At 40.2% G+C, this 288,358-nt stretch overlaps 6 protein-coding genes across 18 annotated transcripts in view; 2 read left to right on the forward strand and 4 right to left on the reverse strand.

The window, feature by feature from the left end:
* The first annotated feature begins 14,396 nt into the window (after positions 1 to 14,396).
* On the forward strand, positions 14,397 to 38,057 carry CARHSP1 (calcium regulated heat stable protein 1). Of its 7 annotated transcripts, XM_043979579.1 has the most exons (6): positions 14,453 to 14,524; positions 24,652 to 24,788; positions 29,490 to 29,562; positions 33,370 to 33,534; positions 34,949 to 35,071; positions 36,417 to 38,057. In XM_043979579.1, exons 4-6 carry the CDS (start codon positions 33,377 to 33,379, stop codon positions 36,577 to 36,579), a joined length of 444 nt encoding a protein of 147 aa, XP_043835514.1. In that variant the 5' UTR covers positions 14,453 to 14,524; positions 24,652 to 24,788; positions 29,490 to 29,562; positions 33,370 to 33,376; the 3' UTR covers positions 36,580 to 38,057. The 7 variants fall into 7 exon arrangements, with proteins under 7 accessions (XP_043835510.1, XP_043835512.1, XP_043835514.1 ...); XM_043979577.1 differs by lacking the exon at positions 24,652 to 24,788 and having other exon boundaries at positions 14,452 to 14,524; XM_043979580.1 differs by lacking the exon at positions 29,490 to 29,562.
* A 2,679-nt stretch (positions 38,058 to 40,736) lies between these two features.
* On the reverse strand, positions 40,737 to 75,703 carry PMM2 (phosphomannomutase 2). Its single transcript, XM_043975143.1, has 8 exons — positions 75,368 to 75,703; positions 68,463 to 68,574; positions 67,508 to 67,584; positions 66,825 to 66,916; positions 64,495 to 64,594; positions 64,248 to 64,323; positions 55,695 to 55,810; positions 40,737 to 44,356 (listed from the first exon to the last, which is right to left on the reverse strand). The coding sequence occupies exons 1-8, from the start codon at positions 75,497 to 75,499 to the stop codon at positions 44,255 to 44,257; spliced, it is 807 nt and encodes a 268-aa protein (XP_043831078.1). The 5' UTR covers positions 75,500 to 75,703; the 3' UTR covers positions 40,737 to 44,254.
* A 64-nt stretch (positions 75,704 to 75,767) lies between these two features.
* On the forward strand, positions 75,768 to 78,913 carry TMEM186 (transmembrane protein 186). Of its 2 annotated transcripts, none has more exons than XM_043975144.1 (2): positions 75,768 to 75,878; positions 77,615 to 78,913. In XM_043975144.1, the coding sequence occupies exon 2, from the start codon at positions 77,657 to 77,659 to the stop codon at positions 78,239 to 78,241; it is 585 nt and encodes a 194-aa protein (XP_043831079.1). In that variant the 5' UTR covers positions 75,768 to 75,878; positions 77,615 to 77,656; the 3' UTR covers positions 78,242 to 78,913. The 2 variants fall into 2 exon arrangements, with proteins under 2 accessions (XP_043831079.1, XP_043831080.1); XM_043975145.1 differs by lacking the exon at positions 75,768 to 75,878 and adding an exon at positions 77,311 to 77,380.
* An 8,986-nt stretch (positions 78,914 to 87,899) lies between these two features.
* Positions 87,900 to 222,646, reverse strand: ABAT (4-aminobutyrate aminotransferase). Of its 3 annotated transcripts, none has more exons than XM_044004629.1 (16): positions 222,514 to 222,646; positions 151,474 to 151,604; positions 126,938 to 127,035; positions 125,336 to 125,365; positions 123,778 to 123,895; positions 117,366 to 117,415; positions 109,268 to 109,348; positions 106,543 to 106,635; positions 105,265 to 105,327; positions 104,195 to 104,258; positions 103,755 to 103,903; positions 102,198 to 102,335; positions 100,549 to 100,716; positions 98,376 to 98,522; positions 94,914 to 95,025; positions 87,900 to 88,041 (listed from the first exon to the last, which is right to left on the reverse strand). In XM_044004629.1, exons 2-16 carry the CDS (start codon positions 151,541 to 151,543, stop codon positions 87,920 to 87,922), a joined length of 1,503 nt encoding a protein of 500 aa, XP_043860564.1. In that variant the 5' UTR covers positions 151,544 to 151,604; positions 222,514 to 222,646; the 3' UTR covers positions 87,900 to 87,919. The 3 variants fall into 3 exon arrangements, with proteins under 3 accessions (XP_043860564.1, XP_043860556.1, XP_043860570.1); XM_044004621.1 differs by lacking the exon at positions 222,514 to 222,646 and adding an exon at positions 183,371 to 183,476; XM_044004635.1 differs by lacking the exon at positions 222,514 to 222,646 and adding an exon at positions 182,178 to 182,575.
* Positions 154,464 to 222,637, reverse strand: LOC122755806 (high affinity copper uptake protein 1-like). Of its 4 annotated transcripts, none has more exons than XM_044004660.1 (3): positions 222,514 to 222,637; positions 218,940 to 219,073; positions 154,464 to 155,245 (listed from the first exon to the last, which is right to left on the reverse strand). In XM_044004660.1, the coding sequence occupies exon 3, from the start codon at positions 155,239 to 155,241 to the stop codon at positions 154,648 to 154,650; it is 594 nt and encodes a 197-aa protein (XP_043860595.1). In that variant the 5' UTR covers positions 155,242 to 155,245; positions 218,940 to 219,073; positions 222,514 to 222,637; the 3' UTR covers positions 154,464 to 154,647. The 4 variants fall into 4 exon arrangements, with proteins under 4 accessions (XP_043860595.1, XP_043860604.1, XP_043860587.1 ...); XM_044004669.1 differs by lacking the exon at positions 222,514 to 222,637 and adding an exon at positions 220,266 to 220,569; XM_044004652.1 differs by lacking the exon at positions 218,940 to 219,073.
* Positions 222,647 to 272,929: 50,283 nt separating the features above from the next.
* Positions 272,930 to 288,358, reverse strand: part of METTL22 (methyltransferase 22, Kin17 lysine) — a 16,919-nt gene continuing 1,490 nt past the window's right edge. The window contains exons 2-11 of the mRNA XM_043975272.1: positions 287,264 to 287,430; positions 285,765 to 286,142; positions 284,633 to 284,673; positions 284,404 to 284,548; positions 281,063 to 281,134; positions 280,649 to 280,702; positions 279,760 to 279,840; positions 277,959 to 278,061; positions 276,086 to 276,254; positions 272,930 to 273,057 (exon numbers count right to left, since the gene is read on the reverse strand). Coding sequence (XP_043831207.1) covers positions 273,022 to 273,057; positions 276,086 to 276,254; positions 277,959 to 278,061; positions 279,760 to 279,840; positions 280,649 to 280,702; positions 281,063 to 281,134; positions 284,404 to 284,548; positions 284,633 to 284,673; positions 285,765 to 286,142; positions 287,264 to 287,396 — 1,212 coding nt within the window. The 5' untranslated portion in view covers positions 287,397 to 287,430 and the 3' untranslated portion in view covers positions 272,930 to 273,021. The remainder of the gene's footprint in view (positions 273,058 to 276,085; positions 276,255 to 277,958; positions 278,062 to 279,759; positions 279,841 to 280,648; positions 280,703 to 281,062; positions 281,135 to 284,403; positions 284,549 to 284,632; positions 284,674 to 285,764; positions 286,143 to 287,263; positions 287,431 to 288,358) is intronic.

Raw genomic sequence — 288,358 nt, forward strand, 5'->3', positions numbered from 1 at the left:
TCCTGAAGCCCTGGCCCCAAACCTTTGCCTTTCATTCTGGGAGGAGGAATATAGCATACATAGAACAGAGTTTTTTGAGAAACTGGTTAATTTACTTGCTCACCCATTTATTCATTCATTTAGTCCAAAGACATACTTGAAAGGCATCAGTAGCACAGTCAGACAGGATAATTAGAAAAGATTGTGCTGTATTACTATTTCTTCTCTTAGTAAATGAGACCCTGGTGTCTCTTGATGATCATGGATTCATACAGCATCAGAGCTGGGAAAATGATGCCTGGAAAGGGGATATGTCTTTGCCCAAGGTCACACAGCTAATCCGAGGCAGAGCCAGACCTAGAACCAGAGCAGTGGTCTCCACTCCCAGTGTGGGGGTCAGGGTACATCTTGTTCAGTCAACACATCTGCTTATCACTTACTTTGTGGGGGTGGTGGCACCAGCAACAGGAGGCTAAATCTCTTAGAAGCAAAAAGCTAAAGAATATTCAACACTCCTTCACCCATCATCCCTATGGTTTCCTTATCAGACACTGGAGAGCAATGAAGTCTTGGGAGAAAGTAGAGAAGGGGCTGGAAAGAGACTGGTTTTCAGTAGAAATAACCTGACTTAAGGGAAGAATTAGAGTCTTCTGAATAACTGCTTGAGGTTGCTATGGCAAAAAGTAGAAGAGCAGAATATTAGAATCAATGTGACTTGGAGTTAGAAGGAAAAAAAATTATATGCTCCTCGTTTTATAGGAGCCATCTGGCTTAGTTAGTAACTTTGCTATATCCAAACGCCCTTTGCCCAGAAAGCCATTGTCCTGAGGTTTAGACCATAGTTTGAGAATAAAAAGAATCAAAGAATAAATAAAAACAGTCAATTTTTGAGAATAAAAGGTCCCATTATCAGGTCTCAGATTCTCCCCTGAAATTTCCTTCCAGATTCCAACAGGCTTGAGGCAGCTTAGATGGTACAGGGGATAGAATGCTGGGCTTAGAATCAAGAAAGACCTGAATTCAAATCCAGCCTTAGACGCTTACTAGTTAGACACATCACTTAACCTCAGGTCTCCCATGTGTAAATAGAAATAATAATAGCACCTACCTTGAAGGGTTGTTGGATCAAATGAGATAATATTTGGAAAGTGCTTAGCATAGTGTCTGGTACATAGTGTCGGTGCTTAATAAATGCTTTTTTCCTTATTTTATCACAGTCATCCTGTCCAGAGTTCCTTCTCCATATCTGCCCTCTTCCCTAATTCCATTGTCCTCAGGTCAAGTCCTGCTTTGTGTTTAGTTAGCACCTCTGCCAATGATTTAATTTCTTATAAATTAAGAGAATTCCCTTTCCCCAGCCCCAAGGAAGGCAACACTGGAAATCAGATCTGAAATGATTGGGGAAATGATGCAGTCTGAGAAACTGTGCAAGTTACAGCTGCTAGAGAAATGAGGAACTTCACCCTGGCTCTTATCTCACCTCAGAGTCAGGCAAAGGCCCAGACCTAAGAAAGACAAAGAGACAGAAAAATAGAGAGACAGAGACAAAACAGAGACTTCCTACTATCACAGAGAAGACAAGGTCCTCCAGAGGTCATGATGACCATATAGTCCTCTGCCTCAAAACTGGGCTGCATCTATTCAGGATTTTTCAAAGGGTGTGAAGATTTATTATTATTATTATTCATTTTTTTTTGTGGGGCAATGAGGGGTAAGTGACTTACCCAGGGACACACGGCTAGTAAGTGTCAAGTGTCTGAGGCCAGATTTGAACTCAGGTCCTCCTGAATCCAGGGCCAATGGTTTATCTAATTCGCCACCTAGCTGCCCCCAGGTGTGAAGATTTTTGAGGGGATGGGGATGAAGAGTTCAGAAGAAGTTGATAGGTTCTGTCTTATAGAGAAGGAACTTTTCCGACAGCTCAAGAAACTCAGGAGGTTGCCATTGTTAATATGCTACTAAAAATGGAAAGGTGTCCCAAGAGCCATTCAGTACAGAAACAATGAGACAGTGGGGGAAAATATTCCAAAACTTTCTGTAGAAAAAAAAATTGCTCCGCCCTATGCTCTCCCAACAAGTCCTTATATGCCTGAAAAACACTTGTATTTTCAGAAAGGTTTGTGGTCCTAGTCTGGGATCCACATGGGCCTATGCCAAACAGATGTTCTTGCAGATGTTTCCAATAATCAGGGGATATCCTGGAAAGAAAATGCTGTTCTGATCTCACTATCCTCATGCTCTGGGTAGATTCCTACAAGATTTTCTTTTAAATGTTATTTCCTTTAGATCTAAAGGCAATGTCACAGAAGCAAGTTTCCTGGATTTGGCATCAGCAGACCTGAGTTGGAAGGCTGAATCTGTCACTTACTTCAAGAACGATGGAAAAGCCATTTAATCTCTCTGGTTTCGAGTTTCCTATTCTGCAAAATCAAGTCATTGAGAAGCTAATTCTAGGTAGTGATAACCAAGTTTACCACCAGAGAATAGGGAATGAACTGATGCCCATGTAATGTTACATAATCAGCTAGATGTGTTTGATAAGTCAGTTGTTTTCATTAGATGAGCTTTTTCTTTGTTACAAAGGAAGTAGGGGAAAGGATTTATTTGGAAATGACTATGGTGTAAAAACAAAAGGCTTCAATAAAACTTTTTAAAAATAGTTAACTTTTGACATCCTTTCCAACTCTAAATCTAGGATCCTATGAGTCATTATGAATTTAAAAGTATGGGGACAAAATATGTATGACCATAAAGCAAAACATTGAGGCTCTTAGGATGCCCCCCCAAAAGTGAAATAAGATGTCTTATTTTGATTTTTCTTCTTTTTCTTCTTTTTCCCCCCAGGGCAATGAGGGTTAAGTGACTTGCCCAGGGTCACACAGCTAGTAAGTATCAAGTGTCTGAGGCCAGATTCAGGTCCTCCTGAATCCAGAGCCAGTGCTTTACCCACTGTGTCAACCAGCTGCCCCCAAGATGTGTTATTTTGGTCAAAATGAGATGCAAATCATTTTCTTCAAAAGCTAAAGGGCCGGGGCAGCTAGGTGGCACAGTGGATAGAGCACTGACCCTGGAGTCAGGAGGACCTGAGTTCGAATCCAACCTCAGACACTTGACACCCACTAGCTGTGTGACCCTGGGCAAGTCACTTAACCCCAATTGCCTCACAAAAAAAAAAAAAAAGCTAAAGTGTCTCACCATACTGACATCTATTCCAAGTGAAATGCATAAATATTTCTTTCCATTCCTTGGGGGCTCTGGAATGGAGAAGCTCCTCCAAAAGTTTGGCATCATGAAGGGTGTTTAAGGAGCAGTTTAAAGAACTCCTTTGTATGAAAATTGGTTTGATCCAAGATATGCTAGCATTCTGAGAATGAATCTTAGTAAGAGGTTAAGTAGATGGGGTGAGGAGAAAGGAGGAGACCAGTACAAAGAATCTGTGAGGTTGTAAGAGAAGGGACAGAAGAGAAAAGGTGAGAGGGAAGAGTCAGAAATGAAGGATGATGGATCATTAGTCTTTTTCATGAGGATGGATTTAAAAGTTATGTCTGGAGAGCTTCTGTATATGCCCTTGTACCCTACAGTGGGTTTCCCGGCACCCAAGATGGAGTTAGAATTCAAAGGCAAGGAAGCTACTGGTGTTTGCTCTTGGAGAAGCAGAAAAATCCTTTCTGAGTAACATTGGAGTGATGGGAAGATGACATTGGAAGAAATAAAGAGTCACTCTTCCTCCTCCTAAGCTGTATCCCCTTTTCAGCTGCATAGAAAAGAAAAATAGTACTTTCCTTTCAGCTGGGTATGGACCTCAAGATTAATTTTGTTTCCTTTTTTGAGGGCTTGGAGTAGTGGATAGAAAATCAACCTCAGATCTGGGAAGACCTAGGTTCCTATTCTGCCTCTGATACATACATACTAGTTGGGTGACCCTAGGTAAGTCATTTGACTTTCATCCCAAGCAACTTTCCAAGATCTGACATTGCAGAGAAGATAAAGAGCTATATTAGTAAAGGGAGAGATTCAGGTAAAAATAGTAATTTGCTTCTCTAGTAAGCTCTGAACCTGAATATTCACCCTGGATCATTTAATTCCATAGTTGCTCAGAGACCCTCCAGGTATCATTTGCAAGCTGAGAACTGAGATTAGGAGCAAAACCTATACCACATTAGAAGTGGACTCTCAGTCTAGTGTAATTAACAATAGCACTGACATTTATATAGTATTTGACAACAGTTCTGTGAGGGAGATATTGATGTAGTAGTAGGGATGGATTTAATTGATCAAATTGATCGTGAGACGTCCCCAAAGAATTGCAAGACTCAGTGACTCAGTTTCCCAAGTTTTATTAAAATACTCGGAGGCCACAGGGAGACACCAAGAAGATGTGTCTCAGTTTGGGTGATGGAAAATGGTTATATTTATAGTAAGAAAAAGTAGATTATCTCCTCATTATCTTAATCTCCACCTTAAGGAGCTACAGGGGAGGGTTTATCCTAATTTGGACTTCCTGGGGTCCTAAAACAATCTCCAAGGTGGGTACATTTTTCCTCTGAGGTATGTTTTTGGGGTTTACACATCATAAGGTGAACCTGACACATTTGGTCCTTTCTGTGTATGTTCCTAAAAACATGCTTAAACCTGTCAGACCCAAAGGGTCTTTGTGTTTTTATCTCTTAAGATCTGGTTTCTAGGTGTCTTGTCATCTAGGAATATTAATGGCTACTAATGGTTAATGGTCCCTAGTTACAGTCTCTGTTGATGGTGAGGGCTGATAGGGACAAACTCTCTTGCTTACTGTAAGAAAACAAACCTTAGTTTCTCTGTTAACCCTTTTAGGTACTATTAATAAGGACTCAAGCCTCAGTTCATCTGTTAACCCCTTTTTTGCCTCCTCCATCAATATTACTGTTATTATTAGCCCCATTTTACAGATGATGAAGCTGAGGCTGAGACCTAGTTCTTCCTGTCTCAAAGTCCTGCATCCTACCCACTATGCAACGATAAACTGGTTTACCCTGCAGATGAAAAGAGGGCAATTGACCACCATTCTGACCAATCTATGCCTTTACTTCTAGACAAATCTCCCCATAATGAGACCTAAAGGGCCAGAAAATAGCAGGAAGAAAGTGTCAGTGGCTTGGAAAGTTCCAAAACAGTCCAGGAGAGTCTACTGAGGAAAAAACCCCCATATCATGGGGGTTAGAAGAACGCAGTGCCTGTGATTTGGAAAATAAATGTAAAATTTTTTGGCCATCCCTTTGAACCACAGAAAAGGTCTGAATTATTATAGTATTTAAAATATAAAATATGTTCCATATTATATAATACAATATATAAATATTATACAATAAAATAAAATATGTTCATATTATACAATGATATACTTATTTTATGCATTTCTGAGTTTCTAAACTTTTTCTGTGTCATCTGTTAGTTTTTGTGTCATCTGTGGCTTCCTCAAAACTCTCCCCAAGGGGCAGCTAGGTGGCACAGTGGATAGAGCACCAGCCCTGGATTCAGGAGTACCTGAGTTCAAATCCAGCCTCAGACACTTAACACTTACTAGCTGTGTGACCTTGGGCAAGTCACTTAACCCCAATTGCCTCACCAAAAAAAAAAAAAAGAAAGAAATTAATTGGGAATTTGGAGAGAGGTTTTTTTTTTTTTTAGTGAGGCAATTGGGGTTAAGTGACTTGCCCAAGGTCACACAGCTAGTAAGTGTTAAGTGTCTGAGACTGGCTTTGAACTCAGGTCCTCCTGACTCCAGGGCCGGTGCTCTATCCACTGCACCACCTAGCTGCCCCCCAATTAATTTCTTATAGTGACCTGGGACATATCAAAACCACAATGGGGAAAGTGGTGATGTGGAAGGTATAACTATAATTGGAAGAGCTTGAACTAGGTATGAGACCAGGGTACTAGTCTGACTACCCTTCCCCCTCCACTAATTCTTTGTGTGACCTCAGCAAGTCATGAGGCTTCCATTTTCTTATCTGTAAAAAGAAGCTAGTTGATCTCCAAGGTCATTACCAGCTTTATCTAACAATCTGTCATTTTAGGAAAGGGAACTGTGAAGCTCCCAGAACCTTACCTAGAACTTTTTTACTGAGTCTGTGGCCTTTAACCCTGAGGGTCTTCCCCCCTCCTTCATTTATTCATTCATCCATTTATCCATTTATTTATGTTCTTTTTGACTAGGTAAAAGAGGTCTTTCTTTGCCTCATTTCTTACCTCGCCATAATCATTGAATCACTGAATGGGTGTTGCCTCAGACAAACAGACCTGGGAAAGGCCTTAGCTTAAAAAGGCTAGGATGTCCCAAGGCATCAGGGGCCATCTCCAGTTGTCCTGATGTATATCTTGCCACTGGACCCAGATGGCTCTGGAGAAGAGAGTGAGGCTGGTGACTTTGCCAAGCCCTGTCTCACTTAAATCCAATTCACAACAAGTCATGACATCCCCCGCCCCAATTCCCGACCTCTCATGTCATGGTCCTTTTCAGGAATGAAGAACAAACAATGACAATAATAATCTGTATATATAATAGTATATACAAGTCCTGACCTCAATGAGGTCAGTACCAGGCTTACAGTCTTTCCTTAGCTCCTGCCTTCATGCTAGGGCACTTCAAAAAACATATTGATCCTCTCTCCAACACCCTAATCTACAGTTTTTCACTTATTCATTTCATGTGACTTATTCCTCCACCCCTCTTCAGCCTTACACAAAGATCTTGCCACCACCCACACAAATGTAATCACTTTCATATTCATGAACTCTGAAATTCCACTTTGATAGCAATCTATTGTCATTCCATCAAGCCCTATGGTTTTCCAACATGAAATCTTTCTTCCAAACCATGACCTCTAATCTCTCAACCTCTCAGTTCTTTTGCAGGCCATCACCCTTGTATTAGCTATACTCACCTTCCTTCCCCATCTTGACTCTTTGGAAAACCAATTCATCTCTAAACTGTCCTCTTTTCTTGAGTCCATTATCTCTATTTTAACACCAATCATTCCTTGCCCAAGCTTCAGCCTTGGATAAAAAATTGTTACATAATCTCTACTAAACTCTCACTGCTACAAGGCAATCCTTTTACACCTCCCTAAATAATTGGTTATCATACTGTATACCACAGTGGCTTTTACAAACTATTCCAATTCTCCTCAAATCTCCCATGGTTCCTCTCTCCTTCCCTTCTCATCTTTCATCTTCTCCCCTCCTCATCTTTCATCACCCAGATGCCTTCTGCCACCTTCTGCTACTATCTCCCTCTTCTCAAAGCCCTTCTTGCCAAGATTGACCATTCTATATGCACAAATGATCTTATTCCATCTTGTCTCCTCCAGCAGATTGCCCCCCTCCTATCATCCCCAGTATCTAATGTATCTTCAATCCCTCCCTGTCTAGTGGTGACTTACAAAGATGTCCTTGTCTCCCCCATCCTTAAAAAAAAAATCCCTCACTTGATCTACCCATCCCTGCTAGTTATCATCCTATATCTCTCCTCCTTTTTGTGGCTAAACTCCTTGAGAAGGCTGTCTAAGATAGGTACCTCTACTTCCTTTCTTCTCAATCTCTTCTTAACTCTATAATCTCGCTTCAATCTATCATTCAACCAAAACAGCTCTCCCCAAAGTTACTCATGTTATCTTACTTGCCAAATCTAATGGCCTTTTTTCAGTTCTCATCCTTGACCTCTCTGCAACCTTTGACACTGTCCATTAATCACCCTCTTTCCACCATACTCTCTTCTCTCTAGGTTTTTGGGACATTACTCTCTCCTGATTCTTCTCCTACCCATCTAAGATGGAGTCATCTTAGTCTCCTCTTCTGGATCTTCATCCAGGTCACCCCCACTAACTGTGGGTATTCCCTAGATCTCTTTCCCAGGTCCTCCTCTTCTCTCACTCTATACTATCTATTTCACTTGGTGAGCTCTTCAGCTCTCATAGATTCAATTATCATCTCGATGCTGATGATTCTCAGTTCTACTTATCCAGCCCTAACTTTCTGCTGACATCATGTCTTGCATCTCCGACTGACTACTGGTCATCTTAAACTCAGTGTGTATAAAACTGACCTTATTATCTTTCTGTCCCTTCTTCCTAACTTCCCTATTTCTGAACTTCACCCCTGAACTATTGTAATATACCTTGCTGGTTGGTCATCCTACTGCAAGTCTCTCTAATATAAAATCCCCTGCTTGCCTTTAAAGCTATTTTTAGGGTTTTGATCATGTATAGACTCTCTCCAAAAGGTATTAACATAGCTACTTCTAAAAAGGTACTTGAGATAATAGCATACAAGTATAGGATAGGTATTTTTTCCCTCTATTACAGCACAAAGGACAGCGTGCTGGGCCTGGAGTCAGGAAAACCTGAGTTAAATCCAGCCTCAGACACAAGTACTAAATGTGTGACCCTGGGCAAGTCACTTAAACTCTGTTTGCCTCAGTTTCCTCATCTGTGAAATTAGGAGAATGATAGCACCTACCTGATGTGGGATGGAATTAGGGTCAAATTAATCGTGAGTCATCCCAAAAGAATTACAAGACTCAGTGACTCAGTTTCCCAAGTTTTATTGCAATACTGTGAGTGACCACAGGGAGAGAACCAGAAAAGTAGAAAGGTATCTTTCGAATAGAGAAAAGAAAAGATAGTTATATTTATAGTATGGATAAGTTGATTATCAGTCTCATTATAATAATCTCCACCTTAGGGAGTTACAGGCAAGGACCTATCCTAATTTGGAGTTCCTGGGGTCCTAAGCCAACCCCCGAGGCAGGTACCTTTTTTCTGTGGAGGTGTGTTTTGGGGGTTTACCTGTCATAAGTAAATCTGGGGACAAATTTGGCCTTTTCTGCACATGTCTCTTTTTTGATTCCCATGTCAAGTTTCAAAATATCTTCATTTATCACTTTGAATTTCTATACCCTTTGAGTGTATCATTGTTATAGTTAAGGTCTCTATGACCTGCCTCTTTATGTTCTTGTTATGGATGCTGATTAATGTGGGACTTGTATTCGTGAAGACTCAAGTCTTCACTTATCCATTAACTGGGGTCTGAATCCCTTTTAGAGCTCAGATCTAAATTAGAGCTTGGGTTTTAGGTTTTTCTGTTAACCCCTTTTTTGCCTCCTGAATCACTACCCACTCAGGGTTGCTGTGAGGACCAAATGAGATAATAATTGTAAAGTATTTAGTACAGTGTCTGGCACATAGTAAGTGTTGTTTAAATGTTTGTTATTACTAAAATAATCCATAAATTCATATTGATAAATACATCGTAACATGAAGCAACAACCCATAATTCCTACTTTGTCCTCCCAGTAGGCCAAAACTTAAAATATTAAAATATGGCACATTTCCTGGAACTGTTGAGTAGGTATTTAACTTTGACTCTGTACTGCCTTGAGCAACTCACTTGAGGTCCATGGCTTTTGGCAAGTAGGCCACAGTTTGAGCTCATGCTCTTGCCACAGGGCAATCACAGATTGTCTTCTGCAGGGAGTTGTTTCAGTGATTACCTCCTTCTCTGATCCCCAGTAGTTCTCAATTTCTCAAACTCGCAAGGGGGACACCAAGGCTAGTAATTACCATCTTAGATCTCTGTGCTCTGGAAAAGAAATACAGAGCAGAAGAGGCAGCCAGATGCTTGAAGGTGATCTTCAGGCGTACCCAGACAAGCACATCTACTATTGTCATGTGCTCATTGCTGCCATACCAATGGTGGGGAGAGGGGATAGAGAGGAAGATGACACCTCACATTAAGTCCAAGGGAAAGCTAAGATAGGAAGAAGCAAGTGCAAAAGAGTGGAGTCTCTCCTTTTAAAGTTAGCCCTGGGGGCAGCTAGGTGGTGCAGTGGATAAAGCACCAGCCCCGGATTCAGGAGGACTTGAGTTCAAATTTGACTTCAGACACCTGACACTAGCTCTGTGACCCTGGCAAGTCACTTAACCCTCATTGCCCCCACCCCCAAAAAAGAATAAAGTTAGCCCTTCCTGAATGAGTCTGCTTTTCTTGGCTCACTGGCTGATCGTTTTAGATATAATCCCTCTCAACCACACCATCACAGGGTCCAAGGGATCCTGTGATCCAAGGGTTGCAGTATCATCCCAAAGTGAAAATCCCTCAGTAGTGAGCCAGAGTACCTATAGTTGAAAGTGGCCTGGAAGCTAAGTTTAGGTCCATGAATGTGCTATGGGATATGCTCTAGCAAGAGAAGATGAGAGGGAAGTGAATTCCTTTATTACCTTCCCTTACACAGAGAAGGAAGCTGTGGCCCAAGGAGGTTAAGTCACTTGCTCAATGTCACAGAAATAGTATCAGAGATAAGATTTCACTCTAGGTCCTCTGACTTCAAAGTCAGCATTATTCCCATTGTGCTTCCTATAAGGTCATCTTTATAATTAAACCCTTGGGGGCTGATGATCACAACAGAGAGCATAGAGATAGAGAAGAGGAGAGGGCCTAGGGCAGAGCTTTTGGGGACCCCTATAGTTAGGAGATGGGACATGGATGATGACCCAACAAAGGACCCTGAGGAGTGATCTGATAGAAGACAGCAATGTCACAAAAGCTAAGAGAGGAGAGAATATCCCGGAGGAGAGGGGTGATCAACAGTTTCAAAGGGAATTCAAGAAGGAGGAAGACTAAGAATAGGTCATCAGTTTTAACAGTTGGTAAGTTTGGAGAGAAAAATTTCAGCAGAGCACAACTACAGGTAGGGTCAAAAGGAAGACTATAAAGGGTTGAGAAGTGAGTGGGAGTTCAGGAAATGAAACCATCAAGCATAGACAGTTTTTCTTGAACTATTAAAGTAAAGAGAACCACCAGACTGTAGCTGGAAGGGATTGCAGATTTAGAACTGGAAAGAACCTTAGAGGTCATTTAGTTTAATTCCCTCATTTTATGGATGAGGAAACTAGAGCCAGCTTAAATGCCTTGCCCACAGTCACACAAGAAGAAAGAATGTGCCCAAGCAGACCAACTCCAAATCACATCAGTATTGGCTCTGTCTGTTCTGGAAAGAGGAGATATGGTGTGAGTGTTCCCAGCTCTGAAAGGATTAAACACATCAGTGATTTTTTTTTAAAAATAAGAGAGTCAGTCACTCACATATGAAATGCAAGGATGTAAACCTCATTCTTTTGAATATAAACCCAGAATTGTGCCATGATGATAATAGGGTTTGGAGAAGGAAATGGCAGATCACTCCAGTACCTTCGCCAAGAAAACCCCAAATGGGACCACAAAGAGTGACAGGAGAGAAAAAGTGACTGAACATTCTGATATAAGGGTTAAATGAAGAGTGTTTTAAGAAAGAGAGAGCACTGAGTATGTTGATAGGTAGCAGGAGAAGGGGAGGGAATAATTATTGATAGGCCTGTATGCCAACTGCTTGGAAGAATTTGAAGATGAAAGAGAGCACAATCAATAGAAAAGCACAAGCAGAGGGGTTAGTTTTGACAAGAAGAGGAGCCATTTCTTTATCAGAAACTAGAGAAAAGGAGAGAATGGGGGAAGGGAAAGGGAGGTAGAGTAAGAGAGGTCAGAGGAAGGAGCTCACAATGTACGCTTTTCTCAGTCAAGTATAAGGTGAGTTCCTCTGCTGAAGGGGGAGGGATGAGAGAACTCATGAAATAAAGATAGAAGGGAAAAGGAAGGAAGAGGAAAGGAGGAGAAAAAAGAAGTCAGAAGGGAGAAAGGAGAAAAAGGGAAGGAAGAGAATAGGGGTAATAGACTGGGAGATTCAGCTGGCAAGTATGCTTTATTAAGAAGTACCAGGGGGCAGCTAGGTGGCGGAGTGGATAGAGCACCGGCTCTGGATTCAGGAGGACCTGAGTTCAAATCTGGCCTCAGACACTTGACATTTACTAGCTGTGTGACCCTGGGAAAGTCACTTAACCCTCATTGTCCCACAAAAAACCCCAAAACAAAACAAAACAAAAAATGACAGGTTAGGTTTCCCAACACCATCTACACAGGCAAGGGCCTAATAGGGTCATTTGTCACCCAGATAGTGCTCATTTTCTTCACCCATCTGAGCACAGCAGCCTGGAGACAGGAGAAGGTCCTGAAGGATCCAGGATCCAGAAGACCCGGGTCCTGGTTCTGTCACTGATTGGCCATGTAACCATCAGCAAGGGCAAGGGAATAAGGGAATAAGCATTTATGTAGCAACTACTATGTGCCAGGCACTGTGCTAAGAGCTTTACAAATATTGTCTCATTTGATCCTCAGACCAATCCTTCAAGAAACTGTTACCATGCCTATTTTATAGTTGAGGAAACTGAGGCAGAGGTCCTGACTTGCCCAAGGTGTGTGACGTTGGATTTGAACTCAGGTCTTCCTGACTCCAGGTCTAGCAGTCTCCACTGTGCCATTTAGCAAGGTATTTCAACCTCTTTGGGCCTCAGTTTCCAGAAGAGTAAAATGAGAGGGATGGACTATATGTTATAGAAGGTCCCCATTCTCTTTTTTTCCCCCCCATTCAGTTCTACTACTTTGGAGCTCCCTCCTTTCCCTCCTACATGCCCCCATAAAGGCAGATTTTGAACCTGGCTCTTTCTCATTTCAAGGTCCACCCTCTACTCATAGGGAATGATATAAATCCTTTCCAAGAATGATAGTAGTGGGGGCCGCTAAGTGGCACAGTGGATAGAGCACCGGCCCTGGATTCAGGAGGACCTGAGTTCAAATCTGACCTCAGACACTTGACACTTACTAGCTGTGTGATTCTGGGCAAGTCACTTAACCCTCATTGCCCCACCAAAAGAAAAAAAAATCTACCTTTATGACATATTTTAGTTGTGTAATCCATGACAAGTCACATAATGTTTCAATGCTCTCACGTCTAGACAACTCTTTGACAATAAGTTGGGGGGAAGGTGCACTGATAGAGACAATTTATGCACTTTGGAGCTCCTTCTACCAATGAAATCAGAGGTCCAGTTCCTATCCCTTTATATATTGCCCCGCTGAGAGGAAAACCCCCAGGCTCCTCTCAGGCAGAAGACTCCCCAGGAGTTACTTCCCACAGAACAAAAGCTGGTTTTGCTCCTCTGTTTTTTCCAGTGTCCCAACCTAAAGTGGAACCTACAATTTACAAGGACACCCCGAAAGGGATGAGGAATGAGTCACTGCTGGTAGAATATCAAGTCTCACATGGATGAGGGACAGGTTTCTGAGTTGGGACCTCCCCAGGTCTGTCTCATGAAAGGGGGGGGGATTAACTGCTTACTCTAAAGACACTCAACAACCATTTGCTGTGTCTGCTGGTTTAAAAGCTGGTTTCATGCCCATCTTTCCAGGCTTATTACATATTACTCCCCTTTGGTGTCTACACTGATGAAATATGATGATGTGGCAAGGAGTCCTGGGGTTCTTAGGCCTGTTCAGGGTGGAGCAGGACAAAGCAGGATCATTAGGGTCCCAAAGAGGATCTTGAAATGCCGCTGCTTTTGTGGCTCTCCAGGGATCCACAGCCAGGATCACTACTAAACATCTCCTCCATTAGGTAATGCACTACAGGCTACCTCCAGGTGAGGAAATCAAACACTCCCATCCTTAGTAGTGAGGTTCATTTACACAGTCCTTTTTGATTTCCTCTTCTCAGCCAGGGGATAGCTGAGCTGCAACTTGCTTAGGCTGTCAATAGCGCCGGCAGTCCCGGCTCCGCCCCCACCCCACCCTGGCTCTTCGCGCTCACTCCAGGCCACCCCCGTTTTCCCTTCTAACCGGTCCTTAGCTAGCCTTATCCGACTAGCTCAGGGCGGGGGCGGTGACCAGGCTGCCTTAAGTCTGGGATATTTAGTCACGCAATCTCCGGGCGAGGATGACTTGCTTTAGACTCTTAGAACCATCCCTTGGCTGCCCAGCACCCTCCGACCAGGACCGGGGTGGGAAAGGGCGGATCTCAGGGCCATGGTATGCCCTAGCTTCGTTGGGGTACTGCAAAGGAAGGGCCCATTTGCTGGTGTCAGAAAGGACTTTGAGATCCCAGAGAGGGGAGGGGGTGATTGGTTATTGGGGTGGTGGGATGGGTGGGAACACAAAGACGGCTCTGTCTTTACACTGCCACCCGCACAGGGGTGCAGGGCGGGCACTGTGCTCATCTAGCCGGAACAAACTCTCCGCCTCCTCGCCCCATCCAGGCCCCCCTCACCCACCCCCCGCCCCCGACCTCCCCCCAGCCCCCTGCAATCTCTGCCCCTCCCTCTCATCCGGTCTTCAAACTCCTCCCGTCCATTCCTTGGGTACCTCCCGCAGGCTGCGCGGGCGGGAGAGAGATGGGGGCCAAGCGGGGTGTTATTATCAGAAGTTCAATTTAGAGCCCCACCCTGGGTAGGAGCAGGTGCCAGAATAGGGAATTACTCGATAGATAATGTTTCAGGGAAAATAACTAGGCCCCGCCCCATGATATACCCCGCCCACGCCCCGCCCACCCAGACTTTCCCTCCTCTCGCCCTCTCGCCCCGCCCCCTGACCACCGCTGGCTGAGTCTGTGTCGAGCTGTTTGCGCCCCCGGGAGCCAGAGCCCCAGGTAAAGTGTGTGTGTGTGTGTGTGTGTGTGTTGGGGGGGGGGCGAGGCCGGAGCGTTCGGGGCGTATTACTTCTGTTCCCAGGGCTGAGCCCTTCGGGATGTCCGGAACTTAACCCCGGACTGGGAAGCAGACAGGTTGTGCGGCGTCGGGGTTTCGACTCCAGAGGAGGGGACCCTTCTTTGGGAATCCTCTCCAGCCCCTGCTTGGGGCGGAGCCCCCGCCGTCTATTCTGGCGGGACCCGGGTTCCTGGGTTCTGGGAGATTGGAGGGTAGGCCCCAGGAGGGTGTTGGTGGTTTGGGCAGAGTTGAAGGCACTAGGGAGTTGGGGGCTGAAGAAGAGACAGAGAAACTCTCGGGGTGGGGGTGGGAGCGTTTACCCTGGGGTCCTTGGATTCAGACAGGTTTGTAATGGGGACTCTAGTTTCTTCCTTTCCACCAGTCATCTCCCCCTACTCTCTTTTTTCCTAACCTAATCTTCCCTCCTTATTTTCTAGTTCCCCCCCCCGGGGGGGGGGCGGTGAAGATCAGAAGAAGAGTGTTCGAATTTGTACCTGCCTGTCTCCCTGGCCCCTGCAGAGTAGAGTGTGTGTGTGGGGGGGGGAGGGTTGGGAGAGAATGTTCTGCTCTAATGGGCTTCCATGTTTGTTTTGGGTTAAACCCTACACAGATGGTTTGGGAGTTTTGAGCCTAGGCCAAAATGGTGTTTAGCTGGCCGAAGGGGTAGAAGAGCAGAGTTTACCTTTTCTCTCTCCCCCGTTTGGGCTGGGTCTTAGGAAGCCTAGTTAATCATAAGCAGAAAATAGCACCGGTTCAAGCCAGACCTTCAGCAGAACTTCCTCCCTTACAGAATTGGGAAGCATTTGGGGCTTCTTTCCTTGGGAGACTGAGGAATTTCCTTGGCTACTGCTTCTTGAGAACTGGGTAGAACTCACTTTCTGATCCCCTCCCCCACTCTTGCCATTCATGGGGTGACCCATGTGAGGATCAGAGAGGACTTTGAGATTCCAGAGAGAGATGGAGGGATTAGATATTGGGTTTGGGTAGCCTCTTTCTGAGGAACCAGGATGAGAGAAGGGCCAGAAGGTCCAGCTGCTCCAGATGTGTAAATAGCTGGCCAACTGTTGAACTTTCCAGATGGGGTCTCAATATGGCAGAGATTGTGCCTGGGCTGTGTGTGAGAGAGAGAGAGAAAGAGAAAGAAAGAGAAGGGAGTATCTGTGAACATCTGTGACAAGAGGCAGCTGGATTGGGAATGTGAGTGGGAGGGGGCAGGGGACAGGGGAGGAAGAAGTGTGTGTGAGGCCCAGAAGGGGGGTTGGAGATAAGAGACCTGACTTGATCAAACAAAGGAAAGCTCACAGCCACCCCCAGGAAGCCCTTCAGTGGTTCCTAACCTTGGTTTGGGGACAACTTGAACTAGATGATTGAAACAGAATTGTTTCATTAAAAACACACAGAAAGGTCTTATTTGGTGTGGGTGGTGGAGTGGGACCAGCTGGGGTGTGTGGTGGAATCAGCCAATCAGCCATCAGAGTCAGAATTTCTATTGAAGAAAGGACCCAGGTAGGGAGCTGACATACCCAATTGCAGGCTCTTGCCGAGGGCTGGACCTATTGGTGACTCATTAAATTTCCTGAAGATACTTCCCTATTCATTCATTAAGTTTCTTTTGAAGTACCAGCTGTGTGTGAGGAAGAGATCCCTTCCTTTTACGGGTGTAAGAGGGTAAGAAAGAGTTGTGGGACTGAGGGGTCAGCTAATTCCCAAGGTTCGCTGTGATTTTGCTGTCCAAAAATATCCCTTTCTCCAATGCCCAACATCCTACTTATTAGCATTTCATTCCTTTGGGTTGACCAGTACCCGATTCAGCTTCTTCTCTAACCACCACTGTGGTAACTAATCACAATCTCCTTATTGTGAATGAGTTTATGAGATGGAGGGGAGGCTGTGAATGACATAAAGTCAATTAACAAGCATTCATAAAGGCCCATTATGTGCTAGGTACTTTGCTAGGCACCAGGGATGATACAAGGACAAAAATGAAACATTCCCTGCCAACCAGGATGTTATATTCTAGGGGCGGAGACATGTACATGTATAAGTAAACACAACATTTCTATAAGGTAATGGGGAGGGGCACTTGCAGCTGGGGGCATCAGGAAAGGCCTCCTGTAGGAGGTGACATTTGAACTGAACTTTGAAAGAGCCTAGGGTTCTAAGAGGCAGAGGTGATTAGTGAGAGCATTCCAGGCATGGGAGATAATTGCAAAGGCATGGAGCCTAGAGATAGAATGCCCTGTACCAGTAGCTAGTAGGCTGTTTTGACCTAGACTGTTGTCTGAGTGTGGACTGAATGAACCCCAGTGATATGTAACAAGCTTGCAAAGGTAGGTACCTAACAGAGGAGTTGGTATTTGATCTGAGAGGAAATAGGCAGCCTCTGGAGCTTTTTGAGCTAGGGAGGGATGTGGCCAGACCTGAGCTTTAGGAATTTCATTGTGGCAGTTGAGTGGAGGATGGATTGGAGAAGGGAGAGGCCCTTCCCCCCCCTTCCCCCCATTTCGATCAATAGTCCAGCTGACGAATAATTGAACCAGGGTGATGGCGAACTTTATCTTCTAATAGGAAGTTCAAATCTGCCTCCTGTCTGCCTTCTCTGAAATAGGAAAATACTGGATGGGATGGGGGGCGGGGCGGGGCGGGGTTCTGAGGCCGGCCTGTGACTCCTTCTCTAGCAGTGACCAGTAGTGCCTGGGGCTGGGGAGTCAGGAATGTTGGGGAGGATGGTTGGGGGATGGGGAAGCCGAGACCCAGAAGAGGATGCTTGGGTTTTTTCCATCATCAACTCTGTCCTAGGATTCCTTTTGCCTAACCATGCTTAGTCAATTTGGGCACATTTAGAAGTGATTTGGGGAGCTTCCTTCTCCCTTCCAGCTCCTCCCCTCACTCCCACCCCTGCCTCTCGGGGAGAGGAGGATGTGAGTCCTCTTCCTCCCCAGCTCTGGCCCCTGACTTAGAAAGCTCCGGCCAGAGGGTGATGAAAGAGTAATTTTTCCTCTCCCTTCTTCAGCCCCTTCAATATTTGTTAGCATTGGCTACATTTTCAGTACAGATCTGCTTCCAGCTTCCCACATCTTTTCCTTCTCCACTCCTTAAAATCTCAGCTTTCCCTTCCCTGGGCACCAGGAGCGATGGATTGAAATCTGCTAGAGGTAGATGATACTTTGTTACTCCCGCCTTCTCTTTTCCAAACCACCCCCCTCATTTCTCTCTCCCATTGTTCAGGTTGTTTTCCAAGTGTCTTGCAGAGGTGGGCTTTATTTGCTCAGAATGTCTTTAGAAAGTATTGGCTGTGGTGTTTTCACGAAGGGGCTTATTATTGTGGAAGTATGTGTATGTATGGGGGGGCAGTAACAGCTGGGGGTGTCAGGAAGGGCCCATGTAGGAGGAGAGAGGGGAGGGAGGGGCAGGAGAGACAGAGAAGAGGGAGAGGGAAAAGAACTGAAAGGGAGGGAGGGAAGGAGACAGATTGACAAACTATCTTGGCTACATAGCATTCAATTAATCAACAAGCCTTTATTCAGTGCCTACTGTTTTCTAAGCACAGGTCCTGGGAATGCAAAGAAACAAGTGCAACAGCCTCACCTTCAGGCAGCTCACATTCTATTGAGGGAGAGATAACATGTGCGTATATCAGTTTATACTAGAGAGATAGGTAGATATGATGATGAGAGTTGGGCACTAGCATCTTGGGGGGTTGGGAGACAGTCAGGAAAAGCCTGAGGAAGAAGGGTGTGCTTGAGCTGAGTTTTGAAGGGGATTAGGGGCTGGTAAAAAGGGGATAGGTGTGGGGATAGAAAGTACATAGGCTTGGAGATTGCAAGTGCAATGCCTGCCCCAGATGAGGAAAAGCAAGAAGACTAGTTTGATTGGACTTTCGGGATTGTGAAAGGAAGTGATGTTTCCAAGGCTGGAAAGCTAAGTTGGGGCCTGGTTGTGAGGTGCTTTAAAAGTCAAACAGGAGTTTATACGTGATCTTAGAGGTAACAGGGAGTTGATTGAGTTTATCAAGGGGTTGGAGGGGGGCAGCGTCAGACCTGTGCTTGAAGAAACTTTTGAGATCTTTGTGGACGGTGGACTGGGAGTAGGGAGACCAGTTAGGAGGCTACTGCAATATAGTCCAGTGATTCAGGGAAAGGATCCCTAAATTGCCAGTTAAGTACCATTGCAACCTGCCAGGTGGCCTCAATGATTTCCTTTGGGAATTTGGGCTGGCTAGGGATGATTGGATATGGACCACACCTGGCCTGCCTGAGTGACGTATGCTGCTGAAATCATTGAGGCTGCCTGGCAGGCTCAGTGGATAGAGTGCTGCTCTGGAGTTGGGAAGGCCTGAGTTCAAATCCAGCCTCAAGACACTTACCAGCTGTGTGACCCTGAGCAAGTCACTTCACTTGTTTGCCTCAGTTTTCTTAACTGTAAAATGGGGATAATAATAACACAGCAACTATCTTGCAGGGTTGTCGTAAGGATCAATTGAGATAATATTTGTAATAAAGGACTTAGGACAGTACCTGGCATGTGTAGGCACTTAATAAATTCAAATTCGCTTTCTTTTCTCACCTCTATTAATCTCTGCCAGAGGCTTGGGCCACCTTAGAGATTGGGAGAAGGACATAACTAACAGACTGAAGGCCTCCAAAGGCTGGAGAGAAGGGTTCTTTCTTTCGTGTTTGTTTTTGGTGAGGCAATTGGGGTTAAGTGACTTGCCCAGGGTCACACAGCTAGTAAGTGTCAAGTGTCTGAGGTTGAATTTGAAGTCAGGTCCTCCTGAATCCAGGGCCAGTGCTCTATCCACTGTGCCACCTAGTTGCCCCTCTTTCATTCTTTCTATAGAATAATGACATAGGAAAAATAAGGTGGCCATTTGTTTCCTAGACCTTGTCCTTTTCTACCCTCTACCATAACCCCAAATCAACCCCTCTACCTCTATAGTAGTTCAAATTTGGACAACAAGAAAGGAAACATTCTAGGAGCCTCTAGCTTTCCCCTGATTGTTCTGTGATACTATTATTCCCCTTTCCTCCCAACCCTCTCTTCCTTGGCTATTCCTGCCCTAAGAACTTGTAACAGCTGGGTCTTTTCTGTTTTATAACGGTGCAGTCATCTGCCTACTCTCTAAGATTGTAAAATGCAAAATAGTTGCCCAACAGCAACAATATAATGGATTGGTGTCCCTAAAAATGTCTAGACTACATTTAAGTGCACATGTCCATGGCCTTGTCCTGGGTAGTCGGTTTCCTGGCTCCCTATGAACCCCCTTCTTTGTTCTACCTCTGGCTGGTACCTTGGAGGAGGCAGGGCTGAGGTTTGGGCATGGAGAAGAGCCCATTTTAGCTCTATTCTGACCTTTCCCAGGCTATAACGAGGTTTGGGAATTTACTTTCTGTCTTGGAACCCAGCAGGTCCCTGGGGCCTAGGTTTCTTGGCAGTATGCTGGCTTCTTGCCTTCTAACTTCAGATTATAGAATAGTCCAATTGTTCATCTTTCCATCTCCTAGATGTCGGTATTTTCTGTGTCTCATCAGCCTCTAAGGTGATTTTAATCCAAAACATAAAACCCTGGGCCCAGGCTCTACTTAGTCACCTTCACAGACCCCATGCATCCTACTGAGTGTGGGAAAGTCCTGTAATTTCACAGTGTCCAAGTTTAGGAGATAGCTAGTCCTCTCTAGGCCAAAGACTTGACTTAAAATGTCAAACAGGCATTTATATTTGATCTTAGAGGTAATGTGGACTCTGGAGTTTATTGAGAAGGTAAGAGACGTGGTCAGATCTGCCACCCTTAGGGAAATCACTTTGGTAGTATGTAGAGGGTGGATTAGAATGGGGAAAGCCATTGGCAGGGAGACCTATTAGGAGGCTCCTACAATAGGAGACCCCTCAGTTCAGGGAAGAAAGGAGAGGGAGTTCTCCATGACCCCTGAACTGCCATTCCAGTTGATCCCTAAAGAGCTCATCCAGGCTTTCTGGTCTACAGTCTGGAAGGGAATCCTTATCTTTCCAGTGCTTCTGGCAGAGCTGGCCTATCAGGTCTACCTGTTGGTGGGGAGGCAGTGGGGAAGTCCTCCTGGAGGACTTTTTGAACTCTCTCTACCAGACTGGCCCCATTCATGCAGAAAGCCCTGGGGACAACCAAAGGCTAGATGAGTGCTTTCCTGCCTGCTCAGGCCAGAGGGTAGGATGTTGGGCTTTACAACATTGAGGAGTCTTATGAAGAAATGGTCCAATTTCAGCCCTAAGGCAGAAGAATGGCCAAGTTCCAAGTCAGTATGGGAGCCTTAAGACCTGCTATCTAGCCCTAGCCCACTCAGGGATTCAGTGGAGAAATCAAGACAATGGCAGCCAGGAGATATAAGTTTTAATCATGGGCTCATAGGATCCTAGATTTGAAGCCAGAAGGACTCTTAGAGGTCCTTCCAGTTCTGCAGTTAACCAGCTATGCGCTTCTGGGCAAATGACTTAATCTCTGCATCACAGTTTCTTCATCTTTAAAATGGGATACTCCTACCTGTGCCATCTGACTCATGGGGTTGTCATGAGACTGTAATGAGGAAATGTGTGTGTATATATGTATATATATACACACATACACACACACACATATATATACATATATACACACAAATGCATAGATGCACACATGTATATATGTGTGCATATTTATAAATATATGAAAGCACTTTGAAAAGCATTGATAGCTATACAAATAGAAGGGATTATGAGATTGAGTATCATGAGCTGGGAGGTTATATGTTAACAGTCCAATGAATTTTTCCTGAGCCTGAGAGAACAAGGTCCTGGCATTGCAGGGTCAATGGATCTGAGGGCAAATCACTTCCCCCCCCCCCAAATTTCAATTGATTCCTTTTGTTTTTATACAACACACACACACACATACACACACACACACAATCCCTCCTTGTAACAAAAACGTTTAAGCAAATTTTATGTGACTTTCTCTATCTGTAGCCCCTTACCCCTTTCTACCATTAATTAGACTATGAGATACTTGAGAAGACAATTTTTTTTCCTTTCTTTGTATCTCAGGGCACAAAATAGGCACTTAATAAATGCCTGTTGATGGATTGTTCTTTGGGACCAAGATTGTACATTCCAGTTAATCAGAGTTTGGCAATTTTTTGGTCATTGTTTTCATTTATACTTTTGTAGTCATTATGTAGAGTGTATCCCAAAAGTCTTAGTGCACTTCTAAGCTTCCAAAAAAAAAAAGCTTTAAAATGCACTAAAATTTTTGAAATGAGATTTTTGGGACGTCTTATATATGATATTCCTGGTTTTGCTGTCTTCATTTTGCAGTCATTCATACAAGTTTTCCCATGTTTCTCTCAATTCAGCATATCGTTATCTCTTACAGTGTCCTGATACTCGTGAGTAAGTCACTCTTGCTCTCTCCCTGCTCATTCTTTCCCACCCAGGTTGATTGGGTATATTCCTAGAGCTGAGGTCCAGGCAGCAGGTGCCATTAAGCATAATGTAATTTCTCCATTTATGTCTTTTTAATCTGTTTATATCTGCTAATAGCTTTCTGGACTTTATCTTCATCCCTCTCTCCCTGATATCTATTAGGCTCTAATAGAACACCCTGAGATGATGTTTATTGGAGAAAGCTCCAAACTCAGGGATCACAGTTAGAAGCCAAACACAGGGAGTTAGGCCTGTGTTGATTGAAGAGACCCAGGCTATGCCTTATCTTAAGACTCTTGTTGTTGGGGGCAGCTAGGTGGTGCAGTGGATAAAGCACCAGCCTTGTATTCAGGAAGACCTGAGTTCAAATCTGGCCTCAAACACTTGACACTTACTAGCTTTGTGACCCTAGGCAAGTCACTTAACCCTCATTGCCCCGCTCCCCCCCCCCCAAAAAAAAGACTCTTCTTGTTGTTTGTCCTTTGTTTTCAAAGAGAACCATGACATCCGGGTGATATCAGGACTTGCACTGAATTGGATTTTTAAGTTAGAGAGGACTGCAAGGTCACCAGTCTCACTCTCCTCCAGTATAACATCTGGGTCCAGTGGCAAGATATATATACATCAGGATGACTCTACACGGTCCCAGATGTTTCAGGCAATTGGGATTAAGTGATTTGCCCAGGTCACACAGTTAGTAAGTGTCTGTGAAATTTAAACTCAGGTCCTTTTGATTCCAGGGCCAGTGCTCTATCCACCTAGCTCACCCTCTTAAGGCTGGGCTTAGAGCCCAGGTAGGAAGAATATATTGGTGGAAAGAACACTAGAGATGTAAGATCTGTGGTTTCTTCTCCAAAATCTTCCTGTATAACTAACTACGGGCAAAGTAAATTTCACCTAGTTAAACCACCCAAAACATGGGATAAATACATAAACTCGGGGGCAGCTAGGTGGTACAGTGGATAAAACACCAGCCCTGGATTCAGGAGGACCTGAGTTCAAATCCGGCCTCAGACACTTGACACTTACTAGCTGTGTGACCCTGGGCAAGTCACTTAACCCCCATTGCCCCACAAAAAAAATACATAAACTCTCAGATTTATAAAGTTGCTTTGTGAAAAGTAGTTTGTAAGCCATAAAGTGGCATATAAATGTGAGTTGTTAGAATTATTAACTCATTCATTATTCTGCCCTAAGGCAGAACTACCTGTGTAAACCCAAACAGATTAAGGCAGTTTTTTAAGACCCTTAGGCTTACTTCATAATTACTAATGATTCCCAAAGACAGCATGAAATTTAATAGGAATAAAATTATTTATTCTCAACATTAAAAAAATTTTTTTTTAGTGAGGTAATTGGGGTTAAGTGACTTGCCCAGGGTCACACAGCTAGTAAGTGTTAAGTGTCTGAGGCTGGATTTGAACTCGGGTACTCCTGACACCAGGGCCGGTGCTCTATCTACTGCGCCACCTAGCTGCCCCCTTCTTTCTTGTTTATTTTTTGTTTATTTTGGGTTTTTCTTTTTGTTTTTGTTTTTGTTTTGCAGGGCAATGAGGGTTAAGTGACTTGTCCAGGGTCACACAGCTAGTAAGTGTCAAGTGTCTGAGGCCAGATTTGAACTCGGGTCCTCCTGAATCCAGGCCCAGTGCTTTATCCACTGTGCCACCTAGCTGCCTCTTGTTTATTTTTTGTTAAATGTATCTAGGTCAGAGAGGGAATACATGGAGGTCTCCAACTATTATTTTTTTGCTGTTTATTTCTTCCTGTACTTTACTCAATTTTTAATTGAAGTATTTACATATTACAGATATTTTGGCATGCTGTTTGGTTTATATGTATTAAGTATTGATATTATTTCATTGTCTATGGTACTTTTAAGCATGATGTAATTTCTGTTTATATATTTTAATCATGTCTATTTTTACTGTTGCCATATCTGAGATGATTTCTACACCTGCTGTTTTGAGCTCACCTAAACCATAATAAGTTCTATTCCAGTGTTTCGTTTTTAAAATGTATGACAGTTTGTTTCAGATGTTTCTTATAAACAACATATAATTAGATTCTGCTTTCTAATTCCTTCTATTCTTTTGCATTATGGGTGAATTCATCTTATCCATATTGACAGTGTTATTGTTGATAGTCTATTTCCCTTCATCACATCCTCTTATAACTTTTTCCTTTTTGTCCACTGTCCCCTTTACAAAGAAGAGGGTAGTTAAAGAGAAGGAATGTGATCAATGCTGATGAACTGTAATTGTAATTTTTCTTTATTGTCCTTTCATCTCTTCCCCTCACTCAGAACTCTGGTCAGTGATGCTGAGCACATTTTCTTTCTTTTGACAATCCACCATTCAGAATTGGTTTGTTTTGCTTATGATTATTTCCGCAAGGATTTGACTCTCTGTAAACCCTTTTCCCCCTTTCTCTATCCTTACATTATCCCCCTGCCTAGTTTAATATGTTACTACATTAAATTCTATATGGGTATGTGTATCCAGTCTTCCTTTGTCCAGTTCAGATAAGAGTGAGGTTCATGGCATGCCTCCTTCCTCTACCCCTTCTGCCTTACCTGCTCTTCTTGCAGAATCCAGTTGTGAGACACAAGTTCTAACCCTCTTTCTCTCATTTCTTGTAGTGTTGTTTTTTTCCCATCTCAAGACCATCAGGACAGAACAAAGCTACTTCTAGTTCCTCTTTCTTCTTTAATTTCATCTGTAAGCCTTGACCACATTAGGATTTTGAAGGGATGCTTGTTTCTTCTCCTATTAGAATGTAAGTAATTCATTCTAGGTTAGCCCTTTCTATTTGCTCAGATGCTTGATTACTTGTTCACCTGAGCTCATCCTTACTTTTCTGGTGGGACTTCCACCAATACCTGGGACTTCTGGCTGCCTTTTTGTGCAGTCCTGGGATGATGTATGAAACAATTTACCGACATTTCTTTTTGGATTTTGTGGTTACTATCAAATCTAGTGCCTTTTTTGATCATTGCTGGAATATATGTGGAAGAGGTGGGTTCCTTTACATCCTTTCTTTCTACCATCTTAACTAGAATTCCCCTTAGTGTGCTTTCCAAAATGCCACTGCTCATTTCCAGTATTCCAAGGTCTGCCTGGGGAGATTCATTAACCATTGTCCTACAGCAAAACTGGCTCCTTGAGACTAAAGAATATTGTTGGGGCCTGCAAAATTTTGCCCCCAGGTTTGGCTTGATGATACGGCAATCTTCAGGTCAGAGGAACTCGGCACCAACTTCTGATACTGTTGTATGAGAAGTAGAAGGGCTGGGATAAAGACTGAACCTTAAGGAAGTTGAAGTGGTCTGCTCAGTTCTGGGTTTGGGCAGAGGGCCCAAAGATAAGGGATGAAAGGCCAGTGACCCTAGAGACCAGCTTGTAAAGAACTGGGAAGCCTGTGGGGCTATTTTAGGGCTTAAATTACACCTCTTGATAAAAACAGTCCTGGGAATTTGAGCAGAAAGGAGAAGAGGGTGAGCTGCTTCTGGCCTAGGGAATTTAGTGCTTTCTGGGAGGTTCCCCTCCCCCCTCTCCCCTAACCCCCTGCAGAATCAGCTCCTGAGGGCCTCTGGGCTTTAAGCTTTGTTGCTAATTAGAGCAGCAGTAATTATGTGCCCTGGAGGGAAACCGGAATTCATACAGGGTCAGGGATCCTGGGATGTAGGCCAACTCCCTGATTTTACAGGTGAGGAAACTGAGTCTTAGAAGGGTGAATTATTTGCCCAAAATGATCTGGTGGAATTAATCATTAAATGAATATTGTTTCACCATGTTCAAGACAGGATGCTGCCCAAGGATTCTGCAGGCTAATTTGGGACACAAGACACATGAAAACATAACCATTGTCACCAGGAAGTAGGTGGTCAGGGCCAAATTGAATACCAGATAGAGCTGTGGTTGTTCAGAGAAGGGGTGCTGGAAGCACAGATTTAGAGTGGAAAGGGTCCTTAGATGGGTCATCTAGTTCAGTTCTCTCATTTTCCAGATAAACGGAGGCCCAGAGATCACTGTGGGCTAGGATGGTCAGGAAATTCTTAGTGACGGTGAGTTTTGAGCTAGTTTTTGAAGGACAGATGGGATTCAGATGGTCAAGCTGGGATGAGGGGAATGTGTTTTGGGAGAGATGGCTTGAGAATACTCTTATTATTCCAAACTGAACTTAAGGTCTCTGACTCTCCCCACCCTACCCGCCTCAAACCTAAGGTCCTCAGGGTCTCTTTTAGAAGAGTGAGGCTTTCAGAGAAGGGGAAAGTGATCTGTGTGTGTCCACAGGTGGGGGCATTTTATTTTCTCTTAACCATGTAGGGCATCTTTCCAGGGTGGTTTAAGTAGGAAGATTACTGGAAATAAATGAATGTAATGGAATGTTATTGTAGAACAAGAAATGAACTAGGAATTTGGAGAAATATAACTGATGCAGCAGGACATACATGCAGAACCCTATATGCAATTAACTATAATGTCAATGAAAAGAGCACTTAAAGGAAGGTAAACTGATAAATTCTAATAACCAGTCTTGGTCCTGGGGAACAGATGATGAAAAATTTACTTTCCTCTTCTAAAAAGAAGTGGGGGAGGACAAGGGAGAATGTTGCATTCATTTTGTTTAAGCCTTTTCTTTGTTAAAACGGAGGTTTAAATTCCAGGGGGTGGACTTTGTGTAGAGTAGGCTTGGAGAGTAATATCCAGAAATGACTGTGATTCAGGGTAGAAGAGTTCAAAATAGTGACTTTAAACTAAGAATTTCTCTAGCTATCTTGATAGATGGATCTAGTTTGGTGTCTGCTTCATAAAAGCCTTTGGGGATATCAAATTAAAAAGAGTGCTAACTAATAAAAATTAGAATGTAAAGTCCTTGAAGGGAGAAACTGCCCCCCCCTTTTTTTGTCTGTATATGAATCCCTTGTGCTTACCACATATTGCATATTGTAAGTACTTGATAAATGCTTGTTGACTAAAATACATTTTAAAAAGACTGCGATGTGAAAAAGAACCTTAATAAAACTTATTTTTAAAATTAAAAACAAATATTTAAAATTTAAAGTGCTGGACTTAGAGTTAGATCTAGGTCTAGGTCACACTTGTTGGCTAGGTGACAACAGGCAAGTCACTTAATCTTTGTGAAACTCATTTCGCTAATCTGTAAAGTGTGGGAAATAATGCTGGAAAGCAATGTTGTCAGATTTAAGTAGAAATGATTGTATTTTTATTTATTTTGTTAAATATTTACCATTTCCGTTTAATCAGGTTGGGAACTAAGCCACATGTGCCTGAGACTCTGTTTGTGAAGGATTATTGTTAGGACAGCCTTTTGTAAGCCTAAAAGTGCTATATAAATATGAGTTTGAATTTTGCACGTTCCACCCATCTTTTAAGGCCTTGCTCCATCGCTGCCTCCCCAGGAAGCCTCCTCTGACCATCCTATACAGCCCACAGTAGAAAGCTCTCCCCTAAACATTTCCTGTCTATACCGCTTAATTGGCTCTTACCACACAAGACTTTGTGGTATGTTTTGTTTTGACTTGTATTTAGTTTGAATGTTTCATTTGTATTTATGATTTTGGGCAAGTCAAACCTCTCTGGGGGCTACTGATCATTCAGATACTTAATATTCTTTCTGGAGTCCTGTCTACTACTGCTTAAGAATGTCGAGAAGAATGTTTCTTCTTTTAAGAGGCAGCAAAATATAGTGTATAGAGTTTTACTTACTGTTTTTACTTATTTAGAACTCCTGGGGGCACAGTGGACGGAGTGCTCAATTAAGGGATATAGGAATAACTCAGTTTGAATCCTGCCTGTGACAACTTCCTAACTGGGTAAACTTGGTGAAGGCTCTCTCAGCCTTAATTTCCTCATCTGGAAAATAAGGATTGTAGTACTTATTGTAATCCCAGTGTGCCACGTGGCTCAAATATGATAATGTATGTAAAGTGCTTTGCATATGTATGAGGTAGAATGGTCTTGGCTTAAGGTTCCCATCATTTCTATTCCAGGTACCAGTTCCTATTAATTAGTGAGAATCAGATCCAGAGTAGCTTCTACTCATTTCTTTATCTACCTTTTGATGAATTAATTTGTTACTGAGCCAATTCAAGACTTCACCTCTGATTTTGAAAAACAAGACATACAGCTTTAGATAAGCCAGATGTCTCATATTAAATATACATCCCTACCTAGAATTTAATCTCCTTATGTGGATGTGAGCAGCTTCGAGGGCAGGGACCATGTTTTTGCCCTTTATATTCTCAGCACTCAGCACAGTGCCTAGTACATAGTAATCATATAATAAATGCTTGTTGGCTGACCGACTGAACAACTTTTCCTTCCTGGAAGCCCCCGTTGTCGAAGCTGAAATTCAATTTGGAATAAACTCTGAAACTGGCAATCTGAACTGGCTGTATACCTGACACTTTTTTTTTTTTGGCAAGGTAGTCAGGGTTAAGTGACTTGCCCAGGGTCACACAGCCAGTAAGCGGAAAGTGTCTGAGGCCAGATTTGAAGTCATATTTTCCTGACTCCAGGGCCAGTGCTCTATTGACTGCACCACCTAGCTGCCCCTCTGATGACTCACTTTTAGGAAGGTTTGCCTGCTAAAGTGGAAAAAACACTGCATTTGGTGCCAAAGGATCTGGGTTGAAATCTTGTACCTGAACAGAAATTCCTTTTGCATCCTACGCAGCAGGTGGACAATCTTGGTTTTGCTTGAAGACTTTCAGATGGGGAGACTCACCACCAGCCCAGTTCACTTTTAGATAGCTCCTCTGATTGTTAGGAAATCGCTCCTTGCATCAAGTCTAAATTTGTCTTTTAGAAACTTCCACCCATTGTTCTTAGTTCTGTCCTTAGGAGCCAAGCAGAGTAAGTCTTATCTCCCCTTTAGATCCTGAATATGGCTATCATGTCCCTATTAAGTCTTCTCTTTGACAGAATAAAAATTTCCATTTTCTGCAGCTGATCTTCATGTGGCATGAACTGAAGTCCATTGCTGGTCTTGTCGCCTTCCTCTAGATGGGGTGCAGCCTTATCAATATTCTTTCTAAAGTAGTGTGTGAACAAGATATTCCAGATGTGGTCTAACCAGAAGGAGGAAGAAGAAGAGGAGCCGGCTTTTCCTGGACATGATAATTCTGTCAATAGAACCTAAGATTTCTTTAGATATATTTTTTTTAGGCTGCTGTATCACACAGCTGAGGGGATTTTTGTAACTCTTATTGCATGATCACTTTTTTTTCTACCAAGGTTGAGTCAGTATACATTTCCACTGGCAGTGTGGTATTAATATGTCTGGTTTACCACAGCTTAGCCAGCATTGAATTTTGATGGCTTTTGTTATCTTTTCCAAATCATAGAAGTTTGATGGCATATTAGAATTGATTTGCGTTTCTCTGATGCTTAGAAATTTTAAGTCTTTTTTTCCCCCCATGGTTATTTTCCATGTTTCATTCGTGTTTCATAGGATCATTGATTTAGAGCTGAAAGTGGGACCCTAAAGGCCTGCAGTTTACAGACGAGGAAACTGAAGAGCAGAGGTTAGAATGACTTGCCCAGATCACACAGCTTGTATGTAGGTAATATGTAGCTAAACCAGTTTCAAACCCAGGTCTTCTCTGTGCCAATCCAGCATTCTTTCCACTTTACTGCATTGCTTCTTCATTCTCCCTCCTCTTTTCCCTGTGGAGTTCTGGATTCACAGACTCTAGTTAGAATGGAGGCTATATCTCTTGCTGATCTCTTTCCCCCCTCCTTCCATCTTGCTCCTGGAGGTGATTTTATATGGACACAGACAATAGCTGTCAAAGTCAAGGGAAGCTGGTAGGCCACTTCCTCTCCACCCTCTTTCCTTTTACCCCTCCTTTTCCGGCCAAGTGGGCTGTGGCCTCTAGTAGAGGTGGGGGGGAGACAGGTGCCCCCATGGGTTTGGGGAGTAACAGACTATATATCTCAGGAGGGATGATGAGAAGGATAAAGGAAGGGAGAGACTTAGGAAAAGCTGCTATTTTTTGCCTTTCCTGATGGAGAGGGAACAGCAGTAATAGATTGCCTGGACAAACTGCCTACCCTGATGAAGATGAGGCTGTGGGACTCTGGGGAATTCCCTCCTCCCCCCCTCCCCCCACTTCCCCTCCCCCCTTCCCTGGGTGGTGTTTCCTTCCTGTGAAGTTGAGGCCCTCCTCTTGGCTTCCTTGAGTTTACTGGTCTGAGCATTGGGGTCACCAAAGGCTGCTCTGTTTCAATTCAACATTCAGAGAGGCAGCCTGATACAGTAGAGACGGAATGGTGAGTCAGGAGACCTGGGCTCTTAATTCTGCCATCAGTGAGTTCACTGGGGGATCTTGGGCAAATTACTTTGACCTCTTTGGGCATCAGTTTCTTCAAGTGTAAAATAAGGGGCTTATGACCAGATAGTCTCTAAGGTTCCTTTTGGCTCTGGGGAGGGTAGAGGCAGGCTGGAAGAAGCCACAAGACCCATTGTTTTCCTGGTTTTAGCACCTAGCACCAGGTATTTCTTTCCTTGGGTGGGACAGGATAAGTGCTGGCTGAAGCTGCCCAGATTTCTGCTTTCGGTTTTTGGTTTTGTAAAATCACCTTCCCTCTGGCAAAATAATGAGAGGGCTTTTTGTTTTGTTTTTTTGGAAATCATTGGGGAGATCTACTACTTAATGATCTTGGATAAATCACTTAATCTCAAAGGGCTACAGCAAGGATATCTGTAAAATGAGAGGGTTGGACTACAGGACTTCCAAGGTCCGTTTTTTTGAAAAATTCTTTAATTGGGGGCAACTAGGTGGCACAGTGGATAAAGCACAGACCCTGGATTCAGGAGGACCTGAGTTCAAATCCAGCCTCAGACACTTGACCCTTACTAGATGTGTGACCCTGGGCAAGTCATTTAACCCTCACTGCCTTGCCCCCCCCATCTTTAATTTTTGAAAAATTGCATTTATTTTTCAATTAAGCCATTATTTTCTCTTACTCTTAGCCCTCCCCTCCAGTTTAAAAGGAAATGAAAATAAAACCCTTTGTAACAAATATACATATAAAGCAAAATAGATTGTACATTGTGTCCAAGAATGTAAGTCTCATTCTGTTTCCTTTGTCTAACACCTCTCTGTCAGGAAGTGGATAGATAGTGTTGGTTATTAATTCTAGGTCATTTCCCTGTATCGAGTGTTGATACTAAGTAGATGAGAAAGGTACAAAGTACTAGGAGATGAACATCTGAAGATGAAGTGAGCAGTTCGTAGCTATGGGGGATAAAAGGGAAATTAATGCCTCAGAGAGGCGGCATTGAGGTGGGATGGCTTTAGGAGTTCAATATGGGGGATTGTAGAGAGGGCATTTCAGGCATAGGAAAAGCACTTAAACAGAGGTACAGATGTGAGAATGTAAAAGATAGGGTTATGTAACTGTTGGACTGGTTTGGTCGGAGCCTGGTGTATTTGTAGGAATTGGGTTTGTATGTAGGAATTGTAGCATTTCTATAGAAGGCCCTAAGTAATGTAAACTCCTTCAGGACAGGGAATATTTTTGCCGCTCTTTGTATCTTTAGCACTTAGCATATTGCCTGGCCTGCTTGTTGATTGAATTATAGAAATCTTTCAATGGCTGGTTAAGGAATTTTGGACTTTTTGCTAGTAGTCAATGGGAGCCACTATTATTAATGGTAGTAGTAATAACAATACATACAGGCATGTTGTGTGTGTATATATATATATACACATAGTAGTATATATACATGTGGATACATATATTTGGGCACTCATGCATCTGTGTGTGTGTGTATGTGTGTGTATGTGTGTGTGTCTGTATGGGGGGGGAGAGAGAGAGAGAGAGAAAAGGAAGAGGGCACTAGGTGGTACAGTAGATAGAGCACTGGACCTGGAGTCAGGAATTTCTGAGTTCAAATCTAGCTTCACACACTTACTAGCTTTGTGACCCTGGACAAGTCACTGAACCCTGTTTGCCTCAGTTTCCTTATCTGTAAAATGAGCTGGAGAAGGAAATGGCAAACCACTCCAGTATCTTTGCCAAGAAAACCCTAGATGGGGTCATAAAGAGTCAGGCATGACTCAGCAACAACAACAATAACAACGTAATACCCCCACACACACACACACACACTGCTTAACATTTCCAACGTGCTTTTTCCCTTGTGTAATAGCTCTCTGAGTCAGGTTGTTCAAGAGATAACAGCCTTCATTTTTACAAATGAGAGTATATGGCTTCCAGAGGTTAGTTGAGTGCTTTTCCTAGGGTCACACAGCTAGAAAGCCCCAAAGTCACTGAGCAAGAGGATTCGAGCTGTGACTGAGCAGAATTCCTGTGGCAGAGCCGAGGATGAATTGGGGAAGGAAAGAACAGTTAGGTCATTGCAGTAGCTTAGGAGAGGAGTGATAAGGACCTGAGATATATCAATGAAAAGAGAAAGGAAGAAAGGTGACTGATGTGTGAAAGAGATTATATTAGATATCTGATAGGTTGGGCAACGCCCACCATTTGGACAGAGGGCTGAATGAGTCACCCATGACTCCTGAGGACAGTCTGGGTGACTGGCAGGATGGTGATGCCGTCAGCAGAAACGGGGAAGTCAGGATGAGGAAGAGGAAGAGAGGCAGGTTTGGGATGTGCCCGCCTTCTCTGGGGGTTGTCCCCACAGCACCAGAGCTCATTGTTCCTACCTCCCTCAGCACTTTACAAACCCGTGCTCTTGCTATTGTTCCTGCATTCCTGCCTCCCTTGCTGCCTCTGCTAGACTGTGAACTCAGAATCAGTGTCAGGATTTAGAAGGAATCCCAGAGGCTGCCTAGTTTAGCCCATCGCTGAGCAAGGATCTCCCCATCTACATCAGATCCAGCAAGTGGTAATTCAGTGTTTTGTTTTGTTTTGTTTTGTTTTGTTTTGTTTTGTTTTGTTTTGTTTTCTGGAGGGCAGAATCTCTTTTATGTGATCCATGTCTTAAGTTTTTGTTGAGAGACTGTCCCAAGGACTTTGGTCTTAGGGTAGCCAACTGAAGGATAAAGTACCATAACCTAATGCGTTACGGCTTCTAGGCCAATTTTCATTTCAACCCAAAGGATGAATCTCTAATGGCAGAATTTCATGGGTTTATGGTAGCTGGGTAGAAGAAGAGATTTGTGGATGTGTGTGCTGGGAGGGGTGATTTCTCCTTGCCTCTTAAATGACATGTAAATTAATGTCAATCTGGGTTTGCTTACTTTACACTAGGTATGGATGACTTTATGCCTAACTCTATCTCTGCTGTGTATTATATTTGTTTATATTGGGGATCTGCCACTAGGGTCCAGAATCTAAGAAATCTCCATTTTCCCCCTCAGGTAAACTATGTCGGCTGAGCCTCCCCAACCACCAAAGCCCCCCACCCATCCAGCCTCTCTCCGTCTACCTGATGGTCCCCGGGAAAGGGACCGTTCACCATCTCCCATGAGAGGGTACCTTATCCCCAGCCCCTTGCCAACACGGCGGACCAGGACCTTTTCAGCGTGAGTACACAGAAAAAGAGAAGGGGAGTACAGGCTTCTTGTAGAAAAGGCCAATTGGTTGAGGGCCCCAAACGACCCACCTAATATGCTACCCTGTGTTGCTTCTCCATGAGGTTTGATGAGAAAGGGTATTGACAGTTAATCATGCAACTCAGTTCTCACCCTGGGCTCAGATCTTCATCAAGTCAGTTCAACACCCCTTTGGGCCTCTGATTTCCTTATCTGTAAAATGGTGATAAAAATGCCTAACTTGTTTACCTCATAGAGCAGATATCAAATGCTTGCTGTGCAAACATAGAGGATAATTCTTGTTAAAGCCCAGTGTTTTGCTGTGCTTTGTAAGCCTGGATTAGCTAGGAGGTGGTAGTGGTGGTTTGGGGATATAGTGTGTGAATGTGATCATTAGATCACAGAATGTCAGTGCTGGAAAAGAACTTTATGTTTTGTAAAATTAATTTTTTCTATTCTTTCTAAAGTTTGAAATGTTTCTGTTTTTTCTCCCACAAACTTTTATTTTCTCTCTCTCCCCATATCAAACAATTAAAAAAAAAAGAAAATGAAAGCTCTAATCACATATCTTAGTCAGTCAAAACAAAACCCCACATCAGCTGTGTCCAAAATTGTATGTCTGCTCCTGCATTTTAAGGCCACCACCTTTCATCTGTGGTCCTTTAGAGTTGTGATTTGTCATCAGAATTCTAAAATTGTTCCAAGTTGTTTTTCTTGATAACATTGTTGTTTTTGTAGAATGAATAACCTAGTTCCACTCCCCTTACTCTGTATCAGTCCTCAGAGATCTTCCAGATTGTTTCTCAGAAACTGTACATTTGGAAGGGAATTTTAATAATCTCATAGATTAAGAAGCTTTACCAGAGGTTAATTCACTTGCCCAAGGTCACACACAAATATCCTAACCAGGACTAGAAACTAGCTCTTATGACCTCTCTAGGAGTTGTCAACTGAGCTTTTCAATACTTCACCCCTGCTTTCTATGTATTTTTTTGTTTTTTGTGGGGCATTGGGGGTTAAGTGACTTGCCCAGGGTCATACAGCTAGTAAGTGTCAAGTGTCTGAGGTCGGATTTGAACTCAGGTCCTCCTGAATCCAGGGCCGGTGCTTTATCTACTGGGCCACCTAGCTGCCCCTCACCCCTGCTTTCTAGGCATGTGATTCCACTTACCCCGCCCCCCACCCCCATCCCAACTATTGGGTGGGTGAAGTTCTGTAATGAGAGTCCTTATCTATAAAGTTTATGATTTTAGTGTCTCCAGAGGAAACCCAGGCCCTGGGTTAGTATATGCTGGTGAGGGGTTACCTAAAGTTATTCTGCTCCCTCACCCTTCTTCTTGAGTCTGGGTCTGGTAGGAGCAAGGAGCTGAGGCACTCACATCATTCTCTCTTTCCCCTTATTCAGGACTGTGCGGGCATCAGAAGGACCCATCTACAAGGGGGTCTGTAAGTGCTTTTGCCGCTCCAAGGGGCATGGCTTCATCACACCTGCTGATGGTGGCCCAGACATCTTCCTTCATATCTCTGAGTAAGTGGCCAGGAGGTAGACATAATATATGGGTAGCCAAATGCATATTGGGGGTGGGCTTGGGGGGTGTAGGGGAAGGGAGAGAGGGGGGGAGAGAGAGAGAAAACAAATGAACAGTTTCATATTGTCTCAATGGGTCTACAGTGTATAGGCCTTGCCCTGGATCAGGGATTTCATAGACTAAGCTGGTGTGGCACATATCATGTGGTATATGGACATGTGTGAGTAGGGCCTACATGGGCATGTATTTTTTTTTCTTAAAGATGGGGGTTTCAGGAAGAGGGGGGTTGGGGAAGGGAGTTTGAGAGGGAAAAGGAGGAATGGGGTAGAGGGGAGAGAGTATGTTCATGCAAGTGCCCTTGCAAGCACACTTGAGGGAGTGAGGGGGACGGTAAGTCTTTGCATGTCCCCTGTCAGCCAGCGGGAGGGGTGACATTCCCAGGAATGCCTTTCTACATCCCCCTGGGTCTCTGTAATCACAGAAGGGCTCTGTGTTCCAATCCCAAAGAATACAGAAGTGCTACTTCCATTCCCTTTCATTCCTAAGCTGAGCATGAGGATTCCTATCTGTGGAAATGTAAACGTCTTGCAGTTGTTAGCTTACACCAACACCAGGGTAACTAGCCATTATTTCTTTTGGATCATACCTGTGATTTCACTGGCATAGGGGACTCTACCTCTCTCTCAAATCTGTACTTGCTTAGCAACTTCATTTTAAAGACCTACCTGGGACTACTTAGTGTCACATGGCCTATTTGTATTGGAAGCAGGACTTAGAATGAGGGTCCTCCTGACTCTGAGACCAACTCTCCATGCATGTCTTTACTGTAACTATCCTAGTCATACATGTGCACACCTATGTAGATAAACACGTTCCAGGTAATGGGGAGGCTTCTGCAAGTGAACTCTGCTTTATGTCATGATTCAGAAAAAAAAATCTTTTTCCTTCTTAAATTAGGTTCTTCTTTCTAGTGCATCAGGAGAGCTTAGTCATTAAAGTAACCAAGTTACAGTATAAACAATTGTCTCCTCATTGGCCAGTTTTGGAAGCCCTATTTCCATATAATGTCTCTGTAACTCAGGGCTCACATGTATATATATCTGAGATGTGACATCCATAGACCACATTGTAAATCGGTTGTATTGTATCAGTCATGGTTCCTAATTGTCTGGTCTCTAGGATGGGCAGAAGGATTGAAGGATTGAACCTGGCCCCTGTTCTGATGGACCTTTTTCAGACCTGGATTTCCTATTATTAGACTGAGTGGGGAAAGCCCACTGTGGTGTATTGGGACACATTCATGTTTGACTGTCGAATTTTTATCCTCTCCCCACTCCCTGACAGTGTTGAAGGAGAATATGTGCCTATGGAAGGGGATGAAGTCACCTACAAGATGTGTTCAATTCCACCAAAGAATGAGAAGCACCAGGCTGTCGAAGTTGTGATCACTCACCTGGCACCAGGCACCAAACATGAGACCTGGTCTGGACATGTCATCAGTTCCTAGGCAGCCTCCTGGTACTCCTGCTTCTGCTCTTCTCCCCAGCTCAGCTCCTGAAGGACACTGTTCTGGGAGGGGAGGTGGGGCAAGTTTTGGGGACAGACAGATGAGTTATGATGAGTAAATTTCGGCCAAAGGGTGGGAAGGGAGTGGGAACTCAAGGGTCAAATTGTTAGATGTGACTTATTTCCTGAAGAAAGGAGTGGAGGACCAGGGGCGAGGGACAGGGTGGGGGAAATGTCTTGATTCCTTACCACCTGAAATGTATTAATTTTTTAAAAAGAGGAGGCTCAGTAGCTGAGTGGAGGATTAAACTTTGAGCCCAAAGAGATGTAGAAAGGGCAGCTTGGGATGTGTTATTTTCCTAACATTCTAGCTGGACAACTGTTAGCTCCACCCTCCACATAGATTGACCTTCTCCCTGTACCTGTGTATGCTGGTACCTTTACACCACCAGGTTAGACCTCTGGGACAGAGGCAGCAGTTCAGATTTTCTTCCCTGATGTCCCAACCCTATAGTGACTTAGCTTGTCGCTGTTAGTGTTCTTTGCTATTCTTAGATGTAGCCTCTGCCTTAGCCTTCAGCCAGAATTACTGATTAACTAGAATGGGGCTGACAGGATGATGGAGACTTGGGAGAAGCAGTTGATTTCTGGTTATGAATCTCTGGGTTTCTTAGGAATTTGTTTCACTGCCTTTCCTTAGGGGTAGAATTCTCTGGGTGGGGAAGCAGGAAGGCACAACCACTGGCCAGAGGAGAGGGACTGATGGGAGTATGTGAATCCCAGAATGCCGTCTAGACACTCATATCTAGTTTTAGCTGTGCTGAACTGTGAGACAGAATCCCTCATTGTTTTTTAAACAAATATGAGGTCTTCCCCCACTCCTAGCAAAGCCTGTGGGCTTTGATGCTGAGGTGTCAAGTTTGGATCCACATCTCTGGTTTGGCTATTTTGTGCTCTATTTGAACCATTATACTGTGAAAGGTGGAACAATGGGGGCTCCTGTTTAGAAAACAAAACCATCTCTTAAGGTTTGTGTTGAAACACTAGCTGACTAAGGGGTAGTAGCTTGCTTTCTGACAACCTGGTTAAACGTGAACATTTAAAACACATTTTGGAGGGTGTCTCATTTTAAATGTGATATAGTAAATGTTTAGTAGTGAGGGACTAAGGTTTCTGCCTTAAACCAGATACAACTGCATGTTTGGGTTTGTCTTGCTACAAGATTGCAAGTTTTGTAAATACATATACATTTTTTTAGGCTAACGAGGCTTTTGGATTTTCTTTGTAATTGGTTTTCTGCATTTTCATGGTTGCTATTTAAAAGGAAAAAATGTATGCTATATTCTGAACTTTGTGGTTTATAGAAAATGATAAATCATTTAAAATAACTGCTTATTTGCTGATGATTTAAAACTGAAGTTCAAGAATTAACTGTTTTAACTTTTGTTGAAAATGGCTAAAGTAAAGTTTCTTAACTTCTGTTACCGTTTCTTAATTATTCTGAAAGTCACCCTATTTGAAAGGGGTTGAATGCTAGAAACACTGTGATAAAAAAGACTATAGTCATAGGGTTAGAAATTTAGAGCTGAAAGAAACCTCAGACATAATCTAGTCCCTTGAAACAGAACCTCAGACTGTAGAGTGACTTAGAAAACCATATAGTAACATTATCTATGTTGCATTGTATTTTTATTTGATTAAACATTTCCAAGTTACATTTTATTCTGGTTCAGCCCCACTCGAGTTTTGCAAGCCGATATTCTGACACATCTGATCTAGAACAACCCCTTTCTCAATGATAGATGGGGAGGCTGTGGCCCAAAGAGGGTAAGTAACCCAGGTTCCTTGAGTCTAAATCCAGCATTCTTTGCCGTATACCAGGGAAAGGGTTTGTCATCAGCAGACATATATTAGTACAACTAGATCATGGGACATACTAGAGCATGACGGAATGTGTGTCTGGTAGCCAGGCTGGCTATGCTCAGAGGATCATCACCAAAAGGTGGTCACCAGGTAAGGAACTTTTGGATTCTAGCAGCTCATGGAGATTGCCAGCTAAGGCATGGAATGGCTTATTTACATTGGTAGATGGAGTGAATACAGATTGTCACAGAAGTGTCAGTGTGTTAGGGTGGAAAGCATGTAGGATTGGAGTCAGAGTCCAAATTCTAGCTGTCTTTTCCTACTGACTGGGTATATTGCTTAATCTTTAGGTTTTCCTGATAGATATTTTTAAAAAGGGGGTAGGTGTGGTTGCACTAAGTGACCCGCATAGTTCCCAGTCTACATCACTACATCAGTGGTCCTAGTGTGTGTGTAGTTGAATACACAAACTCCACATCGTCTGACTGTGAATCTGGCACAATTTCCTGAGACTCAGTTACCTTCTCTGGGAAATGAGTATAATAGCTATCAAAGGGTTGATGGGAAGACTGAATATAGGCACTTAGTAAACTGTAAAGCATTATGCAAATATAAGGTGTTGGTATTGTCATCGCTTCAGATCCCAGGTTCATATACTCTTATCTCTCAAGATCCTTTGCTTATTTGTGACTTGTATTCTCTGCTTTGGAAGGTACATATCATTCTGGGTCAAAGGTTATACCTTCTTCCCCCCATGCCTGATTCTTTTCCCCCAGGGCTACAGGACCTAGCCGAGCCCACCAGCCCTCTCATTTTACAGATAAAGACACTAAGGTTTAGATCACTCAAACAATTTGCCATGGCACCGGGGTACTGTATGTTTGCTTGATAACCTAGTTGAGTTCAGTGAGGCTGACTTGGGATTTGAACCCTGTTTTTCTAATAAGAAATTTAGTGCTGTTTGAGGCTGCATACAGAAGATGTATTTCAAATAAGGAATGACTTTGGCTAAGTTCTAGCAAATTCCAAGAGGCTCTTGTGTTTTCCAGGTTTTGTTTGCTATTCAGGTGGATCTTTGCTCCTAAGACGTTTTTATAGGTTAGGAACTGAGCCTTCACACTGCTGCCCACAAGTTTCCTGGGCAGACCATAACATATGGATAATAGACATAGGGCTGACAGGGAATTTAGAAGTAGATCATCTAGATCAACTGTTTCCTTCCACAAATGTGGAAACAGACTTTGAGAGATTGTGACACAGAAAAATGGAGAAAACTACATTATGTGTCAGCAATAATATTCAATATTGTTTTAGACCATTTAAAATAATTAGACAGTATAAAAGGCCTGCCAAAACAGACACAGGAAGGATTTGAACACAAACATAAAACACTTTTTATACAAATAAACTCAGATCCAAATAACTGAAGTAATATTTATTGTTCATGGATAGGGTTTTAAAGCTAATATAATTTTTAAAATGACACTTTTACCAAACTAATCTGATTCTATGTCATTCCAATTAAATTACTAAAAAATTATTTTACCGAGTTAGAAAAAATAATAAAGTTCATTTGGAAGAACAAAAGGTCAGGACAAAGAAACCAGGAAAAAAGATGTAAAGGAAATAGATTCAGCAGTATTATACAGTGAGAGCATTATTGAAGTGCAAAATGGATTTTAATTATTTTAAATTAAAATTTTCTTGTATAAACAAAACCTATGTAGCCAAGAATAGAAGGAAGGCAGAAAATAAGGAAAAACATTTTCATAGACAATCTCTCAGACAGGATGTGATTAGGTTGGAATATTGCTATGGTGTGGGAAATGATGAAATTGGTTGACTTGGAAAAACATGGAAAGACTGGGACTTGTGAAGGAGGATGTTATCCACCTTCAGAGAAACAGATGACGAGTGGAAATTCTTACATATATGTGTGTTTATAGATACCTGTGTGTGTATATATGTATATACATACACACACATATATGTATATATACATATATAAAATCTATCTATCTCCATGCTTTAATTACAGCCGCCTTTAGCATCTGGAGGGGGAAGGGGGAGGAAAACAAAAAGTACGCAGCAGGGGTCAGCTAGGTGGCACAGTGGATAAAGCACCAGCCCTGGATTCAGGGGGATCTGAGTTCAAATCCAGCTTCAGACACTTGACACTTATTAGCTGCATGACCCTGGGCAAGTCACTTAACCCTCACTGCCCCGTGCCCTCCCCCCCCCCCCCAAAAAAAGTACACAGCAGAGAACAAAAGAAAACCAACAAGGACGCAAAGCTGGGCAGATTTGAAAACAATGTATTTATTACATAGGTTTTCTTGAAATGGAGATTTATTGTTTTATATTGAATTCTCTCCTATGTTCTGCTGAGTACATGGCAACTTTTTTTTCTCTTCTCATTTTGCATATAAGTCTAAAATAAATTTAAAAGTAACCCCCCCCCCCAAATAAGTGACTTGACCAGTCACAGGGGTATTAAGTGTGGTCCTGGAATTTGAATTCAAGGCCCTATGTCTCCAAAGGCAGTGTTGTTCCTACTACACTATATTCTTTTTCTACAGAGAGAAAGGCAGCTTTAAGATTTACAAATACTCTCCTCAGTTCTTCAAAGAGGGGCATACTACAAAATTTGGAGAAAATGTCCATGGGTCAGGTGGTATCCTTTATGTGGTTTGCTTCACCTGGTATAATTTTTCTTAGGGGACTGTTGTCTTCCATTATAGGTTTTTCTATTATAATTTATAATTATATAATATTAAATTATAATTGTTTCTATTATAATGTTTTTCATGTGCTTGCTTCCTTTTCAAGGGAAGTATGTATGCCTCATTTAAAAAGATGTCACATAGGGCAGCTAGGTGGCGCAGTGGATAAAGCACTGGCTCTGGATTCAGGAGGACCTGAGTTCAAATCCGACCTCAGACACTTGACACTGAACTAGCTGTGTGATCCTGGGCAAGTCACTTAACCCCAATTGCCTCACCAAAAAAAAGAAAAGAAAAACAAAAAAGATGTCATGCAAAGAGCAATGTCATATGTAAAAGAGGTTGAATTATCTGATAGGGCCTTTCATAAAGGGCTGGGCGTAATTCACAGTTTTTGTTTGGGTTTGAGAAGCTAGAAATAATTATTTCAGTTTTTTTATATTAAAATGTTTATCTTAGGAAGCAAGTGGTTTAAAGTGGAAAGGTGTTTACTTGGATGATTTGGGATAAATTAAAGCTTATTTTCATTATGCTTTGAACTCCCCCCCCTATCAAAAAAAAAAAAAAAACCTCCCCTGACAAGTTAGAAATGGTTTACCACAGATCACTGCACTGAGGAGACTTAATTATTAATCTTGGCAAGGTCTTTCCCAGCTCTAATATTCAATGATTCTGTGAATATAAGGAGTTATCCTAGAATTCAGCCTAGACTTATGTCACAAGAAGTGTTGCCTAGTAACCTTTGATTTGTGAAAAAAGCAAAATACAAGGGAAATTTTACTTTGATTGGTGTTTAACAGTATGGGAATGAAAGTGATAAATTCTGACATATAGGCAGGAGTCAAAGGCCATAGTAGAAATAGATGTGGGTCCTAGAAAGCCGTTGGTCAGTCAAGTACTAAAATAGAAGTGAAGTTTAACTACTATTTATAAAGTAATAAAAATGGAGGGAAGTGGAGAAAATGACTGCCTTTAAAACTTCTCTAAGGGTTACATTCTTCTTTCAGTTCAACCAAACGCCAAAGGGGGATGGGGAGTGCATTTATTCTGTCTCGTCTGTAGAGCACAAGCAATCAAATGACTCACTTTTTAATTGCATGGCACACTTGCAAACCTTAACTCCTGAACTCATGTTAACTAAGAGGAATAATGCCAAAAATGGTGCTTTTGCTAAAAACCGTAAAATTTTATTTTTGATTTTGAAAAGAAATTTTTTTATACATCATTTCCTTTGCAATGTTAAAGAAAACAAGCCTTTAGTTGGTCATGTTTTTTGAATGTTACTAATCAGAAATGCCATGTGCAACAGTTTGAGTGAATAGGTGGGAGCAGAGAACATTGGTGAGTCCCACCCCCAATTTTTTCCCCAGACCAATGCCTAGGAGTAAGTAGGGTAGCAAGTAGCAGCCCCAGTCTACCTAGGGAAAAGGGGCTTAGCAGGGCTCAGTGTTCCCTTCCCTTGTACTTGCTTGCATGCTGTGGGCCACATCAGTATCAGTATCAATCATTGCTGGCACTGGAGAGGAAGCTAGCAATAGGAGTCAATAGGAAGAAGTGTAATTGGTACAAAGTCCTGGCAGTAAAGACCTAGCTAGGTGCTACTGCTGCTGTTACAGTCACCTATTGTTCAACTCTATCAGTAGCAGCAAAGAGAGGGAGTTGCCTGAGTTTTCTTTTAGATTAAAAAACAAAAACATTTTAACAGTCTCATTGGAAAAACGGTGTATCTTTCTTGGGAAACTTGTTCTCCAGGAGTATGTTACAATACAGACAAAGGGGTTTCTGATTTTTCCCATTTTCCATCAAAGATTGAAATAAGGAAGTCCTGAAGCAGTTAATTCACAGATGTGAAAGCACAAGTGTTCTCATTCATTATAAAGCAAGAGGGTTTATCAATAGCAGATGGCATTTTCCAACTAACAAATAATGGTAGAGAGGATGAGAAACCTCACATTGCTAACTGGTTGGGTTTGTTTTTTTACTTTACCTAGGAGGTAGATAGCTAGCTTAGAGCATTTCTTACAACATGGTTCTTGAAGGCTGAGGAGAGTTCTAGAACCGTTTTGTTCCAGAATGTTCAAGAGACCGGTTTGGATTTTGGAAACTGAGGCTCCCATTAGAGCAGGCTCCTGGAAGAAGCCTCTCTGGTGTCAGCAACCATTTGCTGGCTAGATGTTTTCCATTCTCTTCCATCAAAGGCAGTGAGTTGACAGATGTGATTGTTATACGACAGGCAAACTAGCTGCACTGTTCAAAAAGAAGTCAATTCCAGAGTTTCCAGCAATGATGGGCTGAGGTTTTCTATTGGGCTGTCATCTGGCCAGTCATACGAAATCAGCTTCACAAAAAGGAATAGGGGTTAACAAGAGGACATGGTCATTCAACCGGAATAAAGTCCTGATCTCAGGTATATCAGTCTCACAATGGAGTTTTGGTAAAACAAGGTGCCTTCTTTAAATCCCAAAGTCATTAGGGGCAGTTTCCATTTAGTGAGTGGTGGATTTAAGTTTTGAACCACACAATTTGTCACATAAGAAACATTCACAATCTCCTGCCCTATGCTGCTGTGTTGGTTTATGTTATGTGCACACCTTTAAATTTGGGAAGCTCTTCTGTCACAGGATCCCTGTTAGGTCAATTTGTATTTTGGAGCTAAATTGTCACCTTTTCTTTTCCGTTATAAGACTTCTCCAAAGAGACGAGCATACACCATAATCCACCTTAGTTTTGCCCTGGAAAATGGGAATATCTTGCCATGGATGTTTCTTTCAGTCAACTGTTACCTTAGGACCCACATATCAGAACTGTTTCCTTGGTTTCTCCAGATACAAAGAAAAGAACTAAAATCTACCTTTAATTTAGGAGTGAAGATATGTTTCTCCTTTTCAGAAGATTTATCCGATAGGATGTGACCACTGTTCACAGTAATTCAATGCATGCTGCAAGGCCCCAGTAAATGTCAGATTAGAGGTGGGCAGGGGAAGATTTCTTGAGTTTGAAATAGTGATGGATCAGTCTTCTGAAGCTTGTTCCCTTTTCTGGTTTCGAGGTGACTTTTTTCTTTCTGTCTTAAGGTCGAGAAATAAAAGGCTAGAAGAAAAGCCCCTCACAGATTTTTTGGGTGTCCTCTGGGCTGGTCACTGAATGGCCTACTGTTCGGGAATCTGTGTAGATTTCATAGTCATTTCCACCCTATAAACACAGTAAAGACATAAATAGGTTTGACTTATCATTACACATTTAGCATTGTGACTGTTGTTACTTTGGAGCCAAAAATTACCAGAGAAATCAGTCTTAACAGAGGTAGGAGAAACACACTGGTAATTTGTTAATCCTTTAAAAAAAAAAAGCCTTTATTAACCAAGAAACAAAACCTGTATGGTTATTACCTGAACTGGAAAAAGAGAAACCTTTTCTTTGAGCCATGGATCACATGATTATATTTAAAAAGGAAATCATGTTTCTATTGTGCATACTGGTTTAGTTCCTTTCCTTCTATCCACAAAAACTGTGATAGAAATTGTCTTATCTATTCCCTTATTTTGTAGGAAAGGCCCAGAAAGGGAAAGTGGCTTGCTCCCAAGACTAAAGCATTATTATTTACAATTCACCAATGTGTTTAAAAAAAAAAAATACTAAACCAAAGTTTTTTTCTTGGAAAACTGGAGGATGTCACGCCGAAAACTCTGAAAAATGTCAGGTAACTTGTAATACAAGTGACATTTACAGCATTATAAATAAATTTGGTCAGAAGAAAATTGAGGGAGATGCAATAAAAATAAACAGGGAAAAATAATATTTAGGCACATTAGGCATTTTCAAAGGACTGATGAAGTTAAAAATGTATTCTCATATTTATGGTAACAGTCCACTTCCACATTGTTATATCATTTGACTCACAAATTATAGCTAAAACTGAAGCTCTTCACAGATTTAGAGGGGATTCCTAAGATCACTCATCTAATCCCTGATGAATCACCTCAGTAGAGCTCAAGGCAAATAAATTATACAGTGAAGCCTCAGTGGAGCTTTTCCATATAAAATTTAATTAAAAAAAAAATGGCTGCCAATGGTTTAGTTTGGCCTCTATAATGAAAAAGGGTTAAGAATTGAGTTTTATGAATGATCATATTCTTCTAAGCCTGGTAAAGTAGCTGCTGATTTCAGATCCCATTTCTGGATAGCCACCTTTTGAAAAGTTAAATATGAAACAAATTTTCACAGAAATTTTCCCCTAACAAAGTACATGTGGGAATGGGTTAGTAGTGGATAAAAAGCATCTAAAAGAACAAACTGCTGTGCTGTCCATGGAAACTAACATCTGTTAAAGACAAGCTGTTTTTGTAAATAAGTTAGGGGTACTTCTGGAGGAGTTAGTTTAGTGGATTAAAATCCATCATTTTGTCAAGATAATTTTTAAAAAATCATTTTTATTACGAATTAAATCATTAACAAACATTTCATATATGAATCACAAAAAACTGGACTGTAAACCAAATGATGAATTTCTGTTTGAGTTTTTTTCAAAAAGCCTATATGTTGGGGTTTTGTTTTTTTTTTGGGTGGGGTGTCAAGTGTCTGAGGCCACATTTGAACTCAGGTCCTCCCGAATGCAGGGCTGGTGCTTTATCCACTGTGCCACGTAGCTGCCCTCTAATGCCTACATTGAATTTAACAATATTATAGTTTTTTTTAAAAGAATATATTAAATTTCACATAATTGGAACAGAAGTTGGCCTGTTTGTGCCTTTTTCAGAACTTCTTTTCCAAATAACTTCTTATGTAGAAAGATTGTACATATATCATCTTACAGTTGTCCTTGGAGTAAAGACATACTGACAGCTTGTTTTCACCAGTTAAAGTGCCATAGACCATGAATGAAATTTTAGGACTTGGGCATTTGCACTGACCAGTTAGGCAGAGAAGGACTAAGAGAAGAGGAGAGCTCTGGTCATGTTTTCCTGCTATGAAAAACCACCATTTGTATATTATGTACTTACACAGATACAGTATTTTAATATATGTGAAAAGCAGGGTAGTTTTACAGAGGTTCTATGGTATATTCCAGGAGCCTATGTGTGTATGTATGTGTAGATGGGAGTTGTGGGGTCATGTTTTAACTCACACACACAACTGGGTACTTAATACTGGTCAAAGAAAATCTGTGACATGGTGGGGCCAAAATACCCCTAAAAAACATCTGTTGGGTGCCAGTGTTTGCCAGTGCCTCTGCCATGTTCTCAGGGCTTAAATGCAGGATCTGTATTACAAAACAACTGAACCTCAATGGCTCTTAGCTTTCCTTCTCAAGTAGGGGACTTGACATTTTTTGTCTTTGGGTTTTCCTTCCTGAGGTGGGCATGGTTCAAGGCCTGAGGAGGATGGGTAAGATGGACAGTTTCCAAAAGAATGAAGCCTGGAGCTATAAAGAGAACAGGTCTCTAACCTGGGATCTGCCTGCCCATTAGCTGTGGCTCCCCTACGTTGGCAGAAGTTGGGTGAAGACACATTTTGGTAAAACAACAAAAGTCACAAATGTAAAATACGCCTTCAAAGAAATGATGAAATGAACTATGTCAGAGGACACTTGGGAAGATCTTTATGAACTCATGCAATGAAAAATGAATAAAACTAGAACATTTCACTCAGTGATAACAACATAAAGACTTCAAAATTCTGATCAGTGTAATGATAAACCTTGAGTCCAAAAGAATGAAGATGAAACATCACCTCCCAATGGAGAAGGGATGAACTTAAGATGTAGAAAGAAAATAGTTTTAGATATGGCTAATGTGGGAATATTTTTTGCTAGACTAAACAGATATGTATAAAAGGGATCTGTTTTTATTGTTTTGTTTTAAAATTAGCTCTGTGTGGGGGGGTGATAGTAGGGACAGATTTAACTTAGAAATATTTGCCTCTTAGAAAATTTTTAAAAAGAATGGCCAATAAGGAGAGGATGAAGAGAAGAGGTTATATTACCTTACTGTGAATCTGATATGTTTGGGCTTGAAATAATCTATCAGTGAAGTCAGTCTATTAATATTTCTCTTTTTTTGGGGGGAGGGGGCAGGGCAATGATGGTTAAGTGACTTGTCCAGGGTCACACAGCTAGTATGTCAAGTGTCTGAGGCTGGATTTGAACTCAGGTCCTCCTGAATCCAGGGTCGGTGCTTTATTCACTGAACCACCTAGCTGCCCATGCCTATTAATATATATATATTTTTGTTAAGTGAGGCAATTGGGGTTAAGTGACTTGCCCAGGGTCACAAAGCTAGTAAGTGTTAAGTGTCTGAGGTCGGATTTGAACTCAGGTACTCCTGACTCCAGGGCCGGTGCTCTATCTACTGCCCCACCTAGCTTCCCCCATGCCTATTAATATTTAAAAAGTCTAGAGTAATTAGCACCTGAGGATAGGGAGAACTCAACACTTGCCATTTGGTAGGGGTTGGAGGTACTGAGGAGATGGGTTCTTGGATTTTGTTTTTCTTCCAACATTTGCATATGTTCTTAATAATTTGAGTAGTAGAGTTCCATTATAATGATGATTATAATGAAAGATGAACTTTACATCCCTGTGTTCATGGGGAAGATGATGGTATAGAATGTCAATTATAAAGGAACTCAGACACCATCTAGTTCAACAGCCTCAATTTTTAGAGGAAGAAATGGATCCCAGAAGAGTAAATGACTTGCCTGAGGTCATTCATTCAATATGACTATCAAAGACAGGTTGTTTAGTGTAGAACTAGGAAGAAGTCACAGATCTTTTGATTCCTATTTCAGCTCTCTATTGTGTCATACTAGCTCTCATTTAGTCCACGGTATTGAAAAATATTTGTATCTTTTGTGCAACAGATGGTATAGAAGTACATAGATAATTGGTGATAACTAAGAGTTGGCTGGCTGATTTCAATGAACCTATTATAGGGAAGTTGAACAATTCATGCTTTCCCCTCTTCACTGCAAAAGACCCTACAGTGAACTCAGAAAAAGTCTGCTGCTCACTAAATTGGAAGAGCTGACGCATATGCAACAGAGGGGTATTGATATTAATTCCCTGGAGGCTGTTGAATACCTATTCACCTTACAGTTGTCATGGTACAGTGGAATTACAGTTCTTGGAAACTGCACCAAATCTGGGGAGCTGTTTACTTACTTGCAAGTTTTAACTTTTCAATCATCCACAATATGATTTTTGTCTCGTTAGATTTGTTTTCACATAGTAAATATGACTTTCAGTAAAGTCTGTCCACAGTAACCTTTGAATAATCCTTCTTCTGAACCCACAATAAAATTTTTAGACCTGGAACAAGAAGATGGGAAGAAGTCCTACCTCTGCCATAGTGCACTCATTTATAAAACGTGGATTGTACCATCCCTTGACTAACTCATAGAGCTGTTATATGAGGATCAGACAAGATAAATGTGGAATGGGCTTTGTCAATTATCATACAAATGTAAAGTATTCCTACAGTATCATCCCCTAACTCACTACTATACACCTCTAAGGTCTGTAGTTGGCCATGTGCAGATTACTTTGTTTCTCAAGGCCTTTTCCTCAGATGTAAATGAGGGCGGTGGATTAGTAAATCACTAAGGTCTTTTCTTCTAAATCCTATGATTCTATGTGCTTTTATTGAACAAAGTCCCCATCCAAGGCCAAAGGGCAATTTAGTGGTAGAAATAAGGTTTGGATTCATAAGTAGCTAAATTAGCCATTGGCTCATGGACAGGGCTTAAATAGTTATTTTGTGTAAAGTACCAAGAGATTCTTGGATTGGATATGAATCAGCAAGGCTCAAATTTCAGGTAAGACCTTGCAAAATAATCTTTATTACTTTCTTTTTTTGGGGGGGGCGGTGCAGGGGCGCTCGCAGGGCAATGAGGGTTAAGTGACTTGCCCAAGGTCACACAGCTAGTAAGTGTCAAGTGTCTGAGGTCAAATTTGAACTCAAGTCCTCCTGAATCCAGGGCCAGTGCTTTATCCACTGTGCCACCTAGCTGCCCCTATTACTCTATTTCTTTTTTCCTCTTTTTAAAAAAAAAATTTCTGACAGCAAGGTGGGGAAAGAACACTGGATCTGAGTCAGAATATCTGGGTTCTACCGTCACTGCTACTTATTATGCATGACGACTTAGGCAAGTACCACCAAGTGTGGGGGGAAGCAGGTGAAAGAGAGGCATCCTAAGACTGATTCACTCATTGATTCAACAAACATTTACTAAACACCTACAATGAGCTAGACACTCCATGCTCATTATTGGAGTTAACAATGAGTTTTAAAAATGACAATCCTTGGCCTCGATGAACTTGCGTTTCTTGGGGGCAATACAGCATGTACACAAATAGCATAATAATACAAAGTTGGGCATGATGGCTACCAAAGAGAGAACCCTACAAAATACTCTTGGAAACTACAGGGGAGAGAGAACACGTCCAGCTGAGGGGGCACAGGAAATGCTTCACAGTGGAGAAGGTAGTACCTGAAAGGAGCCTTGAAAAAAAGAACTCTGAAAGATGAAGATGCAATGTCAAGGGATCTTGAGGAAGGAATACCCAGTGGACTCCCTGTGGAAAGTTTATAGTAGGACATGAATGGGAGTCACATAGGATGAAAAGAAATGGATGTCTTTATGTGACCTGAATGAGATCACAGACCAACTGAAGATCTTAGAATTTAGGAGAGCTTTTTGGAATGATAAAAACCACCTATGTCCCTTGAAAAGTCTTTCCAAGGAAGTCTGAACTGGTTAATTTTGATGCATTTCTCTATAGCAAAACCCCCCCCCAAACATTAAAAAACCAGTTCATTGACCTTATAACAATACTCAAAAGTAGAAGGTTCAACCAAATGTTTGTTATTGATGATGACTATTACTCCTACTAAAGAATATTTTTAAAAGTAAACGCTGAAGGGGCAGCTAGGTGGCGCAGTGGATAGAGCATTGGCCCTGAAATCAGGAGGACCTGAGTTCAAATCCAGCCTCAGACACTTACTAGCTATGTGACCCTAGGCAAGTCATTTAACCCCAATTGCTCCCCCCCCCCACACGTACGTGTAAAAGCTGATCCAAAAATCAGTCTCCTTTACCTTCTGCTATTGCCTCAGTTTACTTACACATATTGCTTTGGACTTCTCTGAGCCTCAGTTTCTTCATTCATAGAATGAAGGGTTGGGCTTGATGGATGACCTTATAGGGACCCTTGTAGCTCTAATTCTATGATATTATGTTCTCATATGAGGTGGAGAAAAATTAATGAGCTCTGTTTTGTTTATGTTCTGTCTGGGATACTAGGGGGACATCCAGGTGGAAATGTCCTAAGGGCAGTAGGAGAAGTAGGTTTAGATTAGAGGACAGGACAGACTAGAGAGCTAAATATGGGAGTTATTTGCCTAAAGATGGCAGTTAAAGCCACAGGTGCAAATGACATTGCCATAGGACCTCTAGAGTTCGGAGAAAAAAGAAGAGGGCCAAGACCAGAGGCTTGTGGAATGTCCACATTATGTGGTTATGTAGAAATAATAAGCCTGTTAATGAGACAAGGAGAGAGGTGAATCAGTAGCATAGGGTTTGGATTCAGAAGTTGCTAAATTAGTCACTGGCTCATGGACTTAAATAGTTATTATTATTGGTCTCTAAAACCATTGAAGAAGAGGGTATCCAGTAGGAGGGGGTAGTTGACAGTGTAAAAGGATTGGAAAAAAACCCAACCACCTGGATTTGGTTATTAGAAGGTTCCTGATAACCTTGAAGAAAAGCAGTCAGTAAACAAGCATTTATTGAGTTAATTTTATGTACCAGGCACCATGCTAAGGTGCTGAAGATACTAAGGAAAAAGGGGCAGCTAGGTGGTGCAGTGGATAAAGCACCAGCGCTGGATTCAGGAGGACCTGAGTTCAAATGTGGCCTCAGACACTTGACATTTAGTAGCTGTGTGACCCTGGGCAAGTCACTTAACCCTCATTGTCCCACAAACAAAAACAAAACAAAACAAAGTAAGGAAAAAAGTCATTTCCCTCAAGGAGCTCACATTCTAATGGAAACAACAAGCAAATAAGATTGAATGCAATGGGTCAAGGAGAGAGTGGGTATTAAAGAAGTGGAGGCATTAGGTATTGGCACTGTTATGGAAAATTACAGAACTGAAGGTAGGATGGAAGAGAAATGATAAGGAATGGCTTTTTTTTTTTTTTAAACTATGAATGAGAAATCCTCAACATGTTTGTTGGCTAGATGCAAAGATACCATGAGAATGAGGGAATGACTTTTTGGAACAAGGTGCTAAAGAGGCATGAGGAAATGGTTATCAAAAGCTGAAGGATTAATTTTGGTGAATAGCTGGAACTTCTCTTCTATGACCAGTGGGAAGGAGAAATTAATGCTGACAAAGACGGCTTACACAAAGGAAACAGGAGCTGAGAACACTCATGTTGGAAGTGGGAATCTAAGTCATTCAGTTGGGGGGGGAGAGTGGGACAAGTAATTTGCAATCACTGTAAGGAGTGAGATAAGGAACCCAAAGACAGATCCTGATTGCTGCCTGAATGTAGGATAAGGGTTTGCAAACTGAGGTATGGTACTTAGGTAGGAAGGAATGCATAGAAAGTGGTAATGACCCCAACATCTGAAGTTGATTTTTGTTGGTCTCGAGAATTAGATTCCATTTTGTAAAGTGGAATAAACAAATGAGATCCTTTCAGATAACTAACTGAAGGCCACCTTTCTACCAAAGTAAGCTTTTGTAGTCTTAACAACAAGTTCCTCCTTTCTTCAATATGAAAGAAAATGACATTTAGTAGGCAGGTATGAGTAAGCTTCTTAGAGTTACTTTGCATCTGAATAGAATATAATTATACTTCCTAGTTGTTTTTGAAAAAAAAAATAGCATGAAATCAGATAGTGACAGTTTGCAATGGATTTTTAAAATGGAACCTATTAAATGAATATTATCCTGAAAATGATTTCAATAACTAGATACCGTAGTTATATATGAATTTTTTTGCTTGCCTGTCATAAAGAATACAAAATCCACAATTTTATCTATATGAAAATACATCATTCACGAGGATGAAAAGAGCAAAACTCTTCTCATTTAACCTCACCGGAGGGTGCTCTATAACATGCTATCAAATATTATTTCTTGAACTAGAGTCAAGAGCTCAAGAGGCTTCTGTTACCAACTATATGGCTTTGGGCAAATCACTTGAAGCAATCAAGCACTTTATGTATGAGTGCTTAATTCATGCAAAGTACTGTGTTTGATGCTAGGGATCAAGAAGTGTAAAATGTGGTCTCTGCTTCTAAGGAGCTTATAATCTATTCAGGAAGGCAGGGCCTTTACATAAAAAGATAATGAACAATGTAAGTCATGAGAAGTGCCAAGTTTGAAATGTAGATATTATGTGCTATAGAGGGAGATCCCAGCTGGCTGGGCTGGTCAGGAAAGGCTTCTCAAAGATAGGCTTTGAACTTATCCTCTCAGGGAGGGTTAACACCATCTTCTTCCCCACACCTTCACCCCAAATCTCTCATTCATACTCTGCAACCCCCAATTCATACTATGGTATACGAGGCAGTAAGGTTCCTTAAGTAGATGACCTAAGTCCTGGGTTCAAAGGCCTAAATCTGCCACTAACTAGCTATGTGATATCGGGCAAGTTACTTTACCTCTAAGGACCTCAGTTTCCTCATCTATCAAATGAGGGAGTTGAACTAGATCAAAGCTTCTTAAACTGTGGGTAACAATGTGGGGACGACAAAAAATCTGGCAACAGTAAAAGATTATGTATATCTATTTTATATATCTATATATGGGGGGGTCCCATAAAAATTTCCCAGGCACAAAGGGGTCGAGATTAGAAAAAGTTTTAGAAACCCTGGACCAGATAATATTTCACATCTTTTCCAAGTCTATCATACACAAAATCTCGCTCGAAGGATGAGGTTTTCAACATATAAGTTGGCTGATTTTTTCAGTGACTTATATTACCAATGACAGAACACTTCATTAATTTTCTCACTTTTAAGACAGATGACACTAAATGGCTACAAACACAGACTTGAAGGTAACGCATGCTGCCAAACCACATTCCATTAATATACTTTTTTCCTTCTCATATTTCATGCTATTTGCCTCAATGTCAAAGAAAAAAAATCAATTACTATTATGACAGTCTGGAGGATAATAGCTTATGAAAATGATTTTATTATATGTTGTCAGAATAAATGATCTTATTAAGATCTCGGCCATATAGCAGGCTAGCCTGCTTAGCAAGGGATATTCCCAAGCAAGTTAAGTTTCAAAATGCCAATCCATTCTCTGTCAGTAGAGGGCATTGTTCATGGGTTGCCTGCCTAGCCAGATAATCCTATTGATACTGGTTTGGTTGTGAATAAGAACATTTTTGAATAATTTTCTATACCAGACATGTAGGTTCCTTAGGTGGACTGGGTTCTCCCCTCCCCTCTCTCCATAAAAATCTTGGCCATTTTCTTTTCTTTTTTTTTTTGAGCGGGGCAATGGGGGTTAAATGACTTGCCCAGGGTCACACAGCTATTAGGTGTCAAGTGTCTGAGGCCAGATTTGAACTCAGGTCCTCCTGAATCCAAGGCTGGTGCTTCATCCACTGCGCCACCTAGGTGCCCCCTATCTTGGCTATTTTCAATCACCTCTATGCTACCTTTGGTTCATGGGCCATGCATACACACTAAGAACAAAAAGAAAATAGATGCCAACTCCTCTAATTGAGGTTCTTCACTTTCTTGCCAATATATGACTCAGGTCATGTCTAACTTTTAAGGAAGGATTTCACAAAATAGCTTATGCAAATGGAAGCGAAGTATAGTAAAAAGAGTAGTGCATTTGGAGTCACAGGGCTTGAGTTCAAATCTCACTTCTGCTACTCATTACCTTGTACAATTTGGGGCAAGATACTTGACCACTCTGAGTCTCAGTTGTCTTATAAAATGAAGAGGTTGGACTACATGGTTTCTAAAGTCCCTTTTTGCCCTAAGTCCCATGCAGTTTAAAAAAGTTAAAGTCTAATTCCTTGCCACCACGTAAAGAACAGCTATAAATATTTTTATACATGTGGGTCCCTCTCCCCCCTCCATGATCTCCTTGGGAAAAAGACCCAAAAGTGGTATTGCTGGGTCAAAGGGCATGCACAGCTTTATAGCCTTTTGGGCATAATTCCAAATTGCTCTCCAGAATGGACGGATCAGTTCACAGCTCCACCAACAATGCATTAGTGTTAGTTGAGGGGATGCCCATTAATTGGGGAATGGCTGGACAAGTTGTGGTATATGAATGCAATGGAATGCTGTTGTGCTGTAGGAAACGATGAGCAGGAGGAGTTCAGAGAAGCCTGGAGGGTCTTGCGTGGGCTGATGGTGAGTGAGATGAGCAGAACTAGAGGAACATTGTACACAGTATCATCAACATTGTATGTTGATCTACTGTGGTGGACTATATTCTTCTCACCAATGCAATGGTGCAGAAGAGTTCCAGGGAACTCATGATGGAGGAGGATCTCCAAATCCAGTAAAGAAAAAAAAAAAGAACTGTGGAGTATGGATGCTGAATGAACCATACTATTTCTTTTGTTTTTGGTGCTGTTGTTTTTCTCTTTTGAGGTTTTTTGTCATTGCTCTGATTTTTCTTTTATAACATGACTAATACAGAAATATGTTTAATGTTATTATGTGTATGTGGGTATATATATATATATATATATATATATATATATATATATATATATATATATATATAGCCTATATCAGATTACCTGCTGTCTAGAGGAGGGGGGAGAGGGAGAAAAGTCTGAAATTGGAAAGCTTGTATAAACAAAAGTTGGGAACTATCTTTACATGTAACGGGAAAAAAATTATCATAAAAAAAAAGTTAAAGTCTAAAAAGTACAAATACAGATAAGATACATTTTTTAAAACATGCAAGCCAGATCTGGCTAAGAGCAGATTTTCAAGTACTGGAATTGAAACAACGTGCAGCAACTAAAAGAGGGTAACATTTAAAACCTCAAACTGAAGTAGATCTAAGTGGGCTTTGATTCTTCTTACATTTCTTAGCTAAAAGAGAAAACCTCACCTGTGCTTCCTTTACCTAGTCTCTTGTGGCCAAAGCTATAAGTTTTTCTTTCTTTCTTTCTTTCTTTCTTTCTTTTTTTTTTTTTTTACGGGGCAATGAGGGTTAAGTGGCTTGTCCAGGGTCACACAGCTAGTGTCAAGTGTCTGAGGCCGTATTTGAACTGAGGTCCTCCTGAATCCAGGGCCAGTGCTTTATTCACTGCGCCACCTAGCTGCCCCCAGAGCTATAAGTTTCTAGGAAAATGCTTAGGAATGTGTATGACTGACACCATCCCTAAACATGGCTACAAACTAGAGGGAATGATCAAGAACTCAGCACTGCTCTGATGTGGCTAAAGCCCATTTGTTAATTTTTTTTTTCCTATTTAGAGTAGAATGTTAAGAATAAAAGAAATGTAAAAGTACTTTTAATACTTACTGGCATGGTTTTGTCCCCAAAGAAATAAATTGTCTTATAGCCATCATTTTCAACAAGTTTCAGACAGTACCTCTTATCCCATCCATTAGGAAATACATCCAAGCTTATCTGTCCTCCTGCATAAGAGACAGACGAAAGGTGAAAAAGGGTTACTGACAGGTAATCTTTAAACAACATATAATTTACTCTTTTAGAGTACTTGAAGTGCCAGACTTGATTTCCCAATATTCTCCTTTGCCATTTTCACTCTGATGAATATGTTTTAATGTTTTGATTTCAAACCCCGATTTTCACAAATCTTTCACTTGCTTGGCATTTACTTGGGTCTTGATGAGGTAGGTCGGGTCAACTCAGAATGAAATGCATTTGCATTGAAATGCTGTCAAGCAAGTAGACAGCAAATGAAGTATATTTATAACAAATGTGGTAAGAATGACATTGAACTGAGCATACCAAAACTTACACACTTCAAGTTGCAGATGGTGGTAGGGGAGGTTTTATATCCAGCTTACACTGTCATAAAAATGAAAATGAGCTAAACCAGTAACCACAAGTTACTGATTTAAAAGCCACATAATTCTTAAAATCACGAGACAGAAAAATATATCAAAAATTTTTCATCTTAATAGTGTGAGAATACTTAAGCACCAATCTATTTAATTGTGATCCCTACCTCTAGCATTGTTAACCTTGAATACTTGTCAAAGGCTAGAAAAGGAAGAGATGTAGGTAATTAATGACTAATTAGAACGACAGGAGAAAATAGCTTATTTAAAGAAGCTGGCATTTTTATTCCATTTAAAACCCAGTGTTTTTCTGATTTGTTCCAATTTTCCCCCTAGAATTCAATCAGGGCCTAGTATTCCGACCAAAGATGGGGAAGCAAACTAGTTACAAACTTTGCTCCAAGCAACCTCATACTTCAGAACTTTGTCTTCCAGATTCTGTGGTGGGGATCAAGGGCAAGCAAAGGAGTGAAGAAGACTGCGGTGGAATAAGGAGAAGGAAAGGTTTGGCCTAGTGATGTAGGTCAGAAGTCGAATCTGAGGAGAAATGGAAGAAAAATGGAAAAATCTCTAAACCCAGATTCTGGTCCAGATTCAACGTAAGCTGTAAGAAAGCAAGACCAAGGATAATTAAGGAAGTTATACAAGGATGTAGGAGGTGAACAGGAGAATGAGGTGGTGCAATGTGAAGGGATAGACTAAAAAAGACCAAGAATGTAGCTGGCAAAATAAGGCAAGCCAAGGGGAGCATAAAAGGCAAGTGGAACAAGCAGAGAAGATTGAGTAAGTTGGCAGAGTGGATGGGCAGATAGGGTAAATGGGCCGTAAAGGGTTTTCAACAAGTGCTTAGGGTTGAGGTGTAAGCAGTCACAAGCAGTTTCAAGACAACCATTATGGAGAGTAGGAGAAATCGTGCAGTGACTTGCATTGAGTGTTCAACTTTTATATTTCTGCCACAATAGAGTGACTTATCTGTGTTCCAAGTGTAGGCTGAATTACCTCCTGGAGAAGGTGAGGGGGCAGGGTTGTTAGACAGAATAAAGCATTTTTAAAGGAGACAGGCAGGTGCAATGGGAATTAAAAAGTCCTGAGTTGGGGAGTTTGGGGGTTGACCCTTATCAGGATGACAAAGAATCGAGATGATAGAGCAGAAGAGATAAGGGCACCTGTATAAGTAGATCTTAAAAACACATGTAAAAATCAAAGCTATCTATTGCCATATGAAAAAGTGCTCTAAATCACTATTTTTTTTTGGGGGGGGGTGAGGCAATTGGGGTTAAGTGACTTGCCCAGGGTCACACAGCTAGTAAGTGTCAAGTGCCGGAGGCTGGATTTGAACTCAGGTCCTCCTGAATCCAGGGCCAGTGTTCTATCCACTGCGCCCCCTAGCTGCCCCTCTAAATCATTATTGATTAGAGAAATGCAAATTAAAACACCTGACACCTATCAGATTGGCTAATATGACAAAAAGGTAAAATAATAAATGTTTGAGCTGTGGAAAAATTGGAACACTAATGCATTGTTCATGGAGCTGTGAACTGATCCAACCATTCTGGAGAGCAATTTGGAACTATGCCCAAAGGGCTATAAAGCTGTGCATACCCTTTGACCCAGCAATATCACTATTAGGTCTTTTTCCCAAAGAGATCATAAAAAAGGGAAAAGGACCCACATATACAAAAATATTTATAGCTGCTCTTTTTGTTGGAAATTGAGGGATTGCCCATCAATTGGGGAATGGCTGAACAAGTTGTGGTATGTGAATGTAATGGAATACTACTGTGCTGTAAGAAACAGTGAGCAGGTGGATTTCGGAGAAACCTGGAAGGACTTGCATGAACTGATGATGAGTAAGATGAGCAGAATCAGGAGAACATTGTACATAGTATCATCAACATTATGTGTTGATCAACTGTGATAGACTTGATTCTTCTCACCAATCCAACAGTACAAGAAAGTTCCAAAGGACTCATCATGTAAAATGTTCTCCAAATACAGAACAAAAAAGAACTGTAGAATATGAGTGCAGATTGAACCATACTATTTCTTTTGGTTTTAATGCTGTTCTATATCAGATTACTTGTCTTAGGGAGGGGCGAGGGAGAAAAATTTGAAACTAGGAATCTTATAATAAAATACTTTTGTAATTAAAAAAACACATTTAAAACCAGCTCTTTTTAATGAGGAATGAACTGGATGCTCTGAGGTAAAAAGAAGCTGCTTGTCCCATAAAGATCTGTCAGGCGAGGTAGAAGAAGAGAAGAGTAGTAGCAGTTGGTGATTTCCTGCTCCGGCTACTGAGCTCCTATTTGTTGACCTGATAACAATAGAGAAGCCTGTAGTCTTCCTGGGCGTGCATCCAAGTCATACACAGAGCTTTCTGACACAACAAAAATTGATGATACCTATCCATTCTGATTCACATGGGCACAAATGACTCTTCCAGAAAGAAACTAAAAAGTATTACCAACAATTATGAAGTGTTGGGCAAGAAACTGAAGACCCCAAGAGCACCAGTTATACTTTCTTCATTTTTGTCTACTGAAGAGAAGAGATTCAGAAGAGAACAATCAATTCGAGAAGTGAATAGCTCAATAAAAAGGTGATGTCTCAGAATGGGATTTAAATCTCTAGATCAAAGAGTACAATATAAGGACAAAAGATTTCTGGCCAGAGATGGAACATACCAAACAAGGGATGAAAAGAATGCACTTGTCCAGGTACCTTGCAAATATATACAGAATAGCAACAAAAAGAAAAACAGCACCTGGGCTACTCACAAATCTATAAGAGACAAAATCCAAGAAAGGAGTCACTGGTGTAATCCATGGCCTCAAGTATCTATATATGAAAACTCTAAGTTTAAGGAATAACCAGGGAGTCCTAGAAGTCCTAATGCAGAGAAACAAAACTGACTTAATAAGAATCACTAAGCTTGGTGGTATGAAACCCATAAACTGGATTATGGTTCTGGATGGGTATATTTTATTTAAAAATACACAGACAGGGGCAGCTAGGTGGCACAGTGGATAGAGCACAGGCCCTGGAGTCAGGAGTACCTGAGTTCAAATCCGGCCTCAGACACTTAACACTTACTAGCTGTGTGACCCTGGGCAAGTCACTTAACCCCAAATGCCCCACTAAAAAAAAACAAAAACAAAAAACACACAGACACAGACACACACATACCCCAGATAGGTAAAAGGGAGCAGAGAATGGTAGCATTACATATAAATGAAGAAAGTCTATTCATGTGAGGAAATCTAGCAACCAGACACCATGACAGAGAGAATATTTTGGTGAAGGTCAAAGGAAGGAGAAATAGAATTGATTTTTTTTTTTTGTCATTGGAGTATACTACTGATTACCAGGACAGAAGGAAGGAATACATGAGGACTTTAAGTAGAGACCCCAAACCTTTCTAGCATGGTAGGGGTGGCCTGCCAGCGCTTATGTTCTACTAAGCATAACTTCTGAGAATTCTGGAAGTAAAAGACAGTCACTTCATGAAGCATCAGAGTGAGATTTTGAGCAAAATTTCTGCAAAATAGGGATACTAATTCTGCTTCTGCTGGAGAAGCAAGCTGCAAGAAGTACTGGAGAGAAAAGCACTTTGGCTCTAGAGCCAGTGGACCCAGGCTCAAGTGCTAGCTTTGCCACTTACTGATCTTGGGCTTAAGTTACCTCTCAATTTCCCTCATCTGTAAAGTTATGAGGTTGGACTAGATGACCTCTAAGATCCAACTGCAATTCTAAATCTATGATTCCATATAAAAAAAAACAAAAACAACCCACAAACCTTTATGCAATTTTGAGGTGGTATCCTTAGAAGGAAGGGTTTGAGTATAGTCTATAGGAAAAGTTCAATGGGATACAAAGACAACCAGGTGGGAAGGAAAAAAAGGAAGTGGTCAGGGGCATCTCCTTTAAAATGATAAATATCTATCTATCTATCTATCTTTGTGTGTATATACATATACACATTTATAAATTTAATTCAAAGAAGGAGAGAGTGGCTTCTGCTTTTTTTCTTTTTTTGTGAGGCAATGAGGGTTAACTGACTTGCCCAGGGTCACACAGCTAGAAAGTGTCAAGTGCCTGAGGCCAGATCTGAACTCAGGTCCTCCTGAATCCAGGGCTGGTGCTTTATCCACTGTGCCACCTAGCTGCCCTCCTGGCTTCTGCTTTCTTAATGAAATACTTGTATGTTAAAAGTAACCCATCTCTTTGTGACAGAAAGAATATAATTTTTGTTACTATTTGTGTCCAACCAGGTAACTGTATATCTGTTTGATCCCAAATGCTCCAACCTTTGTCATCTACTCATTCAATAAACTAGATCTATGAGTAGCTTTTGATGAACAACTGTGAAACATTTAAGTCTGGTACAAAGGAATATAGTGATAGGGAACTTCAATTATCCAGATGTCTATCCAGCTCTATTCTATTATCCAGCTCTATTAAGAGCTTTAGCTCTGACAAAACACAAAGCAACTGAGTAGAGGAACCAACAAAAGGAAATTCTTTTCTGGATCTGATTCTCATTAACAGTAAGGAACAACTGGATGTAAATAATGACCTCAGGTAAGTGACCCCTCCTTCCTAAAGATTATGATCTAGGTGAATAGTCTGGCTGACACACATCCTAGATTTTGGGTAAGAAGATTTAATGCTTCAGGCTAAGTCAGTCCTGGAAGATTGGGAGATATTCAAGTATGAAATTCTGAAAACACTAAGGGAAACAATTCAAATGAAGAGAAAAGAAGGGATCTTCTCTGAAAAAATAGATGTGGAGGGACAGTGAACTCATGAATCAATTCAAACTTTAAAGGAGGAACAAAGAAGGGATAACAACTTTGCTTTAAATGGCTGGATGATAATAGCTAACATGTAGCACTTTAGAAGATTTACAAAGTGTTTTACATATGTTATGTCATTTGGTCCTCACAACAACCCTATGAAGTTGGTACCATTTTGCAGATGAGGAAACTATGGTTGAGAGAGAGGTTAAGAGATATACTGAAGGTATGGGTCCGAGGCAAGATTCAAACTCAGGCCTTCCTGACTCCTAAATCCAGAGCTTCCTATCCACCATACCAGAGGTATCAAATACACAAGCTACATGTGGCTCACAACACTCCTGTGGAGCCCAACAAGTTTAAAATATAATGGGAAGTATTTAACAAAGTAGATCCTGGGCAGCTAGGTGGCGCAGTGGATAGAGCACCAGCCTTGGATTCAGAGAGACCTGAGTTCAAATCTAGCCTCAAACACTTGACACTTACTAGCTGTGTGACCCTGGGTAAGTCACTTAACCCTCATTGCCCCCCCCCCAAAACCAAACAAAAACAAAGTAGATCCTTATATATGGCTTAGTAGCTTTGTTCCTATTTGAGTACTGCACTATATATCCTGTAGTCACTCCAGATGATGAGTGAAAACCAAGAGAAGGTAGAGCTGCTCCAATGTGATTTTGTTCCCATGTTCTCTGCAAAGGAGAATTAACTTTATACTGGAAAGAACAGAACAAAAATAATCAACAATGAATTTATACCTGAGATTATCAAGGAGACTGACAATAAAGTACTTGGCTGCCCTTGATGAATTCAAGTTACCTGTTCTAGATTTGGGTCCAGAATTTCCTGGGAGATGTGACTGCTGAGTCAATGTCAGTGATGTTTTAAAGATCTTGGAAAATGGGAAGTATAAGATTGGGGGACAAATGTAGTGATTTTTCAAAAAGGAAAGAACATTCTTCTTTGCTTTTTCCTTTCAGTTGGATATTTTAACATGCTAAAATTCTCTTAACCAAAAACTTAAAGTTTAACCCAATTCCAGCCTCACCGCAAAGGTATAATTATCAATAATTCAACTTCCCTTCTTTATCTTCTCCTTCCTTCAAATAACTCAACCCTTTTGGCAATCATAGGATCATGGTCTAGAGGTGGATGGGGCCTCAAAAGCCTTTTATTCCAGGGGCAGCTAGGTGGTACAGTCGATAGAGCACTGGCCCTGGAGTCAGGAGGACCTGAATTCAAATTCTGCCTCAGACACTTGACATTTACTAGCTGTATGACCCTCAGCAAGTCACTTAACCCCAATTGCCTCCCCCTCCCCCAACCTCCCCCCCAAAAAAGCCTTTTATTCCAACTCTCCATTTGACAGATGAGGAAACTGGAGCCAATGGAGGGTTATGGGACTTGGCTCAGGTGGTGGTGGTAGTAAGCATCACAAGGGGGATGTGCACCTTTCTTCCTCAGGGTCCTGGTGGCTATGTCCTCCCTCTAATCAAATCCCTTTCATGGCCTTCTACTGTTTACTAAGTAAAGCTCAAAATTCTTTCGCCTGGCATCCAAAGCCTTCTGTAATTTGGTGCTGCCCCACTGTTTTTTCCTTATTTCCTTACATTTCCCTACACGTATTCTACACTTTGTCCAAAATGGACCACTCGCTGTCCCTCAGGCACATCTTGCATTTCTGTCCATTTGTTTACCATTACTTATCCCTGAGATTTTTACCTCCTGGATTTAGGAAAATATGAATTCCCTGACTTTGACCTGCTGAATTTTTACCTCACCTAGATTTATACCTGTGGTATAAAAAACAAAAGGCATAAATAAAATGGTATTAAAAAAAAAGAATTTTCATTTCTCTGATAAATCCTACTTTAAATTTACCTTTTCCTATAAGTCTCCCCTGACGTTACCTCTCTTTCCTCAGACTTCTTTTCCATACCTCCCTTATGGACTTATTTCAAAAGACTCTCAGTTACTCTGGTGTAGGACTTTCTCCAAAGTCCTTTTTTAGGGCTTCCATGGCCTGAGACTAATTCATATTTTTCTTGGAAGCTCTTTGACTTTGAGCTTTGACTTCTTCTGAGGGTGTGTTTTGATCTTCTTTGTCACCAAAGCAGCTTTCTATGGTCCACGTTTTTTTCTGTCTGCTCATTTTGCTAGCCTATTTCTTGACTTTTAACTCCTTCTTAAAGTGGGGCACTGCTTCCAGGGCACACTGTCCCAAGCTTCAGGGGGTCCCAGGTGGTACAATTTAAGGAAAGGCACGTTCTATACACCCCTGTCCTGTGCTCTGGTCTGTAAGTAACCACAGGTCTGCTTGCTCTTTAACCTGGGAAAACAGAATTCTCTGTCACTGTAGTTGCACGATAGGTTCTTTCTCCATGATATAAGTCACTGCCCACTCCATGCCTTAATATAAAGTTTTCTATGTTGCGACTGCCAAAAATACTTAGCACCTGGTGATGGTGTTTCTGAATTTCTAATGCCAGGCCTGTGCTTATGTCTAGCTGGGTAGGATCTACTAGAGCTTGCATTCCGTAGACATAGCCTTTGAGAACCTAAGGTAAAGGTTCTTAACTTTTTTTGTTTAAGGAACCATTTTGGCAGTCTGATAAAATCTACGGATCCCTTCTCAAAATCATGTTTTCAAATGCATTAAAAAAAACAAAAACAACCCATAGGATTACAAAGCCAATTCTACTGAAATACAGGATCCTATTACATATGATTAGACTTGTTTTAACACTTCAAGGATCCGTGACTTCACCTGTATGTATAGTTCCTCTACTACTTGGTCTTTGAGGATTGCTATAAATGAAAAAGTCATCATCCTGTAGCCAAGCTGGTGACAGAGTTTTCTAAACTAGCTAAGCCAGTGCTTAAATGATGGAATTGGGCCCATAACTAAAGTCTTTCTAACTTCGTGGGCTCTATCAGTTTGTGGTCAGCTGGCATTATCTTCAAGAGCCCAGGGTCACTTCAATGACATAATGAAGTAGGACTTTGGTGGAGATTCATGTGTTTTTATAATACATTACAGTGTATTTTAGTTACCTGTGTATGTGTCAAAGCCTCCTACTAGACTGTAAACGTTATTAGGCTAAGAATGGTGACATCTCAACTTTGTACCTCAACTGGCATCTAGCCTGATGCTCTGTACATAATAGGGGCTTAACAAATGTTTACAGAACTAACAACAAGATCTGGTAAAAGGTACCAAAATCCCCAATAAATTTTAAAATAGAAAATACCTATAGAAAATGTAAGACCCTTTCCTTCAAATGTTTTCTGCAGATCAGTTACAAATTTCTGCCTTATGTTTTCTTTCTGGAGAGAAAAAACAAAAAGACATCAGTTGCTGATTGAAATTGATTTCAGAAACATAATTTTAAAAGAACAAATATTTTTCCTCTGTTTTATTCTTGGTAACAAAGTAACACATCTTAGCTCATTTTTCTAAATATAATAATTGGCCAAGGATATTTAGGAAAGACTTACTTTATCTAGTTCATAAAATTCAAGTCGTTCTTCCTGGCTGCAGCTTCTTCCAATAGGGGACACATTTAACATCCCATTTCGGAATTCAATGAAAGTGCCTCTGAAGAGAGAGATAAGGTCGAGGAAAGGTTCTAAGAAATAATGATTTGAGCATTTTCTAATTGCATAAACAAAGGTTGAGATGTTGGGTAACTTGAAAAAAGTCAGTGTTCATGTTAGATGAGATGATGACACGTCTCTAGGACACAAATCAATGTCAATAACTTTCACCTAGGTTCATGTACTATGTTTGTGAAATTGCAACACAGAACTTTGCTGAAGAGTGCTAGGTAAACAGTAATACTACTGATATCACTACAAATAACAGCAATAAATATTTGAGTAAAAGAACACAACAGATATTCTAGATGGCTACTTTGTAAGAGAGACTTTAGACACACTGCTTTTACTAGAAATGCAGCACAAAAACATTTTTAGAACTAAGCTCTGATGACAAATGATAAAACTAAAAAGACCCAGGGAGAGATTAATCCTAAATATGATTCTGAAAGTCTTATAAAAATTCATTTCACTACAATAAATTCTTTATGACACCAGATAGAGTTTTTCAGGAAATGCCCTGAATTTACCCTGAAACAAGGATAAGAAATAATTCTTCTGCAGTTTGAAAACTCCTTTTTGGAAAAGGTCTTGTTTCAGAATGATCAAAATATAACTTCCTCCACAACCCAATAATGTGCAAGTCAGATTTCTATTTCATGAAATGAATATTAGTCTATGATGAAATGGGGCGATTCCCAGCAGGAACTCCTTTTTACTTTTTCCCTGGTCTAATTTGTAGTCCAACTAAATTAAACCTTTAAGTGTTGATACCAGTCTCTTATAAGAATTATCAGTTAAAGAAATCCTTTTCTCCCCTACACTTAAAAAACAAAAGACTTGGTGATAAAAACCAACTCCATACATTTGGCCCAATCAATTATACCCATTGGTATGAGAATGTATAAGAAGTAATATTCATAATAATTATAAAGCGTTATAAATCCTGAATTATCAAAGATTAGTATTTTTTTCCCAATTACATGTAAAGATAGTTTTCAACATTCATTTTTTGTTTGTTTGTTTTGTGGGGCAATGGGGGAATTAAGTGACTTGCTCAGGGTTACACAGCTAGTAAGTGCCATGTGTCTGAAGCTGGATTTGAACTCAGGTCCTCCTGAATCCAGGGCCAGTGCTTTATCTACTGTGCCACCTAGCTTCCCCATAACATTTGTTTTTATAAGATTTTGAATTCCAAATTTTTCTCCCTCTCTCCCTTCCCTCCCCAAGATGGCATATATATACATGTGCAATCACATTAAATATTATTTCCACATTAGTCATATTGTGAAAGAAAAATCAGAAAAGGGAAAAACCTTAAGAGAGAAAAAAATAAATTTAAAAAAGTAAAAATAGTATGGTTCAATCTGCATTCAGACTTTGCAGTTCTTTTTCTGGATGTGGAGAGCATTTTCCATCATGAGTCCTTTGGAGTTGTCTTGGCTAAGTATCACAGCTGATCATCACAGAATATTGCTGTTTCTGTGTACAATGTTCCCCTGGTTCTGTTCACTTCACTCAGCATCGGTCCACTTAATTCTTTTCAGCTTAAAAAAAAGTTTTTAGCAAGGTTTTTAAAAAAAGGATATCTTCATCTGCCAACTCAAACAGTCCATTTTCTGAGCATTTTTAATTTTATCAAACCAATAAAACTCATTTTGAGCATATCTTAACCTTTGGTTCTAGGGGCCATAAAAAGTTGGATTCTCAATGTTGCTAGTTCACTAAATTATTACTTGTTATTCTGTGATGAAAGGTGGTGTGGTGTGGCAGATAGAGAGCTGGCCTCAAAGTTTTGAAGACTTGGTTCAAGTTCCATCCAATACTGGCTATGTGACCCTAGGAAAGTCACTTAACCTCTCAATGGTCTAGGCAACTTTCTAAGAAAAGAAGTTGTACAAAAGGTACCAACCTGCCTACATTAGTAGAGGGAGTTCCCTATACCAATGAAATCACAGGTCCAATTCCTATCTCTTATCTCTACCCTATTCTGGGATATACATCATCTGAGAAGGCCTTTGTTCACTGACCAGAGTAATTCACAGGCTCCTTCTCTACACTGTAGTAGTCTGAATTTGTTCCAACAGCACAGTATGTCCTGAAACTCAAGTGGCAGTTTTCTGATTAAAATTAGTATCGAGTCCACTAATAATACAGCATCTAAGGCATCAAATATTTACTCCAGATGGAGGATGTATATTTTGATTATGCTAATAAGGACATACACCTACCTCTTCTTTGGCAGTTTAATCTTGGCAATGTAACTCAGACAATAGTTGATTAAATCTTGGATTAGGTCTTCACCCAGATGACTCTGAATATTCTAAACAAAGAAAACACTTTGGAGTTACCAGATTAAGTATGATCCATTTCTCAAACGGCTTTCCAATCAACCAAAGTTGTTATATGATTATGAGGTAAGTGTGTGTCATTACCTTCTTCATTTTTCCTTCCTTTAGTTTTCCCATGATTAAACAAAGTCAGGTTAATCAGAACAGTGAGTTTATTAATCAAATGTGTTTTCTGCTTCATTACACTAGATTTTGTTTTCATGGGCTTGCAAATGCTTCCTATAAAATCCAGAGACTTACACCTTCTTAGAAAGTACTCAGAACTCCCAATAAAATCAAAAGAGGAAGCAGGTTACAATACGCACTGTCAAATAGCTCCCAGAATCCAAGTACGATATACTACCACTTTCCCCCCAAATTGTTATTTTTAAAGATCTACTTGTTGCTGTAGGTTGTACTAAGAAAGACTATGTGTCTAAAAAGCCATCAGGATGTGCTATTTAAAGTCGGTCCTTGTATTTCCTATCCTATTTCCAAAGCATGGCTATCAAATGAAATTTTATTTTATAAATTGTTACTATAACAGTGCAAAGAATATTTTGGAGACTCTGAAACAGACCTACCTGCTTACACAGAAATTTGCCATCTTTGTATGCTACCAAACCATTTTCTGGAAAGACGTAATCATATTTTTCAAGCACTAAAAATAAAAACGAGTAGCAAATCATGATGTAACTTATTTATATGTTTCTATTCAAGACTGATTTTTAAAAATTACAAGTGATATAATAAAAAGAACATCAGCCTAGGAATTAGGAGACTTGACATTGATGAGTTTGGGTTCTGCCATTAGCTATATGAAACTGGACAAGTCAGTTCATGTCTCTGCATCTGTTTCATCTGAAAGATGAGAGAGATCACTGATCTTGGTAGTTTTAAAATTCTGTGACTACATGGTGACCCATTCCCTAACAGTACATATTTTACCTTATTATATGGCACCTTAACACAACGCCCTCCTGTGGTGAGTCCTAGAAGATGATAAGACTTTTGTTCTATAACTTGTCTGGGATAAGAGAGGGAGAAGGGAACCAGACGAAATACAACTGAAGAAGCTAAATTTGACCCAATTATTTCGTCATTTTAGAGATTTAAAATATCTCAGAACATAACAAGAAACTGCAAACAATGGGGGAAAATAGTAATTTAGAGGAGAATTTTTGATTCTTAGAAACTGTAGGCCAAAAAAACCCCAACTTGTACATTAAACTATAATATGGAAAGTAAATGATTATATTTGAAAGCATGGCCTCTAGTTCTAAGTAGGCTAGGGCCAACAGTGATTCAAATTTATGCCCAGGATGTTATTTTAAGGTGATTCTACTAATATTTGGGCATCAAATTTACTTACCTGCTGGTAATTCCATTTATTTATAAGATAAGCTGTTTGGTAAACAAGGAAACAGGAAATCCACCATATGGGAAGTCTAGGCTTAGAGCCACATGACTTAATATTTTTAACAGCATAATTTTCTCAAAAGAAGTTAATATTTTACTAGGACAGTAATTATTTTTTACCATTCTCTCCCAGCTGCTCCTGCACCTTCTCAAAGTCTGAGCCTCCTACTACTCCAATTTTTATCTTCTGTCGTAATTTTTGTAAAAAGTCATCCATTTCTTTGGTGATTTTCTGTATATTAAAAAGGAAAAGAGAAACCAATTAAACACAATATGGCCACAAAATTAAAATTACAGATCTGTATAGCTTTATCTTTTTAGGCCTAGGTGACTTTCCTGTGAAAAGGTAAAATTGGAGCAATGATGATTAACTTTGCTAGCAAGCCTGGATAAAATGATCTAACAGGGCCATAAAGGAAGAAGGTTTACAACTGCAATGGTGAAAGGGCTTCTTCCCACTTTGATGGGCTCAAGTCAAATATTTTAATTTATTATGGAAATACTTCAATGTATATTTGTTTCTTATTGGTCACCTAAACCCCCAAACCATACCAAAACATAACAAAGAAAAGATTGCTCATACCCACATTAATATACAACAATATGACTTTAATAGTTTTAACAATCATATTGCTTTTATCGATCATATAACATACATGTCATACTTTCAAAAACTTAAAAGGCACAAAATTCAAATCTAATATATAAAATCTGGAGTTTAGAAGTGTAAATAGCACTATGTATATAAGTATCTCAAAATTCAAAATGGTATAAACTATGTATGTAGTACTAAAATAAGTAAAGGTTATGTGAGAGAATGCCTCAAATAGTCTATTCTGCCCTAGCTAGATTAGGAAAAAGGAAAAAAAGTTTACTCTGGTTGTAAAATATCAGAAATTCAACATAATTCCTTCTCCAAATAGAGTCCTATGTATAATTTGCCAAATCCTAACCTCACTGCAAAATGATAAACTAAATCACCAAGATATATGTAAGGTAATTGGGTGGTTAAAGACACACTACTTATTACTTCAAGGGCTGCAAATAATCTATTGATTAGACTGAAAGTAACATCCAACTATACAATCACAATCCCAAGGTAAAATCTTAGGTACAACAGAGAGGTTTTTGTATAAGTAATCCCTTCCATCTTTTAAAATAATAGCGCTTTATGTGGAGAGGAAGCAAGTTATAGTAGAAAGAATGCTGGGAGTCAAGAGACCTGGGCTTGAAGGCCAGTTCCCACTCATCCTAGAAGTTGTGTCACCTAACTTTACTCTGGGCCTCCATTTCTTCATGTGTAAAATGGAGATATTTGTTCTTACTATTTTATAGGGATAGTATGAAGAAAGTGTTTTGTAAAGCTTAAAGCACTAGATGTAAATTATTATTACTGATGATTACAAAAATTATCATCACGAATGTAAAACAATGCTGTATCACTTTTTGATACATTTTAAGTCAGCACTAGTCCAAATCAACTAGTTTCCAAACAAATTTTCCACAAGGTACAGCCTCAGAAAATTATTGAACAAAATTGCTTAATAGTATGACTATAGCTTTGAGTAGATCACTTTCTACTTTTGTAATTTGCCAATAATCATGTTATATTGAAAATAAACCTCTATTAATAAAAGATGTATCCCAATAACAATTTTCACATACTACAGCTGGACAGGACCTCAGAGATAAGCTGGCCCAACACCCTTATTTTACAGGTGAGAAAACTTGAAAGGTAAAGTGATTGGCTGAAGGCCACACAGCATTAGAATTAGAGCCCTGGTCTCCTGACACACCAAGTGTTCTTTTCGTGATCAATTCTCTATTTTGCCAGGAACTTTGTCCCTAGAGATAGGAACAATACAGGATGTATAGGTTATGTTTCAGGATGTCAGAAGTGGCAAAATTATATCACTGGGGGAAAAAAAAGATGCAAGGGGAATCTTGGGGCAGAAGGGATAATGGGCCTATGTTATGAGAAAAGGAGTAGGAAACATTGTATTCAGGAAAGGAAGGGACTAGAGGCATATGGTCTGAAGAGAGAATGATTTGCCAGTAACAATGCTATGACTAGGGCAGATTCCTGATCCTAATGTGACAAGGGACACTGCCTCCTCTACCAATGAATAGTAACTAGAAATAAACAGAGTTCTAGGAGCACCTTCAGCTGAAGCCCTAGTTCATCTTTCCCAGAGGAATAGGAGGCCATCTGGTGGAGAGAAAAGAACCAGTTTCCCCCGAATTTCCTCACTGTTAAGAGGCACAGAGTGTTGCTGGAAGGGTCTTAGAAATTATTTGTCCAATCCCCACATTATACAGGTAAAACTTTTGATTCCATAGTTACTGACAAAAGGCTTAAAATGAAAATGGTGTTTTAAGTAGCCCAGGAAAACTCAATTACTAAAAATATTAATGAAAGAATCACAACAACTGGGATAGACCTTAGAAATCCTTGTCTAGGCTCTTCCTTTTACAGTTGAGAAAAATGAGGTAAAGAAAGTTAAATGACTTGACAAAGAGTTGAGAATGAACCTCTCTCCCTTTTTTGAAGAGATGGAGGACTATGAATGTGGAATATTCATACAGTCAGACTCAGGTCATATATTGGTTAGTTTTAATGAACTGCTTTTTCCCCCTTTTCACTGTTCTTTTTCATTCTTTGTTACAAGGAATGGCTTGCTAGGTGGTATTATAAAAATGAAAGATATCAATGAAAAAAGTTTAAAAGAAAATAAATGGACTGAAGTTTAGGAATCATTTTATTAAACAGATTTGTAGCAATTCTATTATCTGACTTTCAGGAGAGGATATAAAGATTATTCTAATGAAAATACTTTAGCTAATACATTGTGGGTTGAGAGTCAGTCTGGAAGAGTGAAATGAGTGTTGGACTTGGAATCAGACCTGGGTTTGACTTTTGGCTCTGACACTTATTAGCTTTTAACTGATTTAAGCCACTCAAGCTCCGAGTCTGTTTCCTCATCTGTAAAATGAGGATTAATTTCACTCAAGAAGCATTTATTAAACATTTAATATGCTCCAGGTGGAAAAACAATGTCACAGTGAACAGAAAGCTGCTTTGCAGTCAGAAGACATGGGTTCAAGCACCACTTCTGACATTTGGCTGTGTGATTGTAGGCACCAAGTCCCTAACCTCTCAGTGCCTTACAAATCAGAGCAGTTGCTCATTTACATCAACAGCAGAAGACATATCTTTACTGGGAGTTTCTTACATCAATTAAATAAGTCCCTACAACAACTAAAAAAAAAAAACTCCTGCTAGTTGTTGGAGATACAAAGACAAAAATGAAATAATCTCTGTCTTCAAGGAACTTACACTATTGAATAATAAAGTTAATTCTCCCTTAACTCAGGTAGTTGTAAGGGGAGGGGGAGAGAAAGTATATTATTAATAATTATATCATCAACAAATGTTTCTTTTAAATGATTCCATCTCAATTTTCCCAGCTATTTCTCCCGCAATATCCTTGAGGAAGTCACTTCCAAATAACTGGAAATAAGATGCAGTGTTTTCTGCAGACCTTAACACGCAAAACATTTCACTACTCCCGCCCCCTCCAAATTGACTTGTGCTTACACATGAGGAAAATATACAATGTACAAAGGAGGTAGTCTACTCAAGGAGATAAAACTTCCTGGAATCCAGTTGGATCTTGCATTTGAGGCCTCTCCCCATTAGTATAATACAGCAGTATTAAGTATGTGCAATAGAAGGAACTCATTAAGTGGTTTGCTAATGTAAATGTGTCTATAGGTCTTGAGACCTCATATCTTTTATTTCAGACAGATCTGCCATTAACTGAATGCCCCTGGAGAAGTCACCTGGTCATTCTGTGCCTGAGTTTCCTTACACAAATAACGTGAATAATACCTGTTCTAGAAACCTGAATGAGGGAGAGTAAATGAGTGGCAGTTGTAGGGTTCAAGTGAGCACAGATTTATGTTCCCTAGTTTGTACTTCCCTAGCTTGTAGTCCCTAATTCACAATGTACCAAATATCTCTAGAGGAAAGTTTGGAGCTCTGGATAATGCTATCATATGTAAATATTTACTAATCCAACTACTCCCTGATTGTCCTGCCTTTGATTTTCAATGACCCAAATTTGTTTACCACTTTCTGGACCAACGCAGACTCCAAGGAACCCTCTATAATCCAGAGATCGTCTTTAAAGCTGCAGTGACTGAAAAGTTAATCTTTTATCGTTGACTCTTTTTTTTCTGGGGCAATGAGGGTTAAGTGATTTGTCCAGGGTCAAACAGCTAGTAAGTGTCGTGTCTGATGCTGAATTTGAACTCAGGTCCTCTGGAATCCAGGGCCAGTGTGCCACCTAGCTGCTCCTTCTTAAAGCATCTGGTAGGACCTTATATTCAGCAGCAGAGACTATGAGTATCCAGTGCCACCTCTCTGCTACAATGAAAGTTCAGATGATTTGAGAGAAATAACTGCTTCCCCCTGTCCCTTACAAACTGTCATGAGTCCAGAGAATCAGTGAACTAGGGCATCTCCAACCAGAGACCTAGTTATCTACTGACTCCCAAGCTAGTCTTCAAAAGTTCAATACCTGACTCAGTCTTCCTCTTCACTCCAACTTCTGCCCTTCTATTTGGGGACTTCAGTTTACATAATGATGGATTCTCAAATGCCCCTAATCTCATTATCACCCACCTTCACAATTTATAACTCTCAGATCACAACCTCCTATGGTTTTTCCTTCCCCCCTTCTAAACCTATACTCCATAGTCAGTGCAACCTCTAATCATTTCACTCCTTCCTGCTTTCCCGGGTTATCAGCTTTGTCTGGTCTCACTTTTCTCCCTTCAAAAGTCTGATCTTATTAGCTCACCTTTACAATGCCCTCTATCCTTAAATCTCTTGTTCAATCCTTTCTAAAAAGCAAGTACTACAAGAAAGTTGCAACCTTGACGATTGGCTTGATCTAAATTGAGCTCTCACAGCCACATACCAATCCTTTTACTCTTCCCTGCCCTGACGTGCTTTCAACCCTCCTGACATGGTCCCCATTCCCATATCCAATTGTTAATCGTAGTGGTTTCTACCTTTTAAGCCTTCTGTCTCCCTCTTCTCTCCACTTACAGATACCATAACAGTTCAGGCCTTTATCATCTATCACCTCCTAGTTGGTTCCACTGCATTTAAACTTTCCACTTTCCAATACAACATCCACAGATGCTGAACTGATATGTCTAAAGCACATGCCTGACCATGTCACCATCTCTATTAAAGAAGTTTCAAGGGTTCTCTACTACCTCTAGGAGGTAAAAAACAAACACACACACAACCCCCCCCCCCAACAAAAATAAACCCAAACCCAAATCTGCTCTAGCACTCAAACACCTTCACAGTCTGGTTCCCTGAACAAGATAGTCTATCTACAGACTGTCCCCCAAGCCATGTCTAGAATGCACTCTCTCCTTACTTCTGACTTGGAAGCCTAGCTCCCTTCAAGTCTCTACTCATGTCACTTCCCACAAGAGACATTACCTGATTTCCCTAATTATTAGTGCTCTACATCCTGCACTCTTTTCCTCCACTAAATTACTTTGTATATGTTTTATACTTACTTATCTGCATACATACTGTTTGCCCAAGTAAAATGCATGAACCCTGAGAGTGGGGATTGTTTCTTTTTTCTTGGGGTGTGTGTCTGTGTCCCAAGTGCCTAATAAATATATAGTAGGGACAAAGTGCTTGCTGAATTGAACCAAACTGACCCCACCTCACCCTCCATACTAACCTTTACTTTCCAATATTAGTTATGTTGCTTGGTTCTATTTAGGAGTTTCTGCCCTGTTTGCTCAGACTCCTGGCCTGGAAGAGACTCCCTTAACACCTGAACTCCATTTTTTGAGGAACTTCAAGAGAACGCCGATAATTATGTCCTCTATGACATCTTTGCAGATTATCTCTTCCCTACCCCCCCCCCAGTTGAAAGTGACCTAGTTCTCAATTTAAAAAAAAAAACAACAAAAACAAAACAGTATTTTGTCTGGATGTCTCCTCTGCACTTATCACATTCTTCCTTATAGCACACTTAATTGTACACGGTCTTATCTTGTCCTGTTAAATAGTAAGTACCACACACTGGCCTTCAGGTATTATAATTCTTCATTATAGTTTGAAGGTAGGTAGTGACGTGGGTTCAGATTCTGAATTAGGCGTTTAGCTATGTGAAATCCTCGGTTTAATCTCTTAATCTCTCTAAACCTCAGTGTCCTCCTTTCTAAAGTGAAGATAATCACAGCACCTCCCAAATACATCTTCGAGATAGAACACATGTAAAGCTCTTGATAAATCCTAAAGCATTATATAAATGCCAGCTATTATCATCACTGTATACCCAGGTAAATAGTAGGCACTTAATAAATATTCACTAGAATCCTGAACTACATTTGACTCCCCCACGAAACTTAAGATCCCAAAAGGCAAGCACCCCGCTTCCTTCTCTCCCCGCCCTCACCCCAAGAGCCCTGCAATGAAAGGATCATGCTCACAGAGCTACCACCCAAACAGGGTCAGACCCCTCCCCGAAAGGGAGTGCGCCTGAGGACATGGGGGAAGAGGGAAGAAAGGGGGGCTACACATTTTTATTTGGGGTGGGGGAACAGGACCCGGGAAGCCTGACTGTCCAATGGCTGGGTGGGATAACTCTTGAATTTGGAGTCCGGGGCTCTGGGTACGAATTCTAACCCTGCTGCTTATTAGCTAGGTGACGTTGGGCAAGTCCTCTTTGGGCCTCAGTTTCTTCATCTGTAAAAGGGACTGATTGGTCCGGATCACAGGTGCTCTTTAAGGCTGTGGACCTCACGTCCTCCATTGGCTGTGGCCGGTTACAAGCACCCTCCCGTTCCTTGCCCCAGGGTGACCAGGCCCCGCCGGGATTTCTACCTCTCCCTTTCCCTCCCCCCTCCCCCGCCCCCGCACACGGGGGAAACGGGCTCTGTGAATCAGGTGGCAGCGTGGGGCGGGTTCAGGATCGGCTTGCCTGTCGCGGAGCGGTGAGGGTTCCGTCGACATCGAAGAGGCAGAGAACAGGCGTGGGAGCCGCCATCCTGACACTCAGGTCACAAGCGAGACGAGACGCGCTGGCACTTGAAGCTTCCGGGATTTGCCGCATGACCCGCGAGGCACGCCGGGAACGTGAAAGCCCGGAAGCTGCCAAGTCGCAGCCCCAGACCCCTTTTAGAGCCCACAATGACTCATGGAACTACAACTCCCAGCATGCAACGCACCAAACATGTCCCTCCCCTCCTTGGGATATGACCGATAGGGATCGAGGCACGCACGCCACGGCGCCAAGTAGTTCCGGAGGACGGAGCAGATTCGCTTCCCGAGGCAAGAGGCAGTACCATGGTGAGCGCTTGGTCTTTCCAGTGTGGGCAAGTTGGAACTGTTGGGGCGCCGGAGAAGGGCCGCCGGGTACCTCCACTATCTGGGAGTCCGAACTTAGTTACTTCGTCTGCGATAACCGGGAAGGAGCCCCTCTCCCGGCTTGGGTTGGTTGGGGAGCGCACTTGGGGTACCCTTCAGGCACCTTGTCACCTCATGAGGTCGGGATGCCAAAGTGAATAAATTCAGTACACACTTATTGAGCACCTAGTGTGTGCCAAGTATTGTTGTGCTAAACGCTGGGATACAAAGAGGCAAAAGACAGTCCTTGTCCTCAAGGAGCTCACAATCTTGTTTGTTTGTTTTGCTTTTTGGCGGGGCAGTGAAGGTTAGATGACTTGCTCAGGGTCACACAGCTAGTTAAATGTCAAGTGTCTGAGGCCGGATTTGAACTCAGATCCTCCTGAATCCAGGGTCGGCGTATCCACTGTGCCACTTAGCTGCCCCAAGGAGTTTGTAATCTAACGAGAGAGACAACATACAAAAACATACATAGCAAGCTATAGACATAGTAGATAGGAAATAACTAAAAGAAGGAAAGCACTGGAATTAAGAGGGGTTAGGGAAGGCTTCCTGCCGTGCCTGGCCTCCTAGCTGGGCTATGGGCCCCCTCCTTCCCTCGCCTCCCCATCCGAGGTTCCATACTGGGACATCATGATTCTGGGGTCCCAAAGCTCCCCCGGATTCTTTGTGCTCCTGTCCCATCCCTCAGGCCTGAGATGCGCCTTCCCTAGGCTGTTCTTTTACCTCCTCCCCTCCCCTCCCTTTATGCACTCTACATTGCAGCCAAAGTGGCCTTCTTGCTATTCCCAGAACCATGCACCTCTGCAAAGGCTACCCTCTCTTTCCCTCCTGTGCCTGTAACTCTCTTCCTTCCTCATCTCTCCCTCTTTTAGAATCCTTAGCTTCTTCCAGGGGTCATTTCAGATGTTATCTTCTTAGGGAAGTCTTTCTTGATTCGAATCCCTCCCACTCCACTTATTAATGTCTTCCACATCAAATCTGTCAGCAAGCATTTATTAAATGCTAGCTACTGGATAAACAAAGAAAGGTTCAAAAAAGTATTCCCTGCTTGCAAGGAGTGTGTGGTCTAAGAGGGGAGATGAAATGTAAGCGGGTTCCCCTTCAGGCCTCAGGCACTTTGTCACCTCATGAGGTCGGGATGTCAATTCAAGTGAATAAATTCAAGTAAATAAAGTATACACAGGATAAATTGGAATTAATCAACAGAGGAAAGGCATTAAGAAGGACTGGGAAAAGCTTCCTCTGGAAGGTGGGATTTTTAGCTAGGACTTAAAGGAAGTCAGGGAAACCAGGAGACAGAGACAAGGAAAGAAAGAATTCCTAGTGTTTTGTTTGAGGAAAGCATGGAGACCAGTACCACTGAATCACAGAATGGTAGGGAGCCAAGTTTCAAAGGTTAGACCTGAGCTTTAGAAGATCACTGAAACATGAGTGGAGGATGAACTGGAGTGGGGAAGAGATGAGGCAGGGAGACCAACTAGCAGACTATTGCAGTAGTCTCTCAGTGTGATTCGATAAGGACCTGCACCAGGGTATTGACCTTGTCAGGGGAGATGATGGAGCAAATGTTAGAGTTGTTGGCAAGGTAGAATCAACAGGTCTTTACAACTTATTAGACATGTGAGGTGAGAGTGAGGAGTTGAGGATAACATCTAGGCTGTGAGCCTGGGGAATTTGTGTTATCTGTATTAATATTGTATATTTACTTACTTATATGTATGTATATATATATATTATATATCTTTGAGGAAAAGGAATTAAATTCCCTGTTACTTTATATTGGAATTTGTGAAAGAAGGTGTTTCTTTTCTCCTTCCAGGTTACCATCTTCAAAGCTGGTTTCCCAATTCGTTGGGTGGTGATGTTGGAGTCTCGGTCACGGTTTTGCAAAATGCAAGTTCCCAGTTTGTATGTGGGCAGGCCTATCTCCACATCCCCTGATAAACCATCACCTATGGAAGCTGAAAAATTCCAGATGATTTATCGATTTCCTGGCATCAGATTCTGTGGATCACTGTCTCGGGTGAAGATTTTGCAGACAGGGATTACTTTGGTAATATTGCCGCCTAGCTGTTATTGGTACATGCAGGACCTCATTTCCCTGGACTCCCTATTTTTCACAGGGGGTATTGCTACATTTGCCCTAGCCATGTTGTATTGGGTTAGTCATTTCTTTCGTCGGCTTGTTGGGATCCTTTATGTGAATGAGGCTGGCACCATGTTGCGGGTGGCACACCTGACCTTCTGGGGCCGGCGTCAAGACACATATTGCCCAGTGGCCAACATCATTCCTGTATCTGAGACCAGTGAACGTCCCTTTGATGTGTTCTTGAAGATCCAACAGTATGACGTTGATGAGACCTTCTACTTAACACTGCGGTTTGGACGCATCCTGGATAGGAAACGTTTTGGACAAGTGTTTGGGAATTTTGATGGAAAGCATTAATGGTTTGGCAGAAAAAAACTCCTGGACCTCAGGGGAATGTGCTTTCCCTGGAGCTTTTGATCATAGCCTCGATTTGGGCTGTACTGTACCTGTGCCAAGCATATTTCTCAGGGCTTAAACCAGAAGGGGAGGTTAAGAAGCAAGAAATTTGAGTATCTGGTTTCAGTCAATAAGGACCTACTGTGTGCCAAGCATTTGTCTTTCAAAGTCAAGAGATAAGTGAAGTAGAAAAAGACCGAAGTTTCTGGTAAAACAAGTGCTGAACAGACTTTGAAAAGGGAGTGCTCGGTGGAACTGTGAAACTGCTTCTAGTGGTACAGTGGGAATTAATTTTCCACGTGTGTACTTTTTCTGAGAAAAGGCAGTTTGATTTTCTGGAGAGAAGAATTGTCAGGACATAGCAGATCCTTGTCTTGCTGTTGACTGATTATAATGGCCCTTGATGACATGTGAATGACATTCAGTCTATCAAAAAGAAAGTATTACTCTGCTGATATGTAGTAGGTGCTTGAGGAAGACATGACTAGTATAAAACATGGCTATGTATACTCCTCAGAAATAGAATTGAAATCATAGGTTAGCATAACATCACAATTGTGACTTTTAAAAAAATCTTTCAGTGATTTAAATAATCATACGCTATTAATATTATCGTGTAATAAAAACAGTTTTGGGGGTTGAGTTCATATATTTGGTGTTTGTTTTATTTTGGGGGGGGGGCAATGGAGGTTAAGTGACTCGCCCAGGGTCACACAGCTAGTAAGTGTCAAGTGTCTGAGGCTGAATTTGAACTCAGGTCCTCCTGAATCCAGGGCTGGTGCTTTAGCCATTGTGGCACCTAGCTGCCCCCCTGTTTTTTTTTGTTTTTTGTTTTTTAACAGAGCTTCAGCAGGGCAGCATGACCCATTGGATGATGTAGATACCTGTCTTGGTAAGAACAGGGATTAAACTGTCACTGGCTGCCCGAAAGTTTTAATGAAGGTCTTTAATAGGTACTATCTATCCCAGACTCATCTTTTGAGGATAGGGGAGGGTTTCAGTACATTGATTCATGGTCAAAAGAATTAAAAGAGGTCCTTTACTGGTACTACTTCTAGAAAACCATGAATCAGCCTGTACAGCCTGAAAGTAGCATTTCTGGTGATCTTAAATTACTCCAGTTACTTGCATAACAATGACACATAAAAGGACTTTAACTCATTGGTGAATTTTCTCCATGTCAAAAAGATGGGAAGAGAAGCTAAAGAATAATACTAGTCATTCAAGAAAAGAGTAAGTATAAGGGGGGAGAACTGGAAAAAAGATTGTACTTTATAAGGACAAAGGAAAAATTCCCCCCCCCCCATTTTTGTTCATTTTATTTTATTTTATTTTTTTGCAGGGCAATGAGGGTTAAGTGACTTGCCCAGGGTCACACAGCTAGTTAGTGTCAAGTGTCTAAGGCCAGATTTGAACTCAGGTCCTCCTGAATCCAGGGCTGGGGCTTTATCCACTGCGCCACCTAGCTGCCCTGTTCATTTTATATTGATAAATGGAAATGAAAAGTTATAAGTTTACCTGTAAGCTTTGATAGTTAGCTTTTAACAGTCACTTGAGAAGAGAGTAACTTTGGTTCATATGATTTAGAGCTATAAGGGATCACAGGAGTAATTTCAGTAAGAAGCACTTCTTTTCAGAACATAGGCATTTATGTAGTCTTTCAGATATGAAGTTGATATTAACTATCAAGGCATGCCAAGTTATTTTTTAGTAGTGGGGCATAGTATAATGACCTTGGAACCTCTGCCTCAGTCTCCTCATCTATAAAATGAAGAAGTTGTAAATGATGGTTTCTAAGGTTCTTTCCAGCTCTAAAGGTAAGATTCTACTAGAAAGATTTGACACTAAATGTGCATTGGACAAATGTGCACTAGCAGTCAGGAGAATTCTATGAACTAGAGGAGTTCCTAAGGTCTTTTGAGCTCTGACATTGAGGTTCATACAATACCACCAGAGGGCGCCAAAAAGCAAATTGTTAGTCATTTTTAACTTGATCAGACTGTAACAAACAAAACAAAAAAACAATTGGAAGGAAACTGTGGTTTCTGCAAACCACTTCTGGCAATTGTCCCAATTTATCATAAGCCAGGACCTCTAAGATCTAGTACAACCCCTTACCTAAATCATAAATCCTATTTAAAATAGTCAACCAATGGGAGAAAAAGGATGTGATCAACTGACTGAAGAATTCTTTTCCAAGTAATAAAATGGTTTGCTTTTTAAACCACCAAGCCACCTTTACAAATGGACCATAAAACAAGGAAAAGCAAATTAACTCTGTGGTATGACAGCAACTGTCATTTGTACAATGGGATGGATCCCTCCATAACAACTACTTCCAGAGGACAAGATTAATACTTGGGTTACAGGTGACCATAACACATCAATATGTTTGTGTTATTTTTTAGAATGATTTAGTGCACTTCATTTTATGTATGGACCTGTTTTATATAGATTCTATTATCAATGGAGATGGCAGCCTAGTGTAACGATTGGAATGATGCCACCTGCTGGAGACTTACTGTAGGAAAGCTTCACCATGAGGAGAAGGCCTCTGAGGGCAAGGCCATGGGACTTTTCTTTGGTGTCAGGAAGCGACGTTTGCTTGTGGGAGGAAGAGGGGGCCAGGCTGACGGTCTCTCTCTCTCTCTTGTCAGGACTCTGGTGAAGAGTGGAGGGAGAAATGCGCTCACTCTCCCTTTAATAGATAGATGAATCTAGGCCTTTCTTTCTTCCCCAAATTCTTATTCTCCTTAATAAATGCTTAAAAGTCTAACTCTTGCTAGAGCCTATAATTTATTGGCAACCACTCATTAGATATTTTAGACAGACTAGCTAGAATTTTAGCCCCTTACACTAGAGCACAGAGTATAGGGCTAGAGTCAGGAAGACCTCAGTTTGAATTCTTCCTTAGACATTTACCAGATGCATGACCCTGAGAAGTTACTTAACTTTTCAGCCTTAATTCTTCATCTATAACATGAGGGAACTGTATTAAATTGCTTCTATTGTTCTTTCTAGTTCTAGATTTGTGATCCTATGATACTGTTCAAGGTTTGGTCTTTTCCAGGCAAACTTGTGATAATTTATGAACCTAGTATTTACATAGTACTGCAAGGTTAGCATGTTATCTTGTTTGATCCTCACAATAACCTTGTGTGATCCCCATTTTACAGATGAGGAAACTGAGTAATATTCAGTGACTTGTTCAAGGTTATACAGTAACATGCGACTGGTTTTGAATTTTGGGCTTCCTGACTCCCAAGTTCATAGCTCTATCCACTACCACCTAACTGCCTGTGCTACCATGTCATTGGGTCTCTTCACTGGTGTTGCTGGCCTCTGAATTTCCTCCTCCCTTGGTACACAGTCCAAGGGCCTTCCTACCCAGGGGACACCATTCCTGTGGGCAGTTCCTCTTTCTCAGCCCTCTCTTGGATCTGTGACCCAAAACTGGGTAATGGGCAACAAAGCCTGTCCCTGTGCCCTGGTTGGATGGGGATGGGGTGGGATGGGGAGATCCAGTATGAGTTTGGGACCTCCTTTTGTCCTGATGCACAGCTTCTACCTAGGCACTGAAGTGCTTGCCTGGGCCACCCCTGGATGGAGTAGGGGCCGCCTTGAGAAGCCAGATGCTATCTTGCTGGTTGTTCCCATCATGTTGCTCCTTGAGGGCTAGGACTTTCATTTTTTGCATATAATGCCTTATATACAGGTGCTTAATAAGCACGGTTGATTAAAGTCATTTCTCTGTACTGGAGTCTTCAAGGCTCTCTATTGTCTACTGAGTAAAATTCAAATACCTTTTCCCAGCATTGAAAGGCCCTCCAGAAAATGAAAACATTCTAACTTTCTAGCCCTATTTCATACTATTCCCCTCTTCCTCCCACCTCTATGCTCCAGCTAAACAGTACTGTTCACTATGCCCCATATGACTGGGATAAGAGAAGACTCACCACCACCAGAGGTGACTTTTTCCTTCCTGCCTGTCCTTCCTTTCCCTTCTGCCCTGGCTGTCATAGAACTCATGAGATGGCATCTAACAACTCATTTCTGGTGATATAGTGGACCACCAGGCCTTACCATCTGCCCTGCCATGGTTTACCACATGCCTGGCTTTCACATATTGTCTCAGCATTGTCAGATGACCTAATTTATGCAATCCAAGGATCCCTGGCCCTGCCATTTGCACTGATAAATGCTGCCACACCCATAGGGCTTTCTTGCCTTTCCATCTGCCCTATAAGCTAACTTTTATGTATTATCTTCCTCCAGTTTCAATGTGAGCTTCTTGAGAACTAGAACTCTCTCACTTTTTCCCATTTGTATCCCCAGTGTTTAACAATGTTTGCCGCATAGTACGTGCTCATTTATTCATTCTTATATTACTCCCCATGTCTGGAGTATCCTCTCTTCTTAGCCTGTTGAATTCCTTCCTATCTGTTAAATCTTAACTCAAATGCTGCTCCCTGTAAGAAACCCTCCCTGATTTTCTGAGTTGGTCTTGCTTTTTGATTCTACAACATTTTGTATTGTACCTTTCCAACGTACTTACAATGTATTATAATTATTGGAAGTCAGCCTAGCACATTTTGACACATAGTGCTTAATAAATGCTGGTTGATTAATAACAGACTTTATCCCTCCTACTTGACCAGTTCCATGAGGGTAGCTACTACCTTATTAAAACTTGTAACTCCTCTAGCACACAGCACAATGCTCTGCACATAGTAGATCCCTAATAAATATCAAACCGAAGGGAATTGTGATGGCACATTTCTTACTAAAGATGAGTTTTATTTAATAATAGGCCTCATCAGTATTTGTTGAATTTAAGTTCATTCAATAAACATTCATTTGATGACATGAAAGATTGCTAGGTGCCTGGCATGCACAAATAAAAATGTGACACAGTGCCTGGAGTCAGGAATAACCAAGTTCAAATATGCCCTCAGACACTAGCTGTGTGATCCTGGGTAAGTTAACTTACCCTCTGTCTGCCTCATTTTCCTCATCTGTGCATGGATATAAGAGCAGTACCTACACTCAGGGTTGTTGTGAGGATTAAATGAGATAATATCTGTCAAGTGCCTTGCAGACTTATAGCACTGTTATTTTTAAAAATACCATATGGGGCAGCTAGGTGGCATAGTGGATAGAGAACTGGCCCTGGATTCAGGAGGACCTGAGTTCAAATCCAACCTCAGACACTTAACACTTACTAACTGTGTGACCCTGGGCAAGTCACTTAACCCTAATTGCCTCACCCCCCCCCCAAAAAAAATACCATAGACTGCCTTCAAGGAACAGGGCCAGATTTTTCATGCATTGGCTTACCACTATTATTTCAATAGACATGGTGGCCTTTTAACGTCCATGGACTAGAACTTATTTGGCAGGCTACTTATTGTTCGTTGGTTTGTATTTGATAAAGTTAAAAAGTAACTAGGGTTAGGGACTTTTAATGAGCATTTTATGGTATTTGGGCTCATAGGTCTGTATCTTGAAAGTATCTTTTAACATGCCTCCCTCTCCACTCCCCAACATGATAAACACCAGAGTCCAATTTTTATGGCCTTGTTTTGATCCTATTCCATTCAACTATAACATCCTGTGTTATTAAAGTTAATCAGGAGGTTTTACTACTTCTGGCTGTGTTTATATACACCCTGTTTATAAAATAGTCATCTTACTGATTAACAGCATAAGTTTACTCTGGGATTCATCGAGGGCTATAAATTGCACAGATATGAGGATTCATATTTAAGAGTAAAAATTATCTTTAAAGAAATACTATGTATTGTTTTAGAGGACAAGAAGACCTATATTTAATTATCCAGGTTAATAGAGGGGAGAAAGAGAAAGGCAGTTCCAAAGAGGACTTGTTTCCAATTCCGTTTCTGTTCCTTATTACCTTTGTGACCTTAGACAAGTTGCTTAACCTCTCTGGGTCCGTTTCCTTAGCTTTAAAAAGGAGGGGGTTGGTTTAGAGGTGTCAAGGTTTAGAGGCCCACAAAACTCTTGAGTTTGGCCCAAACCAGATAGATTGGGAAATATTTAACAAAAGAAGTAAAAATACAACATAAATAACATGTTTGTTTGTTTTTTTGTTTTTGGTGAGGCAATTGGGGTTAAGTGACTTGCCTGGGGTCACACAGCCAGTAAGTGTTTAGTGTCTGAAGTCGGATTTGAACTCGGGTCCTCCTGACTCCAGGGTCAGTGCTCTATCCACTGTGCCACCTAGCTGCCCCATAAATAACATGTTTTTAAAACGAAGTCAGTAGGCAGCCCACAGGGATTCTTATAGATGGACCGGTTGCCCCTGGTTCTGAGTTTGACATCACTGGATGAGATGATCTCTACCAGTCTAGTGTTCTTTATACCATGGCACTAAAGACTCAACACACAATAGCCCTCATCAAGGCAGAATCTCAATTACTTTTCTTTCTTAACAGTGTCTATTTGGCATTTACTAAATGCTTACTATTGTGTGTTACTTCTTTCTCTCAGTGATTGCAACTTCCCCATGGTGTCAAGATCTTCCTGATGAGGTGCCCACCTAATACTCATAGACCCTTAGAAGCCCAAGTGGTTGCTGCTGTGAAAGAGGTCACATTTACATTGGAGATAGTCAATTATAAATATTTTATTTAAGAATATTGATTAACACAGGAAATGGATTTAATTCATGGAATCGGGTACATGGTCAGCAGTTACATTGTGAAGTGTACTTAGTTTCTTTGACATTTATTTGGCACTGTCCACAGAACACTGTAAACAATAACACTTCTTATGCTTAGGTATGCAGTGCTCTCTAGTAAGTTGTCTATCATGATCTGATAAATATATATATTACATATATATACATATATATTTGCGTATATATATGTATGTTGTGCACAATTTTACATGGTTACTGAGTGTCAGTAAAAATTATAAAAAAAACACCCATTTATAATAAAAGTGAGGATGTGAATAGGACTCTATTACTGGACCTTGTTTTCTGTAAAAGTACATGACTCGCTAGAGACATTGACTAAAATCTACTAAACTGATATGTGTCACGAGCTAATTTCCAGTTGTTGGCCAATGAAGGTCTTCCTCACTTGATCTGCCTTTAATGGTTGCATGCCTGCTAGGTCTACTATGATAGCAGGTTTGTTGAATTTTTCTGTTTATTCCATCACAATTCTTTTGTGTTTTATGAGTCTTAAATCTTTGATTATATAATGATTTTCCTTTAGCTTCTACTAGCTATTTTTCCTCAATGGACTTTCCAGGGTCCCCATTATGCCTTGGGTCAACATAGACCTCTTAATAAAGAGGCATTTAAAAACATATGCTAGAAGGAACTTTCCTTGGTAATGAATGAATAATACCCAAGGAAACTACTTTGTAGGTGAAATTCCCAGGCCAACCCCTAGAGGGAAGACAGCATAAAACTGGACCCAGTCTCCCCACCCAAGAAAATTAAATTATCAATTAGACCCTGGCTAAGAAAGCCTTTGAGAGAGTTATACAACCATACTCAGTGGAGTATTTAATTTATGGCTAAAAGTTGGCCAAAGTCCATAGTAGGGAAGAACACTTAGCAAATTCATGAATTTTATTTGTGTATATGTATAGTTAGTTCCTTTATTAGAGGTGTCAGCATATGAAACTTTTGTTTGAGCCTGGTTCCCTGGAATTAAATGCAAAAGGTGGGGAAGTAAGTCAGACATTCTCATTTTTTTTGTGGGTACTACTAATGGCTCTAATTAAGGCAGAATTTTATACTTAAAAAAAATCTAAATAGACTTAGGGATGAAAATGCCAACAGTCATAATTCATGAATTTGCTAATTCTTCCTAGCTATAGATAATATCTGGCGTTCAGTCTTCTGCAACAATATTTATATGGATGTCTGCTGGTCTTTAGAGACTTTCATGATATTTTGAGATCTTTGGGTGAAAAGTTATAAAAGGGCCAAGTGCTTAGTCTTACTATGCCCATTTTATATCGTGTTAAATGGAGGCACCAGAAAGTGAAATGATTAGCTCATAGTTAATAACATTCAGGGAAAGAAGCTAGACCACCAGCTATGGTTCTGTTCCATGCTGCCTTTTGATCTGAGTGTTTAGGATAATAATCACCATCTAGAGCTAGTCCAAAATGTTTTCAAATTAAATAATGCTAAATTAGTTTTGGGCACCATCCAATTATGTAAGAGAAAGGAAATGAACATCAGCATAATCTGTATCTTAAGAAAATATCTTTCTAAGAGACATTTTGAATGGCAATACAATGAAGCCACTCAAAACAAACCAGCACTAAACAGGTTAACATTCCACATTTACAGCTTTTGCACATTAATCAATAAATCTCTTTAATATGGATGCTTCCCTCAAGGAGAATCTAGTCAAGCGACAGACTTACTCTGCATAATAGCTATGCTTTTCACAGAGCTCCTCAGAAATGGAGCGGATGTTGAGAAAAACAGGTAGACAAAGAACAATGTTTCCATGGGAGTGGGAAGGGGTCTGGGGTGGGGATAGGGAGAAAGACCTCTAATATTTTAGAGTGTCAGAGGCAAGAGGATTAAAGAATTCTATGGCCCCTGTTTCCAAGTGTTGCTTTCCCAGGAGTGAGGCTGCAGGCTTGTGCTTCAGACCCTTCCCATACATCCCTATGGAAACTCAGAGATGGAGATTCTTGTGTATGGATGTATTACATGGCATTCAGCATCATGAACAAGCATTTGGGATGACAGATGCATATGGAAATGAGAGTCTGTCTGAGGTCCAAGGCAGCAGCAGCAATGTGTCCTTTGCTCCTTCCCTTCTCATGCCCTTCTCTCCTTCCCAAGCTCCTAGTCAGACCTGGGACCTTCTCTGGCCTCTGATGGCAGACTTTTGGCAAGACTCAAGCACCTGCCCCTCCACTGGACACAAATGGGAGAAGTAAAATAAAAGCTGACCACCAAGCCAGCCAGATGAAGTCCCCAAGGCCAGGTCACAACAAGGACTGAACTGACATTTCTAAGAGCCAGCAGTCCCCTATTTTCCCCTATCTTCCGCTCTCTTCTGACTTGACCGTACCATTCTGCAGTTGAAATCTAATTTAATCCCTTAGTTCTGTACCTCAGTGAAGAATGGAACCTTTCCAGGTTCCCTGTAGGTCTGGACAAGAATGATCCCATTTTATTTTTGTTGTTATTTTGCATAGGGAGGAAGTTAAACAAACTGGCCACTGAAGGGATCTGACACCAGACCTGAAACTCAGGAGTTTTCTAATTCCCAGTTCCATGCACAGGTCTCATGCCTGGCTTTAAAAGAGAAATTTAGGCAGGGTGCTGACAGCCCCACCCAAAGACTGCCTGTGTCCAGGGCACTCGAGGAATTTAGTGTTGAAATCAGCATGTGATATTGGCTTAGTTGGAGAGAAGACCCAAACTAATCCCCTCTTCTTCCTCCTATCTCCCCAAACCACCTAATACACCCCACCCACCCACCCAACCCAACCCAACCCAACCAAAGAAGAAACAGCCCTCCAGTTTATGGATTCACCTTTTGGTACTTTAAGTGAAATGAAATAGGCAAACTAATTAATTTGACAGTTGTGGAGGTTGAGACCTTCTCAGTGCAATGGAAAAATAATCCTTTACTTGAAGTTTGCTAAGATGTCACTAAAAATGTTGAGGAAAAGGTGTGCATGATGATCCCTGAAGACCAATGTTGGGCGGAAACGAATGGACCTATCACCGCAGCCTCCCAGCACTACACCTGCAAGGAGAGAAAGAGGAAAGGTTAGGAACATCCTTGATTTTTACTCCTGTCCTCATTTCTTCTGCACACATGGAAGAAAACAAAAAGCCAGAGCGATTAAACAATAACCACTTACATTTTTCAAAGCTCTCTCAGGTTTTCACAGAATGGGTGAAGGGGACCAATATATAATAAGCCTGAAAAAGTAGCTAGGAGCCAGTTTGGTGAAGACTTTCAAATGCAAAATAAAGACATTTGTATTTGATACTAGAGGAAAGAAGGAGCTACTGGAACTCACTGAAGAAGGGAGTGACATGGTCAGACCTGGGCTTTAGGAATATCAATTTGACAGCTATCTGGAAGATGGATTAGAGTGGGGAGAAACTTGAGGCAGGGAGATCAATGAGGTTATTGCAATAGTTCAAGGGAGAGATGCCGAGGGCCTGAACAAGGGTGGTAGCCATGTGAGTAGGGAGAAGGGGATGAATGCAAGAGATATCCCCAGAGGTAGAATCCTAGGACTGGCCAACTTGGATAGATGGGGTGAGGGAGAGTAAGGAATCAAGAATAATTGAGGTTGCCAATCTGAATGTTTTTAGGAATAGTGGTACCCTGGACAGAAATAGTAAGTTTGGAAGAGGGATGTATATTGGGGGAAAGATAAGTGGTTTAGTTTTTGAACATGTTGAATTTGAAATGTCCATGGGACAGTCAGTTTAAAATGTTTAAACAGCAGCTGGGGATTGGGCATTGGAGCTCAGGAGAGAGACCAGAGCTGGATAGTATACATAGGGGACATAATAACTGAACCCACAGGAGCTGATTAGGTAATTGAGAAGTGGCGAGAGAGAAGAGAATAGCAGAGCCTTTGACTCCCAGCACTGTTAGAGTATGAAAAGGAGGCTAAGAAGGTACCGTCAGAGAGATCAGTGTCAAATGTCTAGAGAGGAGAAAATACCAAAAGAGAGGGTAGCCAATGTGTTAAATGCTACAGAGGAGTCAAGAAGGATGAGAACTGAGAAAAGGCCACTGGATTCATTGATTAAGGCAATTTCACTAGTGTGGAAAGGTCAGAAGCCAGATTCTAAAAACTCAGAAACACAAAGGATCTATAATGTAAAGCACAGAAGAAAGCAAAGACTTTTGTGCAGAGGCATGAAATGCATGAGGAGTAACAGAATTGCTTTTAAACGTGACATATGATGTTTGTTTTTATATTGCAATTTCCCCTATAGATAGAGCCCAGGATAGTGTTTAATAAATGCCAATTTGTGACAAGCTTTGGTTCTGGAGCCACCAAACAAGTTCTGTCTCCTGAACGACACAGACTCCTGCTGGAAATCTTATTTCTTTGTTCACATGGCAGGGGTTAGCAGCGTTTATCCTAATTTACTTTAAGATAGCTCTGTCAGGTGAAGGTACATTACAAAGCCAGATGATTAGGTGAGGTAGCCTATTATAATAATGGATGACTGACATGCAGGAGACCTGAATCCTAGGCCCTGATCCAGCATATCCTAGTGTAAGACCTTGGGGTAACTTGCTTCCCCCTCTCTGGGATTCAAGTTTTCTCATATGTAAAATGTAACATCTATAACAGAAGGTATAGTAAGGAGAAAATGTTGTGAAGATTAATATTCTTTAATACATAGGAATTACTTATTATCTAGAAAGTGAGGAGGTTGGACTAGTTGTGATTTCTTAGGTTTCTTCCTAAAAGTTCTAGTATTCTATACCACCAAGTAAGCCAGTGGTTCTTTTGTGTGTGTGTGTGTGTGTGTGTGTGTTTTGTTTTTGCAGGGCAATGAGGGTTAAGTGACTTGCCCAGGGTCACACAGCTAGTGTCAAGTGTCTGAGGCTGGATTTGAACTCAGGTCCTCCTGAATCCAAGGCCAGCACTTTATCCACTGTGCCATCTAGCTGCCCCTGCGCCACCTGGCTGCCCCAAGCCAGTGGTTCTTAATCGGGGGTCCAGGAAGTTTCAGCAGACTGCCAAAGAAGCCTCAGACACAAAAAAGTTAAGCACCTCTGAACAAGGCTTTTATATCCATAAACTTTGTGGTTGGTCTTTTTTCTACATCATTTCTTTCTTCTGGATACTTTGCTCCATCCTTGCTGTGACACTGCTCTATCCCTGGTTCATCTGCTACTGAAATAATTGCTCCATTTGATCTCTTTTCTGGCTCCTCTTCTATCTTCTGCCCCTTAATTGTGTATTTGTACTATTCTCTATTCATATTCTTTTACTTGAGAATCTCATCTGCTTCCATGATTTTCAATTATCTCTTCTATCCTGATGACTCCTATGTCTTTACCTACTCTTTTGTGACTTCCAATCCTGATCTCTAATTGCCTGATCCAACACCTTTTCCTGGACTGAGGTTCAGAACTTAAATCTTTCCCTCCTCCTAAATTCTCCATCTTTGTTGACAGATCATATCATCATAGATTCAGAACTGGAAGGAACATTGGAGACCATCTAGTCTAACCCTCTCATTTTCTAGATAAACCAGCTGAGGCTCAAGGGGGTTAAATAATTTGCTTCAACTCTCACAGGGAGTAAGTGGCAGAGGTGGAATTTGGACCCAGCCAGATTTGGACCAAATCTAGTGCTCTTTCTATTGTACCATATTGCCTTTTTGGGGGAGGCGGGGTGGGGCAATGAGGGTTAAGTGACTTGCCCAGGGTCACACAGCTAGTTAAGTGTCAAGTGTCTGAGGCTGGATTTGAACTCAGGTCCTCCTGAATCCAGGGCCAGTGCTTTATCCATTGTGCTACGTAGCTGCCCTTATATTGCCTTTTTTTTTTAAGTGACAAACATTTATTTCATTTTTTCCAGTTACATGTAAGGGTAGTTTTCAACATTCATGTTCATAAAATTTAGAGTTCCAAATTTTTCTCCCTCCCTCCCTCCCTTTCTTCCCTCTTCCACAAGGTTGCAACCAGGTTATATATGTACAATCCACAAGTGTTCTTTTTATCAGTTCTTTCTATAGGGGTGCATAGTAAGCTTCCTCATTAGTTTCTTGGGATCATCTTGGATCATTGTATTGCTGAGAGTAGTTAAGTCATTCACAATTGCTCATTGAACAATACTGCTGTCACTATGCACAATGTCCTCCCAGCTCTGCTCACTTCACTATACATCGATGTTCATTAGTCTTTCCAGGTTTTTCGGGGAGCATCCTGTTTGTCATTTCCTATAGCACAAGACCATTCCACCACAATCATATAGTACAGCTTCTTCTATCATTCCTCAATTGATGGACATTCCCTTGATTCTCAATTCTTAGCCTCCACAAAGAGTTGCTATAAATATTTTTTGTACAATTTCCCCCCTTTTCTCTTTTTCATAATTACTATTGTTAACTGTTTCCCTTCCATCCTATTCCCTTCTCCGTGATATTTATTCTATTATCCCTCTTCTTTCATTCTATCCCTCTTCAAAAGGGATTTGCTTCTGTCTGTCCCCTCCCCCACTCTGCCCTTCCTTCTTTTGCCCCTCTCTCTTTATCCCCTTCCCCATCTATTTTCCTGCAGGGTTAGAGAGATTACTTCACCCTATTGAATGTGTACATTATTCCCTCCTTGAGCCAATTCCAATGAGATTGAGGTCTTTGAGCCAATTCTGATGAGTGTTAGGCTCATTTGCTGCCCAGATTAAATAGATTACTCCACCCAGTTGGGTGTGTGTGTGTGTTAGTCCCTCCTTGAGGCAGCTCTGATGAGTTGAAGGTCTTTGAGCCTTTTCAGATGAGTGTAAAATTCACTTACTGCCCTGCTCCTCTCCCATCTCTTTCCCCACTCCATAAGCCTTTTCCTGTTTCTTTCATGTAGGATTTTACCTCTGCCCTTCCCCCTCCCCCAGTGCATTCCCCTCACCCCTCAGTTTTACCCTAAAGATGTCATCATGGGGCAGCTAGGTGACACAGTGGACAAAGCATCACCCCTGGACTCAGGGGGATCCCAGCCAAAACCCAGCCTCAGATATAAGAGAGTCACCCACTGTATGACCCCAGGCATGTCCCCCAACTCCAATTTTTTATAGTTCTCTAGGGTCTTGTATTTGAAAGTCAAATTTGCCATTCAGTTCAGGTCTTTTCATCACAAATATCTGAAAGTCCTCTTTTCTATTGAAGTCCTGTTTTTCCCTCTCAAAGATTATGCTGAGTTTTGCTGGGTAGGTGATTCTTGGTTGTAATCCCAATTCCTTTGCCCTCTGGAATATCATATCCCCTGTCCTCTGGTCCTTTAATGTAGAAGCTGATAGATCTTGTGCTATCCTGACTGGGGCTCCACAGCACTTGAATTCTTTCTTTTTGGCAGCTTGCAATATTTTCTGCTTGACCTGAGAGCTCTGGAATTTGGCTATAATATTCCTCGGAGTTTTCCTTTTGGGATCTCTTTCTGGAGGTGATTGGTGGATTCTTTCAATTTCTATGTTAGCTTCTTCTTCTAGAATTTCAGGACAATTTTCTCTGAGAATATCTTGGAAGATGATGTCTAAGCTCTTTCCTTGATCATGGTTTTCAGGTAGACCAATAATTTTCAAATTATCTCTCCTGGACCTATTTTCCAGGTCAGCAGTTTTTCCCAGAAGATATTTCACATTGCCCTCTATTTTTTTATTCATTTGGATTTGCTTGATTGTGTCTTGGTTTCTCATAATGTCACTGGCTTCCATTTGCTCAATCCTAATTCTTAGGCAATTATTTTCACCAGAGAGCTTTTCCATTTGGCTTTTCAAGCTGTTAACTTTTTTCTCATGTCTTTCCTGCATCACCATCATTTCTCTTTTCATTTTTTCCTCTACCTCTCTAACTTTATCTTCAAAGTCCTTTTTGAGTGCCTCTATGGCCTGAGACCAATTCATATTTTTCTTGGAAGCTTTAGATATAGGGGCCCTGATGTTGACATCTTCCTCTGAGGGTGCACCTCGGTCTTCCTTGTTACCGAAGAAACTTTCTATGGTCCTCCCCTTTCTCTGCTCATCTTGCCTTTCTTTTACTTGACTTTTAGCTCCTTAAAGTGGGGCACTGTTTCCAGGTTGCACTATCCCAAGCTTAAGAAGTCCCAGGTGGTATGATTTAAGGAGGATCAGGTTCTTCACTCACCTGGCCTGTTCCCTGGTCTGTAGATGACCCCAGGCCAACTTGCTATTCAACCAGCTTAGTGTGTTGTGGTTGCTAGCTCCGAAGAGCCTGTGCCCCTCCCCAACCTAGGCCACTGCTACTCAAGCCTGCCTCCTGGTTCCCAGCAGGGGTGAAAAATCCAAGTCCTGCCTTGGCACCAGCATAGACCCCTGTAGTCTACCCCCTGCCCAGGGCTCAGCCCTCTCACGGGACTATGAGCTTAGTTCCAGATGACACTGGTGCTTCAGCTGATTCAGAGGCCCTGGGGGTCTTCTTCTCTGGTGAGGCCTTCCTGGGACTGGATCTGTGTCAGGGTAACTATGGGGTTGGGCTTGACTCCTGTATCAGCATAGCAGCTCCCTCCTTCTGACCTTCCAAGCCATTCTTGGTTAGAAGATGATTTCACTACATTCTTCTGTGAGTTTTTCTGCTCCGGGCATTTTCCTATGGCATTATTTGGATGTTTTTTGGAGTGATCGTGTCATGTGTTTGAGAGCTCACTGCCCTTCCTATATTACCTTTTAACATCCTAATCATTTAAGCTTGAAACACTGGTCGTATTTGACTCTTTCCTCTTTTTATATTCACTCAGTTAGCCAAGACCTATTAATTCTACCTCCACAATAACCCTTGTCCTTTTTGACTACCATGGCCACTATGCTCATTTACACCTTTATTTTACACTACTGGGATAGCCAGGGAGACTTAACAGGTCTACTCCTAATCTCTCCCCTCTCCAATCTATCCTACATAATGCTGATGCCTAAGGATGCTGATTCCTTCCTAACATATAGGTCTAACCTTGTTGCTCTCTGGTCAAAGACCTTCAGTGATTCTTTACTGCCTATTAGGCAAAATTCAAACCCATTAATGCTTAATGGCCTCTAGAATCTGGCTCCAGCCTACTTTTTCAGATTTCTTTGAGACTACTGTTTCTGGCAGATTCTGTGTTTTAGGCAAACTGACTTACTGCTCCTCTGTAGGTTCGCTCTTCCCTTTCATGTGTTCACACTTGGTCTCTTCCATGTAGGGAATAGATTCCTTTCACATCTCTACCTGATGAAATCCTTCTCTTCCTTCAAAGCTTAATTCAGCTGAAACCTCTGTGAAGTCTTCCCTAATGTCTGAAGTGATGAAGGCATCCTGCTCTGCCCAATCCCTCACTCTTCTCTATTCTCGAGCCCTGCGCCCTCCATTGATCACATTCTAATGTATTGTTAGTTATTTGTGCCAATGTTCTATACTCCTATTAGCCTGTAAGTCCTTTGAGGGCAGGATGTTGTTTTTCTTCATTGTGTCCCCAATACCTATCACAGTGCACTACAGAAAGATGCTTAATAAATCTGCTTGAATTAAACTAGCTACTAGTCACTGAATGTTAGAGATAGAAGAGACATTAGAAATCATCTTGCTCAGACTTCTTATTTTAAGGATGAAGAAATGTGATCCATAGAGGAGAGATGACTTAACACCAGGTCACATAGCTAGTTAATTTCAGAGCCATTATTAGAACTCAGTCCTCCGAAATGCATGTTTTTTGAAGTTAGAAATAATAAAGAAAAGTCAGGTCTTTGCTGAGCTTGCCAGCCTTCTAGACACATGCTAAATAATAATAATTATAATAAAACTGAAGAAATTTTTTCCTGATTAGTTTGCCAATATGGTTCTCAGTCTGACAGATAATAACTTGCACAGATGAAAAAGCATAAGAAAGGAATAAAACCCCAGGACCACACCACATGCTCACTGCCCCCCTACCTTTGTTTCTGGCTGTTAAAATGAACTTGTTCCTTGTTGTTTCATCTGGAGCATCAAAAGAGCAGAATGTTCCTCGACCTCTTGCTCTGCTGATGAGATGTGGGTATCGGGCCTGCAATATGGTAAGACACAGGAGAAGGAAGTCATATGAATTTCCAGGAAGGATGGGACAGGGGTTCAAAAGGCAAACTTCTTTCAAATCAGGTCAAAGGTAGAAATACAGTTATTGTCAAGTTCTTCCTCTACAAAACTTTACTGTGGCATTAATGATTCAAAGGGGCAGACAATCCAAAACCATGACTTTGAATTGTATTATGTGATCTTTTAGTGTATCCCAAGACCCTTTAAAATTTTTTTGAAAAGTTTCATTGATGTTTTATATTGTTTATAAATATTTATTTCATTTGTCGCTATAGTTGGGCAAAACAATTTCTTTTTTTTTTTTTTTGGCGGGACAATGGGGGTTAAGTGACTTGCCCAGGGTCACACAGCCAGTAAGTGTCAAGTGTCTGAGGCTGGATTTGAACTCAGGAACTCCTGAATCCAGGGCCGGTGCTTTATCCACTGCGCCACCTAGCCACCCCCTGGGCAAAACAATTTCTAATAATATCTTTTATTTCTTAATTTGTAATGATTTCTCCTTTTTTATTTTTGATATTGTTAATTTAAGTTTAAAAGAAGAATGAAGAAACCAAATTAACTGGTGGCTAACCCATTTCATTTAAAAAAAAATAGCTCCCAATTCTATTTTTTTTTTTCAATTTTTAAAATTTCTTCCTTGAGTTTCAGGATTCTTAACTTGGCATTTATTTATGCGGTATTTTGGGTTTTTTTTTTTTTTGGTGGGCCAATGAGGGTTAAGTGACTTGCCCAGGGTCACACAGCTAGTAAGTGTCAAGTGTCTGAGGTCAGATTTGAACTCAGGTCCTCCTGAATCTAGGGCCACTGCTTTATCTACTGCACTACCTAGCTGTCCCCTTAACTTGGTATTTAACTGGGGTTTCTTAATGTGTTGATTTTTTAGTATTTTTAGTTGGGTTTCCAATTCATTGATCTGTTCCTTTTCTTTTCTTTTTCTTTTTTTCTTTTTTGCGGGGCAATAGGGGTTAAGTGACTTGCCCAGGGTCACACAACTAGTTAAGTGTCAAGTGTCTGAGGCCGGATTTGAACTCAGGTCCTCCTGAATCCAGGGCCAGTGCTTTATCCACTGTACCACCTAGCTGCCCCACTCCTTTTCTTTTTTGATCTAGAAATATATATCTTCTCAGGGCTGTCTGGCTGTATCCCAAAATTTTTGGCATTTTGTCTTACTACCTTGGTATAAGGCCAATGGGTTTATAACCAGCTCTTCCCCAAGACACTTTAGCCCAGAGGGTAAGATCGACTTACCAACTATACAAATATTTCCTAGCATGCCTGGAAGAGTCCAGTGAATGGGGTGTCCCATACAACTAAGCAGTTGGTGACTTATTAAACAATGCTAGAATTGTTCTTCTCATTCATGTTTACAGAAATTTCAGTTTATCAGGAACTAGATTTTTTTCCAGGTTCTGACACCAATGGGTCTGTACTAGTCAAATGTAGATGAGATAAACAACAACAGCAACCACCCAACTCTTGGCATGGGAGGACAAAGGCTTGGCAGTTACACAAAGCTACACCAGAGAAAAAGACAGTTACATGTTATTATTTTAAGCTTCTTGGCAGCTGGTACTAAACCCCCTTGGAGAGCAAAATTTGACCTTAATTAGTGAGAGTTCAGTTCTCTCCTCCTCCTCCTCAGGACAAATCACAATGTTAGCTGTAGTGACTGGATATGCTCCATTAGACAGAGGAGTCAAGGATGTGCATGAAAGAGCTAGGAAGAAAATACTTCCAGCAAAATAGCCCTTGCCCTGAAGCTTACACTTGGATTACATAATTTCTCTCCCACTTTAGCTCCATGGATATCTGTTCCTTTGTTTATTTCCCCAATTTTGCCTGTAATCCCAACCTACCCCCAAGAGCTCCATATGGTTATTTCTGCCCAGAGACCCCACCTTAGCTCATGCCTCTGAGGCAGCTACACAATGAGTTGATCCTATCCTCCTTGACTTGGGTTAGGCACATGTGCAATCTGAGACTCACCATAAACAATTCTGAACTGGGCCATAAATCACATGGGAAAATAAACTACTTCTGTCATTTCTCCTCTTTGTGCTAGCCAGAAGATTAAAGAGGATCTCAGCAGGGAGTAATGATTTAACCCATTGCAAAGACATTTTCCTGACTCCTTCTGCCTCTGTTTGGACGTGAATCAAATCCAAAGAAAGCAGCCAAAGGAAAAAAAAAAAGGCCTGGTGTCATTTTGCTTTCATTGAAGACATTTGCTTAGATGTAATAACAGCAGCAATTTCCCCCTTCTAAAGGCTGTTTGATGTTTTCTTGGTACAGTCCAACAGCCCTGCACAGCTTAGCAGCTCTCCAGATGTAATGCCGGTCATGTGTGACTAGATGCTTCTAGATCGGGTGAGCTCAGTATTTACACAGATTGTAAAAACAACCTTCTAAGGCAGTGAAGGATAAAATACACTTTCACCCTATGCCTGTTCTGGTCATAGCTCAAAGCAGAGTGTCCGCTGCTGTTGTCTCCCCACCAGGCTTTAAGAGGTGTTTTGAGAACTATTTTGAGTCCTTAAATTGGTATGAATGTAAATAACCTAAGAGTGGGGTAGTTAAGAGTGGGGATTAAATTGTTGGGATGATGGTGGGATGGGGGCCCTAAGTGTTTCAGATGGAAGAGGGGAAGGAAGCAGAGAGCTCTATATTATTATACACGGGGCTGAGAAGCGCTTGGGCATAGCATTGCTACACATGTGGTCTCTCCAAGTCTCTCAAAGGCCCAACTGGCAAGACAGTTTTTCAGATGAAGAACTTATAATTACTGCAGTGGACTGAAAGTAGAGTTTCTGTGGTCATTCTGTACTCACAGAAAACTTTTTTGATTGTGCCAAACCTGAGAGGAATTTGTGGACTAAGGAAGTTTGATTTGATCTCTGCTTCAGGGTTGCCTGTAGGGTTGGTGTGGTAGCCATTATTATTTTTTTTGTTTTTGTTTGTTTGTTTGTTTGTTTTTGCAGGGCAATGGGGGTTAAGTGACTTGCCCAGGGTCACACAGCTAGTTAAGTGTCAAGTGTCTGAAGCCGGATTTGAACTCAGGTACTCCTGAATCCAGGGCCGGTGCTTTACCCACTGCGCCACCTAGCTGCCCCGGTAGCCATTATTATTGTGACTAGGTCTGTATATTGATCCAGGTGTTTCTGGGAGCTAGGTGTATCTGGCTCCATCAGGAGGGGAATGAAAGGATCAGAGCGCAGCCAGGGTCAAAAGAGACAGTTTCAACTCAAGTGCTGTCCTCTACCCGGTTCTTAAGGGTTCTAAACAACCTCTGTGGATCTTCCATTCCCATAGATAGTTGGTTACCTGTAAATCCATCAGCCCTGTCAACAGTGCCTTCCCTGCATGGGTAACATTACTGAGGAGGTCTTCTCTCTTAATGATATTGATGACTTCAGCGATCAGCAGATTCTTGGAAGGGTCTCCGAGCCAAGTGTTGAAAATCCGGAAAGGCTTTAAAGAGAGGCACAAGTTTTAGAGAATACCTATAGTCAAACCTCAAAAGACAGTGCTATCCTCCACATGACTGCGATGCATTACCACTTCCAGCCCACCACGGTTCCTACAAGGTACAGGATGCCCTATGCCTGGCTGGAAAGCTCTTCCTCCTTTCAATCTTAACATCCCTTTCAATCTTAACATTCCTTCAAGATTCAGTTCAACTTCTGCTGGATGAAGGAAGTCTTCAGTCCCCCCACTCCTAGTGCCTTCCCTCTGAGATCACTGTCCATTTACTATACACACACATATATGTATAGTATAGGGTTACATGCTGTCTCTCCCATTAGAATGGGAACCCCTTGAGGGGAGAGACAATGTTTTGTCTTTCATTGTATCACAAGCACTAAGCACAATGCCTGACACATGGTCAACACTTAATAAATGCTTGTTCATTGATTTTATTCAATTCAATAGACATTTATTATGAGATTAAGTGCCAACTATGTGTAAAGCACTCTGCTGTAGCTGCTGGGGATACAATGACAAAAGGCCCCCAACCACCATGTATATCTATAGATCTATATCTATATCTATTTATCATCTATCATCTTTTTTTGGGGGGGGGGGTAAGGCAATTGGGGTTAAGTGACTTGCCCAGGATCACACAGTTAGTAAGTGTTAAGTGTCTGAGATCAGATTTGAACTCAAGTCCTCCTGACTCCAGGGCTGGTGCTTTATCCACTTCGCCCCCTAGCTGCCCCTCCTCATCCACCATGTAACATGTACACAAGTAAGAAATAAAAGTTTATACAAAGCAATGCACACACACAGAGGAGATAAGATTAGGTATGAGTCTTCTGATTTCATTGGCATAGGGAACTCTCAAATGAGGAAACTCCTTATACTAATTCATTTTATTTCACAATCTATATCATTTTGCAGAGTTGCCTGGGGCACAGAGAGTTTGTACAACAGGCAAAACATGAATCCAGATCTTCCTGGTTCCAAGGCCAACTCTCTATCCACTGTGCCATACTACCTCTCCCAAAGCATATGTAAAGCAATATGTATAAAATATATGGTATGTATATATGTATAAATTAGGATTTCTACATCCAAAATAAGTATGTATAAAATATGTATAAATAATATACATATGTGTAAGTAAAATTTCTACATACAAAATAGAGCAGAAAAAGCAGATTGTACATGAAACTAAGTCTCTATTATTATACAAAGCAATATATAGAGGCAGGCACAGTGTATAGAAATCTGGTCTTTGATACACACAGTATGTGTGTTACTGGACAAGTCATTTAACCTTTCAGTTAGTAGTTGCTGACTTGGATTAGTAGTGGGTTTCCTGGGGGGGGGGGGATTCCTACACCAGAGATATCAAACTCCTGGGAACCAGATTAAAATATAGTTGGGAAATGTTCGACAAAATAAAAATACAATACAATATAGATTATGTTAATTTGTGGTTTTATAAATTAATATGCTGCCCCAGGGATATGTTTCTATTTGAGTTTGTCACCACAGTCCTATACCAATGAAATCAGATTGAATTAAAAAAAAATACAACGTAATACATTGGGTGTGTATTGGGGGGGTTGTCAAGTGTTCAGGAAAAGCCTTGAGGAACCTGAGTTGTGTTTTGAAGGAAGTAAGAGATTTCATACCAGCAAAAATTGAGTAATCTAGGATTTCAGGACTTCATATGTTAAAGTTCAAGTCTAGCTAGTTAAAGATCAAGCCTGACCCCTGTTACTATCAGTTTTCTTCAGTTAATTTCAGTTGTTGTACTAAATATACCTACGTACATATGTGTGTGAACATATACATACAGACACACGTAACAGAGAGCCAATTCACTAGGCTTTTTCTTTCTTCAAACATATCACCTTATAGGGGAAATCCACTTTAAAGCATCCTCCCACTCCTCTGCATTTAACGAAGCTATGCTAAAATAAATCATTGTACAGGTTCCCTTCCTTTGCTCCCACATATGGAAAATAAGGGCCAGTCAAGTACTTACAGCGTTAGGCCTGAACTCCTCCTTGTGAAAAAACCCTCCTGTCATCATCTTCTTGCTGAAGGTCATTACATCAGCTGGATCATCTAATCCCCAGTGCTCATGGGCCCAGAATTTGCCAGTACAGCCCCCTCCGGTCTGTACTTCATCCACTAGAAAGGCACAGCCATGCTTTATGGAGAGAAGAGATGTGTTTAGAGGAAAGGGGAAAATCAACAATCTGCAAAGAGAGCTGTGTAGAATTTGAACCTGGACTAAACCATGATCCCAAAAAGCACCAGCCCGAGTCCCACCTGAACCCAATCCTAAAATCAACATCTTACTGAATCTTATAGCAATTGAAAGTTGTTGCTTCTCCCCATGCCCTTTGTGAATTTGCTTGAACCAGCACTGTCCCCATATACTTCCTCAAACAAAACTAGAATGTTAAATATTTGGTGAATCAAAAACCCAAATCAGTGTTTCATCTGGCTGAAGTCCTTGATCTTGACTTTCTTGAGAAAAGAATACACATTCACCAATACATTCATTCATTCATTTATTCATTCAAAAAGCTTTTATTGAGTGCCTAGTATGTCAAAGGTATTATTCAAGCTGCTGGGGATACAAAGACAAAAAAGAAAGGAAAAAAAAAGAGAAGAAGCTGTCCTAGCCCTCCAGGAAGCTACTTTTTATGTTATTGGAAAATAATCAGGGAAAAAAACCCTCTCACATTTCCCAGCATTCACAAAGAGTGGACCAACCTCCAGAACAGAAGAGCAGAGTTGCTGAGGTCATCCTGGAAATATTTAAAATTGAAGGCAACAAAGTCCTCAATAGAACTGGCAGACTTGGGGATTGGGGAAAAACATGAACACTCCTCTCTAATCTTCTCTGTATGCAGCTAACCAAAGGCTATATATAAATTGCAGAGCAGTTGGTGATCTGCATTAGTGCAGCGAGTTTCCTCACCAGAAGTCCCTTACACATCAGTGGTGTCAAACTTAAATAGAAAAGGATCTCTGTGGGTCATATAGTGACTTAGAAAACCACAGATTAACATTATCTGTGTTGTATTATAGTTTTATTCATTTTGTTAAACATTTCCCAAATATATTTTAAACACATGTGCTCAGGAATTTTGCTGGCCTTGAGTTTGATACCTCTGCTCTACACCAGTGAAATCACAGATAAAGGTTCTTCTTGCTCCTCCTGCCAAAAGCATAAAAAAAGGGGAGAAAGGGCTAATAATTGGGAATACTGCTCCTTGTATTTTGCCCGAGCTATTCTTTGAAGGAAGCTAAAGTCATTCTTTAAGGAGGCTTAGATTTCCTATAAAACTCTACCCAGGATACAAAAAAAAAAGCACTTAAAAACCTTCCTGTTGAGAGGAGATAACAGCCTGAAAAATCCTGGTGTCTCAGTCAGAGATGTCACATTGCAGGGGATAGAGCACTGGAGTCAGAAAAATGGGACTCCTTATCCTGCCTTAGGCACATTATGCTGGGAAAGTCTCTTCCTTTCCATAGGCCTCAGTTTTGCCATCTTTAACATGGGTATAAAATCCCAGAGTAGATGGGTCGAATGAAATGACATCCATAAAACATCTTGTACGTCTTAAAGCACTATGCAAATTATAACTAGTATTATGACCCATGTAAAAGTTCACTGACCTTCCTTGCAATGTCTCTCAGCTTCTTAAAAAAGTCATCAGATGCATGGTTGTCCCCACCCTCTGACTGGATGGGTTCCACAATAATCCCTGCCACAGTCTTCTTCTTTTTCCGGTATTTCACAATCAGGTCTTCCACCTGGTCAGAAAAAGAGTAAATGATATTCCGTTTCCTTGGGGCTTTCCTCAAGGATAATTACAGACATAGATCAGTTATCATTACCACACATTTGGGTCACCAGGTCATGGACACCTAGAATTTGGGGCTGGAAGCAATCTAATCAGCTATTCCAATTCCCTTATTTTATAGATAAGGAAATAGGGCAAAAGAGGAATGACTTGTCCGAGGCCACACAAACAGTAAGTGAAATAGCCAAGTTTTAAGGCAAGGTTCTGAGACTCCAAATCCACTATTTTTTCCACCACACACTTTTGGGTGCCCGGATCTGGCAGATGGGTAGATTTCAACATAGGTTCCTCAACAGATATGCTTGTTCTCCCAATTCTCACACAATCTTAGTCTGTATCACACCACCCTCCAAAATAGATTTATCATTTCTGTTAAGATATTTGAAATTTCCAAATGTACATAATACATAAAAGTCAACTAAAAGTCTCTTAAAAGGCAGTTTTCTTTGGGCAAAAAGGAAAAATGCTCAAGTGTTCACAGCTTGTTAGCAAAAACAAACAAAACAAAACAAAAAAACCTTCAACCCAAAACACACAACCTATATGATATAAATGACAGTAAAAAGTAATATGATTTAAGATACTTGATTTACTTAAAAATATTCTCTGGGGGAGGGAGGGCAGCTAGGTGAGGAAGTGGATAAAGCACTGGCCCTGGATTCAGGAGGACCTAAGTTCAAATCCGACCTCAGACACTTGATACTTACTAGCTGTGTGACCCTGGGCAAGTCACTTAACCCCAATTGCCCCACAAAACCCCAAAAAACCAAAAAACAAACAAAAAGAAACAATGAGGAAATCAGAAAAACATGGGAAAACTAATATGAAGTGGCATAGTGAAGAAAGTAGAAAAGACAACAGTATATATAAGTACAATAACATGAATGATAAAGGATTCTTATTTTTTAGGGGCTTAAAATGAATTTTGTAGGGGCCTAGAGAGGAACCAGTGTCCAAAAGGGCTTTATGAAAATCTGGGGATGGTTGGGGAAAGAAGAAGAGATGCGGAACACTGCACAGGTCACCTGACCTCTCTGAGCCTCAGTTTCCAACTCTTATCTGGGACATGGAGGGGTATAAGTTGAATGGGCTTTAGGTCCCTTTCAGCTACAAGATTTTTTTTTTTAGCTTGTAAGATATGGGCTTTTTCTGGTGCTTGGGAACCAAGGGCCAAATTTCATGTTGCTGAGACATGGCCCCAGTTCTGACCAATTCCTCTGCTGATGGCAGCTGTTCAGTTCCTCACACAGACCCTTTGTTTGCATGTTTCCTCACCCTGATTCGACCAGTAAGATGTTTCCAAGGCTCAGAGTGAGGAATGAAGTCAGGTTAGAAAGGCCAGGACATGTGCTTTGGGGAGTATTGTTACCTCTTCCAAACAGCGGGCCTCTTCTTGTTGATTCTCTTTCACAAACTCTTCCAGAGGATACTTTAGCCGAGGAAATGGAGCAATGGGCCAGTCAAAGGAAGGGATGTCTAGCTTGTGAATGGCTTTGGAGTGAGTGGTAGCTAGGCAACCTAAATCCAAAACCAAAACAAAACACCAACACCACCCCAAACCAAAGAATTAGAATCTTACTGTGTGGGGAGTGAGAGGAACAACATTTGGAAAAAGAGATGGAAGGCCCAATACCCCCAGAGTCATCAACAGTCAGGAGGAGGCTTATAGCAGCACCCCTCTTTGGGATAGCTCCGTCTCTTCCCCAGTGTCCTATGGACAGATACATTTCCTCAGAATGTTACATTCTGGCAACTTTTTGCCAAGCCAAGAAATAACAACTTGGAAACAAGTAATGACAGCATTCTTACCCATTGTTCTCCCATGAAATGCGCCCATGAAAGAGAGGATACTGTAGTCTGGGCAGCCTGGATACTAGAAATATAAAACAATCAGTCAGTATGTCCTTATTGGGGAGCCAGGATACTTTGTTCTCTGGAGTTATACAGAGGTTAGTCTCTTAGAACTTAGGAAACATAAATGATAGTCTAGGGAGACTTACCTCTGCACACCCTCCCAACTCCCACTTGCAGATTAATCTGGTTTCCCAAGCCAATTAAATGGACAAACCAGAGAAATCATCCATACGAAGTTCAGAGGACCATTTTATGTCCAGAATCCAAAACCACCAACTGACAGTCACATTGAGGCCTATGCTATTGTTGGGAATCTATGTTGGGGACTTGGGGTGGGTGGTTCACAGCTGCAGTTGAGATGACCCAAGAAAACCCGTGGGAGATATCCAAATCTGTTTGAATAATTGAGCTGGATAAAAGGGGAGTTAAGCCCTTTAGAAACTGAACTTCAGCCCCTTCCCAGTGCCCCCAGGAAGGTAGCAATTGCTCTATGGGAAGCAGGATGAACACCAAAATAGCATGTCTCATCCCCAAGTAAAATGCAACAGCAATTGTCCATGAGCCTTCCTTGTCCCCCTCCAGAGTTAGAAAAAGTGCTGGAATATAGACATCATTCAAGCTAGAGGTATTAGTTAGGACTTGAGATGGAATCCTGGGACCTGGAACCCAGAGGGTCTGGGTTGTTTTTAAGAGCAAAAGGCACCTCCCAGAGCCATCTGTTCTTAGCTCTTCCTCTCCATGTCAACAAGGAAATCTCTAGACCTTCCATTAATGGCAGGAGGCCACTCAGCATTTGACCATATTTTTAGATCAGTTAAATTCCTAAAGTTTCCAAGGAAATCCCTATATAGATGCCCAACTATGGGAGGCCTGGTATTAATGGATATGAATAGGGAGATGGAAGGAGACCAGACAGGGAAATTCATCTTCTTGTATTCAGACATGAGAATACATGGAAGTATATAGGCTGGGGTCAATAATACTTTCAAGTCCAGAGTTGAGAGGATAAGTGCAAGTCCATTTACCTGGTTAATCATACATGTTTCTAGCTCCTCCTTTGTCGCACTAGTGTGACCCCTCTCCTTGTTCTGAAACAAAGAAAAAACCACCCCCACCAACCAAAAGGATTTTTATTTCATCAGGAAAGAGCAAGAGGACATTATGGGGCTGTGTAAATAGTGCTTGATGGGCACGCCAGTGTTTGAGGCTGGAAACAAAGGCCCTGTGCTATAAGGGGTGTACATGTGGAGGTAATGAAGCTAGGTGGCACAGGGGATAGAGTGCTGGGCCTGGAGTCAGGAAAACCTGGGTTCAAATCTGGTTTCAGACACTTGCTAACTGTATGACCCTGGGCAAGTCATTTAACCTTTGTTTCCCTCAGTTTCCTCATCTGTAAAATGACAATAATAATACCGACACTTCCCAGGGTTGTTTTAAGGTGCTTGGCATAGTATTTGAAGCACAGTAGCTCCTATGTAAATAGCTATTATTATTATTCTTGTTGTTATTATTATTAGGACCTCTGGAAAAAGGGGAAAGTTGCAGCATAAAAGGAAGAGGGATGAGATTCCAATAAGCTTGAGTAATCAAGGATGGATGGAAGGGAGATGAAGAGGGAAAAAAATAGGGTCCCAGGAGAAATGTAACACAACCTGGATCAGACTCCTGCATTCTGGAAAGTGTGAGATGATTTCCTGGCCTATTCACCTATTTCCCCTTTGTGGGGAACAATAGTGTAGTGGGTTTTATTGTTTTAGCATTCAAAGCCCTGCCACACATTCTCCAGGCAGCCTTAATCTACCTCAATCTGTTTTATTGTTTCTTCTTAGCTCTCTCACTTACAAAGCATTGTATTAGATGACCTCCAAAGTTCCTTCCAGCTCCATGCCGATGATCCAGTGATCCTAGTCTGTTTGCTCTCCCTTCCTTTCCCCCCATGAGATGATTCAGACTTTGGGGGAGTGTTTTCTGATCATAAGTACAAATATACTGGAGTTTAAAATTTATCCTTAGGAAACCCCCCCACAGTTAACCCATCTGAAGTTTTTTTCTCCTTTTCTCTGCCTTAGCTTATTTTACTGTATTTTATTATATTATATTTTATTATACTTATTTTCACTGTTCAGTCATAGCCATCACTTTGGAAATATATCACACAGTATGTGTATGTACTTGATTTCTATTCTTGCTCTTCAAATCACATTGTAAAATAGAATTCTAGAGCTGGAAGGAACTTGGTCCAACTCTCTCATTTGAAAGCTGAGGAAACTGATGAGGCCTTTGTGAGTGTGAGAGGGACTCACCCTGTACCACATGAATATGGTTTTGAAGGCATTTTCATTAGAGCAGGAGCCACAGGACATTGTGACGATCTGGGAGAGGCCTTTTGGGGCCACCTAGGAAAAAGCAGACAAACCAAGCTGTGAGATACAGTTATGAATACCACACCCACCAAGCTTTATTTTTTGTTCCCCACCGTTAACTGCCTAAGATTACTAGCAATCTTAAATCCAATGGTCTTTCTTTAGTCCCTATCCTTTTGGATCTCTCTGTAGCTTTGGACACTGTTGACCCCTCTCTCCTCCTGTATTCTCTCTTCTTTTGGCTTTTTTGACACTGTTCTCTTGTGTTTCTGCTCCTACCTGTCTGGTTGTACTTTCTTAGTTCCTTTGTTGGATCATGATCAGAGTTCTACCCCCTTTGTAGGCAGCTCTTTCCTCAGAGATCTTTCTTTAACCCACTTCTATTGTCTTTCTACCTTCTCTCTCCTTTGGTGATCTAAGTAGCTCCAACAAGTTCAATTCTGCCTTTCTGCAGAAGTTTCCATCTACAAGCCCTGAGCTCTAGTCCCACATCACTAATGCCTGGTGAACAGCTCTACTTAAGCACTTAAGCATCTCATACATCTGTGTCCAAAATAGAATCCATTGTCTTTCTCCCTGAACCTACCCTTCCTTCTAACTCCCTGTTTCTGTCAAGTGCACCATCTTTCCAGTCATGCAAGTTTATAATACCGGAATTATCTTTAATTCTTCACTCTCTCCCTCCCTCCCCCATGTCTAATCAGTTGCCAAGACTTTTCAATCCTATCTCCCTCACATCTCTCATCTATGTCACCTTTTCTTCCCTGTCTTGCTAGGTTCATTACAGTGACCTCTTGATTTATTACTCTTCTCCATTCCACCCTCCACATAGCTGCCAAATTGATACTCCTAAAACACAGGGTCATTTCACTCCTCCGCTCTAGAACGTTCAGGGGTTCTATAATGCCACTAGGACAAAATAAAAACTCCTTGGCTATGGCATCAAAATCTTGATATTTTCCAACTCATTTCCCAATGTCCCTATTTCATCTGAAGGCAACATCATCCTTTTAGTCACCCAGATTTACAACTTCAGAGTCATCCTAGACTCTTCCCAATCCTTCATCCCTAAATCCAATCAAATATGAAAGCAGTTATACTTCCCAATATACCAGATCAGATCATCTCTTTTCAATTCAATCACACAACCAGGCCCTTAACACATTTTGCCTGGACTGTGGTATTAACCTTATTGGAAGCCCAGCTTCCAACTCTTCTATACAGCTGGCAAAATACTCTTCCTAAGGTGTAGGTCTGATCATATGACTGTCCTGTTCACAAATCTTTAGTGGAAACTCCTTAGGCTGACATTTAAAGCTTCACATACTTTATGGTACGGCCAAACTGGACAGCTAGCTATTTCCATCTCCTGTGTCCATACACTTTCCTTCTTTCTTTCTTTTTTTGGTAAGGCAATTGGGGTTAAGTGACTTGCCCAGGGTCACACAGCTAGTAATTGTTGTGTCTGAGGCTGGGTTTGAACTCAAGTCCTCCTGAATCCAGGGCCAGTGCTCTATCCACTGCACCACCTAGCTTCCCCTTGTCCATACACTTTCACAAGCTGTATCCCCAGGCCTGAAATATCCTCAGTCCTTAGCCTGGAATCCTTATTTTCTTTCATGGTGTAGTTTAATTGGCACTTCCCCTGTGAAGCCTTTCCCAATTCCTGCAGGGGTTAGTGTTCTTTCCCTCCTCAGATAATCTTCTACTTCCTTATTTATGTACCTGTTATGTTGTCTAGTAGAATGTAAACTCCCTAAAGATTGTGACTGTCTCATTTTTGTTTTCATAGGCCCACAGTGTATATGATAGTGCTTTGTACATAGTAGGTGCTAATGGATTGTTTACTGAACTGAACTGCAAATATATTCATGACTCCTGCTTTTCTGACATGAAGTGATAGAGCAGTGCTGATGACTGAGATTTAATATTTTGTAAAAAAGTGGTGTTAGGCCCAACTCTTATAACTGCTGAGTGTTAACAGAGCCAGACAGGGGTAAGGCAACAGACTTGTGAGAACAGGAAGGCAATCATCCTCTCTTATATCCTGAGGCTTCCTTTGGACAGTACATAAAACAGGGAGACCCGGGACTTTAGATGATTACTCCTAAACTGGTCCTTGTTCTGTGGCTTGGGAGCTAAATGTCTTTAGGCAGTCAGGTGAGAAATCATAATGGCAAGAATAGTGAAGATCTGGGAAGTCTGATTACCTGGGAGGGTTTTACCTGTGTGTCTATATTCCTTTCTGTGGTATATGTCACTAGAAAAGTATTGTGCACTGGGTTATGATGAGGTTTTGTTAGGCAGAGTCAGAAGATTAGCAACAGTTGCATCTTTGACATCTTTTGGGCCTCTGTTTTCTTGAGCCTTCTTGTGTAAGAGATCTCTGGACCTTGACAAGCTGGGGATGTGGGAGGCTGACTTTCAAATGTCAGAAAGTTGGGGGGGGGGGGGTCGCAGGTACTTTCTCCAGTTAGTGACTTACTGCTGGAACTGTTTCTTGTGCTATGTAAAATTGAATTACCAACCCTGAATTCCACGTATGACCTCTTTCACTCAAAAGTGATTTCTTTATACACTAGGAGAGGAGCTAGAATCTGAAAGAGGTCAAGAATGATCTTGTTAGTTTAACAAAGACAAAGTGGAAGGTTCACACTGAACTTACCGAAAGTAAAGACTCTTTTAACTTTTCGGGAAAATTTTCTGGAGGAAATACTCCGAGGGCAGGTCTGTTGATGAATGTGCCCTGGAAAACAGAAACAGTAAATTCTTCAAATGTGACTCTCGATAGATTTTCAGCATATCCCTTAACAGCAACACTTTTATCACTGCTTTTTTATATCATATTAAATGAACTACCCACAGTTTCTGGCTACCCCTGCTACATAATACTGTATACATATTTAGATGTACTTCTATTTATTTTTGCAGGGATGGGCAGGAGGGAACAACAAATTACAATACACTATGCCTTCAGGATTTATTTTGGTGAGGGCTTTTTTTGTTTTGTTTGCCATATGCCAAGCTGTTATAGCTGTTCTAATTATTCAGTTACTTAGTAGTTACACATTTCCTTTGGGATTAAAGGGATAGACGATATTGAATGCACAAAGAACAACTGTGGTACTGGGGAAAGGGTGCTTGATTTGGAATCAGCAGACCTGGGTTTGACTCTTCACTCCACACTGGCTAAATAATTTAACATCTCAGATTCTTCATCTTTAAAATGCAGAGAGCATTGGGGGGCAGCTAGATGGCGCAGTGGTAAAGCACCGGCCCTGGATTCAGGCGTACCTGAGTTCAAATCTGGCCTTAGACACTTGACACTTACTAGCTGTGTGGCCCTGGGCAAGTCACTTAACCCTCATTGCCCTGCAAAAAAAAAATGCAGAGGTTGGACTAGGTGGCCTCTATAGTCACTTCCTTTTTTTCAAGATATGATGCTATGGCAGCAAAGAGGGTAGATGCCTATGAGCTAGGATTTGAGGGGCATGAAGAGTTTCCCCCAGATCTGCCAAGGTGCCGTTAAAGACTCTGCTTTAGGCTTTGACATCATGTTTTCAGGAAATTCCTGACCTTTGTTTATCCAGGAGAGGTAACATTATCACAGATAATAACTCATGTAGTGTGTAGTACTTTAAAATCTCAGCCCTTGGGGCAGCTAGGTGGCATAGTAGATAAAGCACCAGCCTTGGATTCAGGAGGATCTGAGTTCAAATCCACCCTCAGACACTTGACACTAGCTGTGTGACCCTGGGCAAGTCACTTAACCCTAATTGCCTAGCAAAAATAAAATAAAATCTCAGCCCTTTCTTCAAAGGGAATGTAAGAAATGTTATCCCACTGTGCAAATAAGGAAAACGAGGTTCAAAGGGACTGTGACTTGCCCAAGGTTACACACACATCAAGTAAGAGAGCTGGGACTCAAACTCATTTCCTTTGACTCCAAATCTAGTACTTTATATGATACTATGCTGCCTGCATTTTGATGGGGGGAGAGGGGAAGCAAGATTTACAACTTAGGGTCTAAATAGATTGTTGTTGTTTGTCCTTTGTTCTCAAAGAGGACCAATGACATCATGGGGCGGTGTCTTCACTTGAGCATGAATTAGATTTAAGTGACACAAAGCTTATGAAAGTCATCAGCCTCACTCTCTGCTCCAGAGTCAACATCCAGTGGCAAGACAAAAGTTAAGATGATTGGCAATGGCCCAGGATGTAGTGGATGACTTTGGTCTTTCCACATTAAGATCTTTCCCAGGTCTCAGTTTGTCTGAGGCAACTCCCATTCAATGAATAAGGACAAGATAAGAACTGAGACAAAAGATCGTCTAATTTACCATAACAAAACTTAATAAATGTTTGTTGGGTTGAATTAAATGAACTGGGATGTCCCCAGTCAACCAGGCTGGGAAGATGGGAAGAAGTTCTGAAAAGGGAGGCCTAAGGGAAATTTGAAGATCAACTGTTTATCTACTATATAAAATTTTTGCCTTGGACCAATCCTGGCTACTAGAAGTAATCAACAAGGGTTTAGAAACTGAACAAGTGACTTGGAATAAGTGACTTCCTACTATTCAACACCAGCTCCAAAGCTCTTTGAAGTAATTTGGTTGCCAACACAACCCACTGAAGACACCTGCTTTCAGAGTGCATTAAGATACATGGGAGGGCCTTTCTTTCCTGGCCTAGCTAAACAAGGAATGCCAAACATGCAGACTCACTGTGATTTTAGCTGCTGTCAGCTGTCCTATTAGTCGGTGGCCATAGGAATATTTCTGATGTACATAACTGAAAAGGCAGGAGGCAAGTTTCCCTGGGTGGGTCATGTAGGGAATTCCTCCTGTCACTGCTCCAATGCCTGTAGTTTTGCCCAAACTATGGGCAAAAACATTCTATATTCATGGGTACAGACAGAAACTATCATTCAGGGTCATACAGTATCACAACACAACACAAACACACTGGGAACTTTAGTATTGTGATTCAATTTAAGAGCATGGTTGAAAAATACGGTTTAAAATGTTCATTTTAGGCATTTGTTTTTTGTTGAGAGGAATGTTCTTCCTTAGGCATAAATTCTCGATTTAGATCATCAACCCCCTGGGGACAATTTACTTTTGGTTGAGTATTTACTGAATGTCCATAATTACTAAATGGAATCAAAATACTTAGCTTCAAAGCAGGGTGACCAAAATATGAGTATAAGAACACATTTTTGCCCTGTTCTCAAAATTCCTCAGCATCACCTTCCCTCCTTCTGCTGCTCATTCTAAGCCTGCTGTAAGCTCAGAGAGTAAGGAGGAGAGAGAATTAGGTGGCCAGGCAGGAAATTACTGCTTATATTATCTGCTGGTGCCCGTGCTGTTGAAGAGCTACCCCAACTCGGTTTTTGAGCACTTCAGCTCCTCCTTGTCAGAGATGCCCATTCCCTATACATGGCACTATCACTCACACAATGGTTTGAAGGCTAGTTCTGCAGTTTTATGCTTCAGAGAACCCCTTCCTTTGCATTTTGAACATGAGTTTCCTAGAGCTTAGATTCTCTGGCTATTCCTCTTGCAGTGGGCAATTTACTTTGGAAATGTCTTCAGCTATGCATGCTAGGCCTTTTTATACCCTTTCTTTTCTTCCTGGGGTCTTTTGGGTTTCCATTAGTCTGCTTAGCACTAGGAGCCTTCTCTTCTGCCTGGTCCCCTATCTGGAGTGGCTGTTTCAGCAAAGAACAGACTGCTATATTTATATTTCCTGATTGGGGGAAATTGGGGACTTCATTTAAAAAAAAATTTCTTGTGACCCAGGGGGTGTGAGATTCCTTTTGTTAGGCATATAAGCAAAATTAAATGACCTGAACAAGGATTCATGCTGAAACGAAGGAGAAAGGCATTTTCCATAATGAATATAAACTTGGTATCCTTTGGTTCTGATGACATGTAAATTAGCTATCATCAAAGCATTCTTCTTCAGAACGCCATTAATCACTGGCATGGCAAAAAAAAAAACAACCATTTGCACGTGATAATGTGGTATTCCTTTGTCCCTTTTTTCTGTTCCTCTGGCTCCTTTCCATCTGCCTACAAACATCCTTTAAAAAGGCAATCATTTGTTCTTTATGGAGACAGTATGATATAGTAAAAAAAAAATTGGCTCTGAAGTCATAGGACTTGGGTTCAAATCCTGTCTCTGTTGCTCACAACCTATGTGACCTTGGGTAAATGAAGCTTCTTGGGCATCAGTTTCCTCATCTATAAGAAATGGGATTGGCTACCATGGCACCTAAGGTCCTTTCTAGTTTTAGCTTTAAGATTTTATGTAGGGGCAGCTAGGTGGTGCAGTAGATAAAGCACTGGCCCTGGATTCAGGAGGACCTGAGTTCAAATCTGGCCTCAGACACTTGACACTTACTAGCTGTGTGATCCTGGGCAAGTCACTTAACCCTCATTGCCCCGCAAAAAAAAAAAAAAAATAAGGGCTGCTGGTGGTGGTGGTGGTATCTAATCTATTGTCTTTTATTTTTAAACAAGTATGATCTTTTTGCCCGGCTATTGTCCCACCTCTTTTATCTCTTTTATTGCTAATTTTCCTGAAAATATCTATAATCACTATTTCTATTTCCTTGTTACCTGTTTTCTCTTCAGTCCCTTGCATTTGTGCTGTCCCCACTATTGTCCTGAAACTGCTTTCCCAAAGGTTGCCAATGAGCAATGAACAAATCCTTCCCCCATCTTTTAAAATTATCTGTTGGTTTTTTTTGTCTATTTTTGGGGGGGAGGGACAATGAGGGTTAAGTGACTTGCTCAGGGTCACACAGCTAGTAAGTGTCAAGTGTCTGAGGCTGGATTTGAACTCAGGTCTTCCTGAATCCAGGGCTGATGCTTTATCCACTGTGCCACCTAGCTGCCCCCTCATGCTGTTCTTCTGATCAAAAATCTTCAGTGGATCCCTAATGCCTACCAAATAAAGTTCAAAATGCTGTGCTGTGTGAAATGTATTCATCTTCCTCCACCTTCTAACCTGGCACCATCCTTCCTTTCCAGCCTTATCTTATGGGAAACACTCTATAGCATATATAGGGGGAGGGTTTAAATCTGTTTTCATTGACATAGGGGATTCTTGGATCAGGAAACTCCCTTTATCCTGTGATTCAACCAAAATGGCACACTTCTCTTTGCAACAACTCCTACCTTATCACTAAAAAAATCTCCCAAAAAACAACCCCTTCCCCAAACACACATACATTTACTCTACTCTTCCATCTCCCTGATAGGGCAACCTGAATCCATAGCCACCACCCAGATTGGGGAACACTTATTTATATCATGGATAGCCAACCTTCCTTATAGAGCAAAAGACTGAAGGCTACCACTTTTCTCTCCCTGTGATGACTTCTGTCAGATTTCCCTGGTAGTAGCCACTTAATTAGGAAAAAGACTTGGGGGGAAGCTTTTTAAAAAAATTCCCACTGTTATATTGCCACTGTGCTGTAACTTATAGAAATAATGTTATAAAACACATCAGCTGTGTGCAGAACGATGTGCTAAGTGCTGGGGCAGATATATAATACAGAGAAGACCTAGTCCTTGATCTAAAAGAACTTACAATCTGGTAAGGGGCTAAGACACAGTCACAAATGATAATCTTGAAACACTTTTAACATGATGTAGTGCTAAGTAGTCAAAGTGCTTGGCCCTGGGAATGAAATTTGTCCAGCCCAATGCATTACAATTGGGTACATAGTGAAATTTGTTCTTTGCTATAGGTGAGGAGCTGCACCAAAGGGAGTGGCTGATAAAATAGAAGCAAAATGCACAACCAGCTTATAACTTGGACTATTTTCTTACTGAAAAGACATGAATGTATTTTCCTTTGGGTGCATGGAAGACAACAAGAAAAATAGAACTTTTTAGTTACCTAGCAGAGCCTGAAATGAAGAACAACAGGTTCCCAGGGTTCTCCTGATGGTCTTAAAGTATATAAAAATGAGGCATTCACAAACACAGAAGGCCAAATAAACAGTTAGATTCAGTGTCTATTCTCTGAATCTGTCATAGTCTCCTAACAGTACATGTTGGATTATAACATCATGGAATCATAGAAGGGACCTTAGAGATGATTTAGTTCAATCTCCTAATTTACAAATGAAGATAGTGAGAACCAGTGAGGTCAAGTGATTTGTTCAAAGCAGAGCTGGGATTCAAACTCAGCTTGGCTGACTTCAATCTTACCACATGATGTTTCCTTTCACATTAATCATACAGTCTAGAATTTGGTTGGTTGTTATTTTTGCTGGTACAAACGTGGAAATGGACAAGACTCGTGGGGTTTCCTGGCTTGGGTGAGTTTCTGTAAGTCAGTCTGTATATAGGAGAAGTACTGTTTTATCAGCCAGGATTACCTATAACTAGTTAAACGTCACAATGTTCCCCAGGAATGGGTCTCTTGATGAAGTGCAATGAGTGCTGGATTTGGAAAAGGATGACCTTGGTTTAAATTCATGTTCTTTCCCTTACTCTCTATATGACTTTGGGAAACATTTAACTTCATAGCCTCAGTAAGCTCATCTATGAAAATGAAGGAATTGTCCTAGGTGAGCTCCAAGTTCTAGGTTCTCTGAGATACAGAAAGATATAGACAATATCCTTAAAACCACATATAAAGGTTTGTTTCTCCCCATCAAGAGCCACACCATGGAGGCATGCAACACCCCTCCTATAGGAAAGATCTCCCAGACAGAATCAGCAATATTTCTGCATGTGAGTCTGGATCTATGGAACATCAAAACTAAGCCAGCTGGGCCAGTAAAACTCCCTCAATTGGGTGGTTGAACAATGTGAAGAAATTCTATTTCATCATGTCAAAGATCTCTTTGGGTGATTTTTTATTTACTCAGTAAACCATGTTAGCCCAGTTATCCCTTTTACTCAATTTTGTTACACTCATTTTCTCTACGACTAAAAAAAAAGGTTGTATTTAACTTGCAAAGTTAACTTTCCTATCTTCAAAGTCCATTTTAATGAAGAGCCCATTGGAAGGAAAGGCACTGTGGTAACTTGAGGAGTACATAGACTGAGCTCTTTCTTCTGCCAAGATTAGCTGCTAGATTTAATTTCCTTAGGCAACTTCCTTTTTGTGTGTGAAAATATTTCCTTCAACATTTCCTATAGCTTTGTTATTATGTGTTTAGCTGGTTTCACGTATGCATTACTAGACCATATTCTCCTGTGTCTTATCAGCACCTAGCCTAGTGCTCTGCATACAATGCATCTGTGCCTGTTTATTGTATTTGTACTGTATAACTAAATGAGAGGCAGTGTGGTGAAATGGTTAGTGAGCTGGATTCAAAATCATCTCGTCCCACCTATGATACATACTTCTTTGTGACCCTGGACAAGCTATTTAACCCCTAAGTGTCTTAGGCCAATGGCATCAAACTCAAATGGCAAGAAGATCCCTGCTAGTTGCATATTGACTTAGAAAACCAACCACAAATTAACAATGTTTTATTGAATTTTTGTCAAACATTTCCCAATTACATTTTAATCTGGTTCTGGCTGCTATTGGGAGTTTTGCCTTGGGATTTTTTGCAAGGCCTAGTTGTGAGTTTCACATCTATCTCTGCTGTAGGCAACTTCCTAAGACTCTTAAGTTGCAGAACAGTTTCTGAACTACATTGGTAGAAGGAGTTCTCGCTAGGAGTTCCCTATAGACTAACAACCTCTCCCCAAACCCCCTAAAAAACAAAGAACAAAAACAAATGAGCTCATCCTGCTCAGTTTCTGTCTTAGAGGAAGGAGGAAAATTCATGATGGGTGAAATAGATTAAATTTGGTTAATTTTGGAGGTGACTGGGCATTCAGAGATGCAGAATATCTGTCCTTTAGGCTTCTTGCTCAGGGTCACAAACCTAGTAAGTGCCAGAATTTCAACATGGATCTTCTTGACTTCAAGTTAAGGGCTCTCTATCTTTTTGGACCAAGTGGGTGACATTATCATCATTATGGTTATTATCAAATACTTGTAAAAAAAAAACCAAAACAAAAAACAAATACTTGTACCTACACAGAGTTGTGAAGAATGTTCCATAAAAATATTCTACACATGTGGTTTACCAGTCGCTAGATCTCAGTACTATTGACTGAGCAGGGCAGGATAGGATGACTACTCCAACAACAGGGCATTCAAAATAGCTCAGTATGGGTAATCAGGCTTGCTTCCCTCAGAAAGCCTGCAGTCAAGTCCTGCTCAGTAAAGTGCCATCCCTACTGGCAGCTGACATCATGAAATGTATTGGAAATGTTTGTTGACATATTCATTTGGCACCAACTGGCATAGCATCTGGGATCTGTACAAAGTTTAGTAACAAAAATTGCTCTTCAAAAGTAAATAAACTCATTGCAGCACTCACTGCCCAAAATAGGTCTCATTAGAAACCTTCCTGAGGACTTTGATTCCGTCTTAAAGGAAGAAAACAGAGCTGAGCTTGTTAAACTGCAACTGGCAAAAAAACCAATCTAAAAACCACCCACCCAGCTGCCCAAAGAATTCCAACCCGAACATTCTTAATTCAGAAAGAAGACTAGGAAATAGATCCATGTGCAATCTGATTCATTCACTCACATTTAAAATCCAGCTTGCTCAGAAGCAGCTTTTGAGCAGAAAAATTCTCACACTGTAAGAGTCCCAGTCTGCTCTGCTGATCCATCTACATGTTCATGCCTAATCCAGACCAATGTGTTTTTTCCCCTACAAGCCAAATGACTTACCACATTTTGGGGCTGCTGGACAAGCTTTACCAAAGCTGGGTGGCTGTAACCTGAGAGGGGAAGAAGGACATAATTAGAGTCCAGAAGAGCATCAGGAACTTCCCTAACCTGCTTCCTTTGGAGCACATGCTACCTTAGTTTTGTCTCTGGCCCTCTGAATACTATAATGAAGAGGGCAGCTAGGTGGTGCAGTGGATAAAGCACTGGTCCTGGATTCTGGAGGGCCTGAGTTCAAATCTGGCCTCAGACACTTGACACTTACTAGCTGTGTGACCCTGGGCAAGTCACTTAAACCTCATTGCCCTGCAAAAACAAATACTATAATGAATCTTTTCTTTTCTTTTCTTTTCTTTTTGGGTGGGGCAATGAGGGTTAAGTGATTTGCCCAAGGTCACACAGCTAGTAAGTGTCAAGTGTCTGAAGCCAGATTTGAACTCAGGTTCTCCTGACTCCAGAGCCGGTGCTCTATCCACCGCACCACCTAGTTGCCCCCAGATCTTTTCTTAAGAACAAAGGTGGGGTCATAGAATCATAGAACTAGAGTTGGAGGGGTTATCAGAAATCATCTAGTAAACCCCTTATCCCCCATATTACAGTTGAGGAAACTAAACAGAAGTCAAGTGACTTTCCTAGAATCACACAACTAAATAAGTGTCTGAGGCTGGATTTGAGCCCAGGTTTTCCTGACTCTAGGCCCAGTGCTCTCTGTCATGCCATTTAGCTGCCTCACGAGATTAAGTGACTTTCCTTGCATTTGGTAGCTAGTTAAGTGTCTGAGACAAGATTCTAACTTAGGGCTTCCTGACCTTAAGTCTTGCAGTCTATCCACAGCTTTTTTTTTTTTTTTTGGCAGGGCAATGAGGGTTAAGTGACTTGCCCAAGGTCACACAGCTAGTTAAGTGTCAAGTGTCTGAGGCTGGATTTGAACTCAGGTCCTCCTGACTCCAAGGCCAGTGCTTTATCCACTGTGCCACCTAGCTGCCCTTTTTTGTTTGTTTGTTTGTTTGTTTGTTTTTTTGGGGGGGTTGCAGGACAATAAGGGTTAAGTGACTTGCCCAGGGTCACACAGCTAGTAAGTGTCAAGTGTCTGAGGCTGGATTTGAACTCAGGTCCTCCTGAATCCAGGGCCGGTGCTTTATCTACTGTGCCATCTAGCTGCCCCCCTTATCCACAACTCTTTACCACCTACTTGTCTCATCATGACTACTATTATCATTTTACAGATTAGAAAGCAGAGGATCAGAGAGGATGAGCAAATTGTCCAAGGCTACCTTGCTAGTAAGTGGAAGGAGCCAAGACTGGAACCCAAGTCTTTCTGAATCCAAATCCAGTGTTCTTTCAGCCACTATTATTCCACTAAGATCCTTCTCTAATGATTTACTGTGGTGAAGAAGTATCCCTGGGGTTTGGAGCCCATGCCAACTGAGTGCCAGCTCTGACAACTCCTATCAAATGGGGAAATGTTCAGGATATGGGCCAGGAAAATGAGGTTCAGAGATGAGAAATGACTTGCCAAGGGTTATAGAAGTAGCATTCACTGACTCCAAATAGGTGTTCTTTAACTTTCCTGGCTTCTTATCTTTCCCCTATTTTCCAGAAGTTCTGTGAGTAGAAACCATGCCTTATCCCTCTGTGTAACCACTATACTACTGAGCCCAATTCTGGGTTCATAGAGTAGGAACTAAATATTTGTTCATGATAATGAGGAGAAAAATAGGGAGGTGAAATGAAGTAACTTGTCAAATGTCACACAATCCAATTAATTAGTAGCTAATCTTGACCCAGAATCTAAGTCTTCTGGCTTCCAGTCCAGTACTTTTTCCAGTGGGCCATTTTTAATGTGAAACAAAATAGTTTATTTTTGGCATTTTTTTTTTGGAAAGCTCGTCAATAAGCCAGTAGGAAGGGTGGCAGTACAGTGGCATGTAGATTGGATTTAAGATCCTTTAGGGCAAAGATTTTTTTTTCCATTTTTGTCTTTGTACCCTCATCACTTAGCACATTGCCTGACATGTAGTAGGAACTTATAAGCTTGTCGAGAATCTCAGCTATATTATGGTGTGGAAACAGCAACATCATTAGCTTTGAGGTTCCAGGACCTGGGCCTTTTACAGGTTATTTCACTCTTTTTTAGTTTTCTTCTTTGCAAAAGGAGGACCAGAAGGTTTCTAAGGTTTCCTCTAGCACTAAATCCTATGAACCTTAATTCTGTGGAACATTGTAATTCTATGCCATGACCCAGGAATAATTCCCATCTGGGATGCCTAGCCTTCTTTTACCCTCTGAGCTATTATTTTCCCTCTGATTTATTAATTTATGAGGGCTGAAATATAGGGTTAAATTCCACTTTCCCTCAATCCAGCGTCATTTCTGATCACATGACAAGCCAACCTCATTTCTTAGGAGGAGAGGAAGGGAAAGGGAAGGAGGAAAAAAAGCCCAGGGTTAGAACTCTCTAGTCACTTTAAGAAAGGAGTCTTCTGGATTTGGGCTTTTTCTTCCTTTTCTTTTCTCTCCTTCTTTTTTTTTCTTTCTTTCTTTCTTTCTTTTTTTTTTTTTTGCAGGAAGCCTCTTTTTGGCTAAAGGTCTGTCCAAATTAATCCCTTATCTCTCTGCTCAGGCAGTTAGTGGGGCTTCTCTGTCTTGGCTGATAAGTGTGCTCTGGCAAAGAAGTGTCCTATTAAATCCCAAAGGGTACATAATCTAGTTGTCAGATTCAAATCGTTTTGCTGGCTTCTATATAGTAAAGATACAGCTGAGACCCTGATCTGAGATCAGAAAACCCATAGCCACCTGGAGTTCTTAATGTCCTTTTACTTTCTTTGCTTTTTATAGATAAGCATGTCTCTGAACTAAAGGCCATGTTCAGTTTTTCCAATCTATGTCAAAAGAACCATCAAAATCCATTTTTTTTTCAGTTTCTCTCTACTAATAAAGGCTGATATTTATATAGCACTTTTCCATATAAATCAAAGTGACATTCCCTGTATCACCTCTTTTGAACTTCATAACAATCCTTTGTACTACCATAGGGGTTATCTTCTTTTTACAGATGGGGGACTGAGGGTCTGGGAGGTTAGATGACTTGTTTCCATTGGTACACAGTAAATGGTAGAAGTTGGATTTGAACCCAGAGCACCTTATCCATGACACCAAGCCTGGAAGGTAAGTGACCTCAGACATAAGAAGGTAAGTGGAATCAGCCATAAGATCACAGTATTCAGTGTTAGAAGCGACCTAGAGAAGGTCTAGTCAAACACCCAATGTCATTTTTCAGAGGAGGTGGAGAGAAAAATAAAATGGCTTCCAACCTGTGTGGCCTGGGGCAAGTCACTTAACTTCTGTGGATCTCATCTGTAAAATGAAGGGCTTGAGGGGCAGCTAGGTGGCACAGTGGATAGAGCACCGGCCCTGGATTCAGGAGGACCTGAGTTCAAATACGGCTTCAGACCTTTGACACTTACTAGCTGTGTGACCCTGGGCAAGTCACTTAACCCCAACTGCCTCACCAAAAAAAAGAAAAAAATGAAGGGCTTGAAAAGATGATCTCTAAGGTCCATTCCAAGTCCTGCTCCATTATTCTTCTAGTTCTAAAAACATGGACCATTCTCCCAAGATCACCAAAGAATAAGTCACAGTGTTGTTATCTCTATTTATTGCTATAGCTGGATGGTAATGAGAAGTTCCCAGGTCATTCCAGCAAGGATGTCCCAATCACTCTGGCTACTAAGAAAATGTAAGTTTGGAGAGTGTTTGAGATTTGCCCAAAATTCTATAGCTAGTTAAGTGACAGAAGCATAGCTACTTTCAATGGACTCAGCTTGAAGATCTTCAGTGAAAGCAGAATTCATTGCTCAATAGTGCCCATTTCTAGTTATTGGAGTGTTTCATTTTACACTATTTCCCTATAATTTTTTTTGGGGGGGGCGGGGCAATGAGGGTTAAGTGACTTGCCCAGGGACACAGAGCTAGTAAGTGCCAAGTGTCTGAGGTTGGATTTGAACTCAGGTCCTCCTGAATACAGGGCTGGTGCTTTATCCACTGCACCACCTAGCTGCCTCCTTAATTATGTTTTAAACAACTCAGTGGTTCTTGAAAACAGTTTGTCTCTAATGTTTTGGCTCAACAAAAGATCAGAGCATTCCACAAATAGAAGGGGCTATTTCAATAAATAATGAGTACCCTGTCATGAGAATTTTCAAACAGTGTCAGGATTATTTGTATAAATAACTCATGTTTCAGGTAGGGTTTAGACCAGATGACCTTCAAGGTGTCTTCCAACTCTTGAGATTAAATGATTTTACGATTTCTAAGGATCGATCTGGAAGAGAGTAGATGAAGAGAGCTTGAAAATTCACTCAGTCACTATTTTCTCCCATTGAATCAACCAAATCTAGAACCCTAGATTTGGAATCAGATGACTGGATTAAAATCCTGTCTCTGCCAGTTACTGCCTTTGTGACCTTGGGTAGGTCCACTGAGGACAAAGACTACCTTACTCTTGCTTTTGTATCCTCAGTGTCTAGGGCAGTGTCTGGCACAGAATAGGGACTTAATAAATGATTATTGATGAACTGAAGTCATTTAGCCTTTCTAGACCTCAGTTTCCATCTATATAAAAAAAATGAGGGGGTTGGACTATTTGGCTTATAAGGGAGGCCCCTTCAAGTCCTATATCTGTGATCCTATTAGTAGAAGCTATCTGGCAAACTGGAGAAGGAATTACTTAATTTAAATTAAACTCAATGGATCGAGTTTTAAAAACAGAAGAAATTCATAAACCATTGAATGGAAAGGTTTTGCAAAGACCCCACCACCCTCAGTTTATATAGGAATTTGTAGTGGTTGCCATGTTATCTCAACTTCTCTACTTGGTAACTCCTTATTGTCTTTTTTTGTTGTTGTTGTGGGGCAATGAGGGTTAAGTGACTTGCCCAGGGCCACAGAGCTAGTAAGTCTCAAGTGTCTGAGGCTGGATTTGAACTCAGATCCTCCTGAATCCAGGGCCTGTGCTTTATTCACTGCATCACCTAGCCACCCTCTAATTGTCTTTTTGATGGCAAGTAAATGTGTTTGAGGTAATGTTCTCAATAAATGCAGGAGTGTGGAAGACAAAGTAAGTTTCAGGAGGAATATCTTCAGGCCAGTTTGGGGGTGTAATGGTGAGTAGGAGTGTAGCCAAGGAAGAGCTCTACCATTAACCATCCTGTGTTATCTGAGGGCACATGTTTCAACAGCCCTTCAGCCTACAAGTCTTTAAATTTAGCAGGAAATCAATTGAAAAAAAATGTTTAAAAAGCACTCAAGAAACCCTAAAGCAAGTCTCCCAGCAGAGATTGACATCACAGTTTCCTGGAGCTAAATGCATTTCCATATGAGATCTGCATATCATATATTTAGTGCAGCTCAGAATCAGGGATATGGCTGCAGTAAGGGGGTATCTACTAAATCAACATATTTGTGCAGCACTGAGAACCCAAAAGAAAGGCCAAGGGGCAGCTAGGTGGAGAAGTGGATGGAGTGCCAGCCCTGGATTCAGGAGGACCTGAGTTCGGGTCCGGCCTCAGACATTTGACACTTGCTGGCTGTGTGACCCTGGGCAAGTCACTTAACCCCAATTGCCTCACAAAAAAAAAAGAAAAGAAAAAAAGAAATACATAAAAACAAAAGAAAGGCCAAATTTGATCTTCTTTTAAGTTTCAGAGGCTTTATGGACTATTTATAGGGTGTCACATGATACACAAAATCAACTTAACATGAAATTACATGTAAGGTTAAGTGAAATCTGTACCCTATATCTAAACCCCACAAATTGGAAAATTTGCACATGCATAGTACTAAGATAACAAGATTATTCAACCTTTACTGTAGCTAAATGATTCACTCAATTGGACTAGCCAGACCTGGGATTTAATTATTTGAGCATTTAATCCAGAGCTCTTATCAATTTGTTGTACTATATTAAATTTACATATTTAATTGAAATTCAGTTGTTTAACAAACATGTTTGTTAAATGTGGTTAGTCATATCAAAGTAGGTCTCTGCCAGTGTTATCTAGCTTAAATTTGAATTTATTGGTTTCTGGACACTATGTCTTTAATTTGCTTTATATATACTTAATGAAGTTAATGACAAGCATGGTGATGAAGGTATAGCAAGACTCCTTTGCTGCCACTGAGGGAGTTCAGGGATTTGTCTCAGGTCAAATAGCTTAGAAAGAGGCCTGAATAATCTGCAAAAAAAAATATTATTCCCCAGTAAATAATGAAGTATTTTCCTTCATCAGTAACAGAGCATGCATAATGAATTATTTTTCAGTAGCTGAATTGGTTTCCATTTGCACTGATTTACCTTTATGCCTTCACATATTCTGCCTTGTGACCAATGATACCCATCTTTTGTGAGACTTACCTATAGGAAGGGAGGAAATTTGAGAATAAAGATCTAACATCCGGTTGCCATCCACATCCACCAGGTAGTTTCCTCGGCTCTCATTGTAGTTGCAGAAGAAGTGAACGGATTCTGCATTCTTTCAGAAAAAGAGAGAAGCTGATTCAGGCTTATCACAACGCAGTAGCTTCAGGTCCATTTAAAGTCAACCTTGTATTTTTTTAAATTGGTAAAAAATTCTCAGAACAATCCCTGTTCTAATCAATGAGTTTTAAACAAGAGGTATGGTTTCACCACACAAATCCAGAACGGATGCTGGGCAATGTTCTCTCCCAAAAGTCTGAGTGCAGTTTTAAACTTTAATACCTTAAAATTATATTCAGATTTTTGAGACACCCTGTAATATACAGCCTACATTCAGATATCATGAGTAACTGTGGTTCTTTCAGCTGCTTTCTGCATTCAGTCTAAAAGACAAGGTGGACTATGCCAGATAGCCAGAGAATCTCTTTGTAACTAAGCAGCAAACATTAGCAAATTCTTAGTTCCTACTTGCAACCCCAGTGAAAGCAATATATGGGTATCAAAAATGCCATACTGGATAGTATCAGTGGTTCGTCTATCTCAGCGTCTGGCTCTGATATGGATGAGACCATGCCAGCTAGTCTTCTCTGAAAGTTATTTATGATCTAAGAAAACCCCTCATTTCCTCTACATGCATGATATGTCTCCATGACCCATGGATTTGCACATATTGCAAATCTATACTTAATCTAAAAGGAAGCAAATGAGTGTATGTAGCTGCTAAAATCTGCATCTGAATGAGTCAGGTGAAAACACCAAATGCCTCCTTCTTATTTCTGTAATAGTAAAACTTAGTGCATTTGTCCTTTAACTTAGAAACAGATGACTCCATTTCTAGGCCTAGATGAGACATCTGTTCCATTCTCCCTCCCCCAGCCCTGGCACACGAGTTGTTAGAAAGTGTAGGAATGTTGGAAACAGCAACATCTGATAAAAGCACACACAAAAGAACAAGCAAGGATATAGATGTTATGACTTTGTGACAAAAGTTATCATTACTAAGTCCTTTGGTGTTCTCTGTGCCCAAGACCTCAGGCAGAAGCATGTCCCAACATAAAATGAATAATCGTTTTACAGGTCAACACAAAGAAAAACATACAGGCCACTTAGGAACATTTGACACCCCCTGACCTTGCTTCCCCCAAGCCAGACTGCTTTGCCACAAAGAAAGTTCCCCTGGCTTTCTTGCTTTCACCTCCTTCTATCCCACATAGCTTTAAAATCAGCCTTAACTCAATGGGCCAGCCTCAAAAGGAGTCAAGAGGTTGTAACTCTCCTGGCATTTCCATGCTGCCTGTGGGCAGGCTCAGAGTGAGAGACAGGTTGGGACACTCACTGAGGCCAGTGGGAGGAGTGGCTGTCCTTTTGCCCCAACAGATCAATTCCCTCCAGTAAGGAGCATTTGGAAAAGTCATTAAATAAACATATGAACATATTATAAATTCAAAACCATGAAATTTTGGCCAAAAAAATGAATGGTCCATGGACTCTTTACCTGAATTCCATTCAACTGCTTCATTAATTCCTGAAAGCAAAAACAAAAACCAGTATTACAGAAAACTGAAATGAATCAGGACTTTTATTAGGAAACTGTACATCACTTTTCTGACTTTTAGAAGAGACAACATGTATAAAACAATTCAATAGCCAACTTAACACACCAATGAAAGGCAGTAATAGAAGTTTCAGGGAAGAAGGATGAGAATTTGAGGAAAATTAATATTAACTAGGACTGTGTGCCAAATGGATCTTCTGTTAGGTAAGCTTTTTTACACCCAATCTAAAGTGAACTGAACTGAAAATGGTTGGGAGACAGGGGGAAGGGGACACAGGCAAGGAAGGCAGCTGCCAGAACTACCTTGTTTATGACAAGGAACACGGTCCGGTGACCCCAGAGAAATTCTAATTTTGACCCTTTTGAAGCTGGGCAAAGTGTGTGTGTGTGGAGGGAGCCCTGGTTTCAGGGGCTCCAGACCTTGGACCTATTTTAGAAACATATACAATCCTACTACCCATGCAGATTCAAGAATTCTCTTAAGATAACTTGCTCATGTTAGAATTGTGATGGAAACCTCTGATCTTCTGCTAAGGGTATTGGTCTGAAATTACAAGGATTTTGTGGGGGGGGGGGCATTCATAGATTCACATCTAGAGCTAAAAGGACCTCAGAGGCCATGTGATACAATCCACTCAATGTAGGCATAAACAAACAAACCTAGGGAGGTTAGTGAACTGTCCAAAGTAGTACATAGAGTCTGAAGAAGAATTTGAATTCAGGTCCTCTGACTTTAGAGCCTATATTCTTTCCATTGTACCCTGTTATTCCTGTTCAATCACTACATGACTAAATGTTCTTCCTTTGTGGTCGGAGCATTTAGAAATAGGCAATTATATATAAACTACCTAAAAGATAGGGGTGTATCAAATCTCCCCCTGCTATCATTGAGGGAGTTCAGGTATTTGTCCCAGGTTAAGTAGCATTTGTGATGGGTAATGGAGACCAAAAAAAACCCCAAAACATCTAGACTGGGCTACAGACTCCTCCTTTGTCAAATCTTTTATCATAGCTGTCAATCAACAGGGATTAGGTGAGCAGTGCTCCAAACACCTCTTAAGTGTTTGAAGCAGCAAAACTGATAAACCTGTGTTTCCTCTGCTTTGGTTCTTCCCTCCCCATTCTGTAGTAGAGAGGCCAATAAAGGGAGGAAGTGCAGCAAAGCACCTGGATAATACACAATTTAAGTAAAGTCTCTGAATAGTGGAGAGTTGACTATAATTAGCAAAGTCAAAATGGAAGGGAAGAAGCCCTCAATTTTTTTTCAACCTCATTAGTTTATGATCCCAACACTGAATTTGTTTATTATTTATGTTCTTTATTGCATGTGGACCTGGGTTAATAAAGGGATGGGAGCTGGCTCTCAGATTATAAGGTGATATATTGAAAATTGGCGCTAACACTCAGTGCCTCTACATAGGCCACCCTGTATGTATGGGTGGCAATGACCTGAGTGCTATCATTTTTCTTGCCTCAGAGACCTCATGCTCTCCTCTACTAAATTCATTCCCCATTAACACATGCCAGATATGACCAACTCACTCTAGATCTAGGTCCGGGGACTTCAGTCTTCATCAGAGGTCCATCATAATCAAAGTCAACATCAATTTTGGCTGCAGCTTGGCTGATAGACCTGCATCCTGCATGAGCAATAAGAAAATCACACGAAACCAATGTACCACACTCAACAGCCATTTACAGCTAACCTAAGGCTTCATAAATCAGAGGGTGCTTTTGAAATTGGAGTTGAGAGGCTGAGCCTAAGAGATGTTATATCATTTGAAGAATGATCTGAGATCTGTATAGCTGACGAATCAACCTGTTGAACAGCCAGTCATTTTTTCTCTCAATAGTCTTTTAAAAATTATAAAAGTTCAATTAAACAGTATTTAAATTCTCGCTCCCTCTACCTCCAATGAAAACAAAACAAAATAAAAATTCTTGTAGCAAACATACATAGTTAAGCAAAAGAAATTCCCACATTGCCTATATCAAAAAATGTCTCATTCTGAACTCTCAGTGCATTGCTTCTCTGTAAGGAGGTTGTTCCTTGATCATCTAGTCCAATGTGTAGGTGAAATAAAAATCCCTCTATAAGACACATACTACTTGTGTGAACTTGGGCAAGTCACTTATTTTCCTGAGCCTCAGTGTCCTATCCTCAGTGATCCTATTGCTTTAGAAACACAAAAGTCACTGCTTTTGATGTTCCAACCAAAAAGATCCTCAATTGATGGCAAGACTCTTTAAGAGTTCTTATTCAAGGAACACAACAAGCCTATTTAGTGAAACCCATGACAATACAAAGGGAATTGGTCTAATAATAATCATTACAATGACATACAGAAAAAACGCTGCTGATGTTGTATACATGTATAAATTTTAAAAGGAGATATATTAGCTACATAGCAAGAACGTAGGACAAGAAGTAAATAGCCTTAGAAGAATATCTTAGAGATATTGAAAGAATAAGCCTTAGAGACACTAAGTCTCCTATAGAGAATTTGATATTAATGCCCCCCCTCCATTATTCTCATGTTTCCATGACCTTGAATCCTGAGAGTCCTGTCTTTGTTCATAACTTCTTATTTTTCCATCTTATCTTTTCTAAGTTTATTCTGTATCCTCATTGTGACTTCTTGGCCCTTCATCTCCCTGTCCTTTCAGTCCACTCTGTTCTCCCTTTTGCCCCTTCATGGTTTTGACCAGTTCAGTAATATATTATCCTCTATCTTTGAATTTTTACCCCATTCTCCCTATCTTATCACCGTTTAAATCTTGCCTTGAAAAATGTAAACTCATTGGACTGTTCCTAGCACTTACATATGGGGCCTTGTGCATAGTAGGCATTTATTAAATGCTTGTTGAATTGAAGAATCACACCGGATGGGTTGTGGGAAAATTAATATTTAGCAGTGGTAGAAGGGATACTCATAGCACTAACATCATGGATACTCTGAAGACCCCCTACTATCAGGCATCCTTTGTTTCTCTCAGGAGCCAAATCTACCTACCAAGATTGTTGTAAGGATCAAATGAGATATATTTGTAAGGAGTTTACTTAGCATGGTGCCTGGCACATAGTAGGTACTTAATAAATCCTTCCTTACTTTCTCCCTTTCTCCTTTCCTCCCTCCTTCCCTCCCTTCCTTCCTTTCTCCAAAATGGGTAAAAGTATTATGAGACTGCCATTAACCACATAATCAGATGTTTTTCATCCTTTGTTTTCTAAAAGGACCAAAATCATCAAATAGAAAAAAAAATCACTTGCCAGTGGCCTCAAAATAAAAAAAAATTCTTAGATAATTATCTTCCCTTAAAATAAAAAAAAATGAGTGAGAAAGAGGGAGAACTGATTTAAATCAGAACAATATCAAACTCAGATGACAACAACATATTTAATTTATACTTCAATTTCCATGAACAAGATAATTCTTAGGAATATAAAAGAAAGCATTCAAATGAACAACACAATGTAATACTATGTATCCTAATAAATGTAGAAAATTGAACACCTGCCTTATTTTAATCCATGAATAAGCAAACTTTAAAAATTTTAAATACTGGAGGTATTTTTTTTAAAGAGTACTTGAATACTTGAAGTTAAATGATTTGTTCAGTGTGAGTATCCCCTCCACCCATGAAAGCTGCAACCCTCCTCTGATCTGGTAGATAGATGATCTTTAAGAATTGCTAGGACAGGGGGCAGCTAGGTGGCACAGTGGATAAAGTACTAGTCCTGGATGCAGAAGGACCTGAGTTCAAGTGTGGCCTCAGACACTTGACACTTACTGGCTGTGTGAACCTGGGCAAGTCACTTAACCCTCACTGCCCCCCCCACACAAAAAAATTGCTAAGACCTAAGATTTCACAGCCCAGTTGTTCCCCGGGTGGTGAGCATCTCTGGTTTATCTAGGCTGGTCCTGAAATGGCAGGCACATAGGCTGTACCTGCCACATCCTCAAATCTTCCTCATTTGGTAATGATTGTGAGAACGTGAAATCTGCTGGCATAGCTTTTGAGAACCTAGAATCACCTTGAGATGGCATGGCATAGCGATGGTGAATTGGTTAGTTTATTCAAATAGTTAAGGTTATGAAAAATATGACTTTTGGAATGAAAATATTAATCTCAACCTTCATTAACTATCTGCATTAACACTGGAGAACTCTCCACTTATTGATTCTACTCTTGTTAATTTTTTTGGGGGGGGCAGGGCAATAAAGGTTAAGTGACTTGCCCAGGGTCACACAGCTAGTAAGTGTCAAGTGTCTGAGGTCGAATTTGAACTCAGGTCCTCCTGAATCTAGGGCCAGTACTTTATCCACTGTACCACCTAGCTGTCCCAACTCTTAATTTTTTAAGTTATAAAAATTCCTTTCATTCTGAACTTAACAAGGTGTAAATAAAACAGACTTTCCCATATATATGGTAGAACAAAAAGGGATATTTGTACATATAAATGTGCAATTTGCCTTTTTTTTTAAAGCATATCCCCAAAGGTTTTTCTTTTTTCTTTTTTTTTTTTTTGGTGAGGCAATTGGGGTTAAGTGACTTGCCCAGAGTCACACAGCTAGTAAGTGTTAAATGTTTGAGGCTGGATTTGAACTCAGGTACTCCTGACTCCAGGACCGGTGCTCTATCCACTGCACCACCTAGCTGCCCCCCACAAAGTTTTAATAGCTTAAAACTGCACTTAAACTTTGGGAATAGACTTTTAAAGTTTTACCCTTGGTTTTAGAATCCATCCTGTTTGTTTGTTCTTCCTTCTGGCCTTCGTTTTGTTTTCTTCCACACATTAAAAAATGCCCCAATGATCCTTCCCGCCCCGCCGCACTGGCCCCCCCCCCCCCTTTCCTTATGTTATCTTTGCCCTGTACTCCTAACCCTGCCCTTCCCATTGGAAAAAGAAAAGAAAAACAAAACTGTTGTAATATAAACAGAGTTGAGCAAAATAAACCCCCACTTTGGCTCTGTCTGAAATGATGTCTTGTTCTACCTTGAGATCATTACTTCTCTGTCTAGAGGTGGGTAGCATCAGTCATCTGCATTGCTCAAATCTTTCAAAGTTGTTTTTCTTTGTAAATGATTTTGTTGTATACGTTTTTCTACTTGTTCTATTTACTTCTCTCTGTATTGATTCATACTTGTTTTCCTAGGTTTCTCTGAACCTATCACTTTGTTTATTTCATATATGCAATAATATCCCATTACATTCCTATACCATAATTTGTTTAGCCACTCCAATAGATGGAGAGACTAGTTTCCAGTTCTTTATTACTATATAAAGAGCTGCAATAAATATTTTTATACATATAGGTCTTTTCCCTCTTTCTTTAATCTTTTTGGAGTATAGGCCTAGAAGTGGTATCCCTGGGTCAAAGTAAATTCTTAGTTTAGGGTCTTTTGTTAACTTCTACTTGCAGAAACCAGAGATTTATTTTCTGTTAAAGTAAGCAACCAATGAAAAGAGGAGACTCAGAAACAAGCAAGATTTCTTTGCAGGTTACTGACTTGCTTTTTCTCCCCTTCTCAAATAAAAGACCAAACTGGTCTTTCTCTTCTTTCTCTAATCACATAGAACCAGAAAATGAACAGTAGCATAATATCTCACCAAATAATTCCAAATTCATAAAATTACATAAACTTAAAATTGGATAGAACCTACAGTAAGAAGTCATTTGATGGGGCAGCTAGGTGGCCCAGTGGATAGAGCACCAGTCCTGGAGTCAGGAGTACCTGAGTTCAAATCTGGCCTCAGACTTAATGCTTACTAGCTGTGTGACTTTGGGCAAGTCACTTAACCCCAATTGCCTCACTAAAAAAAAAAAAAAGGAGTCATTTGATTCATTTCACCACATGGGAATCCTTCAATGATAACTCAGATATATGGATGTCCATCTAGATTCTGTCTTTTTTTTTTTTTTTTTTGGTGAGGCAATTGGGGTTAAGTGACTTGCCCAAAGTCACACAGCTAGTAAGCGTTAAGTGTCTGAGGCTGGATTTGAAATCAGGTTCTCCTGAATCCAGGGCCGGTGCTCTATCCACTACACCATCTAGATGCCCCTAGATTCTGTCTTAATACTTATAGTGATGGAGAACCAGTGATAAGTGTTTAACAACCAGCTCTCAGAAACATGATACACTTTTAAAAAAATGTACTATGCACAGTTTTATATTTATTTTTCCTAGAGAGGTGGTTATTAAACATTTACCAGAACATCTTTTTTTTTTTAAAGCAACAAACATTTATTTTATTTCTTCCAGTTACATGTAAGGGTAGTTTTCAACATTCATTTTCATACGATTTAGAGTTCCAAATTTTTCTCCCTCCCTCCCTCCCTATCCTCCCCCCTCCACAAGGTTGCAACCAGGTTATATACGTACAATCCACAAGTGTTCTTTTTATCAGTTCTTTCTATAGGGGTGCATAGTAAGTTTCCTCATTAGTTCCTTGTGATTGTCTTGGATCATTGCACTGCTGAGAGTAGTTAAGTCATTCACAATTGCTCATTGAACAATACTGCTGTCACTATGCAAAATGTCCTCCCAGCTCTGCTCACTTCACTATACATCAGTTCATGAGTCTTTCCAGGTATTTCTGGGAGCATCTTGTTTGTCATTTCCTATAGCACAAGACCATTCCACCACAATCATATAGTATAGCTTCTTCTATCATTCCTCAATTGATGGACATTCCCTTGATTCTCAATTCTTAGCCTCCACAAAGAGTTGCTATAAATATTTTTTGTACAATTTCCCCCCTTTTCTCTTTTTCATGATTACTATTGTTAACTGTTTCCCTTCCATCCTATTCCCTTCTCCATGATATTTATTCTATTATCCCTCTTCTTTCATCCTATCCCTCTTCAAAAGGGATTTGCTTCTGTCTGTCTCCTCCCCCACTCTGCCCTTCCTTCTTTTGCCCCTCTCTCTTTATTCCTTTCCCCTCCTATTTTCCTGCAGGGTTAGAGAGATTACTCCACCCAATTAAGTGTGTATGTTATTCCCACCTTGAGGCAATTCTAATGAGATTGAGGTCTTTGAGCCAATTCTGATGAGAGTTAGGCTCATTTGCTGCCCAGATTAAATAGATTACTCCACCCAGCTGGGTGTGTGTGTTAGTCCCTCCTTGAGGCAACTCTGATGAGTTGAAGGTCTTTGAGCCTTTTCTGATGAGTGTAAAATTCACTTACTGCCCGGTTCCTCTCCCATCTCTTCCCCCACTCCATAAGCCTTTTCCTGTTTTTTTTTTTTTATGTAGGATTTTACCTCTGCCCTTCCCCCTCCCCCAGTGCATTCCCCTCACCCCTCAATTTAACCCTAAAGATGTCATCATGGGGCAGCTAGGTGACACAGTGGACAAAGCATCACCCCTGGACTCAGGGGGATCCCAGTCAAAACCCAGCCTCAGATACAAGAGAGTCACCCACTGTATGACCCCACGCATGTCCCCCAACTCCAATTTTTTATAGTTCTCTAGGGTCTTGTATTTGAAAGTCAAATTTGCCATTCAGTTCAGGTCTTTTCATCACAAATATCTGAAAGTCCTCTTTTTTATTGAAGTCCTGTTTTTCCCTCTGAAAGATTAAACTGAATTTTGCTGGGTAGGTGATTCTTGGTTGTAATCCCAATCCCTCTGCCCTCTGGAATATCATATCCCCTGCCCTCTGGTCCTTTAATGTAGAAGCTGCTAGATCTTGTACTATCCTGACTGGGGCTCTACAGTACTTGAATTCTTTCTTTTTGGCAGCTTGCGCTATTTTCTCCTTGACCTGAGAGCTCTGGAATTTGGCTATAATATTCCTCGGAGTTTTCCTTTTGGGATCTCTTTCTGGAGGTGATCAGTGGATTCTTTCAATTTCTATGTTAGCTACTTCTTCTAGAATTTCAGGACAATTTTCCCTGAGAATATCTTGGAAGATGATGTCTAAGCTCTTTCCTTGATCATGGTTTTCAGGTAGACCAATAATTTTCAAATTATCTCTCCTGGACCTATTTTCCAGGTCAGCAGTTTTTCCCAGAAGATATTTCACATTGCCCTCTATTTTTTTATTCATTTGGATTTGCTTTATTGTGTCTTGGTTTCTCATAAAGTCACTGGCTTCCATTTGCTCAATCCTAATTCTTAGGCAATTATTTTCACCAGAGAGCTTTTCCATTTGGCTTTTAAAGCTGTTGACATTTTTCTCATGTCTTTCCTGCATCACCATCATTTCTCTTTCCATTTTTCCCTCTACCTCTCTAACTTTATCTTCTAAATCCTTTTTGAGTGCCTCTATGGCCTGAGACCAATTCATATTTTTCTTGGAAGCTTTAGATATAGGGGCCCTGATGTTGACATCTTCCTCTGAGGGTGCACCTCAATTTTCCTTGTCACTAAAGAAACTTTCTGTGGTCCTCCCCTTTCTCTCTCTGCTCATCTTGCCTTTTTTTTACTTGATTTTTAGCTCCTTAAAGTGGGGCACTGTTTCCAGGCTGCAGTATCCCAAGCTCAAGAAGAACCAGGTGGTATAATTTAAGGAGGATCAGGTTCTTCACTCACCTGGCCTGTTCCCTGGTCTGTAGATGACCCCAGACCAATTTGCTAATCAACCAGCTTTGTGTGTTGTGGTTGTCAGCTCCAATGAACCTGTGCCCCTCCCCCACCTAAGCCACTGCTATTCAAGCCTACCTCTTGGTTCTCAGTAGGGGTGTAAAATCCAAGTTCTGCCTTAGCACCAGCATAGACCCCTGTAGTCTACCCCCTGCCCAGAGCTCAGCCCTCTCACCAGACTGTGAGCTTAGTTCTAGATGACACTGGTGCTTCAGCTGATTCAGAGGCTCTGGGGGTCCCCTTCTCTGGTGACACCTTCCTGCCACTAGATCTGTGTCAGGGTTACTGTGGGGTTGGGCTTGACTCCTGTATCAGCATAGCAGCTCCCTCCTTCTGACCTTCCAAGCCATTCTTGGTTAGAAGATGATTTCAGCACATTCTTCTGTGGGTTTTGCTGCTCCAGGATTTGTCCTATGGCATTATTTGGATGTTTTTTGGAGTGATCATGTCATGCGTTTGAGAGCTCACTGCCTTTCCTCCGACATCTTGACTCCCAACATGACACACTTTTAAGTTTAATTTTCATTAATATTTTTTCTATTGTTTTCTTAATTCTAGACAACCAACAAAAGAAAACAAAACAAAAGCCTGAATTTGTAGCATTCACAATTTCTGAGGTGTAAATGTTCACCCATGAAATTTAACAAGCAGCTTTCCAGCAATAGCAGGCTCTAGAAAATCCCTGAAGAGAACACATTTCACAACGTGGTCTGTTAAGAGAATATTTTTTTTTTCTTGGATTGAGCCAAAATCTGCTTCCTTATAATTTGTTTCCCCGCTGTTTCCTAGCTCTGTCCTTATAAGTAACATAGGCTATACAAGAAGTTTGATAATTATAGGCGGGCCTGTTGCCTGTTTTTGTAGCCTGTGAGCTAAGAATGATTTTTATCTTTTAAAATATACTTTTTTTGTATTTTAAAATGTAAAGGCAATTCTTAACTTCCAGGCAGTATAAAAACAGACTGCAGACCTGATTTGGTTCTCGGCAAATTCCAACAACTGGCTATACTCTCTCCTAGGTAATAGTGATCTTTCAAATGTCTTTTTCAGGCTCAGCATTCCAAATTAATTCAATTCTGTCTCAGATGATATGGCTTCAGACTTCTCAGTGTCCTGGTTACCCTCTTGGTAAAATGTTTATAGGTGACCAAAATATAATAATACACTGATTTGGGGCATTTTGTTCACTCTAGATCTATGTTTCTTGTTGTTAATATAGTCTCTGATCTTGATAGTTTTCCTGAAACTGAACTAACACTACATTCCTAGTATATGTTCAACTTAGTCATAGTAGGATAATCTTTATAATATGTTGTTGTAGTTTCCTTGTTAGTATATTATTTAGAATTTCTGCATCAGTTTTCATCAGGGATATTGGTCTATAGTCTTCTCTCCATTTTTGGGGGGTAGGCAAATCAGGATTTAAGTGACTTGCCCAAGGTCAAACAGTGACTGAGGCTGCATTTGAACTTAGGTCCTCGACTCTAAGGTCAGTGCTCTACCCACTGTGCCATATAGTTGCCCCTCTCCATTTTTTCTTGGGAACAAATGGACCTTTCCTTAATATGATAAACAGTATCCATTCAAAAGCAGCAGCCAGAATTATATGTAATGGGGAAAACTAAAGGCTTTTCCAAAAAGATCAGAAGCAAGGAGGTATATCATCACTGCTACTTTTTGTATAGTGCTAGAAATATATAGTAGCAAGACAAATTGAGGGAATAAACACTTATTCAGTGCCATACAAATCAAACTACTAAAAGACTGCTTTATAGAACTAGAAAAATTAACAAAATTCAACTGGAGGAACAAAATGTGAGGGATCTCAAGGGAATTGATAGAAAAATGTGGAGAGGAAGGTGTTTAGTAGTACTAGATATCAAACTATACTACAAAGAAGTGGAAGGTGGGTTTTTTTTTGTGTTTTTGTTTTTTTTTTGGTGAGGCAATTGGGGTTAAGTGACTTGCCCAGGGTCACACAGCTTTTTTTTTTTTTTGCAGGCCAATGAGGGTTAAGTGACTTGCCTGGGGTCACATAGCTAGTGTCAAGTGTCTGAGGGCAGATTTGAACTCAGGTCCTCATGAATTCAGGGCTGGCACTTTATCCACTGTGCCACCTAGCTGCCCCCAGAAGTAGAAGTTTTAAGAACTAGAGAGGTTGATGAGTAGAAAAGCCTAGGTTCATAACATAAAAAGCAAATGAACACAGAGCCTAGTATTTGATAAACTGAAACAGCCTAGCTTTTAGAGGTAAGGAGTATTATTATTTTTATTTGATAAAAACTGTTGGGAAAGCTGAAAGTAGCTATCAGAAACCAGGTATAAACAAATAATCTCAAACTGTATATCATAACCTCTAAATGGATACATAACTTTGGCCAAAGAGGGTGACAATCAAACAATTTAAAGGACCAAGAAAGAAATTACCTTTTAGATCTATGGCTAGGGGAAGAGTTCATGACAAAACAGGAGATAAAGAAGATTAAAGAAGATAAAATGGAAACTTTTTACTACATAAAATTCAAAAGGTTTTGTATACAACCAATTCAGCTAAAATTTCAAAGGAAAAGATAACTGAGAAAAAAATCTGCATAGCAAGTTTCTTTAATAAAGGTTTCATTTCCATGATACATTCAAATTTGTAAGAATAAAAGGCATTCCCCAGTTGATAATTGGTCAAAGGTTAATGAACAGGCAGTTTTCTAAATAAGAAATTCCAGATACCTATAACCATATAAAAATGCTTCAAATCACTAATAATTAGAGAAATGCAAATTAAATAAATTTTGACATTCTATCTCACATCTGTACATATTATGCACCATTGGTAGTGCTGTGAATTGGGCTAATTGTTCTGAAAAGTAATTTGGAATCAACCCTAAAAGTTATTTAACTGTGTAGACCCTTTGATTCAATGATGCTTCTCCTAGGTCTATATCACAGGCAAATAAAAGAAAAAGAAGAACCCCTATGTGCAAAAATATTTAAAGAAGCTCTTTTTGTGGTGACAAAGAACTAAAAACTAAGGAATAGTCTTTCAACTGGTGAATAGCTGAACAATATAATGGAATACTATCAAGCTGTAGGTATTTAAATCCTTCCTCTATGACGAATGAAAAAAAGGAGGGTTGCAGAGAAACCTGAGAAAACTTATATAATCTGATGCAGGGTGAAGTGAGCAGAACCAGGAGAAAAAGCTATATAACAAACAACTTTGAAGACTTAAGAACTTTGATCAATGCAGTGACCAACCAGGATTCTAGAAGACCAATGATGAAACATGTTACTTAACTCTTGGTAGGACTCAAGGTGGAGAAAGAGTTTGGGTTTTTTTTTTTTTTCTTGCAGGTGGAGTGAGAAAATGAATTGAAAAAAATTTTAATTAAAAAATCTAAATTTTAACCCTCTCCCCTTTAAAATTTTATAGAGTCTTTGGACATGAAAGATTTTTTAAAAATGGATTTTTAGTAATCTTGTTTTTACTTTGTTTATATTTCTTGTATTCTTCCCCATCTACTTTCACAGAAAAAAATTCTGCAAAACTAAATACAACAAAAATCTGACATTAAATGAAATGTTTATACCCATGTATCCTTATCTCTAACATTTTAACATTAATTAAAAGTGAATTCACTTTTTAAAAAGCAACATAAATCATTTTCTTACTGACCTGTTTTTGAGAGATTATGCAATCTCAGATGAAAGTTTTTAATTAAGTTGGACTAACTGTACAAATTCATAAAAGTCTTCTTTTCCTCTATTCTCTGCATGCCCCTTCTGGACCTGGTCAACTGTACTTCTTGTCTGTCCAGGAATACCATGTATTCCCAAGCTTAATGACAAGCAAAGGGGAAAACCTGGATAAAATTATTAGGCAAAATTTTGATGTAGGTGAGGGTGGCTTTCAGAAAAGCTCATTTTTTCCATGTAGTGTCTACTTTTTTGTAATGTACCCACATCAACGGTGAACTAAAAGATTCTATATTGCTTGGGTATCCCCATATTCCACTGTGGTAATCTATGGTGGACTTTTCTTCCCAGATAGCATCTCATCCCCATTTTCTATGTTAAGGAGTGTTAAAGAATGTTAAGGGGGGGGGGGCAGCTGTGTGGCACAGTGGATAAAGCACCGGCCCTGGATTCAGGAGTACCTGAGTTCAAATCCCGCTTCAGACACTTGACAATTACTAGCTGTGTGACCTTGGGCAAGTCACTTAACCCCCATAGCCCTGCAAAAAAAAAAAAAAGGGAAAAAAAAAGAATGTTAAGGGGTCCTCTGAACTTGTCTTTTTGAGTTGCCATATTTTCTAGAAACACTGGACCCAGAATATGCAAGAGGCCCTGAATGTGTAAAAGATGAATTCCCCCAGGAGCTGACCTAAATTGTTTGTACCCCAACCCGGACTCCCTGTGTGTCCCTAGGAGACAAGATAGGCACCAGTCAGTCTACACTAGACTGAGAAACTGCTTGTGTAGCTGGGACCCCTGCAGATAAGCAGACCATTCTATCTTCGTGGTCTAGCAGTTCCCAGGGGAAAAGAATGCCCTTTTTGTCATTGTCCTTTTGTCCTTTTCTCACCTCTGCTCCACCTTTCCCCCTCCCATCCCCTTTGGGTAGAGATTTTTGTTTCCTCTTCCTCCATTTGTTGTACTGTCATAAATATGCAAACTTCTGTATGGATTGTGAACTCTTTGGGTTCCACACATATGTTCATTTCTCTTGTAATAAATCTAGTTGCAATGCAATGTCTCATGGAATTTTGTTTTTGGTTAACACCTGCACCCTCAAAAACCTGAGGGCCTTTTTTCTGTTTTGCGGGGCAATGAGGGTTAAGCGACTTGCCCAGGATCACACAGCTAGTAAGTGTCAAGTGTCTGAGGATGGATTTGAACTCAGGTCCTCTTGAATCCAGGGCTGTTGCTTTATCCACTGTGCCACCTAGCTGCCTTATTCTTTTCTAGGATTATTAAAGTGATAAATTAATTCAGGCAACATGTTAAAGACTAAAATAGATTAATTTTGTTTCTTTGGCTTTTCAGTCATTTGAATCTTAACCTTTACTGCCTCCACTCACAGGAACTGGATCTCCTTTATGTACTCTTCTTTAAGCTTTTCAGGGTATAACTTTGTAAGTTGATGAACTTGGAAGGCATTATTCTCCATATAAACACTATTAGAGCGAATGGTTAGGTTCCCAGGCTAGTCCACAAATGTCTATTCAACCCATAATGCAGTGAATATGGTACTAATAGTATCTCTGGACATCTGTGAACACAGCCTATGGGTAAGAATTAGGTATTTGATGAACCAGTGGAGACTTTGGAGAAAATGAGTTTTTTTTAGGGATCCCTTAAATCACACTATGGTAAGAAGCTTTCTATCCTTATCTACAAGCAATATTGCCTTGGATAACAATTGGAATTTCTCATCTCCTTACTATTCTGAGAAACAGGTTACAAAGAGATTACAGGAAAATTTTTTGTAATAAATGATCTTGAAGACTTTTCAGCTTAACATTCTATATTGTTGATCATATCACATTAAACTGAGCTCTTTGAGAGCAGAAACTGTTTTTCCTTTCTTTGTCTTCCTGGTGCTTAGTATGGTTTAGCACATAGTAGGTACTTAATTTTGTTTTTTCTTTTTTTCAGGGCAATGAGGGTTAAGTGACTTGCCCCAGGGTCACACAGCTAGTAAGTGTCAAGTGTCTGAGGCTGGATTTGAACTCAGGTCCTCCTGAATCCAGGGCTGGTGCTTTATCCACTGTACTACCTAGCTGCCCCCCTTAATTTCATTTATTGACTGACTTATGTGTCAAATGAGAGAGAAACCTCATAAGCACAACTGCAGTTGTTCAGAAATCACTATTTCTCAGCTTATAGAACTGAAAAATTTATCTATGGCACAGAATAAATTCTTACTTTCATTCATACACAAGAGTGAATATGACAGTCACTGCATCAGGTCTGACTTCTCCAGAACCTGAATTTTATTCAGGTTTGGGACTAGACCTGTGATATCATTGGCATAGGGAACCCCAAGTGAGGAAAATCCCTTACCTCTTCTAAAACTAGTAGTCTTAGAGGCCAGGTAGGGGCAGCTAGATGGTGAAGTGGATAAAGCACTGGACTTAGAGGCAGGAAGACCTGACTTCAAATCCAACCTCAGACACTTACTAGCTGTGTGACCCTGGACAAGTTACCTAATCCCAATTGCCTTAAATTTCTGGGGCCATCTCCAGTTGTCCTAATACATATCTTGACACTGGACCCAGATGGCTCTGGAGGAGAGAGTGAGGTTGGTGACTTTGTGCGGCCCTACTTCACTTAGATACAATTCCCTGCAAGTCATAACATCATCTTCTGATGTCATGGTATAGAGGCCAAGTATGGTGACACAAGCTCAGTCTCTGCTACTGGGAAAAGTGGAGGTCAGTGGATTGTTTAAATTCAGGAGTTATATATTGAGTTGCAACAGGGTGAAAGCTGATCTGATGACCATATTAAGTCCAGCACTATTTTGGTTACCCCACCCCTGCCCATCCCTCCCAAAGGGAATAGAAGATCTCTAGGGGGCTGTAAGTTTGGGAGAACAGGCCCAAGTTAGAAAAACTGAGTAGGTTAAAATTTCCATACAGGGGGCAGCTAGGTGGTGCAGTGGATAAAGCACCGGCCCTGGATTCAGGAGTTCCCGAGTTCAAATCTGGCCTCAGACACTTGACACTTACTAGCTGTGTGACCCTGGGCAAGTCACAACCCCTATTACCCCGCAAAAAAAAAAAAAAAAAAAAAAATTTCCATACAGATCAGTCTTGGTATTAGGCCCTTGCCTAGCTGCTACATAATTCTTTAATTTGCTTTACAATTCTATAAAAATTATATAACATAAGAAATAACACACTAGCTCCTATCCTTTATCTATCTACCCAATATACTGTCAACTAAGGACAATTTATAATCTGATCCTCCAAAGTGACTACAAGCATCCAGCAAATATTTGTTGGACTAAATGCCCAATGACATCAATCACAGAAGATCGGGGAGAGTCTGCATCAAAAATGGCTAATTCTCCTATTTTGCTTCAACTGATATCTGGGCAATGAGATTTTAGTGTATTCTTTGTTGTTTTCAATGTTCGTAGGTTTCTCTCCTGGGGGAGCAAATCTCATAACTGATAACTTTCCTCCTAAGGAAGAAGTGCTTAGCCTTTTAAATGCCTGGAATAAGTAGCTTTAGAGGGCTATCACTATTCTAATGACCATACTTTAGCATGTAAACAAATGAACCCTTTAGCAGGGACTCTTTTTGTGCCAGAGAGAGAGAGGAATGACAATAATTGGGGGAAACTATAATGAGATGCACAGGTGCTTTATGGAAGCAGGAGCCAAAATTGGAAACATATTGTTCTGATTTGAATGTATTTCGTCAACTCAATTCACAGACTGCCTCAGAGCCTATAATGAGGGAGGAAAAGGTTATTTACTTTAAGAGGCCTCTTTTATGATATCCAAATGGAATAGCTATTGTTTGGGGTTTCATGCTTATGAAAGTGGTTTATATATGTAATTGGGCCTCAGTATCAATTCAATTCAACAGACGGTCTTTTCTACGGACAGGGTACTGAAGAGGATCAGAGGATCACATATTTAGGGCCAGAGGGACCTTACGCGATAACCTGAGGCAAGACCCTCATTTTAAAAATGAGAAACTTAAGGCCTAGTGAGGTTGACCAAGATAAAATCAAGATTAATGATTAATGATAAAAATTAATGATTAAGACATGGTCCTTGCCCTCAAGAAACTTTCTCTAGGATTATAGACTCTACTTTAGAATTACTACTGGAAAAGACCTAGTCTGAACCTTTCATTTTACAGACATGGAACAAGAACCTGGGGAAGCTCACTGAAAAGGGACTTGTTTAAAGTCAAGTTAGCATCAGAGCTAAGCCAGCAGACTGGCTTCCAGACCAGTACCCAAAGAAGGCTCTCACTCAAAGTCATGAACTGAAAACCCAAGAGGATGTCTGCCTTTGTGCAGACTCAACTCCCCTTAAACCTTCAGGGAGAATGGCCTAATGCCTATTTATCACCATCTCTTAGAGAAATTTCTCCTGACTGCTTGTGCTTTGATTAGCCTTGGCCTTGTCTGAACTCCTATAGCACTTACCATACACTTCTTTATTCCCGTTCAATTCAGCATTCACTCATGTATTGTCATGTGTTGTTCTCAGTGGGTCATAGGACCATGGAGTTGGAGCAGAAAGGGAACCCAATTTTACAGATGCAAAACCGGAGGCCTAGAGAGCTGAAGAGACTTGCCTGAAGCTATCTGTGTCTTTTGTGTCCCCAACTACCTTCTTGAGGACTTGCCAGTGGGGTAGAGAAGGCATATTATATCTCCCTCATCCTTAAACCTGTGCTGCTCAGTGTTGGACATATGGTCAATGTTCAACCAATCAAATGATCAATCGTAAGAAGTCAAATGATCAAAATCCAACCATATTATTATTATTCTGCTCCAGGGGAAGGCTCTAATTGTTTCATATCAGCTGTGGAAGGAAGCAATGGGAAGGTCAGGGATCTCTTACTAAGTGTCTACTATACATCAGCCAAGCACTTTACAAAAATCTCATTTGATTAAAAAACAAGGGGCTAGAATGTGGGGTTCTAGGTGTGGGTTTGGATAGAAGGAAAGCTGAATAGAAGGGAGTCTTGATTCCCTCCCTTCCCTAGGCTTATGCATTTTCATGTGTATGATATTCAATTCAGGGGCAGTCTTTGACTAGAGCCTCAGCTGGGGATTCTTAGAAGTCTGGGTTAATAAGTAGGACTTCTCCCAGAGACCCCACCTTTAGGTTCAGCCCAGTGACAAAAGCTATTCATTGCTTTGTCCTTATGGTATCGATCCCCTGGTGTATATTTTCTCTTGGTCATCACAGCTGGGTTCCAACCAGTTTTTCTACTTAGATCCAGTGTATCCACAGAGAAGTTCCAAATAGTAATAACCAGTATTTATATAATATTTTTGCAAAATGCTTTATACACATTATCTCCTTTGAGTGTCACAAGAAGCCTGTGAGGTAGGTACTTATAAGTACTTTTTTTGAGAGGGGGTCTGAGACTATAATTTCATCCATGTAGGGGCCTCCTAGTGTGGAAACTGTCTCTATCAATACAAATTTGCCCCTTCTAGTCCTAGAGGACTGCCTGGGATGATAAGTTAGTTACATAGCTGATATTTGTGTTAGTGGCAGGACTTCCTAACTCCAAGGTTGGCCCTGTATCAACTATGTCTGATTGCCTCTTATGTTTATTATCCCCATATTACAGAAAAGGAAACTGAAGCTCAGAGAACTTAAGTGACTTGCCCATGTTTATAAAGCTGGTAAGTATCAGAGAAGGGATTTGAATTCAGGTCTTCCAGATAGCTATGTAGTACAGTGGTCTTGACTTCAAATCTTGTCTCAGACATACCTACTAGTTGTACCATGGAGTTGGGCAAGTCAATTAACCTCTTTTGGCCTTGGTGGTGTATGGTGAGGGGGGCCTAGATGGCTTCTGGGATTGCTTCAAATCTGATCCTATATCTCTTCCCTAAGATAAGGAGGGAATGCTTAGTGGAGATGGAACCATTAAAAAGGCATTCTGAGCATCTGAAAATACGGTAGTCCCTGGCCCCAGCTAAGATCATGGAACTTTTCAATCAGGACTATTCTAACCAAATGTGGGAAAGGAGGCCAGTGTTGCCTTCCCAGCTGAATCCCCACCTCGATCCCCTCTACCCCCCCAACCAATCTCTTTGTTGCCAGGTGACCCTCTCACCCCACCCCCACTTCAGTCTTTGCCTGATGGGCAGCTGCGCCAATTCTCACCCACTAGCTATGGGAGGAGGAACTAATCAGGCATGACAAATTCTACTTCTGAGCAGAAGCGGACAAGAGAGTCAGACCCACAGGCCTGGATACACACAGCTGGGCAAGGCTAGAGCTGAAATACAAACTGACATCTGCTCTGCTCAAACTCCTCCTGTCTTTTTTATCCATAGTGTAAGCATTCTGCCCCAGCAGGGGACTCACATGGGGATCAGAAGGTCAGGATTAAGCCTGAGTTCACTGAACAAATTCAATGAACAATAATTCTAAGATCGTAGGCCCATAGATTTAGACCTACAACGGATTTTAAAGGCTATCTAGTAATAGGATCATGAATCTAGAGTTGGAGGAGACCCCAGAGGTCAGTCAGTAAAACTCCTTCATTTTACAACTGAGGAAACCAAGGGCCCAAAACGTTGAAGTGACTTGAGCAAGGTTGTACATGGGGTGTCAGAAGCAGAATTTGAACCCAGGTCCTTTGACTCCAAATTCTGCCTTCTTTCCTCTGTAGCACACTGCCTCAAAGCATAGGGTTTAGCACATAAACAGGCGATTAATACAAATGTCATGATTTGATTTAATTTGCTTCCTCTACTTTTCATCAGGCCTTTTGCATGGGGGCTGTAGGCATAATGTAGGCTGGAGTGGATTAAATGCATAGGGACTCAGTAACCATAGTGTTGTGGGTTTTTTTGAAGATCTATAGGGTCCCCTTTTTTGACTGGAAAGTAGTAATATAGGAAGAGATCTGAAGCAGCTGGGTGGTGCAGTGCGTAGAGAACAGGAGTTGGAGTTCAAATCCTGCTGTCCACACCTGGAGTCAAGAAGACTTAAGTTTAGATTCAAGTGCATTAGACACTTATTAGCTGTGTAGCCCTGGGCAAGTCATATAAGCTCTGTTTCTCAGTTTCCTCATCTGTCAAATGAGAATAATAGTACCTGCCTTACAAAGTTGTTGTGAGGATCAAATGAGTTCATATTTAGAAAGTACTTGGAAAACATTAAAGTGCTACATAAATGCTAGCTATAGTTATTAGGAAGGACAAACTAGGGGCCATTCCAGTAGTCTAGCTAAGAACCGAAGAGGGCCTGAAATAGGATGGTGGTTTTAGGTAGCGCAGTGGATAGAACACTGGCCCTGGAATCAGGAGGACCTGAATTCAAATCCAGCCTCAGACACTTACTAGCTAGGTGACCCCAGGTAAGTCACTTAACCCTGATTGCCTTAAAAAAGATGCAGAGATATAAATGACAAGATTTAGAAATGGATTTCATATGCAGTGTGAGCAACAGTAAGAAGTCAAGGAAGTCACCAAGGAAGGTTTGTGAATCTCGGTGACAGGAAGGATGGTGGTACCTTTGACAGAAAAATTTAAATCCTGTAGAGGTTTGGGTTGAGGTAAGGAGAGAGAATGGGTCCTGTTTTGGGATGTTTTGAAATGTCCAACTGGCAAAGCGGGTGATATGGGATCAGGAGAGGGATTGGAAGGGGGCGGCTAGGTGGCACAGTGGATAGAGCACCAGCCCTAGATTCAGGAGGACCTGAGTTCAAATCTGGCCTCAGACCCTTGACACTTACTAGCTGTGTGACCCTAGGCAAGTCACTTAACCCCAATTGCCTCACCTGGGGACTAGATACAGAGATGTGGGAATCATTTGTATAAAGATGAAAATTAAACCTGTGGGAAGTAATGAGGTCTCCAAGTGAGAGAGGGTAGAGAAAAACAAAACAAAACAAGGTGAAGGACAGAAGGGAGTGCATTCCAGGCAAAGGAACAGAAGCATTGAACGTGGTATTCAGAAACTGCAAGGAGGTCAGAAAAGAATGGAGAGAGCATGAAGGGGAGTCACATGCAGCAGGCCTGGGAAGTTTGGCTGGGGCCAAATTGTGCGAGGCTTTAAAGGTCAAGCTGACTTTGTATTGTATCTCAGAGGCAATAAGGAACCATTGAAATTTCTCTCGGCTTCTTACACAGTGTAACTTAGAAAATAACATGTTCAAATAAGAAAAGAAACATATGGGGAGAAAAAAGGAATTTCTTGAGCAGGGCGTTAAGTAGCCAGAGGAACATTTTAGCTGGATTATTTAGGCAGTTGGGTAGAATAATAACTAATATTTATATAGCAAAGTGATGTTGTGGAGGTAGAATCAATAAGATCTAGCAACTATTTGGATAGGAACATGGAGAAGAAAGAATAGTCAAGGATGACTTTAAGGTTTCAAACCCAGATGAACAGAAGGGTGATAGTAACATGAACAGAAATAGAGCTGTTCAGAGAAGTGGGTTTTATATTGGTAATATTGAGTTATGTTCCTTTATTCATTATTTTTGGTTCCAAATTCTCTTTCTCCCCGCATTTGCTGAACTATGATACCTCCTATTTGCAAGAACTATGATATCCATTATACATATGAAGTTTTTTCTGCATTAGCCATGTGTTTTAAAAAGAGAAAGAAAAAGAAAAATGCTTCAATCTACACTGAGTCAATCACTTCTCTCTTTGGAGTTGGAGAGCATTTTTCATCATGATCCTTTAGAACTGTGATGAATCATTGTATTGATCAGAGTTATTAAGTTTTTCACAGTTGATTATCTTTATAATACTGCTGTTATTATATAAGTTATTCTCCAGGCTCTGTTTACTCCTTTTTTTTTTTTTTTAAGTGAGGCAATTGGGGTTAAGTGACTTGCCAGGATCACACAGCTAGTAAGTGTTGAGTGTCTGAGGCCGGATTTGAACTCAGGTAGGTACTCCTGACTCCAGGGCTGGTGCTCTATCCACTGCACCACCTAGCTGGCCCTACTTTACTCTTTATAAGTTCATATAAGTCTTCCCAGGTTTTTCTGAAACCATCTCCTTCATCATTTCTTATAGCACAACAGTATTCCATCACATTTATTCCTTAGCCATTCTCCATTTCTTTTCTCTTCTTTTTCTTTTCTTTTTTTCTGTTTTTGCAGGGCAGTGGGGGTTAAGTGACTTGCCCAGGGTCACACAGCTAGTGTCAAGTGTCTGAGACCAGATTTGAACTCAGGTCATCCTGAATCCAGGGCCGGTACTTTATCTACTGCACCACCTAGCTGCCCCAGCCATTCTCCAATTTATGGGCATTCCCTTAAGTTTCTGATTCTTTGACACTACAAAAAGAGATGCTATCTCTCTCTGTCTCTCTCTTTTTTTTTTTTTTTGGTGAGGCAATTGGGGTTAAGTGACCTGCCCAGGGTCACACAGGTAGTTAGTATCAAGTGTCTGAGGCTGAATTTGAACTCAGGTCCTCCTAACCGCAGAGCTGGTGCTCTATCCACTGCGCCACCTAGCTGCCCCCTATAAATATTTTAGTACATTTTCTTTTTTGTATAGACTTAGTAGTGGTATTACTGGGTCAAAATGTATGCATAGCTTTATAGATTTGGGGGCATAATTCCAAATTGCTCTATAGAATGGTTGGACTATTTCACAGCTCCACCAACAGTGCATTAATGTTTGAGTTATATTTTGGACAGGCTGAGTCTGAAATGCCTATGTGCCACCAGTTGGAAATGAATAGGTATCTGGTGATACAGAATTGGAATTCAGGAGAGAGAGATGGAGAAAGATGATAACTAAATCAATGGGAAATGATAAGGTTATTCCCAAGAGAAAAGATATAGACCAGGATAGAACCTTGGGGGATGCCCCTGGTCAGGAGTCAGGAGGTAGATGCTGACTCAGCAAAAAAGACTGAAGAGAAGTAGAAGAGCACAGGGTCACAAAAACCTAGGAAAGAGAGAGAATCCTGGATGAAGGGGTGGTCAACAGTGTCAAAAGCTGTTGAGAAATCTGGAAGAATAAGCTCAAAGTAAAAGCAATAAGGATATGATTTATCCATCGAGAGATCATTGATAACTGAGTTGAAGCCAGAAGTCAGATTAGAAAAGATTGTTGAGAAGTGAGCAGAAGGAGAGGAAATGGAATTCCCTCAGGTAGTGAACTTTATTTAGGAACAAGGAGGAGAGATACAGAACAGCTTGAAGGTATCGTAGGGTTAAAGCAAGAGATGTGAGTTAGGGACTGTGGGCTTTAGGTTAACATACCTCTGGTTATAGGGTCAGAGGCAAAGCAAGCTGAAGTTAAAAAGCACAGGTTCAGGGTCAAAAGAAGATGTGAACCAAGAACCTGCCTTGTCTTCTGGGCACACATTAGACTGAAATTACAATTGCTCCATATTCCAAAAATAACCACAGGCTACCCTAGTCCTGGGATCATATGGTCGTATGGGGTTTATTAGCCAATTTGAAAAATCAGGCTGGGACTGGGTAACCTGACTGCAATGAAGGTAGTTGGACCCTCTGGCCAGAACGTGTCACGGGTAGGAGATGATGTTGGTAAGAGCATCCCAAAGGAGAGAAAAATAGAAGAATAAAGGGCACCTTCTCCATTTTTGGTGCTGAATTCTAGCTAAGTCTTTGACTAGCAATCAACTTATATATTATCATATATTAAAATTAAGAATTACCTTATGTTCATTTTGTACATATCTTGTCTATAATTGTTTATGTACTTAAACAAGGTATCTAAACCCTCTAGAATGTAAGCAATTTGAGCAGGAAGGAACTCTCCTATTTTTCTATCCCCAGGACAAATTACAGGATCTAGCACATTGTTGTTCAACTCTTTATGACAGGATATAGCCTGTCAATACTGTCCATGGAGTTTTCTTAGCAAAGACACTAGATTGGCTTGCCATTTCCTTCTCTAATGGATCAAGGCAAACAGAGGTTAAGTGACTTGTCTAAGGTCACAAAGCCAGATTTGAAGTCAGGACTTCCTAACTCCAAGCCTAGCACTCTATCCACTAAGCCACCTAACTGCTTCCATCTGGCACATAGTAGGGCCTTAATGTCTGTTGATTGACTGGTTCTCCACAATTGTCCACTTTTCCTCAAATTTCTTTTTTATGTTCTCTTTCAAATTTTCTGATTACCCAAGAGATACGTGGAGACCTTTAATACTTTCTAATATTTCTTTTTAACCAAGAAGTAGTACCCCCAATCCAGGGCAGGAAAGAGGGGATAAAGACTGAAGGTATTACATTGGAGGATCTCCAAAGAATAGGAGGCAGTGAAAGATTGAAATTTGGAAGCCTGGATCCCTGAATCAAGGGGCTTCTTGTTCCCTGGCATAGGAGTCCTTTGTAGTGTACATACTTGGCTCAGACTCAACAAAAGCCTGAATGAGGTGTCCTGTGTAATGCTTACATCCTATAATAAAATGAGCCAACTGAAAAAGAATTCATCTTTTAGATCTGTTAAAGAGTCTGAAATCCTGAGGCTGCAAGATGAGTGTCTCTTTCATAGGTCTCTCTGACCAGAATTAACTTGCGCTATTTATGACTTTAATCATTACCCCTCCTTGAATTAGTCAATTTGATATGACTAAATACACACACACACACACACACACACACGTACGTTACTCCTTTTAATCTACATTTTCCTCTCTTAAAATTATTACTCTCTTTAGAGCAGATTTTACTGAATATGCGTCTAACTAAAAAATAGGGATTTTCCCATTAGAATATCAGCCCCTTGGGGGCAGCTAGGTGGTGCAGTGGTTAAAGCACTGGCCCTAGATTCAGGAGGACCTGAGTTCAAATCCGACCTCAAACACTTGACACTTACTAGCTGTGTGACCCTGGGCAAGTCACTTAAAGAATATAAGCCCCTTGAAGGCAGAGACAGCCTGTCTTTTCTGTTTGAATCCCCATTGCCCATCATGAAGAGGGCATTTAATAAATGGTTGTTGAAAGTATGGGTCCAAAGAAGAGATAGGAGAAGATACCTCTCCCTACTCCTTTGAAGAGATATGTGTATGGGAAGGATGGGTAGAACAATTCATATACTGTCATATTTTTTCTTTTTTTTTCTTTTTCTTCTTTTTTCAAGGCCATGAGAGTTAAGTGACTTGCCCAGAGTCACACAGCTAATAAATGTCAAGTGTCTGAGGCCAGATTTGAATTCAGGTCCTCCTGAATCCAGGGCCAGTGCTTTATCCACTGCACCACCTAGCTGCCCCCTGTCATATTTTTCAATGTATTAATTAGCTCTGCTGAACTTTTTTCCTCTCTTTTATTTTATTTTATTTATTTATTTTTCAGGGCAATGAGGGTTAAGTGTGACCCTGGGCAACAGGGTCACACAACTAGTAAGTGTCAAGTGTCTGAGGCTGGATTTGAACTCATGTCCTCCTGAATCCAGGACTGGTGCTCTATCCACAGCGCCACCTAGCTGCCCCATTTTTCCTCTCTTTTAAAAAAAAATTATATTGAGTGGCTTTCCAAGAAGATGAGAGGGAAAGGGATATGGGGGAAATCTAGGCAAGGGGAAAACAAACAAACAAACAAACAAACAAAGTCTATAAAAAATAAATACTTGTTGGTTAACTTCGTACTTACTAAGGAGAAGTAAGTTGGATCTCTTTTCCAGTCTTCTAAGGCCTCGCTCCTCCCCACCACAATCAAGGGACACTGGCTTGTTCCTCACACAGAACACTCCATCCCATAACTAGGTGGTAAGTTGCATGACAGCAGGGGGCAGGAGTCTTTTCACTGACTGTCTTCCATTTCTGGAATTCTCTCCTACCTCATCTCCACCTCCTAGTTTCCCTGGCTTCCTTCAAGCCTTTCTTATTCCTCCTTCATCTTGGTGCATTCTCTTTGAGATTACTCCCAATTTATCCTATCTATCTATAAATAAATATTCTATGTAAACATATAGATATAGATGTGGTTGGTACACAATTGTTTTCATGTTGCTTACCCACTAGACTGTCCATGAAAGTAGAGACTGTCTTTTGTCATTCTTTGTATCCCCAGCACTTAGCACAGTGTCTTGCATGCTACATTAAGGAGATGCTTAATAAAATACTAGTTGCAATCAACTGACTAGTAAACTTCAGTGACCTTTTCCTCCCATGCCCCTGTAGGGAATGCAGGGGTTGTGGGGCGGCTATGTCATCAAAAGTGCATCATGGGGGCAGCTAGGTGGTGCAGTGGATAGAGCACCAGCCCTGAATTCAGGAGTACCTGAGTTCAAATCCGGCCTCAGACACTTAACACTTACTAGCTGTGTGACCCTGGGCAAGTCACTTAACCCCAATTGCCTCACTAAAAAAAAAAAAAGTGCATCTACTGGGAAGACACTCCTAAGGGCTTCTGAGCTAAGAGCTAAGGGTTTACTGCGGGTAGCACATCCCCTTTCCATTTGTAGTCCAACCCCTCCAAAACACACAATTCATTTATTCCCCAGTTGTCTCTCACATTAGAATGTAATCTCCTTGAGGGAAAGAACTGGTTTTTGCCTTTTCTTTGTAAGCCCAGTGCAAAGTACATATTAAACATTCAATAAATGCTTTTCAACTGATTAACTGCAAGTGGTTCTTTTGTGGGCCTAAATGAATTCAGTTCAGTCCAGTTCCACTGTATAAAGTATTTATGAAGCATCTATTACATGCGGTGCTGGGCTCCAGGAAACACTTTTCTCAAGATACACAAGACATGGAAGCACCAGACTTGGAGGTTATCTTCCAATGAGGATCAGCTCTTTTGCTGAGAAATCCCAAGTACTTACCAGGTACCAACAGCCAGCAATTTTGCTGGACTGTGTAGGCCAGCTGTCGGCTGAGCAGCATGGAAGCCATCTTCCTTCTTCAGCTATGGGATGCTCGGGAACTGCACGGAATTCCTTTGCTGGCAATGATCCTGGAAAGAAACCAGAAACCCTCACTCAGGTCTCCATAGGTTGCACCATGGTTTGGGAAAGGCCCTGCATGCTGGGCCAGAGAAGAGAAAGCTCCCATAAGGTTTGGTCCCTTGGAATTGTCTTTTCTTTTCTTTTCAACTATCCTTTACAGGGCACTTTCTCACTGGTTCCTCACAACAACCCTGTGAAGTAGGTGTTATTCCCATTTTACAAATGGGGAGACAGAAAGCCAGCAAAGTATTCACAGTCAGGGCCACATAGCAAAGTCATATAAGAAATCTCTTAGCAGAGCCAGGAGAAACTTGTTCCTTAGCTACAGTGTCTGCAAATATTAAGCCCTTAGCAAATGCTTATTTTTTAAAAAAATTATTTTATTTTAGGGGCAGTTAGGTGGAGCAGTGGATAAAGCACCAGTCCTGGATTCAGGAGGACCTAAGTTCAAATCCAGCCTCAGACACTTGGCACTTACTAGCTGTGTGACCCTAGGCAAGTCACCTAACCCTCATTGCCCTCCCCCAAATTATTTTAAATTTATGGAATAGGCATTTTCCTAACATAAAGATGATTGCACATAAAATTTCAAATCTATTATGTACAACTTGCTATTCCTTTAAAATATATAATAAAGTTAACATGTGAATTTTTTTTTATTCCCTCTTCCCCAGGGTCACACAGCTAGTAAGTGTCAAATGTCTGAATCTGGATTCGAACTCAGGTCCTCTTGAATCCAGGGCCGGTGCTTTATCTACTGTGCCACCTACCTGCCCCTAGTTCCTCATTTTTTTACAATCCCCAACCCAATTTGATGAGAAACTACAGTTTCCTCAATGAATCAAATTAATGTTACAAAAATCTTAAAAAGACTTCTTAACTATATGGGGCTTCTGATGGGGCTTAACAACGTGAAGGGAAAAAAGGGGGAAAAATTGAGCGAGGCATTGATAGAAATACAGGGGGCGGTGTGACCTCAGGTGTAAAGGGGCAGTGTGACCTCAGGGGCAATCTCAGAGAAGTCCTTCCCAGATTCATTAGATGCTCTTCCTCAGCTATAAAACCTCTCCTACAAAACTGATCTTAATACAACTTTAAATAACTTTGCTAATAACCAAATGAAATAATGAAAATTAGTTCAAGCACTTATAGGTTATCCAATTGTTACATATGAAACTCAGATAAAACAATAACCTATAATTTTTTTATACTTAGCATTATTCCAATCTCCCATCTGGAGGGTGAGATTCCCACTAAGGAATTTTAGACTCCTATTTATAAGATGTGCTCCAACACAAAATCAAAATCATAAAAGTTGCCAGATTAACTTCAGCTGTAAAAGATCAGGGACAATATACAAAAATATATTAATTTTATAACACTGCATATCAAATAAGTGATTTTTCAACTTCTAGCCATGTCTAAATGAATAACCCCTAACAAAAGTGGGTGTCTAAGGCATTTGCAAGAGTCCATGAGTTATGCTGATATACCCTTCTTTAATACAGGACTGAGACAATTGTGATATTAAGAAAAGGATTCATACCCTGGTTTCGTCACTCTTTGCATCATTTGCCTAATTATCCCCATGCCATTATGAGAAATTAGATATCAAGGCCAAATTGTCCATCATATGACATTTGAGATGATTATAGAAAGTTACCACAAAAGAATAGGGAAACCATACAGTAAGGGAAGATGGATCTTTCCCAAACTTCATGACAATTCCAGGCAAAAGTTAAGCTGCCAGCCAAGTGCATTGAGTCAGGCTCAGAGTCAGGTGGGATATGTTTCTACTCCATGGGTCATTTTAGGAAAATTAAGTCAGGCTTTTGCTAAGTTAATTCTCCCAGTCTTTCCCACGGCAATCTACCACCTGCAATTCATGAATGTGAAACCCCTTAAGGTTGGTTGCTGGCACTGTGGCTCATTGCCTCAGTAGTAGTTTCTTCAATGATCATAGCTGGTAGTCAGAATAATATTAACAGTCCCATAATATCTTAAATAGTAAGTTCCAATAACCAAAGCCTCAGATATAACTATTGAGGATAATAATAAGAATGTGAATTTGCTTCTTGACTCAGGATATAGTTTCAATATACAATTCTGAATATTACTATACATAATTAAAATCACATATAAATGACTACGTAAATTCATATTACTTTGGGAATCAATGTAATCTGTCCATGAATTCCTTATAAGCTAAGTCTATACCATCAACATATTCTTTTTCCGTACTGGGTATTGCCAAAAGTTTCTCTTTTGGTGAAAGACCAGAGTATATCTTAGTACAACAGCTAAAACACAATTTAAAAAGAATAACAATTCTCATGCTAATAAAAACCCATTTAATTCATTCCAAATGTGGTACAATAGTTCCAAAGAACCTTTGTGCAGCATTTGAGTTGGACATTCAGAGTCAGGTTTGCTCACCAGACTGATCCTGAGGCTCCTCTAATAATCATATGTCCCCAACCTTTTATTTGAAAATATTTCCCATTAAGTTGATTGTCAAGTGTGATTGGTGAAACCAGAATAAAAAAGCAAATGTAGGCAGAAGCTTCTAACCTGGACTGTTGCTATTCAAGGGAACACTTTATGCTACTGCACCTTTATTCAACTTGTAAATCCTTCAGATTCTCAGATTGCCATGTTCACATCACACCTTGGCAATGGCATACCCTATTTACCCTCTCACTCAGTCCAAAAAAACTGAGGTGTTTTAATGTCGGTAGGAGTTCTAATGGGAGGGAGGAGTTTCCCACAACCACCTAGGACCCAGAAATTACTCCAGTTCAAAAAATTGTCATTAAAAAAACACACCAAGAAATCATTACAACAAAAGGCTATTTTTATTAGGAGAACTGAGGAACTCAGCCTAATAGCAGAAATCAACAATTTGGAGAGGGCACCATCCAGCTTGGAGGTTAGTAGGCAAACCTCCTTGACTTGCAAGTGTTGGGAGGCAGGGGGTCATGGAGGGACAAAGGGAGGACTTAAAAATCAGCTCCCAGTCTCCAGCTACTTCCCACATTCTAGAGTCTGGCATTAATGGCAGTGTTCTGTTATGTCCACTACCACTGCCTTCTTCCAGCTGAAGAGGAAGTAGCCTGTTCCAGCTCCTGCCACTACTGCGATGCAGAGGTACGCGTTGTAGGTCATAAAGATAAGCATAAGGATGTAGCTGAAGACCACCTGGATGACAAGCAGCACTGTCTGCAGAAGGTGAGGGAAACTCAGCATCTGTTGCTTGGTTTTGTTGTGTGTTTCCGTAAGCATGGTTCCATTTGGTCCTGGGACTGGCACGGAGGTCTGACGAATACTGACCTGGGACTTATGCAGCAAGATCTCCCGGGCTATCTTGAGGCCTTCATAGAACATGGCTAACAAAAAGATAGCCACAAATGCCCCAGCCATTTCCCCAGGTGTATTGATCACTAATCCAGAAAACAGTACTTCTACATACTCATATCCAAAATAGAAGGTCATGGGCGTCATGGGCATAATGGGCAACACAGGCAACACGGGCATCATCATATCTCCTCCTCCCTCACCATGACAGCTTGTAGATGATTGATGGTGGGGGGCCATATTGCTATTTTCGTCCATATGGCTCATTCCATGATGGTGTTCGTGGTTCATCTTACTAGGAAAGGTGAAAAAACAGCAGACTCTTCAGATAATTAGCAGTTGGCTACTTTTAGCTAGTTTCTTTCACCTGAATTGATCTCAGAAACACCAGGCTCAGCTTCTTCCTGGATAAAACACCTTCAGATTCCACACAGTTCTTTTCCCTCCCCTAAACCTTCAGGCACCACTATTCTGTTTTGGTTTTGCTCCCTCTGGGGGCTTCTAAACTCACCAAATCTCATGTCTTGTTCTACACTCCTACAAAATATGCCCTTGCCTATTGCAAGGCTGATGTTGAGTCTCAGCCACTTGAACTAAATTTCTAGATATTTCCTGTAGGGGAGCTAAAATACTTTGGATTGTGTTTGTTTCTTCAGGGGTCATGGTTTTTAACACCTGTTCTTTGTTTTGCACCTCTTTATTCAGTTTAAATTTCTCCTCTATTTTCCTCTCTATAATCTCTCCTCTCTTTTCTTTTTTCTTGAGTAAGTTTCTCTTGCACTTCCTTCTCTACCTTCTCTTTTCCTTCATATACATGTAATGCCATTTCTTTTTATTTCTGGGAAAGATTGATTTACAAATGAAATGTGCATCTCCAGGATTTAACAGATCTAATCCAGCATATTGCTTGTCACTCTTACATAATCTATCATAAAATCTATTAGGTCTTTCATTAACTTCCTGAGTTGTATCTAGAAATTTTTGCCAATTCTGTTTTGCTAACACATAATTCCATTGCTTTTAACAAAGGTCCTCTTGCCTCCTGTAAGTTATTAAAATGCTCAGGGATACTGGGTGCTCAGTTAGGATCTTCTAAAAGGCCAGTGTGTATCTGCTTTCCCTGTAGCTACTAAGGAATTTGCTGTTTCTATCATATGTGCTCTTTTTCCTGGGGAAGGTTATCATTTGCATGAGATCTGTTACATCACCCCAAGTGGGCTGGAATCCCCTAAAGATAGCCTGAAAATGGCTTATAATTTGCTGGATCTTCAAATTTAGGGATATCTCTTTTGCATGTGCTTAAATCTTTAGGGCCAAAAGGCTAATGCTGTTTTAGGACCACTACTGCCCTCTCCGGTCATGAGTGACAATCTCTTGGAGAGGTAAAATGGCCTTAGGGTTCTCTGTCCTCTGGAGAGAAGTTAGACTCTCAGTTGAGACTTATTTAGAAGATACAAGGGGAGACAGGGAACAGGAAGGGAGCATTAATGGTCCCTCCGCTATTGAAGCAATGGCGGTCCTTGTGGTAGGAGCACAAGGATTAACACCTTCACCTGAATAGAGGCAGGGTGAGGAGTGGGTGGAGCAACCAAAATCAGGGATTAACACCTTCACCTGAATAGAGGCAGGGTGAGTGGCAGGCGTAGTTGGAGACATTATCTGGGCCACAGCAGCATGAGGAGGAAGATATGTGGCCACTTCAGAAGGAGTGGGTTGAGTCTCAGCCTGGGAGGGAAATGGGGACCTAAGGAAGGGGTGGGGACACTGCCTCCATGAACTCCCAAGCAGAGTCTGGGCAGGGTGTTTTAAAGTGGGAGGAGGGGGTGGGGACCCGGAGGGATTATAGTAATTAGGTGGGAAGAAGTAAAAAGCAGGATAATAAAATGGAGGATATGGTGGGAAATACAAGTGGTAAGGGTTAGGAAAAGGTGAGGGAATATGAAGGTTGGTCTGTGAAGGCCCTCAAGGAGTAGAAGAGTTTGTAGTGGGAGGAGTTGAGGCCAATTGGGAGGGTGGAATCCCATCTGACAAGGGGGGGGGGGCCGGGGCCCGCAGGCCGGTGAGGGAGAAGTTGTGTCCCCAGACATGGTCTCTTAATCAGCCAATGTACTCTAGATACCAGTAAACCAATTCGTTAGTAGCTCTATTCCCAATGCCTAATTTTAAATCTGTTTGATAATTAAAAGAACCATATTTAAGCCACAAAGAGTTTTATGCCAGGTGTAACAGTTTAATAAACTGCTCTTTTTTCATTCCTGGTTTGACTAGTAAAATGCCCTTATCCCGTTCTGTAAGAATCTTTTATGTAATTTAAAATCACCCTTTCCACTGATAACCTAACAGAATCTTATGAACTTATTGTGTAAAAGGATTTAAAACAAAAGCCCCAAATCTCTCAAAGCCCTTTTCCCTATCTCCATGCTTGCGAATAGAAGGCCAAATCAAACTTATTAAGAGTGAAGTTGCCCAAAAACTTAGGCAGAAACCAAAACACCCAAAATAGAAGCAGACATACAGACACAGAGGTTCTTACCCAGAAGATTGATTGAAGGTCAAAAATCAGAAGTTTCAGGTTTCAGAATACCGTATGTGGCACCAAGGATGTTTAAAAAAAATTATTAGGCTAAATCTTTTTTTAGAAATTAATTGCTATGGCTATAGATACCACAGATCTATGCTGTCTTAAGAGGAAGGGCCAAGCCAAGAGCCCACGCCAAGCACCAGCCAAGAGAGCCAGGAGCAAGCCAAAAGCAAGAACCAAGCCACTGAGACCCTGTCATGGTCAAGGGTTTTATCCTCTTTTGATAGAGGCGGGTCATTCTACATTGATCAAATCTAATTGATTATCATTCAATTCCATTGGTTGACATGACTCGAGGGTGGTCTAAATTAAAATTACCTCTACTGATGACATCAGGGAGAACCCTCCCTCAAGTTTCTTTAAGAAAAAGTCCATTATCTGGGTCGGTTTGATTCCATCAGTTCACTGAACTAGACAAAAGAGTCTGTTTCCATTTCTTTTGTTCCCTTGAGTTTGTACCAGACAAGATCTGCTGAAGTTCCTCAAGGACTAGACTTTCTGGGGGCAGCTAAGTGGTTCAGTGGATAAAGCACCAGTCCTGGATTCAGGAGTATCTGAGTTCAAATTTGGCCTCAGATACTTGACACTTACTTAACTGTGTGACCCTGGGCAAGTCACTTAACTCTCATTGTCCAGCAAAAAACCCCAAACAAACCAAAAAGAACCCCCTAAAACTAGACCTTCTGGAGTTGGGGGAGAGAGAGAAAGGACTAAAACTGATCTCTAGGTCCCCCTAAGAAATTCATTATTAATAATTATTTTCTCACATTACTAAACTTTAAAATGGGGGAGGGATTTAACTTGATGGTCTTTACATCCCGTTCCAGCTCTAGAATTGATGATCTATGATCATTTCAAGTCATAATTGTTTTCTGCATCAATCAGAATTCTGAAGTCTTTCAATGTTGCTTTTCTATACATAGATCAAATTATTTTTTTTCATGGCCCTTTCCATCAGACTGTGCTATGTATAGTCAGGACATGCAAAATTCAACCTGTGTGTGTGTGGGGGGGGGAGGGGGTGTGCGTGTAAATTTCAACAAATGATCTAAAAAAACCCCACCACATGATATTAGATCATGAAATCTGGATACTCTGTCTTTCTGCCAATATCACAGAGAAGGGTCATGAAGTACTCCTTCTGTACTTGATTAGAAGGATTTAGTTCAAAAGAAAAAGGGAAAAAAGGCATTAGGTCCCCTTCCAAAAAAGAACAGGGGCACTCAGCTCACTAATCCTTAATGCATTTATTTTCTTTTTCTCCAGTCCTAAAATCTCATTGTCTCACTGACCACATGGTTGGGGGAAAGGTTCACTAGGACACCATAATGACCTTCCTGCCAGCCTTGTTGAATACTGGTTGAAGAAAAGATGTCATGTTCTCCATCAAAGCAACTTGATGCACTTTAAAATAAGAAACCTGGGTTGACAGATTAGCGCATATATCACTGGTTCTAGAGTTATCGGGCCTGGGTTCATGATTCTTAGAACTTCAGTGACTGGAGGGCAAATCACTTAACCTCCTTTGGCCTCCATGTGTAAAATGAAGGGTTTTGATCAAATGGTCTTTGAGGTCCTTTCCAGCTCTATGTTGATCTCATGGTCATCTAACCCAGCACTTCATTTTACAGACGGGGAAATTAAGGCCCAGAGAGGGGTGCTGACTTGTTCCATTCTTGGTCTGCATGTGTTAGCTCTGGGAACTAGTGCTCCATACTAAATAAGCCCAAGGTGATAGGTCTGATTCTCCCATGTGCTAGTTCTCTCTCTCTCCCTCTCTCTCCCCCACTGCCTTCCCCCCTCTCTCTCTGCCTCCCTCCCTCCCCCTATTCCTCTCTGATCCTCTGATCCTCTGTCTCTTTCTCTCCCCGCTTTTTCTCTGTCTCTCTCATATTAGATCATATGATATTCCTTGGAAAATACAACTACAGAATTACTAAAATGCTACTACATATAGTAGTAATGCTAGTTGACATAGCATATTAAGGTTTGTGAAGCACTTTACACATGTTTACCTGACTTGATCCTCATATAATCCTGTGAAGTATTATTATTATTTTTCCCCATCGATGAAGAAAAGTTTTACAGAGAGGTTAAGTTGGCTTACCTAAGGTAACATAGCTAGTTAATGTAGGAAGTGAGATTTTAACCCAGGTTTCTCTTAATTCCCAGTCTAACACATTAACAACAGTAAAGATATTATCACAAAGCACTTTACAAATATTATCTCATTTGGTCCTTACAACAATCCTGAGAGGTAGATGCTATTGTCATTTTACAGACGACAAAACTGAGATAGAGGTTAAGTGACTTGCTCAGAGTCACGCAGTTAGTAAGCCTTGGAGGCTGAAATTGAGCTCATGTTTTTCTGAGTCCAAGACCAGCAGTCTATTCACTGGGTCACATAGCTGTCTCACTGTGACATACTGGGATTATAAATGTCAAATAAGGCATAAAATAGATGTATATCATAGAGGATGCTCTACAATGGAAGAGGGTTTCTCTACAGATGATGAGGTCATCTTACTGTTATTTGCAGATGATATTGTGTTGATTGCACCAAGCCCTACAACCATATAGAGCTTCTACAATGAATTCTATGGTTAATCAAAAAAAAGATTATTTTAGCCAATCCATAGAGAAAAAACTAAATGGATGAAAAAGACCTACTGTTTAGAATTTGACAGGCAGTTGGATAGTAGCCTCTTAGCACATAAATCTTCAAAAGTAGAGAGGGAAAAGAATGAGTATGTATTAAGTACCTGCTAAGCACTTTATAAATAGTATGTCATTTGATACTCACAACAACCGTAAAAGGTAAGTGCTTTTATTATCCCCTTTTTATAGTTGAGGAAACTGAAGCAGAGAGAAGTTAAGTGACTTGCCCAAGGCCACATGGCTAGGAAGTGTATGTCTGAATTTGAACTTGGGTCTTCCTGACTCCAGGCCCCAAGTACCACCTGGCTCTCCCAAAAGAAATGTAGATGGTCTATCAATTGGATGTGGCAGTTAAAGTGAGAAAGCGAGAAGGCTGGATTGCATTTGTGAAATTGTGCAGTATTTGTAACCATTCCAAGCTACTTCTCAGCACAAAACTCCATACTTTGAAGGAAAATATTTCCCTTGAATAGTGATTGTTGGAAGGTTATGGAGAGGCAATAACTGTTAGAGCTGTGAATTAGTACAACCATCCTGGAAAACATTTTGGAAATATGCAAATAAAGTGACTAAAATGGCCATAGTCCCTGACCCGGAGAGTCCACTAGACATATACTCCAAGGAGGTCATTGATAAAAATTAAGGTTGTCCATGAAAATAATTCTAGCAGCACTTTTTGAGGGAAGTAAGACCTGGAAACAAAGTAGAGATCTTTGATTGGGTCAACTGTGGTACATGAAGGTAATGGAATATTACTGGGCTGTAAGAAACAACAGCTATGGTGAATACACACCAGCATTTAAAGACTTAAATATTGACTTGTGGAAAGTGAAGTAAGCAGAAAAAAAATATACATAATGATTGTAACCACAGAAATGGAAAGAAAGTTCACAAAACCATAAAAGCAATACAAAATGATTGTTGTGCAATGTGAAAGAACAAGGTTGGCCCGGAAGAAGAGGTATGAAAAGACACCTTTCCTCATTTCTTTGCAGAAGTGGGGAGAAGAAGGGTAGCAACTCATGTGTGTGCCTGGATGTGTTCAATACATTGCATGTATTGTCAGATTAAAAAAAAATTATCGATAGGTTTTGTTGGGTTTTTTTTCTCTTTCTCTATTTTCATTTCTTAAAAATATTCTTTGTTATAAGGGACAACTCTGGGAGGTGTGGGGGGTGAGGCTGGTGGTGGGGAAGAAGGATACAAAGGGGAATTTAGGCTATATAAAAACAAAAAGATGCCTGCTATTTAAAAACCTATCTTCAATCATGCTATATGGTAGTAAAACATGGCATGATACAATCTCTGAAGAAAAATTCACAAGTAACTGAATGGGCAACTGTAGTGTGTCAAGATAATGGAATGTGATAGATGAGATTTAGCAGATACTCAGGGGCCCACCTGGAGACTGGTTTAAACTGATTGAATTGGATAAGGTGACTGACTGCTGACTGGATTATTGGTTTACTTCTAGTTTACTGGATTGTAAACACATCTGGCTGGTACTTAAAGGTACTTACGAAGGTGATTGTTCTCAGAAGCTAAGAACTTTGAACTTTACATTGAGACCACCTTTGAGTCCAGTGAACCAATGAATTTGAATGACACTAGCCAAACAGCTTGAAGAACTTCCCATTTCTGGGAGGGGAACAGGAAGGAAGAATCGGACGATGTTGAGAGAGCTTGGCATTGTGGTGGCAGAGAACTTCCGAAGTGGGAGATTAGGAAGTCTGGGATTGCCAGGTTATAGGAAATCTGTTCTCAATCTTTCTCTTTCTTTTAATATTTTTCAATAAACCCTTAAAAAAAACTAAACTCGTTTATCAGTGATTTTAGCCAGTTTACCCACAAAACTGGGGGGACAGATTGGAACCCACATTTAGAATTTTAAATTACATAGTAGAGATGCATGATGGGTGTAAGAATAGGCTGGCCATCGTTCCAGTGGTAGTCTATGAGATTGTTGATCTCAATCTGTGATCTATGAGATACCACTGAAGAAATGCATGCCTGGGGGAAAAAAGGTGGGTCAGTTGTGTGGATAACAAGAGCAAAGGATAACAGATGGATAGTTCTGATGCTATACTGGGTATCCACAAAATGGTACTCAGAATATTGGGTAGAGTCTATGAAGGACCTATGCAAGAACACGGAGAAGAACTGCACGTGGTGAGAAGCTGGATTATGAGCTACCCTGATAAATGGATGTTCACACTAAGGGACCATGGATATGTGGAAAGAGTCCTAGATCCATCAGAGGACTTGGGTTCAGATCCCAGGTCTATTAAAACTACATATGTGACCTTGGGCAAATTAACTTCCCTTGATGGGTGGGGAGGGGTGGGGGGGGGATGGGAGTGTGTGGGGGAATGGGGACTTGGTTTCCTCATTTGTAAAATGAGGCATTTGTTCTATTTATTTTTTATTTTTTGGTGAGGCAATTGGGGTTAAGTGACTTGCCCAAGGTCACACAGCTAGTAAGTGTTAAGTGTCTGAGGATGGATTTGAACTCAGGTACTCCTGACTCCAGGACCAGTGCTCTATCCACTGCGCCACCTAGCCGCCCCTTGATGCATTTGTTCTAAATGGCCTGCAAGGTTCCTTCCAGCTCTAAATCTAAAATGGGAAAGTATGTCTTAAACATAACACTCAACTCGGTTTATTAAAAAAAAAAAACAGATTATGGGAAAGTATGTGGCCTATATTCAGAATAATACGATACTTTTTGCTACAAAACAAATCTTTGGCTCAGAGCCTAGACAGAAGTTATCTCAAGTATCATCTTTCATAAGACTGCTTTTCTGAGTCATGATTTGGCTCATTGAACACTGCATGAGGGAAACACTGGGGGGATAATGAGAAACCCTTCTGGGCTGGCAACTTATCAAATAATTTATTCCTGAGAGGTCAGCATGGTTTAGTGAAAAAAGCTCTGGGTTTAGAGTCCAAACACATGGACTCAAACACATGGGTTCAAATCCTGGACACCTGACCTTTGTCCCTTGGTTTTCTTATCTTTACAAAGAAAACATGATGTCTAAGGTCTCTTCCCAGGTTTGAGTTGGATGCTCTTCATGCCTCCTGTCTAGAAAAAGATTCCCAGAATTCACTAGCCCAAGCTGGAAGATGGAAAGTAGATGCCAGAATGAATCAAGTATTCCTGTGGTGCAGAGCTAAGCTTCCACCCCATTGAATCTGATTGTTTCCAGAAGGGAAACGGAAGCACAAGCTACAATATAAGGTGGTTAGGCTCGGGAGAGGATACTTTCATCACAGTGAAAGTTTTCATTATTTTATTTGTTTGTTTTTTGGTGAGGCAATTGGGGTTAGGTGACTTGCCCAGGATCACACAGCTAGTAATTGTTAAGTGTCTAAGGCTAGATTTGAACTCAGGTCCTCCTGAATCCAGGGCCAGTGCTCTATCCACTGCACCACCTAGCTGCCCCCCCATTATTTTATAATAATGCTGTACATACATGAGGATGAATTTTAGGCTTTACAAAGCTCTTTTGTTACTACAACCCTGTGAGGTACTTTGTTTTTGTTTTTCCTGTGAGGTACTTTGGAAGGATATTATTATACCCCTTTTAAAAAAGGAAACTGAGTTAAGAGTTTGGTGACTGACCCAAGATCACTGAAATGATATAGGTATGGTTCTGCCTGAAGGCAAGAGGGTAGACTTAAGGACCTCTGGTCCTTTTTCAATCCTGGTATTATTATTCTTTCTCTGTAAACATAGGTCACTAAATAGGCCTGAAATTATTCCTGGTACTGCATCCCTTTGGGGTCATTGAATACAGAATCTAATACAATTGCTTCCTCTCTGGGCTTCAGTTTCTTCATCTGTAAAATGGGGTTAATTGCGCTTATACTAGGATCATAGATCTAATTCTGGAAGGTTCCTCACTTCCTACCCCTCCCAGTATTTATGAAGAAAGTGCCTTATAGACTCAAATGAGATATCTAGATCTAGATCTATATTTATCTATCTATAGAGAGAGGGAGGGGAGGAGGGGGAGAGAGAGAGATCTCGTTTGAGTCCATAAGTCATTTTCTTCATATATATATATGTATGTATGTATGTATATATGTATATATATAGATATATATATGTGTGTATAAGCTATTGTAAAATAGAACAATCATATTGCAAATGTTAAAAGCATTTTTCTGCACACTGGGTAATACCATTCCCCACCTTCCACAGCCCCCCAAAACTGCAAACAAAGGTTTAAGAAACAGAAATTCTAAAAGCAGAGGATACTATAATATAAATGGTTCCCACATACTTCTGACATGGAAATAAAATCTGTATGTATTGTTCTGAGACAAGAAAACTGGGATATTTAATTTTCTTCTTTTTCTTTAAACCTATGATTTCATTAGTGTAGAGAAATCCCATTATCCCCAGGTGCTGAGTACATCAATTCAAATCCTGCCCCCCTGTGCTTACTGAGTGACCTTGAGCAAGCTAACCTCCTTGGATTTCAGTTTCTTCAATATGACCAAGTATGAGCAAATCATGCCTATGAGTCTCAGTTTCCTCATCTCTTTTACTATCTTTCAATAAACCCTTAAAAAACCTAAACTTGTTTATCAGTGATTTTAGTCAGTTTCCCCCCAAAAGTGGAGGGACAGATTAGAACCTAAATTTAGAAATTTAAATTGCACACTAGTAAGTGTTAAGTGTCTGAGGCTGGATTTGAACTCAGGTCCTCCTGAATCCAGGGCTGATGCTTTATCCACTGCACCAGGTACCTAGCTGCCCCCATACTGTTCCTCTTAAGCTCATATCTAAAAATCTGTATAGTTAATTTTTGTAGAGAAGGGGCACAGTAAATGGAAATGATGGGTTTCAGATTTCTCTCTTTTTTAGTTAAAAGAATCATAAAGGGTTAGCTCTAGTAGAGGTCTTAGGGATCAGAGGTTTGTAGTTGGAAGGGATGATGGATGTTTTTAACCCAATCCCTCAATTTACAGATAAAGAGAGAGGTCCAGAGAGGTTGTGACTTACCCAAGGTCACACAGATAGTAAGCAGCAGAGCTGGCATTTAAACCCTGGTGCTCTGATTTTAAACAACGCCTTCTTTCTACTGTATTAGGACTTCTTTTTAGATCTAATAGATGAAGCTCAAGGAGAGGAAGCAACATACCCAAGTTCAAACAATGAGTTAAAGACACTGCTATAATAGCTATAGCCTGCATTAATATTGTGCTTAATGGTTTGTGAAGCTCTTTATAAATATTATCTCATTTGATCCTCACAACAACCCTGGAAGTTAGATGCTATTATTATTCCCATTTTTACAGATGAGGAAACTGAGGCAAACAAAGGTCAAGTGACTTGCCTACAGTCACATAGCTAGTGAATGTCTAAGCCTGAATTTGAACTCAGGTCTTCCTGACCAAAGGCTCTGCTATCTATGCACTTTGCCACCATTCATATATTAACCTACCCCCTTGCCCCCCAGCCCCAGAGCTTGAACTCAGGTCTCTTGACTACCAATTAGAAAATTTCTTCTGAAAATTATGGGTGTGTATAATTAGATGTATATAATTAGCTAAGAACTAATTCTGTTGACTTTTACAGCCTGGAAATATAACATCTTAGAAAAAGTTTAAACATCAATTTAGTTTTTGTATTAGTTAACTGAAGTGTTATATTATTTTCCTTACACTTAAATTTTTTTTGGAGGGGGGTAGCATGTCACTGCAAATCTATTAATTTATAACTGAAAAAAGTCATCATACTTCCTGTAAAATATTTCCTTTACCATGGTTTTACTTTTAATTCAGTTGAACTTGTTTCCAGAAGGGAAGATCTCATAGCATTTGTATACTTGTAAGAAGGTGGAGAGTCACACATCGATATATTTTGGGGTCTAGAAATGTTTCACAGTATAACACTAAAATTGACTGCAGCCCAAAAAGAACTTGTATTTTATCTGCTTAAATGTTGAATCTCTTCTCTTTTTTGTTGTTTGTGGGGCAATGAGGGTTAAGTGACTTGCCCAGGGTCACACAGCTAGTACGTGTCAAGTGTCTGAGGCTAGATTTGAACTCAGGTCCTCCTGAACCCAGGGCTGGTGCTTTATCCACTGTGCTACATAGCTGCCCTGAATCCCTTCTTGAAGATAAAAAATATGAATTCTATACTCTATGCTTGCGCTACAAGTATGCCAGAGACAGGCTTTAAAAAATATTTTGCATTATTCTAAATCCAAGCATTTTTTTTTCACAGAGAAAAATGTCCAAGTTGAAGTAGTTAATCTCTTCATGTCTTCCTCCTCACCATGCCCATTCCTCCTCTAGCCCAAGACAATTTGAGTTAACATTTATAAAAATCTTGAACAAGGAAAAAGTAAAAAACCCAAAAAACATAATGTACTTTAAGGTCAACATTCTACTTCATCTAACAGAGAGATAACTGCTTGATCTTCTAAAACTCCTTCTTATTTATAAAAACCTTTTACTTGACCCTACCATTTCCTTAAGCTATCATTCCATGTCTCTTCTCCTTTTCTAGAAAAAAAGTTGCATTTACTTCCCAGGGTTGTTGGGAGGATCAAATGAGAATATTTATAAAGTGTTTAGCTCAGTGCTAAATGTTCCCTTCCCTTCCCTTCTTCTTGTCCCTCACTTCTCAACTCTACAATCGTGTGTGTGTGTGTGTGTGTGTGTGTGTGTGTGTGTGTGTGTGTGTGTGTGTGTGTGTGTGTGTGGGGTTCTCTTTCTCTCCCTTCATCTATCTTGTAAATGGGCAAATCCAATAGCCTTTTCTTTTTTCTCAATCTTCATCCTTTTTTGACCCTTATAACATTTAACATTATGGACCAAGCTCTCCTCTCGAGATTTCTGTGATGCTTCCCTATCTTGGTTTTTCTCATAACTGCCAACTATTTCTCAGGCTCCTTTGTTGTATGTATCTTCATACTAACTCTGGGTTTAGTGTAAGGTTGTGCCCCATCTCTTAATTCTTTCCTTTATTTTGCTGACCTTAGGAACTAAAGGATTTAATGATCATTTCTATGTTGATGACTCCCAGATCCTAGCCACAGTCCCTCTCCTGAGTTTACAATTGTTTTATCACCAACTTCCCACTGGCATCGCATAGATAGCTCAAAATCACATGTCCAAAACTGAATTTGCTATCTTTCCCCCCTGTACCCACCCCTCTTTTGAATCTATTTCTGTCAAGGGTACCACCATACTTTCTTTCACTCAGGCTTTCAAACTTAAAGTCAGCCTTACCTCTTAACTCTTCTCTGCCCTCCACCAACCCAATTCATTGTAAAGTCTTATTAGTTCTATCTATACATCTCTCGAATCTTCCCCCTATAACCCATATCCCTAGTTCAAGTTCTCAATCCTTCTTACCTGGATTGCTATAATAGCCTCCTAATTGGTCTCCCTGCCTCATTCTCTCCCCTCTCCTACCTCACAGGGTTGTTGTGAAAATCAAATGAGATATATTTGTGAAAGCATTTAACATAGTCCCTACTACACAGTAGGCTTTAGATAAATGCTTATTTCCTTTCCCTTCTACCATTTCCTGTCCACTCTCCGATTCATCCTCCATAAAGCTGCTAATGTGATTTTCTTTAAAACAGTCTGGGGGCAGCTAGGTGGCACAGTGGATAGAGCACTGACCCTGGAGTCAGGAGTACCTGAGGTCAAATCCGGCCTCAGACACTTAACACTTACTAGCTGTGTGACCCTGGGCAAGTCACTTAACCCCAATTGCCTCACTAAAACAAAACAAAACAAAAAAACAAAAAACAAACAAACAAAAAACCAGTCTGATCATGTCACTATCTTTGTAGTAAGAGCATCTGGGTTCATATTCCACTTCTGATGCTTACTACCTTGTATGACCTTGGATAAGTCAGTTTCTTCATCAGTAAAATGAAGGGGTTGAACTAAATGGCCTCTGAGAACCCTTCCAACTCTATTATCTATGATCCTATGGTCTTTTAAAAATGTGTTTTATTTATTTCAATAGATAATTCCCAATTATATTAAACATTTCTAACATTCATTTTTTAAAAAATTCTGAGTTTCAAATTCTCTCCCTCACTCTTGACCTTCCCCCACCCCTTAAAAAGCAAACAATATGATATCGATGATACATATCAAGTCATGCAAAACATTTCCCTCTTAGCCATGCCACAAAACAAACAAAACAAAAGAAAGAAAAAGGAAGAAAGTGAAAAAAAAAAGTATGCGTCAATATGCACTAAGAATTAGTCAGTTCCCTCTTTGGAGGTAAATAGCATTTTCCATCATGGATCCTTTGGAATTGTCTTGGATCATTATCTTGATCAGAGTAGCCAAGTCTTTCACAGTAGATCATCGTTACTGTGGACAATGTCCTCCTGGTGCTCACTTCGCTTTGCAAGTGACCCCACGATTTTACTCAATAAATCTCAGTGGTTTCTCATTTCCTGAAGGGTCAAATAAAAATTCCTCTCTTTGGAGCTTAAGAGTTCTTTGAAGCATGGTTCCAACTTACTTTTCCTGGCTTACTATACATTATTTCCCTTCCCTCAATCCATGGTTCACACAAACTGGCCACCTTGCTTCTCTTCACATATGATTCTCTCCTTCCTGTGCCCTTTGCATTGGCTTTTCCCACATCTGTAATACACTCTGTCTTCCTCACTGATTCTTAGAATCCCTTGTTTTCTTCAAAGCTCAATTCAACTGCTGTCTTCTAGAAGATTTCCAGATTTCTCCTCGGCGTTAGGACCTTACCCTCTCCAACTATCTTTTATTTACTTCACATATTCTTATATATGCATTCCAGTAGGACATGGATGGTTTCATTTCTGTCTTTGTGTCTCCAGTTCCTAGCACAGTCCTTGATGTATCTTTTTTTTTTTTTTTTTAGTGAGGCAATTGGGGTTAAGTGACTTGCCTAGGGTCACACAGCTAGTAAGTGTTAAGTGTCTGAGGCCGGATTTGAACTCAGGTACTCCTGACTCCAAGGCCGGTGCTCTATCCACTGCGCCATCTAGCTGCCCCTGTGCCATCTAGCTGCCCCTGATGTATCTTATCAATCAATTAACAAGTACCCATTAGGGGTTTACTTCAAACAAGGTCACCAGTAATTCCAGTTGACTACCACACCTTCAACATTCAAAAGATGGAACTGTCCCCTCTTCCCTGAGAGGCTTTAAATTCTCTGTGAGACTTTCATTCTAGATCGTGAAACTGAAAAACTATCCCAGGAAGAGCTGGAGAATTGTTTGATGAGTCAGTTTGTTTACCACATCTATGAAGGATCTGTTCTAAGTCGTGGCACCTTGGGGGTTCTAGCTTGGGAATAAATATGCAAACAACCCATCAATGAATTGCTGAGCTCAGTAAAGCAGTTGGTAAAATTAGCTCCCAGTACTTACTGAGTTGGGGGAGACTTTGATTGGTGCTTCTTTATTTAACACAAATTTTTTTCTGTTCCCCCTAGTTGATAGTGTTTTCTCTCCCTTATACATTATTGAATAAATATCTTATGATCATAGATCTAGAGGCAGCAGGACCTTAAGAGCTTATCTAGTCCAATCTTGTTATTTTACAGATGAAGAAACTGAGGACTGGTGACGTTATCTGACTTAGTCAAGACCACATAGACATTAAACATCAGGGTAAGACTGACTCCAGACTCAGTATTCTTCCAAATATACCATGTTACCTTCCTTTATTTGTTTAAAATAAGCATCAGGATATAAAAAGTCACACCATAGAAGAAAAAAATATTAGAAGAGAATGAGAGCAGATATCTTTCACAGCTACGTGTGGGTGGAGAGATAGAGGAGATGTTAAAAAGGAGAAAATGGATCATTTCAAGTACATGAAATTGAAAAGCTTATGCATGAACAAGATCAATGCAGCTAGAAAAAGAAGGGAAGCCACTGACTGGGGGGAAATATTTATGTCACATGTCTCTCAGTGTTTTATATTGAAGGTATATAGGGAAGTAATTTAAATATGTAAAATCAAGAGCTATGTCCTATTGGATAAATGACCAATGCCAGTTCTCAAAAGAAGAACTGTAAATTATTAACCATCTTATGAAAGTCTTCTCCAAATGGCTAATAATATGAGAAATGTAAACACCAGTAAACTGGCAAAAGATGACAAATGATAGAAATGGCTAGTGTTGGAAGGGCTCCAGAAAGACAGGCATATTAATTTACTGCTAGTGATACTGTGAATTGTGACTCTATGAATTCCAACCACTCTGGAAAGCAATTTGAATCATGCTAAAAAAAAAAGTGGCTAAAATACACATACTTTGATTCAGAGACCCTAAAGCTAGGCTTATCTTTTACAGAGATCAAAGGCAACAAGAAAGGCTCCATAGAAACCAAATATTCTTACCATATTGCTTTTTGTTTATTTTTGTTGGTAGCAAAGAACTAGAACTAGAAAGTTGATGCCTATCAGTTAGGGAATGGACCAACAAATTGTGGTGCTTGAATATAATGAAATATCATGTGGTAAGGAAAGTGCATTCAGAGCAGCACAGGAAGATCTATATAGACTGCTACACAGAGACAGTGTATAATAACAACAACAATGCACATAGAAAGAACAACAACAAAAAGAACCTAAATATTATGTTATTATAAAGGCCAAGCTTGATTTTAGATAAAAGTTGAAAAAAATGCACCTCCTTCTCTGCTTAGCAAAGGTGAGGGACTATGGATGTAGAATATTACATATATCAGTTAATATGTGATTGGTTTTGCTGAACTGTCTTTTTTGTCTTTTCTTTTTAATTCTGCTACTGCATAGGGGATGGGAAGGACATATTAGGAAATGAAGATGATGTGAAAACATATAGTACCAAAAAAGAAAGAAAGAAATGAAGAAAGGAAGGAAGGAAGGAAGAGAAAGGAAGAAAGAAAGAAAGAAAGAAAGAAAGAAAGAAAGAAAGAAAGAAAGAAAGAAAGAAAGAAAGAAAGAAAGAAAGAAAGAATCAGAGAAAGATATGAACTCAGGGCCTCTGATTCCAAAGGTAGTATTCTTTCCACTGTGTTATACTGTTTCTGTTTACTAATTCTTCAACCCCCAAGTAGGATGTAAGCTCTTTAAGGTTGAGTACTGGTTTTTATTGTCTGTTTTTGGGTATCACATCACATTTCCTTCATTTTTTAAGGATGTAAGAGGAAGCTCTAAATCAGGACCAAAAAAACCTCATGAAAGTTGGCTACTAGTATTCATTCATACTACATTTGCAGAGTACCTATTTGTAAGGCATTTTGTTAGGTACTGTGGGAGATGCAGAGATGATTAAGACTCATGTGAAAGCCACAACATCAGGCTAGAGGCCAAAATAAACTAGGAATTCCTTATATCAGCAAGGTGTCAGGAATCCCATCATCAGCTGGCTCACTGTGATCCAACTGTTACATTTGGCAGTTGGTTCTTGTTTGACAATTGTGGAAAACACCTCCCACGTCTGGTCTGTTTGGTTGAAAAATGACTGTAGCAAAGGAAGGAAGTTGTCTTTTCCTCAGAGAATTGGAAGGTTCATAGAATCATGGATTTAGAGCTGGAAGATACCTCAGGGATCCAACTCTGCAGAAACTTAGGCCCAGAGAGCTGAAGTGTCTAACCCAAGCAAGGCCACCTAGTCAGTAAGTAGATGAATCTGAATTTGAATCCAAGTCCTCTCACTGATACTCAGACACACTTTTCACTGTACCAGTGCTAATCCTTCCAGATAGCCGAGCCCCACTCTCTTTTCTTTTTTTCCTTTCTTTCTTTCTTTTTTTTTTTTTGGTGGGGAAATGAGGGTTAAGTAACTTGCCCAAGGTCACACAGCTAGCAAATGTGAAGTGTCTGAGGCCAAATTTGAACTCAGGTCCTCCTGAATCCAGGACCCGTGCTTTATCTACTGCTCCACCTAGGTGTCTCCTGAGCCCCACTCTCAAAAGCAAAAACTTCACCAAGCACTCCACACATCCCTAAACTTACTTCAAATATCAAAAGTCTGACTTCCTCACTAGCACTAAGCAAATGTGAGTCAGCAAAAAGAAGGTCTCTGCCCTGAGTGTTCAAGGAGAGGAGGAAAGGAAATGGGCTTCTTTTCAGGTCAGCTGAGAAGAAGGGGCCGGCTGAAAAGCTTGATATGCCCAAGGGAGTCATAACAGTGACACAGCTCACCTCCCCCCCCTCAATCCCCCCACCCCATTTCTGGACACCCAGATGCTCCCCAAGCTCTTATTTTCAAAACTCCAGGTGAGCCAGGCATCTATTGAAGCTCAGAAGAAACATGACCACCAGATACCCAGAGCCAAGGACAATCGTCCCAGGGACCTGAACAAGCATTCTTCTTTTCTGCAGTGTCTAAGAGTTATGAAGATTCTACAGAAAGGAAGGGACAAATGCTCAAACTCCTCTTGCTCTGTTGACAGCAGCCCTCAAAGCTTTTCCTACAGAACTGGACATAATTACAAACCCAGTAATTGCATTTCAGTCGTCAAGGACATGGGTTGTCATAGCAACACATAAAGCCACTGGTTTTTTTGCTTTTCACAGATGGCTAACAGTCCTACATTCATGCTGCTTTAATTGATGCAATTGGGACAGAAGGCTTTAACTCCAGTTTCCCTCCTCCTCCTCCTCCTCCTTTTCTCCCTCTTCCTCCTCCCCCAAGCTCAAGTTTACTCCACTTGAACTCAAAGGTCTCTATTTTGCTTTCCCTGAAGCATGGACCTAAACGCTCTCCTCCCTTGCTAGTTGCTTTCTGGTGCCTCATCACCATCCTCGGAAAAGGAAAAAAAAGTCATTATATTCTTGAAAATGGGAGAGTGGTGGCCACAGGAGCACTGAACTCCTACAATGCTCATAGTCTCTACACACAATTCAATTTAACAACAATTATTAAGCACCCACTATGGACAAGGCACTGGGGATACAGATAGAAAAAAGGAATCTATGCCTGTCCTCAAGGAACTTACATTCCCCTGGTGGGGACAGAACATGTAGCACACAGATCTATACCACATAATTTAGGTTGGATGACACAGTGCATGGTTTGCTACTTTTTTGTATGTGTCTAAAATTTCCATGTCAAATAGATCATAAGAGCCACTTTCTTTTGTTTTATACTTCTTTGCCCCTCACAGCGGCAACCTCAGTAAGCAGGTGTTTTCAATATTCATTGACAGGATGATAGCTATGTGAAACTCTCCATAGTCTCCTCCAGAGATAGGCTGGATCCCTTGTAAGGAAAGGTTACAGGCAGGATTGGGATAATGAGGACAAACATTAACCAGGAGCTGAGGTTTTTCAGATGGAGGCTGCATTACTTATTATCAGCATTGATTTCCATGGTTCAGTGAGTCGGGAAGAGCTAGGAAGCAGATTCTAACCAGGGGTATTTTTCTAGAGAGAAGAAAATCAGTTTCCTTGGGTGGGTGGGCTTTCTACCAATAGCACTGCTACAGAAAATCCAGTTCTGCTTTGAAAGGCTTATTACTTTCCAAGTACCGAAGCTGGACTGGCAAAAATTTGCTAGGTAAAAGATAAAATTGGGAACTATGCAAAGTGTGTTTTCAATCCTCTTCCACTTTCTCTTTTTTGCCAAACTTTTCTCTAAATCCCAGGGGCTCAGGAACCTCAGGTTTGGTCACTAGCCAAACCTGTCCACTCAAGCCTGTACTCCATTATTTGAATTTGTTCCTGACTGCAGTGCTTTCACCCTAAAGAATAATTTCCTAGGGTGGAATTTGAAGCATTTTGACAGACTGGAGAAGAAATTTTTGGGTGGCCACATTCTGGGAACCCTTCTCATCACAATTGGTAGGCAATTGTTTCTTTTTCCAATGTATAAAAAGGATGCCCCTGATCCAATAAAGACCCTGAAGATTGGTACTGATCTCAAAAAGTAAGGACCTCAGGGCAGCTAGGTGGTACATTGGATAGAGCACTGGCCCTAGATTCAGGAGGACCTGAGTTCAAATCCGGCCTCAGACACTTAAAATTTACTAGCTGTGCGACCCTGGACAAGTCACTTAACCCCAATTGCCTCATCAAAACAAAACAAACAAACAAACAAACAAAAAAGTAAGAACCTCCCTCCCTCTCAGCAGCCTTCCCTAAACTATACTGGAAGAAAACCCTTTACCATGTAGAGCAGTGACCCAACATGGGATGGGGAAGTCTATTGCCCTAGCAGGACTTCTCATCTCTATTTTACCGCCTCCCCCAATCCATTGTTAATATCATTGCCAGAATATAATTTCTTTTTTTTCCTTTTTTTAGTAATTAAGAAATATATGGGAGGGGCAGCTAGGTGGCGCAGTGGATAAAGCACCGGCCCTGGAGTCAGGAGTACCTGAGTTCAAATTCGGCCTCAGACACTTAACACATACTAGCTGTGTGACCCTGGGCAAGTCACTTAACCCCAATTGCCTCACTAAAAAAAAAAAAATATGGGAAAACATATATGAAGATACATAGAAGGAAGCAGGGGCAAAAGAATAATGCAGAAAATGAATGCAACAATGTTAATGAGAACAACATTAAAAGCTGACAAAACTCAGGTCAAAGACAACAGATACTATTCACACCAAAGGTCCCTCCCAGGACTAAAATGAACAACAGAAAAGGAGAGCACCATGCATTAACAGTCAAAATTACTCTTCAAGGTGGCTTTAACTGTTTTTTGGGGAAAGTATTTTGGAAGCTTTGTGGGTTTGTTGAGAAGAATGTATTATGTCCAAATAAACTTCAGCAACAATAACAAAAAAAAAAAACCAAAACACCACCCTGGTGAAATAGAACCTTCTCCTCCTCTGCTCCCTTTTCTCTTCTGTGCAAGGAGGAGATAGAGTATTCAAAAAGCTTTATTGTCCTCAGTAAACTTATTTTAATTGCAAAGCAGTCACCCACACCTTATTTTCTTACCATAACTGTACATTAATCCAGTATTTGAGGGGGCGTCCCGTCTGCTAGGTAGTGGATACGTCTGTTTTTAAAGCCCCATGCCTTGTCCTGTTTGTCATAAAACTTATTTTTATGAGCTATAAACCCTAATCTGTCCACTCAGGGAGAACTGGAAGGCTTCCCATGTGGCGCCTGGGGCAGATGGCTTTTATCATTAATTCTGAAATGTCCTTCAATGCCTTAGAGTATGCTTAACAAAAGAAAGTAGGAGAATGGGCAGAAAAATGGCATTAAATGTTTAGTTTTGGATTTAAAATTTTTTAAAATTTTATTTTTGCAAATTGGAACTTGGAAAAGATTAGTCAGTCAATCCTCTAAGGTCATTATGTAGAGAAGTCCCAAATAGGCCCCATAACAGAGGGTACCCTTCGAATTTAGAGATAAGGTAAGGAATTTGTTTCTGAAAGTGAAAAATAAATTCAGATATATGCTATTACCCAGCGACATAAGTAAAGGAGATGGTTTATAAATAGATTTTTGATATAATTAGTGTGCCTCCCAGGTATAATCATAGATTCATAGGTTGTTTGAGATGGAAAGGATGCTAGTAGTTATCTAATCCAGTCTCTTCATTTTATAGACGATGAAACTGAGGCTACAAGAGGTCACTGGATTTGTATTCAGAAAATCTGGGTTCAACATCTGGCTTTGTCATTTATCATCTGCGAACCATGCAAAAGTCATTTAACCTGTGTTGGCTTCAGTTTCCTCACCTGTAAAATAAAGGGATTGAATAGATGAACTCTAAGGTCCCTTTCAGCTCTAAATCTAGTAGCACCATGACTTAGTGGACTGAGATCTGACCTTGGAGACAGAAATCCCTGGGTTCAAGGCAGAAATATTTATGATGTGACCCTGGGCAAGTCACTTGATACCTCAGGACCCCAGACAACTCTGTAAGACTAAAAATGGCAAAAGACTTAAGACTATTAGTTATTCATCAAGTCTGTAATTGACAAAAGCTTGCTAACGACAGCTAAGACAATGGATGAGAAAATACAAAAGGACCTTCATAGGCTAGAGCATTGAGTTTAAAGATAAAACTCAATAAGAGTATACATACATACATACATAAACATATGTATATAGATAGATAGATAGATATACTTATGTTCACATACAAAGTATTGTGCTTGGGTAAAAAAAACCATGGAGGAGACATGGTTAGAGATAGATATCAGTTATTCTGAAAAAAGATCTGGGGATCTATTGGATTTCAAGCTCAACAGGAGTCAACAGTGTTATGTGGCAGCCAAAAAACCTAACTTGACCTTGAGGTTGAGGTGAGGGGCTATACTATCCAAGAGTGAGATGAGTGTTCCAGAGTGTTCTGTGGCTCATCAGACCTCTTCTGGAGTGTTGTGTTCAGTTCTAGGTGCCATGGTTTAAGAAGGACATTGGACTCTAGAGACTGTCCAGAGGAGAAGAACCAAATGGTGAAAGGGCTCAAGACTATGAAATATGAGAACAGGTTGAAGGAACTGGGTATATTTAGATATGGAAGAACAGTAACAATAACAACAAAAAATAGAAAATATAGAAAATCCAGAACAACAACAACAACAACAACAACAACAACAAAAGACTGTGTGACCGGGGCAGCTAGGTGGCACAGTGGATAGAGCACCGGCCCTGGAGTTAGGAGTATCTGAGTTCAAATCCGGCCTCAGACACTTAACACTTCCTAGCTGTGTGACCCTGGGCAAGTCACTTAACCCCAATTGCCTCACTAAAAAAAAAAAAAAAAGACTGTGTGACCACTCTAAGATCACAAAATTAGTTATCACGCAAGAGTTGGAATTCAGACCTAGGTCTTCACATGATCAAGGTGCCTCAGAATCTCTTGAAGTTTCATTAAGGAGATATCAACTCTAAATGTAAAATATGCTATAGTCAAATGAGCTGCAAGAGGTTTATCATAAGACAATATCATAATGGAAGAGGTGGTGGGATTGGGTTCTGCATGGAACCTTGAAAAGAGGAGCCACAGAGTAAGAATGGATCAGTGTCTCCAGAGGTGTCCAGGGGATAGAGACTATCTGGCAGACCACAACAACTGGTCACAGAAGAGGTGTATTTTATTTTATTTTATTTTTTTCTGGGCAATGAGGGTTAAGTGACTTGCCCAGGGTCACACAGCTAGGAAGTGTCAAGTGTCTGAGGCTGGATTTGAACTCAGGTCCTCCTGAATCCAGGGCCAGTGCTTTATCCACTGTGCCATCTAGCTGCCCCTAAAAGAGGTGTATTTTAAAGGGTTAAGGGGAACAGAGATAGTTATCAAGGATTAAGCAAAGCCTGGGTGAAATATCTCTCAAAACAATCTAATAACAATGATAACGATAATAATGGTAACAACTACTACTAGTACTACTACTACCACTACCATTTGTATAGTGATTACTATATTCCAGGTCCTTTACAATTATCTCATTTGATCCTCACGACCACCCTAAGAGGGAGAATGTGGTTAGCCTCATTTTACAAATGAGGAAACTGAGGCAAATGGGAGTTAAGTGACTTGTCCAGTGTCATACAACTAGGAAGTGTCTGAGACTGAATTTGAACTTAGAAATTCCTCTATTTCTCTAGCTGTTTCCTTCCATTCCCTGAACCCATGCCTACCAAGTAATCTACTGACAACACGTTTGGTTTCCAACATACTTTGACACCAAGAAGGAAGTTTTTTATAGTAAATGAAGGAATTATTATCCTTTTTTTTCAGGATCACAAGTGGATAACTGGAAAGAAACTTAGAGGCTATCCAGCCCAAATTCCTTGGTTTTATAGATACTAACAATAATAGCAACAACAACAACAACAATAACTAACATTTCTATAGACTTGCAGAGAACTTTACATCCAAGGAGCTTAAATGACCTAACGTTAAATAGGCCTAAATTTCAGAGGTAGGATTTGAACCCAGGCCCTTTGACTCCTATAGCCAGTCAGTCATAGATATAAACATGATATAACCTAATGTTAATATCCAGAGTAAATAAAATTTTTTATTTAATTGGCTAAGCATCTTGACATAGTTTTGGCATCTCTATGGGTAAAGTTTAACATAATTCAATAGACATTTATTAAGTCCTAAGCATTTTGTTAGGTGTTGGGGACACAAAAACAAAAATTAAATAATCTCTTCCCTCAAGGTGTTTATATCTTGCTCAACAAGCTTTCTCAATGATGATTGGATGAGTTGCAATTGGATTCTCTCTCTCTTTTTTTTTTTTTTGGCAGGGCAATGAGGATTAAGTGACTTGCCCAGGGTCACACAGCTAGTAAGTGTCACGTGTCTGAGGTCACATTTGAACTCAGGTCTTCCTGAATCCAGGGCCAGTGCTTTATCTACTGCACCAATTAGCTGCCCCTCTCCTTATTTTCAAGATGAGAAAACAGACTTAGAGACATGAGGTGACTTACCCAAGGTCATAAAGGTAGTCAGGAATTAACTGGTATTTGAACCCCATTCCTCTGACTACAAATTGAGTGCTCTTTCCACTACCCCACACTGATTTTCCCAAGCTTGTAAGAAAGTAAGCAGCACAGTCAGAATGAAAACTCAAGACTTCTGACTCAAAATTCAATGAAATAGTTATCAATTTCCAGTTTTGTGAAAGCATCTGCATTGAAAAAAGACCGGCCGGTTGTTAGAAAGAAAGAATAAGAATACTAAATGACAACTTGCCCTTCTGGCTGGAAAAGTAACCCATTCATTCTTTGGGGTAAAGGGAAGATATCATTGCCAGGTTCTACTTTATTTTGCACTTACTGGTGAGGTTCTTTATATCTGGCCTATCCTGAGTGGCCCAAGGAATGTCTTGGAGCAGAGATCCTGTACCCATTGTATGCTGAGAAATGATGTCCTTAGCTCTGCTCCCCAGTTGGGAGGCCCTTTTCTTTTACATTTCAGGTCTGTGAAATAAATACCTTTTCAGACTTATGGCTTCTTTTCTGCACATGGTGAACTTGAGTCACAGATCATTGAATATTAGACTTGTAAAGGGATTTTAGAGGTCATCAAATCTTATGCTTATGATGAGGAAACTGAGAACTGGAGAGAGAAATGAAAATGACTTCCCCAAGGTCACATGGTGAATGTAACCAGGGAGTGAATTGAGATCTCACTGCCCCTTGAATGACTGGCCTTTCCCCAAAGCTTAAAGAACAGAGATGCACAGAGGTTAGTTTCACTTTCTGGGGTTCTGAGTAACCCGAGGAACTCAAATCTAAAAGGAGAAACAGGAAAAACAATAACTACAAGCCTCAAGGTATATACTGGTTTTACAACTTTGGTTATCAATTTCCTCTTAGTAATGTCATAAGAGGTTTCTATGGTAATATTAATAATAATAATAATTCACATTTTTATAGCTTTAATGTTTGCAAAGCACACAATATACTCATATTTCCTTTGATCATCTTAACTCCACATATCTTATTTGATCTTCACAACATCCCTGAGATAGGTGCTATTCTTATCATTTTACAGATAAGGAGACTGAGGTTAAAAGATATGCTTAGGGGCAGCTAGGTGGTGCAGTGGATAGAGCACCGGCCCTGGAGTCAGGAGTACCTGAATTCAAATCCGGCCTCAGACACTTAACACTTACTAGCTGTGTGACCCTGAGCAAGTCACTTAACCCCAATTGCCTCACTTAAAAAAAAAAAAAGATATGCTCAGGGGCAGCTAGGTGGCGCAATGGATAGAGCACCGGGCCTGGATTCAAGAGGACCTGAGTTCAAATTCAGCCTCAGACACTTGACACTTACTAGCTGTGTGACCCTGGGCAAGTCACTTAAGCCCAATTGCCTCACTTTAAAAAAAAAAAAAGATATGCTCAGGGGCAGCTAGGTGGCGCAATGGATAGAGCACCGGGCCTGGATTCAAGAGGACCTGAGTTCAAATTCAGCCTCAGACACTTGACACTTACTAGCTGTGTGACCCTGGGCAAGTCACTTAAGCCCAATCGCCTCACAAAAAAAAAAAAAAAGAGAGAGAGAGAGAGAGAGAATGATGCTCAGAACCAGACTGCTAGTAAGCAGTATGAACCTGAATCAGGTTGTTGAACTCATGTCTTACTGATTGCAGAAAAATTCCATGTTTTGTTTTTCTCAGGAAGCCTTAAAAAGTCAAGAAGGAGCAATTTAGGAGCATTCCTTCTCAGGAGGTAAGGGAATAGATGAGATGATCTCTGGAGGGGATTTCCAATCCAACAACCTGATGTCCAAGTCATCAGAATTGTAAAGCTGTATCCCCAGAATTCAATTTACATGTTTATAGTAAGGCTGCATTTGCCCCTGGACACATTTATAACAAGTCATTACAATAACTCACATGTGTAGAGAACACTTTCTTCACCACATCCTTTTGAGGTATGCAAGCATGAGAAGTATTAATTCCCATTTTACAGGGGAGGAAACTGAGGCCCAGAGAGGTTAAATGACTTGCCTGTGGTCACACAGCACCACTGTCGTAGTCCTCATGAAACTGATCCTTAAGCACTTATCCTGTCTATGGGTACTTATATGTTTTGTTTTCTAACTAGACTATAAGCTCCCAGAGGTTAGGGAACACATCATTTACTTCTTTACAGGATCACCAACAGGCAACAAACAGTTACGGTTACATATTCTGTCAATGTCATTGACCATTTACATGAGGCACTTCAACTAAAGTTGCAAAAAGGCTATACCAGGTGAATAAGCATGGAAAACACACACACAAATAATTTGAGGGTCTGCTATCAGAAGCAAATTGGAAATATTTATTTATTCACTGTACACATATGTACTCTATATGAAAATGATTATAAGCCTAAAATTAAATGTCATCAATTTTGTCTGTTCTCAGCTTCTAGATTAAACGTACATTTCCACCAAAATTGTACATATGTGATAGTCTAACCCTTTATTAGCTCTTTGATTTGTAAGCCACTTTGCAGTTTACAAAGAACTTTTTTTTTTCATTTGATCTTCCCAAAAACCTACTGAGGTAGGCAGGACAGATATTAACAAAAACAGTAAATCACATTTATATTGCCTTTTTAGCTTTTCAAAATGCTTCCCTCGTAACAGTTCCCTGAGCTAGGATGGTACAAGCATAATGATGCCCATTTTATAGATGAGAAAATTGAGGCTTGGTGAAGCGACTTACCCAAGGTCACATAGTTAGCTAGTAAGTGCTGGAAGTAGACTTTGTACCCAAGACTCCCAACTGCAAGTCCAGTACACTTATCTTATTAGCCCAATTTGCAAATGAGGAAACTGAGACTCCAGGGAGTAAAGCAAAGCATCCAAAATCACCTGGGTTTCCTGATACCCAGACCAGGGCTCTTTCCCCCATACCATGCTCTTTCTTTGGTTCTAGGAGGTTTCAGTTAAGAAAATACCTGGTTGTTTTAAGGGTTAACATGACCACACAGTTAATAAGGCGAATGGGAAGGAAAATACACAAAGCTTCCTAAAACTTATTGCTAGTTTCCCAAATATTAAAAGAAGTCCAAGTTATCTAGCAGACCTAGAGCCTACATTCTTTCAATAAACTACATCATGTCAATAAACTCCCTCCCATTGGAACGGAATTAATGAAACAAATCCAAGTCATGTCCCAAGGAAAAAGGGGACATCTATTTAAAAATAACAAATAAAAACTAAAAGCCTCCCCTCAGCACACCTAAATGGAGAGCTGGGGGGGGGGGGGGCCGGGTGGGGGGGTTCAGTTGTTGGAGAATTGAAATATTTCTTTGGGAGCTTGACATCACATCGTTCAAGGTGACCCTCACTTCATCTCATCGGCTGTTTTTGTAAGTCGGCAACATAAGCAAATTCCGCATGAATAATGTTTGCAAATATCACATTTTAAAAAATCTCCTTTCTGGCTTTTTCCAGGGAATGAGTGCCTACCCATACCCTCCCCTGCTTAAAGAATTCTGCCCTAACTGGCGGAACATCCATCCCCCCCCCCCCCCCCCCCCCCCCCCCCCCGCCAGACACAGTCGTCCCTGCGTACACACATACACACACTCACAGAAGGAATCCAAGACACTCGTGTGGCTTGGGTTGAAGATTTCCAGCAGGCAGCTCGCAGAGTTTACATTAATTCTTCTGTTTCATTCGCGAGATTTTCTGGGCTGCAGCATGTGGGGTGCATCCTAAAGGGAGATCTTTGCTCTCAGCCCCCCTCAGGAGCTGCTTGGGACTGTCAGTCCTGAGAACGTGGATCACTCACAGGGGGAGGGGGAGTCACACGGCAGCCGCCCGCCATCTCAGCTGGCAGAAAGGATAACCACCTATCTGAACCAACCCGGCTCTAGAAAATTGTTGGGCTCAGCCAGATCCCAAAGAGGAAGAGTAAAGAACGAGGGGTTGGGGGGGGGCTGTCATGAGATTGAATCCCTGTTCATCTGACTGTAAAGATTCTCCTGTGCTCTGTCACAGACATCCGACCCCACTGCGATACTCTGTCTCTCCTCCCCCCTCTACCCCCTACCTGCCCGCCCCCCCCCCCCCCGCTTGCTAAGGTTCTCTTTGTGGCTTCTTCTCTTCCTCATGAGGAAGTCAACTAGCATAATAATGAACCCCCGATGAGAACAACAGGGCTTTTGAATCTTTGGGTCTCTCAGCGTCTTCCGCACGAGCCCAGCAGCTGCCAAAGCAGCCTTTATCATCTCCCTGCATCTGGCAGCATTCTGCTGAACACATCCATTGAACCCTCCCCCAAGAGGAAGAAGTTCCCACCATGCTGCTCGGTTCTATCCCAACCTGCCCTGGGTTTGATTAATCGGGGCTCCTGAGCCTCATCCGCACCCATTCATCCATCACTGGCTGAAGGCCCTTATCGACTCCTACCCACGCTGGGATGCCTAAGAGAGGGAAGAGGGATGCCATGGAACTGGAGAAGGAGGGGGCTGGGGGCTGCTTAAGATGGGGGGTGATGGTGGAAGGACAGAGGTAGAACCCAGAGCTTTCTGCTGTATTTCTGGTGCTGAGAAACACTGCAGGACTTGGGTGCCTCTAATCAGTTGCCATGACAACTGCCTGGGGATGGAGGAGTGGAGTACTAGAGGAAACAGCAATGGGGAAGCTGTGCAGCCTGAGCCATTTTGGCCTGAAATCACTGTGACAGTGCTTCAGCACAGCTATTACATGGTTGCTGTGGCAACCAATGGGAGAAAATCACAGAGGAAATCTATAATTATTACAAGCCAGATACTGACTTACCCAGCGCAGTAATCAGCACATTAGAGTGATCCAATCTGAACTCCAAGAAGAAAGTCTCCTTTTCTGGGAAATGAAGCACCAGGAGAAGAGGCCCACCAGCCAGACCTGTTTATCACAGAGCCCAATGAAAACTAGGAAGGCTCAGGCTAGAGCAGCACATTTAATCGTTTAAAAAAGAGGAGGGGGCCTCGATCTGACAGAGCTAGATTTACTGCTCATCTGGCCCACATCCTATAATGCTTGTTTTTCTTGACTTGACCTTTCCCAAGTGACCTTGGAGATCCCTTCTGGTTCTAAAGCTGTGATCCTTGGCTGTGACTGGTTGTGGGGAACTTCTCTCCATTAAAGCAGAACAGCAGAGGTTAAGTGGCTTGCCCATAGTCACACATCCAAAGACATGTATGTATCAAAGGCAGGAACTGAACCCAGGTGTTCCTCGCATTAAGGCTAGCTCTTTGTCCACTAATGCCATACTGTATTTTATGATTACTGATCTGTAAATATTAGTGTGTAGTCAGTCTTCCCAAGTAGACTATATGCTTTGTGAGGTCAAGGAACTGTGCGTGTCTTTTATCTCTTTGAATTCCCAACAGAGCCCTTTGCCTTGAAACGAAAAGGCCTTTTTGAAATGTTTCCAATTATTCCCTATGACAAAAGTGCTGCTCTAAGTATTTTTGTTCACATGGGTCCTTTCCTTCATTCTTTGATCTCTTGGGGAAATGTGAGTAGGAGTGGTTTATCTGGGTCGAAGGGTATTCACTCACAGTTTAGTGACTTTGGAGTATAGTTATGAATCACAAATGAATGAAATTGCTTTTGGACACACTCAATGCTTCATCTTCTCTCTCTGTACCCTTTCATTAGCTGTTCTGGAGTGCCTGGAGTGTGCTTCTTTCCCGACCCGGCCTCTTGGATTCCTCAGTTTAAGCTCAAGCCTCAGCTCAAACACCACTTTCTACATGAGACTTTTCCTGATTTCATCAGCCACTAGCTCTAGCCCTTCTAAAAAACACTTTGTATTTACTTTTTTGTTGTTGTTGAGGCAATTGGGGTTAAGTGACTTGCCCAGGGTCACACAGCTAGTAAGTGTCAACTGTCTGAGGCTGGATTTGAACTCAGGTACTCCTGACTCCAGAAGCTGTGCTCTATCTATCACCTAGCTGCCCGCCCCCCCCCATTCATTTTGTATAAAGAACGAGACAGAAGAGGATCATAGATTTAGAGTAACTCGCCCAAGGTCATGCAAGAAGCAATCATCAGAGATGGGGTTTAACTATATTTAAGGCCAATGTTTTTTCCATGCTGTTTCTCCCATTCGAATGTGAATTCCTTAAGGGAATGAATTTATTTGACTTTTGCTTTGGTATCCCAGGTGCTCAGCACAGTGCCTGAGACTGACCAATTAACTGGTACTCAGTAGAGAAAATAGAGACACTATTCAAGAATGTTATATCTTAGTCCTTCCCATTGAAAATCACCTTCTTGGCAATTCCAAGACTCACAATGGAAAATGCTATCCACATCCAGAGAAAGAACTGATGGAGTCTGAATGCAGATCGTAGCATACTATTTTCACTTTATTTTTTCCATGTTTATTTTTTCTTTTGCTTTGTTTCTTCTTTCACAACATGACTAATATAGAGATATGCTTTACATGATTATACATATATAACCTATATCAAATTGCTCACCATCTCAGAGGGGGGTGTGTGAAAATTTGGAACTCAAAATTTTATTTTAAAAAATGAATGTTAAAAAAATAATAAAAATAAAAGTTTTTAAAACGAATGTTTAAAATCACCTTTACATGTAATTGGAAAAAAATAAAATACTACTTAAAAAGAAAAAAATCATCTTCTTGGGTACTTTGGCTATATAGAAGAAACATAGCTCATTATATTACATGAAAACTTTCCAACTAATAAATGTTTGAAAAAATATGAGTACCTATGAACTTGGCTAACTGTCATGTTTTGGGTGTTCATATTTGTATGTATGCATGAATGAAATAGACACACATATACACACATGTGTGTACATACATGCATACACATCTATATCTATTTTTGAAAGTATAACCAGGCACACATTTCAGAAAGCATAATGTACCTTGCAAAGCATTATGCCACAGAATCTAAAATGAACCCAATGCTTACTCCTAAGGCTAAAGCCAAAATGTCAAAATGGTAAATGTCACACGGATTTGGGAGAGATGGAAATGGAACACATTAACATCAGAAGAGTGCAGGGCAAGCAAGCAGGGCATTCAGCAATACTGTGTGCACCAGTTAAACCAACAATTTGCAAAAAAAAAAAAAAAGGCAAAGAGCTGACTCAACAGAATTAGAAAACCTCCACTTTTTTGGGGGGGGGGGTGCAGGGGAATGATAAGATACATCATAGAATTTTTTCTAGAGTTGAGAGGAATCTTTTTTTTTGTTTTAAGTGAGGCAATTGGGGTTAAGTGACTTGCCCAGGGTCACACAGCTAGTAAGTGTTAAGTGTCTGAGGCCGCATTTGAACTCAGGTCCTCCTGAATCCAGGGCCAGTGCTTTATCCACTGTGCCACCTAGCTGCCCCTGAGTTGAGAGGAATCTTAAAGATGATTGATAGCTCAAGTCCTTGTTTAGCAGGTGTGAAAAATGAGGCCTGGAAAAGGAAAAGAACTTGCCCAAGGGCCACACAGCTAGGTAGTGGGAGGATCAGAATTAGAGCCCAGGCTTCCTGACTCTTGGTCTAGTGCTCTTTTTCACTAATTAGGAGGTTAGAAATTCATCTATCAGGCTCTTTGAAGGTTAACCTATCACTCCACAGGATACTAAAAGTCTCAAGGCAAAGCAAAACTATAAGCATTTTACAAACATATAACTGAAATAAGCTTGAATATTCAGATCTAGTTTAGACAAAAGATGGAGCATTTAGGAAGTGCTTACTAGGTATAAACACTTACCATGCTAAGCACTGGGGATATAATGACCAGCAAGGGAGACAACCCTTCCTTCAAATGGGGAAGATAATACATCAAGGAGAGCTGGAAAGGGTGAGAGAGGGAGAGAGAGAGAGAGAGAGAGAGAGAGAGAGAGAGAGAGAGAGAGAGAGAGAGAGAGAGAGAGAGAGAGAGAGAGAGGTTGCATGGTGAGGAATGTCCTAAAATGCCACAGAGGCCTGTTTCTGGGCAAGATAAAACAAAAACTCACCTAAGGGGGATGAGGGAGGAAAGGGGATAAGGAGCAGAGTCCAAGATTCTGGTGGAGGGAGATAAGGACCATGGGTAGATGGCATGGTGAGATGGCCAGGAAAAAAATCAGGCATGAATGCTCTCAAGCATCTTTTAGGCATCTTCGTCTTTAATTCCTTAAACTTCAGAGGGATGGATTTGACATATATTACTTAATATTAAAAAATCTCTTTATTAGCTATTTAAACCAGTTCAGAATTTCTTGCCAATCCTCAGAATGTATAATGAATTGGACAGTTGCTTCTGTCACCGATTTTCCTCTTTCATCTCACCCTCTGGAGCAAGGATAATGAACATCCACATATATTTGCTTTTTCTTTAACATGGAAGGAGTGACTTCATTTTTCAACATAATCATGTTAAGGAAAAACAGATCAGTTGCTACCTTCTTCCACTCCATCTTCCGCCCCCCATAAGTATTTATTTTGTTTTTGGTGAAGCAATTGGGGTTAAGTGACTTACCCAGGGTCACACAGCCAGTAAGTGTTAAGTGTCTAAGGCCAAATTTGAACTCAGGTCCTCCTGACTCCAGGGCGGGTGCTCTATCCACTGTGCCATCTAGCTGCCCCTCCCCCATAAGTATTAAGGCATCAGCTGCTCCCTGTTATGAAGTTAGGAAGACTTGAGTTCAAGTCTCACTTCTGACATACTAAATGTGTGGCCCAAGACAAGCCACTTAACCTCTTACTGCCCAGAGCAACTATATGTTGCTATATTTACATTGGTGAATAGTTTCCTCATCTGGGAGATCTCTATGTAAAGGAAAATACAGTTTTAAAATCTTTTTTTTGGGGGGGGGTAAGGCAATTGGCGTTAAGTGACTTGCCCAAGGTCACACAGCTAGTGTCAAGGGCTGGATTTGAACTCAGGTCCTCCTGAATCCAGGGCCAGTGCTCTATCCACTGCACCATCTAGCTCCCCCGAAAATGTAGTTTTGATTATTTTCCCATATTACTTTGGCAAAGAATGCCTCTTAAAAATGCCTTTTGATTGATTAATTCATTCATTCATTTATGGCCATTTCAGACACTTGATCTATACCTTTGGAATTGTCCCTTAACTGGGAGATCAGAAACAGAAAGAACAAGAGTTGAGAACAGCAGAGGAGACTTGGAATTAGCTCCCTTTAGGGGAAACCTACTATTAAACTCCTCCAGAGACCCAGGTGACCCCAGAGATAACAGTGGATATTAACGAGTGATGAGGGATTCTCCAAATGAACCAAACCAGATTCCAGAACCAAGCAAAATAATTGCTGGGCCAGCAAGGAGATAAGAATGAATAAGCATCGAGAGACGGAATCATCATGTAGCAGAACAAATCTGAACCTTACTCCTTACATGTACTAAGTCCTGTGGATTGTCAGGGCCGACTCTCTAATGTCCTTTTTTTGGGGTTGGGGGAGGATAAGGTAAGTGTGGGCTTCAGTCCTTGGGTAATTCTTTAAATCTGGATGAATGTTGAGGTCCCTGGGATTGGTGGGTTTCATTGGAGGGACCACCTACCAATCATGCGTGCTTTTCCCCCAGTAGGTGTGCCTCAATCTGAGTATTATTATAAGTGTGGCGGACATTATAGAGTTCTGGATTTGACATGCAAGAATGTGGGTTCGAATCCTGCCATTTACTACCTGTAGTAAAAAAAAAAATCTCAGGCAAGTTACCACCTTTCTAGTTCCCTCATTTGTAAAATAGGACTATAATCTCTAAGATACTTTTCCCATTGTAAATCTTTGATTCCATGCCTTCTTTTGGCCTCAGTTTCCTCATTTATGTATCAAAGGATCATAGGACTATAGATTTAGAATCAGAAGGGACCTCAGTGGTCATCTAGGACAGTGGTATCAAACTCAAATAGAAATGAGGCCCACTAAATTGTACATACAGATTCCTGTGGGCCTCCTAACAAAGTAATATCATCTATGTTTTATCGTATTAATTATTCATTTTGTTAAATATATCCCCATTACATCTTAGTCTAGTTTGGACCACACTCAAGAGTGTTGTGCATTGCCTGTGGCTCACGTGGGTCGTGTGTTTGATACCTCTGATCTAGTCCAACTTCCTCATTTTATAGATAAAAGCTGAGGAAATGGAGGGAGACAGAAGTTAAGTGACTTGTCCAGGGTCACACAGGTAGTAAACAGCAGAACTGGGATTTGAGCTCTGTTCTCCACAGCCAAGGGTTCTTCCCACTACTATCTAAGAGGTCTCTTCCTGTCCTAAACTCTATGATCTTATAACTTGTTTCTGTCTTGGTTCCCTCACCTATAAAATGAGGTTAGTCTCTATTGGCAGTTCTTCAACTATAAAGGGGTCCCGAGGTCAAAACACTTGCGAACCACTGGACTAGATGACTTTGAAGGACCCTTCCAGCTCTTCTTTCTATCTACAATCTAAGTATGCACTCCTTCATTTTACAAACAAGGGAATGAACGGCTAGGGAGATAGGAAGTGTCTGTCTTGCTCAGGGCCACAGGGTGAGTTAACACCCAATCCACATAATCAGGCAAAAGCTATGGAAGGGAGTAGGAGGGGTGTGTGTGTGTGTGTGTGTGTGTGTGTGTGTGTGTGTGTGTGTGTGTGCATGGTGCACGACACCAAAGTCTACTTAAAATGCCTTCTTTTAAAACTGCTTTTTGAAATTCAAGAACTCTACAAGTAAGTGTCACTGGCAAAGCACGAGTGGGTTAGAGAAAGGTAGGAAAGAAGAGAAATTCAGGGTAAATGCATTCAAGGGTGCAGGTTGGCACTCAAGTGTTTGCATACCTGGGTACAAGACTTCCACAGATAAGAAAAAGCACTAGATTGGAATCCCAGGTCTGTCACTCACTCACTAAGTGTGTGACAATGGGCAAGTAACTTAACTTTCTCCAGGGCTCAGTTTCTTCACGTATAAAAATAGGAAGTCAGACTAGATGCAGGGCAGCTAGATGGCACCATAGTGAATAGAGTCCTGGGTATGGAGTCAGGAAGACAATGTCCTGAGTTCAAGTTCAGTTTCAGACCCTTACTAGCTGTGTGACCCTGGGCAAGTCACTTAACCCTGTTTGTCTCTGTTTTCTTATCTGTTAAATGAGATGGAGAAGGAAATGGCAAACCACTTCAATATCTTTGCTGCAAAAACCCCAAATGGGGTCATGAATTGTTGCATATGACTGACCGCCATCAACAAAGACCAGATACCTGAAAAATTCTTATCTTACAATCTAGTGCACCTGAGAGTCGGGGGACTGACTGACTACTTCTTCCCCTTAAGAAGTCAAGTCCAAGAGACCACAACAAGAGATATTTGGAAGCAGCAGCTGATGACAGTGAGAGTGTCTAGACATTTAATTATAGGAAAACAACTATTGAATAACTGGATGCGGCATTAATAGAGAACCCCAGAGGCACTTGAAAATTGATCTGTGTTCAGTTGGATTTCCAAAGGTGTGGAAATAAGATACAGGCTTCAAAGTGGATCATAAAAAGGGACATTAACTTTTTTTTGGCATTTAACCAGCTAAAATTGGATTTCAATCCCCAGAAGGAAATATTTAAAGCTGAACTTCAATCAGTTCCATCTGAATGTCAGTGCATTTTAAATTCACATCAAGTTATTTTTTTTCTTGTTTCAACCACAACAGAGGAAGACAGGTGAGAGAGGAGAAAGAGAAGTAGCTATCCAGGGAATATGGATGGAGGCCAGAAGTTTCTCCAAGACAAGAAAAGAGCAATAGTTCTTTGTCCTTGGTTCATTTTTAAAGAAAAACTAAGACATCTTTGGATCGTCTATAGAATAAAGTCCCAACTCCTCAGCCTGGCATTTCATGTCCCTCTTTTTACTGAACTGAATTGAAATCACAGGGCTGACTTGCTTCTTAGAAAACAAATATAAACTCTTGGCTATTATGCATGATTTCAAGCTTGGGCTACAAATTTTGGAGAAACCATAATATGCCAGCCAGGCAAATTCTGGTGTTCAGCCACAGGTCATATTTCCAACATAATACCCATCCAAAGAAACAGCAAAATAGAGCCCAAGCAGACTCTTTTCTCTGAAGGGCTCAGCTTGCTTTTACATAAATCATCTCCTCTCTCTTTACATCATTGGGACAAATCCTGACATTCCAATTTAAAGGGGGAGAATCTGAGCAGTAGAGGTTAAGTGGCTGGTCACAATGAAAGCAGTTAATCAGAGGCTGGTGCAGGGAGCAGAGGGTATATTTGTTGATGCTTAATTCTGCCCACCATTTCAGTATCCAGCTTCTGTATTCTTGTAAGTTGTAGAAATTCAATTCTTGATTATATTTTCCTTTTCACAGATGCCTTGACTTCTCTGGAATGATGAGGTTAGACAGACTCAGCTCCAAGGTCCCCTCAAATACTGAAATTCATGAATAGTATTTCTAGGCATTGAGAGGAAAATCTCCAGGTAACCTGATGCTCCAATCTCCCTTCTTTCTTTTTCCTACCATCCAGAAGAAGTCACATGAACTTGCTTGGAAATGCTAAAGCCTATCTTGGCTACATCCTTTATTGTACCAGAACAGAAGGTCAACGGAGAAGATAGGACTAGGAGACAACCACTTTTTCTATGAGAAAACTCAAAAAGTGAATCCTCCCCAATTTTAGCTTCTCAGAGTACTTTCTCCACAACAGTAGTCCTGTGAGGTCAAGTATAAATATTACTATTATGGACTGGACTTGTGATTTCATTCGTAAAAGGAACTCACAGTAGGGAAATGCCCTCTACCAAAGCAGAGGACACCTGTACTGCTACTCTGTAACCGAATCTTTTTTTTTTTTTTTTGGTGAGGCAATTGGGGTTGACTTGCCCAGGGTCACACAGCTAGTAAATGTTAAGTGTCTGAGACCGGATTTGAACTCAGGTCATCCTGACTCCAGGGCCGGTGCTCTATCCACTGTGCCACCTAGCTGCCCCACATGTAACTGAATCTTAAGAGAGATGTGGGGTGCATGGAGAAGTTAAGTAATTCATACAGGGTGACACAGTCAGTATATGTCAGAGGCAAAACTTGAACCCAGTTCTGAGGCCAGCCCTCTCTCCACTCTACCACACTAGCTGTCATATTATTAACCCCACCTTACAGGGAAGAAAACTAAGGCATGAAAGAATTTGCCATGATCACATAACTACTAAGTCAGAGAATCATAGATCAATCAACCAATCAATCAATCAATCAGCATTTATTAAGTACCTACTACATGCTAAGTGCTAGGGATACAAAAAGAGGCAAAAGACTTCCTACCCTGGAGGAACTTACAATCTAATGGAGGAGATCATAGCATCATAGATCCAGGGTCTGGAAGGGCTTCAAGAGGCCATCCAGCCAAACTCCTCATTTAAAGATGAGGAAACTGAGTCTCAGAGGCGGAATCCAAATACTGAATTCCTCCTTATGCCATGTGGCCTCTTGTCTCTTCTTGCCACTCATCATTGCCTTATGCTTCTTGCGACTATTTGTTCTCTTTCTGCCTGTCTATACAGAAAGATACTTCTCACCCTCTTTACAGTCTCTAAGGATCCTGTTCCATGGTCCAGCTCCACTTTTTCTTTTTTTCCAGTCAGGAGATTAGCAATAGCTCCCCCTTACCTGACTTTCCCCCTTAGGGATGCTTGGAGTTGGTGGGAGCTCTTTTTGGGGGCAGGGGAGGTGGTGTGTGTGTGTGTGTGTGTGTGTGTGTGTGTGTGTGTGTGTGTGTGTGTGTGTGAGTGTAAGTAAGGGAGGGACAGATGAAGGCAGTGCTGATGCAGAACTCCAAGTTCACTTGTTCCTTCATGCTCTCTTTAGCAGTGAGAACACTCACTCCCCCACACGGCGGCCTGCCAGCCAGCCAGCCAGTTCCAATTCCAGTAGGGAGCTCAGCAGTACATCTTTTCTATTTCCTACTTTAAAAAGAAAAGGGGAAAAAACTCAACTGTTTCCTTTTTCAGGTTTTGGAATGTGTTTGGCTTCTCTGTTTTTATTTTTTCATTAAAAAAAATCCCTGCCTTGAGAGAATCTGAGGATAGGACTAGCTAGTAGGTTGTCTGTTAGGCCTATGAAGCCTGGGATAAGGAGGCAGCACGGAGTGCTTTTAGGATCACAAAGCACCTCATATACATTTTCTCATCTGATTCTCACAATGACCCCTCATGTGGAAACTGAGGTTGAGAGAGGTTAAGCTTCCAGGGTTATGCAGCTCATGACTATCTAAGGCAGGATTAGAACTCAGATCTTCCTGTTTAAGGCAGGACTTGAACTTAGATCTTCCTGTTTAAGGCAGGATTTGAACTCAGATCTTCCTGATTTTAATTCTGGGGCTCTATTCACTATTTGACCTAGTTGCCTCTATAGCACACATAGATAAACTGTTGGATTTGAGTCAGGAAGACAAAAATGAATCCTGCCTCAGGCATTTATTTACTCATCCTGTGACTCTGGGAAAATCAGTTAACCTCCATGGGTCTCAGTTTTCTTATTGGTAAAATGAGGTGGTCGGATATGATGGCCTCTAAGGTTCATTCTAATTCTAAATTTATGATGCAATGATACCTTCCTTTAGGTGACTACCAAGACAGTTCTCTACCATCTGAGGTAGCTAATGGCGCAGTAGATACATGTTATCAGCCTGGAGCCGAGAAGACTTGAGTTCAAATCCAGCCTTAGACACTCACTACTTCTTGTGACTCCTCAGTTTCCTCAACTATAAAATGGGGATAATAACAGTACCTACCTTTCAGGATTATTGTGAGGATCAAAAGAGATAATAATTGTTAAAAGCACATAGTATGCACTATATTAATATTCATTCCCTTCCTTCTTCACCCTACCATGTCCTGATCTCGACTATGGGTAGCCAGGAAGCTGGTCCTAGGGGTAGAGACATAGATCCCCAACCAACCCATGAGCCAGTTTCATTGGAGAGACTCATCTTCTCTCACCTTCTTTTTCATCTGCCCTAGTACTTTGCTGGGTACTCAGGACACACAGGGAGGTATTCTCTGGCTTTCTTGAACCCTGACACAGTTATACTGGCTGCCCATGGTTATACCCTCTCACCAAAACATCTCCATTCTGAGAAAAGTCTGATCATCTCTCCTGACAATGTACCAGTCAACATATTAACATCTATTAAGCATGATAACTGGATGAAGTTCAGAGAAGATCAAATCTGTTTATTCCCAAATCTCCCAGGAGCTTCCAGCAAGCAGGACATACTGACCAGACTGTTTCACAGTATTCCTTCCATATTGGAAACTCTGACCACCAGTCAACCAACTAGCAAGCAGTTATTGAGTTATACTTTAATATAATCTTTCTAGAGCAACAGTGTTATGAAATGGCCACTGTCTAACCCTTGACGGTTTACAGAATGCTTTCAGAGATACTCCCAAATCCAGAATCTCAGTCTGAAGGGGCCATCCATTCCAACCCATATCTGAACAAAAAGCCTCTGCGACATTCCTGACTCATCCAACCTTAGTCTGAAGACTTCTCCTGTCAGGATGCAGCCAATTCCCCTTTTGGAAATGTGTTTTATCTCAATCTTCACAAAACTGCTGAGTTCAGGTTGGTGGCTGACTACTGCTTTAGTTAGATTGGAGCGTTTCAAAGCAGACTTTTGAAAGCACCAGTGACACCAGTGCCCTTGCTGTTCTTTGAACAAGATACTCCAACTCTCCTCTTCCATCATTTTCACAGATTGTCCCTCACGCCTCAAATGCTCTGCCTCCTCATCTCTGTCTCCTGGCCTCCCTGGCTTTCTTCAAGTCCCAGCTACATCTAGGTGAATAGAGCACTCCCTGATCCTGGGGTTAAGCGGACCCGAGTTCAAATCTCACCTCAGAAACTTACTAGCTGTGCGACTCTGGACAAGTCACTTAACCCCAGTTGCCTTAAACATCTGGGGCCATTTCCAGTTGTCTCCATGAATATCTTGTCACTGGACCCAGATGACTCTGGAGGAGAGAGTGAGATTGGTAACCTCACACAGCCCTCCCTCACTTAAATCCAATTCACTGCAAGTCATGACATCACCTCCTGATGTCATTGTCCTCTTCAAGAACGAAGGACAAACAACAAAATTCCTCCTTCTACAAGGAAGCCTTTCCCAATCCTACTTAATTCTCATGTCTTTCCTTTGCTGGTTACTTCTAATTTATCCTCTATGCAGCTTGTTTGTATACAGTTGTTTACATGTTGTCTCCCCCCATTAGGCCGTGAGCTCCTTGAAGGTAGAGACTGCCTTCTGTCTTGCTTTGTATACCCAGAGTTTAGTACGGTACCTAGCACATAGCGGACAATTAATAAATGCTTGTTCATAGACTGACTATGAAGCCTTCCTTGACTACCCCAGCTACAGATAACAATGATTTATTTTGTTTTTTTTTTTTTGAGGGGCAATTAGGGTTAAATGACTTGCCCAGGGTCACACAGCTAGTAAGTGCCAAGTGTCTGAGGCTGGATTTGAACTCAGGTCCTCCTGAATCCAGGACTGGTACTTTATCCACTGTGCCACCTAGCTGCCTTAACAATGATTTAGTACTTTACATAGGATATGTTTTCCTGAGAAGGAAATAATGCTAAATCTTTATTATTTATGCTGATGGGAAAAAATGGTGCTTCAGAGAGCATCTGACTTATATGACTTGCCCAAGGTCACATAGTTAACAAATGTTTGAGCCAGAGATCAAAACCAGGTCTTCCTAGACTAGCACTTACTGGCTATGCATATGGTACATATCCTGTACCGCCTTCTATTGTAGTTAAGTGATCTTCCTTGGTGAGCTCATCAGCTCCCATGGGCTTAATGATCATCTCCCAGAAGACAACTTCCAAATTTATATAAGAACCCTTGTCTCTCTCTCTCTCCCCTGGGCTCCAGTGCCTCATCATCAATTGCCTGTTAAACATTTCCAATTGCACGTCCTGTTGGCATTTCAAACTCTATGTGTCCAAAATGGAACTTACTATATTTTCCCCCAAATCCACTCCTGTTCCTAATAGTCCCATTTCTGTTGCAGGCACCACTATTCTTCAAGTGACCCAGATTCATGATATTGGAGTCATCTTTAACCCTTCCCTCTCCTTCATCTCCTATGGCCAATCTATCATCCAATTCTATTGATTCTGCCTCCCCCACGTCTTTCACATTCTCTCCACTCAGTGCCATCTCTCCTTTGGTTCAGAACCCCATTGCTTCTCCCATAGACCACTGAAATAGCCTCCTACTTCATCTCCTTAACTCCATTTTTTCTCACTGTCTAATTCATCCTCTGCACAGCTGCCAAATTGACATTCCAAAAAACCAGAATGGGTTATTTCACTCCCTTACTCAATCTTCAGTACCTCCTTGTTGCCCCTAGGATAAAATATAATCTCCTTAGCCTGGAATTGAGAACCTTCAACAACTGGGCTCTAAAGCAGGTTCCTATTTCATATTGCTCCCCACACACACTCCCCATTTCAGTCAGTCATACTTGCTTACTTGTTGTTCCACATGCATGACATTTTTCTCTCCTGATGCCTGGAATGTATGCCCTCCTCACCTAATGCCTTATAGAATTCCTAGCTTCCATAATGGCACAGCTCAAGGATTCCCCCCACCCCCAACCCAATCTGGAAAGTAACTCTTGTGGAGGAGGGGCTAGCCATCCTCACCAACTGTACACTGTCACCTACCAGAAAGGCAAGTGAGCTTGGCTGAAGCAACAAGGCCCCCTGAGGGAGAGACAGGAGGTAGTATAGGCCAGGTAAGTCAAACTACCACCACTACCATTGTGACTTCCACCCCTCCTCAGAATCCAAAGGAGATAGCCTCAAATACTGAAATCAAGAGCCTTGGGAACAACAGTCCCACTCCCAAACTATTGACCCTGCAGCCGTCATTGCGAGGAATCACTGTGGAGAAGGGGGTTCACCTTTGTTCATACCAATAACAACTGCTGATCAACTGACACCAATAAACATGTAAGCCCTGAGAGGGGCAGTACCTCCCCCACCCCCACATCACTGGCCCTGCTTCTAGCCAAGCCCTCATTGGCAATCATCCCCAGAAGCAACCCCTGTGGAGATGAGACCTGACATCAGCATCTCCAGGTGCTCAGACCCTTGCTCTCTCAGCAGCCACAGTGACTGGAGACCACCAACATCCTTAACACCGTCATTTGGCTCAACCAAAACCTCTTAGATAAGTTGTCTCCCCAATTAGAATGTGAACTCCTTGAGAACAGGAAAGGCTGTGCTTTTATGTTGTATTCCCAGCACTTAGCACAGTGCTTTGCATATCATAAGCCCTTAATGAAGTTTTTAATCTGTTCGAAATAACTTTGTATACCTTTATGTATACTTATTTGTGTACATGCTCCTATCTCTCATTCCAGTGAGTGTGAGATCCTTGAGGGCACAGGATTGTTTTAATTCTTGTCTTTGCATTCCTAGAACACCTTGCTTAGGAGTTGCTTGATAAATGTTTGGTGAGTTGAACTGAATTGAATGTGTACATGTCTCCTCTCTCCCATTAGATCGAGGTTGACATTCAAGGCTCCAATCCAAATGCTCGGCCTTATCTCACACTACTCCCCTTCATGTATTCTGTATTCCAGGCAAACTGCATCACTCTCTGTTCCTGTTCTTAAGCTATCCTCCCTCTTCCATTTCTCTGCCTTGGCTCATGACTTCCTCCATGCCTAGAATAGATTCCTCTTCCATATCTGCCTGCTGAAGTTCCTCCCTTCTTTTGAGGGTCGACTCTGATGCTACTCCCTCCATGAGGTCAGAGGCTCACATCATCCTTGATCTAAAGCTGGAAGGAATCTCACAAGGCATATAGTCTAACCCCCATAATTTTACAGATGAAGAAACTGAGACCCAAGGCAGTTAAATGACTTGTGCAATGTCACAGAGGCTGTAAGAATCAAGTGGTGAACCTAGGGCCTCTGCCTCCAGAAGGCAACACTCTTTGGATTGTATTGCTCTAAGTGATTTCTCCCCCTTCAAATCTTTCAAAGCCCTTTTCTGGGACTTGTCCTTTATACTTATCTTACTCTCTCTGGTATCGGTTATTGGCATACTTGTCTGAGAAATATTTATCTGTGTAGTCACCGACAGTGCCTTGGACACAGAAAGCACTTAATTGTTTACTGTTGAATAAAATCAAGACACTGGCCTACTGGTATATTGTCAAAAACATCCCTCAGTTTCCCTATGCCTTCTGGTGAGGATTTGTGTGTGTGTGTGTGTGTGTGTGTGTGTGTGTGTGTGTATGTGTGTGTGTGTGTGTGTGTGTGTTCCAGTGTCAACCAGGTATATGTAAATGAAATGATCCAGAGGGTCTTCAACTTGACAGAGGTCTTTGAGCAAAAAACATCTAGATTCAAAGGCAAGCAGGCTCAGGTCCCAGCTTGGGACCAGTTCCTGCATGGTTGCCTCTCAAAAGGCTACTCAAAGCTTACCTAAGGTGAATCTTAAATATCAAGTGAGCTTCCCTGCACGCCCACTATACTCCTGAACTGTTTCCTCTAGTCTAGGAGAATGTTGGACTTGGAGTTAGAAAGATCTGAATTCAAATACTGCCTCATACACTTTCAGTGTGTATGGGCAAGTCACTTAACTTTTCTTTCTCTATGTGCCTCAGTTTCCATGTATATAAAATTACAGGATTGTAATCAATAGTTCCTAAGGTCCCTTCCAGCTCTGTAAGAAGATGGGATTTGGAATTCTTAATATACAGAGAACACAAATGTCAAATCCACCTTGTATCTTAAGTAGAAGTGGGTTTGTGGCCTATGTGTTGCATCCATTCTTGGGCATTCAGAGTACATAAAGCCCTGGGAAAAGTGGCTGAATGACAGAATTCATAGGAAGGCTGTCACACTGTAGTGGGAAGGAAACTCAGTCACTTGGTTCCTGCAGAAACCTAAAATTAAAACAAGGCATAAACTTCTTATTGAAGCCTGTCAAGTCCATCTGCTTCCCACTCCAGCCACTGAACAAAAATCTAGGTGAATTCTTTTCTCTTTCCTCTTTCTCAATAAGCCCTAAACCAACTCTGAACCATCTCCCTGACAATGCTACTTTCTTCTTCCCTAAAGGTGGTAAGGGAGCATTTACCCAGCATTTTGTTTTGACAAAGAACTTTCCACATAAGCAGAGTCATGACTCTGCTCATTTCATAGATGAGAGGAGACAGAGAGAAGAGAAATGACTTTGTCAAGGTCACTGCACAAATCCCAGGGAGAGAAAAGGAGAAAAAGCTCCAGGATTCCCTGACTATGTTCCTTCTGGGCTGCTACATTCTTAAGAACCAATCTCTTTCTCAGCCTGGTGAGTACAGCACAGACAGAGGATACTGGGCTTTGAGTTATGTTTAAAAAATGCCAAGAAAAGGGGGGCCCAGATTTCAAGAAGATTCATTCCCTTCAAAGGCAAGGAGACACAGTTGCTGTTGGCAAGACTTCTTTAGTTAAAATTTTTTGTTCTGAGGACCTTCTTTCTGTCCTTAATTAGTATCCTAACTCTTCTTCCTGCCTAAAAGCTGTAGCAAAATCCATCCCCTGGGCCTCACTGAGGGCTATTAATGCCATGAAGATTACTGGTACTGGTTTCGGTGATTTGAGAGTCTTTAGTCACAAAAGCCAACCAATCTTTTTAACAATAATATTCTTCCCGTATTGCTATATGGCTGCAAATCATAAACCAACCAGACTTTCTGAAGAATCAACATTGTAGGGGACTCAAAAGTAGTGGGCATAAGTCGTTTTCACCTTATTAGCAATGATAACTCCCATAAGCAATGACATAAAAAATATTAGCGGGCTGAATGTAAACTTCTTGATGGCAGGTACTATTTTGTCTTTGTATTCCCCATACCAAAGATAATTCCTGGCACATAGCAGGCACTTAATAAATGCTTGCCAAATGGAAATTAATTGTATGATCAGAAAAGAAGGTAGGCTCGCGTGGTACAGTGGAAAGTATACTGGGATTGGGGTTAAGAACCTGAGTTTATATCTAGTTTTGGCTACTTTGTGTATGACCTTGAGGAAATCACTTCAGTTTTTTTTCTCTTAGACTTAGTTTCCTCATCTGTAACATGAGGGGTTGTACTAGATAATCTCTCAGATCCCCTTTGGCTTTGAATTTAAGATCTTGTGGTATTATCCATTGAGCACAAAAGGGCTGGACTAGGACCCAGAGAATGTTAAATGATCTAGAACAGTGATTCCAGCCTATAGGACTGAGGCATTATGGCAAGGGATTTACACATAGGCATAAATTTTTACAATTGACAGTTACTAATAGTACAATTACCATCCTGTGTGGAGTCCATGACATTTTTTTTGACATTATAAAAAGGAGTTACCACACTTGAAAAGCTTAAAAACAAGGACAAGGATTTTTGGATAGATCCTTTATGGAGGATTTGTGGGAAGACATGAGCAAGAATCACACAGGGTGAGGATGTATGAATGGGTTGTAGTTGGGTTTTCACCATAGGAGCTTAGTTACTTCAAACACCTTGAATACTGGCCTAATCATTCATTCACTCAACAAACTCTTATTAAGAATCTACTACATACATTGTATTGTACCAGGTGCTAAAAAGATAAATAAAGAACCTAGGAAGGGGAGACAAGAGATGAAGGAATGAATGATTAAGTGCTTACATACATCATCATGTACCTAACTAAATAGGACTCCAAAGGAGGAAGTACCCACATGGGAGAGATCATCTAACAAAGTTTGATGTATACCAGCTGCTTTCAAGAAGAAAGCCTCTATGAGAGTGGTCAAGGTTTTTCCATTTTCAAAAAGAATCCATGGTAGAGTAAAATTTAAGTGAATTTTAGAACTTTGTAATTTCTTCTGGAGACCTTTCCCTAAGAGTCATAATAACACCTAACTAGAGTTTATGTTGAAACTGAAACTAATTGACATACATATCCAGGAAACTATGGGTTATTTAGATTCAGTGTTTTCAGTATGGAATATTCATTCTGGGTCCTCGTGATATATGTTAGGGTTCTTGTCTCCCTCAATGATCTCTGTCGTGTTGGCATTCACCTTAAATTTGAGGCTCACTCCTCTTGGTAAAAGGGACCTTAGTTTTCAAGGGAAAAAAATCCAAAGCAATTACTAGTCATAGGAAAAATATTTCTAACCACCATTAATTAGAAAAATGCAAGTTAAAGCACCTCTGTCACACCCATCAGATTGGCACTGGCAAAAAAGGAAAATGACCCATATTGGAGGGGCTGTGAAAAAAACAGGTGAATTGTTCAAGTCCTTTTTTTTTTTGGGTGAGGAAATTGGGGTTAAGTGACTTGCCCAGGGTCACACAGCTAGTAAGTGTCAAGTGTCTGAGGCTGGATTTCAACTCAGGTACTCCTGACACCAGGGCCGGTGCTTTATCCACTGAGTCACCTAGCTGCCCCTCAAGTCCTTCTTAAAAACAATATGCAACTATGTCCATGAAGTTATCAAAATGTGCATACCTTTTGACCCAGCAATACCATTAGTAGACCTCTATCCCAAAGAGATCAAAGAAAGACTAACAGGACTCATGTGTATGAACATCACTATAGCAGCTCGTGTGTGCATGTGTGTGTGTGTGTGTGTGTGTGTGTGTGTGTGTGTATGTGTGTGTGTGTGTGTATGTGTGTGTGCACGTGCTCACACGATGGCAAAGAACTGGAAAATAAAGGAATGCCAATCAATTAGGGAATGGCTGAACAAGTTGTGGCATATGACATTGTGCTATAAGAATGTTGTTTTAAGAAAACCACAGAAGACACATATAAATTTTTACAAAGTGAAGTGAGCAGAACTAGGAGAACAATTTATACTATAACAACATTATAAAAACAAACAACACCGAGTAACTTAAGAACTCTGATCAATGCAATGAATTATGATTCCAGAGAATCACTGACGTAGACTTCTTCTCTTCTAATAGAGAAGTAATGAGCTAAGTATACAGAATGAGACACATTTTTGGGATATGTCCAATATGAGAATTGTTTTGTTCAACTATTTGTTACAAAAGTTGTTTTTCCCCCATGGGGAGGGGTAGAAGGAAGAAATAATAATTGCTTGTTAAAATAAAAGGGACAGTAGTAAACCTCCTTGGGTAGAGATCATTTCGAAGCTATGAAGTCTTTTAAAATTAAATTTGTTTTCAACAAATACCTACTTTCTCTTCCCCCCTAGCCTTGGGGAAAACAAAAGCAAAACAAAATTCTTATAACAAATGTGTATAGTCAAGCAAAACAAATTCCCATGTTGGCGATGTCCAAAAATGTGTCTCATTCTACATTTATGGTCCATCACCTGTCTGTCAGGAGGTGGACAGCATGAGAAGTTTATGAAATCTTCAACAGAATATGACCAATACCTTATTGTGGATCTCTCCCTGAAATCATCAGAAGAACTGGAAAAGTTATGGCATTAAATAGAAGAACCTTCTAAAACATTTTCTGCCTCCCCCCCCCAAAAAAAAACTTGCTGGAATCTTTTATTTGCAAGAACCTCTGGAACCCATGCTCCCCACTTTCTATTGAGAATGTAACCATTTTTCCAATTCTTCTGCAGGTCTCAGAAAATCCCTGCAATGCATCTCACAACCCCAATATACTGAAACCCAGCATGGGTTTAGGGATGGGGGAAAGTTTATTTGATTAAAGCTCTCTAATGTCCTTTTTTTTTTTTTTTTGGCGGGGCAATTGGGGTTAAGTGACTTGCCCAGGGTCACACAGCTATTAAGTGTCAAGTGTCTGAGGCTGGATTTGAACTCAGGTACTCCTGAATCCAGGGCCAGTGCTTAATTCACTGCGCCACCTAGCTGCCCCTCTAATGTCCTTTTTTATCCTTTTATCTTAATGAGTTCACTTCTTTGAAAACTGAGAATGTCAAAGTGGGTGAGGAAGCGGATGCCCAGATTCATGAAAACGACATCCATCTTCTGAGCTAAAAACAGCTCTGAGGAGTCCTCCTGTCTTGGTAGAGTGAAGGACAGTTTAATTAGATTTTGTTCTGGCTTATATGGCATTGGTTTTATTCTTTTAAAACCCAGACTTGTGTCTTAATCAAGGCCCTTGGAACTGTCAGGCACCAGGGTGAGGAGGGCACACCAGGTCTCTGGCACAAGTAGAAAAGATCAGAGACTATTCCTGAATGCCTTGTTGGGTGGGCTAGCTCAGGCACAACTATTGGCTTATAAAAATGACCTACTAGACTAAAAATAAAAAAGGTCCCCCAACATAAGATTGTGTTGGATTCTGTGTTTTTAGTTCTGGCTATGACAAGGTTGATAATGTAAGTAATGTCTGCTTAGTAGCCTTGAGGCTGGTACATTAATCTCAATGAGAAATGTCTTATTTCTGCCATTATTTCTATTCATTTCCCTCTCTGTCTCTCCATATGTCTCTTTCTCTCTTTGTCTTTCCCTCCCTCTTCTCCTCCAAACTAAAATACCATGCCAAGTCTAGCTAGGGCCAGAACTACATTGGGGTATATGGGGAAAGGGTACTATCACACTGCAGTTACCTGGATCCCAACTGTACTATTCTGTACCTGCTAATTCTTTGTTTATTTTTTATGGGTACTGTAACAAATTCTGGGCCTGATTAGACTAAACATTTTGAATACTGGCCTAATCATTCATTCATTTGATGTATTTATTAATCATCAATGATATATAATGTACCTGTGTAAACTCTGTCCCAAAGCCCCTTGGTATGATAGGCCTCTCTCCTTATTGGTGGAGATGAAGGCCCTGCCCTCTGGGGGTGGGGCGGGCAGAGCTGGTGAGAGGTGAGGACTTTAGTTCTCAGGCAATATCCCTTTGGGGACTCTCCAAGGAAGAATCTTTTCTGCATAGCATAAAGTCTCCTTCCAACTTCAAGGGAGAAGATGAAAGAGGTCAACCTCAGTGCAGACTGTTGAAGCAAAAGACTCTGGGAAGACATGAGAAGACCAGATAGTCTCCATCATGTCTCTAATGGAAGACTGCTTCACTATAGACTTTGGGAGTTTCCCCTTGGATGAGATCAAAGACACTCTTGGTTAAGCTGAGTTATCTCACTCCCAATGGGAGGACTCCTTCACTCTGGTATATATTCTCCCACATATACCTTCTCTGATTTTTGTTTTGCTATAATTTGGATAAATGAGTTTCTCTGCTATTTACTAACTGTGTTCATTGTGGAACTGGTATTAGCTAAGGAAAAGGATTAAGCCTTGCACATAGAACTTAGAGTCTTCATTCCTCCTCAAATGACAAAGTGATAAAAAGTTAGATGGAACCCAATCAAATACCTTAGAGGAACAATATTTAAGAGAGCAGATCGGAGAGTCTCTAGATCCAATCTTCTATTTCTTCTCCTGGTAGGAATGAAAGTTTCCCTTGAAGAAGGGTGGGGAGAGAAGAGACTAGAGATGTCTACTCTGCCTCCCTTCAAGCCACACACAACATAGGCCCCTTGTCACTATCTACTACTGTACGAAGTGCTAAAGAAGATGAAAAGATAAAGAATTTACAATTTAGTAAAGGGAGTTAAGAGATGAAAGAAAGAAGGAAAGAAAGGAAGGAAGAAAAAGTACTTTTTAAGTAAGTGCTTACTACCCACATTGATGAAATCATGCAGCTAACAAAGCATTGTATTATGCTAAGTAGTATGGATACAATAGAAAATCAGGAGAGGTCCCTGCTCTCGAAGACCTCACATTCTGATACAAGGACACATATAATGATGCACTGAAAAGATAAAATGCAAATAAGAATACAAATTCATAAGACACTTATAAAGTGCTATGACATCAGATGATCAAATACAACTTGGGACAAGGAGGGTGCAAATCAAAAGAGGCTCATAGAAGAAGCAGTATTGAGGCTTGGCTTTAAAGGATAGGCGGAAAAACAGCAAAGAGAAATAGGGGAAAGGACATTCTCCCAGTCAGAGGGATTCCCCCTCCACAATCCTTCCTCAAATCAATTGCCTTCTTTCCACTCATGTGGTCACCACTTCAGTTCAGTCAAAACCTCTTGCCTAGACTATTATGTTATTAAGTCGATTTTCAGTCATGTTTTCTTGGCAGAGATACAGCAGTGGTTTGCCATTCCCTTCTCCAGATCATTTTTTCAGATGAGGAAACTGAGGCAAACAGGGTTAAGTCACTTGCCCAGGATCAAACAGCTAGTAAGTATCTGAGGCCAGATTTGAACTCAGGAAGATGACTCCAGGCCCAGCACTCTACCTTCTGTGCCACCTAGCTGGCCTTCTAGACTATTATAGTAGCTTCTGAATTGGTCTTTTTTCCAGCCTCTATCTTCCCTAATTTACTCTCTACACAGATGCCAAAGTAATCTTTTTGTACAGGTCTGAAAATGTTATCCCCTTGCTTAAAAGTCTTTAGTGGCTCCCTAGTTCATCTCCAATGAAATTTAAAACCTCAGCTTGGCTCCTAAAGCCCTCCACTATCTGGCTCCAATCTCCCCTTTCTAGATATTTCACACTTTCACTCCACTGTGTTCTAGCCAGGGGTGTTGTTGGAGCCAGTTTGAATAGCTCCAGCCAATTGTTAAATTTTCAGTGTGAGTATTTTACTCTTTGGAAATTTAGGAACACCACAAACCAGGGTTTGCTCTACAGTTTTGTTGATATCTTTAAACTTAAGAAAGTGATGGAGGAAATGCCAATAATACATTAGACTTAAAAGCATGTCAGGAATACATTTGGGGGAGGGGGGGGAAGAATATGTTAAACATATTCCTGGTACCAGCCAAACTGGCCTATTTGTTTCTTGTCCAGCTTGACATTCTATCTCCATGCAGTTGCATAGGCTTCTCCCTTTCCCCCCTCCTTACTCATTCCCTTTTCAGCCTTGCCCTTTGGAATTTCTAGCTTCCTCTAAGGTTCATTTCTGGTGCTACCTCCTACTGGAAGTCTCATCTGAGTACTTCTCATCCCCACCATCCTTAGGATCATAGTCTGGTTCCTTTTGGTCTTGATGTCCTCAGTTTCTATCACTGTATGATGAGCTTAGTAGTTGCTTAAGAAATGTCTGTTTAAAGGGGCAGCTAGGTGGCACAGTGGATAAAGCACCGGTCCTGGATTCAGGAGGACCTGAATTCAAATCCAGCCTCAGACACTTGACACTTACTAGCTGTGTGACCCTGGGCAAGTCACTTAACCCTTATTGCCCCACAAAAACAAAGAAATGTCTGTTTAATTGAATGAAAACAAATGCAGAAGTGTGAAGTGTTCAAGCAAAAGCATCTGGGTGGTATTGCAGGAGTACAGAGCATGTGAGAGAATACAGGTAGGATTAGATTGTGAAAGGCCTCAAAGGCCAGGCAGGAGTTTGGTCTTTATTAAATCATTGATGACAATGATGTTGTTAAATCTTGATGACAAAATGATGATGGGGAAGTCCCTTTAAGGTCACTTAGCCCAACCTCTCCTTTTGTTGTTATTGTAGAGTCCTTTTTTTCAGTTGTGTTTGACTCTCCGTGACCCCATTTGGGGTTTTCTTGGCAGAGATCCTGGAGTGGTTTGCCATTCCCTTCTTCAGTTCATTTGTATAGATGAAGAACTGAGACAAACAGGGTTAAGTGACTTCCCCAGAGTCACATAGCTAGTAAGTATCTAAGGCCTGATTTGAATTCAGGTCCTCCTGAATCTAGGCCCCTGTGCTCTATCCACTGTATCACCTGCCCATAACTCTCATTCTACATTTGCAAAACTTCTCATGTTACAAATGAGGAAACTGGGCATCAGAGGGGTTAGTTAGGGGTATTTTACCCATGGCATAATGAGCAGCAGAGATGAGATTCAAATTCAGGTCCTTGGACTTCAGATGAAATCCTTTTTCTATATCACCATAGGTGCTTGCTCCAGGGTCTGGCTTAGTCTTTTTTTTTCAGGGGGGACAATTGGGGTTAAGTGACTTGTCCAGGGTCATATAGCCAGTAAGTATCTGAGGTCACATTTGAACTCAGATCATCCTGACTCCAGTGAACCACCTAGCTGCCCAGGCCTTGCTTAGTCTTTTTTTTAATATTAAATGTTTTTTATTTAGTTAGTTTTCTTTTTCTTTCTTTCTTTTTTTTTTGGTGAGGCAGTTGGTGTTAAGTGACTTGCCCAGGGTCACACAGCTAGTGTCAAGTGTCTGAGGCCGGATTTGAACTCAGGTACTCCTGATTCCAGGGCCAGTGCTCTATCCACTGTGCCACCTAGCTGCCCTGGCCTTGCTTAGTCTTAACCACAAATGTGGGCTTTGCCCACCATATGTGGGAAATCTCCAACAAAAATAAGTAAAATTATAAATAATAGCAACAGGAAAAAAAAGCATAAACACATTATAGCATGCCATTGAGGAGGACTTGTTCATTAGAAATGGTGAAAAAAGATATTCTCATGGCAGAAAAAGGAGGTGGGGGAGTCATTTTCTTTTTTTCCTCTTTTCCTTTCTTTCTTTCTTTTTTTTTTTTTGTGGGGCAATGAGAGTTAAGTGACTTGCCCAGGGTCACACAGCTAGTAAGTGTCAAGTGTCTGAGGCTGGATTTGAATTCAGGTCCTCCTGAATCCAAGGCCAGTGCTTTATCCACTGTGCCACCTAGTTGCCCCCGGGGAGTAATTTTTAAGAAGGAGAAACAACAGAGGGACAACCTGAGCGGGTGCCCTTTGACATATGAAATGAGTACAAGAAAAATTTCCAATAAATTGGGTCGATCCTCTTTGGAGGATTGATTTCTGGGAAAATATGAATAGGTCTTTTGAAGGAATGGATGAAATTGGGGATCCTTCAAGGCATCAAAGTACAAAAAGGAAGGGATTGCTATTATCCTCATTAATGGTTTTTGGGCCTTGGGGTACCTGCCAGACAGAGGGTGAAGTGGGACTGCTGGAGAAAAGGAGGAGGCAGCCAAATGGAAAATTAAAAAAGGGGAAAGGATTAGGAAGAAGGATGCATGATGCCTTGCATACATAGTGCCTACTCAAGAAATGACTGTAGAAACGGAATTACATTTTTACTGAATTCTGACTTTTTGGAGAACTGGGAGAATAAACCTAGACTGAGAACTCTCAGAGATCCCAGTTAGGGTCTCTGACCAATGGAGCCATGACTAGGTAGGGCATCTAGGGCTCTGAAAGTACTTACAGCCTGGTGGCATAGAAACTGCAAGAGTTCAGCATGATTGCTCCTTCCTGTACCACAGCCAATAGCCTGGGGTCTTTTGTCAGAAACACTCACATGGTGGGGTGTGGTTTCAAAGTCTTGGAATGACCCTTAAGGGAAGTCTAGCACTCTCCCCAGCTCAGCCAGGTACCCTTCTCCTGGCTTAGGAAGGTGTTAGAGGCACATACCAAAGTGGGATGACCATATATCTTCCCCAATGTTACTGAAGTGTGCCCCTCTCCCATCCTTTTCCAAGGGAGAAGAGATCATCAAGGATCCAACTGGTCTCAAGATCACAACAGGGCCACAGGATAATAAATAGCTGCAGGAAAGCAGCCAATCAATTAATCAATCCATCAGAAAACATTTATCAAGTACCTGTTATGAATCAGGCACTGTGCTATGAGTTGGGAATTCAAATAAATACAATTTAAGGGCAGCGAGACTGTGGTAAGGCCCATTCTTAAACGTGATGTTCTTATAATGTCTCTGGGCACCCCAGATAGTATCAGTGGCTTACTTCTCAGTGGTATTTCTGGAGTGGGAAGATTACATTGGAATTGGACTTGAAGTCTCAGAAACGAGTTTATTCTCCCCTTGGGTGCACAGGAAAGGCAGCCAAAAACGCATCACTGAAGATGCTGCTGTTTATCTGCCCATTCCCCATTTGTCTCTTCCTTATCTGAAAATCAATTAACTAGTCACTGGGCAGGAGAAAAACAAGATTGCAACCAAATGAGGGTAACCAATCTCATTGAATTCTTCATCACTGAAAACTTACCATAAGAATTCTACATCCGGGGCAGCTAGGTGGTGCAGTAGATAGAGCACTGGCCCTGGAGTCAGGAGGACCTGAGTTCAAATCAGACACTTAACACTTACTAGCTGTGTGACCCTGGGCAAGTCACTTAACCCCAATTGCCTCACCAAAAAGAAAAAAGAAAAAAAAAGAATTCTACATCCACAATTCTGTACTTCAGCAAGTCAAATCCTGGGGAGAGAACCAAATACCTCTATCAAGGGACAGCCCTTTGAAGTACTAGTTGAATAAGACAGGCTATGATTCTGGACTCTTGTCAGAAATGGCAAGCCTTAGTTGCAGTGGAAAGATTCCTGGATAGAAATGAACTGGAAACAAAGCAGGTAGCCATTGACTAAGGGAAAGCTGAAAGAACCATGGTATTTAAAAATAATTGAATATTATTTCACTGTAAGAAATGATAAATATGAAAAAGTCAAAGAAATCTGAGGAGACTTTTATAAACTGATGCAGAACCAGGAGGGTAATTTAAGAGCTGGTTTTTGTATACCATTTTAAGGTTGTTGTTGTTGTTGTTGTTTTTTAAGCACCTTAAATATGTCTTATCTCATTCAATTTTCACAACCACCCTGGGACATAGAAACTATTGTTTTACATATGAGGAAACTGAGGCTGTGAGAGCTTAAGAAACTTATTGAGGATCACACGGGGTCTGGGGCAGGGTTTCAACTCAGGTCTTCCTGACTCCAAGTTTAGTACTCTATCCACCCAAATGCCTCTAATTTACACAATGACCACAGTGATGTCAAGGAAAACCCACTGAAAGACTTTAGAACTCTGATCAAATCAGTGGCCAATCATGATTTTGGATTGTAAACTCCTTAAGGGCAGGGATTTTCTTCTGCCTCTTTTTGTATTCCCAGAGTTTAGAACAGTGCTTAATAAATGTTTACTGATTGATGACTTCAGAGGAATAATAATGAAGCAGGATTCCCTCCTTTTGTCAGAGTGATGTCGAACTATAGGCATGGAATAAACATATTTGCATATATAGCCACCACTGCATTATTTGCTTTACTTAACTCTGTGACAGCAAAAAATTCCATTAGGGAGGAGAGTCACTAGGAAATATTAGTGAAATACCGGAGAAATGACCTTGGGCTAAGTTGTTTTACCTCTGACACTGTAGCCTCCTCATCGGTTAAATGGGGTTAATGACGCTTGTAATACCTACCTTCCCCGGGGTTTGTTGTGAGAATCAAATGGGATAAAGGATGAGATATGCATGGTAATCATAAAGTTACATAAATTTAGTATTCCACATCACATAGCACTCCTAATATCTCCAGAGCAGTTTCTCATTACAATAAGTAATATAACAGCAATAACCTTAGTAAGCAGAGAAGATAGACATTATTTCTATATAATTGATGGATAAACTGAGGCAAAGATAGGTTAAGTACCTTTTCCAAAGACACGATAATTCGATAATTCGTGGCAAAACTAGAATCAGAGAGGGTAGAACTGGGAGACTGGAGATCAAGGCTCAAATTTTGGTCACTTACTAGCTGTATGGACAAATTCCTTAGGCTTCCTGGAGTTGTTTCATCAGTGGTTCTCAACTTGTGGGAGTTAAATGCACAGGCAAACCAAGGGGCACCATCTTAATCTTTACTCAGCTCCAACAAAATATACAGTGTAAGAGTATCATAAATAAGAGAATATACCTCCTGTAGATTGAATATGTTTTCATACACATATATATCACAGGTCTAGCTAAATATGTAAGGATATATAAAAATGTATCGCGTGCAATATATTTACATAATATTATGTATGACATGTATGTTAAACAGACCCATGATGTCATCGATGTAGGGAACTCTAAATGAACAAACTTCCCTTACCACGGCACTTGACAGCTACTCTGAGATTTAGAATCTTAGTGTTTTGCCTGGAGTACAGAGAGGTTAAATGATTTGCTCATGATCATACAGCAAGAAGTATTTGTTATGGGAGGGACTTTAATCCAGGTCTTTCTGACTCCAAGCCCAACTGGGGGACACAGTGCATTTAACACTAGACCTTGGAGTCAGGAAGAGTTGAGTTCAAATCCCATTTTAGACACTTATAGCTGTGTGACCTTGGGCAAGTAATTTAACTTTTGTCTGCTTCAGTTTCCTCAATTGTAAAATGGGAATAATGACAGCATCCAGTGTTCTTGAGAAGTTCAAATGAGGTAATAATTGTAAAAGCATTTAACACAGCACCTGGCACATAGTAAGCTCTTAATTCTTGTTCTCTTCTTCTCTTTTTGCCCTCATTGACTACTTTGGCTGCCTTGTCTCTATATCCCTGTAATATTATTTTTCGAATGTACAGAATATAGATGCTGTTAGTTGTATTTAAAAGTGTCACTGAATTAATAGTAGCTTTTTGTTATCATGTATTTTCCCAGTCAACAAGAATACAATAATTGTCCAGTGGGAGCGTAAGGGTTTAAAAAATCTTAAAAAGAAGTCTGTAACCAAAAAGGTTGAGAATCACAGAACTGCAGTATCTAAGGTTCCTTATGCTGGAAGGGCCCTTAGAGGCCATCAAATCCAACCCTCTCACTTTACAGATAAGGAAACTGAGGCACAGAGAGGGTAAGGACATTTTGCAGCATCCAATAACTTGTGCCTGAAACAGGCTCTGAAGCCTTAACTCTCCGCCTTCATCTTCTGTCTTCCTGACTCTAGCTGGAGAGCACTCTCTTATTATCCACACTTTCAAATCTTGCAGCTCACTGCTCTTCCCACTACCCAATGGAATTCACACAGGTAAGAAATCTTGGACACCTTCTATTTCAGGGGTTCTTAACCCGAAGTGTGTACAGTCATTTCTTAAAAAAAAAATTTTTTATAACCTAACTTAATATAAATTGATTTCTTTTGTAGTTCTTTTTATTATTATGAGAAGGGATCCATAGGCAAACTTGTCAAAGGGGTCCATGATACACACACAAAATGTTGAGTCCCCTGTCTAGTCCAACCTCTTCATTTTAGAGATGAAGAAACAGATGCACCTTACCCAAGGTCAATTAGTCCCCAAACCCTGACAGAGTAACTGAACCACTGTTCCTGGCCTACTACAGAATGAAGTCTTGGAGTCTACTTACCACCAAAGAATATACATACATATATATATATATATATATATATATATATATATATAAATTTACCTTCTGCTTTTTTTTGAGCCAAGCACAAACAACTTCATGGGACCGGTCTCAACTCTACCTAAGATTATGAGTTTCAGGCCCTGAAGCAAAAGTGCCGGCTGTTCCCAGTGCACAATCTAGGTAACAATGCAATCACTCATCTGCACAAATGCTTCTCCTGGTTGCTAATTTTCAGCTTTGCCCCTTGAAAGGATCTCTAGCAAAATGAGGGCTGGAGATTTCAAATTGGGAGACCTATTGAGAGCTGAGGGCAACAGTGGTAATCCAAGAAGTTCACTTTCAATGCGTGTAATTAATCCGGTAAAAGCCTCTTTCTGCAATCCTAATGAGGCATATATTTTAGAGAGCTCCCTTGGAGAGAGGGAGGCCTGGGTTCAAATTCTGCCTGACACCTACTGGCTGTGTGACCTTGAACAAATAGGTTGACTTCTCAGTGCCCTAGGTGGCTCTCCAAGATTAAACATTTTACAACTGTTGCCAATCTCCTTTGGTAAACAGAATTTCTTCAGTGGGAGTTCCCTGTACCCATAAAATCAAAGGTCTGAACCAACCCTCTCCTCCCCAAACCCCAGGCAGATAGCAGGACTTTCATAGAGAAAACTGAGATTTTTTACAAATCTTCTGCTAAGACATTAGAACTCTGTGTCTAAGACCCTGCTTCATTGCATATATTTGTCCAAGTATATATTTGTCATTAACACTCCCCTCCCTTGTGGGGACAGAAAAAGACCTATGATTTTATCAGGGTAGAGAACTCCAGGAATGAAACTCCCTTTATTAAAACAAACTGGCAACTATTCTGCAATTTATAGTCACTGAGGAGGTCAAATGAATAGCCCAGGGTCACACAGTCTGTATTTATCATTGATGAGACCTGAACTCAGATCTCTTCTGATTCGAAGACCAGCTCTCTTTCTCCACATCATCCACCTGATAATGGCTTCATGGGTTATGCTACCCAGAAAGCATTTGTATTTTAATAGCTGCCTTCAAGGACAGTCAGCAGCAGTTATTTAATGAACAATTTTTATAAGGCATAGTCCCTTCCCTCCAGGGTCTTACAGAATAGTTGGGAAAAGCAAGAAATACAGTGAAAGATAACAATAGAAGGCAACAGAAAATAGGGGGTTGAGTGCTGGAAGGGCCTTAGAGGTCATTCAGTTCCATCTAATCCTTTAATAGATTGGTAAACTGAGCCCCAGAGAAGGGAAGTGACTTGCCCAAAATCACGTAGGTAGCAAGTAAGAAAATCAGGTTCTTTGACTCCAAATAAATTCTCTTTTCACTACCAAACAATGGCCGGTAGAGTAGCACAGATACAGTGTGGTAGGGATCACTGTGGGTTGGGTTGGTCAGTAAAAGTCACACAGGAGAGGATCCCGAGTGGATAGGTTCCAGGGAAATGGAGAGAAAATAGGAGAGTATTTCATTCAGAGGAAAACAGAATATTTTGAAACTCAAAAAGAAAGACTAAAATGAATAATACAAATGCCATAAGCACTTATTAAGTGTCAACACTATACAAGGCATGAAGAGCACAAGAATGAAAGTCCCTGTTCTCAAGGAATTTGCATTCTACCAAAAGGGAGCTTCAGGCAGTGAGGACAGGCTCTTAGACACCCTATAGACAGCTGTCTTAGTGAAGCACCATGGGTCTGGAACATCAGTCCAATCAGACCTCAATCGTTAACTGACTTCTGAAGACAACAAACCGCAAAAGCCATGGCAGAGTTATTTTTGAAACAGCATTATACAATATCACAATGGGTAATAAGGGGAGAAATAAAATAATAAAGCTTATAATAAGGTGTATGACAGAGATTTGTAGCATAGAGAGTTCCAGTAAAAGGTGGAAGTTAGAATTGGAAAAGGTTAAACATTTCTACAATGACCTCTCAGAAATACATGTCAATTAGGAAAAGGAGATAGTCCCAGGAAAAGTTCTCCATTTATTTGCTTTCCTTTCTTTCCTTCTTTCCTTCTTTCTTTCTTTCTTTCTTTCTTTCTTTCTTTCTTTCTTTCTTTCTTTCTTTCTTTCTTTCTTTCTTTCTTTCTTTCTTTCTTTCTTTCTTTCTTTCTTTCTTTCTTTCTTTCTTTCTTTCTTTCTTTCTTTCTTTCTTTCTTTCTTTCTTTCTTTCTTTCTTTCTTTCTTTCTTTCTTTCTTTCTTTCCTTCCTTCCTTCCTTCCTTCCTTCCTTCCTTCCTTCCTTCCTTCCTTCCTTCCTTCCTTCCTTCCTTCCTTCCTTCCTTCCTTCTTTCTTTCTTTCTTTCTTTCTTTCTTTCTTTCTTTCTTTCTTTCTTTCTTTCTTTCTTTCTTTCTTTCTTTCTTTCTTTCTTTCTTTCTTTCTTTCTTTCTTTCTTTCTGGGGCAATGAGGGTTAAGTGGCTTGCCCAGGTCACACAGCTAGTAAATGTCAAGTGTCTGAGGCCGAGTTTGAACTCAGGTCCTCCTGAATCCAGGGCTGGTGCTTTATCCACTGTGCCACCTAGCTGCCCCCTATTTGCTTTTATTTCTTAAAATTTTTCCTTCCCTTCATGGGTAGAAGGCAGCAGGGAGAACATTAAATTTGGAGTGAAAGGATCTGACTTTAGAATTTGGTTAAAGTTTTCTGGGCCTTAGGTTCCTTATCTGTAAATTGAGAGGTCTGGACCCTATGCCCACTGAAGTCCCTCTCAGTTCTGAATCCTATTGTACTGAAAAAGAAAAAAAAAAGCATTCATCATTATATCTAAGAGGCAGTGAGGTAGCACAGTGAATAGAACACAGGGCTTGGAGCCAGGAAGACCTGAGTTCAAATCTGACCTCAGCATTTGTGAGCCCGTGTGGTTTAACCTCTGCTTGCCTCAGTTCCCTCCACTATACAATGATCATAATAGCATCTACCTCCTAGGTGTGTTGGGAGGATCATATTCTATAATACTTGTAAAGTACTTAATAGAATGATGCTTAGATGCTTAATCAATATTTCATTTCCTCCTTGTCTCTTGTCTTTTGCACTTCTTTTCTTTTCTTTTTCTTTTTTTTTTTTTTTTTGGTGGGACAAAGAGGGTTAAAGTGATTTGCCTAAGGTCACACAGCTAGTAAGTGTCAAGTGTCTGAGGCTGGATTTGAATTTAGGTTCTCCTGAATCCAGGGCCGATGCTTTATCAACTGCACCACCTAGCTGCCCACTTTTGCACTTATTTTCACACAGGGGTGGATGGTGGGAAGAGGAGCTGGTTCACTACCACATAGTGAATTGAAGCTCCTTCTGAAGACATATTTCTCTTCCTCCTCAGTCATGGCCCAAGATTTCCTACTGGAAAACTTCCTATAACTGCCAACTTGGCTTGCAGAATTATTTTCCAAGGAGTGTAGTATAAAGCCACCAGAATTTTGTCATCACACGCAAAGGTATTGATCATTGGGACCTATCCAGCATTAGCTGGCATTAGACTAGAAATCCTTTTTCTTGGAAATCTAAAGCAAGCCCATATTTACATACTGCTGTATGGTTTACAAAGGTCTTTCCTCATAGGTAGTGAAGTATTGTTCTTCCCCTTTTGACTAACGAGGACACAAAGGTCCAGAAGGGCTACAAGGCACCATGAAAATCACATGATGAGAAATAGTCAGATATAAGTCATGAACACAAGAGTGAGTTCTCAGGCTCCAATACTCTTTCCACTATACTGTGCTGTTTTTCTTTTTTTTTTGTTTGTTTTTGTTTGTTGTTGTTGTTGTTGTGGGGCAATGAGGGTTAAGTGACTTGCCCAGGGTCACACAGCTAGTAAGAGTCAAGTGTCTGAGGCTGGATTTGAACTCAGGTCCTCCTGAGTCCAAGGCCAGTGCTTAATCCACTGCACCACTTAGCTGCCCCCTGCTGTCTTTCTAAATCTAAAACAAAATGCTTCTTGAAGGAGAAGCAGAGTGATTTACAGTATGAGACAAGGAGTCAGGAAACCTGGCTTCTTTCTGTCACTTCACCTTGCCACTTAATTTCTCTCCCTCTTTGTTTCCTTATCTGAAAAATGAAGGGGCTGGACTAGGTGTGTTTCTACGGTCTTTTCAAGCTTTAATGCTTTCTTCTAGCTATGGTGTTATTTATGAAATTCCCAGATTCCACAGCAATGTTTTGGGCAGTGAGGTAGAAAAAACCTCTGGGGTACCTGTCCATTACCTAGTCTTAAATTCTATGTTAATTTCCCACCTGGCTGCACTCTACTGGCCTTTCTTTGGTCATCTCCATTGCCATCATGCCCATGGGACCTCATCACTGGAAATAACATCATCCTGTAGGATCCAATCAGCCTTGGTACTCACAGCTCCTCCGTATCCTGTGCCCCTCTGATCTGGAGGGCGGAGCCACAAACTCCAAAACCTCCCTTTAAGGAGGGAGCCTAAGCCAGCCATCTCTTCATTTCCTACCTGGATACACTCTACTGGACTTCTTTGGACTTCTTCATCATGCCCCCAAACCAGGTATCTTCTCCTTTCAGCCTTTTCAGTTTCCTTTTATGTGTTGTTTCCCCTAGTGGATTGTAAACTCTTTGAAAGCATAGACTTTCTTTTTCCTTTTCCTTTTTTTGTGTGAGGTAATTGGGGTTAAGTGACTTGCCCAGGGTCACACAGCTAGTAAGTGTCAAGTGTCTGAGGCCAGATTTGAACTCAGGTCCTCCTGACTCCAGGGCCGGTGCTCTAGACTCTTTTTTTCATATTTGTATTTCTATCACTAGTGTTTAGCACAGTGCCTGGCACATAGCAGATGCTTAATAAGTGTTTTATTGACTGACTAGTAGCTAACCCACTTCCTGATACTTATTAGCCTTGTGTCCCTGAGCAAGTCACTTCATCTCAATTTCCTCAATTATAAAATGGGGATAATAATAACATCTATCTTCCAAGATTATTGTAAGGATCTAAGGAGAAGCGCTTAGCACTTGGGGTAGAAACACTTAGCATGATGTCTGGAATATAGTAGGCAATTAATATATTTTTTTCTACATTGCCATTATCATTGAAGGGAATAGAGTAAACTGGAAGTTTTATTTTTCCCAAATTAAGCTTCTGGCAGAGATGGAGAAATACAGGCCCATGGGAAACCAATTCAAATAGAAATTCCAGAGATATTTTAACAGTGAGATAGATACGTTTCAAGGATAAATGCAATTTTAAAAAAGTACAATAATGCCCTGGGCCAGTGGCTGAAACAGGATGGGAAAACAATACTCTGGGTGAAGATTCAGAGAAGCCAGTTGGCTCTTTCAGAATCCCTATTAGCTATGCTAGCAGCTAGATGGAGCAGTGGATAGAACAATGGAGTTGCAATCAGGAAGACTTATTTTCATGAGTTCAAATCCAGCCTCAGACATTTATTAGATCTGAGACCCTATTCCTCATCTGTAAAATGAGCTGGAGGAGGAAATGGCAAACCACTCTAGTATGTCTGACAAGAAAACTCCTATTTGGAGTCATAAAGAGTTGGACATGACTGAAAACGACTTAACAACAACAAAAATTAGCTATGTTCATACACAGACCTTTACTCCTGCCCTGATAACTGACTTCATTTAGCCTCTTTTGCTCCTTGTGGATAAGGCCACAACTCTCTAGGGGCTTTAGGGCCTTGATAATCAACCAACAATATCTATTAAGTTCCTACTATGCGCCAAGCATTTTTCATAGTACAAAAAATGAAACACTTTCTATTCACAATGAACTTAACATTCTAATGGGGGAGAGAATAAGTACATGTGATTTGTATGCATGTAAATGTGATTTGTATGCACATACATGTATATATACAGATATACGTACATACGTCGAACTAGTATGTGTATGTATGTGTAGGGGTTTGTGAACCCATATACGTATACAAATACATACACATAGCATCATGAATATAAAGTGAATAAAACAACTATATCTACATTGGTTAAAGGTAGTCCGAGAGATAGGGCACTAGCATTTGGAGGGGATCAAGAACAGTCTCATGGAGAAGATAGTGCTCGAGTTAAATCTTGAAGGAAGGGAGAGACTCTATAAGTTGAGGTAAGACAGGAATGCACTGAAGTTATGAGTACAGTGAGAAAGGAACCAGATTGGAGTTGGAGCACCCGTATTCTAATACTGTCTCTGCTATTCACTACTTATATGAAATCCGGAAGCTAGTTGCTTCACTTTGTTGTTTATCTGTTAAAAAAAGAGGGATGGGTGGGACTAAATGGCTTCAAATATTCTTTCCAGATTGAAATCAGGATATAACTATCTCATCGGTGCAGAATACTTTGCAAACCTTGAATTACATTCACTGCAAATGTCAGCTAGTTCAGAAGGTGTTACTTATCATAAAGTTAGTTCTAGAAGGTACCTCAGGGATCATTAAGTCTAACCCTTTTTTTGGCAAATGAGGAAACTGAGGCACAGAGAGGTTAAATAATGTTCCCAGAGTCACATAACTAGTAAGTATATGTGTGCCTGTATGTAGGTAGATGGGGGGGGGGCGTTGTGAACCTACGTCTTCCTAACTTCAAGTCCATGCTTCCTCTCACTTCAGAACAGGGAATGGCCCACTGACTCTTCCCCTGCATCTTTGTTATTTCAGGTCTATAGGAGTCATCAGCAACAGCTGGGAGAAAACATTACTAGCTATATTTCTCTTCCCACTCTATGTTATCTCAGATATGGGCAGACCTCTACCTATCCCAGGAATCCCTCTCCCTGTCCCACCCATACTCTCAAACCATAAGCATGCTTCTCCTAGCCTTGTATAGAAATCATTGCCCTTCGACTTCCCTGAATTGAGAGAGAACAGAGTTTTATGGGGTCATTTGCTTCTAGTACGTCGGTCCCCCAGGGACATGGGCTGGGCTCCAAGGTGACAAATACTCCCAGTGTTGCTCTGAAATGAAATCAGCAGCACACAATGGCCTGAATGGACAGGGATCAACCTCTTGTTCCTTGGCTAGGATGGGCAAGGGTTTGATCCAGCCAGCTGAACTGGTCTTTCAAGGCTACCAGAATAGAATGCTTCTGCTCACTAAGCTCCTCTATCCCTTCCTGGAAGTAGGGCAGGCAGGTGTACAGGGAAAGGAAGCATTAATAGCGGAAAGGCTATGGAGGCTTTAGCCACCATTTCAGTAAAGTCTTTTAAGAAGCCCTTGAGTGATAGGTAAATTCACAAGACAAAACAGCAGATTACCATCATATGAGAAAGCAGTGGATCCTTGTGGCAGTTCCTGGGCTCAAACTCATCCAGCCCCTCTTAGGTCACAAAAATCGCGGGGAGAAGACAACTTGTATTTTCTCTAGAGGTTGTCCCAGCTCAGGGAATTGCTGTGGAAAGAGCCCAGGATTTGGACCTAGAAAACCTGTGTTTGCTTATCACCTCTTTTCCTTATTACCTGTGTGACCTTGGGAAAAAAAACAACAACTTGTCTCTGAGCTTCATTTTCTCATCTATAAAACGAGAGGGTTGGACTAGATGGTCTCTCAGGTTCCTTCCAGCTTTAAATCTCTGATCTTAAGATCCCTGCTTACATTGCCCTTGTCACTCTGGTCTAAACCCTGAAGGGAGGTGTAATGATATTCCTCCTTGTGAAAATGGGTGCAGAGGGAGTAAGTCAGACTCATGAAGCTCATCATACTCAGCCAGTCAACAGCATTTCTTTGGCATCCAAACTTGTACACAGTCCCAGTGCTGAGTGCTTTCAGGGTGATATAGAGAGGCCTGGGAAATAGGGATAGCCTAAGTCCATTGTGCAACTACGGTAGAATGCAAACTAAGATCAACAGGATTTGAATGAAAGAAAAACAGGAAGACCAAAGGTCTCTGTGGCAAACCTAAGCAAGATGGCTCTTATAGCCACCCTTTATCTTCCATTAGGCTTCATTTGAAAGATCATATTGGCTTCTGGCATGTCAAAAGGGATGAGAGTGTTACACATATTCTTCCTAGCAGCCTTGGAGAAATAGAAAGGTGCTACCTTAAACTTGCTATAGAGATTCTAGATTCTCCCAAGCAGCACCATCAGAAAGAATCAGGAGATCTGGGTTCTAATCCTAGTTCTGTTAGTCACTCAGCATGTCACCTTTGTACAGCTATAAGGCCTGTCTGAATTCAGCACACTCATCTTATTCTTGAACTTGGCTCTGGGATCTAGGTCATAAGTCCAAGTAACTTTTTCTCTCTGGGCCTCAGTTTTCCCTCTCTAAAATGGGAGGGGGGCGGGGTTGGATTAGTGATTAGCGGATGATCTCTAAATTCCCTTCCACTCTCACATCTTGAGATCACCCTAGTTTCTGCTTTCAAGGAGTTTATCACTGCCCTGACTCTGAGTTCAGCAGTTACAGTGTGGGTCATTCATCAGTAATTTCAAGGAGCTTTTGTCTAAAATCTTAAACACAACAAGAGGTCTAGGAAACTGTAGGAGGCCAGTCTCTGAACTCCTCCCATTCCTTATCTTAATTCTCCAACTTCACTCCCTGCCCTAGGACCCCAATCTCTCCAATGACGAGAGGCTCATACCCAGGTTCATCAAGGAACTCTCCATTGGTTCAGCAATTACTTCATCACTGGGCTTGTTTTTTCTCCTCAGTTCAATTTAATTCAATTCTCATTTATTGAACATATATCATATAAACGGCAAGGGATACTAGGAAACAAGAAAACAAAAGCAAAAAAACCCCTATACAGCCCCAGTCCTTAACAAGCTTATTCTAGTAAAGGGGAGTTGGGGTGGTGGTGATAGAATAAAATATGCTCACAAGTAAATACAAGTTATATACAAAGTAATTTAAAGAAGAAGATAATGATGCTGTGTGTGTGTGGCGGCAGAAAGGCCTCACATAGAATGGGGCATTTGAGTGGGGCTCTAAAGGAAGTCAGGAATATAAGGTCAGAGGTCAGGAGGGAATGCAAGGGAGACCACTTGAACAAAGTCATGGAGACAGGCAATGGAATGCCATGAGAATACAGGCCCTTTGTATGACTTGCATCTATAGCTCCTCAAAAGAATTGGGGTGGTTTGGGAAGTCCCAGAGTTCTGATTACTTTCCACCCCCCCCTTCCCTGCAAAAAAAAAAAAAAAGTGCTGAGTAGAAAGATTTCTGCAGGGAAGGAGGGACCAGAAGATCAAGATAAGGGAGGATAGAGGTGCTGCTTTTATGTTTACCTCTGGGAAAGACACAGTTATCCCACTGGGTTCAAGAGAAAATGGGAGAGGAGGGGAGAATTCTAAGGTACAAGGGCAGAATAACTAAGACCTGAAGACTATCACACTTGGAGAGAAGGCATTTTCAAAGGTTCCCTAGGCAAATCTCCTGCCTCCTAGGATTCACTCCCTCCTTGGCCTGAACTGTTTTGAAAACAAAGACAAGTTTTTTCTCCTCTATTTTGGGAAGATGGCTCTAGGAATCTTTTCTTTCCTCCCTTCTTTCTTGCCCGACCTCCCTGCCAGTTGAAGCTCCTGTTAAGATAACTGCCTGCTTTCATCTGGGTACTGTCTCTGCTCTGCTGTGCTGCAGGGCCTCTGCTGTCATGCCCACCGACATCACATTCTTAGTCAGACCCTAGCAAAAGCACTGGATGGAAATGGAGTCAGGCCAGAGGCCTTGGCCAGAACTGGGAGAACACTCTCCCATAATCAAACATTTCAGCTGTACTCCCAAAAGCCCCAAGGATTAAACCTACATTTCTCCACTGGGGAAAGCACCTGGGGACCCCTACTGGACTCTAATTTTCTGGGATGTACCCTCAGTCCATTATTGGGGCTAATTCTTCTGCTAGGCTATCAAGCCCCAAATCTATCACTACAAATGTATCACCAGAGGGAACATTGTGGTCAGTCTCAGGAAACTAACAGATTAAATTTTAAGGAACATCTTCCTTCTACCCACAAAGGATTAGAATGACCTTTCCTCAGTTTTTCGAGGGGCGGTTGGTATGCCATTTCTGGAAGGGGTCCTTTCAGAGAGAGGAGAGAGAGAGAGAGAGAGAGAGAGAGAGAGAGAGAGAGAGAGAGAGAGAGAGAAACATGAAGAACCCTGGCCCCATCTCTAAGGTGGAAGGACTTTAATCCCATCTCAAAGGCAAGATGTCAATCAAGACATACGTACGTCTCCATCTTTGAAAGAGAACACTGATTTCCATTCTCGGGGCAAAAACAATGTCTTGATTTCTTCCATTTGGGGATGGGGAGCGCAGTTCTCTCCAAATAGAGAGCATCCTGAACTTGTGTATAAGGGAGGACACTCAAATCTCCCATTTGTATCTCCAACACGGTCAAAGAGGTAGTCGCCAGTTTCTGAGAGATGTTCTAACCTCTCATCTGTGGTGACCCTGATTTTGTCTCTTTTCTAGGAGTACATAAGTGTCTGATCTGAGAAGGGTCTTCACCACGATCGGGTGTATGTGTGTGTGGGGGGGGGACACGGTGACCCTGACCTCCCTGAGGGAACATCCTATTTCTCCCCTCTGAAAAATCATTGGTCTGAGATCTGCGAGGGTTACTTCATATTTCCTTTGTGGGGGGTGGGAGGGGTGGGGGGGTGGGCTTGGCTATTTCTTTTCCCTTTGTTGGGGACACTCTAATCTTGAATCTCCGGGGTTCACGCCACAGGCAAAGACCTCGTTTTGGCGGCGGGGGTGGGAGGAAGCGGGGATACTCAAATTTTCCATCAGGGTGGATCCCTATCCTCTCTCTGTACCCCTAAGCCCGCTCTCCACCCCGTTCCCTTTGGGGCCTGATCCGCCGTGCTTCGGGCCCCTCACTCACCACGCGCTCAGACGGCTCTCAGTGTCCTCTGCACGGCTCAGAACGGCTCAAAACCGCTTCGGTCTTCGGACCAGGCGTTCAGCGCTGCTCTCCCACCAGTCTGTCCCGGTTGCTTCGCTCTCCGGCTCTGCCGCGTCGCCCGGGCCAATCACTATAGCGGCTCCAAAACACTCTCCGGCCACAGCCAATGGACAGAGCCAGTACGGGCCACCGCCCCCTGGGGGGAGGGGCGAGGAGGAGGATGATGCTGGGGGAGCTAGCCTAGGGGCAAGGTCCAGCCTTAGGGAGGGGAGCCCTCTGGGGCACTGTTCGTCCAGGGGGCCATGGAGCAAGGGAGCTGGTGATAAATTTCCTGAGGACTGAGAGCTGAAGGAAGGATCAGATGCAAGTTCCCCCCATCCCTCCTAGCCTAGGATCTAACCAGGTCCCTCTTGCCCTCTGCCCTATTCCAGCCAGTTTTGCTTTCTATCCCCCCTCCCCAACGTCATTCCAACCTGTCGCCCCTCCTTGCCTCCAACTCTAGTCAGACCCACCTTTATGGTCCCCAAATGATAGGTCAGCCTCTAGTCTATCACCCCCCTCCAATACTCGTCCCCCATTAATATATACAACCTTAGAAACCTAGTAGTCTAGTCCCTTAAATATACAGATGAAGAAACAAGCCAAGGGAAGTTAATTGTCTTGCCTAAGGTCAGACAGGTTTGAATCCAAGGCCTTTCGTTTTAAATCCTTCAGACTTTTGTTTTTCGTGAGGCAATTGAGTTTAAGTGACTTGCCCAGGGTCACACAGCCAGTAAGTGTCAAGCGTCTGAGGCCGGATTTGAACTCAGGTCCTCCTGACTCTAGGGCCTGTGCTCTATCCACTGCACACTCTAGCTGCCCCAATCCATTAGACTTTAAAGTGTCCCATGTTGCCTCCCCGAGCCAATTGCACCCTCCTTAGAATATAGCCAGTCTCAAGGGGCGGCTAGGTGGCACAGTGGATAAAGCACTGGCCCTGGATTCAGGAGGACCTGATTTCAAATCCGGCCTCAGACACTTGACACTTACTAGCTGTGTGAACCTGGGCAAGTCACTTAACCCCCATTGCCCTGCAAAAAAAGAAAGAAAGAAAGAAAGAAAGAAAGAAAGAAAGAAAGAAAGAAAGAAAGAAAGAAAGAAAGAAAGAAAGAAAGAAAGAAAGAAAGAAAGAAAGAAAGAAAGAAAGGAAGAAAGAAAGAAAGAAAGAAAGAAAGAAAGAAAGAAAGAAAGAAAGAAAGAAAGAAAAGAATATAGCCATTCTCTAAACAGCAGAGACTAACCTGTTGATTCCTGGCTCTTTCACCCCTACTTGTACATACCTAAGCTTGATGCATCCCAACACCCTCCCCCCACCTTCCCAACCTTAGGTTGGACTCTCGTTTGTTGCTTTTTCTCCCCATCCCTCACTCACGAGGTCAGACTGCAGCCTACTCTATCTCCATCCCTATCTCCCTCTCACACTCATGTCCTATCTCATCTTTCTTCCCTTTTGTATTACCTAAGAAACCAGGGCTCTCAGCTGTGGAGTGGTAGGGACATTGGATCCTAGAGATGGAAGGAACTTTAGTGGCATTCAAATCCAACAGTTAATGGATCGAGGAAACTGAGGCATTGACTTGCTCAGCATCACATAGCTAGTCAGTATATAAGGCACCGTCTATAGTGGGAGTCCCTTGAGCATCTCACCAGCTCTCATGAATTCAATTATCATCTCTATGCAGAAGAATCCCACATTTAGACCTGCTCTCTCTATCTCTTCAATCCCCCATCACCAATTTGAGGCAGGATTTGAACCTAGGTCTTCTTGACTCCAAGGTCAGTGCTTTAGCCATTAAATGAGAAAGAGGTGGGGGTGGAGCTCCTCAGGGGCCCAAAGTTGCTGACTTTAATCTAAGTTCTAAACAAAGGTCTCTTTCCCTCATTCCTAAGTTTCCTTCAACTATGAAGCACCCAGTCTTTGCTATGGACCAGGACTGCACAGTGAATCTTCCTCTTATCGTAAGAAGGCTTACAAAGGGATTGGAAACACAGAAAGACAGAACACAGTGGCATCAGAAAGTCTAGTCTAATGTTAGGAGACAGATTATGGGTCTCCCTGGGGCTGAGGCATTGCACCCATTCCATCTCCCTAAGAGGCTCCTTTCTTCTGGACACATGCATACACAGTCCAAATCAGGTTCAGTCTTAGGAGAACCTGGACTCTAATGAGATGGGTTAGGATCCCTTTTCTCACATTTTCAGCCCTATATATCCTTATCTTTATGCCCGGGAAGGAGAATTATTTAAAATTTAGGTTTGGGCTAATTTTAGGGTCCCCCAAGAGTGAGGGATTGAAAGCTATTCACTGCGTGGTGTAAATCAGCTATTAGGAATGCATTTCTTATACACAAAAGAAATGCTCATTGACACAAAGTGATAGGACCAGCATTTTCCTGTAGCAAAGTCTGTTAGCCCCTGCTTGACTGACAGCCCCAGCTTCCTCTCTTTATGCAACCTGATTGATCCTTGCTTTCCTATCACAGTTTCCTGGTTGAGAGGAATTAAAAGTTTCAGCTTCTTATAGTCTGAGCCTTTCTGACTTGGTGGATACCTGAGACCATGGGCCACCATATTTGGATGACCAGATACATTTCCAGATGAGGATGAGGAGGGGCCACATTCCAAGAAGATAAGCACCACTGTATCCTTGTTACTTCTTCTAATGTGTTAGGGCAAAATAAACCTCCTTTGTTAAATGTTCAATGCCCTGTGAGTGTCTTATTTTGTCCCAATATCTAACCTGACCTAACATTTCTCACCTGATTGCAGGTTAGACTCTAACTCCTCTCCCATGTCCTGGGAAGCTCATTGGGAAAACCCCATCATTCCGAAGGATCCTACCAGCCTTGGTACTCCACCACACCACTAGCCTGTTCCTTTCTAATTAGAGGGTGGAGCCATTGAATCTAAACCTTCCATTTAAGGAGGGAGCTTAACTCAGAACATTTCATACCTTTTCTTTGTAACTAGCCTTGTTCTTTGTAACTTTGGGAACGTGTACATGTGCGTGTGCTTGTTCTTTCCATTTGTATTATTGTAGTCATTGTATATATTATTGTCTTGACTCTGTTTACATTACTCTGCACAAGTGCATGTAAGTCTTTCCATCTTCTTTGTGTGCAGTAGTATTCTGTTACATTCATGTGCCATAATTTGTTTATCCATCATTCAATCAATGAGCAGCCTCTGAATCTCTAGTTCTTTGCTATCACAAAAAAAGTGCTCCAAATGTTTTGGCACATATGGGAATTTTCTTCTTATAAAAGGCCTACTTGGGGATGTAAAACCAGTAATGGAATCTCTGGGTTAAAAAGTATAAATATTCGAGAACTAAATCAAATTTATAAGAATCCAAATCACCAATAAGGTGTCACTGTGCTAAGATCTAGGAATACAAATAAAAACATACTAGACCATCTTTGCCTTCAAGGAACTTACATTCTAAAAGGGAAAAAAAAAGAGTGGTGGCCAGGGAATGGCACCTACAGGGATGGTGATTGAGAAATAGTCAAGGGATATGAACAGGCAGTTTTCTGATGGGGAAATCAAAGCTATCTATTGCCACATGAAAAAATGTTCTAAATCACTATTGATTAGAGAGATGCAAATTAAAACAACTCTGAGGTACCACCTGACATCTATCAGATTGGCTAATATGACAAAAAAAGGAAAATAATAAATGTTGGAGAAGTTGTGGAAAAAATGGAACTTTAATGCATTGTTGGTGGAGCTGTGAACTGATCCAACTGCTCTGGAGAGCAGTTTGGAACTATTCCCAAAGGGCTATAAAGCTTTGCATACCCTTTGACCCAACAATACCACTATTAGGACTTTTTCCCAAAGAAATCATAAAGAAGGGAAAAGGACCCACATGTACAAAAATATTTATAGCTGCTCTTTTTGTAGTGGCAAGGAATTGGAAATTGAGGGGTTGCCCATCAACTGGGGTATGGCTGAACAAGTTGTGGTATATGAATGTAATGGAATACTATTGTGCTATAAGAAATGATGAGCAGGTGGATTTCAGAGAAACCTGGAAGGACTTGCATAAATTGACAATAAATGAGATGAGCAGAACCAGGAGAATGTTGTGCACAGTGTCAACAACATTGTGTGTTGATCGGCTGTGATGGACTTGGTTCTTCTCAGCAATGCAATGGTCCAGGGTGGTTCCAGGGGACTCATGGTAGAAGGTGCTTTCCAGATCCAGAAAGAAAGGGAACTGTTGAATTTGGATGCAGATCAAACCATACTGTTTCTATTGTTTTTGTTGTTGTTTTTCTTTTTTGAGGTTTTTCCTTTTTGCTCTGTTTCTTCTCTCATTGCATAACTGGTGCAGAGGTGTGTTTGATGTGATTCTACATATGTTGCCTATATCGGATTGCTTGCCGTCTTTGCGGGGGGGAGGGAGGAAGGGGAGGGATAGAAAGAGATTTGAAACTGGAAATCTTATGGAAACAGGTGTTGGAAATTATCCCTGAATGTAGCTGGAAAATGATAAAATATTTATATGGGGGAAAAAGTGCTCACTATTGTGGTGGGAGAGGTTCAATGTAAAATTTAAATTGAAAAGAGTTTTTAAAAAGTATGAATATTTTAGGCATTTCATTTAAATAATTCTAAGTTACTTATCAAAAAGGTTGTACAGAATGTCAGCTCTACTAACTATGTACTGTGCATATCTTCCCACAACCTGTCCAACATCGAATATTTCTATCTCTTGTCATCTTTACCAATTTGCCATGTGTGAAGCAAAACCTCAGGGTTGTTTTGATTTGCATATCTCTTATTATTAGTGATCTGGAGCATTCTTTCATATATTCACTATTAATGAACTGTTTGTTCATATCCTTTGACTACTTATATATTGGGTAACCATTACTTTTTTTTTTCCTCTCTTTTTTTTTTTTTTTTTTGCGGGGCAATGCGGTGACTTGCCCAGGGTCACACAGCTAGTAAGTGTCAAGTGTCCAAGGCCTACCATTACTTTCAATGGTGCAAGTCACAAATCATCTATGCTTTCTTGTCTGGTGTAATACCTTTACCTTAACCTCAAATTAGTATCCTGTATCTTTTCTTTTTTTCACAGGCAAACTGCTAGGAAAGGATGACTTAATTCCTTGTATCTGTCTTTGGACTTCACCAATTCACTGAAATTACTTTCTTTAAGATTACCTACAATGTCTTAAGGGTCTTATGCCCTTCTCTCCTTATTGGTGATGACCTCTCCTGGACCATTATTTCAGGAAAAGCTCCATCCAAGTATCAGTTCACTCCTGACTCTTCATCTATCTTCTCCATGGCCGTACCAGTTGTCCTGTTTTCCTCTCTGCTTTCCTCTTCCCTCGGTCTCTGGAAACATGGACTAGGACCAAATCAATCATGCCATTGTTCTTGGATGAGGTTGTAGATATACTTCTTTATGGCCCCAATCATCATCCCTGTAAGTGCCCTTCCCTGGACACCACTCTCTTTGCTTTCCCTTTTAGAATGTAAGTTCCTTGAAGGCAAAGATGGTCTAGTATGTTTTTATTTGTATTCCTAGATCTTAGCACAGTGACAGGGAAATAATAAGCACTTAAGATATTTCTCTCTCTTTCTCTGTCAGTCTCTTTTTCTGTCAGTCTCTATCTTATCTATCTATCTATCATCTATCAATCTATCAATCTATCTATCTGTCTATCTATCTATCTATCTATCTATCTATCTATCTATCTATCTATCTATCTATCAATCATCTGTCTGTCTCTATCATATCTATAATCTATCTATCATTTATCTATCATCTATCTGTCTGTCTCTATCTTATCTATCTATCATCATCTATCTGTCTGTCTCTGTCTATCTTATCTATCATCTGCCTTTCTCTGTCTAATCTATCTATCTATCTATCTATCTATCTATCTATCTATCTATCTATCTATCTATCTATCTATAATCTGTCTGTCTCTATTTGGGGAAAATGCGAAATTCTTTCTTGGAATTTATAGTCCTCCACTATTTGGCTCTCATAAACCTTTCCAGTTATTTTACATTTCCCACATTCTCCATTCAAGTTAAACTGTCCTACCCAAACATGGCTGTCTTTATTCTACCTCCATATCCCTGTACAAATAGTATCCATGTTTGGAATATGCTTCCTTCTCATTTCTGTCTTATAGAATTTGGGTTCTTTTCAAAGCCCAGTTCAGCTGCTGTCTCTTAGAGAAGGCCTTTCTTTCTTCATCCCCTAGCAAATTACTATTACTATCTCTCTCAAAATAATTTTGTATAAGGACATATGAAGACACTATCTGTATCCAGAGAAAGAACTGAAAAAAGAAGTATATATAGAATAATTTTACATACATACAAATAGGTGTGTGTATATGTATGTGTGTATGTATTTTTGTCTAATGGTAGCCATCTTGGGGTGGGGGGAGGAAAGAAAGGGAAAAAAAGAAATTTACACAATAACTTTGTTATATATTTGGAGGGAATAGCAAGTTACACATGGTAGATTTGCAGTTTCATGTGTAATCATCTTTTTATTGTGTTATGGAAATTCTTGTTTTGTTCTATGAATTGAAAATAAAATAAATTTGTAAAACAAAAAAGAAATAGTTTTGCATATGCATTTTATAGGGTTATTTATATACCTGTTGTATCCTCCCTTCCCCTGGGTAAAATATAAATTCTGTGAGAGTAAAAATTACTTTGTTTTTGTCTTTATATCTTTGTATCTTTGATTCTCTGCAGCCAAACAATTCTTTGCACACAGCAGGCACTTAATAAATAATTATGTATTTAATTTGTTTGTAGAATTCTTTTATAAATGCTCTACAAGGGGTCAGACCAATATGCTGGAGGGCTTCCTCTATATTGTTTGAAATTGCACATTTACCAATGGAACATGAGAACCATCTATCACTTCTCCTTTGCTCTCACTACATGATAAGTCTACCTCCTTTTCTGTTCTCATATTTCTCTGACAATATTTTTTGTTCCCCATCTCCTGAACAGATCTTCATCGGTAATATATTGAGGTCTGCTGATACCCACCAATTACATCTCTATTGCTTTTTGGTTAACCAGTATAACTAATTCTTCAGAGATTTTGGAATTGCATGATTTGTTGCAACTTGACCCCTTCTGGTTTTCATATACTTTACTTCCCTCCACATAGTCTTTGATCCAGTGCCACTGCATTTCTTCTTGATGGAGGACTCTCCATTTCCGGACTTAATGCCTTTCCATTGATGACTTCTGCAAAAGACATCTCTCATCCCTCCACCCATCTTCCAACCTCTAATAGTGCATTCCTTCTAAAATTACTTTAAATTTATACTGCAGGCAGCTAGGTGGAGCAGTGGATAAAGCACCGGCCTTGAATTCAGGAGGACCTGAGTTCAAATCTGACCTCAGACACTTGACACTTACTAGCTATGTGACCCTGGGCAAGTCACTTAACCCTCATTGCCCTGCCCCCCCCCCCCCGGAAAGAATCATTTATACTATATATATCATGTACATAGAGTTCTTTATGTGTTGTCTTCACAATTCGAATTTAAGCTCCTTGAGGGTAGGGATTGTGTTTTTACTTTCCCTTGTATTCCCACAGCACAGTGTCTGGCATATATATTAGGAACTTAATAAATGTTTGCTGATCTGACCAGCCAAACAGCATGACCAGAAGAATATTAATGTTAAAAGGTAGACCTTGGTTTCAGGGATGTATCTGCTTTATCAAAACAAAATGTGTCATTTAGAAAAATTGGATTGTGCGACAACCACTGATATCACACTGGACTGAGAAAAGACCTTCTTCCTGTCCCTGCCTCCCTATTCTCCAGGAGACAATGAGACTTAACAGAAACTTAAAGGCTAATCTGTTTGTCCTTTTCCAGAATAGGATATGAGTGGTCTGAATTCTTGGCAGTGCTCCCTGTCCTGGCATCATGAAGATAATGATAATAAAATAACAATAATAAGCAGTAGCATTTGTATAGCATTTTAAGGTATATGAAATACTTTACAAGTATTATTTCATTTGATTCTCACAATAACCCTGAGAGGTAGGTACTATTAGTACCCCAGTACTACAGGTGAGGAAATTGAGGCAGACAAAAGTTAAGTGACTTGCCTGAAGTCAAACAATTAAGTGTCTGAAGCTAAATTTGAATTCAGATATTACTGACTCCAGGCCCAACACTCTATCCACTAGGCCACCAGATGCTTAGGAAAATGACACTTTAGAGCAGAGGTCTTAACATGGGGTTTATGAACTCATTTAAATACATATGTATGCATACACACATAAACATATGTGTATGTATATGTATATGCACATATGTATATACATATACAGACACATGTGAATAACTGTCTTCCAATATAGTTGTTTTCCTTTGTAATACTTTGCATTTTATTTTGTGAACTTATAGACATTCTTCTAAAAGGAATTTATAAGTTTCACCAGATGACAAAAGGGGTCTATAATATGAAAAAGATCAAAAACTTTTAATTTAGATAGAGTTAATTTAGATATCATGTCCAGAATAAGGGAGATGTTACTTCTACCATTCTTTTCACTGTTTAGATACTATATGAAGTATTTCGTTCTGACTGAGCACTCCTCTCCTCTCCTCTCCTCTCCTCTCCTCTCCTCTCCTCTCCTCTCCTCTCCTCTCCTCTCCTCTCCTCTCATATCCTCTGCAAAGCGACTTCCAGTGCCAAGATGGTGGTGTGAAGAAGGAACCCATTGAAGTTCTCTCAAATTCCTCTCCAAACATCTAAAAAACCAGGGGCAGCTAGGTGGTATAGTGGATAAAGCACAGGCCCTGGATTCAGGAGGACCTGAGTTCAAATCTGGCCTCAGACACTTGACACTTAACTAGCTATGTGACCCTGGGCAAGTCACTTAACCCTCACTGACCTGCAAAACCCCCCCAAAAAAACCAACAACTAAAAAACCTCCTCAGAATTGATCTAGGAGCAGGGAAACAGCTTACTAGAATGGCAGGAAAGGTCTGTCTCACTGGGGTGGGAAGGGGGTGAGGTCCAAGAGCAGCAGCAGCAGCAGCAGTAGCAGCCAGCCTCACATCTGGGAGCCTACAGCAAGACTCAAAGCCTGGGTCCATCCACCATCAAGTCCCTGCCATCTTGAAAACCAGCAGGCTGCTAGACAAGTAAGCAGTCTATGCAGCAAAGCAAGGCCCCAACCCAGTGACACCATTCCCAGCATAAGCCACCATCAAGGTCTTGACCAACCATTGCTGACCAGTAGTGAAGCTCCACCTTGGGGCTGGCCAGCAGAGACCCTGCCCCTATGGCCCATCAGTAGAGAGATCTTGTTTCCATAGCAACCCAGCAGTAGAGCTCCACCCTAGAGCAGCAACAAGATCCCTCCTCCAGAGTCAACCATCAGAAAGGCCTAGCAATAAGGCCTCACCCCTGGGGCAGGCCAGTAGCTAAATCCCACACCCAGGAGAGACCAATGGGGAGACCCCCCCACCCAATAAAAGCCAGAAGGAAAGCCTACTCTCCAGAGAAGGCAAGCAGCTAAGCTCTGAAGCCCAATGAAAGCCAGCAGTAAGACCCAGAGCCCCAGCACAAAAAGTCTGGGACAGTGCAGGACTAGAGTCCAACTCTCACATAAAAACATGAAGTCACAAAAAACAGCATAAAATAAGTAACCCCCCCCCCCCAAAAAAAAAATCCCACAAAAAAAAAAAGAATCTTGACTATAGAAAGATGCTTTGGTAATAGGGAAGATAAAGGAATAAACTGAGAAGAGGACAATAGTGCCAAAACGGCTACAGGTAAAACTTCAATGAAAAATGTAATTTGGTCTGAGGCCCAAAAATAATTCCTGGAAGAGCTTAAAAAGCAAATTGGAGAAGGAGAAGAAACATTGGGAAAAGAAATGAGAGTAATGCAAGAGAATCATGAAAAAAGAGTCAATAGCATGGGAAAAGATATACAAAAATTTACCAAGAAAAATAACTCCCTAAAAATAGAATTGGCTGAATGGAAAAAGGAAGTACAAAAGCTCATGAAGAAAATAGTTCCTTAAAAATTAGCAGTGAATAAGTGGAAAGTAGTGATTCCATGAGACATCAAGATACAATAAAACAAGATAAAAAAAAGTAAAAAGAAGAAGAAGAAGAAGAAGAAGAAGAAGAAGAAGAAGAAGAAGAAGAAGAAGAAGAAGAAGAAGAAGAAAATGTGAAAAATTTCATTGGAAAAACAACTGACCTGGAAAATAGATCCAGAAGACATAACATAAGGATGATTGGACTACCTGAAAGCCATGATTAAAGAAAAGCTGGACAACATCTTTCAAAAAACTATTAAAGAAAACTGCCCTGATATACCAGAACTAGAAGGCAAAATAGATATAGAATCTGCTTGCTGATCATGGCCTAAAAAGAGACCCCGAGATGAAAACTCTCAGGAACATCATAGCCAAATTTCAGAGCTTACAGATCAACAAGAAAGTATTTTAAGCAGCCAAAAAGAAATAATTCAAATACCATGGTGCTACAATCAGGATTACACGAGATTTGGCAGCTTCCACATTAAAGAACCAGTGGGCTTGGAATGTGACATACCAAAAGGCAAAGGAGTTAGGATTGGAACCAAGAATCACCTAACCAGGAAAACTGAATATAATATTTTAGGGAAAAAATGGAAATTTGATGAAATAGAGGACTTTTTAGCATTTTGAATTAAAAGACCTGAGCTGAGTATAAAATTTGACCTCCAAATTGTGAGGGCCAAAATTTGACATATGGAGCATTATTTGGGTTCCTTTCCTTAATATTGGGGTCCCAGAAATATGAGGAACCTTTTAGGTTTAACCCTCCCCTCTGAACTGCCCTTTTAAAATATTTCTCCCAGGCCAATAAGAAAGGAGCCTCTAAGCTTTAGTTCACAAAAGGATCAGATTTTATTACTTGGGAATTAATTAAACAACAAAGGTGAAACTAATACAAAATCAAAACAAGGAAATAGGAAAATGGAAATACAGATGGATATTCTTAACTCTAAGCTTAACCCAGACCCTTTCCAATTTAGCTAGTTCAAAGGAATTGAGGGTTTTCTGTAACTCACCAAATCTGAAAGTTTACCATTGCTGACCAGAGACAGCAGTCACCTCAGACAGAGCACAAACACACGCCGCGCACCACCACCACATGGGACCAAGCAGAAAAATTGAGAGCCAGCTCGAGTACCAGAAGTAGCCCTCCTCCTTTCCAGGAGTGTTCAATCTCCTCTCCTCCAAAAGGGGAGGTCCTTCAAAAAGCTGCCTTCAGAACCTTGGGGTAGGCCAGGTGCGGCCCCTCCCAAATGAGTAAGCTAAAAACGGGAATAGTAATCTTTACCACAAATAATTTTTACCACAAAATACAAGATTCAAGGGAAACATAAAAAAGGTAAAAAAGAAACAAAAAAAAAGAAAACATGAGAAAGTCAATAAGGTTAAACAGTTTATATTCCTATCTGGCAAGATAATATTTGTAACTCTTTTTTTTTTTTTAAGTGATGCAATTGGGGTTAAGTGACTTGCCCAGGGTCACACAGCTAGTAAGTGTTAAGTGTCTGAGGCCAGATTTGAACTCAGTTACTCCTGACTCTAGGGCCGGTGCTCTATCCACTGAGCCACCTAGCTGGCCCCTATTTGTAACTCTTAACAACTTTATTTCTATAAGAGCAATTTAGAAGGAGTGTATTTAGACAGAGGGCATGGATATTAGTTGACTTTGATGGGATGATACCCCCAAAAAAACAAAATAAAGGAGAAAGAAAATTGCACTAGAGGGGGGGGGGGGAGACTGAATGGGGAAAATTATCCCACATAAAAAGAGGCATGAAATAGCTATTATAATGGAGGAGAAGATGGGAGTGGTGGTGGTGGTGGGCAAAGCTTAAACCTTACTCTCATCAAAATTTACTCAAAGAGGGAATAACATACACATTCAGCTGGATATAGAAATCTATCATTCCTTATAAGGAAGTAAAGAGGAACAGGGATAATAGGAGGAGGAGAGAAAATTGATAAAAGGGAGGGTATATTGGGGAAGACAGTGATCAGAAGTAAAACACTTATGAGAGGGAAAAGGTGGGGGGTAAAAGATGAGGGGGATAAACAAGTGAAAAATAGCATGGAGGGAAATACACAGTTAATTATCATAATTATAAATGTGAATGGTATGGACTCACCCATAAAATGGAAATGGATAGTGGAATGGATTAAAAACCAGAATCCTAAAATATATTGTTTACATTTGAGGTAGAGAGATACACAGAGGATAAAGGTAAGGGACTGGAGCAGAATCTATTGTGTTTCAGGTGAAGCAAAGAAAGCAGAGGTAGCAATTGTGATCTCAGACAAATCAAAAGCAAAAATATATCTAATTAAAACAGATAAATAAGGAAACTGTATCTTGATGAAAGGTACCATAGACTACAAAACCATATAAATACTAAACATATGTGCACAAAATAGTACAGCACCTTGTAACGATTGGAATGATGCCACCTGCTGGATACTTACTGTAGAAGAGTTCTGCCCATGAAGCGAAGGTCTTTGAGGGCAAGACCAGGAGTCTTTTCTTTGGCGGGAGGAAGTGACGCGGACTAGTGGGAGGAGGAAGGAAGAGACTGGTGCTGACTCTGGGGCTCTTTCCTGAGGACGCTGGCGGAGAAGGGAGCTAGAAATGTGCTCTCCCTTTAATAGATAGGAATCTAGGCCTTTCTCTCTCTCTTTACCAAATTCTTATTCTCCTTAATAAATGCTTAAAAGTCTAACTCTTGCTAAAGCTTGTAATTGATTGGCGACCACTCATTAGATATTTTAGACAGTTTAGCTAGAATTTTAACCCTTAACAGATGGCGACCACGAAGGGACAGCTAAACCTCAGTCTTCTGATCTTCTGGTTGGGTAAGAAATTTCCCCTACACTCTCCCTTTAACTGCTAAGTACTGGCGTACTGGCTGTGTTTTCCCTTTAAATTTTTTCGAATGGACCTTTTAAACTCCCTAATTACCCTATTTTTGATTTTAGTCTGTTTAACCAGACAAATGGGAGATAAGATCATGTTAATGCTTTGTTTTTCTGGATTTTCTATTTTTCTTTTTATTTTTGTTAAAAGAGCCAGCAACTTACTCACACAAGGAAATATCTCTCCCTCTCCCAACCATGCTTTTTCAGAGAAACCTGAAGAGATTTCTGCTGCTTTTCCCAGTTCCAACACTAATTGTTGCTCTAATTTTGCATGCCTGGAGGCAATGACCCACCCTCTAGAAGCTTTTAATCCCCTAGCACCTAGAGGCAAAGTGGGGGAAGAGGAATCCAGGCCTGAGTTCAAAATCAAGTCTGATTCAAATTGCTCTGGTCCCTCCCCTCCTCTCCAGACCCCACCCTCTACTCCTCCTATGGCCAAGCCCATAGCTTCCCCTGCCTGGGAAGTCCAGAGATCTGATGCGCATGCTCAACTTTTTCTACCTGCATTTGCAGCTTCAGGCTCAGCCCTTCCTCGGCCTGGCTGTGCTTTTGAGACAATCTTAGAAAACTCTTTAAATTCCAGATATGCTCGTTTTGTTCATAATTTTGCTAACCTGCTTTTGTCTTTAATTAGTAATCTTATAAAGCATTTGTATGGTGAAAAGCCCGACAGACAATATAGAGGGGTTAAAGAAGAAAAACTTAAGCCGAATAAGAATGACAATCATCAACATAGTTCAAGACTCCGATTCTTTTGCCATGGAAGGGTATATATTTTACAGAAATGTAGAAGTAAGCAGCAAGGTATTGATATGAGTATTGGGGATTTTAGATACCGGAATCAAAAGTGTTCTGAATTCACTCAGAGTAATAGTATCAGTTCAGAGGTTACATAGGATTTCTATGCTATTACATATACATTTTGAAATTAATGGTATGGGTTTATTTTCATAGAGATTTTCATGCTTTTGAGATTGTGTCATACTTAGTTTTTAAAACAAGGAGAATATTTGTAAAAGCTTTTTATAGTCATGTGATCAAGTTTATATTTTATAATACTCTTATTAATATTAAATTCATGCTCATTTAGATTTCCTTAGTTTGAATTTCACTGTTTTTTATTGTTCCATGTGTATTTTCTTCTATTCATTTATCTAATTTAAAAAAATTGAGAGATGGTTTTGATTTCATAATACAATGTTAATTCTAGGAGTATTGTGCTCCCATATTCTGAGTTATTTGTTTTTGCTATTTTTTCTCAACTGATTATTTGATCAAACTCTTTAAAGCATTTCCCTGGCAAATTGTTTGCCATGGCAAGTGTAAATTGATTCTAGAAGTATTATTTTTGATAAGCATATTCCAAAAAAAAAAAAAAAGAGAGGAACATTTGTAAAAGTTTTCTTTTTTCAAAAAAAAAGTTTTCTTTGAGATTCTGTTGTGCTTTAACTTATATTTAAATATGTTCTGATTTTTCACAAAAGTGATTGTATACTAAGTAAAAAAAAAGGGGTATTATTTGAAATTGTTGCATAAATATATATTGTGTCAAGTAAAGATGTATTCACATTTTTTGCAATCATTTATTATCCTCAATTTTTAAATCCATATGAGACTTGGATTATGGGAACTTATCATTTAAGACACTAATTGCCTTTATTCTGAGTTATCAGATGCCAGTTGGCCAAGATGCCATCCAATCACAAGAGGAATACATGCAAGAGCAGACACTGAACTGTCACATGAGGGGAGACATGCATGAAGTCAAGGTATGGCCGAGGGAACGGCTTTTGACTAATGTTGAGGTTGGATTCTCTTGGTTTAATATTTTATTTTATTTTTCCCCACAATATTGTACAGATGGCTGGAAGTATTCATCCCACCCATCTCACTTCTACACCTGGCTTCTATGCTCCCTCCTATATGCCTGATGCCATGGACATCTCAATCCCATGCATCTGATTAAGTCTGACTCAGTTTCTTCCAATATGTTCGGTGGCATGGACATATATTCCATCCACCTATTTTAAGCCTGGCATACTGTATGGGCAGTACATATTGCTCAAGTGTGGGAATGCTCATATCCCATCATTTCTCTGTTCTTTTATGGTAACCCCCATAATTATCTCAGGTGTCATGATAAATACAGTGTTGAATTTGGCCTTGACACCTGTTACCAATTATATTAGATTTTTTAATTTCTCATAATGGCATGAGGATAATTAGGCAGATGATGCAAAAAGTGATAAAACAAAGATAAAAATTATTTTTATTAATTAATATCGCAGCAATTGTCTTCTCAATTACCCTCCATAAGGGGGGGACTATAGTAATATTATAATTTTAAAGAATGGTTCAATTTTTGTTTTATTATATGTTTCATGTGTAACAACTAAGATTCTGAATTCCCTTAGACATGTTTTTGAGAACTTTCATTGTTTGATTTGATTATTGACAAAGCTATTTTAAAGTTGTGTTAAGCTCAATTTTGTAGGAAATTTTCCTGGCTGATTACCAGCATCCACACATCAACCCCTGAAAAGACTTCCATTCCATGACTACACCTAGAGGACATCTGAGAACAGACTTTCAGAGACTTTAAATGAACAGTTTTGATTTGTTGTTTTTTTTCTCTTTCTGTTATAATATACACCATCTGTAACATGTATTCTCTGCAGAGGCCCTCCCTTTGCAAGACTAATGTCAAAGCGTCGGTTCATGAGGACAAAAAAAAAATCGCCCCTCTGGACAAAACTTTCCTCTCTTCCTTTTCTATATTGTTGTTCACATATTATTAATTATTGTTTTTACTGTTCCGTCAAGGAAACATTTTGTTTCTTGAGGAACAACAGGGGGGACTGTAACGATTGGAATGATGCCACCTGCTGGATACTTACTGTAGAAGAGTTCTGCCCATGAAGCGAAGGTCTTTGAGGGCAAGACCAGGAGTCTTTTCTTTGGCGGGAGGAAGTGACGCGGACTAGTGGGAGGAGGAAGGAAGAGACTGGCGCTGACTCTGGGGCTCTTTCCTGAGGACGCTGGCGGAGAAGGGAGCTAGAAATGTGCTCTCCCTTTAATAGATAGGAATCTAGGCCTTTCTCTCTCTCTTTACCAAATTCTTATTCTCCTTAATAAATGCTTAAAAGTCTAACTCTTGCTAAAGCTTGTAATTGATTGGCGACCACTCATTAGATATTTTAGACAGTTTAGCTAGAATTTTAACCCTTAACAACCTAAATTTCTGAAGAAATTAAATGTTATATGATAAAATAAATAATAAAACTATGCTAGTGGGGGACCTCAACTTTCCCCTCTCAGAACTAGATAAATCTAACCAACAAATAAACAAGAAAGAGGTTAAGGAGGTGAATAATTCTGAAAAAGTTAGATATGATTGATCTCTGGAGAAAATTGAATGGGAATAGAAAAGAATATACCTTTTTTCTCAGTAATACATGGTACCTACACAAAAATTAGGACATATAAATCTCACATCTGAATGCAGAAAAGCAGAAATAATAAACACATCCTTTTCAGACCATAATGCAATAAAATTACATTCAATAATGAACAATGGAAAGAGAGCTTGAAAACTAATTGGAAATTAAATAATATAATCCTAAAAAATAAGTGGGTCAAAGAACAAATTATAGAAACAATAGATTAAAGAAAATGACAACAATGAGACAACATACCAAAATGTATGGGATGTAGCCAAACCAGTACTTAGGGGAACATTTATCTCTCTAATTGCTTATATGAATAACATGGAAAAAACGCAGATCAAAGAATTGAGCATGCAACACAAAAAAACTGTAAAAAGAAGAAATTAAAAATCTGCAATTAAGCACCAAATTGGAAATCCTGAAAATCAAATGAGAGATTAATAAAATTGAAAGAAAACCACTGAACTAATAAATAAAATTAGAAGATATCTTTTTTTTTTTTTTTGGTGAGACAATTGGGGTTAAGTGACTTGCCCAGGGTCACACAGCTAGTAAGTGTTAAGTGACTGAGGCCGGATTTGAACTCAGGTCCTCCTGCCTGCAGGGCCGGTTCTCTATTCACTGCGCCACCTAGCTGCTCTAGAAGATATTTTTATTTTAAAAAACCAAGAAAATAGATAAACTATTGGTTAATTTGATTTTTAAAAAGAAAAGAAAACCAAATTACTAGTGTCAAAAATGAAAGGGATGGAATTCACCACTAATGAAGAGGACATTAAGACAATTGTTAGGCGTTATTTTGCCCAATTATATGCCAATAAATTTGACAATCTAAATGAAATGGATGAATATCTACAAAAATATAAATTACCCAGATTAATAGAATAAGAAATAAAATACAAGTAACTCAGTCTTAGAAAAAGAAGTTGAACAAATCATCAATGAACTTCCTAAGAAAAAATCCTCAGGACCAGATAGACTTACAAGCAAATTCTACCACACATTTAAAAAACAATTAATCCCAATACTATATAAATTATTTGGAAAAATTTGTGGAGTCCTACCAAATTCTTTCTATGACACAAAAATGGTGCTGATACCTAAACCACAAAGAACCAAAATAGAGAAAGAAAATTATAGTCCAATTTCACTGATAAATATTGATGCAAAAATTTTAAATAAAATACTAGTGAAGAGATTGCAGCAATATATCACAAGGATCATGTACTATGACCAGGTGCAATTTATACCAGTAATGCAGGGCTGGTTTAATATTAGGAAAACTACCAGCATAATTGACCATATCAATAACAAAGCCAACAGAAATCATATGATTATCTCAATAGATGCAGAAAAAGCCTTTCACAAAGTACAGTACCCACTCCTATTAAAAACACTAGGCGGGGGAGGGGGGGGCTGCTAGGTGGCACAGTGGATAAAGCACCGGCCCTGGATTCAAGAGTACCTGAGTTAAAATCTGGCCTCAGACACTTGACACTTACTAGCTGTGTGACCCTGGGCAAGTCACTTAACCCCCATTGCCCCATCCAAAACAAACAAACAAACATCCCTTTATAAAATATCCCTTTATAAAAAAACTAATTGATGTTAATTTTGGGGCAGCTAGGTGGCGCAGTGGATAGAGCACTGGCCTTGGAATCAGGAGTACCTGAGTTCGAATCTGGCCTCAGACACTTAACACTTACTAGCTGTGTGACCTTGGGCAAGTCACTTAACCCCAATTGCCTCACTTAAAAAAAATTAACAAAACAAAACAAAACAAAACACTAGGGGGGCAGCTAGGTTGTGCAGTGGATAGAGCACTGGCCCTGGATTCAGGAGGACCTGAGTTAAAATCTGGCCTCAGACACTTAACACTTATTAGCTGTGTGACCCTGGGCACGTCACTTAACCCCAATTGCCTCACCAAAAAAAAAAAATAGTATAATTAAAAAAAAACCCACTAGGGAGCTAGGAATAAATGGAGTTTACCTTAAAATGATAAGTAATATTTATAAGCAGACATTTTCTGTAATGGGGATAAGCTAGAAGCTTTCTCAATACAATTAATGTTGAGGCAAGGATGCCCATTATCAGCTCTATTATTTAATATTGTTCTAGAAATGTTAGCTATAGCAATAAGAGAAGAAAAACAAATTAAAGGAATTAGAATAGGCAACGAAGAAACAAAACTACCATTATTTGCAGATGATATGTTATACACTCAGAAAATCCTAGAGAATCAACTAATAAACTACTTGAAATTATTAACAACTTTAGCAAAGTTGCAGGATACATAAATCAAGAGCACTTCTATATATTATCAACAAAGTCCAGCAGCAAGAGATAAAGAAATTCCATTTAAAATAACTATAGACAATATAAAATACTTGGGAATCTACCTGCCAAGACAAACCCTTAAACTATATGAACACAACCATAAAACACTTTTTACATAAATAAAGTCACATCTAAACAATTGGAAAAATATTAATTGCTCATGGGTAGGCTGAGTCAATAGAATAAAAATGACAACTCTACCTAAATGATTTATTCGGGGCAGCTAGGTGGCACAGTGGATAAAGCACTGGCCCTGGATTTGGGAGGACCTGAGTTCAAAGTCGGCCTCAGACACTTGACACTTACTAGCTGTGTGGCCCAGGGCAAGTCACTTAAACCCCATTGCCCTACCCAAAAAAAAATGATTTATTCAATGCCATACCAATCAAACTATCAAACTTAGGACCAAAGAAGATACAGAGAAAATGACAAAATATAAAATAGATAATTTTGATTATATAAAATTAAAACGCTTTTGCACAAACAAAACCAAAGTAACCAAAATTATAAGAAAAGCAGAAAACAGGAAATTTTTTTGCAAGAAGTATCTCTGATAAAGGCCTCATTTCTCAAATATATAGAGATCTGAGTCAAATTTATAAAAATACAAGACTCCCCAATTAATAAATGGTGAAAGGATAAGAACAGGCAGTTTTCAGGCAAAGAAATCTAAGTTATCTATAGTCATGTGCAAAAATGCTCTCAATCACTATTTTTTTTTTTAGTGAGGCAATTGGGGTTAAGTGACTTGCCCAGGGTCACACAGCTAGTAAGTGTTAAGTGTCTGAGGCCGGATTTGAACTCAGGTACTCCTGACTCCAGGGCTGGTGCTCTATCCACTGTGGCACCTAGCTGCCCCCTCAATCACTATTGATTAGAGAAATGCAAATTAAAACAACTCTGAGGTACTACCACCTCACACCTATCAGAGTGAATAATATGACAACAAAGGAAAATGTTGGATGTTGGCAGGGATGTGGGAAAACTGGGACACTAATGCACTGTTGGTAGAGTTCTGAACTGATACAATCATTCTGGAGAGCAATTTGGAATTATGCCTAAAAGGCTATAAAACTGTGCATACTTTTTTTTTTTTTAGGTGAGGCAATTGGGGTTAAGTGACTTGCCCAGGGTCACACAGCTAGTAACTGTTAAGTGTCTGAGGCCAGATTTGAACTCAGTTACTCCTGACTCTAGGGCCGGTGCTCTATCCACTGTGCCACCTAGCTGCCCCCTGTACATACTTTTTGATCCAGAAATACCACTGCTAAATATGTGTCCCAAAGACATACAAAAAGGGGGAAAGGACCTATTCATAGAAAAATATTTATAGCAGCTTTTTTTGTGTGTCTGGTGGCTAAGAATTGGAAATGAAAGGAATGCCCATCAACTGGGGAATGGCTAAAAAAGCTGTGGTATATGATGGTGATGGAATATTATTGTGCTATAAGAAATGAGAGGCAGGATGACTTCAGAAAGGCCTGGAATGACTTATATGAACTGATGCATAGTGAAGTGAGCAGAACCAGGAGAACATTGTGCATGGTGACAGCAATATTGTTTGATGAAGAACTGTGAGTGATTTGTCTATTCCCAGCAATATAATGATCCAAGACAATCCCAAAGGACTAAGGATGGATCATATTACCTGCCTCCAGAGAAAGAACTGATAGTGATTGAATGCAGACTGAAGCACGCTATTTTTCTTTCTTTCTTTCTTTCTTTCTTTCTTTCTTTCTTTCTTTCTTTCTTTCTTTCTTTCTTTCTTTCTTTCTTTCTTTCTTTCTTTCTTTCTTTCTTTCTTTCTTTCTTTCTTTCTTTCTTCCTTCCTTCCTTTCCTTCCTTCCTTCCTTCTTTCCTTCCTTCCTTCCTTCCTTCCTTCCTTCCTTCCTTCCTTCCTTCCTTCCTTCCTTCCTTCCTTCCTTCCTTCCTTCCTTCCTTCCTTCCTTCCTTCCTTCCTTCCTTCCTTCCTTCCTTCTTTCTTTCTTTCTTTCTTTCTTTCTTTCTTTCTCTTTCTTCCTTCCCTCCTTTCTTTCTTTCCTTCTCTCTCTCTCTCTCTTTTTCTTTCATTTTTTCCTTTTATTTGGGTCTTCTTGTACAAAATGACTAATATAGAAATGTTTTCCATAACTGCACATGTGTAACCTATATCTGATTGCTTCCCATCTCAAGGGAGGGAGAAGGGGAGGGATAGAATTTGGAACTCAGAACCTTAAATAAAATGTTAAAAATTTAATAAAAGGGGCAACTAGGTGGCACAGTGGATGAAGCACTGGCCCTGGATTCAGGAGGACCTGAGTTCAAATCTGGCCTCAGATACTTGACACTTACTAGCTGTGTGACCCTGGGCAAGTCACTTAACCCTCATTGCCCCCCCCCCCCAATTTTTAAAAAAGAAGGTACAAAGAGTAAGATTTGGGTCAAAGGCAAAGAAAAACTTCCTAATAATCACAGATGCTCCAAAGTGTAATGGGCCTCTCAGATCGTAGTGAGTACTGCCTCATTAGAAGGAAAAAAACAGAGGTTGGATGATCATTTGTTGCTATTCAGGTATGGTTTAGACCTATGAGATCCCTCCTGTCTCTAAGATTCCTCATTTCCATAATGGCATTTAGCCAATTTCTACCATGCTGAAGCTACTTTAGTTGTTAAATGAAAAATGTATTTGGCTTAAAGGCTCCCTGTAGATGCTACCTGCTCTAGTAATAATTCTCTGGTTGTGATCTCAAAGGCTTGATAAGACGCAAGAGTTCCTTCCAGGCTTGTGCCAATGTTCCAATTGCAAAGTAGGCAAAATTTGCCTTGGGGGTTCCCTTAAAATTCTGGTTCTGCGCCTGATTAACAAAAGTAACTGAGAATTACAAAAATGAAAAACTTCAGACAGGAAAAGGGAGGGTTTTTTTTCTTCTTGTTTTTGAGGAGGGCAGGGAAACTTCCTTGTCATCGCTATGAATTTGGCTTCATTTTCCTCATCTAAAAAGTGAAGATTGCCCTGACCACTTATCAACTGGAGAATGGCTCAAATTCTTATCAATTTCACTAAGTTCCTTGTATATTTTAGAAATGAGACCTTTATTAGAAAAACTTGTTGCAAAGATTCCCCCCCCCAATCTCCAGCTTTTCTTCTGATTTTAACTTCATTGCTTTAGTTTGTGCAGACCTTTTTCAGTTTTATGTAATCAAAATTATCCATTTCACCTCCTTTGATCCTCTCTCTCTTTCTTATTTGGTTGTGGTTACCTGTCAAATATATCCATAGATTTGTCAGGTAATTTCTTCCATGTTCCTCTAATTTGCTTATGGTATTGGCATTTATATTTAAATCATGAACCCATTTTGTGTTTATCTTGGTATATGGTGTGAGATTTTGGTATGTTTATAGTTTCTACTAGGCTACTTTCCAGTTTTCCTAACAGTTTTTGTCAAATAATGAGTTCTTGCCCCCAGTAGCTGAAATCTTTGTGTTTTTCAAACACTAGGTTACTCTTCATTTTACCACCTGGCTTGCATATTCCTTTGTGGAGCTGATGGTGAAGAAAATTGACATGTTGATAAAGAAAATCCTTTTCATTTATATTTTCCCCAATTCCTCTACCTCCTCTTCCTATCATCTTTTCTGATGCCGAGCCAAATAGTCATCTGGTAATTGCCTGAGTGTTACTTTCCTTTGCAAAGGAAGATGTGAGACACAGCTAAGTTGTGGCCTCACACTGTACTAAGTGTCACTCCTCGATCTTTTTGCTCTTACTAGAAAGTCACTCTGGCCCTAAATAAGAACTGTTAGATATACTGCAGAGGAAATGCATTTCCAGAGAGGCTAGTCCTCTTATTAAACCCATTTTTAAACCCATTTTAATTTTTTTTCAGGGCAAGGAGGGTTAAGTGACTTGCCTAGGGTCACACAGCTACTAAGTGTCAAGTGTCTGAGGCCAGATTTGAACTCATGTCCTCCTGAATCCAGGGCCAGTGCTTTATCCATTGTGCCGCCTAGCTGCCCCCTAGGCTAGTACTCTTGTAGAGCTCCAGAAGAGATTCCAGAAGGAGTCATGAAGAAGACAATGGAGAAAGAAAAAATAATTGATCATATTAGCAGCAGTTCCAACTAACTATAATCATGACTGACACTTTACATTTATATCGTACTTTATGATTTACAAAGTGCATTCGAATGCAATTTTTATCTCATTAAATTCTTAAAATACCCACTTTTATACTAGGTAACCATAAATATTATTATTATCTTCATTTTATAGCTGAAGAAGTGAGGCTTAGCTATGGTAAGTGACTTGGCCAAACTTAAACAGGTAATAAATGGCATAGACAAGACTAGAGCCCATGTCTTTTGATTTGAAGTCCAATGCTTTATTTTATTTTATTTATTTTTTTTTTAGTGAGGCAGTTGGGGTTAAGTGACTTGCCCAGGGTCACACAGCTAGTAATTGTTAAGTGTCTGAGGTCAGATTTGAACTCAGGTACTCCTGACTCCAGGGCCAGTGCTCTATCCACTGCGCCATCTAGCTGCCCCTCAATGCTTTATTTTTAAAAATATATATTTTAAATTCTGCACTTAAACACTGTTCCTTCTCCTCAAAAGAGAAAGAGCATCCCTTTTTGTGAATTAGAATAGAAAAAAATGATAACAGGAGTGTACTGGGGATTGCTCACATAGGCTAGGGGAACAGTTACACTTTTGAATTTGGCAAATGCTATGAATCAGGGTTTGATTTATTGTTTTGTTGATTGTCTAGACTTAGTAAAGCAATGGAGAAAATGTTAATATTGTAGATTAAACTTTTTTTTTTGAGGCAATTGGGCTTAAGTGACTTGCCCAGGGTCACATTGATCAGAGATTTTAGGTCTTTCAAAATGTTTTCTTTTTGTTAAAATGTTTTAAGCATATTAGTTTTTCTGGTTCTGTTCAATTCCCTTTGCATTAGTTCATACAAGTCTTCCCAGGTTTCTCTGAAACTGTCATATTGTCATTCTTAGTATAATAGTATTACATAATCACAATTCCATTATCATAATTTGTTCAGTCATTTCCCAAATGATGGATACCCTTTTTGCTTTCAATTTCTTTCAACAACAAAAAAGAGCTGCTATAAATATTTTTACATATTGTTCCTGTTTGTGGAATAGGCCTGGTAGTAGTATTACTGGGTCAAAGGATATGCGTAGTTTTGTGACTTTTGGGATATAATTCTAAATTAGTTTCCAGAATGGCCAAACCACTTTATAGCTTCATCAACAGATCATTAATGTTCTTATCTTCCCACAGTCAACCAACAATTGCAATTCCAGTGCTCTTTCCTATATTATGCTACAAGGTTGCTCTAGGAATTGATCTGAGGAACTATGAAAAAACAGAGCATGTTTATTTATTAATTTTGAACAGGTCCCAGGAAAGAACTTCTGTTAATATAAATAAGCACCAGCTTTGCCATTTATAGCCTTAGAGAACTGTTTGGGAGTCACAAAGATATTGCCCAAGGTCACCCAGCCTGTGTGTGATAGATGTGTAACTTGAACACCAATCTTTTTCTGGTCAAGGCCACCTCAGTGCCTCTTACTTTTGAAAAAAGCATTTAGTTAGTTCCAAGGATATCCCATGTTAGTAAACCACTCAAAATCTTCATTCTTTCCCACATACTTTGCCTAAATCTTTTCTTACCCTCCAATGAATGGATGAGTAACTGGTCATAAAGGAGGGCTTACCAATTCTGAGCCCAGATCAGAAGGGTATATAACTGTCTCCCACAATGGGAGCAGTTGTATGAAAAGACTGGTGTTTTTAACCTTTGTAGTTCAAACACTTGGCTGGCAGCCCAACAAGGACTGCCTGCTTGCCTCTTGTCCCATTCCTTCACTTGATTTTTGGTCATAGACTACAAACATATGAATTGAGTTATTTCCAACTCTGGTTCCCACTCCCCTCAGTCAAGATGAAAGGTCCTCTGGAGTTTCAGACAAATGGTCTTCCCTCTGGCAGTGAGTCCAAAGAAAATGGGATGGGGGCATTCACATGTTGCTGAGGTTAAAGCAGTTTAGAACAAAATTGACCAGGTAGCTTGCTTTCTAACAGAGGCAGTCGCTTTAAAACAAACACAGTGCGATTGTGCTTTCATTTCTCTCATTTGGAATCTCCAGATGCCACCTTCTGGAAGGATCTATCTCACTGCAATCCCAGAAACTAAATGACCCAACACCCTGTTTGGGGGGGTGGATAATAAAAACCATTCATCATCTATAAAGCATTTGGGACAGCAACTACAAAGCACTGAAAAATCCTGAACTTTACTTATGGGTAATGTCTTCAAAAACTTTTCAATATATATGGATCAGGGTGGTATGGTGAAAAGAGTGCAGGATTGAAGGGTTAAGAAAATGTGACTTTAACTCAGGTATCAGCCTCTTACTAACTTCCAAAGTCATTTAAACTGTCTCAGCCTTAGTTGTCTCATCTATAAAATGAACATAACAACACCTGCTTCACAGGGCTGTTCCGAGGGTAAAATGAGACTGTTTGCAGGGGCATGCTGGTGAATGTTTAACAACTGCTTGGGGCGGGGAGAGCAATTGTACACATTAGACACTTTTAAGTTTAATTTGTATCATTAACATTTTTATCTATCCCTTTCTTAAGTCTAGAAAATAAATAACAATAAATCAAGCCCTGATTTGTAGTGATTACTGATTTCAGAGGCTAAATGTTCATAATGAAAATTTAACAATTTATTCTTTTTTTTAAAGGGTTTTTTTTTTTTTTTGGTGACGCAAGGAGGCCAGAGTTTGAAAGAGTAGTGCTTCTTCCCCACCAGATGTTTTGGCTTCTTTCCTTCTCTGTTTCCTCCCTTTAGCCCCTCCTTTCATGTTCTAGCTCCTCATAATGGTTTTATGTTCACCTATTAGAATGTTAGCCCCATGAGAGTGTTGTTGTTTAGTCATATCCAACTCTTTGTGACACAATTTGGGGTTTCTCAGCAAAGATGCTAAAGCAGTTTGCCATTTCCTTCTTCAGCTCATTTTACAGATGAGGAGGCTAAGGCAAGCATGATTAAGTTACTTGCCCAGGGTCACACAGCTATTAAGTGTCTGAGGCCAGATTTGAACTCATGAAGAAGAATCTTCCTGATTCTAGGCCTAGCACTCTATCCACTATGGCACCATCTTGCTGACTGTTTAATTCAGGAGATCCAAATATGGGCCTAATGTGGACAAAGTGAAGTTCAATTCTTGTGGATCAGTTGGATTGACACGGTTCACTAATCTTAGACTATTCTACCTCCCATTTTCAACCAACCATCTTGTAAATACATGTCTTTGGTATTTAGTGTAAGAGAGGGGTTGAATGCTTCAGCACAATACATTTTTTTACTTCTTTTTTTTTTTTTTCGGCAGGGCATTGAGAGTTAAGTGATTTGCCCAGGGTTACACAGCTAGTACGTGTCAAGTGTCTGAGGCCGAATTTGAACTCAGGTCCTTCTGAATCCAGGGCTGGTGCTATATCCATTGCATCACCTAGCTGTCCCAGCATTCTTAACTCTATGCAAATTACTCAAAACATACTTCACTGATGGCACATCATCTTTGTACATTATTTTTTTTTTCTCAGAGAAATCATAAGGTTTTGAGAGCTTAAAACGTATCTTATACTGAAGAAAAAATATCTATGTTGGTTATGTAATAGATGCTTATTAAATCTTTGAATAATATTTTATTTTCCCCCAATCACATGTAAAAACAGTTTTTAACATTCTTTTTCTTTTTTTTCTTTTTCTTTTTTCTTTTTGCGGGGCAATGAGGGTTAAGTGACTTGTCCAGGGTCACACAGCTAGTAAGTGTCAAGTGTCTGAGACGGGATTTGAACTCAGGTCCTCTTGAATCCAGGGCCAGTCCTTTATCCACTGCGCCACCTAGTTGCCCCTTAACATTTGTGTTTTAAAATTTTGAGTTTCAAATTCTTTCTCCTCTCCCTCCTCTCTGACACGATAAGCAATTTGATATAAGTTAAACATATGCAATCATGCAAAACATATTTTCATATTAGTCATGTTGTGAAAGAAAATAGTCCCCCAAAAGACCCATTTTTTAAAAGTGAAAAATAGTATGCTTCAATCTGCATTCAGACTCCATCAGTTCTTTCTCTGGAGGCAGATAGTTTTTTTCATCATGAGTCCTTTGGAATTGTCTTGGATCACTATAAATATTTGTTTAATGGGAAACAGAGGACTCTATTACATTCAATGGGAGGTTGATTGGGTTTATTTCTTCTGGTGCCCAGTACTTCATCCAATGTAACCAAGGAACTGTCCAGCAATGCCCTTGCTGAAAATCTGGTGTTCTTCCTTTCCTCCTTCCAAAAATTTGATTCAACTCAATGAACATTTTCTGAGTGAAATGCTGATCCAGGCCTCTAGGGGAGATATTATGTCTACCTAAGATGTGGTCCTTGCCCTCATGAAGCTTACAGCCTAGTTATTTCACATTGCCAGAGAAGACACTCACTCTCATCACTCTCTACTATTAACACTATCATAAGATCATAAGCTTAGATCTAGAAAGGAACTTAATGTTCATCCAATACAAATTCCTCATTTTCTAGATGAGGAAACTGAGTCTCATCAAGATTAAGTGACTAACCCAAAGTCACACAAGCAGTATATATCCCAAAGCAAAGCAAAATGTTCAATCTAGGGTTCTTTGATTCCAAACTGAACTTAATGCAAAAGGAATTAGCAAAAGATGTTACTGCATTCATTAGTATGAAACTGAGAGGCTTCTTGCTCACCAGTTGTCTAACATGATACAAATCTACCTTGCCCTACAGGCTATTCCTAAAATGATGAATTGCAAATTAAGAAAAAGACATATTTAGTAAAATCCTTATTAGCTGAAATCTCTCTCACGCATGACCAGTTATGTATCTTTTACACAAGATAGTCCTTATGGAACATATAACTAATAGAATCTGAAGTTTGCTGACATGAATTTTGTGCCATACTGAATTCAAATGTGGCTGGAAGGAATCTTGACTTGATAGAAAACTAACTAAGCTCTTATGTAAACTGTGACACTGGAACAAGTTCTTAAAAAACGAACTTTCATTTCCTATTACATGCACATAGAATAGAATCCAAAACACATGTATTGAATGACAACACAATACTACAACTTCCCTTACCAAGCAATATAAATTTTTACTTGTATGTGCTTATTGTTCAGTGGGTGTGATTTGACTTGCAATGAATCTGAATCTTATTAAAGTCATACTGCTATAGGATTCTGTGGTGCATAGAAGTACAGTGTAAAAAGTTGGTAAAAACCTTAGCATAATTCTATCATATTAGAGATGTTGTTTGGTTTCAGTTATGTCTTACTCTTCATGACCTTATTTGTGGGGGGGGGGTTTGGCAAAGAGACTGGGGTGGTTTGCCATTTCTCCAGTTCATTTTATAGATGAGGAACTGAGGCAAACAGGGCTAAGTGACTTGAGCAGGGTCACACAGCCAGTAACTGTCTGAGGCCAGATTTGAACTCAGGAAGAGGAGTCTTCCTGACTCTAGGCCCAGTACTCTATCTACTGCATCACCTAGTTGCCCATTAGAGATAAGGATTGACCTTCCTGAACCTCATAGTTTTTTATTTTTCTTTTTAATCCTTCTCTTCCTCCATTGTGGTTCTGCTTCTATATTATTCTCTATGTGAAAAGTTTTTTGTGGGAAAAATCCATGTATGGAAGCTAATTTTAATATAGCATCATGGTCATCTGGGTATCTGATTTAAGTGCTATTTGACCTAAATGTCAAAGGAAGGTCAGGAAAGTGAATTATTATCTGTAAATTGAGATTAGATTCCATGATCTCTACAGTTCATTCATTCTATGAATCTCTTGGTATAAGTGAGGGAGTACTGGGTTTAGGATCATAGATTTAGAGCTGGAAAGAACATTAGAGGGCATCCAGTCTAACAATGTCATTTTACAGATGAAACAGGCATAGAACAGGTTAAGTGACATACAAGATCACCTAAATAGTAAGAGATAAAGGTGGTATTTGAACCCAGGTCTTCTGACTTTAAATCCAGGGTTCTTTTCCACACAACCATCTTGCCTCTCTACCATCTTGCCTCTCACTCAGAAGACCCTGGTTCACAACCTGGGTCAGTTGACTACCAGCCATGTGCCCTTGGATAAGTCACTTTGTTTCTATCTGCAAATGAAGAAGTTGGATGAAACATTCTCTGATGTTTTCCCCAGTTCTCTGATTCGGAATGTCTAAACCTGATGGTTTTTGTCTATTCTATTAATAAATTTGGAATTACACAGCCACTATTTAACACCTATTCTAGCTATTTTCAGCCATACCTTGACCTTTATGAAATTATAACCCAACAAATACAGTTTCATAGTTAATAGAATTCTACATCTCCAATATATTCAAAATCTGTTTTACTTTTCAAGTTCATTTTTCTATGAATATAGAAAATATCTGATTATCATTTTAATAATAACCTCTTCATATGCATATATTGTCATCATAACCTATTATTCTTATTTTCTCTGGGCTAAAAACCTCTTCCCCCTTAATCTTTTGTCGCAGAGCCAAATCTTCCATTCTTTGTTTATATGGGTTACTCTCTTCTGGACCTCTCCAAGTATGAGTGTATAAACTGGGCACAATTACATCATTATAGTGAGAGTCTGATGAATATAGAACACATATTAGAAGGATTACTTTCAAGCTTGTGTTACTCTTTATAAATCTCAGCACAATAATCTCAACTCATTCATTTTGTTTTTTTTTTTACTATAAATGAGAAAGTCTTTGAGTATAGGTCCAGCAGCAGAGTGTCTATCATTTGGCAATCAGTTTACCTAAATAGAGAAAAGCTCACCACCAGAAGGTTGGTCACCATGTGATAACTTTTTATGACCATGGAAACTCAGAAAACAGAAATGTTGCAATTGGCTTACATCAATGAAATTACATACCTTTCAAAGCATGCTTACACTCAGTTTGTAGGCAGTTATAATTATGATGGTCTTTTATTTATAATGGTCTTTCTGACCATTTTGTCTTCATCATATCTGTTTTGGTTGTGATTCTTTGGTCCTTAAATGAGCCACTGTGCATCTGCCCCCTGACTTACTCTCATTCGTGGCTGTAGGACCATTCCTTCAATTTCTGGAGTCACTTTGGATTTTCCTTCCTGTCCTTCGCTACATTAGCAACTTTGTTGGATTTTGGATCTTATTCTTATAGGCTCATTCACTGAAGAAGATCAGGACTATTTTTTGCAGTCTGTCTATGAGAATGTTGTACAGCATGGAATAAAGCAAGGCTAAACCCCAGAGCAATAAACCATAAAAATGAGGAAGTAATAGTTTTCATCTATTCCAGAACACTCTTTTTTAATCAAACTTTTTGGATTCTTGGGCCACTTCAGCAAAGATCCTATGGATCATTTACCTTATATAATCCTACGTACTAGTGTAAAAACTACCCCACCACAAATGTCAGAAAGAATAATAAGAAATAACTCATATTTCTATACCATGTTAAAGATTAATAACTTTTTATTGATTTTTTGGCCTCATATTCACTTCTGAGTATATTCCTCTCCTGCTCATCTGGTGAGCCATCCCTGATAACAGAATATAAAAGGAAAAGAAAAAAAACCAGTTCATTAAAACTAGGCAACATATTGAGTCTGACAATATGAAACCCCACTTCACAGTTTCCCTCCTTTGTATAAAGAAAGAGATAATGTAAATTTTTTCGAATCTTTTCTGAGATCAAGCCACTTGGTCATTATAATGATATAACATATGTAAAGTGCATTACAAATCTTTTTTTTTTTTTTTGGCGGGACAATGAGGGTTAAGTGACTTGCCCAGGGTCCCATAGCTAGTAAGTGTCCAGTGTCTGAGGCTAGACTTGAACTCAGGTCCTCCTGAATCCAGGGCCACTGTGCCACCTACCTGCCCCAGTATTGCAAATCTTAAGACACAATTGCTCAAGTCATTTTTTAGTTGTGTCTGACTCTTTGTGATCCCATTTCAGGTTTTCTTGGCAAGGATACTTGGAGTGATTTGCCATATCCTTCTCCAGCTCATTTTACAGATGAGAAAACTTAGGCAAGCAAGGTTAATTGACTTGTCCAGGGTCATACAGCTAGTAAGTGTTCTGAGGCCAGATTTGAACTAAACTTTTTTTTTAAATCTTCATATTTTTTATTTCTTATATTCCATTATATTCATTCAAACCCCTATGGAAAATGAAATTTTATCTAAATTCTTCTCAATGATTAAAAAATTCCCCCAGTCACATGCTCCCCATACCAGTGATTTAAAATTTTTTTTTTTTTTTTTGCTGGGCAATGAGGGTTAAGTGACTTGCCGAGGGTCACACAGCTAGTAAGTGTAAAGTGTCTGAGGTCGGATTTGAACTCAGGTTCTCCTGAATCCAGGGCCAGTGTTTTATCCACTGCTCCACCTAGCTGCCCCCATACCGCTGATTTTTAAACCCTTGGTGGGGGGGGGGTCATTATTCAAACTTCATTCTGTGAAAAAATAATGGATTTCTTCGGGGACCCAGAAATCAGTTTTTCAGTGCTTTCTACCCCCTCCCTTCCACTCCAGAAAGTGCAATTTTCATTGAGAAACTTTATCAGATCTCATGTAGGATGGACCTAAGGGAACAAAAGGATAGATTTTTTTTGTCTAGATCAGTGAAGAACTGATCAGATTAAACCACACCTAGATAATGGACTTTGCCTTACATAACTTGAGTGAGGGTCTTCTGCATTCTTTTTCCTGATGTCATCTCTGGAGTTCATTTTAATGCAGACTGCCTTCAAATCATGTCAACCAGTGGAATTGAAGATGCTAACCAATTAGCTTTGATCAATGTACAATGAATGATCCACCTCTATCAAAAGAGGATAAAAAAGCCCTTGGAAGATTGCAAAGAGAGGTCTGCAGGGCCTTCCACATTTTGTGGGTCTTCTAGGTCTTCTGAACTCTTTTGGGTTTTTTCTCCTGCTTTCACTAACTGACATGCAGAAGCTCTCTCCCTGCTTTCTTGACCACACGGCCTGAGACCATGAGAAGTTAGGGAGAAATGTGGTCTGTCCTCTAGTGGCATAATATTGATAAATTAATATAAATGCCAAAACTTGTGTATATAGTAATCACAATTAATTTTAAAAACCCCACAATTCATAGTTTCCCACTGCTTGTTCCTTAATTCCCATTTGCTTCAATCCCCCACCACCATGTCTTACTCTAAAGTTACTCAATCTTTCTATGCATTAGCATGCATAGAATAAATAGTATGTCCTCCAGGGCTGTCCTGGTTCTTATTCTCTTCTCCTACTATATTATTTTACTTAGTGGTCTCTTTAGGTCCCATGGATTCAATTATCATTTTTTTGTGTGTGTGAGGCAATTAGGGTTAAGTGACTTGCCCAGGGTCACACAGCTAGTAAGTGTCAAGTGTCTGAGGCCGGATCTGAACTCAGGCCCTCCTGACTCCAGGGCCAGTGCTCTATCCACTGTGCCACCTAGCTGCCCCCAATTATCATTTTTATACTGATGATTCTCAAATCTACTTATCCAGTACTAACTTCTCTGCTTACTTCCCTTCTCATATCTCCAACAGCCTATTGGACATCTCAAATGATTGTCCCATAGACATCTTAAACTTAACATATCTAAGACTGAACTCATTAACTTTCCCCCCAAAGTCTCCTCTCTGCACACTCCCAAGTTCTTGATTACTACTGAGGGTATCATCAGCCTCTAGGCTTGCCCATTAGGTGTTATCCTCATCTCCTCACTCTTTACCACCTCCTTCTGCCCCTCCCTCCACTCCCCATATCTGGTCGGCTGACAAAGGTTTGCTAATTTCACCTCTGTAACATGTGTCTCATATCCCCCTCCTCTCCTTGAACACTGCCCCACCCTGGTGCAGGCCTTCATCCTAGCACACCAAGACTATAGCAAAGCTTGCTGCTTGGTCTCTGCCACAAACCTCTCCCCACTCCAGTCCATTTTCCACTTCTGCTGTCCAAGTGATATTCCTAAAGCACAGATCTGACCATGTCATACCCCCTCTACTCAATAAACTCCAGTGTCTCCTTATCGCTTCAAGGTTAAAATATAAAATCCTGTCTTTTGGAGTTTAAAGCTCTTCACAAACTTGCCCCCTTCTACCTTTTTAGTCTTTTTATACCTTACATTTTATACCCCCCCCATTCTCTTTGTATTTCCTCAAATAAGATCCTGACTCTGGGCATTTTCAATGGCTGTCCCTCATTCCTGGAATGTTTTCCTGACTTTCTTCAAGTCCTAGATGAAATCCTACCCTATGCAGGGAGTTTTCTCCCCATCTTTAATTCTGGTGCCTTCCCTCTGTTGATTATTTCCAGTTTATTGTGCATATAGCTTATTTTTACATAGTTGCTTACATGTTGTGTCCCCCATTAGATTGTGAGCTATCTGAAATTTGGAACTGCCTTTTATCATTATTTTATTTTTAATTTATGTAATAAAACAAGCATTTCTATAACATTGTATAATAAAAAAGATGATTGAACATGAAGCTGCAAATCTATTATGTAGAATTTGCTATTTCTCTTAAATATATAATACTAATCATGTAAATTTCTTTTTTTCCTCCCCCCCCCCCCAGATGTCTTCCATTAAACACAAATATGTATACAGGTAAAATCATTTTATACATACTTCTATTTATCAGGTCTTTGGATGCAGATAGTGTCTTCATCTGTTCTTTGTGCTTAATCTGGGTATTTATAATAGTCAAAATGACATTCACTCAAAGTTATTCTTTTTTTTTCTTGAGGGGCAGTGAGGTTTAAGTGACTTGCCCAGGGTCACACAGCTTGTAAGTGCCAAGTGTCCGAGGCCGGATTTGAACTCAGGTCCTCCAGAACCCATGGTTGGTGCTTTATCTACTGTGTCACCTAGGTGCCCCCCAAAGTCATTCTTAAAACAACATTGCTGTTACTGTATATTATGTTCTCTTGGTTCTGCTCATTTCACTCTTTATTATTTCATGCAAGTCTATCCCTGTTTCCCCAACATCATTGAGCTCATCATTTCTTATGGTACAGTAGTATTCCATCACAATTATATACCATTCTTTGTATTGTGTGCCCATGCCTGGCCCATAGAAGGTACTTAATAATGTTTATTGACTGACATACCTCAATTTCCCATTATTTCTCAATTGTTAGGTATCAACTTTGTTAACAATTTTTTACTACCGAAAAAGAGTGTTATTAGTAATATTTTGGTGTATTGGGGACTTTCTGTCTTTGAAGTCCTTTGGCATTGTAAGCATCACAATCTCCATTATACAGAGGAGAAACTGAGTTTTAGAGGGTTGAAGTCACTTGCTGTTGTCCGAATACATAATATATCTCAAAGAAAGGATTTGAACCTATGGCTCCTAGCTCTGTGTGCTTACTGTACCACCCTGCCTCTTGCCCTTCATGAGGAATGACACTGGGATTAACTGAAATTGGAGCACTTCAAACCACATCCTCAGATAAAGTAGCAACCTGAAACTAAGATAAGGGTGCTAGACTGCTGCATTGGGGTGTGTGTGGGAGGGGTTGAGACAGAACAAATCGATCTAGTGAAGAGAGCGCAGAGTCCAGAACTTTCAGAATTAACTAAACCAAGATTCATAATAGGATATCACCAGCAGAGGGCACAGGCAGCACACTGCATTAGAAAGATCCTACCAAGGTAGGATCATATATTTAATATATTTCCCATATTATAATATATTTAATGATCATTGAGGCCAACTCCCTCACTTTACAGATGAAGACACTGAGGCACAGAAAGGTTAAGTTACTCATGCAGCATCACGCAAAAGCGTCAGGGGAACTTAAGTATTTCTGACTCGAAATCTAGTGTTCTATCTACTTCACTCCCCAGCAGGAGACCTGGATATTAATTTCCCTACTAAATCACTGTGTTAACTTAGACAAAACATTGCCCATTTTCTCTTCTCCTCCTTCCTCCAACCTCTTCCATGGTTTTCTCACCTAAATGAAGGTGATTAGATTAAAAGATTACCAAGGTCACTTCCAGATCTTAAGATCTAGCTTAAGATCTGAAAAGCCAAATTATGACTATGTTTAACAACCCTACATGATGAGCTCACAGATCTCCTGAAAGACACTCACAGGTTATCCTTTGAAAATTAATGTTATTAAAGGAAATTATGGCAGTGACGGTGAAAGATTCAGCGGGTGAACAAAGTGGAGAGTGACTTTTCTATAGAGGTTCACTCCTTATTCCTGAGCTTGTATTGCCACCTTGTGGCAAGTATGATCCAGAGGCCCAGCATGGATTCACTGTTTTCTGGGGAGAACTTATCTTGTGCAATATTTTCCCTGTCAAATATTCAAGGACTTTATTTAAGTAATCTTTTAAGTCCTTGAAGTAGGTTATCACCTCCGGTTCCCATTTGGATAAATGGAAGCACAAAAAATGTTGAACAGTTAAGATGATGGCAGGGACAGAAGAATCTAAATTTCTATTAGGGAGGCAGCATGATAGTATGGGCCAGCTGGGTGGTACAGTGGACATAGCACGAGGCCTGGAGTCAGGAAAACCGGAGTTCAACTCCACATATTAGTTAAGATACTTAATAGGTTGTGCGACCCTGGCCAAGTCACTTAACCCTTTTGTCTCAACTGTAAAATGCAGACAAGAATAGCACTTACCTCACAGGGTTGTTGTGAGAATCAAATGAGATGATGTTTATAAAAAAATTGCTTATCACAGTGCCTAGCATAGAGTAGGTGTTTAATAAATGCTTATTGCCTTCCTCCTCCCTTAATAATAATAGTAGAACTAGATTCCAGGTTTCATAGTTTAGAAACAAATAGGTGGAACATGGGATAGAGTGCTGATCCTGGCATCAGTGAGACCTGAATTCAAATCTACTTACTAGATCAAAGATACTAGCTGTCTGACCCTGGGTAAATCACTTAATACCATCTGCCTCAGTCTCTTCAACTAGAAAATGAATATCATGATAACACTTACCTCCCAGGGTTGTTGTAAGATATATTATTTGTGAAATATAAAGTGAGATATTATTTGTAAAGCACTTTGGAAACCTTAAATGCTATGTAAATGCTAGCTCTTATTATTACTTAAGTGTTCCTTATACTATACCATACTTCAAATATTTAAAGATTATGACACCAGCAGAGAGGGAGTTATCTATCACTATCACCATTAGTTAAAATCCTTAAGCTCTTTATGCCTCCATAACTTCCAATATATTGTTAGAAGCAGGACATTTGCTTCTATAAATAAAAACAAAGTACACAAAGGTATGGTCAGCCTTATGCAGAGGCAAATCAGGCAGTTATCTACACATGGTGTGTCTTGTGGGATGATGAAATGCTTACAAAATTCCTTTCCCATAATCCCTACCTAGGTCTAAAATCCTCAGATAATGCTCACTTCTTCTAAGGTTTTGAAGATCCTGTTAAAATGCAGTTGTTACCTGGGAAGATAATATATTGTTATTCCTTAGAATGTATGCTCCTAGCTGGCAGGAAGTTTCATTTTTGTCTTTGTATTTCCCAGTGCCAAGCACAGTATATCATACATAGTATATGCTTAATTCTTATTGAATAACTGATTAACACTCAACATCTTAGGAAAAATTAGATGGGGCAGGTGGGTGGCACAGTGGATAGAACACTGAGTTTGGAATCAGGAAGGCTTATCCTTATTAGTTCAACCAGCTTCAGACATTTACTAGCTGTGTGACCCTGGACAAGTAACTTACCCCTGTTTGCCTCAGTTTCCCCATCTGTAAAAATATGAGCTAGAAAAGGAAATGGCAAACCATTCCAGTATCTTTGCCAAGAAAACCCCAAATGGGGTCATGAAGAGTGGGACATGACTGAAACAACTCCATAAAAGTAGCAACAGTAACAACACAAAATTTAGACGAACAGTTTGATATTAGGAATAGAAGCCAGATTAATAAATTGTGATGGGAGTGAGGGAAGGGGGGAATCCAAAAATGTGTTGATCATGGTGTTCTGCCCATGGGAATTAGGTAGGTTCTAGTGTGGAGACAAATCGGGGAAGCCTGGGAAGCCATTGGGCAACATTTAGCACTTCAGAGTGTAGAGGGTCCAAAAGGGATGGAGGCAGACCCAAAATAAAGCTTTACTTTACATTTTTGCCCAGGGTTGAATCTGAGAAAGACATATCATAGTGGTAGTGATGCTTATTAAGTATTTATTAAGTACTAGTATCAATGAAATAATAGGTAGACCATTTTAAATATGTCTAGAGAGCCATAAGAAATTCCACTGAATAATTCATGGTAACCTCTCTTCCCTTCCCCTTCAACAACAACAACAGAACTATACAACAATTCACAGTAGAATTCAGTTGTATACGCTAAAACTACTGCACACCTCTTGAGACTCATTCAACTTATGGCTATCAAAGCAAGAAATGTGCTTGTAGTGTTGTTATTGTGTCCAACTCTTCATGACCTGTGGACCATATTGTCCACAGGATTTTCTTGGCAAAGACATTGGAGCGGTTTGCCATTTCTTTCTCCAGTGGATTAAGGCAAACAGAGGCTAAGTGACTTGCCCAGGGTCACACAACTGGTGTCTGAGGTCAAATTTGACCTCAGATCTTCCTGACTCCAGGCCCAGCCCTCTATACACTGAGCCACCTATGTGCCTCACTTGTAGTGTTTACAGGCAGTAAATGAGTAGCAGATAACCTTCAGAACTGTGGACAGCTCAACCGAACATGGCTAACTGCAACTTGGACCTGACTCATTTTATTTTATTTCTTCTTATTTATTTATTTATTCATGCATCCATTCATCAATTTATTTATTCATGTATTCATTTACTCAGGCACTTATTTATTCATTCATTCATTTGTCTGTTTATTTATTCATTTACTTATTTGCTCATCCATCCATCTATCTATCTATCTATCTATCTATCTATCTATCTATCTATCTATCTATCTATCTATCTATCTATCTATCTATCTATCTATCTGTTTGTTTTATTAGTTTTAAGCTCTCTCTTTTACTCATCTGATTTTGTTGAATCTGGAAAAAAATAACCTTTTCAACATAGCAAGATTCGTATATAAATAAGCAGTATACAAATCTTGACATTAGGGTAATTACCACTGCCTTAACACTAAAGTTGTGTTAATAAAAAGTCCAGCTCGGATGTGACTCTGACATAGATTCACAGATGCACCTTTATCCAGCTGACTCTTTTTAAAAAAATTATAAAAGTATTTTTATTATTTTTCAGTTACATGCAAAGATAGTTTTCAACATTTGCTCATAAGATTTTTAGTTCCAAATTTTTCTCCCTCTCTCCCTTCCCTCCCCCCTCCCCAAGACAGAAAGCAAACTGATATAGGTTATATATGTACAATAACGTTAAACATTTCTGCAGTAGTCATGTTGTGAAAGAAGAATCAGAACAAAAAGGGAAAACCTCAAAAATAAAACCTCAAAAGTAGAAACAGTTTGGTTCAATCTGCATTCAGAAACCACAGTTCTTTTTTCTGGATGTGGAGAACATTTTCCATCATGAGTCCTTTGGAGTTGTCTTAATCATTGTATTTCTGAGGAGAGTTAAGTCTATCACATTTGGTCATCACACAATGTTTCTGTTACTGTGTACAATGTTCTCCTGGTTCTGCTCACTTCACTTAGCATCAGTTCACTTAAGTCTTTCCAGGTTTTTTCTGAAATCTGCCTGCTCATCATTTCTTACAGCACAATAGTATTCCATTACATTCATATACCGCAACTTGTTCAGCCATTCCCCAATTGATGGGCATTCCCTTGATTTCCAATTCTTTGCCACCACAAAGAGAGTTGCTATAAATATTTTTGTACATGTGGGTCATTTTCCCTTTTTTATGATCTCTTTGGGATACAAACCTAGTAGTGGTATTACTGGGTCAAAGGGTATGCACAGTTGGACCTGACTCTTGTTGTTGTTGTTTTTTAGTGAGGCAATTGGGGTTAAGTGACTTGCCCAGGGTCACACAGCTAGGTAAGTGTTAAGTGTCTGAGGCCAGATTTGAACTCAGGTCCTCCTAACTCCAGGGCCAGTGCTCTATCCACTGTGCCACCTAGCTGCCCCTGGACCTGACTCTTAAGTTACTAGAAGTAATGTTTTACATAATTGCACATGTATAACCTATACTGATTTCTTGAAACCTTGGGGGGGGGGAGGGGAGGAAGGGAGGGAATGAGAGAGGGCTAGAATTTGGAACTTAAAACTTTAAATAAATAAATAAATAAATAAATAAATAAACAAATAAATAAATAAATAAATAAATAAATAAATATTTTAGCTACTAGGAGCAACACTGGTTTTTCTAATGTCTAAGATTAGGGATAAGTGTAGTTTCTCAATGGAAGGATAACATACAGTTTACATGGCTGATAAGTGAAATATCAATCCATAAATTATCTAGAAGACTAAGCAATTGACCAGAGGAAAGATCAAGCATTTTCTATCAGCAAGGGACAGTGGAAAGAGCATAGGCTCTGGAAGTAGAACCTGTGTTCAAATTCTACTGTGACTCTGGACCTCATTTTGCTTATTGGTAAAATGAAGGGGTTTGATTAGGGATCCTGTAAGATCTCTTCAGTTCTAAATCGAAATCTATCTATGATTTTATGTGCTTAAGAATTTCCCTCCTCCAAACTATATATTCTCATTTTATCCTCACAAACATTCTTGAGAATAGGACAGGCATCCCCATTTTAAAGTTTAAGAGGGGAGGCTACGTGGCAAAGTGTATAGAGCACAAGTTCTGGAGTCAGGAGAACTCAAGTTCAAATCAGGCCTTAGACAATTACTAGCTGTGTGACCCTGGGCAAGTCACTTAACCCCAATTGCCTCACTAAAAAAAAAATCTAATCTGACTGTTAAATGGTTAAATGGAACTAGGGTACAGGGGTCCTCCTATAATTGGGTGACCTTTATAGGGGGGGACTAGAATTAATGTCAGTAAGCCTAGACACCTCTAAACCCTTTCAAAGGCGCTGGAAAATCCTAGGGGAGGGACAAAATGTAACAATCTGGTCTTCAGGTAATAGGGGCCTGGGTAGTTACTGATATATATATATATATATATATATATATATATATTTTTTTTTTTTGTATTGACTTATTTATATGCATGTTATATCACCTGGGCCCTCCTTCCCAGCAGAATGCAAGCTTCTTGAGGGAGTCTTATTCTTCTATTTTCAGCATCTTGCAAAGTGGCTGACATATAGCAAGTACTTAATAAGTACTTACTGAATGGAATGGAATTATTGCCTTGGAGAAGTCAAGTAACAACTCTGTATCTATGTTTCTTCATCAGTGCTTTCAAGAACTAATAGTTTCAACACCATAATAGAACATCAGTTGTAGTTACTTCCTCTAACTGTGCAGGAAATTCTATTGTCTTTTGTGCAAGGATAACTCAGGCCCATACTTCAGCCCTGCATCCATGACCAACTGTTCTCAATTTAAAGGGCCTAATTTATGTCTGAATAGGCACCATCACTCTATGTTTTAGACACATCACCAAGGACTTACATCATTGGTTTGGACCAAGGAATCTGTAGGAGGTTGGGGGTGGTGGGGATGGAGATGGTCTAAACTGATAGGGGTCTCTAGGGCCTGTTCTCTTCCTCTTGGTGCTATCTTCCTTTGAAAGCTAGGTAAGAATACCACTTATGAGGCCCCAAGGCCATTAATATCAGAACTTTGAAAGATGCTTATTGGATCCCATGTCTTGGGTTTTTTTTGTTTATTTATTTATTTTTTTTACTGCTTTTGGTCCACTATTTAGTCACTTAATCTCCTCAATTCTATTTGTCTTCCTACTCTTGGGAGCACATTCCAAGTATATCTTTGGAGAAGGTGACATGTCCAGATCTTCTTCCCAACCTGAAAACATTTAAGTATACCAGACAACTCTACATTTGCAGGCTATTAAATGCTGCTGCCTGAAAATAAATTGTTCACTCGCTAATGATGTTTCTAAATTGCTTCTCTTATGGATGACTGGTATGTCTGTCCTCAGTTTCTCCAGCTTTCAAATAGAGCTGATTGGGATAGATAATCTTTAAGATAACCTCCCATTGCTAGCAAGTCTAGACATTTAAATATGCTTATTTAGGCTTTTAAATTTTATCTCTCTTAGCCTTGGTTCTGAATAGTTACTGTATGTAAGGTGGCTAAGATTCTAGCTAGACTGTCTAAAAATCTAATGAGTGGTCGCCAATAAATTAGAAGCTTTAGCAAGAGTTTAGACCTTTAAGCATATATTAAGGAACATAAGAATTTGGTGAGGAGAGAGAAAGAGGCCTAGATACCTCTATCTATCTATCTATCTATCTATCTATCTATCTATCTATCTATCTATCTATCTATCTATCTATCTATCTATCTATCTATCTATCTATCTATCTATAGGAGCCAGCGTCTCCAGCTCCACTCCCCTTGAGGTCCCCTGTGAAAGAGAGAGCCTCACCCCTTCTTCATCCCACAAGCATCCTCTGAAAACTGGAAACAGCCCATCCCCCCCCCCCCAGCTCCAAGATAATTGGCTGGTAGCTTTGATTGACAGTACCCATTAGCAAATGTCACTTCCTGACGCCAAGGAACTGACCTTACAAGCCACATGGCTTGCCCTCAAACACTTTCTCCTCATGTCGGAGTTTTCCTACAGTATCTCTCCAGCAGGGGGCATCAATCCAATTTTCACAGTTCCTTAGCAAAAAGTAGATAAGGCTAAGGCAACTATTTAAGAGTCACTTGCCCATTAACTTCATGGAGAAAGTCTCCTATTTAATCAGACTGCCATTATAAGGATTGTCTTTAGTGTCACCACTTGTAAAGCACAGCTAGGTAGCAATGGATAGAGCACTGGGTCTGGAGTCAGGAATACTTGGGTTCAAATCTGGCCTCTGACACTTACTAGCTGTGTGGCTCTGGCTAAGTCACTTAACCCTATTTGCCTCAGTTCCTGATCTGTAAAATGAGCTGGAGAAGGAAATGGCAAACCAGTCTAGTATCTTTGCCAAGAAAACCCCAAATGGGATCATGAAAAATTGGACATGAATCAACAACATTTTCCTATGGTCAAGTTACTGGTTTAACTAAAATCAGGTTCTGTACTTGATATTTTGAGTTGGAGGGTTACCTTCTGAGATACATGAAATGAAAAGGCAGAAAATTATTTTCTTTTTTTTTTCCTGTTGGGCAACAAGAGTTAAGTGACTTGCCCAGGGTCACACAGCTAGTAAGTGTCAAGTGTCTGAGGCTGGATTTGAACTCAGGTCCTCCTGAATCCAGGGCTGGTGCTTTATCCACTGCACCACCTATCTGCCTCAGAAAATGATTTTTAAAGATAAAATTTCAAGGGATAGAGTTTGTGGAGATAGTTGTTACAAGGTAGGCATCATGTAGTGCAAAGGATGTTGGCCCCCCATCAGGAGAGTTCTAGGTTAAAATTTCAACTGCGATTCTCACTAGTTTTGTAAGGGCAGATCACATAACATATCTGGGTCTCTTTTCTTATATTTATCTGAACTTGGAGCCAGGAACACCTGAGTTTGAATGCTGCATCAGATACTTGCTAGCTGTGTGATCTTGGGCAAGTCACTTGACCACACTAAGCTTAATTTTCCTCCTCTGTACAATGGAGCTAATAATATCACAGAGTTTTTGGGAGGATCAAATAAGGCACTTTACAGGCCTTAAAGTGTTAGTTATTATTGTTAGGACAGCCACAGTGCTACCTTCTTGCAGTTCCACACACAATTTACCATCCCCTGTCTCTGTGGCTTTGCCCTAGCTTATCCCACATGTCTGGAATGTTTTCTTCACTCACTCATTCTCGCCTCTGAGAATCTTGGGACTTCCTTATCTCTTACCTGGATTACTGTAGTAGCTTTCAAACTGGCCTCCATCCTTCCAGTCTTTCCTCTTCCAATCCATCCTTTACACATGTAAGGGTACATGAATAATATATATAATAATACATCCAAGGATACACCATCATCCTTTATACATCTAACAATAGATTAATATCCTTAGAACACAAATCTGACCAAGTTACTTTCTTACTCAAAAAATAATCAGTGGCTCCCTATTATCCTTAAGATAAAATACAAAAACCTCAGCCTGGCATTTGTGATTCTCTATAGTCTGGTTCCCATTTACCTTGGCAGTCATTACATATTATTACCCTCTTCTCTACTACTTTTTTTATTTTTTGTTCCTGTCAAGCTGGCTAGTTAGTTATTTCCCTAACACAAAGTTCCATCTCCTTCTTTCATGCCTGGCTTCCTTCGAGACCCATCTCAAATGCAACCTTTGGCAGGAGGACTTTATCAATCTTCCCAGTTGTTTTTGCCTACTTCTGAGGCAAGTATTCTTTTTTTTTTTTTTTTTCTTTTTGTTTGTTTTTTTAGTGAGGCAATTGGGGTTAAGTGACTTGCCCAGGGTCACACAGCTAGTAAGTGTTAAGTGTCTGAGGCCAGATTTGAACCCAGGTATTCCTGACTCCAAGGCCAGTGCTCTATCCACTGCGCCACCTAGCTGCCCCATGAGGCAAGTATTCTTAATCTTTTTCTGTGTGTGTCATGAAACCTTTGACAGTCTAGGAAAATCTTTGGACCACTTCTCAGAATAATGTCTTTAAATAAAATCGAGCATTACAAAGTATACCAATTATATTATAATAGTTATCAAATAATTTTTTAAAAGGGCAAGTTCAGAGGCCCAGGCTAAGAATCTGTTTTGTATGTCCCTGTTTATATATGTCTGCTCCCTTAGAATGTAAGTTTCTTGAGGGCAGACTTTTTAGTTGTTCTTTGTATCCTCAGCATTAGTACATAGTAAGGATTGAATAAACGCTTATTGGTTGATTTAAAAGAATACAAGTTGTTCTTTATCAGCAATGATACTGGGTGTTAGGGGAAAGATAATTCTTTAGAATATATGGGTTCCAAAGAGAGGTTGGGGATGGGGCAGGAACAAGGCTGTTTATTAAAGTACTGAGCACCATTTGTCATTCCTTAAAAATCTTGTTCATAGAGATTTTATTTCATTGTTATTATATGGTTCTTAGGGACATGCTGATAAATGTTTAGCAATCAGCTCTTCCAGAAAAAAATATATGCAGGGCACACTTTTAAGTTGAATCTGCATTAACATTTTCACCATCACTTTCATAAGTCTAGACAATCAGGAAAACAATAAATCAAGCCTTGACTTGTAACATTTGCTGATTTCCAAGGTGTAAATACTCATGTTGAAAACTGAACAATGGTTGGCTCCAGCATATACTGATAGTTCCCAACAACTTAGTAATCATGCACCTTAGATTCAAGATTTTGCTCTGGGAGATGATTATTCAAACCTGCCTTTTTCACTCTAGTCTTACATAGACAAGAGGATGACTCATGATGGTAGAGGAAACAATTAGCTAACCAGTCAGTGGATTAAGTGAATTGAGTTTTCTTCTGGTGACTCTCCAGGAGGTGTTCATTTGTCATAGGATAAGAGGCTGCAATTTAATATAAGGATTATAAGACTTAGAGCTGGAGAGGACTATAGAAGTCATGAAGTCCAACCCATTCACTTTACAGATGAGGAAACTGAGGCCTAGAGAGGTTGTGACTTGCTCAAGTACATTTAGTACATTACAGAGATGGAATTCGAACCCAGGTCTTCTGACCCCAAGTCCAGCTCTCTTCCTGCAGCACTGATCTGCCTCTATGAAGCATTTTACTTCCAACAGTGGTGGTGTTGAGGGTCAGCTGGTTGGAAATCACACACTAGAGTGGTTGTATTGATTATATATTAGTACTCTATAAGCTTCTTTAATGTTATAAACATGAAGGCCAAATTTGCTGTGGTATTTCCATCACTTTTAGACAAGTATAAAGCAAATTGAACTATGAAGCAGTTAGGTGTTCTAATGGTCAGCCTTAGTTTTCTCATCTGTAAATTGGGGATAAAATAGCCCCTATCTCACAGGCTTGTTGTGGGGGTTAATGAGGCAATATATGTAAGGTACTATATGACTGCTAGCTATTATAATGCTTGAAAATATTCTCTCTAATCTAGTCATCCTTAATTCCCCAATTTATGGGCCTATACAGCATATACATATATACACATATACATATATATATATATACACATGCATATATAACACATTCATATGTGTGTATAGATACTATATATATTTTTTAAACAGTTCTGTAATCCTCCCATTTTATGTTACATTTGGGTTCCAATCACAGGAGAAGTGAGAAGAATTTTCAAAATGCTAGAGATCATTAGTGAAGTGCCAACTCTTTCTCTACCTTCTAGACCTGTTTCTCTCAATTTAATTGTTCCAAATCTTTGTTTTGGTGATCAGAGTTGATGGATGCAGAGTCACATTAACAATGACGACAACAACAAACCTTCAGAAAATTTCTTTCTCATGCCAGTTTAGAGAAACAGAAATTTGGTAGTTCTCAAAATTATTTGTATACTTAAACTAAATTTAAAGTCTTTCTTTAAGTCTTTAATGGTATTTTTGGGTAATGGTAATGGGTAATTTAAATTAAACTTCTTTCATAAGGTTGCTTGTCATGGTACAGAAAACTTTGATTAATTGCATTTATTGTAGGCCATCTCATCTTTAAACTTGCCCATTTCTGTCAAGGGAAACACCATTCTTCCAGTTACCAAGGTTCACAACCTTGGAATCATCCATAATTCTTTCCTTTCCATCAATCTCTATATCCAATCAGTTGTCAACTCTTGTTGACTCTACTTCTCAACCATCTCTTGTATCCATCCTCTTGTCTCTATTTGCACAAACTCCATTTTATCTTGGGACTTCATTATCTCTTACATAGACTATTCTAATAGCTTTCAAATTGGCTTCCCTCCTTCTTATCTTTCACCTTTCAATCCATCCTTCCCAATTTGCTCAATTAATAGTCTTAGAACACAAATCTTAGATCATATCAGCCCCCTGCTAAAAATTTTTCAGTAGTTCTCTATTTCCCTTAGGATAAAATACAAAAACCTTAGCCTGGTATTTGTGGTCCTCTACAGTCTAGTTCATTTACTTTTCTAGTCTTATTGCAATCATTTCCTCAATATGCCATCTTCTGCCTTTGCATAAGTGGTACACCATTTCTGGAATATGCTAGAAGCCTTACCTTCCTTCAGGATACAACTAAATTGTCAACTTTACAATGAAATCTTTCCTTATCTCCCTGTTTAGTGCTCTAAGCTTTTAAAAATTACTTTGTACATATGTATCTATATGTGTACATTGTTGCATGTAGACATGCTATGTAAGCTATACCATGCCCCTCCCAACCTTCATTTAGAATAAAAGTTCCATGAAGGCAAAAACGATTTTCTTTTTGGATCCTCAGCATCTGGCATGTAGTAGTCACTTAATGTTTGTTGATTTGAGTTCAGTTGTTTCTGATTCTTCCTTATCTATTATGTACAAAGATTAAAAATCAGCACTATATAGTTCCTTTAAGAAATAAGTATTTTGGGAACAGCTATATGGCACAGTGGATAGAGCCAACGGCCCTGGATTCAGGAGGACCTGAGTTCAAATCCGGCCTCAGACACTTGACACTTACTAGCTGTGTGACCCTGGGCAAGTCACTTAATCCTCAATGCCCCGCAAAAAAAAAAAAAAAAAAAAAAAAAAAAAGAAAAGAAATAAGTATTTTTTTTCAATTAACCAGCATTTATTTTTCTCTCTTCTACCTCTTCATCCCCTATTAAAAGAGAAAAACAACACCTAGGCATAGTAAAGCAAAACAAATTTCCACCTAGGCCATGTTTCAAAATTTAGTGCTACAGAGTTTTGATTTCTGCTTTATGGTATAATTTGAAGTCTTGAAGTGCCATCTCCCCTTCACTCTTAGTTCTTTTTCACTGTTTCCCTTGTGATTCCCGATCTGTTGTGCTTCCAAATAAATATTATTAGTCAAGTTCTGTAAAATATCCTATTGATAGTTGGATATAGCATTAAATCTAAAAACTAATTTTGGTAGTATTGTCATTTTTATTATCATGGTCCAGACACAAGTACTGCATATCCTTCAAGTTGTGTAAGTAGCTTTTTATTTCTTTAAGGAACACTTTGTAATTCAATATACTTGAATTTAAATGAATTGTAATGCTTAAGGAATGGGGGAAGGCAAAAGGATAGTAGGATGGATGAAGAAGAGGGTTGTGTTAATCGAATTTATACTTGTATGATCTTCCTCACTGACTTCTATAAGGAAAAATGAGAATACAATGCATATGATAGCACCACATGATACGATGCTTCAAGGGAATTGTGATTTCTCTGGATAATTTCCTTTACTAATGCACAACACAATTTGTCCTCATCTTAGGACATGGCTTTATGAGTTCGTGTGACTAAAAATATTACTTTGTGGTCAATTGTTTTCATATTTGAGGTTGGTCCTATGATGGCAGTGTGCTGCTAGCTCCATATTTAGGACCACCTGTCAGAATTTGAGCTCAAAGGCCACACAAGACCACTTTCATGACAAGATAAGGCGTGGGAAGACATTATGAGCAAAAATTATGACTTACATAGTAGACTGGGCATCTGATGATTCCCAGAAACTATGAGAGGTTTTTTTTTTTTTTTTTTTTGATAAATCCCTGACATAAAATTCATCCTTCTTGTAATGTCTCTCTGCTAAAAGCACACTCTGGGGATTGGGGTTGAAGGTTCGAGTAGGGGAAAGGAACAGAGGTAGCTGAAATCTGGTCAATCAAGATTTTGCTGCACAACAAACCTGAAACAGAAATAGGATAATAAGCCTTGCAAATCTGCAAGCACAAATAAAAAAACATCCTATTACCTGAAAGCTAATTCAAGGGCATTAGCCCTTGCAATCTTAATGCAAAACTGAAATTTTAATGTAATTAAAGCTATTTTATTGGTTTGCACTGAGGAAAAAAAAGCAATATACATATTTCATGTATCATTAACAATACTGGCCAAATTCATTCTTTGTTTTGAAAGCTGTTTTCGAGATAGAAACTGCTAGAGATTAATGCCAGCATAGTGAATTCCCAGTGAATCATACATGGCCCTACCTTCCCAGAGCTGTATTTTCTGCCTCGGTTCTTTGTTTTTTTGAGGGTTAAATGACTTGCCCAGGGTCACACAGCCAGTAAGTGTCAAGTGTCTGAGGCCAGATTTGAACTCAGGTCCTCCTGAATCCAAGGCTGGTGCTTTATTCAATTCGCCACCTAGCTGTCCCCTGCCTTGGTTCTTGATAAGACATTACAAACTCAAAGCTTGACTATTTTAGTACAAGCCTTCTTCAGCACATGCTATAGTAGATTGATGAAACCATAGCCTTCCACATATAACATCCTGAAATGTTAGAACATACTACAAAATGGGCCTCTGGCCCAATTAATTAACTATCACAACATTTAGAGGGTCTGGATAGTTTAAAATATTGGTGCAAAGCAGCTTAAGCTCCATTAAACTGAGGAATCCAGAATTAAGCTGTAAAGCAGAATGATAACATCACATTTAGACTCCAAGGAGTGGGATCTGATGATGTTTTGAATTACAGTGGTATGAAGATTAATTCCTGGCCCCATTTAAAAGAAACATTCAATCTGAGTTGTTTACACATAAAACCTGAGTCTACACTAATGCATCAGGTGAATGCTTTGACAATTCTATTGCTCTATGTAAATTACATTTATAGGCATGTACCTAGCAAGGCTGTGAAAATGTCAGTGTTAGCACTGAAATATCACAAGGTGGCATATCCAGTTGAAGTTCAGATTGCCATTCTGAACATTAATTTTCAGTGTCGTCCACAGTTACTGCGTTGTGATCTGCCACCTTCCTTAATTAAAGAGAAGTATTTCAGCAAGTGATCTCTTAAAGAAAACTTGCAATGTATGAACTGTTTATGGCCTGTCAGGTCCTGCTCACTTGGTACAGATTTCAAAGTTAGGCAGGAATACCTATAATGGATTTGGAGTAGAAAAATGAATTTGAATATTTTAGGAACAGATTTGGTAAGGATACAGATGCATGGGTAAGCTAGAGAAAGAGATAAAAGATTTGCTAGGTATTTATTTACTTTGTGAGTAAGCTGTGTAAAGAACTTGTTGAACCTGGAGGAGAAGAAAGCATGTCCATCACTTGCTATTCTCTTGCCATTCAATGAGAAGTGATGACAGATTCAGGGATAAAGAATATCCAGTGGTCTGTAACAAGAGTTAATACAATCAAAAGTAAGAAAACACATCAGTTAGAATTATCTAGCTTCTGTGATAAAATACCAGTCAAGCTGAATACCAGGCATTTTGGCAATGTTATATGGAGCTAACGGAGATATACCCTCATTATCAAGGGCCTAAGGTTTAGTCCTACTTCAAAAAAGAAAAGGGGGAAAAAACTCAGTACAGACAGCATCAGAAGAAATTATACCCCACACACTTAGAACACATATGCCCATATACATATGTGAGCATGTTTGTATGATCAGATTATACATATACACAGAAGAGAGAGGAATTAGGTTGAAGTAATAGGAAACAAACCAGGTGGTTTAGATTGAGAGAGTAAAGGTCAACTAAATAGAGTACAAAGCAGTGAGCAGCTCTTTGGTGTCTGCTTCAAAGGATGAAGAACATTTACCTGATTTTACTCACAAATCACCCTAAGGTTTTAAAAAGAAGAAGAAAGAGAAATCCTGACAACACCTTTTGCTTCCTGAGCTAGACAGAAGCAGTGGTGCAGTGGCATGGAGTCAAGAGTTATATGCCACAAGCCCTGGATGTATTAATGACTTGTGACAGAGAGAATATAAAATAAAAGGAGCAAATGAGTCTTTAGTGTTGATTATTGCAAGTACACACAAGCTGTTAGCATGGCAAGCACAAAAGCATCAATACTGAGAAAAAATACTAGTATAAGCCTATAATTAATCTAGCCACCACTGAACGGCATGGTAATAGTGTCCAAGCTAGAGAGAGGTAAGAGAATTTTCTCAGATGGATAAAGGTAAGACTCAATGTCTTCAGAAGGTTTTACAAGTGACTAGTAAAGGGGGCAGGTAAGTGGAGTAGTGGATAAAGCACTGGCCCTGGATTCAGGAGGACCGGAGCTCAAATCCAGCCTCAGGCACTTGACACTTACTAGCTGTGTGACCCTGGGCAAGTCACTTAACTCTCATTGCCCTGCAAAAAAACCAAACCAAACCAAAAAACCAAACCCAAAAAACCAAACCAAAACAAGTGACTAGTAAAGATGGTGGCAATTAAAGAATTCTCATTCAGTTTACACAAGAGATAATGCTCTCAAGGCTGCATGGAACAGGGTCAAACATCAGAAAAATATCACAAAAATTTAAAAATTATTAGACTGCATCAGGCACATTAACCATATTTAATTATAAAAACTAAAGCAAAATAGTTTGGTAGCTTTTGATTTTATTGAAAATACAGTTTGGAAAGAACTGTAGTAAACTGACTCAGGGAAATATTTTCAACCTCGTTCACGAGAGATCAACTTATTGGTGCAGCAACAATCTTCCAGAGTTCCTGCAAATGGAAAGCAGATTTTAAAACTGAATTCTAGTCACTATGATGAAAATGTCAGTTTAATAAAAGGTCATTAGCATAATGGATTTTTAAACCTTATGTAAACCACTACATTCCATCAGTACCATAAGGATCATTTTAGGAAGTGGGGAGAGTTTTTTTTTGTTATTGTGAGATACTCTCATCCAATTGTAGTAAGAAAAGTTGAATCTATAATACTCTTGCAATATAAAAAGACATTTGGGATTCAAACAATTAAAAATGCTAAAATGAATGTCATCAAAATTTCTCCATTTTAAGGGGTCTTAAGCACAATGTACTGTAGCTGATGAATCTGGGAGAGTTTTTCTTTTGTTATAAGCTGTTACCCTTAAAGCCTGCAGGTGAAGAATGTAAAACAGCATATCAATTTCTCTGTAAAAACTAATTTGCTAGGGATATGCTTAGTATGGGAAAATATCAAACTTTCTAATTTAGAGAAACACTAAAAAGTAGAAATATTCACATGATCTCAACTTCAGTACCTGAGCTTGTCAATAGGAGGGTGTGCCTAACATATAAGAAATACATATAAATACATACATATGTTTGCTTTTGTATAACATTACTGTAGAATTTATATAGGTTATCCATCTACAAGGGTGCACAATGCAAGTTACTATACAGATCAGTAATATTATTAAAATAGGGAAGGTTCATGTAAGAAATATACATAATTTATAAACATTTGCTGTCAAAAAAATTTCATGCCAATCTAATTTTGATTCAGACATTGCCCAGATGTATTATTCAAACACTGAGTATCTCTAAATGCTGACAACACTTGAAAGGCCAGGTTTATTTGTTTGTTTTTTAAGAGGGGGGGGAAGTCACCAGTTTTCTATTTCTTACAATGGGATTGAACTTTTTTGATGTAAGAAAATTTTCTCCCCTTTAAGACAATAGTAAGACTTGGCAACTGTTTCCTCTGTTTCTTGTGCTAGCATTAAATACCTAATGAGGGTTAAACACATACTTTTCAATGACTCAACAAATGTACATTAGAAAAGTAAACATTAGAAAACACAATATACCAAAATACTATTTGTGCTTGCAAGTGTGAGGGCTAACCTCAGTATAGGTGGGCAGGAAGCTATTTTTATAGCATGATTAATTAATGGATATAAAGAGAATAAATGCAAATTAATATAAAGTAGTTAAATACAAAATAGTTTGAGAGGAAAACATTAGCTTTGAAGGAAAACAGAGATTCTATGAAGTGAAGAAGCAGTACAATCCTGGCATGGGAGATAGCTAGTATAAGGGCAGAGACAGAAGATGGAGTAGTCTGTGTGTTTATATTTGAGTCTAGAGGCAACAGAGAGCCACTGTAGATGAATGAGTAGGGTTAGTGATATGGTCAGATCACTTTGGCAGTAGTGTGGAGGGAGGCTTGGAGTGAGGAGAGATTTGAGTTGGGGAAACCAATTTAAATAACCTAGGTGAGAGGTGATGAGGGCCAAACTAAGGTGCTAGGTGTGTGATAGAGAGAAGTCAGACATAAGAGATGTAGTGGACAAAGAAATGGAAAGATTGGTCAGTTTTCTGGATATATGGGGTGAGAAAGAGAAAGAAGTTGATAAAATCTGGGATATTGGAAGAATGGTGGTTCCTTCAAAAGAAACAGGAATACTTGGAAGAGGGGTGAATTGGGGGTTGGGGAATGAAAATGAACTGTTTTATACATGTTGAGCTTAAGATGTTTCCAGTTCTGTTTTTTCATTAAGTTGTTTTCAGTGGTGTTGGGCTGTGATCCCATTTGGGGTTTTCTTGGGAAAGATACTGGAGTGGTTTGCCATTTCCTTCTCCAGCACATTTTATAGATGAGGAAACAGAGGCAAACCGGATGAAGTGACTTGCCTAAGGTTACAGAGCTAGTAACTGCCTGAGGCTGGATTTGAACTCAGATCTTCCTGACTCTAGGTCTGGCCTCCTATCCACTGTGCCACCTACATATTCCCTACTATACCCAGGGTGATATATCCAATAGGCAATCAGTGATGTTGGACTGAAGTTTAGAGGAGAGAATGGGGTTGAATATATAAATTTGGGAGCAATCTGTTTGGAAATGATAATCAAATCCATGTGAGCTGATGAGGTCACTGAGAAAGGAGAGAGGGGGTGGGTGGGTCTAGGATAGAGTCTTCAGAAGCATTCGCATTTAGAAGACATCATATAGATGATGAACTAGCAAAGGATGAGATTAGCAAAGGAGACAGGTAGGGAAAAACCAGGAGAGATTAGTGTCAGGAAATCACAAAGAGAAGAGTATATCTAGGAGGAAAGGACAGTCAATAGTATTAAATGCATGAGAGATGTCAAGAGAGATGAGGATTGAAAAAAAATGATCAGATTTGGTAGCTAAGAGATCATTGCTGACTCTGGAAAAAGCAATTTCAGTTACCGGCCTTATTCGATAACTCTAATTCAAATGATCAGTTACTCTTTTAGCCTAAAGCTCTGAAGGTATTATGTTAAACAATAATACCTAGTAATACACTTTAACCTAATAATCAAATGAGTCCTTTATAGACTGCAAGGTTTGCAGAGAAGGGCCCTGACACGCAGATCACTTTTCAATGGAAGATTATTAGGAAACATCTGGAGGTAGTCATGATGTTATGGAAGAGCTCAGCCTTTGGTTGCTCAGAAGGGTAAACAAACCAAAGGGGTCTGGGTCCCTGGGAAGGTGGAGGGGAAGCTGCCAAAAAAGAGAACAGAGTTGAAAGGGAAAAAAGGGAGAAAGAAATGCCAAGCATGGTGTTTGCATCCTTCACAATTTTTACACCCTAGTTCCTGGGTGCTACTATCAATGCAGAGAAAAACAAAAACAAATCAACTTTCTTAAAGTACAGTAATTAGAAAGTTTCAGTTTGGAGTTTTTTTGGCGCTTTCAAGTTTTTTTTTTCTTTCTGCTGACTAAACAGCTTAGTGGCAAAGCAATTAACTCAGCACATTACTGCTAGTTTACTAAATGAATGGCACTTACCAACTGTTCTATACGTTCATAAACAAGGAACTGGGGGAAAGTAGCTTCGATTGGCTCTACGATAAACTTCATTTTGTCATCTCTCAGCTTCTCTAGATCATTTAGGGAAAATCGAAAATGATTGTAAGCTTCACATGTAATGTCCAAATGTCTAAGTGTGAAGTTTAGTCTGGAAAAAAACAAAGAGCCATGTGTTACATTAAGGAATTTCTCAAGACATGCTTTTCTTCTATAATACGTAGAAAATATTGCCAACTTCACTTCCCTAACTATTTGACGCTACCCCAAAAACATATCAGCTTGAATATCAATGTCTTTATGTGTCTCTATCCTTTTTTATCTCCTTGACTGTTTTCGAAATTAGAGGGAAGTCAGGCTAATAAGCTTCATAGTTCTGAAAATAAGCAGAGTTGATAGGCTGAAATTAAAGCTCCTCATTTTCATGGGCAGTTAAAACCTGTTTCAGGATAGTTAAGATTTCATTATTCTCTGAATCCTCTTTCTGATTTCTGGGCTGGGTCACAGTAGACTTCAATTCTGTGTTAATAATTCTATTGCTATCTCTGTAAAATCAAGTGGCTCAAATGCCAAGTTGCTCAGTAAAATTCAAATTTATCAAATTAATAAAATGCCTACTAAGTGAAGAGCTGTGGAAGAAATTCAAAGATGATGCTAAGTACACAACAAGCAACAATCTTCTAGGGAAAAAAATGGAAGAAAAAGAAACAATGTGCATGTTCTGCTAGAACCACTGTAAGTCTCTCTGCTTGTCTCTATTATACAGGTCTAAAACCAAAACTTGGGTCATTTTTCACACCGATGAAATTGCCCTATCATTTGAAAATACACAAAGGCAAATGTTCTGTATGTGTAGCACGAACACCATGTATATAAACACCAATGAAAATCAGCACAAGTGAGCCTATTTCCTCAGGCACCAAGCCCCAAACAGTAGAGACCTTGCAGGCACAATTTATTCTGAAAACTGAAGTAATATAGTCTACTTCAAACGCCCAGGGGGAAAATGCAGTGATGCTAAGGAGTAAAGAGAAACATTTTAAAGTTCACTTGCCAGAGGAAAAAAAAAAATGCTGTCAGAGCTGTATATATTTGTTTCCAGAGTCTATCACTTGTATTTCTGATGTACACACCTTATTTATTTGTTCCTTCTTGTGCTATTAGGAATCCAGAGAAAGGAACTCCATAGAACTTGAGCCTTCCTAACTTAAGATCTCTATTAGTTATAAAGCAGTCAGAGAAGACTTTGTGGAAGTGGGAATGAAGCTGACCCCTGAAGAATGGCAGGGAGTTAAATAAGTAGATGAAGTAAAGAGGATTAAGACAAGGTTCTTAAGCTGTATGATTGGGGAAGTGGTGCTACTGACAAATTTTAAGTTACAAAGAACTTATTTGTGAGGAAAGAGAAATTAACTTTTGAAAATGTTGAACTTTAAATGATGCTAGGAGATCTAATAGAAATGTTTAGTAGGTAATTGGAGATATGAGTTTGGGTAAGGGGACAGGAGGCAGATTTTTGCATCATTAGCATTAAGGGGTAATAATTAAAGCCATGGGAATAAAATTAAAGTCGTGAGAATAAGGAAGACTATATGCATGTAAACATATACATACATGTATATATATACATATATAAACACACACATACATATATTATCTCACATAGAATCCAAATATATACGTACACATATATACACATACACAGAGACATGTTGTATGTACACACACTCACATATGTGTGTATAAGTGGAGAGAGGGAGAGAAAGATTGATTTAAAAGGCAAATTTTGGCTGGCCCATGAAAAAATCTTCCATGTCATCAGTGTAGTACACACAAAATGTGAGGCCAAACATACCTTTTCTCTATTGATAAGAAGATTGTACAAGTATTTTTCAAATTGTGAGTAATTCTGTAGAGTGTTTTAAATAAAGCATCTGTGAGGTCATCATCATAAAAAACTGCAAAAAAATTAATAAAAAGCAGTATATTACAACTTGAAAATTCTCATGCTTCTTGGGGTACCTATGAAAGGAAACATACAGTCTTTTTTTCTTAGTTTCAAAATATGTGGAATGTATTATATGCTTTTTTCTTTTTTATAGTGTTTTTCAATTATATGTAAAGCCAATTTTTAGCATTTTTACAAGATTTTGAATTTGTAATTCTTCTACCTCCCTCCTTCCCCTCTTCCTAAAATGGTAAGCAATTTAATATATGTGCAATCATGTAAAACACATTTCCATATCAGTCACAGTTATAAAAGAAACAGACCAAAAGGAAAAAACCCACACACACAAAAAATAAAGTAAGTGAAAATAGTATGCTTTGATCTGCATTTAGAGTCCACCAGTTTTTTTATCTGGATGTGGATAGCATTTTTCATCACCAGTCCTTTGTAATTGTCTTGGATCATTGTACTGTTGAGAAGAGCTAAGTGGTTCATAGCTGATCATCACCCAATATTGCTATTACTGTGTATAATGTTTTCCTGGTTCTGCTCATTTCACTTTGCATCAACTCACACAATTCATTCCAGGTTTTTCTGAAATCCTTCATCATTTGTTATTGTACAACAGTATTCCATTACAATCATATACTACAACTTGTTCAGCCATTCCTCAATTGATGAGCACCCCCTCATTTTTCAATATTTTGCCACCACAAAAAGAGCTGCTAGGGGATAGCTAGGTAGCACAGTGGATAAAGCACTGGTCCTGGATTCAGGAGGACCTGAGTTCAAATCCAGACTCAGATACCTGATACTTACTAGCTGTGTGACCCTGGGCAAGTCACTTAACCCTCATTGCCCCACAAAAAACAAACAAACAAACAAAATTAAAAAGAGCTACTATAAATATTTTTTTGAACATGTAGGTCCTTTCCCTTTTTTCTGATCTCCTTGGGATTCAGACCTTGTAGTAGTATTGCTGGATTAACGGGTATGCACAGTTTTATAGCCCTTTGGGCATAATTTCAAATTGTTCTCTAGAATAGTTGGATTAGTTCACAACTCTACCAACAGTGCATTAGTGTCCCTTATTTCCTACAGGCTCTACAACTTTTATAATTTTCCCTTTTTTTTTTTTTTTGGTCACATTAGCTAATCTGATAGGTTTGAGGTAGTACTTCAGAGTTGTTTTAATTTGTATCTCTCTAATCAAAAGTGATTTAGAAGGGGCAGCTAGGTGGCTCAGTGGATAAAGCACCTGCCCTGGATTCAGGAGGATCTGAGTTCAAATGCGACCTTACTGGCTGTGTGACCCTGGGCAAGTCACTTAACCCCCCATAGCGCCCCCTCCCCAAAGTGATTTAAGCACTTCTTCACAGAATCATATAGTCTTTTTTTTTTTTTGATGGGGCAATGAGGGTTAAGTGACTTGCCCAGGGTCACACAGCTAGTAAGTGTCAAGTGTCTGATGCTGGATTTGAACTCAGGTCCTCCTGAATTCAGGGCCAGTACTTTATCCACTGTGCCACCCAGCTGCCCCATCATATAGTCTTTAGAATTGAACTAGTACCTCACTGAGCTACAGAGCTGCATGGTCCTGTAATGATCAATTCTGGAAACATCTCCGTAATTCAGAAAACTAAGCACAAGGAGTCACACTATACTAAGCATATAAAAAAACCATCCATATTAACTAATGGTTCCTTACCATCAGCTGCCATTATGATAGTAGTATGAGCATATAAGTCAGAAATTTCTTCTTCAGACCAAGTGAAAGGAAGTTGAGGATCTACCAAAAAACGAACAGGAAAAAAGGAAGAAAGCATTGTCATTTCAACTTCCCCAACCTTACACTTTAGTGGACTGGGAAGTCAGGAGAACTGGATTCTAGTCCTGGTTATTCTCTTAAATATCTATATAACCTTGGGAGATTCACTTAATCTTTCTGGCTCTCAGTTTTCTCACCTGTAAAATAAACCTTGGGAAAAGTTCATTCATTAATCCAACAGCTTCCAAGTAACTACAATGTGAAGATCATTGAGATACCAGCAGGGGGCGATACAAATGTGATTAAGTCTAGATCCCTTTCAGCTTTTGCTGTGATTCACCTTCAAATTGGGGACTATGGGCAATCACTTTTCTCTCTCAGTCCCCTTGTTCCCACATTTGTCCTTAGTAAATCTAGCAAAGATGACAATTATTTTAAACTATAGAAGAGTTTCTGTTTATTCAGGAATAATTAATTTTTTTCTCAAATGCTTCTCTTTTTAAAATATCTTACTTTTATATCACATCCATTCCCCAATGCAGCTTATCCCCCTCTCCCTCCAAGACAGCCTTCCCTTTTCTTTTTCTTTTTTTTTTGGTGAGGCAGTTGGGGTTAAGTGACTTGCCCAGGGTCACACAGCTAGTAAGTGTCAAGTGTCTGAGGCCAGATTTGAACTCAGGTACTCCTGAATCCAGGGCCAATGCTCTATCCACTGAGCCACCTAGCTGCCCCACAGCCTTCTCTTTTAACAAAGAATAAAAAAAGAGAAAAAAAAAACCAGGAAGAATTTCAAAGCAATTATTTGGAACTAATAAGGAAGCAAACTTACCAGTGCACAAGTCATCTTTTAGCCAATCCAATTCTTTAACCTTAACTGTACCTCCTGTTGTAAAAAAAATCCCAAATCACATATTAAAAGTTGGGAGAGGGGAGCACAATACATTGGCGGGGGTAGGGGTGGGGGGGGGTGGGGGGTGTGTGGAGAAATCTTCCTGAAACAGCATGAGCTGAAGAAATTGGAAACAACTAGAGGAAATGCCTCTTTTCTACTTAGTTGGTAGGATATACCAAAGAAAATGGAAATCTATCATCCACAGTCACTGTATAAAGATTTTTTCCACTATTAAAAACAGTCTGAATGGTGTGATTTCATTTTTACCAAAAAACAAAACAAAACAAAAAAACCTAAAACCAGATTAAAAAAACCTTCTCCCCCAAGTGCAAAATATTAAGTGAACTTTACCTCCAGTTGCAGTCAGGTTCCTGTTTAGGGCAACATTCCGTTGGCACATAGCCAGGAGATCTTCACCCACATCTGAAAGCACATGTTTACAAGCATTTTTCAGCAAGAGAAATGATACCATTTTATATTTTAATGATTCAATTTGGGGAGAGGCTTAATATTAAAAATAGAAATGAAATAAAATCATGGGAGATCATCCTATGTTTATATAGGGAATGGACAATGAAGGTACAGAAAAAGTTCTCCAGTCTATCTCATCTCTGAAATCAAAAGAAATAACTCAGTGACCTTAATTATGATTCTTGGTTTTTCTGAGTCTAATGAAAAACTGTCATGGTGCCTATACTAAAGCACGTGCTTAAAAGAGAGCTAATCAGAGTGAGAACAGTTATTATTTAGTCGCAGATCAAATTAAAATATTCATTTAAAATTCTACATATCTCACCATTAGTCCTTCCCATCATTTATACTTGAAAATCTCTAAGTCATTTCTGTGACATTTTTCTCATTTGTTTCAATAGGAATTTACTTCAGCTGCAATCGTACTGACCTAAAGAGCCTATAGTTGTTTTTTTTTTAAGTAATTTTTAGTTGAGACTATATTGCATCTGATGCACATGGAAAATGCTTCTCTGTGTATGCAGAAAAATACATTTCAAAGATTTTAATAATATGTATACAATAAATTAATGCTACTTCTATAGTTCTGCTTTTGATAAAGAAGTCAACCATGTCATCTGATCTATGTTACAACACCATGACAAACATAGAAAAGATTAAAAAGTTGCCTTTGTTATAGTATATAAGAGATTAAGATTAGCAAATTGTAGTAAACTCAAATTAGGATTCTCAAAGTTTTCTATGAAAAGATTGAAACAAAGAAGGGTTTAACTTGGAAATGAATCATTCTCCTAAATAATGTACAGAACCTTCTTAATATCCTGTTTATTAGGGAATATTAACAAGAATTTTAACACGTTTGTAGAGTCAGGAATTTTAAAGAATATCCCTCTTGCTCCTATTTTGAATTATAGAAAATATGACCTATTCAAAAGTTTAAATAGTTTAGGCAAGGAATATTATATAATCATAGGATCTCACTTCAAAAAACCAAAATCAAAATTAACAAACTTGAAATTAATATAGGTTTATAGCATCTGGTTACAAGATTTAAAAAATTCTTTTGTCAAATAGTTAGGTCTGCTATTGAAATTTTAAGTGACACATTTCATAAAGAATGATTCTTTACAAAACAGTAGCTTAAATTTTAATTTAAATGTTCTCAGGAAAAAAATAAAAAAATTTGGTTCCCAAATATGAACAAGAAAGAGAACACTATAAAAAATGTTGAGTTAAAAAGAAAAAAAACGTTGAGTTGAGGACTATTCTGGCTTACTGTTTGCAGCAAGGAGGAAATGAGGGGGAAAGAGTTCAAGCAGTCAAATTACTCCTTCTAGACCTGTCATCTCACTCATCCTAATGTATGTCAGAAAATCCAAGATGGCAAGTGAGCCAAACAACATTCTATTACTGGAGATTCCAAAACACAAAAATTTAGGCAGGAAAAATTTCAGTCCTTTCTAAAGTTAAAAGCTACATTTTGAGGCTTTGAATAAGAGTCATTAAATAACTATGTGACCTTGGGTATGCCACTTTCCTTGTGGGAGGCCTCAGTTTATCCATATGTAAAATTAGATTGAATTAGATGATCTCTATGTCCCTTCTACCTAAAAAATGTTATGATTCACCTGGAAGAGGCACAGAAACATTTTCTTAAGAGATTCTTTTTTAAAAAACAATAAACATTTTTATTTATATTTTTGAATTTTAATTTTTATCCCTCCTTCCCTCCCCTTCCCTCACAGAGGCAGTAAGCAATCAGATATAGGTTATGCATGTGCGATTATGTAAAACATTACCATGTCAGTCATTTTGTACAAGAAAACAAAAGAAAAAAATGGAAGAAAGTGAAAAATAGCATTCTGTTCAATCAATATCAGTTCTTTTTTTTGGAGGCAGATAGTATGTTTCATCAATAGTCCTTTGGGATTGCCTTGGATCAATGTATTGTTGAGAATAGTCAGGTCATTCACAGTTCTTCATCAAACAATATTGCTGTCTCGGTACACAATGTTCTTTTGGTTCTGTTCACTTCACTATACATCAGTTCATACAAGTCTTTCCAGGCCTTTCTGAAATCATCCTGCTTGTCATTTCTTATAGCATGATAATATTCCGTCACCACTGTATATCACAGCTTGCTTTGCCATTCCCCAACTGATGGGTATTCCTTTGATTTTCAATTCTTAGCCACCACAAAAAAAGCTGCTATAAATTTTTGTACAAATAGGTCTTTTTATCTTTTTGGGGATGTCTTTGGGATATAAACATAGCAGTGGTACTGCTGGATCAAAGAGTATGCACAGTTTCATAGCCCTTTGGGCATAGTTCCAAATTGTTCTCTAGAATGGCTGGATTTTTTCACAACTCCACCAACAGTGGATTAGTGTCCCAGCTTTCCCATATCCCCTCCAACATCCAATATTTTCCATTTTTGTTATATTTGTCACTCTGATAGGTGTGAGGTGATACCACAAAGTTGTTTTAATTTGCATTTCTCTGATCAATAGTAATCTAGAGCATTTTTTCATATGATCGTAGATAGCTTTGATTTCTTTTTAAGAGATTCTTAAATATCTGAAAATTCTGCCTGCTCAGTTTAATATTAAGTATGTGGCAAAAACAGAAATTAAAGGCAATCATCTTGAATAGCTGCCTCAAGATGATGGTTTCATTTAGTTAGCTCTTTGATGAACATTTGGTGAACATTTGGTAGGGAAGGAGAGGCTAGTATATATTAACTGTTCATCATAGACATTCAACCTCAATTAGCCCAAATTTTGCTATAGGTTTTGCTAGTAAAAGTACTGCATGATTTTAAGATCTTTTCCCATGCTTCTATGCTTCTTCCTTTGGTAAGGAAATGGGAAAAAGCATGTATCCCTTTCTCCTTCCTACTCCTGCCCTCTCCATTTTTCTGGCACTTCTCTCCTTTCTCAGTTGGTAGGACAGTGATAGGAGCATAGGCTTCCAACAGTTCTAAAAGGTTCCTAGTTCTGTCTAGGTTTGATCTAAAGCTTCAGGGTCACTCTGACAATAGAGATTAAAAATCAAGTTGGGGGTGACTTGTAAGAAGGGGAGATAAAGCCAGGGTAATAAAGAAGAAAAATCAATAGCTGCTTGCTTTCAATTTTCAGTTTCTTCTTATACAGTCTGTACACACTTGTAAGAATACTGCTATTTTATCTTAATATATCTCAAATAATCGAGACACAAAATACCTGTGCAGTAAACAGTCTTAGCAACAGTTGCTGTGATGATGCTGGCAATTCCAGTGCCGGCTCCAAGCTCAAGCACAGTGCAACTTTTGAACAGATCACGTTGGAACAGGATGTAGTCAGCTAGAAGGAAAGCTCCTCGCCAAACCTTCAGGGCACAAATAAAGCACGAAGTCAAGCTTTAAGGAAAGTTCTAAGATGCTAAAGGCAAAAAGCAAAAGAAGAATCCTACCTGTTTGCCAACATCTTCTAGAGGGGTAGCCATGGTGTGCTCTGGCAGAATGGAAAATCAAAACAAAAACACCCACAGTGAAATGAGGACTGAACAAAAGGATAATGGCATAGGAGAAGTTAGAATTTGATTTAAATTGCAATTGTTAAAAATGATCATATGTTCTTTGAAAGGAATAGGTGAACAAATCTAATTCTAAGGAGAAAGACAGTCTTGATTTGAAAAAGTTAGGGGTTTTTTTTTTTGCTCTTCATTCCCAAGATAAGTACCCAACAGGCAAGAGCAACAGCTCTGAATTTTCAAAGTGGGCATATTCTGTACTTATGACTGTGCTAACAAAGGTGGCAATTGGTATCTGTTGTAAGGGAAATTTAAAAACCAAATGGCACCCTTCCTCTCATCCTATACCTCTCACTATTGGCTTCTAACAACTTAGGTCAGATGAATTTGTGATTGGTAGCTAAAGCAACTAAACATGCATTTATTTTTAATGGGATACACTCTTTCAGGGGGAATGAAAAATTTTTTAACACAGATTGCCAAAATTTAGCATCTAGCTTAATGGTAATTCAAAAACATAAGAGCCAGAATGTGACAGAGGCAGGTTTGAACATCCCTTCCACACACTTGAGGCCCACTTAATTTTTGACACTTTAAGTCATTAGGCTTTATTGAAGGATTACCAGGTATATCCCTGTTCCTAACATTCTCTTTATGCAGAGGTCTTCTAAATCTTCACCTCCAGCCTTGACTTCTTTCAGAATCTTCATTTCCCCCTAACTGTTTATTGGGCAGCACCACTAATATATTTTGCCATGATCCCAAATTCAACATCATCTTTTCCCCCCCAGCCAGTAAACAACCCTATTTTTATCAATAGTACCTCATTTTTCCAGGCATCAAGGCTCAAGAAAGTGGAGTGATTTACCTAAGATGTAAGTACCTAAGATGTATTCTGTGATATACTCTTGAATTTACTCTTCAGAAATTTTCCACATTAAGTAACCAGTTAGTGAAATTTTATCAAATGGGTCCTTGCATAAAGGGGAAGTGGGTAACATAGTGGACAATATCTTTACAGTCTTACAGAAGACAGACATAGTTTTTGAATGGACAACTGTTGCATACTTACCTATTTTAACCATGTTGTGGTGGATATTTTCTTGCTCTTTTTCATTTAAATTTTCTGCTCCCTGGGTTAGGATTTTAGGATGTATTTTATTTCTTGATAGCTCTTTTTGTTCTGTTTCAGAGAAAGCCCGTGGTCTTCTCACCACTTCCAAGTCACCATCATCATCCAATAGAGCTTCTATTCTCATAGAAGGGAAAGTTTTAGTTTCATTCTTGTTCAGAAAATCTACAGAATTGCTACTCTTGCCACAGGGTTCCTGAATACTTCTGTCTTCATGTACTGTATTTTCTATTTGAATGTCTTTTTGTTTTTTACCCTTAACTTGAGTATCTTTCCAAGAATCTTTGTTCCACAGAAGTTTGAATTGTGACAGAAAAACTGAAAAACAAAACAAAACAAAAACACATAAATATGGGGCAGGAAGATTTCTCTCTTGGAAACTGCTGACTTCCTGAGATATTTGAAAGTCTAGTTTGATAGTACTAAATAAAAGGCTTGGAACAAACAATAGTATGCATTCCCACAGGGTTCACCAGATGGGTGAATAACTTGGAGTATAGGTTCAGCAATGACTATACCCTTTACAATTTGGTAGTCAAAAGCAGAGATGAAATTGAATAAGCAAGTACAAGGTATTCAGATAAAAGCAAATAAAGCAGGACCTATATTAATGGAAAATTTCAGAAGAGTAAGTTCAAGAGTATATCACTGAATACCTCTTGACATAAAGCATGATAACATGCACAAACAGGAGTATAATGCACAAGAACTGCAAGGCAATGATCAGATTACATGCTAAAATAGTTAAACCTTTGAGAAGGCCCTGTCCAATTCAGGGCTCCACAGCTGAAGAGAGTTGGGAATTTAGAGAGGATATAGATCAGATATTCTTGGCCTTTTTTTATGTCATGGACCTGCTTGCAATCTGATGAAGGATCTGAGCAATTTGGATGATAGCCATGGAATGGATGTTAAAGATTGGAATTTAAACTCTGAGAAAAGTTCAAAGTAGCTATCTGGGGGAGAAAGTTAAGGAAACTCTAATCCCAGTGTTTATATATTTAAATGAATAGTAGTTACAGAGAAGGCAGTTGACTATAGTTCTTTATCTCCAAAGACAATAAAATGATAAGGGATCTCAGAAGTAATTTACTCCAACTCTAGTATTTTACAGATAGGAGAGCTGAGGCCAGGAAGGGGTTAAGTGACAAGGTCACTCAAGTCATAAAGAGAAGGGCTGGGATTTGAGCCCAGGTCTTCAATTGTGTTTTTTTTTCCATTGCACCATGCTTCTAAAACAGCAAGAAAACACTTGGCTTTTCCTCACAGATGAACTCATTGTGTTGCTAATTAAACAACTCCTCATTCTTTCCTTTCCCCCAATCAATGTTAAGAATAGGATATATGATCCTATTTTTGGGAGTGCCTTGGTAAATCAAACCCAAATGGGAAATAAACACACGAGATCAGTAATTCTGCCATGAACCTTCTGTCCTTACCAGGTTGGCCAACAGCATTCAGACGCACCATGAGGTGCCTTCTGTTTGGGGTATTTAGATGCACATCAGACAGCACAGTGTCACTTTTAAATGTTATTTCTTCCATAGCTTCCTCCTCTTCTGGGTCCACCATGTTGCAGTGTTGCTATTAATTTGTATAGAAGCATCTAGAATGAAAAGATAACCAACCCCTTAATGAAAGGCTGTTAACAAATGAAAATGTTTCACTATCTAACTCAATACTTATCAAAAGACACTTGGAAATATGTCCTTGAGTTGGTTTGGGTTTCTTCAACAAGCATTTATTAAGTGCCTAGTGTGTATAACAAACAAACCAAGAGGTATAGAATAATGGTTGGTAAACCTCAGAGTCAGATGATCAAGAATTCTGCCTCTGACACATAGTTTCTATATGACCCCGAGTATGTAATTTAACCTAATGTAATGTAATTTAAGGGGTTAAAATCATAAGTTAAAGAATATTTTACTTAATAGGAGTTCCCCAGACTAGTAATATCTAAAAAAAAAAAATCCCATCTAAAAAGAATCCCATCTAAAAAAATTGTGTAGCCTACAATGGTAGGCACTGGAAATTCAAAGCTAACTAAAACAAGGGCCATGCTCTCAAAGACATTACAACTGGTGGTGATAAGATAGATATACAAATAAATATAAAGCAAATTAGGCTACTTAAGAGCATAAAAGGATTATAATCTGTTTTGAGATTAGATGACTGAGATCATATATTCTATACAATGCAGGCCTGTACAGTGTGTCTAATAAGAGTGCTTAATCATAGGAAGGGTATATAACACAAACCATATGCAAGAGATGTTATTCTCTGAGACACAATCCAGCCAAGGATCCAACTGGTTTCCTGGAATCTAATCACTGTAGACCAATGATTCAGTTTAGGGATATTATTCAGACCCCTCTTTTATTCTTTTTTCCCACCGGCAGCAAAAAGGGAAAAGGCAAAAGGCAAAATTCTGAAGAGTCTGTCCCAGTGCCTGTGAACAATTTTGATAAAAGTATTCTTTTTTTCTTTCTTTTTTTTTTTAAAGGGGGTAGAAGGGAAAAAGTAAGTGCTGAGGA

The sequence above is a fragment of the Dromiciops gliroides genome, chromosome 1, assembly GCF_019393635.1.
Source record: "Dromiciops gliroides isolate mDroGli1 chromosome 1, mDroGli1.pri, whole genome shotgun sequence".
In the NCBI taxonomy this organism is placed as follows: domain Eukaryota; kingdom Metazoa; phylum Chordata; class Mammalia; order Microbiotheria; family Microbiotheriidae; genus Dromiciops; species Dromiciops gliroides.

What these genes read in the sequence shown, in the direction of transcription:
- CARHSP1 (XM_043979575.1), top strand. Translation starts at nt 33,377, where the DNA reads ATGTCGGCTGAGCCTCCCCAACCACCAAAGCCCCCCACCCATCCAGCC. An exon ending in CGGACCAGGACCTTTTCAGC is followed by an intron (nt 33,535 to 34,948) that starts GTGAGTACACAG and finishes CCCCTTATTCAG; the next exon opens with GACTGTGCGGGCATCAGAAG. An exon ending in ATCTTCCTTCATATCTCTGA is followed by an intron (nt 35,072 to 36,416) that starts GTAAGTGGCCAG and finishes ACTCCCTGACAG; the next exon opens with TGTTGAAGGAGAATATGTGC.
- PMM2 (XM_043975143.1), bottom strand. Translation starts at nt 75,499, where the DNA reads ATGCGGCAAATCCCGGAAGCTTCAAGTGCCAGCGCGTCTCGTCTCGCT. An exon ending in AATTTTATGAACTAGATAAA is followed by an intron (nt 64,324 to 64,494) that starts GTAAGTCTTTCC and finishes TTTTCTCTCCAG; the next exon opens with AAAGAAAACATAAGGCAGAA. An exon ending in GGGTCTTACATTTTCTATAG is followed by an intron (nt 55,811 to 64,247) that starts GTATTTTCTATT and finishes TCTCTTATGCAG; the next exon opens with GAGGACAGATAAGCTTGGAT.
- TMEM186 (XM_043975144.1), top strand. Translation starts at nt 77,657, where the DNA reads ATGTTGGAGTCTCGGTCACGGTTTTGCAAAATGCAAGTTCCCAGTTTG.
- ABAT (XM_044004629.1), bottom strand. Translation starts at nt 151,543, where the DNA reads ATGGCTTCCATGCTGCTCAGCCGACAGCTGGCCTACACAGTCCAGCAA. An exon ending in AGCAGTTGAATGGAATTCAG is followed by an intron (nt 123,896 to 125,335) that starts GTAAAGAGTCCA and finishes TTTTTCTGAAAG; the next exon opens with AATGCAGAATCCGTTCACTT. An exon ending in AGGAGTTCAGGCCTAACGCT is followed by an intron (nt 98,523 to 100,548) that starts GTAAGTACTTGA and finishes CTCTCTTTAAAG; the next exon opens with CCTTTCCGGATTTTCAACAC.
- LOC122755806 (XM_044004652.1), bottom strand. Translation starts at nt 155,241, where the DNA reads ATGAACCACGAACACCATCATGGAATGAGCCATATGGACGAAAATAGC.